We start from the raw sequence: 288358 nt of genomic DNA, 5'->3' as shown, positions 1-288358 counted from the left end.
AAGGAACTTCACTCTCCAGAAAGGTTGACTCTTTCCCCAAACAGGAATGGGAATGCTCCCAGCCTCATTTGTATACACCACATTGGAGAAGAGAGAATTACCTACAGGGAAAATTGACTGGCCTGAGGTAAAAAACAGAAGCAAAAACAAAAACAAAAAACCAGAGATACTTATATATGTGTACTCCTCAATCAAACATCCAGATGACTGTCAGGTGATATTTACCACTGTCAAATCTGCTTATGCAAATATAACTAACATGAAATTCAGAATAAAAAAAAAAAAAAAAAAAAACCAGGAATTAAACATACAAAACTCTTAGAGAAAATAGGAGGCACTAAAAAGATAAAAAACTTCAAAAGATATTTTAATAATATTTTCAAGGAGTTATGGGATGATATTGTACCCACAAAACAAGGGCAGAATATTATAAAAAGTAAATCATCAAAGTACAAGAATGGTCTTTTGAATATTAAAAATATATAAGAACTGAATGAATCAATAGGTTGGTTGGAAGGTCAAGAAAATCTTAAAATAGATGAAAAAAGAAATGAATAATAGAAGAAACCTAAAACAAATTTAAAAGATCTGTGTAGGAGGAGGACCAATATCTGGATAACAAGAGTTTCAGAAAGAAAATTGAGAGAAAAAGATGAAGGAAATACAACACAAAAATTCTTAGACCTGAAGGATAGAAGTTTCTAGATTAAAATAGACTATCTAGCCATAGAAATGAAAAGAGGCGAATAAGGAAACAAAATTCAAGCATATTCTGGAGAGAAAAAAACAAGGTCATAGGCAAAAGCTAGACTCTTGAGTGGCTTTTGAAGGAATTCTGAACAGTTCTAGGAAACCTTTGTATCTAGGGAAGAGCACGTTGATCCAGGACAGATCTGAAGAGAACTCTCATTTGATGAAGGGAAATCCCTGCACGGTGGCTGTACAGCAAGGAAAAAGAGGATGTGGAATGAGTCAGGAGCTTTGACTGCCAGAAAACCTGAGGTAAACAGGAATGAAAGTCATGAAGAACTCAGGACCAACAGGAAGGCAGGCAATCAAGCAGCCTGGCCCCAACTTAGACCATGGTACAGGGGCCTTGGCCAACTGCTATTTGTTCCTCAAATTCTACTGAAGCAGATGAAAGAGGACTCTATACTGCCGGAAGCATGTGCTTTGGGCTACCCAACATGAATTGACCCCACCTACAAAATATAGTCTTCTCTCAAGTATTATTTATTTAGTTTTTGAAAGTGTTTTTTATCTGTGATCATCAGTTTCATTGAGAATTTCCTAAGGTAAGAGACTCCCTTATAGGCACAATGAATCTACAAAAGACATTAGTTTCAGTAATTGCAGGCTATGTTGAATAGTACTATTACATAACACAGGCTTTCAAGCAATGGGTTATTTTCCTTGGTGACAAATCCACTTTTTGGAAGTACTTCTGTGATTTAGGTATTGAATTTATTTTCTTAGCAATTGGCACCAGAATGCCTTTTGGGAAGAAAACCATATTTGAGGAAATGCCTTGATTAGCCAATGGAGAGATGGTGGGGTGGGTCCTTTGGGATGTGGTCTTCAGCAGACTCAAAGTCACCAAAGAGGCTGGTTAAATTGCCATTCTGAGAATTATAGAGGGAAGAGGGGGAAGAGAGCAGAGGTTAGGAAGAAGAAATCATGATGTGCTGGGTGAGAAGAGGTAAAAGAGCCAGTGGGAAAAACAGAGTGGCCGAAGGATTTTCTGTGAAGAGGATTGTTGAAGACTCAGCAAAAACTATCTGCATTCCTACAACTAAACACACACTTCTGCTGGGTGGTCCCACAGCATATCCTACAGTGGATCACACTCCCATGGTGCCCATTCTGCTTGAGAAAATGTCTGAATCAATTTGATGTTAAACAGAGACAGTAGACCCAAAAGTATAAACCCAGAAACAGATTTGCCCCCGACAAGTTTTATTCTTCTAAGAATGTGAAAGCTTTGGGTTTCCTCACCATGCAAAAGGAGAGTTCAAGCCTGGAACTGTTTAAATCTCAAAGGGGTAGGAGACCTACCCCAGCTGATATGGAGATTATACTTTCAGCAATACCTTACTACTGTGAGAAAGTCTTACATGTGACCTTCTTTTTTTCTTCAATAGCCAGTTTCTTCTCTTATTATTTTAACCTAAAGTATGTTCAGTCCAAGCCACAGTTTGGTTTTGATTTAGTTACTTTCAAAAAGCCCTATGTGAAATTAATTACAGCTAATGAGTGGTATGTTTTTTTGTGAGTTTCCCATGCTTCAAAAATGAGGCTGGTTCCTTATTAAATAAGGCTTTTGAAAAATCTGATTCCATTATGCACAGTGTGTACTGTTTCCCTTATTTTGTGATGCTTAATATCACCTTAAGAACCCTGTTCTTATGTTCACATATATGCTAGATTTGTTCCTCTGTCCACACTCTATATATATACATAGTTTTTCGTGTTCCCTCTTAATTATCCAGTTTCTCCTTCTTATAGCTGGAAATTTCATTTACTGGCAGCTAGCCATCATAGCACAGAAGTGAAATTACAGCTTAACTGATCTTCTATTTCCTTTTCCTGCTTCTTGTGCTTCCATCATTTTTTTAAAACCAAACTAATTTTCTTTTCTGCTGACTATCATAGATTAAGTTGAAAGGTTCCTCTGTGTTGATTCAAAGATTATCCATAGTTAACATTGCTTCCCTGCGTTTCTGATCAAACCAGTCCCCATAACAAAACTCGTCTCTGTTAACATTAGCTAATTAAGAAAAAACAAAATGCAAAAACCAAAAGACATCACTTTACTTTTCTTTATTTCCAATATCCAGGCTTGATTCTTTAACACGCCGATAGGTCTCGTGCATTTACTACAGCAAGCCTGTAATAACAAGCATCTTCTTTTCTGAACTATCCCACCATTTATTTGAAAGACTCCTGCCTGACATCCAGAGTTGGAAGTTAAACACAGTTAATGAATCTATTCCTAGAGCAGAATAAGCAATGTCAACCATAATTTCTAATCTCCTTATTTCAAGGATTCAGTTCATTTGCAAAAGAACACAAAAATCCCATTAAACCACCACCAGTTAATGTTCTTAAATAGCATAAATATTAGAATCTGCACATAGCTGAGATAATGATAAGGAATAAAGAAAAAAAATAAGAATACTTCTCTAGTTTTTACAATATCAACAGATACACTTACTTAAAAAAAAAAAAATTGAAGCCACCAGAAGAAACTCCCTCATTTCCCTTGTTAAAAAACAAAATTCAACCAAGTAAATATGAAGATCTAATTGTTTGTATTAGCAATTCAGGAATTAGGCAGCATCCCATTTAGCAACCAGAAGGACACTCCAAGGGTTGTATAAAATGGAAGGTTTTTATAGGAAAGAAGGGTAGAGCAAGAAGCTATTAGCAAAATAAAATAAAGGATTATTTTTAAACTAAGATATCTTTAGTGGGGAAGGAAATGACAAGTGTTTTTTATCATGCACATTGCTTCTTCTTTCTATGGAGGTGGTGACGGGGGAATGGATAGGACCTACATACTAGATTACCTCATTGGTATTGAGCAGAAAATTCCAGACTAGTTGATCAAGATGACGTTTCTGGGAAAGATAGAAAGAGCAATTAGGGCAAATACTATCTAGGCTTGGTACCGTGTTTTGGGCCTGTGGTTTTTCCTTCGATGCCATGTTTGAGCAGTAGACTTGCCAGCCTCTGCATCCATCTTTTCCTCCTTGTTCCCAGGGGTCTTCATTTTTTTCAAGGGTTGGTGTCTTCACATGCGCTTGGGATCCCAACCTCTCCCACTTTTGAGCAAAGTTACCCTACTGATTGTTTCCTTCTTTGCCTATATTTTCAGTTTTTATTCATCCCATCAATGACTAAATATGTTCTTTATCTTCCTACAACCATTTTAGGGTTGTCGTTTTTACAGCCAATCATCAAAAAGTTTTCTACATTCACTCACTGCCTCTGTTTTAGCAACTTGTTTGTCTCTCCATGCCCCTCATCTGGCTTTGAGCCCCATGATTTCATCAAAATGACTTCCTAAAGTCAATGGAGACCATTATTTTTAAGATAAATGCATACTCTGGAGCTTTCATTTCATGTGGTTTCTCATTGCTTTTTGACACAATTTACCATAGTTCCTTCTGTCAAACACAATACCTGTGGCTTCCATCACCACCCAGTCCTCTGGCCACTCCTCAGTATTCTTTTCTGAATCTCTCTTCTACTCTTTGATCTAAGCTATTTGTGGCACTTGCTCAGGGCTTGGACCATCTTCCTCTCCTAATTCTAACCTCTCTCCCTCATGCATTCATATATAACCAGAGGTTTTACTTTCCATCTTTTTCCCAAGGTATTGATTTAATTGCCAGTGGATTATTTGGAAGGTTCTGGTGACTCCCGTTTCTGGAGGGCCTTTCTTTTTCTCCTCATGGAATTATTCACAGAAAGGGATATGTCAGTAGCTGACATTCTCTCATTTCCAGGTGGACAAATAATCAAAACGAGGAGCTCTTTAACAGATCATGAGTTCTTTGAGAAATATTGACAGATTCATAATTTTGTCCTTCCTCAGGACTCCATGTTATAGCTCTCAAATTACCTTTGGTTTGCTTTTACGGTTCTTATTTAGCTTCAGAAAAGGTTATTTCTTGCATCGGATTATTGCTTATTTCCTACCAAGGACAGGACATATTTCTAGACTCTTGATAATATCACTTATTTTTACTACCAGGAGTCTTGATAACCATCTTACTTTTTTGAGGCATTTCTTAATCATGATTAGCTCCCTGTTAGAGGAACTATTTATAATATTTACTATAGAAAATTCCACAAAACATTTAGTTCAATGTAATTTTTCATAGTTGAGTGGATGAAGCAGATGGTTACTTCAGGCAGCATGATTACTTCAGTTGTCTCAGAAAACTTTACCAAACTAGAAACATTTCTTAGAACCTATGTGGTTGAATATTGAGAAAATTCAGTAGAGTGAAGGAGTCTTTCCTGATGGGGACAGTTTACTGCTGAATCAATAGACTGAAAGTCCTAGTTTTATGATATGTTGACTATGTATCTTACTTGATTCTTGATGGGAGAAGATTTCTTTAAGGCATATAGGACTTCATTAACCAGGTTAAAATCCCCCACTATAATAAGCAATTATGTAGAAGAGTCGAAAGTTGTGTGCTTTGCCTGTGGCCTCATGCCTTGGTTGGTTGGAACATTGTGCAGGGCACTGAGGGGTTGTTAGTTTGATTCCCCCTCATGGTACATGCCTGGGTTACATGTTCGATCCCTGGTTGGGGCATATGGGAGGCAGGGAGGCAACCAATTGATGTTTCTGTCTCACCTCAATGTTTGTCTCTTTCTCTCCCCCCACCTTCCTCTCCCTTTCTAAAAAATCAGTGGAAACATATCCTCAATGAGGAATAAATAAACAAATAAAGAAAAAAATTTTAGAAACCATGTGCTTTGGAAATAGGCCAGCCTATGTTCAAATGCTAACTTAACCATTGTTAACTGTGATTTTTATTAGATGATTTAACTTTCTTAATTCTCACTTTATCATCTGTAAATTAGTTTTTTTTAATAAACAGTTTATTTATTTATTTTTTTACGGCAGTTTTAGGTTTACAACAGAACTGAGAGGAAGGTACAGAGATTTCTCATATGCTTCCTACCCCCAACACAGGCCTAACTTCCCCCATTACTAACAGTACTTATCAAAATGATACATTTTACCAAGAATAAACCTACATTGACACACTAGAATCACCCAAGGTCTACAGTTTTGCTTAGAGGTTCACTCTTGGTGGGTTTGGACACAGGTATAATAACATATATCCATCATTACAATATCCTACAGAGTATTTTCACTGCTGTAAATGGCCTCTGTGTTCTGCATTCATCTCTCTGCCTATCTTTCTCCCACTATTAATCATTGATCTTTTTTTCCATAGTTTTGCTTTTTCAAGAACATCATACAGCAGTATCATACAGAATGTATCAAGCCTTTTCAGACTGGCTTCTTTCACTTGGTACAATAATCAGTACTTAAGATTAATGGCTTGATAACTCATTTCTTTTTAGTGCTGAGAATAATATTCCATTGTCTGACTGTAACCACAGTTTGTTTATTCATTCACCTACTGAAGGACATCTTTGTTGCTTCCAAGTTTTTCAATTATGAATAAACCTGCTATAATCATCCAGGTACACATTTGTATGTGTGTGTTTTCAACTCCTTTTGGTAAATACTAACAAGTGTGATTGCTGGATGGCATGGTAAGAATATTTTAGTTTTGTAAGAAACCATAAACTGACTTCCCAGGTGGCTGTACCATTTTGCATTCCCACCAGTGGTGTATGAGAGTGAGTCTGAGTAGGCCTGTGTATAGGTTCTTTAAGAGTAACTGCTTGGGACTCTAGAAGTTTCTTCCACTGACTCAGTTCCCACTGATTTTTGCAGCCAGAAGGTATGGGGACTTATATTCCTGGCACTGGAATCCTGGTCTGGGAGGCCTGGTGTGGGGCTGGGACTCCTCACTCTCAAGATATCCCTCCCGAGTTTTTATTCACCACATGTGGATGTGGGACCAGCCTGTTCACATCTCTGCCCTTCTTACCAGTCTGGATAGATTGGTTTCTTTAATTTTATAGTTGTCAGACTTTCATTCAAAATGATTTCTGATGATTCTGAGTGATGGCTGTTCTATAATTTAGTTGTAATTTTGATGTGGTTGTGCTAGGAGGCAAGCAGTGTTTACCTATGCTGCCATTTTGACCAGAAGTCCTACATTAATTGATTTTCAAATGTTAAATCAGCCTTTTATACTTGGGATACATTCCATTTGATCATGGTGTATAATATTTTTTATAACTTTTTGAATTTGATTTATTATTTTCAAAGGATTTTATAACTATATTCGTTAGAGATATTGGCCCATAGTTTTCTTTTCTCGTAATGTCTTTTTATGGTTTTGGTAGTACATAAGGCTATCCTCATAGAATGAGTTAAGAAGGATTACTTCTGCTTTTATATTTTGAAAGAGATTGTTGCAGGTTGGTATAATTTCTTCCTTAAATATTTGGTAACATCTCCCAATGAAACCACCTGGTCTTAATGCTTTATGTTTTGGATAAATTGGTTTTAAATATGTTTTTTTCAGGGGTTAAATAATATGTGAAAAGTGTCTGGTGCTGATAATCGGCAGCCGTCCGTCTCGAGAGACGATGGCGTAGCTTCTTGAGAGTCTATCTGCACCGCCGAGAATGGCTGTGCAGTCCGACTCGGGAGTGACAATCCCTGCCGCACTTGTTACAGGTGAAGGCAGATGGCTGTTGTTGCTGCTGTTGACGCTGCTTCCGCCTCGATCTTTTCTGGACTGCCTCCTCGTTGCGCGCAGCCTCTGCGCGTGACGTACCTTGCCTGACTGTGAGCCTCCAGGCTAGGCGGTCGTCTGCTTGAACTTCCCATGTGTTGAGATTGATGGAGCATTGTGTCATGTCCTTTTTGCAGATGTCTTTGAACCGCAGTTTTGGGCACCCTGTCATCCTCTGGCCTTCTGCTAGCTTGCCATAGAGGAGGTCTTTGGGGATACGGCCTGCATCCATTCTTTTGACATGGCCGAGCCACCTGAGGTGTCTCTCACTAAGAACTGCATGCAAACTGCTCATGTTGGCTCGCTTCAGCACCTCGGTGTTGGGGACCTTATCCTGCCAGGCGACATGCAGGACGCGTCGCAGGCACCTCATGTGGAAGCTGTTGAGTTTCCTTTCGTGCCTTGCGTAGGTGGTCCACGTCTCGCTGCCATAGAGGAGAGTGCTGAGTACGCAGGCTTGGTAGATGCGCAGTCTGGTTTTCTCAGTGAGGCTGGAATTGTTCCACACTCGCCGGTTCAGTTTGGCCATAACTGTGGCTGCCCTGGCGATTCTCCGGTTGACCTCCAAGTCAACTGACAGAGAGCTCGAGATGGTGGACCCGAGGTAAGTGAAGTCGTTGACAACCTCCAGGGTGTATCCATCGATGGTGATGCAAGGGGGAGTCCCCGTGCCTTGAGCCATAATGTTCGTCTTCGTCAGGCTGATGGCTAGTCCGAACTCCTTGCATGCATGGGAAAGGCAAGTGACTAGCTGCTGGAGTCCCTCTTCGGAGTGTGATGTCAAGGCTGCGTCGTCGGCAAAGAGCATCTCACGGATGAGCACCTCTTTGACTTTGGTCTTGGCTCGTAGACGGGGCAGGTTGTAGAGCTTGCCATCGGATCTGGTGTGAATGAAGACACCCTCGCTGCAGTCCTTAAAGGCGTATTGGAGGAGCATGGAGAAGAAGATTCTGAACAACGTAGGCGCGAGGACGCAGCCCTGCTTTACTCCGCTGCTGACTGGGAAGGCCTCAGAGGTTGCGCCGTTGTAGGACACCGTGCTGTGCATGTTGTCGTGAAAGGACATGACCACAGCAAGCAGATGTGGTGGACAGCCAATCTTCCGTAGCAAGCTGAAGAGTCCGCTTCGACTGACCAGATCAAACGCCTTCGTGAGGTCGATAAAGGCGAGGTAGAGTGGTTTATGCTGCTTGTGACACTTCTCCTGCAGCTGGCGTAGGGAGAAGATCATGTCCACTGTTGATCGGCCAGCTCTGAAGCCACACTGGGACTCTGGGTAGACGCGGCAAGCAAGGGTCTGCAGGCGGGCAAGAGCGACCCGGGCGAATACTTTGCCGACGATGCTGAGGAGAGAGATGCCCCGGTAGTTGTTGCAGTCGCTGCGGTCTCCTTTGTTCTTGTACATGGTGATAATGTTGGCGTCTCTCATATCCTGGGGGATGTAACCCTCCTTCCAGCAGAGACAGAGTAGATGGTGGAGCGGCTGTAGCAGGACTGGTTTCCCGCTCTTTAGGATTTCTGGAGGGATTCCGTCGCTTCCTGGTGCTTTCCCGCAAGCGAGGCGGTCGATGGCTTTGCCGAGCTCTGCTGCAGTAGGTGGGGTGTCTAGCTCCTCCATGACTGGTAGGTCTGGGATGGCGTTAAGAGCAGTGTCTGTTACGGTGTTCCTCGTCGCGTACAGCTCGAGGTAGTGCTCGGTCCACCGCCGCATTTGCTGTTCCTGGTCAGTGATGACCTCACCTGTCTTGGACTTAAGGGGGGCGATCTTGGAGGGGATTGGGACTGTTGCCTTCTTGATACCCTCATACATTCCTCGTGCGTTGCCAATATCAGCAGCTTCCTGGATGCTTCTGCATAGGTTTAGCCAATAGGCGTTGGCACAGTGGCGGGCGGTCTTCTGGACTTTGTTCCTGGCAGCCCGTAGAGCTTGAAGTGTACTGGGAGTGGGCGTGGCCTTGTAAGCCAGTAGGGCCTTCCTCTTAGCCTCGATCACGGGTTCCATTTCTTCCCAGTGAGCCTCGTACCAGTCAGCGTTCTTCCGCTCTTTCTTCCCGTAAGCAATAATGGCGGAGTTGTATATGGCGTCGCGGAGACGTGTCCAATTGGATTCGATAATGTCGTCTGCCGCCATTCCCTCGCCAAGTGCATCTTCCATCCTGTTGATGAATTGCTGGGTCTTAACTGGGTTGCTGGCACAACTGGTGTTGATGCGTGGGCGACCCTTCATCTTGGAGTGGTGCAACCTCTTCGGCATTATGCGCACCTTGCTTACCACGAGGGCATGGTCCGTGTCGCAGTCTGCACTGTGGTAGCTGCGGGTGAGGAGGGTGCTGCCAATATCCGTTCTTCTGGTGATGACGAGGTCAAGCTGGTGCCAGTGGCGGGAGCGGGGGTGCCTCCATGACACCTGGTGGATCTCTTTGCACTTGAAGAATGTGTTTGTCACGCACAGGCCGTGGTGACACAAAAGCTCAAGCAGTCGCTGACCATTCTCATTGATCTTTCCTCTCCCAAAGTTTCCGAGGCAGGTGGGCCAGGCCATGTGGTCGGCTCCTACTCTTGCGTTGAAGTCTCCAAGGAGATAAAGAGCGTTACTTCTGGGGATCTTGGATAACGCTTCGTCCAGTGCATGGTAGAACTGTTCTTTCTCTTCAGTGGTGGCGCAGAGGGTTGGGGCATATGCGCTAAGAATGCTGACTGGGCCGAAAGTTGTTGACAATCGGAGGGTAAGTAATCTCTCTGTGCCTCCTGTGGGTGGCTCTATGGAGTTGACAAGCGTGTTCTTCACAGCGAATCCAACACCGTGCTGTCTTGGTTGGTCCGGAGACTTCCCTTGCCAGTAGAAGGTGTAGTTGGTTTCTCTGATAGTTCCGTTGTCGGCCAACCGGGTCTCCTGTAGAGCCGCAATGTCGATGTTTAGTCGTGCCAGTTCCCTGTCGATGACGGCGGTTTTCCTGGCACCATTGATCCACGGAAGGTCTGCAGTAAGTCCGGGACACATGGTCCTGATGTTCCAGCTAGCGAGGCGAAGAGCTGGAGGCTTCTTTCTTGTTGTTTGCTTGGAATTGCCTGGTGCAAGTGTTTTGTGGCCCACTTTTCAAGAGACGCCTCTCTGATCCCCACGCACCCAGTGGGGCAGGTGAGCCATGGCGAGACGGCACCTAATTGGCTGGGGGTTGCCCAGCTTGAGGCGGGCGGTAGCTGTCCAGTGAGGTGCGATGACCTCTTCCACTGTCAGAGGAGACCCCTGGCGCTCGTTTCCTTCGCCAATCGGATGAGCTTATAACCGGTAACTGTCTCCTCCCGTGTTAAGTCGACATCTTGCGATGATGCTGGAATGTCCTCTCCAGTGAAGCTACAAAGCCTGGGCAGGGTGATATGGAGGGCCAGCTGTTGCCCATGCAGCAGACCCCCCCTCTCTTCGCAGCTGAAGGATCCAAGGGGAAAGACAGAGTCAATACAGCTTGGCTTCAGGTGCGCTGCAGGAGTTGCCGGTGTTGACTACAACGTCAAACCGCCTTAGGGACTCCGGCTCCGGATTTTCTGTCGGGGTTTACTCTCTTAGCCTTTCCCCTGAGGAGGTATGCCGCAAGGCAGCGGAGGTTTGGAGTCAGAGTTTCCCTTCTCCTTAGCCTTTCCCCTGAAGAGGTATGCCGCAAGGCAGCGGAGGTTTTTTGGAATCAGAGTTTTCCTTCTCTGATGTGCCCTGACTGGAAGATCAAACGAGCGACACTTAGCTCGCAGGCCGACGCTCAATCCACTGAGCCAAACCAGCCAGGGGGAGGTGCTGATAATAATAACAATAATATCCCAGGTCAGGATCAAAAGCTTCCTCTAGATAGCTACCTGTTTTTGAAATGTACATATTTCAAATTAGATACAATAGTTAAAATGTGAGTATAATTTTGCAACTTTTTTACATACACAGGGTCTACTTCTATCCTTGAAATAACCATCCGCTTGGAAGGATTTATCCCTATTTTGAATAAGGAAGCAGAGTGTGGGAATTGCTGAGTATCTTCTGCAAGCCCTCCCAGCTAGATTAGTGCCAGAGCCAGGTGGTGAAATCAGAGTGTCATTACATTACAGTGTATTGATAGGCTTGACCTATTTGCTTGAAGTGAATCTTTTTTTATATAAGTATATTTTATTGATTATATTGTTACAATAGTTCCAATTTATCCCCTTTGCTCCCCTCCACCCAGCACTGCCCCTCGCCCAATACACCACCCTCCCAAAGTCCATGCCCATGGGTCGTACATACAAGCTCTCCTGCCTCACCCTTTCATATAGTCTTCTTCTTTTTAAATTAATTAATTAATTAATTAATTAATTAATTAATTATTTTAACAATAAAAAATAACAATCCCTCCCTCTCAGACTTCAGACCCTTTATAATCTTATAAAGGACGATGGGCGAAGGTCTCGAGCTCTTCTAGCTGCTTCAAGCTGGACATGGTCATCATCTTACCTATCCTTGGGTCCAGAAATCCCTAATAAGAGTGGGGGTGGCCTTCCCACATGGGGAAGGATCATGCAGACTCCAGGTCGGTTGGCTATCCCTGGACAATGGCATGCTTAATTTAATAGGCTGGCATCCTTGTTGTATTCTGGAGGCAACAGATTTGGCAACAGGGTTAAAAGACATCATTCAATCCATAACCACTAGATGATAAAAGGCAGGGATTAATTTTTCAATGTCCCACATTAGGGAAAAGAAGGGCTTCTTTGGAGGAAGGTGTGCCAGGTACATCTCACCTGTCCAAAACCCTTTTGCCCATTATACTTAGTTTGGGATGAGGGAAATAGTTTAGGATTCCCCCCTCTCAGACCTCTGGGCTCTTTCTGTCCAAGCCATTAGGACAGAAAAGAGAAACCAGTTTTAAAGTGAAGCCCACAGACCACCCCATACTTCACCAGTTAGTTCACTTAGTTCAGCCAAACCGTTGAGTCTCAGGAGGCAGCGCTGCAGACAGGATTAAGTGAGGCCTATACATACAGACAATCACTCAGGTAATGAGATCATAGGCTTATGCCATTTGAAAACAGAAAACATGTTAATTTATGTAACACAACTTACATACAAGTCTCTAAATCTGTAGGACTGTCTTTTCGGAAAGACATCCAGTTGCAAGGCATTTGACATTTCTCTTGCCTGTAAATTAAACATCTCTGATAATACCACAGACATAGTTTAATTTTCAAATAAAAACAAACTTTAAATGAAGATAAACTTTAAAGACGGTTAGCTGCAAGACTTTATAGTCTACCACTGAGCATTGTGATTTTCCTTGAATCACGATTTTTCTCCCTAAGATTACCCTCCTTGTCATTAAAGGGACTGCATTAAGTCCAATTTTAATTTATCCTGTTCATTTGCATAAACACAACAAGAGCAGAAATTGATCATTTATGATCTTTAGTTCTGCTTTGCTGGAACTTATGCAAGGAACATTTAGGGTGACCTTCAGTCTGCCCTTCAGGGCACAGAAGCGGAACCACATACCTGGCATTCAGCCTTGCCTGTAAACACCTGTCTTTTCAAGTCCTTCTGGTTTTCCATTGTGCCTTAAGGTCCCTTCTAACCATCTTTAAGGAAAACAACCTTCATTCCTTCCCTGGAAAGATTGCCATGGACCGCACATCCAACCAAGGTACCAGGTCTTGTATCTCATGGGCTTTTATTACCTTTGAAAATCAATCCCAGTTCCTTAGTGCTTTTTGGTAACAACCAGAGCCCAAGCATGTCTCCTTTAGGGATGACATTCCAGTCAAAGTCTTAGTCAAAAAATCCTCTATTAACAACTGGTCTTATTAGTTTTATGCAAAGAAACTTATGTCATTCCTTACTTGTTTAGAATGCCAAACTCTGGAGAGGTTGGATAGGAAGAAAAATATACAGTGTGAAGGAAAATCCTTTACCTTCTAATATTCACTGAACCTCCATTTCCATTCTTTATATTTTTATTCCCGCCCCCCTAAATTTTTCTTTTTCCATTACAGTTGTCCCACTTTTCCCCCCTCTTGCTTTCTGGCACCCTGCTCCTCCTTCTCCCACATTCAGTCCCCACCCAGTTGTCCATGTCCATGGGTCATTTATACATGTTCTTTGACTAGACCCTTCCTCTTCTTACCCTCTTCTCTTCTTCCCATCTCCCCCTTTGTTACTGTTAGTTTATTCCTTGTTTACATACCTCTGGTTCAATTTTGCTCATTTGTTTGTGTTGTTCATTAGTTTCTCATAATAGGTGATAGCATAAGGTATTTTTCTTTCGTTGCCTGGCTTATTTTGCTAAGTATAATTCTCTCTAGTTCCATTCATGTTGTTGCAAATGGTAGAAATTCCTTCTTTCTTGCAGTACTTATTTATTGTCATTTTCCCCCTTTGTACTCGTGTTCCTCTCTGTCTCTCTCTGTTTCTTCATCTTCTTAAAGCAGACCCTTTAGCATCTCTTGCAATGCTGGTTTGGTGGAGATGTATTCTTTTAGCCTTCTTTTGTTTTGGAAACTCCTTATTTCAGCTTCCGTTTTGAATGAGAGTCTTGCTGGGTAGAGTATTCTTGGTTGTAGGCCTTTGTTTTTCATTGCTTGGAATATTTTTTTGCTATTCCCTTCTGGCTTGTAGTGTTTCTGCTGAGAAACCTGATGATAGCCTTATTGGAGCTCCCTTGTATGTTATTAGTTGTTTCTCTCCTGCTGCTTTTAGGATTCTCTCTTTGTCTTTGAATGTTGCCATTTTAATTATGATGTGTCTTGTAGTGGGCCTGTCGGGGTTCATCTTCATTGGGACCCTCTGTGCTTCCTGGACTTGCGTGACTCTCTCTTTCCTCGTGTTAGGGAAGTTTTCTGTCATTAGTTTTTCAAAGAGGTTTTCTATCCCTTGCTCTTCTTCCTCTCCTTCTGGAATTCCTATGATACGGATATTATTACGTTTCATGTTGTCCTGCAGCTGTCTTAGAGCCTCTTCAGTCTTGTTCAGTCTTTTTTCATGTTGTTGCACTGTCTGGGAATTTTTTTCTAAGTTGTCCTCCAGCTCGCTCATCCGATCTTCTGCTTCCTCTAGCCTGCTTTTAATTCCTTCTATTGTGTTCTTCAATTCATAGATCGTATTCTTCATTTCCTCCTGGCTCTTATTGATAGCTTCTATGTCCTTTTTCATGCTGCTGTAATTCTCAGTAAGTTCCTTGTAGTATTTCTGGAGTTCCTTGCAGTTTCCCTGGAGTTCTTTTTAGTTTCCACTGAGCTCATTGAGCTTCTCCATAATACATGCTTTCAATTCCATATCTGATAGTTGGCTCCCCTCTATTTCATTTAGCACTCTTTCTGGGGATTTTGCCTTTCCTTTCGATGGGGGGGGGGTTGTTTCTCTGTCTCCCCATTTTTGTGATTTCTATTGTTTGTTGGTGCTTCTTAGAATGATCTGCACTTCCTGGATCTGCCCCTGGTGGCGTCAGATCCTGTACCAGTCTGGGGCTAGGCAGCCTGTTGCAGACTTCCAGGGATCTACTGCCTTTGTCTTACTTCTTTAGTTGTTAATCTATTCAATCTGAGATTAGCTGTCAGGCTTAAGGACTGTGGGTGTGGCAGCTTAATTCCAGTATGCTGGGCTTTTGCTTCCCCTCAGGCTGACGCCACTTGAAGGGGTGGGGTGATGGTCCGCCTGCAGTACTGGGGATGAGTCAGCACTGGGACCCGGCCGGCCGCTTCCCCAGCTCTCCCCTCAAAGCCACCACACCAAACTCTCCCCAAGCGTCTCCAGTCCTCTCTGCCTTCCCTCCGCTTGAGCCCAGGGTAAGTGGGGGCCAAAATATTTTCATATGTGATCCGCTTAAGAGCTCTTTTTCTCCAGCTGTTTCTCTCTGGCTAGCAAGAAACCCTGTGGCTTTTCGCTTTTCTCAGCTGGATACTATTTTACTTTCCACTCTGTTGCTGTAGGCTGGGAAGCCCAGCTGGGGGTTTAGACCCTGCCCTTCTCAGGGGGAATCCCCAGCTGCTGAGCTGTTTCTCAGTCCCTTCAGCTGCCACCCGAGTGAGCCCAGCCAGCCCTTCCACGTCTCCGCACTCCCTACTGGTCACGTTGTGATGTAGCGGCCTTTTCTGTCTCTCCGTGGTTATAAGACTTCTCTCCAGCTAGTGTTCGGTAGGTTATTCCAGATGATTTCTCCAAAATTAAATTGTAAATCCAGACTAGTTCTGGGAGGAGGTTAGTGTAGCTTTCACTTATTCTTCGGCCATCTTGTTTCTCCCTTGCTTGAAGTGAATCTTAAATCAACTGTAATAATATACAGCATGGTGTCTTATACATAATTTTTTTAGGATTATCAAATAAATGCATCTGCCTAAAGATAGTAAGTGTAGCAGAAGTGTAATACTCCTTTAACTTTTTAAATTTATGACAGTCAAAGTAATTAAATATTAAAACTGTTTGCAGGACAAACTAAAGGAAAGTTGGAAGATACTTAAAGCGCTAAATCATTTTTAATAGAGTTGAAATAACTTATTTTAATATAACAAGGAGAGCTTTATATTATCTCTCATGTGATAATTTATCTTCTCTGATTCTTCAGATGGATTATTTTACAATTTCTATCATTGCAATATACCAATTTCATATCCTATTTCTGTTAGTGTTTTTAATATCTAGTGCATAATCAACGTCTTTTTCTTTTACCCCAAACACACACACACACTTGCACGCACACGCACACACACACACAGAGTTAAGTTTCACATCAAACTAGTAGGTGGAGCTTTAACCTTTTTTCAGCACATAGACAATATCAGAACATAAAAGCTTTTTGGCCAATTGGACAGTTTATCTTTAACAATACTATTTAGTCTGAAGAAAATAACGTAAGTAGAAAAAAAATGGATTTGATTAGTTTCAATAACTGTCATCAAGAATTATTTTAAAATCATTGCATTTTGTTAGAGAAAAGTTTTATTTAAAAGGTGAACTCATGATTCTCATACAAATATCAAATGACCATATGTCAAAGATTTTATGTGTATCATTAAATGAGGAAACAAAAATATATTACAACTGGCTCAAAGAGGTGAAAAAGCAAAGGCCCTTATAGATCAGAAGTACTAAGTAAACATGCCAATTGATGCAAAATGGCCTTCTCCCTCCACCTGTCTTCTTTGTGTGTGTGGTGTAAGGGAAGGCCTTCCCTCCCTGGACAGAATTTATTTGGGTATCTATAGGCAAGCATTACTGCACTACTGTCAGTGTTCTGCAACTTACAGATTGGTAAAATAGCCCAAAGACAATGAAGCCCAAAGAACCCCCAAGGAACCAATGTCAGATAACCCTGAAGGCTGTGCTCTGAAGCTGTAAACAGTGCTTAGTGTTCTACCAGAAACACATTTTTCTACTGAAATCACTTATAAAATGGTGACAGGACCTTCCATTTTATGAAACATTAAAGTCAGGTTGTGAATATTCACCGTTTCAGTGCAGCTTATATTAAGACAAAATTTCTTGTTTACTTCTTAGAGCAAATCTGGAAGTCAAAAGAATTCATGGCAATTCCATAATGGCATGAGAGACTGGGCATGGGGTAATTTCTAAGCTTGTATGTTTTGGCAGAGTCATGGAAATGATAAATAAGCAATTTAGACCTTTAGAAGATCTTTATGGATTTTTCAAAATCTATGCTTCTAGAAATTCTTGCAAAGAAATAATTTGTTTGTGCCCCAACCCAGCCTAAATCTACTGAATCAGTCTTTGGAAGACAAATGAGAAGTTCCCTGAATTGGGCACTTTCCCAGCCCTTGAAGGGGAAATGAACTCCTTAAGAACTTATTCTGATTTGCACATTGCTCCATGCTGTTCACCAGCTTGATGAAGAATCTTATTTTGAAGCTCAGCCAGAGAACACAGCTCTGAGTTTTAACAAACATCAGTGACCAGACTTGGTAATGCAGTGACTGGAGGCGTCCCAACACTAGGGACTGCTGGCTTCTGGTAGAAAGAGCCTCCTTAGCAGCTTTGTCTGCAACTGCTGCGGGCCAGGAGGAAAACAAGCAAACACGAAAAGGGCGGGGGGGGGGGGGGAGAAAATGGAGATTTGCTAATTTTTGGCATCACTGTTGTATTACTTGAGAAATATTGGTATCTTCATATTTGAGAGCTTCTAAATTGTTACATTTGTTGCTCTCTATGATGGATGTGTTTGGAGAGCTTAGCTTATAGTACTTGATGGAATTTATATTTTTCTCTTGATGAGAATGTAGTATTGATGACAATTCCACATTGCTCTTAAATTCACAGCCCTGGTCAGTTAGCTTTGTCAGTGAGAGTGTCATCCCCATATACTAAGGTTGCAGATTTGATCTTGGGTCAGGACACATACAGGAAACAACCAAAGAATGCACAATTAAATAGAACAATAAAGGGATGATTCTCTCTCTCTTTCTCTCTCTCAATTAAAAATGTTTTAAAAGATGTATCTATGCTATGATTATAACTACATAAAATTTTTTGAAAAAGAAAAAAATACATACAATACATATTTTCAACAAGTTCTGCATGTGTATTCATGTACCTGTTTAGACTCATGAAATTGTTTTAGTATAAATTATAATCGTCTTTGTTTGGAAATCAATACAAAACAGCAAGGCATATTTCTTCTAGATAATAGTAATTCTTTAAATGGAAAGTACCCTTAGCTGTTGTTTTATTTTAAAAGTTCAAATTATTTTACTATGATTAATGAGAACAGTTTCATGACATGCTTAATAACTATATCCTGTTAGTTTAAGACTTCACTTTGCCTAGTTTTTGGTTAAATGCTCTAATTACAGTTGAATGTAATGCAAATAGTTCTTATGTTTCACTATGACCAAATTTGGAAACTGTAGTTTTGATCAAACCAGTATCCTCAGAGAGATGAGAAAGAATAAATAAGGGCCTCTTTAGCTACCTTGTCATCTTGCTTTAGTTTCAGTTTTACTGACTAATCTGGGGTGTTTTACAGTGTATTTGGGATTCAAAGAAGCCTACCATACAAATCAATAACTGAAAGAATCTTAAAATGTTCAAACAGTACTGGTTTCCTTAACAAAAAAACCTCCCCAATGCTTACTTCCTTCATCTTTTTACAGTCTTTTATACCTGACTGACCCTTCTGAAGAGGAAAAAAAAAGAACCTGCTTAGGTCACAGCCAAGACCTCTGCCCTCACTTATCTCCGGAATCTTTATCTTCTTGGGACCTTTGTTTGGTGATGTATTTAGAGTCCCTTCTCTGGTCTCATTGCACATTGCTCTGACTCTGGTTTCCCCCAGAATTTCAAATAGGCTCTCTGTCCTCTGTCAATGACCCACATCTTTCCTCTGAATTACTATAAAGGCCAAAATTAATCTCCAGTCTTGGAATTCTACTTTATTTTCACTACTTTATTTTCACTGCATCTAGAATAGTTCTTCTTAAAATCCAAACTTCAACCTCTCATTCTCTATCATCAAGCCTCTTTCCTCTCAGCTCCTTTTGGAAGGGACAGAAGCCCCATTATGGCTCCAGCCCCAGCTCATGCCATGACTTGCCTCACAGGGTATGTTCTGGTCCAGAATTTCAGGGGAGTCCCCAGGCCAGCAGCATCCACCCCACCTGGGAACTTGTTATATGTGTGGATTTTTTAGGTTTCCACCCCAGACCTACTGAATCGGGAACACTGGAGAGAGACCAATAATCTGTGTTTTAATAAGCTCTCTAGGGGATTCTGAGGCAGGCTCAAGTTTGCAAACCTCTGCCGTCATCTTACACACTTGGAGTTCTAAAGTCTGCTTTCTCTTTCTCACTCCCAGAGTTTATTATTCCCCCATGGTTCCCACTGACCTACTCAAATCTCCACTGGTCTAACTCCTGTTTGTCCTTCAGTACAAAACATAACCTTCTCTGAGTGTTCCATGAATCCCCAAACTAGGTCCCACATCCTTTCTTTGTGTTCCCATGCAAACTTTGTGCTACCTTTGTGTGAACTTTTTCCACCTAACAGCCTAATGCTCTCCCACTGTCATGCTCTCTCCTCCCCCAAGACTGTAAATACTGTAAGAGCAGGGCAGAAAGCAATAGTTCATTTAATTCTTTTTTTTCTCAGCTGAGCTTAATGCTTGAAGCAAAATAGGTCAGTGTAAATGAGAAATAGATGTCTATTGGATCAATATCTTACCTATTTGCTTTATACCAGCTTCTAATGGTCATTTAAGAATGACTTGATGTCATTTCATACATGTATATGATGTTTCCTTACTTTGATTTTAAAATTGGTAAAAGTTCTCAAGGATAGGCATCATTTTTTGATAAGCCCCTCTTGCTTTCTTTCAACAATGCTAAAACAACATCTTCTTCCCATGGGATTTTATTTCAAAGCATTATTTGAAATGCCATACCATACCAGTGAATTCTTAGCATCACCGATTAGCTTCAAAAGGAGGATGAGAATGTGAGCAGGATGATGTCTATAAATAGGCTTATTTATTTATTTATAATCCTCACCAGAAGATGTGTTTATTGATTTTAGACAGAGAGGAGGGGAGAGAGAGGGAGAGGGAGAGGGAGAGGGAGAAGGAGAGATAGAGGGAGAGAGAGAGAGAGAAAGAGAGAGAGACATCAATGTGAGAGAGAAACATCAATAGGTTGCCTGGTTGCCTCCCATATATGCCCCAGCTAGGGATTGAACCTGTAACCTAGGTATGTTCCCTGACAGGGGATCAAAAGTCTCAACCTTTTGGTGTATGGGGTGATACTTTAACCAACTAAGCCACCCAGCCAGGGCACTAAGTTAATATTAAATGAGCCTTTATGATTCATTTTCTTCATGTATGTTAACATGTGTTAATGAATAGTACATGAAGTTTAAATCAATAGATGTGGTATATCACATAAACAACAAGAGAGAGAAAACCCACACGATCATATCAGTAAATGCAGAAAAAGCATTTGATAAAATCTAGCATCCAGTTATGATTAAAACTCTCAGCAAAGCAGGAATAGAAAGAACATAACTAAACATGATAAAGGTCATTTATGACAAACCCACTACCAACAGCATTCTCAATGAGCAAAAACTATAAGCGTTCCCTGTAAGATTGGGAACAAGATAGGGATGTGTGCTTTCACCTCTCTTATTTAACATATTACTGGAAGTCCTAGCCATAGCAATCAGACAAGAAGGTGAAATAAAAAGGCATCCAAATTAGAAAGGAAGACATAAAACTGCCTTTATTTGCAGATGACATGATACTGTACATAGAGAACCCTAAAGATTCCACCGAGAAACTACTAGAACTAATAAATGAATTCTGTAAAGTAGCAGGATACAAAAAAATCCTTTTAGTTTTTTTTGTAAAATAAAATATACATTTTTTATTTTCACCAATAACTTTATTGATTTGGATATTTTTAGTATGTTGGCTATCTCCTATGTGGTATAATGTTTATCATTCTCAATTAATGTCTCAATTTGATAATTATCAACTTCAACTGGCCTACCCAACCATGGAACATTGCCCAACAAGAAATCTCCAGCACAAAACTTTGCAAACATTCTTGACACATTTGATAAGTCACAGCACCTTCTCCATACACTGTACAAGTCTTTTTGTGTGTGTTTCAGTTGTGTTTTTTACCTTTCTTGAAATGATAAAGCATAATATGCCAAATGTTGTGTATTTTCTTTCATTTTCAATATTGAAATGGCTACACAAAAATTCACAAGTTTTGATGTTTTTTAAAAATGTGTGCTGATATGACAGCTATCACAATACAATCTAAGAAAATTGTTTTGAATAAAGTTAAAGACAACTAAGTGCTACTAGGGCCATCTTACAGAAAAAAACAAACAAACAGATGAACATTTTGGCCAACCCAATAACATCCAGAAATTAGTTGCATTTTTATATGTCAATAATGAACTATCAGAAAAAAGTTAAGTACATAAAGTCTTCTGGAGTTTGTCAGAAAGACTGAACTTATTTATTTACCTGTATTTTGAAAGTATGTTCTCCCACTGCCAAGCCTGTAGACTTTTTATGTAATTAAAAGTATTTATACCAGAAAAAATGCTGTGAGACAATTAAAAGCTAGTGAATCCCCTCAAATCACTGAATAATTTCTACCAAATAACACCTCCATAGGTAACTGAAAGAGTAAACAGAGAAGCTTTTAAGGTGTATCTTAATAGTTTCCAGTTTCATGCTTAATAAAATCAATGGCTGAATTTAGTCAGGGTCCCCTCTTATGGAATAGCTTCTGAAACTCTAGTTCAGAGATGCTTAGTGAAAATACTCTAAAAGTGATTCCAAATACAAAGTTGCTGTAATGTCAATGCTGCCAAATATCACTATTCACTTTCATCTTGAAGCAAATAAGAATAAATATTGAAACATATACCTTAGGCAGTCCAATTCCAATCCCTGGAATATAGTGTTCAGTATGTGAGAGAATAAACTTATAAGAACATGAGGATTTTAGTAGGATTGAAAGGTCTTATTATTTTCTTACTTAAAATAATTGTCTCCTTGCTGACATTTATAGGCTACTTTTGAAGTTTATATGGGATAAGATAAAGCCAACTTACTGAACTACTTTTTCAGAGACACATGCTCTGGCTATTTCCAATGGAAAATATAGGCTTTGCTATGGATCAAATGACCAGCTATTCATCTTCAAGGATAGGTTTTTATTTTTTTATTTTTTGGTTTTATATAGATGCAGCAGGTCCTAGAGACTAAATGACTAGAATCAGGATTTTGAGATTGAACCATTGCCTTTCATACTTAAAATAAGAGTGTGAGGCATGTTATCTCTAAGGATCCTTGCTCAAGTGGAAGGTTGTTTAGTAAAAAGAAAATAGGCTTTGTAGTCAGGTGACCCTAGAGTTATTACTTACTGGCTGTGATCCTGGAAAGCTAGTTATTCCATCTCTTTGAGACTCACTTTGTACACCTGCAAACTGAGAGCACAGAATTACAGTACAATTTCATTCATGGTTACTGAACTTAAAGTACATAAGATATTGCCTTGTATAGTGAAGATGCTCATTCATGAGAAGCATTATTAATTAGGTGTGGTTCTACCTCTGCCAACAATGAAGTGTGCAACTTTAAGAATGCCATTTAAATGAAAGTTCTTATCAACAGACATACCTGGACTCTAACAATCACCTGGACTCTAATGTCTAACAGTCACTACAATTGTGATGATCTTAACAAATATGAAGTGTCTTTGGGTGAGAATATCAACCATTTTCAGGCTGACCTATTAATATTGGGGGGGGGGAATATCCATGGTTATTATTTTTCTGGGTGATTTACTATTTAAAAATCAGTTGTCTTGGAGGAGAGGGATAAATGCTAAAGAATGCATTTTCACTAAATTTGAAAAACAGTTTTATAGCTCTATGAGCACTCTATTAGGCAGTTAGTAAAAATGGTACTTGGTATTGTATCCCTTGGCTTAGAGCCTCCAACTTCCCATGGGCACATTAAAAATAATACAGGAAATACCTTATTCAAGAGAAGTTAATTTATCCTTTCTTCAGGCAGCCTCATCTGTGCCAAATCTAAATTATGCTTGAAGGTCTATGTAGCAAGCTGCATTGGTTGTGTTTTAAGTGAAAAGGAATATGTTGCTTTGTGTTGGACTCCAGGGAATATATATGTTGTTGAATCAACAGTAAAAATAAGTCAGATCATGTCTTTCCACTGTTCAAAACCTCTTTTTTTCAAAAGAGTTTATTAATTTTTAGACAGCAGGGAAGGAAGGGAGAAAGAATGAGAGAAACATCAATGTGTGAAAGAGAAACATCAATTGGTTGCCTCTCCCACCACCTTGACCAGGTACCAAACCCACAACCTAAGCATGTGCTCTGACTGGGAATCAAACTGGTGACCTTTTGTTTGCAGGATGATGCCCAACCAAATGAGCCACACTGGTCAGGGCAAACCTTTTAACAACATCCCATCTCACTCAAGTCCTCTAGACAACCATACATGGCTGGTCCTCATTTACCTCTGACCTCATCTACTGCTATTTTCCCCAGTCTTCAGTTCCTTTCCCATCAGCCTCCCCAGACAAATACCTGCCTCAGAGCCTTGACACTCTTCGCTTCTGCTTAGAAAGCTCTTTGCCCAGATATCTAACAATCTTCATGCTTCCTTCCTCACTTCCTCAAGGCCTCTCCTGACACTGTCATCCTCTCAGTGTGAAGCTCTCTGGCTACCTGTGCTATTCCTTCCTCTGTGCTTCATTTATTTATTTCGTTTAGTAATTATCATTATGTTTTATATACAGGATGGGGCAAAAATAGGTCTACAGTTGTTCATGTGGAAAATGATACAATAATGAATAATAATATAAGAATAAACTGTGTTTCACATACTCATAACTGTAAATGTACTTTTGCCCTACCCTGTATTTATTTATTTATTCATTTTGTTAATTGTCTGTTTCCTCCAGTATCTTGTGAGTTACAGTAGTCATGTTTTTTTTTTAATATGCTTTATTGATTATGCTGTTACAGTTGTCCCAATTTCTTTTCCCTTTGTTCCCCTCCTGTTTTATTTTGTTTTGAATTTGTTGTATTTACCATTTATGTTTCAAATAGGACCTGGCCCAGAATAGGTTCTCAATATATTTTTATTGAATGAATGAATGAATGAATGTTGATTGTCTGACAAAGGAGAAATGATTTATCAGGGCAAACCATCAGAGATCTTTGAGTGTAAGTTCCCAAGGAAAAGACCTTGTCTTGTTAATTCTCTACTACTACTCAGAAGTTTGCACAGCTCTATAATATAGTAAGAATTCCATTAATATTTATAAGTTAATTAATTTATTAATGATTTGAGTCTCCTAATTGTCACAGTGTGTCCTAAAACATCATACTTTGGTCAACTGGTTTCTTATAATTTGGCTCCCAATTTTGTTTTAGAAACTTAAATAAGTTTCTCATTTTTGGACCCCAATATTTTTATCTTTAAATAGGCCCAATGTTATTTTTAGTATATGTATCTAAGAATTAGACTAGCTAAATTATATACAATGCCTAACAGATAATAATTTCAATAAACATTGTATGTTACCTTTTTCCTCATTTTAAATCATTGTAGCTTTAAATGAGTCTTATAATACAATTAATATTTAGATTGTTCTCTTTGAGAAAGAACTTAAACTCTCATCTGGAATACAACCAACAGTAAAACAAATTGTAAGCTTATATTCTCTTCCCTAAGTTTCTTCCTCAATTTCAAGATACACCTGTGCAGGAAGTGTTATACCACATAAACAAAGTCTTAATCATTGACCACCATCACAAAAGAGAAAAAGGGGGAAACATCTACGACTTCCAGAGGAAATTCCAAGCACAAATTCTCACAGCTGCCTCTATTCACTTGTTGTTACTGCTTTGACCATTGTTTTAACTATGGCTCAAAGAATGACTTTAGTTTCATGGTACTTTTGCCTCTGTAAAACTAAGTATTTTTGCTGCTTTCCAATCTTAGTATTTTTATTGTATTTTTTCCCATTACTATTTATCTCCCTTATACCCACTCTCCCCCCAACAGTCGCCACATTGTTGTCCACGTCCATGAGTCCTTTTCCTTTTTGACTCAATCCCTCCACTCTATCCCCCTGCCAGAGCTGTCAGCCTGCGTTCTATTTATAAATTTTAATGTTTGTAATGATTGCACTAGTCAGCCAGGCTGAATTAAGCTAGGTGAGCTAGGAAGTCAAAGATTAAATTCTGTAAGTTAAATTTGAAGAGGAAATTTTTAAATCCAAGCATCATAAAGCTTGTCTATTGCCCCTTCAATTGTATCCTTAGAAAGCAGACTCTGTTGGAAGGTATGTTTCATTAACTCTCATCTAGATAGGCCTGAAGCAGATGAGCATCATCTTATAAAATTAATAGTATGACTATAATTTTCTTTTTATTATTAGAGATTTAAAAAAATTATTTTAAGGGAATCTTGATAAGGGAACTAATATAATACTTCAGAGAGATTTCTAAATTTATCCCAATTCTGAACTTGCCTTATTTATCTCAATTCTTGGAATTTATTTTTGTTTTGTGCTGACCAGCCTTTAACTCATTTATCTCATTAATCGTTCTTTGTTAAACTTTAAGTTTTAAGAGATGCCATGGTTAGAGAATAGTACTGATTGTATGTGGTATAATTTATTGTTTGAGTTGATAAAAATGACTCTGTTTTGGCAATTTTTACTCATTTTCTGATTCTCTTTAGAGTGGTTAAAACTTTAAACAATGTTTTAAATAAATAGGGTAAGTTTCCAATTAGAATAAGTGTAGAAATAGCTTTAGAACATCATGCATACTTTGGGGGTAATTTTCTTGGAATAATATTTTATTTAGATCTCATTTTGATCATAATCTACAAGACTGCCTTTGAAAGATCCTTAAATTCAAATACAATGGACCCTTAGTTCCATCCAAACTAATTTTGAACTTAATATGGCAACATTTTGTTGAGTGCATACTTTGTCAAGATAACACATCAATTTTCTCATCTCTAAACTGACTCTTGAGCCCCATTCAGATCCGGTGGGAGAAAATAATAACAGTTTTCATTTTCAGCTTCCTCTGGGTTAAAATTTTCTCTCACTAGTTCTTTCTTTGCCTTATATGCTTGACTACATAATGCTCTTAGAAGGAAGAAAATGTGGTATTTAGAGAATTGCAATTGAGGTAATAAGGCTAAGATTTTAATTTATTTACTCTGTGAATAGTGAGCACTGATTTGTTATCTACTCCTTGTATAATAAACAACCTCAAAGCTTAGTAACTCAAAATAGCAATCTTACTTTGCTTGATTCTCTGTGTTGACTGGGGCTCAGCTGGCTGGTGGTTATGCTGGTCTTTCTTGGGGTCTCACATTAAATTACAGTCAAATAGTAGGTGGAACTGGATCATCCAAGATGACTTCTTCAGTGACTTGTGGGCACACTGGGGCTTCTAGCTGTGGTTTCTCTCTCCAGCAGGCTGCCTATATTTCTTATATATTGATTCAGGACCCTAAGAGGCAGTTAGTGAAAGCTGCCATTCTTCTGTAAGTCTGGTCTCAAAGTCCAGGATGTAACTCCTATTGTATTCTATTGGTCAAAGTCAATCACAAGGCCATTAACAATTCATCAAGATTATTAAAGAAAAGAAATGAGAATTTCAGTTCAGACTAGAGAGCTGGATAAAATGTCTCTCATACCTCCGCAGCAAGACAAAACCAAAACAAACTTTACACTTATGACATTTTGTGAGCCCTTCAAATTACTAAGGTCGCTGGACAAATAATTACTTAAAATCTGGAGAGAGAGAGAATCTGCAACAAGAAATAAAATATGAGTATTTGCTTACCATGGACAGACCCCACCAAGCACTATAAAGGCTGGTAATAATATTCATCTAGCAAATTTTAATGAATTGCTAAAGCCAAGTATGGAGGATTGCATGCTTTTGCTGGTTTTTCCTCTAAGAACTCTACCAGGTGCTCACAGGGAAAGCCAGGGAGAATTCTGAGAAAATGTGCTGGTTCAGACAGGGAATAGCAGCTATTGTCACAGTTATGTCCAGATCCCATAGGAGAAAGGGCAACAAAAATCATAACTTGTAGATACCAGTGGAAACCCACTGTAGCTGGCATAAGGAAGAAATTTATTCTGGACCTAGTTTTACATCTGAAGAAGATGCAGTAATATTTGTAAAGGGCATATTCCCAAGGTTCATAAAGCCTGCCTAAGACTGAGGCTTAATCATAGCACAAGACTCCCTGTCCCACCACACTAACAAGTGATGAGTACAAATAAAAGTGGAATGTACAGTGGGAAACCAGTATTAACGGAAGACCCATGGCCAAGCAGGGAGCAAGTGTTGAGAAAACCTACTGCAAATAAACCCATACTGTAAACACATGATATCAATAGAACAACATGAAGCTCTAATGCACTGAGGGTAATCATAGCAATAACAAACTTCAAAACTAGCCTAAATTCTGACTATATTAACACAAAACTCCACCCTAAAAACCTTAGAGAAAGAAAAGGAGGCTTATATCCAAACTTAATAGTTATTTCCTTCAATATCTACTATCTAATACAGCATGACCAGATTTTAACAACAACAACAACAAAGACAACGAAACTAATGAAGCATGCAATAGGGTAAGGAAAAAAATCTGAAAAGGTAAATCACTTATCATAACCAGACTCAGATATGACAAATTTTGGAACTATCAGATAGAGAATTTAGTAATACTGTGATTTTAAAAATCTCTAATGAAAAACAAATATGTACAATAAGAGAGGAAGTTTCAGCAGAGAGATGGAAACTATAAGATAGAATCAAATGAAAACGCTAGAAGTCAAAAACTTAACAATAAATGAAAAATAACTTTGATGGGCTCATCAGTAGACTTCACATAGCCTAGAAAAGAATCAGTGAACTTAAAGGTAGGCCAATAAAAATTACTGAAATTGAAAAACAAAGAGAAAAGAGTGAAAAATGAAACAGAGCATTCAATATATGTGGGATAATATCAAATGTATAGTATGTGCTTAATTGGAATCCCAGAAGGAGAGAGAATAAGGCAGAATACTTGAACAAGTAATGACCAAAATATTTTCAAAATTACTGACAGATATCAAACCATAGATCTAGGAAGCTCAAAGGACACCAAGAAGAGTAAGTTTCTAAAACAATTCTCAAAACAAAAAGCAAACCTAGGTACATCATATTCAAACTGCTAGAAACTGAAAACGAAGAGAAAATCTTGACAGCAATGAGAGAAGACTTATAAACAGAAGAACAATAATGAGATAGACAGCTGACTTCTTATGAGGAACCATGCAAGAAAGATGATAACGCAGTGACATCTTTAAAGTACTAAAGGAAAATTTTATATCCAGTGAAAGAAACCTTCAAAAGTGAAAAAAAAAAGGGGGGCTTCCTTAAACAAAGAGAAAATAAAAATAAACTGCACTTCTTGATTCGAGGAGTGGCATGTGCATATAGGGAGAGAGAAGAAATTGGTTGGAGGACACCTTTGCAGGCTAGCTACAAGTGTTCTCTGTATGCAAGGTAAAAGTTATGCTATTTGGGGAAAGTCCATGTTACAGTAGTCCCTCTCTATATCACGGTTCACTTATCATGGCCTCACTGTATTGCGCGATTTTAAAAAATACTATATTTTATTATTTATCGTGGATTTTTTGCTATGTGGAGGGATTTTGAGGCACTGTACATGTATTTATATGTGTAGTATTTATGATTTTTGCCTAAAATTTTTCAAAAAATATATTCAAAAATATAATAAATGAATCTAACATTAAAAGAATATTAAGTCGAAATAAAATACTGTACACTGTTTACAGTATGTATTTTTTTTGCGGATGAACACATACATTATGCTGAAAATGAGATGTATGCTCGAGCTCATTTGCCTACATGAGATTGTACATGGCACATGATTGGTGTGATTGATGAAAGGCAACCAACCAGAGCATTGTCTTGTGTATCCCGGGCACTGACTGGCTCAGTAACCGTAGCATCAGTCTCTCTGCTATCCTGCACTCTGCGCTTATGTTCAGCATCTCGTCTTGTCCACTTCACTCCTACCTCTGATCATGGCATGTAGTTTTGCTCTGTGATGTTGTGTTTGGTGAAATTTTCCTTAAAGACAGAATTTATTGTAATCCCTACAATGCCACCCAAGCGTTCAGCATCTTCTAAGGATTTTGGCAGTGAACCCAAGTGCCAGAGGAAGATGCTTACCATAAAAGAGAAGGTGGAACTTCTTGACATGTTCAAGGAAGGGAGAAGCTATGTGTCTATTGGCCACCCTTACAGGACCAACAAGTCTACAGTTTGCTATATAAAGAAGGATGAGAAGAATATCAGGTCTACAGCATCAGTGACTTTCAACAAAACAGCAAAGAGGGTGGTTACTTCCCACAATAAGGTCATTGTGAAGATGGAGTCTGCATAACTATCTTCATCACTCAAACAAAGAGGTTGATTATGCCTACACCTTTAGTGGAAGTAGAAGTTATGGATGAGGCCGAAGATATTACTGCACCACCTGAAGAAGTGCCTGATGAAGTGGTGCCTTTAGAAGAGCTGTAATGCTCTTCTTTGCTGTGCAGTACATTCATCTCATCTTCATCACCTTCGTCAACAGTACTGCACAGCTAATTCATTATCTTCATCATTCAAGTTGTAGTATACTTCACTGGTGAGTACCTATATAAAATTTTACAGTACTGTATGTGTATGTTGTTAATGTTACGTAGGTTTAAGAGTGTAGAATGTGTTTAAGAACATAAGTAGTGTTTATAAAAGTGTGGAAAAGGTTAGTTAGTAAAGGAGTAAGAAAGGTTAATATGGGACTGGGAATGGTTTAAAAGTGTGTGGGAAGGATTTATAAAGCCTTAAATTATATATAAATACTAAAATAAATGTAAGGTTCCTACTCGCGGATTTTCACCTATCGTGGGGTCATCTAGAATGTAATATCTGTGATAAGTGAGGGAATACTGTATCTCATTGGAACTAATTTTTCTTATTTATAAAATACTTGTATTTGTCCACATGATTTCCATGGTTCATTAAAATTGCACTATTTGTTTTGTTCATAGTAGTTGCACATTGTTTATTCTTTTATAATCTGAGGATAGGTATTTTCATGTTATAAAAAGTCTATTTTAAACTTAAAGCATGAATATATTTAAGACATCTTAGAATGGTTGGCTATACATAGTGAATATGAGTGGTTACAATCAATCTATGGAAATATAACTATAAGCTGATGTCTATATTTTAATAATAATCAATGTTGATCAGTGGCCAAATTGATTAACCATGGTCAACAAATGAATTCCAATTTTAGGTTTATTGTTTCTTAATGTTATCACTTAACTTTATTTTTTCATTTAACAATAAATTAGAGAAAGACTCTGGATATTCCAATTCAATTTTGACAAATATATAGTGAGTGCACCTGGAGAAAGTCCAGCTGTTGTTAACAAAATAAGAATGGTTTAGGCAACATTGATGTAACCTGGCAGCCAAGGAGAGTGGACTGGAATGCACAGGCATGAACAATGACAACTTCATTGTACTAGTCAGTGGGAGTGGTAGATTCTGTTGAATGAGCATGTGTACTGTGTAGCTCTCACATTCAAAATAATTGAGTAGAGCAATGGATCTTCATCAAATTTTGTGTTATGCTTCAACACTCCCCTGAGGAAACTATTTGGATAATTCGAAAGCTACAGCTATGGGCAGTTGGTGATTGGCAGCTTCATTGTGACAACATGCCCACTATGCCTCACAGCTCGTGCTGAGTTATTTTGCAAAATATCAAATCATCCAGGTGACTCAGTACCCCCTACAGCCCAGATTTGGTGCCCTGTGACTTCTGGCTTTTCCCAAAACTAATATAACTTTTGAAAGGGAAGAGATTTCTGACCGTTGATGAGATTCAGGAAAATATGATGGGGCATCTGATGGCAATCCCAACAAAGGATTTTGCAGAGTGTTTTGAGCAGTGAAAAAGATGCTTGGAGAACTGTGTGAGGTCCCAAGTCTCCTACTTTAAAGGGGACTGAGGCATCGTTGTTTTATGTACAATGTTTTTTTGTATTTTGTACTGTATTCAATAAATGTCTATTTTTTATACTACCTGGATGGATACTTAATGGACAGACCTTGTATATAGAGGCAAATTATTTAATTTTTAAAAATGTTAATAAAATTTTCAGAATAAGTTATAGATTTGATACTCTTAAAATTATTTTATTGCCATTCCAATGAGTATTTTTGATTTCATGTAAACTATGGCTAAGCTATACAACTTCTAGATAGTTTGAATCATGCTTAATACATTTGTGTATATTTGTTAAAGAAAATAATATTCTGTGATATTTGTTAAAGATGGTGATGCAAACTTTATTCATGACCATGAAGATAGGTATAGGGAACACTGCAATGGGATAGTACAGTGTGGGAGAGAGCTGGAGCTCAACTCCAAAATACAGCATGGACAAGTGGGAATTTTTGGCCAAAGAGTAAGGTAGGGGTCAGTAGATGGAAAATAAACTAAGAGGAAACATCAGGAGTAAAGGGGGTTCCAAAAAAACTGGACCTAACAGGATTTTTGCAGAAGATAGGCCAGGGTGATCAGACATCACCTGGGGAATGGTGAAAGATGAGCAATCTGATCATATATTGAAGTTGATCAGATATAGAGAAGGAGAGGACACTGGTTAAACTGACTTAGTTTCTTAGCCTAAACTGGATTTTACAAGAAAGTGCACAGATTAGCCTAGGAGAAGATTCAGGGGACTGACTAAAGTTTGGTCAAGTAAAGAATTTTTGTCATATCAGTCAATCATAACACTGTTGTCTATATTAAAAGTAGAATAGAATACAGCAGTGATTCTCAAGTCTCAGCAGGCATCAGAAATTACTCAAGAGCTTGTTAAAAACCATATTGCTGAGTCTTACTCTCAGATTTCTGATTCAGTAGATGTGGGGCAGGGCCTGAAAATTTGCATTTCTCACAAGTTTCTAAATAACGCTATTGTTTTTGTTCAGGGGTCACCACTGAAAACTCCTTGGAGAGATAAACAAATGTGCTTTCAGGTCAGACACACCTGCATAATACCCAGATCTGCTACCAATTCACTCTGAGGAAGTTGGGCACAACCTTCATGTTTTCATCTGTAAAATAGAGTATTAATAACTATGTAGTTATTAATTATGTGTTAGGCACAGTGTCTGTAACAGAGGATGTGGTTACTAAATGGAAGCTCTTTATACTATTGTGAATGTTTGGTGATGAAGGTATCATTGGACTATTGTTATGTTTTTCTCAATGAATATACTTAATTTATATACTCACACATACTGAGAAAACTAAGTAGATCGGGTGTATATTTGGATCCTGATTACACTAACAGGAAAACTACTTCTGAATTCAAAGGGACTATTTCAAAACTATTTTAATTCTGTCTCTCAAGAGGGATCCCTATTTTACAAAACAAAATTGATCAATCAACCAATACTTATTGAGTAGTTTGTCCCCAGGCAAAATACACACTCACATATACACACAAACTTTAAAGTGGATACAAATTGGCTATCTTCCTTACCCTTGTCATTTTCTCTCTGGAGTTGGTGCTTCAGCGTGCAGGTTGCATTTGGGCCTTGTACTCCTTCCCCGTGCTTCAGCAGGCACATCTTGCATCAATTGAGTACCGGCAGCAAAAGTGGCTAACAGGTGTGTGGGCTCCATTGTATTTTGCTATTGTAATTTCCTGTTACTGATAAAAAATGAGAAGTGTCACCAAGGAGTCCAGGGGGATTTTTCTGACTAGCAATGCTTTGAAGTTAAAGAATAGTTCAAGACAGAGGTTTTTAATTGCAAAGGATCTTAATCACATAGAGAAGTATGCCTTTGAAATATTTTTCTTTGAACAGCAGACTTACCAGTTTAGGAAGTTCATTTCTAAAAAATGATATTTTAATTTTAATGCATTTACTTTTCTTACATTCATCGGCAGCCGTCCGTCTCGAGAGACGATGGCGTAGCTTCTTGAGAGTCTATCTGCACCGCCGAGAATGGCTGTGCAGTCCGACTCGGGAGTGACAATCCCTGCCGCACTTGTTACAGGTGAAGGCAGATGGCTGTTGTTGCTGCTGTTGACGCTGCTTCCGCCTTGATCTTTTCTGGACCGCCTCCTCGTTGCGGGCAGCCTCCGCGCGTGACGTACCTTGCCTGACCGTGAGCCTCCAGGCTAGGCGGTCATCTCCTTGAACTTCCCATGTGTTGAGATTGATGGAGCATTGTGTCATGTCCTTTTTGCAGATGTCTTTGAACCGCAGTTTTGGGCACCCTGTCATCCTCTGGCCTTCTGCTAGCTCGCCATAGAGGAGGTCTTTGGGAATACGGCCTGCATCCATTCTTTTGACATGGCCGAGCCACCTGAGGTGTCTCTCACTAAGAACTGCATGCAAACTGCTCATGTTGGCTCGCTTCAGCACCTCGGTGTTGGGGACCTTATCCTGCCAGGCGACATGCAGGACGCGTCGCAGGCACCTCATGTGGAAGCTGTTGAGTTTCCTTTCGTGCCTTGCGTAGGTGGTCCACGTCTCGCTGCCATAGAGGAGAGTGCTGAGTACGCAGGCTTGGTAGATGCGCAGTCTGGTTTTCTCAGTGAGGCTGGAATTGTTCCACACTTGCCGGTTCAGTTTGGCCATAACTGTGGCTGCCCTGGCGATTCTCCGGTTGACCTCCAAGTCAACTGACAGAGAGCTCGAGATGGTGGACCCGAGGTAAGTGAAGTCGTTGACAACCTCCAGGGTGTATCCGTCGATGGTGATGCATGGGGGAGTCCCTGTGCCTTGAGCCATAACGTTCGTCTTCGTCAGGCTGATGGCTAGTCCGAACTCCTTGCATGCGTGGGAAAGGCAAGTGACTAGCTGCTGGAGTCCCTCTTCGGAGTGTGATGTCAAGGCTGCGTCGTCGGCGAAGAGCATCTCACGGATGAGCACCTCTTTGACTTTGGTCTTGGCTCGTAGACGGGCCAGGTTGTAGAGCTTGCCATCGGATCTGGTGTGAATGAAGACACCCTCGCTGCAGTCCTTAAAGGCGTATTGGAGGAGCATGGAGAAGAAGATTCCGAACAGCGTAGGCGCGAGGACGCAGCCCTGCTTTACTCCGCTGCTGACTGGGAAGGCCTCAGAGGTTGCGCCGTTGTAGGACACCGTGCTGTGCATGTTGTCGTGAAAGGACATGACCACAGCAAGCAGATGTGGTGGACAGCCAATCTTCCGTAGCAAGCTGAAGAGTCCGCTTTGACTGACCAGATCAAACGCCTTCGTGAGGTCGATAAAGGTGAGGTAGAGTGGTTTATGCTGCTCGTGACACTTCTCCTGCAGCTGGCGTAGGGAGAAGATCATGTCCACTGTTGATCGGCCAGCTCTGAAGCCACACTGGGACTCTGGGTAGACGCGGCAAGCAAGGGTCTGCAGGCGGGCAAGAGCGACCCGGGCGAATACTTTGCCGATGATGCTGAGGAGAGAGATGCCCCGGTAGTTGTTGCAGTCGCTGCGGTCTCCTTTGTTCTTGTACATGGTGATAATGTTGGCGTCTCTCATATCCTGGGGGATGTAACCCTCCTTCCAGCAGAGACAGAGTAGATGGTGGAGCGGCTGTAGCAGGACTGGTTTCCCGCTCTTTAGGATTTCTGGAGGGATTCCGTCGCTTCCTGGTGCTTTCCTGCAAGCGAGGCGGTCGATGGCTTTGCCGAGCTCTGCCGCAGTAGGTGGGGTGTCTAGCTCCTCCATGACTGGTAGGTCTGGGATGGCGTTAAGAGCAGTGTCTGTTACGGTGTTCCTCGTCGCGTACAGCTCGAGGTAGTGCTCGGTCCACCGCCGCATTTGCTGTTCCTGGTCAGTGATGACCTCACCTGTCTTGGACTTAAGGGGGGCGATCTTGGAGGGGATTGGGCCTGTTGCCTTCTTGATACCCTCATACATTCCTCGTGCGTTGCCTATATCGGCGGCTTCCTGGATGGTTCTGCACAGGTTTAGCCAATAGGCGTTGGCACAGTGGCGGGCGGTCTTCTGGACTTTGTTCCTGGCAGCCCGTAGAGCTTGAAGTGTACTGGGAGTGGGCGTGGCCTTGTAAGCCAGTAGGGCCTTCCTCTTAGCCTCAATCACGGGTTCCATTTCTTCCCAGTGAGCCTCGTACCAGTCAGCGTTCTTCCGCTCTTTCTTCCCGTAAGCAATAATGGCGGAGTTGTATATGGCGTCACGGAGACATGACCAATTGGATTCGATAATGTCGTCTGCCGCCATTCCCTCGCCGAGTGCATCTTCCATCCTGTTGATGAATTGCTGGGTCTTAACTGGGTTGCTGGCACAACTGGTGTTGATGCGTGGGCGACCCTTCATCTTGGAGTGGTGCAACCTCTTCGGCATTATGCGCACCTTGCTTACCACGAGGGCATGGTCCGTGTCGCAGTCTGCACTGTGGTAGCTGCGGGTGAGGAGGGTGCTGCCAATATCCGTTCTTCTGGTGATGACGAGGTCAAGCTGGTGCCAGTGGCGGGAGCGGGGGTGCCTCCATGACACCTGGTGGATCTCTTTGCACTTGAAGAATGTGTTTGTCACGCACAGGCCATGGTGACATGAAAGCTCAAGCAGTCGCTGACCATTCTCATTGATCTTTCCTCTCCCAAAGTTTCCGAGGCAGGTGGGCCAGGCCATGTGGTCGGCTCCTACTCTTGCGTTGAAGTCTCCAAGGAGATAAAGAGCGTTACTTCTGGGGATCTTGGATAACGCTTCGTCCAGTGCATGGTAGAACTGTTCTTTCTCTTCAGTGGTGGCACAGAGGGTTGGGGCATATGCGCTAAGAATGCTGACTGGGCCGAAAGTTGTTGACAATCGGAGGGTAAGTAATCTCTCTGTGCCTCCTGTGGGTGGCTCTATGGAGTTAACAAGCGTGTTCTTCACAGCGAACCCAACACCGTGCTGTCTTGGTTGGTCCGGAGACTTCCCTTGCCAGTAGAAGGTGTAGTTGGTTTCTCTGATAGTTCCGTTGTCGGCCAACCGGGTCTCCTGTAGAGCCGCAATGTCGATGTTTAGTCATGCCAGTTCCCTGTCGATGACGGCGGTTTTCCTGGCACCATTGATCCACGGAAGGTCTGCAGTAAGTCCGGGACACATGGTCCTGATGTTCCAGCTAGCGAGGCGAAGAGCTGGAGGCTTCTTTCTTGTTGTTTGCTTGGAATTGCCTGGTGCGAGTGTTTTGTGGCCCACTTTTCAAGAGACGCCTCTCTGATCCCCACGCACCCAGTGGGGCAGGTGAGCCATGGCGAGATGGCACCTAATTGGCTGGGGGCTGCCCAGCTTGAGGTGGGCGGTAGCTGTCTAGTGAGGTGCGATGACCTCTCCCACCGTCAGAGGAGACCCCTGGCACTCGTTTCCTTCGCCAATCAGATGAGCTTATAACCGGTAACTGTCTCCTCCCGTGTTAAGTCGACATCTTGCGATGACGCTGGAGTGTCCTCTCCAGTGAAGCTACAAAGCCTGGGCAGGGTGATATGGAGGGCCAGCTGTTGCCCATGCAGCAGACCCCCCCTCTCTTCGCAGCTGAAGGATCCAAGGGGAAAGACAGAGTCAATACAGCTTGGCTTCAGGTGCGCTGCAGGAGTTGCCGGTGTTGACTACAACGTCAAACCGCCTTAGGGACTCCGGCTCCGGATTTTCTGTCGGGGTTTACTCCCTTAGCCTTTCCCCTGAGGAGGTATGCCGCAAGGCAGCGGAGGTTTGGAGTCAGAGTTTCCCTTCTCCTTAGCCTTTCCCCTGAAGAGGTATGCCGCAAGGCAGCGGAGGTTTTTTGGAATCAGAGTTTTCCTTCTCTGATGTGCCCTGACTGGAAGATCGAACCAGCGACACTTAGCTCGCAGGCCGACGCTCAATCCACTGAGCCAAACCAGCCAGGGGATTTCTTACATTGCTACAATTTTATTCTTAGTTTTATTTATTGTACTCTGAAAGTAAGGTGACTTACCTTAAGCTATTCTATATAAATGTTTTCATTCCCAGAACTCATTATTTTAGAGATGCAGTTTTAGCCTTCAGTGGAAGAGAACAATATAAAACAGCTCTGATCAAGATTTTTTCTGGGTATATTCTCCTGTAATCTCTGCAGGGGGCTATTCTCTACTTGAAAATCTGAGAATTTCCACTAATGTTAATTCTGGGTATAAACTCATAAATCTGGAGGAAATAGAGACTTCACTTCTAAATTTAATTTCCCTAACTAATTACTTTTGCTTGAGGTTTGAAATAAACTGAATCATCTTAATATAGATATTTAATCAAGCAAAAGCCAACAAAAGGGAAGTGAAAACTTGTCATCTGTTTAAGACTGGAGCATGATACTGTTCAAAATTTATCTCAAAAACACATTGTCGTAAATGTTTCTTTATTCCAGTTATTTGTATGTATTGATATTCCTAAGTAGTATATATACCAATCAGAAACATATTTTGTCTTGGTTAGCATAACACACACACAGGATCTTTGAACCCAAATAAAATGACATTCATTAGGACATCACACTCTTCTGAATAAAATAAATATTTTAAGTACAGACCCTTTACTTAAAACAAAATCACTAATTGCAAATGGATGAGCTGATATCATCAACCTAGCCTGAATGGATTATCTACTATATTTGTAAATATATTAATAATTATACATGTATATATGAATATGAGTATTAATACATCTTTGGACCCAAGATCTCTTAAGGTTTGGGTTGAAAATTTAGTTTCTAGGTGGCTTGTTCTGTCCAATTTTTGTCTTTAGTGGTATTAGTTATGTTATTAGTAAATTTGATTTTGACTTAAGGAAAGACCTACTGTTATGTTCTTTTATCTTTCCCACATATGCATGTGGAGTTAAAACCTCTGGATAACCAATATTTGCTCATTATAGATGAAGTATGAGGCAAGGAAGACTGTACCAGGTAATGCAAGTCAGGCGAGATCTCTTGAGCTGACCACAGTAGCAGGCTTACATTTGTGTAAAGGAAAATTTACAGAGGGTAAATCACATAGGGAGAAAAAACTTGGGGACTTTATCTAGAAGGTGGGATTGCACAGCATGTTACATGAAATTGAGGGGAAGACAAATGCTCATAACAAAGAATGGGGGTGAGGTGGGATGTGGTTGCAGCCTCAGTGATATAGATTATGGTTATGGTAAAGCTGATCTATAAAAAAAGATAAGTATATAAATGACAAGTTTGGTGTCAAGAACATTATTCTTTCTTAACTAGGAGACATGAGTGCCAAGCCACTCAATTTTGGAAAAATAAGAATCATCTGGACTTCCCAAACATGCTTTCTCATCTCTGCTTTAGTGAAAAGCCCAGACTAAAGCGGCTTTTTTTTTTTTTTTTTAAATCCTCACTTGAGGATATATAATCACTAATTCTGGAAACAGAGGAAAAGAGGCAGAGAGAGGCAGAGAGAGAGAGAGAGAGAGAGAGAGAGAGAGAGAGAGAGAGAGAGAGAGAGAGAGAGAGAGAGAGAGAGAGATGGAAACGTTGATGTGAGAGAAACATTGATCAGTTGCCTTCCGTATGTGCCCCAACGGGTAACTGAACCACAACCTAGGTATGTGCTCTGATCAAGAATTGAGCTTGCAACCTTTCTATTTACAGGACAATGCTCCAACCAACTGAGCCACACTGCCCAGGGCCTAAAGCAGCTTCTTCTTTTTCTTTAAAATATGCTTTATTGTCCCAATTTCTTTTCCCTTTGTTCCCCTCCACCCAGTGGCCCTCCTCCCTCCAGTTGTCCTCCCCCTTAGTCCAGGCCCATTGGTTGTGCATATAGTTCTTCTCAACATCTTCCTGTTTACTCTACTCCCTCCTACTATGCTTCTTAATTCCTGTACCATCTCCCTCCCTTCCCTTCTTCCCCCTCCCTGTTGACCTCCCCCCAATATATTCCCCATATCTATAATTCTTTTCCCACTCTCGTTGCCTACATAGTTTTCCTTTGTTTCAATTCCCTAGCTTCTGTTGTTGGTGGTTGTGATACAGTTTTCATTTTAATGTTCATAGTTTTGATCCTCTTTCTCCTAAACAAGTCCCTTTAACATTTCATATAACAGTGGTTTGGATCTAATGAACTCCTTTGGTTTTACTTTGTCCTGGAAGCACTTTCTCTGCCCTTCTATTCTGAATGACAGCTTCGCTGGATAGAGTAATCATGGTTGTAGGTTTTTGCTTTTCATTAATTTGAATATTTCTTGCCAGTCCCTTCTTGCCTGCAGAGTTTCTTTGGAGAAATCAGCTGATAGTCTAATTGGGACCCCTTAGTACGTAATTCTCTTCTTCTCTTTTGCTGCTTTTAAGATTCTCTCTTTATCCTTAATTTTTGACATTTTGATTATAATGTGTCTTAGTGTGGTTCTTCCTGAGTACAGTTTTTTTTTTTTTTAAATTCTCTGTGCTTCCTGGACCTGTAAGTCTATTTCTTCCCCAAGTTAGGGAAGTTGTGCTTCATTATTTTTCACATAATTTTTCAATTTCTAGTTATTCTTCACCTTCTGGCAGCCCCATGATTCAGATGTTGGCCCACTTATAGCTGTCTGGTAGGTTTCTGAGACTCTCCTCATTTTCCTCACTTTTTGTTTCCTGTTTCTGCACTGGCTGACTGTTTGTTCCTTCCCTATATTCCAATTTGTTGATTTTATCCCTGGTTTTCTTTCCTTTACCACTAGTTTTGTATGTGTTTTCATTCATTTCAGCAGGACTAGCCTTCATTCCTTCTTTGTCTTGTTTAAGATCTGCTGTTAGGTCTGTAAGCATTTTTATAATCAAAGCTCTGAACTGTGCCTCAGAAAGATTTCTTATCTGCTTCATTAGATTAGATATTTGCTGTCTGGTCAGCTGTGTCACTGGGATCTCTATCATGATCTGTGCCATCCTGAAAGTTTTGTGTTTACTTTTGCTTCCTGTCACATCTCTTACACTATAGGGAACAGAGTGCCATGCACTTGTCACAACCAAGCCACCCTTCTCACCACATTGTGGTGTTTTCTGTGGGGGTGGGGGTCCAAGATGGATTCCTGCCGTTCACTCTCTGCTGAGACTGGAGCCTCCTCCTCCATCCCCACCCCTTCTGGGCCTCACAGTATAAGGCAATGAGGGTCTGCCTTCCCAGGTGTTGGAATCACAAATTGATGGGTCTAGCCTGCAGCAGGAGATACTCCCCAGGCACTTCTTGGTCTCTCCTTAAATACAAGGGTCTGTGCTTACTGCTGTCCCACCACCATCGCCGCTGCTGCTACTGCCGCCAGCACAGCTTGACCTCTCTGCCTCGGCTTTGCCCCTCCTTCCCATCTGGATGAGCACCACTTCTTTATAACTTTATACATTGGACTTCTGTTTATTTTCTGGAACTTCTGGTTATTTCTGGTTTTGTGGTAGTTGTATTCCTTCTTGGTTGTAGAGGGAGATGGAGCATGCCAGTCTAGGCTCTATCTTGGTCGGAAATCTCCTGTGTTCAATCAATAAATTAAAAATAAATTAACAAAAGAGAAAAAGAAAAAAAAACAAACCACATACACACACGCATACAAAACCGCTGCTCTCAGCCTCCCAGAGCCAGATGTCACCTGGCCAACTCCTGGCTCTGCCAGTGGGCACAGCCTGGATCTCCACCTCCAACTGCTCTCAGGAGAGACCCAGGGGGATTGAGAAAACTTTGTGTTCCTCTGGCCGTTGCCCGGGGAGCCAAGCCAGCCAGAACTCGTGCCTCTCCCATGTCTCCTTCATGTACCTCACCAGACAGGTCACTCAAAGGTGGCCTCCTCCACTGACAGCAGCGCCAAGGCTCAAATCCCACCTTATCCAGATCTTAAAAGATGATCTGTCCACATTCAACTGAAACTATAGACCAGTCTTGGGAGCAAGCAAGGGCAGCCTTTTCTCACTCATCCACCATCTTCCTCTGATCTCCTAATTTTTGGATAATTTCTATTACTGTGTCTCCAAGTTCACTAGTGTTTCCTTCTGCAGTGTCTAATCAGCTTCTAATTCCATCTAGTGTATTTAATTTTAGATATTGTATTTTTCATCGCTAGGGGTTTGACTTGTGACTTTTTAATATATTTTCTTCTCCCTTCCTTACCCTTACACTTTATCTTCTTGAACTTAAGGGGTTTGTTTAAAACATCCTTGTCTATTAATTCTAGCATCTTATTTCTGGGTCTCTTGATATTGATTGGTTTTTCTCCTGAGAAATAATTATGGCTCATTTTTTCCTTTTTTTTTTTTTTTTTTTTGAATATCAGTTAATTTCTATTGAGTGCCAGACATTGTGAGTTTTACATTATTGAGTGTTGGCTATTTTGTATGTTTTTACACATTTTGGGGCTTTATCCTGGACAAATAACAATATGTAGAATCAGTGTGGTCGCTTGAGGTTTGCTTTCAGTCTTCATTGGGCAGGTTTAACTTAAGGGTAATTGGCCTGCTACTAAACAGTACCCTTCTGTGGAATCTCTTTGATGGCTCATTTATTAGATCCTTCTACCCTGGCTGGTAAGAACATGAATTATTCCTGGCTTGGTGTGAGATCTGAGGGTTGCTCCACCTACTCCTCTCTGGTGCTGGTTCCTCACCCTTAAGTAATTTTCTCACATGCACTTGCAGATCAGTTCTTACGAAAAATCCTGAGAGGGCCCCTCTCCAGATTTGCAAATCCCTCTCTGTGTATTCTCTCCTCCCCATCCCTCTACCCTGAGAATTATAGCTTCCTTAGCCTCCTAGTTTTGTCTCCTCAAGAAATGAGATTGATGGACTATTTGAGTTCCTCTTCCTAGATGTTAGCTTGAAAAGGCTCACCAGGCAGTGAACTATGTCACTCATTGGTCTCATCTTTCTTGTTTCCACTTTCTTGGAAATCACTGCTCTAAGTTGCCTGTAGTTCAATGTCTGAAAACTGTTGTTTTATGTATCAGGTCTGCTTTTCTAGTTGTTTAAGATGAGAGGCTAAATCCAGTCCCTATTGTGCTATCATGGCTAGAAGTAGAGGTCTCATTTTCCTATTACATTTGAGTATTGCCTTCATTAGATGTTGAATTTGTACATACATTATAATATATATTGACTGTTTTCTGTTACTGTGATATAGTTGCCTATTTATGTGCTAATAACACATTCTTTTGATCATGGTGATTTTATGTTCAGCTGTTAATGCTTGCAAGGCAAATCAATCCTGTACTTTTCACACTTTTTTTCTTACTGCTCTTGGTATTTTTTATAATATAAAGAATTTCCATTTTTAGATCTTCTTATATGACCTCAAATAATAGCTTATAATTATATTCAATTAAGTGCTTTATCTTTATTGTTAGAAATAAATATTACATTTTTAAACTGTATTATAAATGACTTGTATTTTCTGTTTATGCTTCTTGCTCATTATTCCCAGTATGGGATAAAGCTACTCTTTTTTGCATATCTATCTTTTAAGAGCTAATCAAATTTCCTTTTTAAAGCATATTATATCAGCAAAAAGATAACTTAATTTCTTCTTGTTCAATATTGAATGATATTTTAATTACTTTATCTTAGTATATTCCCTAGAACTGTAATTTCCTAGAACTGTAGAATCAATGTTGTTTAATTATCATACTAGAGACCATTTATTTCTTGTTCATGATTTTGATGAAAGTGGTGTTAGTGTTTCATCATTTGGAATAATATTTGTTGCTTCATCACATTTAAGCCACTTATTTCAATGCCTTCTTTGAGGTTTTATTAGAATCTCTGCTCTATTTTAACAAGTGCCATTTCAGAATATATATTGAAAGATGAAAAAAAATGTTCTCCTTAGTGTGTTAATTTGTGAATTATGTTAATTGGGATGCTTTTATGTTGAATCCCTTTCCATTCCTAAAATATAACTTCCTCAGTCATTTTGATACACTGTGAGTAGACTGAATTCTATTATTAAATGTTAGATACCATTAGATTGGATTAAAAAACAACAGGTGTTTTTATTTCTTTTTTTAAGGATTTGCACCATAGTCATAACAGTGTTGAATAAGTAGTATTCCTTTTTTTGTGTTCTTTCTAGCAAGTTTTATTATTAAATTTAACTGTAGTCTTAATGTAAATGAGGAGACTTCTAAGAAAGAAGCAATGGTCTGGATTTAAAATTCTAAAAAATAAAATTATATCAAGAAGAATCCAAGTGTCGGCACCATTTTTTTAAAAAAGAAAACATAACTTGTACATGTACAGATGTGTGAGGAGAGAATGTCAGAGCTGAGAGAATCCTGGTCAGGATATGCATATTTTTCAGTTGTTTATGGGAAGCATTTCTCTCCTCTTTTTCTTTTCCATTCCTCCCTTATCCCTGAGACTGACTGCCCACATGTCAACCTGAGCTGTGCTCAGTTATTGAGCATTTTTGTACTTCTGCAACAGCCAAACTTAAGAAGTTGGAATATACAGTTTCTTAGGGTTTAGCAGTTGTTAAAATGAGAAAAATCGTCTCTGGCACCTGTGTGAGGGCATGCATGAATGTCAGAGAATGAGGACATCCTGGAGGCAAAGAGCCACTCTTCAGAGATGCAGATGTGTGACTTGCAAACCACATCTGTTGTAGCAGCTGTGGCGAGTGTCCTGGAATTCATAATACTTCCTAAAACTCTGGATCCTAAACTGTAATCAACATTTCTCTTTTATAGCTGATTCTACAGTCTGGCAACCTCCAAATCTGCTGCAATTGTAATGGAAGGAGTGTGTGGCCTTTCCCACCCCATCCATGGGTCCTTTACCTTAGCAGCCTCTCTGGAACAAACTTATTTCTGCCTCATCTCTTCTGTCTTTCCAACTTTACCTTTACCCCCTCCATTCATTGTCCTCAGCTCAGTTTAGCCTGGACTGCAGTCCAACTCTTTGGCAGTATTTGCTGCACACTTTGAATGCCATGGTCACCTAAGATGTGGAGTCATTTCAGAATGTTGGCAGTAATTGGCTTTGAATAATGGCATCAGTACAATAGTCTCCGAGGTGGCAGTGCTAATGGTGGCAGATTGGGCAAGGATGCAAGCAGTTTCTGTGGTGTCATTGTTGACTGCAAGAGAAGTGGGTCATAAATAATGGTTATGGACAGGAACTTTTCCATAGTCAGTTGCAACCCTCCTTGCTGCACCTGTCATGGACATTGTAATTGCCTTTATAGCATCATTTTATTCCCTCCCGATTGGCTTGGGTGAGATTCAATTCACCCTTACTTCTATGGATGGGAGCTAGCCAACCATTACAATTTCTCACTACAACGATCAATTCAAGGTTAAGCAAAAACTCAGCCCTAAGCTAATTAGTGCACAGAATTACTTTAGCCATAGTGATTGTTGAAGAGATGGGCACATGCCATTAAAATGGCCCAATTAGAGACAGCGTTAAGAATTTCTGTTAGGTGTTATTGATATTGTTTCAGAAATCCATTGTTTAAGGAAAAAGAAAAACTCCAAAACTTCCCTTTTAAATCATCAATGATTAATTATTTCTCTTAATTTTTTGAGTCAATCGTGTGTTTCTTCTTCTGGTCTTGCCTAAGGTCATTCATGTGGTTGCAATTATATAACAGTTCACTTGTGACTGGAAGGTCCCAGATGGTATCACCCTCATATCTGACAATTGATACTGACTGTTGGTTGGAGTGTCTTGGCCATCCTCCATATGGCTTATTATTTGCAATAGGGTATCCTGAGTATTTGTCTAACATGTTGGTCTTAGGTTTTTAAGAGGGCAAGAGTGGAAGCTAAAGTTCTTTTAAGGCTTAATCTCAGGAACTTGCATATCATCACTTCCATCATTTTCTGTTGATAACAGCAATTAACAAGGTCAGCTAATATTTACGTTGGAGAAAAAAATAGACTTCACCTCTTAATGAGAGCAGCAGAATTGTCAAATTTGACAATATTTTTTGTGAACACAAATAATCATAATTCATTAAGGGGCATTATCCATAATGTTAAGTAAGGCTAGTTTTGCAGGGCAAGTTACATATGTTGCATAATCCACTGTCCACTGTCATTAAAAAATTATCATGTGGATTACAATTTTCATAACTTTCTCTTCAGAACTGGCTTTCTGTTCTACCACATCTCAGTATGTTATGTTTATTTTAGTATATGTGTACATGTCATTAATCAAAATATGAAGACTTACTGATTTTTTTATTATCATAATTCTTTTATTTAAATATCCCACTGACAGCTGTATTATATCAAATTTTAAACTTCTAGGTAAAGATAGTGCAAGATTATGGGCTCAGGATGTATATTTTTTCTTTATCTCTTCACCACCACCCCCTGCTGCCACCACAGTTAGAAAATAGTAAAAGAAAACACCCATTACCATGAAGAGAAACATAAGCATGAGACTTCAACAAATTTCTGATGGACGAAAAGAGGATGGAAGGTTTTGACAAGAAAAGAGAGCAAGGCAGCATTAGAGCAGAGTAAGAGGAGAAGGCTGATGAAAGGAGAGCTAGTGGGGATAAAGGTGACAGAGGGGGTGAGTGGCTTAATTGAGAAGTCTATCTGCAGAGCAAGTTAGGCTTTCTTCCTGACATGCCTATGTCTTTGTTTCCCTTCTGTGTTCCCTGATGATCGGTGTAGGAACCAATCATCAATTTCAGACTGAAAATACCTAAGGATTCTCTTCTAATAAGATGTACGTATCTGCATAGACAGAATTAGAACTTCTGGTGCCAGCACTCCAGAGTCAAGTTCTCCCATTTTGGCTGTTGGAACCTCCCTAGCTAATGACTTGCCACCTGCCTATTCCCATTGAATGTTTCATTTCATTTAAACAAGCCTTGGACACAACATAAAGTTCCCAATCAGTGTTTCTATTAGTGAGAGAGACCAAGCAGGAAAAAAAGATCCACATACAGCAGTATAGGAAACACAACCCTGCTACAGAGAGAATTTATCCCATTCCCCTTCCTTAAATAGAGGGATATCCAAAGACCATCAACAAATGTCATTAATGGACAAGATTAAAGACAGGATAAGATAAAGAAAGGATAAGATAAAACAACAATAACAACAAGAAGTTTAAAAAAGCAGAAAAATTGTCTCTACAAGAAACAAACTTCAGTGAAAGATTTCAGAAGGTAGTACCCCTGGAATACAAGATCAGAGTGCTGTGAGAAAAGAAAAATTAGAAAACAAATTAGAATATATTATGTATAATCATATGACAAATGAAAAATTTAAGAAAAGTTAGAGTATAAAGTGAGTAAGTCTCTTACAACATCAAGGAAAAAGCCAACAGAGATTGAACCAAAAAAAAAAAAAAGACAACACCAACAAAACAAAAAGATTGAACACTTGAGACAGATATTATATACAGAGATTAATTCTAGGATATCCAATTCAACTGATCAAAGTTCCAGAAAAATGGGCACACCATAACAGAGGGAAAGAAATTTTAAGGAAATAATACAAAAATATTTTTTTCCAATCACCAGCAAAAATGGTAGGAGAAAAATGAGCAATGCATTCAAAATTGTAATGGGCAATAATTCTGAACCTAGCATTCTTACATAGTCAAGCTATTAATGAACCATAATAAACCAGGACTCAGAAAATTTACATCTCATTCACTCTTTCTAAGGAAGTCTTTTAAGATATAATTCAACAAAATGAGTATAGATATCAATTTTTGTTAGTTGAATTGTGTGTCCCCAAAGATATTGCACTTCTAAGCACGTGACATTACTTGGAAATAAGTTCTTTGCAGATTATCAAGTTAAGATGAGCTCATTGGGGTGACCAATATGACTGTGTTCTTTTGAAAAGGGGAAATTTACACGCAGAGACTGACATACATAGAGAGAAGACCATGTGAAGACATAGGAAGAATACCATCTTCAGGTTCAGAATGTCTGAGGATACCAGACAAAAGAAGAGAGGAATGAACAGATTCTTCCTCACAGACAGGCTTCTGGTCTCCATAGTATCTTGTTACAACAGCCCTAGAAAATTAATGTACACAGAGAACAGATTTCTGATAGAAGAGATGGTGGAATTCAGCAGGAGGACTTGAGGAAATGATTCCAGAATGTCAGTTTTCTATCAGGTCCTTAGCAATCAGTCTAGTTGGAAATGAACTTGAAAGGCTCCAAGAAGAATGAACAAGAGCATAAAAACAAAATAAAACAACAAATAGTGCTTCAGGGGCTAGATAATGTTAGTGACTTTGTGAAAAAAGAATATATTTCTTCTTTCCACAAAAAATAATTTCAACCAAAAAGGGAAAACAAAAACAAAAACAAAAAGCTAACAAACTATGTTATAAAATCATGGTTCAACTATGAAGGAAGTCAAGAGATGTCATCTATGTCTAAGTATTTGATGGTGTGTTATGAAACAGAAACCATTTAACTTAGAAGTGGTCCCTTGAGTGCCATGAGTGTTATGACTTTGGATCCAAAGAGAATGAAATGCAATTTTACCAAATTATTTATTTATGTAGTAAGCATTATTAAGGTAGTTAGTTATTATATACTGAATTTATTGATTTTAATCTTTTAGAAAGTAACATAGGTGAATTAAATGTGGTTATAAAACACAAGGTAAATATGATCAGCCCTGCCAATGCAAAACTAAAGATAAAGCTCAAAAGGTTGAAGGTAGTGAGATGGAGAAAAAAAGGCAGAATTGTTGATATGGAGAGATCTGATCAGATCACTGTGGAGTACAAAGGGGTCACAGGAGGAGGTTGCCCCAGGCAATGGTAAATAGTCTGGGACTGGAGTGGCTGAGAAGTTGAAAGCCTTTGGAGTGTGTGGAATGTGAGCTAGAAGATTGAAAATAAAAAGAGGGGAGAGACTGGTTCTCAGGATCTCTTCCTAGGGGTGACTGGATGATTGCTCTGCGGTTGCCTGTGTTTCCCAAAGAATGGTATTTTGGATGGGTTTTGGATGGGAGAAACAACTTTGGGCACAGCCTAGGATTGACCTGGCCTGGCAAAGGATGGCAGGGTTATTCTTCTTTGGGTGTTTTAGAGGGGACAAGCTAGGAGGCAGATGCCTGCTCTTTTTTGAAAATTGTGTAGCTTTTGTATCCTATGTTGTTTTAGTTTGTAAACTAACTCTATAGAAATAAATAAAAACTAACAAGGGGAATGATAGAACTCAGATGTTAAAGAGTTTAGCCTTAATTGATAGGCTTAAGTGATTAATGCATGTGGAAAGCTACTATTCCAAAATTGTGTAGCTTTTGAATAAAGACTTATTTCCTTTATCAGCAAACCTTTGCCTCCAGAATTTTGCCTAGAGGGTGGCAGCAGGCAGCAGGACCCCACTTGCTGTTTAGTAACATTGATAGTAGTCTCATTTTATATAGTGGGTAGCCAAGAGACATTTACTAAATCTTCTAGAAAAAGAGTAACTTGAGTGTTATTTACTTTTACAGAGATTGTCGATATAAGAATTAAAATTGTAACTATCAAATATGAGTATAGCCTTTCTCAACTTGATAAAGAACACCTGTGAAAAGCATACAGCTAACACCATAGTTCATGGTTAGAAACTAGATGCTTTTCCACTATGGTCAGGAATAGGGAAAGAAAATCTCCTATGACCACTCACATTCTGCATTGTACTGGAAATCCTAGCTAATGCAATAATACAAGAAAAGGAAATAAGAGGTATATAGATTGGGAAGAAAGAAATATAACTGTCTTTGTTCACAGATGACATAATTGTTTATGTAGAAATATTAAAACAATAACAACAAAACTACTGGAATTGATACATAATTATGGAAAGATGATAGGATACTAGGTTAGTATATAAAAGCCAACCGCTTTCTTCTATACCAGCAAATTCCAATGAATAATTGGAATTTGAAATAAAAAAAGGACTATTTACATTAGCACACAAAAATAATTAAATTTAGATAAAAAATAACAAAATATGTGTTATATATGAGAAACATTTAAAAACTCTGATTAAAAAATCAATGAAGATCTAAATTAATGAAAATATATTCCATGAACATGGGTAGAGCACTCAGTATTGTAAAGGTAGAAGTTTTTTTTCCAACTTGACCTATAGATTCAACATAATTCCCATCAAAACCCCAGCAAGTTAATTTGTACATATTAAAACACTTATTCTGATATTGATATGGAGAGGAAAAATAGTCAGAATAGCCAACTTAATACTGAAGAAAAATAACAAAGTCAAAGAACTGATAGTACATGACTTTAAGACTTATGATACATCTAGAGTAATCAATACAATGTGGTACTGGTGAAAGAATAGCTAAATAGATCAAGGTATTGGGATAGAGAACACAGAATAGATCCACACAAATATAATCAATTGACTTTTGAAAAAGAAGCAAAGCCAATTTAAGATCAAATTTAAAGAGTAGTTGTTTTTTTTCTTTTTTCCAACATATTGTGCTGAAACAACTGTACATCCATATGCAAAAAAAAAAAAAAAAAATCTAAACACAAACCTTATATCTTTCACAAAATTAACACCTGGATCATAGACATAAGTGTAAAATGCAAAACTATAAACCTCTGAGAAGATAACATAGGAAAATATCTAGGCAACTTTATCTCTGGTGATGCTAAATCCACACATTTTTAGATACAACATTTTAAATACAACACAAAAATGTGATACATGAAAAAAAATTGATAAATTAGACTTCATTAATATGAAAACCTGCTCTGCAAAATGGCAGTGTCAAGAAAATAAAATGACAAGCCACAGAGTAGGAAAACGTATTTTCAAAAGATGCATCTGATAAAGAACTGTTCAACAAAATATATACAGAACTCTTAAAACTCAATAATAAGAAAACAAACAATCTGATTAAAAAGTGGGCCAAAGACCTTAACAGATGTTTCACCAGAGAAGCACTGGGAAAGATGTTTAACATAAATCATAGGGAACTGCAAATTAAAACAACAATGAGATGCCACTAAATACTATTTATATGGCCAAAATCCAAAACACCGATAACACCAAAAGCTGGAGAGTATGTGGAGCAACAGGAGCTATCTTTCATTACTGGTGGGACTTAAGAGATGATAACAGCCACTTTGGAAGGCAGTTTGGCAAGATTTTACAAAGCTAAATATACTCTAATTAAATTATCCAGCAAGCACACTCCTTGGTATTTACTAAAATGAGTTGAAACTTTATGTCTACACAAACACCTGCACACAAATGTTTACAGCAGTTTTATTCATATTTGTCAAACTTGGAAGCATCCAGGATGTCCTACAATAGATAAGTTGCTAAACAAGCTGGTACATCCAGACAATAAAATTTTTTTCATTGTTAGAATGAAATAAGCTATCAAACCATTAAAAGATGTGGAGAAAACATAAACACATATTGCTAAGCGAAAGAAGCCAATCTGAAAAGCTTATGTGCTATATGATTCTTACTATATGACATTCTGTAAAAGGCAAAACTATGAAGATAGTAAAAATATCTATGATTTCAAGGATCTTGGAGGAAGTTAGAGATAAGTAGGTAGATTTTTAGGGGAATGAAATTATTCTGTATGAAATTGTAATGGTGGATATATGTCATACATTTGTTAAAACCGATGGAATGTGCAAAACAAGAAATGGACCCTAATGTAAACTATGGACTTTTGTTATAATGTATGCATATTGGCTCATTAAATGTAACCAATATAGTACACTGATAATAAGATGCTATAAGTAGGGAAAAGGGATGAGGGGTGGAACATCAGGTGGTTTATAGAAACTCTAACATTGCACTGAATTTTTCTATAAACCGAAAACCACTCAAAAAATGTAAAGTTAATAATTTTTAAAAGCAGATACAAAAAATCTATTTCAAAATGTTTTATTTTATATTTACGTGAGTGCAGAAATATTCGAACAAAAAGGTAATTATTCTCCACTACCATTTTTGGCCTAATACATTACATATCAGTTTTCAGTAAACTTATTTTTGTACTTTGATAATTATAATTTCTTTCCTGAGTTCTTTTTTTAAAAAAATATGATTTATCTAGGAGTAGTGTAGATGGATTTGATTATGTTATTGGCACATTTCAGGTGAGATAAATGATATTTCTTTGAGAATACAACAATATGTAGTTTCTTCTTGTCCCGTACACAGAATCACAATCCATACTAAAGGTCCTTTATTCATAGAACATTTTTCTCTGAGAAAATAAAAGGGTATCTATGCTGGCTTCTCCTATTGAAGAAAAGTTAGCAGAGAAACAAAAATATAGAATGATTAAGTTCTGGGAGGACAGTAGAGTTCCAGTGTATTTTATTCTCCTATTTATTCATTCATATATTCAATCAGCAAATATTCATTTAACAGCAATTACAGGCCAGATTATCAAGAGGCTTAGGGTAAACATGAATGACACAATCATTTTCTTCATGACACTGTGGTCTGGTAGTAAGTTCTATCAACTGATCTGGCAATTATGATGAAGACCAATTAGTGCTATATCAGGGAGAAGGGACTGTACTATGGGGCTGGCACTGTAAGAATTCTGAAAGTACTCCAGTGTGTCTGAGCAGCATTTGCATAGTGGGAAATGCAGCCAGAGAGATTGGTCAACAATGATATTTGTCTTTATCTTTAAGTGTCTGAAACAGGATCAGAACCCCATGTATTCAAGGAAAAAACTCTCTTGACCTCTTCTCTCATTTCTGAGGATCATGGAAGCAGTTCCTCAAATGATTTGACCAATCTGATACAGGAACAGTCTAAGAGAGGCTCACCCTTCTTGCTTCCTGACTCAAATCTTATCTGAAAACCTCTAGGCATTCATGCATGGTCAATGTGGACGTATGGGGACCAATCCTTGACCAATTGGGAATAAGAAATGATGAATAAATGTTTTCCTCTTTTTTCCTCCAGGTAGGTGGTTCTGAGATGTAATTCACAAGGCTTCTCAAAGGTCCTCTAGGATAGAGCATCCAGTTTCCCACAGGGGCAGCCAACTCTGTTATGCATTCTTATATTGGCTTTTCCTCTTTCCCGGTTTCACTATTCCTTTCCCGTACTCCTGCTCCCTAGGATCACATTACTGTATATATTATCTTTACATTAGCTTTTGTCTCACACTCTGCTTTCTGAGAAAACCAGGTTAAGACAAGTAGAGAATAATATATGAGTATATATTTGATATATAATATATATTACATATAGATAATTAGATAGTAATATATATTTTATGTATATTAGAATGATATAATATATATTTTATGCATATGAGAAAGATAACCCTGGAGAACACATCAAAGGGTGTTAATATAGGAGGCAAGGCAAACAAGTAGAAATTTTTACAGGGAAGACAGAAATAGGATATAACTTGAGGCATGGAAGGTTGGAGAAGATTTTTAAAGGAGGTGATAGGAAGGAAAGGCTAAGCAGATGGTACAATGCAAGATGTATCAAGTCTCTTCTGAAACTAATCACAGACAAAAACTGGCTATTTATTTTACAAGGATGGTTGCAGGTTAAATTTCCATAATAAGGAAAGTGGTTATCTATTACATGCTAGATTATGGCTAAGAGAATGATTGGGGTTAATCAAGCCAGTGTGGAAATGACCACATATTTAAGAACTTCAGAGTCTTGCTAAAGAAATCCTATCCAAACATTTATTTACTTTTACATGCCATAAACATTGTATCTAAATTTAAAACATGGCTATGAAACATTTATTTTGCCCTTTTAGGCAATACATATTCTAAAATCCTCAAATTGGTATGATAGAAATATTTAATTACATGCTCCAGTACCTTCTGTGCTTGTTATGACTAAAGTATAAGTGAATTCATAAGTCTTTCTAGAATTACTTCTTGTTCAAGACTCTTAATTGTGCATTATATAGCTCAATGTATCTGTAATATCTTCATACTGGTATAATTTAGAATCATCTGTCATTGACCAGAGTAGTGAAGGAAATACCAGAATTTTACGTGTAAATTAAGAATAGTCTGATTCTTAGAATTTTCTGTTTAACTAGGTGACAAACAACCTTTCCACTTTTTCAGTGCTGTTATCTTAATAAATAGCATCAAATTTGATTTATTACTCTACCTAATATTGAAATGACAAGAATGCTAAAATGATCTCTATCTGAAACATGACCTGGGAAGCTGCCTTCTTAAAAGGGACAGAATTAGATTTTTCATGAAGCTCAGGAGTCCTTCTCTCCACTTGACCAAAGGAAACTGATGCTGCCTTGTGCTTTAGCTCTTTAAACTATATGATAACGGATTCAAACTATGCCAAGTTCATGCACATGAAATAAATTTACTGGCTGAGCTAGTTTACTACTCAGCAGCCTCTTCTCTGTATCTTCTTTTCTTCCATCTCCTTTTTATTGGATGCTTCAATCTCATTAGTATTTCAGGAAAACAATTGGATCCTGTCCATCATTTTTGTTGTTGCTTTCCTGTTCCTGGCAGACTGGGACTGAAATTTCAATAGAGGAAGTGGGGAGGGACACAACACATTCAGAGTTTATGAAAGACCTTATTTACCATCAAAGTGAAGGTTTCCAGATACTCCAGCCCTGTTTTCTTATGCTCCTATGTCTTTGATGAGGCAATAAGAACTTCAGCCAGGGGTACAGAAGACACTGAAGGTGTCTGGCAGAAGGCACTACCCAGTGTCCTGAAGCTGTTCATTAATTACGAATGAAGTTGAGGAGTACACTGAGGAGCAGAAGAGTGGGCAGAAACTATTAATAATTCCTACACTTGGCACTTCTGAAAGAAGTCTGAATCTGCACAGTTTAAGTGAATATCTTTTTGCTAGCTTCTTTGCACATTTTTTTTTTTTTTTTGCAAAGCAGTCATTACAATTTGCCTTTTAATAGAATTATTTATACTCATGACACTGCTCCACCAGTCTTTAGAATGGTGGCTCTCAGGTGTTAATGCGTCTAAAAATAATATGAAGACCTTGTCAGATTAGTGGCTCACGTCTTTGAGATTGTCATTCAATAAATTTGGGATAGGGCCCAAGAATGTTCATTTTAACCTGATCTCAGGGAATTGTTATATAATGGTCTATGACCTACCTTAAAAAAATATTTGCCTAGAGATCAAGTTCTCTGTGGTCTCAGGCGCTAGCACTATGCAACACACAAAGAGGTCTTCAGCACATGTGTATGGAACCAAGGTGCATGCTTTAGGTGGATAAAATCCCATTGATGATTCAAGTTCAATGTATTGCCATTGGAGGTGAGAATGAAGCTCTAGTGAGTTATGTGTAAGTTAATTTTTTTTTTTTTTTGGTAGAAAAAAATTACATGAACAGTTCTTCAATTGGGGAAAATTGGTGAGAAATATTATTTTGTCTGGGCTAACACTTGATGAAAAGCATGAATTATTTACTTACTTTTTACATTAGAGGAGGGTGCAGACCTAGGGAGAAGGAAATGAATTAATTCCTTGCTGCCTGTAGTACATTGTGAAAGGTTCAATCGTGTTTGATTTTCCCATTCATTACTGGATGCTGTGTTTCCCATGTCTTCTGTTTGTTCCTTTTGTTTATTGTTTACTAGGTGCTGTGAGGTCTGCTCTTTCATGTACCTTGCCCTTTGTTCTTCTGCCACAGAGTGTGAAGCCATTTACTTATTTGTCCTTTGCTCATGGCTACCCCTAAATAGACATGTGCAAAAGAGAGGAAAATCACATCTTGTCCAACAGCTCCTCACACATCATTCAAACTGAGTCCTTGATATAAAGAAGAAAAGGACAGTCCCTGTTTGTTTCATTACAGAGGGGTATAGTGATTCATCTCAAACTGTGCTCTCAAAAGACATCATCTGGAAAACTGATAATTATTTTAATGGCAATAACTGGAAATTATCTTTCTTTTTTAGAGTTTTGCTAATGTCTTAAACTATTGGAACACATTAACGTGCCATTTGCTTGCATCAAAACAATTCACTCTTCAGTTTATTTAACTGTCATTACTGCGAACTGAGTAAAGTTGTTAGTAGAAAAAATGACTGAAAATACATATGAACAGTATCGACAAAAATATATATGGATTGTTTTTGCTTGCTTGTTAAATTAATTGGAAGTAGCGTTCTTTAGATTCTGGATCTGTTTCCAAGTGAGAAAAGGCAATAAACATAAGCATTAAAGTGAATATATGTTCTGTTTCTCTCCATTTTCAAATCCTAAGACGCTATCTTTATCTTTTGATGAGCATTCAGTAACAACTTTGTCTTCTTAATTAGCGACACTGTCTTAAATTATAGCAGCTCTTAAATACAAAATTGGCACAACATTCTTGCATCAAGTTGGATTTACATACTATGGATTTTTTGAAAAAAAGTTACAGACTTGTTAAGGGTTTCCCTTCAAAAGAGCACAGTGCTATGGTGTTGCTTATTGTATCTGGAGCTTATTGTATAGGCTAGGGCGACCACTTTCCCATAGTCTCCATTTATTATGCTAATTGACTCACCCAGGGTAGGCAGGAGGCTATCAGCCCTGTGGAATATTCTTCGTTGCGGTGGGGGTGGTAAAAAGCAAACCTGTTTTGTGCCTGAATAAAACCAAAAATCTATGTTTTTTTTCCCCCTCAAAGACGGGAGGGCAATACCATGGTTGTTTTTGTTCCCATCCAGTTATGTAAGCTCGGGGACTTGTTTCTCTGCCTTGAGGATTTGTACAAAACACATTAAAGCTAAACAATAGGCGGGAGACACAGGGGTAACCCTGGAGCTGTGTCTTGGAGAATGTCCTCCTAAGTTTGGGAATCTCCCATTAGTTCCATCTCAAGTGCTGAGCGTGTGTGAGTGTGTGTGTGTGAGTGTGAGTGTGTGTGTGTGTTTAGTTAGCTGGCACGCAACACACTTCCCCAGGGTTGTGTTTCCTTTTTCCTGAGATTTGGCTAAGGGTAAAGGGTCGGAGTCACAAGGATACAAAGGACTTGATTAATGTCCAAGTCACTGCTGTGGCTGCCAGAGCCGCCTCCCCTCCAGCCGGGGCCGTGTGAGGCCGGAGCGGCGGGGCCAGGCGCGCAGGTCGCTGGCCGGAGCTCCAGCTCCTGGGAGTTGCCTCCGCAGCGCCCCGCGCCTCCCGCGTCGGAGTTTCAGCGAGCGTCCCCGCTTGTCCCCGCGCTCCAATCCCAGCCTCTACCCAGTATGTAAAGTCGCCCGTCCCTTCTCGGACTTTGCGGAGGCAACAACTTTCCTTTCTCGCCGCGCGGATCGCGACAGCGCGCAGCACTGCCGGCAGCCCTGTGTCCCACCGACCACCATGAACGACGAGAGCCGAGCAGAGAGCGCCAAAGACCTGGAGAAGCAGCTTCGCCTGCGCGTGTGCGTGCTCAGCGAGCTCCAAAAGACCGAGCGGGATTATGTGGGAACGCTGGAGTTCCTGGTGTCTGTGAGTGTCCAGGGGCGACGCTGGGGGGTGGCGGGGCGCGGGCGGCATTGTCTGCGCAGGGAAAGGGATGTGTCCCAGCATCACGGGCACCTGAATCCATGCTCGGACGCCGTGTTCGAGGGTGTGTTGACCCCCGCGGGGAAATTTTACTGCCCGGGATGCACGGAGTTGACAGGGCCTTGGAGAGCTGCTAGTTTGCAAAGTTAGCTGGAATGGGAGAAGGCGCCTAGGGAATGCCGGCTGTCCCCATCTTTCCTCACTTTTCTTTCCCCCTCTGCCTGGCCTGCTCGATTGCACTGTGTTTCCCCCACTCCCCTTTTCTTTCTTCCCCGGGGATTTGGTGTTGTGACTTTGGTTTGCTGATTAAAAATCAGTCTACTACATTCAAGCGCATTTAGTTTTTTAAAAAAAATCATTGATTCTTCTAGAGCCTGAGTTCATTATTCAGATTCCATGGCAGTGAAATCCCTTTAGTTAGAATAATCTTTGAAGCAGCATTCTGATGGAGGGTAGGCACAGAAAGAGCAGCGGGGTTATGATCTCTAGCAGCTGTTTGATATTAAAGCCACATGTAGTTACCCCATCCTAGTCCTACAATCTCCTCCCCCACCCCTGGTTTAAATCAGTCCTTGCTCAGGTCCTGGGTCTCCTGTTCCCACTGAGCCCAGCAGAAGCACATAATAAAACTCATGTCAAACAACTTCAAGATTTCCTTGAACTGGCAGGAACTTTGTTTCGAAGTTTCAGCTTGGTTCACTGGAAGTTGCCTTTGTAAACGGTTCATTCATTGTAGAATCAGGAGGGGCAAAATTGACTGAAAGAAACTTCTGAGACATCACTCAAAAGTTGAATTTTTTTCTACTCACTGCTACAAAGACAAAGAATTTGAGGATTGGCTGCTCTCCGCCCAGATGCTCAGGAGAGCATCATTCAAAGTCAGGAGCTGTAGCCTTTGCAATCTTCCCTAAATCTTCTAACCTTCCTTTTCCACCACCCTGTTGGGTAACCCCTGGTCCAAAGGAAAATGTTTCATAGGCCAAACTTCCTGCTCAGTTTTCTGAAGGATGTAACCTTTCTGCTTATGATTATGATAGAGGAAATTAACTTCTTAGCTATGGCAAAAAGGAAAGAACAATGTCTCAATTTAAGATGCACAGGTTGACTTCTGGTTAATTTCTCAAGTTAAAAGCAATCTACTTGAACCCCAGGGGCCACATTCTTTAGAAATACATTGGTATTTGAGAATATACTGGTAATTGGTAATAAGTAGAATTGTACACTTCCACGCAACAATGTCAAAAAAAGCATATTTTTAAAGGAGATTTGACTTTTAATAGCCTCAAATTTGGCTTACATGAAACTTTGATGGTAACAAAGTACTTTGACTTATAAAAATTTGAGTCACTTTTAAAATTGCACTAGTTACTCCTTTCTGAAGTTTATGAAAAAGATACTGTGCAGAGCCCTAATTTAGAGGAATAGCTAAACTAAGCTACCTTAAAAATTAAGTTGTTGATCTTTATTTAAAATATCACTTTTTCTCCTTTAATGTTAAACCTGGCTAGTAAAACTGCATACTTACTGCTATACAGAGTTAGGTAAGAGATTATGGAAGGCATAAAATAAACTGTATTTTTCTATTTACTAGATCATTTTATAATTTCATTCTCATCTGATTCATAAATTATGGACTTTTCCTTTTGTTTTGTCCATTATTTATGCACATATGTGTTCACACACACACACACACACACACACACACACACACTTGCCTGACAGTCATCCTTAACAAAAGTTTACCTTATTTCTTTATGGTTTTATGACTAATCAAACCTTAAGATCTAGTTATAATGCACTATTATATTTTATATTTTAATTATTATTTATAGTAATATTTAATTTCCATGTATTATATTTGTTCACCTTCAGCTGATGTAGTCAATTTAGTTTTAATTTTAGCTTCAGCTAATATGTGCCAAGAGCTTTAAAAATATTTAAACCCTTTGGCCTGGTAATTCATCTTCTAGAAGTCCATCCTAATGGAATAATTAGAAATGAAGACAAACAATAAAAGTTGTTTTAAAAAATTAGCTATAGTATTCTGTTGCAAAAATTTGATAGTACATTCTTAAGTCAAATTTAAATACTGGTTATCTTAGTCATTTAGATTTCTGTCATTGCCTTAAGCCATTAACATGGATGAAAGGTAACTCTTATCTTTATTACAAAGAAACAGAAAACATAGTTTTACCAAGGACATATTTTTACTTGTGAACCCATAAATAAGTCAACACAGTGGTATTATTGCTCTTGATTAAATGATTATTCAATTGCAGTTGTCCCAATTTTCCCTCCATTGCTCTCCCCTGCCCTGCGGTCCCCAACAGTCAATCCCCACCCTGTTGTCCATGTCCATGGGTCCTTTATACTTGTTCCTTGACTAGATTCTTCCCCTTCTTTCCACCATTACACCCTCCCCCACCCCTCACCCCCACCTCTGGTCGCTGTCAGTTTGTTCCATGTTTCCACGTCTCTGGTTCTGTTTTGCTTGTTTTGTTCATTTGGTTGCACTTATAGGTGAGATCATATGGTATTTCTCTTTCATCACCTGTTAATTTTACTTAGCATAATACGCTCCAGTTCTATCCATGCTGTCGCAAAAGGTAGGAGTTCCTTCTTTCTTTCTGCTGCATAGTATTCCACTGTGTAAATGTACCACAGTTTTTGATCCACTCATTTACTGATGGGCACTTAGGCTGTTTCCAGCACTTGGTTATTGTAAATAATGCTGCCATGGATGTTGTGGTGCATAGGTTATTTTGAATTGGTGCTTCAGAATTCTTAGGGTATAATCCTAGCAGTAGGATCGCTGTGTCAAAAGGCAGTTAGTTCCATTTTTAGTGTTTTGAGGAAATTCCAAAATGTTTTCCACAGTGGCTACACCAGTCTGCATTCCCACCAACAATGCACTAGGGTTCCCTTATCTCTGCATCCTTACTGGCACTTGTTTGTTGATTTGTTGATGATGGCCATTCTGACTGGTGTGAGATGATACCTCATTGTGTTTTTAATTTGCATCTCTCTAATGGCAGGTGATGTTAAGCAATTTTTAAAAATGTCTATGGGTCCTCTGTATGTCCTCCTTGGAGAAGTGTCTATTGAGGTCCTTTGCCTAATTTTTAATAGGATTTTTTGTCTTCCAGGTGTTGAGTCGTATGAGTTCTTTATATGTTTTGAATATCAAACCCTCGTCCGAGGTATCATTGGCAAATATGTATGTATGTTTTCCCATACATTTGGTTCCCTTTTCATTTTGCTAAGATCTTTTAGTTCTGATTCCTTTCTCTGCTCTTTTCCAACCTTTCACCTCTGAAGGGGAGAACTCCTTTTCTGAACCTTATCCTCAGATAGTCCATGAACATGGACTTTTTCTCTATACAGAGTCTTAATCTATATGCACTCTCTCTCTAATCCCACCCAAGAACACACTTCTTGGTTGAGCAAGGGACCGCTGCTGTCATTTATAGTGGCTCACTCTTCCCGTGGGTGCCATGCTTTCTCTGGACTCCGCTTTGCTCCTCCCTAACCCTTAGCTACCTACTGCATTCCTACTGAGGTTTCAAGGCTCAGTTCAAGTTCTGCAGAAACCTTTTATGAACCCCTTTCTCTGTGCTGCATCCCCCGAGGTTAGAGTGCTCACTGCTGTGTACCTACCTACTCTTCCCTGTGGTTACTTCTTCCTTAACACCAAAGAAAGCTTAGGCATTTATTTGTTTACCTTTGTCTCATTCTACTACAATGTAGACTTCTTAAGGGCTGCATTTTATTCATTTGTGTTTCCTCAGAAATTTGTGCCATGATTGAGACATTGTAGGTACTCAGTACATGTTGAATGAATGAATGAATGAATGAATAAACAAGAAAACTGACCCATCTTCTAAATTCCCACCCGGTTTTAAGGACAATTTCTTCATTGTCCTTAAATTTCTGATTTGTGTTTCTTCCATTTGGTCTGTATAGATAGTGGAAATTACTTAAGCTCATACACATACATAATTTTGTAACAAAATATTTTAAATTAAACATTGTGTCTGCATTTAAAACAGAAACATGATTGAAATTAGGCATTGAGGTATTAAAGACTTTGTAACACACTATTATTTCAGTTCACTGTATTCTAAATTTTTATTGGAGATCATGGAGAGATTACAGTGTCTGGATTAATTACTTTTAGGCCAAAAATAAAATTGTGGAGAGTGACCAAATTTGCTTAAAATTATTATATGTTTTTTTGCTGGGGAAATGAGATTTTGTGCATCATTAGGAATACTCTAAAATACTTCTCCTAAAGAAATGCTATCATAGATCTAGCATTTAACTTTCAAAGTCTTGACAAAAGTAGGCTGCAACCAGCTTCCTGTTTGTACCCTAGTCACAGGGCATGCCAAGATCACGATGGTTTCACAGAGCCATTTGGGTGGATGGAAAAAGGGTAGATCAGGGCCAACCTCATGGGTCTCACTTTATAGCAGTCACATAGGGTTTAAACACTCAGAAGGACCTTGAGCTAGGTTTAATGCTTTGCCATCACCATCTTGAAATTCTTGCTAATTCTGTCTTTGAGTTTGTCTTTTGTATGTGAAGTCCAATGGGACAATGGAGTGTAAGCAGGGTGGACACATGAAAGAAAGAAAAAACTTCATATTTCAGCATCTTTAATAACACCTTTTGCTCTGTTTTTTGAACAAAAGGCCTCCCATTTTTGTTTTGCATTGGGCCTTGAAAATTGCATAGACATGTTTCACTGTAGCAAGTGGCATTAAGGCAGGATGATCATATTAATTTTTGTCTGTGCTGGGGCACGTCTGAGAGTGAGAGTGCTATTAATAATGACAATGGGAAACATATTGTTCCTGGCAGTTCAGGACACTGGAGGCACTTTAAGACAAGGCTATGTGTCTTGCCGTAAACTAAAAATACTGAAATTTGTTATCTGGCCAGCCTTTGACGTCACATATCCCACATAACTTTGGACACATTCCTAAGCTTTTCAAGCCCAATTTTCCTCATCTGTAAAATGGAGAAACAGTGCATGGCTCAAGGTTGCTGTGAGGAAGAGATGATGGAAGCATTGGGCTCAGCCTTGAGTCTGGCTCACAGGAGGGCTCTATAAATAGTCACTGTCATTTCTTCTGATGCTGCAGTTGTCATACAGAGCCACACATGCTGGTCATCCTCAGTGTATAATTTTTGTCTCTCTTATGTTCTCCTCTATCTTTCTGCTATGTCTCTGAGCCTCTTCATTGCTTCCCCCCCTGTGCTCCCTTCTGTCCGTGCATTCTTTGCCGCACTATCCTGTAAGTGCTCAGTTGACTTGAAGACGGTGAGAACACTTTATATTAAGTGTACTGTAGTTAGTATGGTGCTTTACAACTTACCCTAAACAATCGCATATTTATTATGTTAATTGGCCTAATATGTGTGCCTCTTAGCTCTTTCAAATGGTGCTCCCTAGAGCTCCCAGGTTCCATGTTTTGGCTTCAGGGGCCCTCACAAAGGGTGTGGGGGAGATGTATTGTGTGGATTCAGGCTCTCCGCCCTGGCCTCTAGCATAGCCCCACCTTCTGATTTGTGTTTTTGCTAAAGCAGTGAGAAAAGCCTCTTAACTAGATGGTAAACTCCAAGAAAATGATGGTGTGTTTACTTCCTACATGTGCTTTTCCTGGCCTAAATACAGTGCTTTGTAAATAGCAGGTGCTCAAGAAAACAAACAGGCAAATAAAGCAAAAGCAAACAAAACACTTGAATGAATCTGAAAACAACTTCTTTCAGTCATGATCTAACTTTTCCAGGCACAGACTGATTCAATGCATTATGTTAAAGCTTATGTTATTGGCTGTATTGTGCCCCTCTCCAATTCACATTGCAGCCCTAAGCCTTAGTATACAAATAATCACAGTATCGTGCAGGAAGTGCAACAATAGAGTGATAAGCAAAGTAGCAGGGAGGCATCAGGGTGTTCCCTCGATCTGGGGTCAGGAGTTTTGGGGGAAGGGTGATAATAAAGCTGGTTCCTGAAGGCTGAGGAGGAATGTGCCAGATTGGGAAGAGAATTATCTTACCCCAGAAGCAGCATGTTCAGTGTGATCTTGGTATGGCATGTTGGGTTTGCTGGCATGACCTGGCATGCAGTGTGCATTGAAATATTCTTCATTAAAGGGGAAAAAAGTTCTGTATGCTTTTTAGGTATTGACAGGAGATGAGATAAGTTCAGTCCAATTTGAGTAGGATTTCATTCTTTAACATTCTGACTTCAGCTAAAGGCAATGGAAAATCAATTGTGAGGGTATGCTTGCTCTTTTTATTGTTATTTTTTTAAAGTAAGAATTTCAATGCCAAGGCTGGCACTGGGAAGGTGTCTTCTGTGGGAAGAAGTTGTCAGGCCAAGATTTCCTGAATCTGTGTCTCCGAGTGTCACCTTCAGGTTCCTTCTCCTCATTCCCTATTTCTGCCACTTCACTGGCCCTCAGCATGTACTCTCTCTTTAGAATTCCTTGCAAGCACACAGAGAAGACCTGTCCTTGCTCATCTTAATCTGGGTCAGGTTATAACCTTCAAAAAGTGTTGTTATTATTTACTAATGGAGAGCATAGGCCAATAATCCTAGAAACAACATGAAACATAAACATAGCCTTGCTAGTGTAATACAGATTTTTGTCTTACCAAAGTGATTTTACTCACAGGGTCAATAGTCTCTGCTCTACTTTTTTTTTTTTTTTCTAAGATTTTATTTATTTTTAGAGAGAGGGGAAGGGAGGGAGAAAGAGAGGGAGAGAAACATCAATGTGTGGTTGCATTTTGGATGCCCCCAACTGGGGACCTGGCCTGAAACCCAGGCATGTGCCCCAACTGGGAATTGAACCAGCAACCCTTCGGTTCACAGGCCGGTGGTCAATCCACTGAGCCACATCAGCCAGGGCTGCCCTATTTTTATCTTAAGCCCTCCGGTAGCTTCTGTTTGATCCCCCTGGCTGGATACTACTCCTGGGTTGATTTGATTGGCTTCTTGTTTTTTCTAGCCATTAGCCTGCAGTATATATATATGAGGATGGCATCAGGAAGCTGCCCTTAAGACGTCTTGACTCTTGCAGTAAATATACGATGCACTAACTGGGATTTATTCATAATTCTCATTTTTGAAGTATTAATCATATGGTCAGAGGGATGTGTCTTTAGTCTATGGTTTAATTTGCATAAGTATATCTTATTATGATTGATGATGTTAATGGAAAAATAGTACCTATTGAGATTAGCTTTGTTTCTTAGCAAGATAATTCTGTCAGTGGTTTTGAGGAGCAAAGACTGGAGTCTGGTTACCCATTAGGAGTTTCTGCCATGGTAATGGCTCAGGTAAAAAATGTGAAACATCTGGTGTAAAGCAGAAGCAATGAAGAAGATACCAAATCAAAACAAACCAAACCACAAAATAACAAACACTCAACAAGTAGGAGGCATTTCTTGAGCAGAAACTTTAGTATCATGTTCACTCAGAAGTGAAGGTAAGTAGGATGGAGCACACATGGTGCTGTGTAGGTAGGCCTCTAGTTTGAAGATAAGATGGGAAGTGTTGTTAATGAGAAATGGAAAGCAAGGGACAGAACAGCACCGGGAGGAGGAGAAAGATGAATTTAGTTTTGGGTACGTTGAGCTGCAAATTCTGCTGATTTTTGAAGACAGGAAGATAAAACTTAGGGAAGAATTTTGACAAAAGTTAGAGATCTAAAAATTAACTAGTCACCTGTGTTGAAGTATCAGGTGGATCTGGTGACACAGGGGAACAATTTGAGGAAGAAAACATACAAGCCAAGGGTAGGATGTTGGAGAGCTGATGCTGAAGGTTAGAGGAAGAGGAGAGTGCCATGGTGACTTGGACTGAGCCCTCAAAGGTTGAAACAAAGAACCAAGACATAGTGATCTCTTGAAAGACAAGGAAGGAGTTAGTTCCCAGAAGAAGGTTTTCTTTGAAGTGTCAACTTTAGAGAAGTAGGTAGTGTAAAGACGGAAGGTTTGGCAATTAGATCATCATTGGGGTTTTAGCTTCAGTAGTGGGTGTGAGCAGAAGCCTGACCAAGAATGAGGTGAGACAGGAGTGGAAGCTCAGGAGGTGAAGAAGAGGGAGAAACTATTCAAGGAGCTTGGTGGCAAATGAAAGGGAAAATATAGATTAGTATTGTAAGGGGATGATTTTGTCCAGAACATTTGAGGAAGATGTGTTATAGCCAAGGAGAAGGAAATAATAAAAAGGGAACCAAGGAGCACGCGGAAGTCAGATGCATCTTCTGGCAAACCATGGCAAGATTCACTGAGCCATCGTGCCATGGAACATACCCACGGCAAGATGTCATTGCAGAAGTAAGACTGAGCAAGCTGTCTCATGTATATTTTAAAAGGTTTGATGCTTCTGTAGTCTAGAGCTTGTGGAACTGCTGGGATGGCCTGTGTACCTCCTTGTGAACACTCACCAGCACTTCGCCTTCCTCACTGGGACAGTGGGGTGAAGTACATGGTAGAAAGCGTGGGTTTGGGGAATTTGGTGACCTGGGTTAGAGTCCTGGCATGAAATATACAAACTGTGTGACTTGGGGCAAATTACATAGTGTCATTATGCCTAGCTTCATGGGAAGACACATGTGATATCTCACAGGGCTGGCCTGAAGTTCTCATCACCTCCTGTAGGTAAAGTCCTGTTGGTAGTAAGCGTTTTCTTTCTCCTTTCCCAAACTCTGAGTTTCCCTCTCTTTCCTCTGTCTCTCTTACCTCACAGACTGAGTCTGAAACTTGCTCAGGCTGTCTAACCTTCTCCTGACCCCTGCCCTTTCCAGTCCTAAAAGCTTACAGGAGGACTTAATAGATATATAAAGGTCCCAAGGAGGCCAGAGGGACCTTCAGGAATGCAGGGAGGGTGGTCTTGGAGCTCTGGGAGGGTTGCTTTCCTCTGGGAGGAGGGAAGGGTATAAGGCCAAGGGTCACGTTAGGGGAGAGGGAAGTTGGAGGTTTCTACCTGGTGGCCTTTATGTCTCTGTGGAGTTGAACTCTTGTTTTCCTTGTGTTCTGCTTTGTTTTGTTTTGTTGTTTGTATTGGTTGAGAGCAAGGTGCCCTAAAAACAGTAATAAAGATTTGGAACATACACTTTCAGAATAGTAAGGGGAATTGAACAGACATCTGAGGTTTGTTGGATGTCCGCATAATATCTTTGTATAATTCTTTTATATGTGACTTTCTTAAGTGCACTATCCTAAATTTAAAAGTCAAAAACAGAGAAATAAGCCCTCCTGATTTATTATGACTAGATTCAAACCCTGGAAATAATGATGTAATCATTTTTAAACCATGATACAAATTTTGCAGAATTTCTATATTACATTTAATGCACACAGCAAACATTGTACATATGTTTTAAAAAGAAACATTCATTTATCTGACAATGTTTTGTTGTGATTACATTTTTTTCAGTGCTGGTTTTTGAACAGTGTTCTGTTGAGTGTTCTGTTACTTTATTTCTGGTATTATATTTTAATTTTTAATAAAATTATGTTTGTTTTGTTTGACCTAAAAATAGTTTTTTTGTTTACATTAATTTTTTGAAAATCTTAAATGTGTATTTATTTTTCATAATAGATGACTTTTTATTCTCAATTTATTAAAATTTTTGCATTAGCTGTATTAAAATCAAGATTTCTTTTATTTATGACATATTTACCTCAAATATTTCTTTGATTTATGACATTATATAAATAATCAAAAATACAGGAGAGAGAACCTTAGTAAATTTTTCTTTGCTTAAAAAAAAGTGTGGTTGGATCACTTTTCCAATGATATTAAGAATAATCAATCAAATCCTGACATCTATAAAAACTTTTTTTCCCATTTTTTCCCATTATTATGAGCTATTTCATTTGGTCCAGGAATTCAATGATTATAATTTTAAGAAAATTGATACATTAAGTTGAGATAATGATTTTTAAACACTTCTAATTAGTGTAGATGATTTCAGACTTTGCTTCCTTGAATAAATTTGTTGTATTTTAGCCTTGCTATATAGCTAAGTAAATGTACAAAAAAGGACCTGTTTTGTGGGAGAATATCTAAGCCAAGGACATTGTGTTCTGTCATTAATGCAAAATGCATATTTTCCATTAAAAGGCAAGCCCTTCTTTTGAAAAGGTTAGATGGTATAATACTTAAGAAATGTTTCCAGCAGCTTAACTTTAGAATACTGAAATAAAAATATTTTCTGGTTTTATAGCAAAACTACAGCAATATAGAATATGAATGGGTAAACATTTTAATTCATCTGAAAACTTTGTTTCTCTGAGACAAATAAGGGTTGATATCTATGTTTAGCGTTGCCTTGCCACTTTTTTACTTTAATTTGTCTTCTTTGTAAGTTGTCTTCTGGCCAGTAGGAGAAACTTTATAGATGGTGACACATTTTTAGTGAATGTGCAAGTAATGTTGCTGTTTTCCTTTGATGCCTTGAAATGCCTCAGCTTGGCCTTGCTCCCTTGGACTCTAGTTTTTTTCTTATTTGCCCCAAAGAAAGAAATCTTAGGATTCCAGAAATGACATCTCCCATTCCAAAGTTTTATTTCTGTCAATAGCACTAGGGGAGGAGCTATGGAAAGGCAATATTTTACCTCAGTGTTAGTCCCATACCCACATGTTCCAAGAATACTTTAGTAATTCATTATTTCTCTAGAGATAAAACTATGAGAGGAAAGAGGACTTTTATTTATTTTTTGGATACTGTACATCTTGGTTGTATTTGACTTTGTATAACTTTAATATATTTTAATATTTTATATAGAAATATTTTTAGTATTTATGTATTTTATACTTACAACATTTTTTAATATTCCCATCTTATCTTCAAACTAGAGACCTACACACTACCCTGTATGCTCCATCCTTCTTACCTTCACTTCTGAGTGAACATGATACTAAAGTTTCTGCCCAAGAAATGCCTCCTACTTGTTGGGTGTTTGTTATTTTGTGGTTTGGTTTGTTTTGATTTGGTATCTTCTTCATTGCTTCTGCTTTACACCAGATGTTTCACATTTTTTACCTGAGCCATTACCATGGCAGAAACTCCTAATGGGTAACCAGACTCCAGTCTTTGCTCCTCAGAACCACTGACAGAATTATCTTGCTAAGAAACAAAGCTAATCTCAATAGGTACTATTTTTCCATTAACATCATCAATCATAATAAGATATACTTATGCAAATTAAACCATAGACTAAAGACACATCCCTCTGTGTAGGGACTAGGCTCTGACCATATGATTAATACTTCAAAAATGAGAATTATGAATAAATCCCAGTTAGTGCATCGTATATTTACTGCAAGAGTCAAGACGTCTTAAGGGCAGCTTTCTGATGCCATCCTCATATATATATATACTGCAGGCTAATGGCTAGAAAAAACAAGAAGCCAATCAAATCAACCCAGGAGTAGTATCCAGCCAGGGGGATCAAACAGAAGCTATCGGAGGGCTTAAGATAAAAATAGGGCAGCCCTGGCTGATGTGGCTCAGTGGATTGACCACCGGCCTGTGAACCAAAGGGTTGCTGGTTCGATTCCCAGTCACAATTTTGTCTCAATCTTTTTGTACTTTTTTATAATGAGACCTCTGGTAGAGACTTCTAACTGCCCCCAATGTCCAATATTCTTTCTTTCTGTAGTGATAAAAGTTTAGCTCATTACATGATTATCCAGATTATGTTTCCTGGCCTCCTTTGCAGTTAGGTGTGGGCATATGTATAGGTTCTAGGCAGTGGGATGAGCAGAACTGTTAAGGTGTGTTCTTCTAACAAAGGCGTATGTACTCTCCCCTTTCTCCCTGACTGGTGTAAGACTGTGATGGCAGGTGATAAGGCAGCCATCTGGAATCCTGAAATGGAAGTCACATGTTGAGAATGGCAGAGCAACAGAATAGAAGGAGTGCATTTCTTTATTAAAGTATTATAGCCTGTAACCTATCAAAAATGGGTCTATAAGATAAAGCAATATTTATTTAACTCTGTCCTAAAATCATCTTTTTGAGGTTTCACATTTTGCTTCCAAATTCTCATTGATTTATGCAAATTATTAATGAACTGGCAAACTTTAATATATATCTTCTACCTTTGTCTCGTCTAACTGAGTGATCTTAATATTTTAAATTTATTTTTTGTTTTTCTTTAATGAATCTTCTCTAGCTCACCAGTGATTTCCCTGGATTATTCTAAAACCATATTTCTTTTTTTGCTATTGGTGTACATTAGTTTTTTTCAGTAGTGAAAGTACAGTATTTTTTTACCTGTATTATATATTCTTTCTTTTGAAGATCAGAATTTTTGTGTTTATCATGTATATTTATAAGTATATTTGTTTATCTGTTTCACCGACACCAGATATCAGTAGTTTAAATGACACAGAAAGACTGTTTGTGAGTATGAAAGCTGAATGTAATCAACATGGTTTTTTATTTTTTTGCATTTCTTCTTAGAGCTCTGGTTATTTAATTTTTTTGATACTATTGTCCAACAGTGTTCCAGGAAAGTAAGCAGCTCATCTTCACCAGGTCATTCAGAGACGCTCATTCCTTCTATCTATTACTCCACCATCCCACAGGACCAATTAAATCTGAATCTGTGAGAGAGATAGCCAAGCATCAGCATTTTATGTAGTTTCTCCATGTGGTTCCATTGTGCAAACAAGGTTGGGGAACCAATATACTAGAGTGTTCTTGTCTGATGGTTGAAGCTGGTGTTCCAGGGCCCTTTTCACATTCCAGTCCCAGGGGGATGCTGGGTGTGAGACAAGTTCCACACATCACTTTCACGCTCATCTTCTTGTTCAGAACCTCATAACTTGGCTGAACGAGAGCAAAGGAGACTGGAAAGCGTGTTGTGTAGTTGGACAGTCATGTGTACAGCTTGGGTAATTCTACAGTAAAATAAAGAACTGGAGAATTAATACTGAGGGGCAAAGTGTAGTCTAGTGGCTGCCACATTGTAGGCCCCATGATACTTTAGGTTTGTATCCTCAGAAAATCATTTATATCAATTCTTGAATTTCTTTATTGTAAGAATCTTTTGTACTTAAAATATAATTTGAATTATTTTCCTTTAAAATAACATATTCTTACTCACATAGAAATACCTCTAATATTCATCTTTTCACATATGTTTGTAAGAGTACCCTAAAGTTTCCCCCACATTGGCTTTAACTACAGGAAGAATTTGGGGGAGTTTAGAGATTCTGTGTAATTTTTTGATTTTTCTGAAGTCTCAAAAAAAAAATCTCAGGATAATACTGAAATTATCAATTATTATGTGTTTGTATGTGTCAGGTGCTGCATAGTCATGTATCACTCACAACTTACAACTACCTTCAAGTCATACAATCATTGTAGCTTACACCTGAGAGCATGCTGGCCAGTTCCTAAGTGGGAGGTGGGGATTCTGAGTAGATTGTGTAGCTGTTCCAGGATTCGGCAGGTGATTTTTCTGGCCTGGGTATTTCTAGATTGTGGAAACAGTGTGATTAATCAGGACTAGGAAAACCAAGACAGATGTTGGAATCCAGATACAGAACTTGACTCTGGAAGTACACAGAAGCTAGAAGTCAGGAAGGAACAGAGTTCATTTCAGGCAAACTATTAAGAGCAAAGAGAGCAACAGATGCTAATGGTCAGCCAAGACAGGTCAGAACCAAGCAAGTACTCGGGAGCCAAAGATTATCCAGAAGTCAGGAGTTTCCCTCTCAGAAATGGTGATACACAGTGAACCTTTTAAAAATAGACAGCCTTAGTACTCCTGTTGGTTATCTGTTAATGTACGTCATATTCAAGACTACTTTTTGCTTAATTTAATTCTTCTAGTATTATTTTGTATCTCTTTGTACTTATTTACGTGTACTTCATAGCAGATTTGAACTCTTATTTTTAGGTGTTAAATATAGCTCATATTTATCCTATACATGCTTAAATCATAGGATATTTGAGGCAAGGGGTAATTTTACACACACACACACACACACACACACACATGCGTGTAGCTTTTACTCTCCAAAATGTGTGTACTGCTCTGCATTCAGTGGATATTGTATAGATTGCATTGGTAGAAGGGAATAATGTAATTTAAACACAAATGAAGTGACCCCATAATTGAAATGATCATTATTCCTGGGATTCTGTTGATAGGCTTACTTCTTTTTGATGGGTTAGATGAGACACAGCTACTGGGATTCTGGTAGTCATGGAATGAAATCTGATAAATAGATATGTTATATAGGCAGGGGTATTCTCAGTTTCTAGCGACGTCAATTAGCACAACTATATATATTTTTTGAGTCCAAAAGGAATCATGCTGTGGATATATGAGTGTAGCTTTCAATTAAAATATGAGAAGTTGATGTTTCTGTCGTATATTTTTCAGTGAGGTAATAATTCTCAGATATTGATTGTACTTTCTCAGTCTGGTCATATTTTTGAGGGTAGCAAATATAATTGGGATTTAAAGTTTTTTCAAGTTTATGCTTAGTGTTGACTTAATTATAGGAACATGGTAAGTTAGATTATAAAAAAATTTGAGAACTTAGTTGATATTTGAATGGATTCTTAATTTTAAACATACACATTCATATAGTTGAAGATTTGGGTCAGATTCAACTTTAATGGCATTATGAAAATATAAGGAAATGTTAATGAGAGATCCAGGTAGTCAGCCAGGATATTTGAGTAAGTTTTAAAAAAAAATCTGCTAACAAATTTAAAGAGAAAAATATATAGTTTTTCATAATGTATTGCATATCTTCCCTACAAATATTTCTTTTCCAGCCTGCCAGTATTCAATGTTTCAGCTCTTCTCTGATATACTAGTTTTCCTTAGTATTTAACGTGTGCTAAATAAAATTTTTAGTAATTTAAAAATAAAGACAAAACTAAAAAATTTTGTAAAAAAATTACAACAAAATGGAATCAAGAGGGATTTTTTATTCATTTCCAAAACCAACTTACTTTATTTGTGAAAAATCCTTATTTTCAGCACAGTATAATTTATGAGTCGGGTCATTTAAAATAATAATCTAGTATGCTGAGCACTACTACAATTTATTTTTTCCAATAATTGTTTCAAAAACATAGAGTCCAGATACTTTGATTCTTACTGTTCCAGAGCATATTTTTTGAGCAACTACTGTGTGCCAATCACTCTTCTAGACCGAGAGGATGTATATATGAATCAAAAATCCCTGTTTTAATGGAGCTCCCACTCTAAACCAGGAGATACAATACAAAAGAGTAAAATGTATGACTTATTAGCTAGCCTAAATAGCAAGAAAAATGAATGAAGCAGAGACAGAATAAAAATGTGTGTTTTGACATTTTATGGGAGGAAAAGGCAGGAATTGACTTCTTTCTGTCATGCTTTCTTCTGTAAGTCTCTAAAAATATTTGAAAATAATGTTTTTTTTTACTGTTAACCTTAAGAGACGATATCCAAGAGGAAGCAGATCTCTTGTTCAACTCTCCAGTATAATTCTAATTTACAAATGAAATTAAACCCAGATGTACATTGCTAATAAAGTTAATGGAACAGATGAGCAAAAGCATGGTGACTAAAATTTAAGGCTCTCACTGGTTAATTCTTTAGGGGTCATTTTTCAGTACATTGATTTTAACATAATAGGCATATTTTTTGGCAGAGCAAACTAAAAATCTACTGCCTCATTCTGTTAACATGTTTCTACCATTGAGGAGCTTATTTTGAAGAGTGCCAGTTGGTTCTGGTCACAGCAGCTTTATGTCTAGTGGGAACTGAAGCCAAGGTTGTCACCATCATCAGTAGGCACCACTGCTGAGAAGCTTCTGCTGGAAATGAAGTGTCTGTCCTTTAGCTTCAGTGGACTGAGGCACCCAGCAGAATGAATGGCAGTGGGGGACTGGAGATCCTGAATGTGCAGCCAGTTTTAATCTAAAACCAATTTAATGGTTGTTACTTTAGATAGTCCCAAGTGTGAGTTAATTGCTAAAGTATCAAGCTCTTCCCTATATTCAGTTATTTAAGGTCTTTCCCTGAGAGGGAACTAGAAGGGTGAGCAGTGCTCCTGGAAACCCCCCCACCGCACCCCTTGTTCCTACAGACTATAAGCCTGCTGTCCCTGTAGAAGTGATTCCCTTGAGAAGTGTGGACAGCTGGATGCAGCCCCTTTGTGGCCTATGAAGTGTCTTTGGGAGCTACAGCCAGAGACTGTAGGGGAGGGGAAAGGTCACTTCAGGACTGTGGAAAATATTCCCTTTCCCTTCAGCATCAGCCTTACTGTTAATAGAGTCTAGGAGCCCGAATTCTGGGGCTGAAGTTTTGTTCAGGGTTAGTTAGTTAGTTCCATAAATGATATGTTTAAGCAGCCTTTTGTGGAGCTTCATTCTTTAGTTCCCTGAATTTGTGGCACAAAGGAGAGGAAATAGACTTATTACTAACTGAAGGGAAGGGATTTAGCTGCCTGTATTTTTTGATAAGGTTCTGTGTTTTCCTCTTCCGTTTCTTTTTAGAGACCATTCTATGGCTAATACATCATAAAAGTTAAGAGGAAGTGCAAACACAATTACCACAGAAAGTTGAAATCTTTTCCATTCACTTCTTTGTGCTATTTGTGACTTGTCTGCCTGATTGTTTCAAAGGAAAAAATAAAAGTTAGTATTCTTATCTTTCCTATATCAGTGGCACTGGTTTTGAGAATGTGGTGTGGGGCAAATCAGCTCTAATGCTAACAGCATCGTGCTAAACTAACCACAAGACTGTACGGAAAATATGCCGTGAGCCTTAAAGGCGAGTGGATTTGTCAAACGAACTAATGGAAGATACAGTGTCTAGGAGGGAACTCAGCTATAGAACTTCCCTTTAACTTTGAGATTTTCTGGTTCGCTCTGCTCAGGACTTTAGCACTCGTCCAGGTCCCAAGAGGAGGCACTGAGTGCTGATGGTGCTCATTAATGAAGAGCACAGACACTGCCATTGGGTGATCACTGGGTTTAGAAGTTGGTCTCAGATAACATCTGGACATTTCAGAGCCTCGTGAAAGGAAATGGGGTCAAGGGTTAACACAGCTAAGTTCTGTGTGACACGGATCTAAGAGCCAAAGAAGCAGCTTCGGAGGATCTCTGCCACCTTTTACTCTTGAGAAATGTAGTCCCTGCTGCTCAGCCCCTTCCCATGCATTCTGGTCTGGTCCTCCCCTCCGTCCTTCACTTGCAGGATCCCCTGGCAGAGACAATTTTCCTGGACTGCCGGGTAGCTTAGAGTAAGGACTTTAGGCTTGTGATAACATCTGAGGGGTGGATGATCCCATAAGAATAAGGATGGGACCAATATTTGTAACAAGGAGAGGTAGATTTTAACTGCTTTTATGAAACTTGTTTTCTGAGATGATTAGAGTAATTATTTCAGCCAATTAGTTTATAGTTAGTCCCTTAGTCCATTTTCCACTTAGAAAAGTTTATTAATGTTTTATGATTATTGTATAACATAAGAATACTTATGAGACACAAAGATCTTCCTTAATAAATCAAGTCAGGTCTTACCTAGAGAGTGATACTTTAGGAAAAGCTTTAAACATTCCCGACAACTTGTCTGAAGGTCAGCAGGTTCACTTTGCTACCACTGTGAACATTAATAAGTATTCTTTTAGTTCACTTATGGTCCCATGAGCACAGACGTAAAAATGGGTTGCTCCAAACAGAAGGAGCAGTCAGAGACTCTTTTGCCCATCATGTGAGCCTGACTCCAATTTTAACATCCTTTAATGCAAGTTTCTATAGCTCGATCTGTTCTAATTCCTAGCACCTTAAAAGTTCTTCCCCTTGATTGTTTATACTGGTGATGTAATTGGTTAGAGATTCAGGAAGAATGAAAAAATAAGAGAGAAATCAGTTATCGCCTTCATTTTGGGAAACCACAGAGTAAAGTGGTTTTCTTTATTAAATTGATGATGTTTGAATAATAGTTGTTGGGAGTGAGATTAAGATCTGCTTTTAGGAGTCATAATCTCTAAGTTTCATGTAAAACAGGATAAGGTCCAGATACGATTCGGTCTTTAAAATACCACACCAAACTGAAAACAAAAATGAATAAAAGATCCAAAATCCCCAAACCTCAAATGAGAACCATGCCTATTCAGCTGAAAAATACTATAATGTCCATCAGCCTTTCAACGACATGGGATTAATTATCCCAGCAAAAATAACAATGCCCCTAATCTATTTTCACCCTTCTATGTCTCTGATGGAATCAATTTATAAATAAAGGCTGACATTTTACTTTGAGTTCTCAGGCCCACCAACCTCCTACAGAGATTGGGCTGGGCTTCCAGTTTGGGAAAATATACCAAAAACTCTTGGAGTTGAGAGTTCTCACACTAATAGCTACAAACTAATGTTTTTTTGATCAAGGGGTAACCCCACTTTTGACTTCAGAGTAAGAAATGTGAAATAAATGAGGAGGAAGTCATTCTCTTTTTCTGAGATTGTGATGCAATTGATGTCATACATGAAGCTACTCAGAACCTCCTAGACTAGAGAGGGTCAGTACAGAGCCTGGTGGTGCAGGGGTCTTTTCTTCCACCTGCTGACCTGAGGCCAAACTATCTGAAGCTATTTAGCAATTAGATTCTTACATTAATTTACATAATGTTAATAGATTCTCCTTCCTTCTCATCCTTGCCCTTCCTTTTCTTCCTTCCTTCCTTCCTTCCTTCTTTCCTTCCTTCCTTCCATCCTTACCCAGAGCACATGCTTATTGATTTTAGAGAAAGGGGAAGGGGGAGAGAGAGAGGGAGAGAAAGACTGATGTGAGATGTGAGAGAGAAACATCGATGTCACTTGTATGTGCCCCAACTGGGGACTGAACCCAGGCATGTGCCCTGACTGGAAATCAAACCGGTGATCTTGCACTTTATAGGATGACACTTTGACCAACTGAGCCACGCAGTCAGGGTGAAACAGATTCTCTTTCATTTATCACTCTGGTGCAGTGATTCTCAACTGGTGTACTTCAAGAATTTTAAAAATGTGACCAGTCAGGGGCACTGACCTCTTTCCTCATAGACGGTCAAATAAAAACATGACAACAGCCAATACAATAGCTCTCCAATGTGAATTAATCAAAATCATACTTATTTTTGGTAAGATTTGCAAAAAATACATTTTTGTTGTGCCACAGAATTTTAGGAACTTGTTTATGTGTGCCATGAGATGGAAAATGTTGAAAACTGTTGCCCTAGTGACAAAGAATGAAGGCCTGGGGTGTTTGGTTTTGATGTGAATTGTTGAAAAGGCTGTCCTATTTTTTCATTTGCTGTTGTAGAACAGTGATTAAAATGGTCAGCCTGAAGGACTAGTGTAGAAGAATAGCAGAGGGCGATCAGGTGGCCTGGGGTCAGATGGTGATGGATAGCCTTGAATGCCAGAAGCAGTAGCTTAGAACTGTCAGTAGACAGTGAAGAGCTAGGGGACATTGTTGAGCCAGGGAGTCACAGAATTGAGCCTTGATCAGGAAGAGTCATCTGGCAGACTGGCTTTAGAAAGGCAATAGATTGTAGGAGTGGCTCTATTAGGCACAGGGGGACTGGAACATATCAACCCATTGAGCCCAACAGGTGTTGGAAAGACCACATCAGAGGGGGATATGATGATGGCCTCACTCTAGAAAAACTTAATTAGTATTTCAGGGTCAGGGGAAAGGGGGACTCAGGAATCAGTATTTTTAAAAAGCTTTCTAGCTGATTCTAATGCATAGGTAGGGCTGAGAAATACAAATAAGTGAATAAAATGCCATTAACATACATATCAATCAAGGATGAGATGTTTTTCCAATATGCTCCTAAACATTTGATCAGTATGGTTTAAATTGTGTGCTTGCTTCCTTGAAAAGTGAGAGAGCTCTGAGATTACAAAGAAGAGAACAGAATGACTTGAGAACTAGAGTGCATTTACGGAGTAGTTAAAAAGTCACCATGAGAAAGAAAGACATTATTGAATTGGTCAAAATGACTAGAATGACCATAATCATGGGCCAGAACAGGCTTTTTCTGCAGTTAAATGTGTTTAAGGATTTTCTGATTCTCCCCTTTCATACTTTAGTTTCCAGATACACAAATCTCTGAAAAAAGAAGTACTTTTTTAAACTACTATATGATGGGAGAGGTACAGTAAAATCTAACTTCTAGTCCTTCCACTGCTTACTAGGAAAATGGGGGAAGTAACTGATATATATGTCAACTAGCTCCCATGTAATGGGACTTTATTTTATTACATTATCATTAATCTGCACAACAGTCCTGCGATATAGGATTAACCTTCCAGTTTTATAGAGAATGAAAGGAAGCTCAGAAGGGTTCACCGGTTCTTAAGAGAGCACACGTTTCCTTGCTCCCAGGCCTGTGCTGCTTCATCTCCCAGTGCTGTCTCTGTTCAGGAGAGAAGGGGTGGAGATAGACTTTGAGTACTTCGTAATAAAGGAGAGTGCAAAGATTAGTATTGTTATTGTCATTATTAGTTATTATAGAGATAACCCAGATGGATGGCAGGTTCAAGGTTACATGAAGGTAAATTACAAAGGAAAAGTTCATGTGTAGCAGAAAGCAGAGTTCAGTTACCCTGAGAACAGAAAGAAGAGTTAGGCTAAAGACAAAGATAAATTAACATTACTCTCTTCAAACATTTTTTGAACCCAGCCCTACTTGTGTTCATTCCACCAAAAGTGCCTTTCTAAAAGTCACAAGTGGTATCCATGCCGCCAAATCCAGCGGTCAGTCTCTCAGTCCTCATTTACTTGACCTTCTTCCTCACTTCCAAGCCACTGTACTCTTCTGACTTTCCTGCTGCCTCTGTGCCCCTCTGTCTCAGTGTCCCTTGCTGGTTGCTCTTCTCCGCGATATGTAGCTGTTGGAGCTACACAGTATGTTTCCGGGAAGCCCAGGATTCATTGCTTGGACCCTTTCTCTTTTCTATTCATGTTTATACCCTTGGTGGTCACCCCGAACTCCAGCCTTGAATTTCAGCCTCTCCTCTTGGGTGTCTACTAGATGCCTCACAGTCTTCTTTTTGCTAATCTTGGGACATGCCAGGCACACTCCTGCCTCAGGGCCTGTGCACTGTTGTTCCCTTTGCTGGGAGCATTCCCCTCCTAGATACCCTGATGGTCAGCTCCTTTGCTTCCTTGAGGTCTTAGCGAGGCCTTTCCTGACTACCATATTTCAAAATTGTAACTCTTCTCTTTTCAATCCAACACTCCCCATTCACCTTTCTTCCTTTAATTTCTCTGAAGCACTTGCTGATATACTACATACCCTAATTATTTTATTTGTTTATGTCTCTTTCTTTTCTCACTAGAAAGAGAACTTGTTAGCAAAGGGAAGGGATTCATGACTGTTAGTATATTGCTCTTTGTTCAACCCCTATAATGATTCCTAGCACACAGTAGGTGCTCATAAATGTTTTGATTGATAGATATGTTGAAGGAACCGTTGAACTAAAGCCAACCAAATGTTTTGAAATGAATTGGTGTGAGTCATACTCAATATCATATTAAGGTATAGAAATACTTTTTAAAAATCCTTTTGTTGAGAAAAAGTCTGGAAAATTTCTCCATATTGGAAAGGTATAGGAAAGGCATTGAAGGTCTAGTAATGAGCTACAAACTTGAGTCAGATCTATAAATATTAAAAGTTTAACAAAGTTAATAATATTGATAATAAAATGAATGATGAGAAAGGATATGCTGACAAAATTAACTTAGAAAACTAAAAAAATAAAAAAGAAGAAAGAAAAGAAAACTAAACATTGAAAAAGAAGCTAAAGAGAAATGAAATTAGGTAGGATACTGCATTTATAAGGTGATGTCTTTCAGTGGTTATCCAATAATACTTTTTAATAGTAATGAGAAGTCGTCGTCGTCGTCGTTGTCGTCGGCAGCCGTCCGTCTCGAGAGACGATGGTGTAGCTTCTTAAGAGTCTATCTGCACCGCCGAGAATGGCTGTGCAGTCCGACTCGGGAGTGACACGGTATCTGTCTCCTCCCGTGTTGAATCGACATCTTGCGATGACGCTGGAGTGTCCTCTCCAGTGGAGCTGAAGCTACAGAGCCTGGGCAGGGTGATATGGAGGGTCTGCTGTTGCCCATGCAGCAGACCCCCCCCCTCTTCGCAGCTGAAGGATCCAAGGGAAAGACGGAGTCAATACAGCTTGGCTTCAGGTGCGCCGCAGGAGTTGCCGGTGTTGACTACAACGTCAAACCGCCTTAGGGACTCCGGCTCCGGATTTTCTGTCGGGGTTTACTCCCTTAGCCTTTCCCCTGAAGAGGTATGCCGCAAGGCAGCGGAGGTTTTTTGGAATCAGAGTTTTCCTTCTCTGATGTGCCCTGACTGGAAGATCGAACCAGCGACACTTAGCTCGCAGGCCGACGCTCAATCCACTGAGCCAAACCAGCCAGGATTTAATGAGAAGTACCAGTAGTATAAAAAACATTGCTAAAGTTTCAATTTAACTTAGGTAGAGAGAAGTCAGTTAATTATTTTACATGTCTCTGAGCAGAGCAATAAGACAATAGTGATTAGTGGGAAGTACTCTTGACGTGGGAAAGGAAGTGTGCTACCCTGGGAAATAAGGATGTTGTAGGAATTAATATTTCAAAATCTTTAGATGAGTCCCATAGGAGACTAATATATTTTCCAAAGTTCTTTGTTGTGATTAGATATGCAAGGTTATTTTCTAAGGGCCCATTTGTGAATATAAGCATCTGTATATTAAAGGAGATTTGAAGAGCAAGGAAGCCGCTAAGAACTGATGCACCGCCATTAATGCTTTTGTTTTGTTTTTGTCTCCCCCCTCGCGCCAAAAGGTATAATTAGAGTTCACTTGTGTGAGAGGCTCAGATGCCTTAGATCGCTGTAATAGTGATAGTTTGAGTCCTGGTTGTGGTAGGTCCTGTAGTAAAGTCCATTGGCAGTCTGCACAGAACTTAGGCTGTTACTATTATATATGAAGAAAAAAAAAAAGTGTCACTTTAATTTCTTTCTCTCCTTAAGATTACTTTTGCCATCAGGTAAGGCAGACCTTTGATATGGAAAGTATGAGCGAACCCTCGTCTGCATCTCATTGTTACTTGCAGCTGCTGTGGCAATTCTCCCCCAAAGTTTTCAGACTCCTTGCCCACGTCACTGTCTTTACTTGTATTTACTGCATCACGCCCTCTTTGAGCCCTTCCCAGCCTGGCCTGACCCCTCTCTAGAAAGAAGACTCCTGAACTTTTCCAAGGACCACTTTTTAACCATTTCTCGGGACTCTGTCCCAGTTTTGATCTCCCTTTGCTTCCCTGTGGTATTTGACATTGCTCATCAGTGTTACTTTTTTGAAACTCCTTCTTTGCAGCGTGTCCCATTGGGTTCATGATGAAACTAATTATTCTCTTTGCTTCCAACTCTCCTTCTTAGCTTCTCACTAAACTTATCAACTCCTCATAGCCTCTACAATTACCCTATCCCCCATTTTTATAATTACCTTTACATAAATAATTACCTTTACATAAATAAAATTTAATTTAAATATATTGCTCCAGTTAAGCTCTTGACTCCTAAGGTCATGTCTTTTACATACAGAACATTCCACTGTATGACTCACTTTGGCCGCCACCTCATCAGGTGCAGAATTGAACTCATCATTTTCTCTTAGAAGATACTTAGCCTCTTTTTTGCTCTACCTCCTTTCTATAACTGGCACCCTCTGGTCTCCCTGGGCTGGAAGGTGTCATCTTTGTCCATTATTTTGCATCCCAAATGAACCAGTCTCAATGGTGTATTGAGTCCCCTTTCTAAATGTCTCCAGACATTTCCAAATGTCCCCAGGCCTCCAGTGCTTATTCTGTGAATTAAATACCCAGACAGAGTGATGCCCATCCAGCCAACATACCCAGATTAATCTTTCAAAAATAGTTATTTTGACCTTTTATTTCTTTTGTCATAGACCTCACATCCTTGAATCTCACACATTCTAATTTCTCAGCTTGACATTCTAGAACTTTTATTAAAAGATCATTACCATATTTGTCCAAACTTTCTTACTTTAGCTACCCCTAAGAATCCCTCTTGTATGGTTAGTTTGGTTCTCAAGTAATCCAAATAGACATGCTGCTGACCTGCCTTTCTGCCTCTGCTCATGCTATTCTTTCTGCTGGGATAACTTTTCTTCTTTGTTTTCCCTCTGTTTATTTATTTATTTATTAAGTATATTTTATTGATTATATTGTTATAATAGTTCCATTTTTTCCCCTTTGCTCCCCTCCACCCAGCAACACCCCTCCCCCAGCAATCCCACCCCAAGTCCATGCCCATGGGTCATACATACAAGCTCTCCTGCTTCACCCTTTCATATATTCTTGTTCTTTTTTTAAAATAAATAAATGATTAAGTAATTATTTTAACAATAAAAAATAACAATCCCTCCCTCTCAGACTTAAGACCCTTTATAATCTTATAAAGGACAATGGGCGAAGGTCTCGAGCTCCTCTAGCTGCTTCAAGCTGGACTGGTCATTGTCCTACCTACCCTTGGGTCCAGAAATCCCTAACAAGAGTCGGGGTGTGGAGGGGAGGGTGGCCTTCCCACACGGGGAAGGATCGTGCAGACTCCAGGTCAGTTGGCTGTCCCAGGACAATAATGTGCTTGGTTTAACAGGCTGGCATCCTTGTTGTATTCCGGGGGCAACAGACCTGGCAACAGGGTTAAAAGATGTCATTCAATCCATAACCACTAGATAACAGAAGGCAGGGATTAATTTTTCAATGTCCCACATTAGGGGACAAAAGGGCTTCTTTGGAGGAAGGTGTGTCAGGCACATCTCACCTGTCCAAAACCCTTTTGCCCATTATACTTAGTGTGGGCTGAGGGAAATATTTTTGGTTTCCCCCCTCTCAGACCTCTGGGCCCTTTCTGTCCAAACCATTAGGGTAGAAAAGAGAAACCAGTTTTAAAGTGAAGCCCACAGACCACTCCACACTTCACTAACCCAGCCACTCAGCTCAGCCAAACCATTGGGTCTCAGGAGGCAGTGCTGCAGACAGAATTAAGTGAGGCTTATAAGCACAGACAATCACTCAGGTAATGAGATCGTAGGCTTATGACCTTTGAAAACAGAAAACACATGTTAATTTATGTAACAGAACCCACAAAAAAGTCTCTAAATCTGTAAGACTGTCTTATTGGAAAGACATCCAGTTGCAAGGCATTTGACATTCTTCTTGCCTGTAAATTAAACATCTTTGATGATATCACAGATATAGTTTAACTTTCAAATGAAAACATATTTTAAATGAAAAGAAATTTTAAAGATGGTTAGCTACACTACTTTATAGTCTGCCACTGATCATTGTGATTTTCCTTGAATAATGATTTTTCTCCCTAAGATTACCCTCCTTGTCATTAAAGGGACTACATTAAGTCCAATTTTAATTTATCCTGTTCATTTGCATAAACACAACAAGAGCAGAAAATGATCACTTAGGATCTTTAGTTCTGCTTTGCTGGAACTTATGCAAGGAACATTTAGGGTGACCTTCAGTCTGCCCTTCAGGGCACAGAAGTTGAGTCAGATACCTGACATTCAGCCTTGCCTGTACACACCTGTCTTTTCCAAGTCCTTCTGGTTTTCCATTGTGTCTTAAGGTCGCTTCTAGCCATCTTTAAGGAAAACAACCTTCATTCCTTCCCTGGAAAGATTGCTGTGGGCCGCACAACCAACAACGGTACCAGGCCTTTTATCTCATGGGTTTTTATTACCTTCGAAAGTCATTCCCAGTTCCTCAGGGCTTTTTGGTAACAACCAGAGCCCAAGCATGTCTCCTTTAGGCATGACATTCCAGTCAACATCTTGGTCAAAAAAACCTCTATTAACAACTGGTCTTATTAGTTTTATGCAAAGAAACATAAGTCATTACTTACTTCTTTAGAATGCCAAATTCTGGAGGGATCAGATAGGGGGAAAAATATACAGTGTGAAGGAAAATCTTTGTCCTTCTAATATTCACTGAACTGGCATTTCCATTCTTCATATTTTCATTTTTCCCTCACTAAAAATGTTTTTGTTTGTTTTTTCATTACAGTTGTCCCACTTTTTTCCCCCTCTTGCTTCTCTGCACCCTGCCCTCCCTTCTCCCACAGTCAGTCCTCACCCAGTTGTCCATGTCCATGGGTCATTTATACATGTTCTTTGACTAGACTCTTGCCCTTCTTTTCCCCCTTCTCTCCCTCCCCCCTCCCCCCTTGTTACTGTTAGTCTACTTACTCCTTGTTTACGTACCTCTGGTTCAGTTTTGCTCATTTGTTTGTGTTGTTCATTAGTTTCCTGTAATAGGTGACAGCATAAGGTATTTTTCTTTCATTGCCTGGCTTATTTTGCTAACCATAATTCTTTCTAGTTCCATCCATGTTGTTGCAAATGGTAGAAGTTCCTTCTTTCTTTCTGCTACATGGTACTCCATTGTGTAAATGTACCACAGTTTTTTGATCCACTCATCTACAGATGAGCACTTAGGTTGTTTCCAGCACTTGGCTATTGTAGATAGTGCTGCTGTGAACATAGGGGTGCATAGGTTTTTTTGAATTGGTGTTTCAGGATTTTTTGGATATAATCCTAGCAGTGGAATTGCTGGATCAAAAAACAGTTCCATTTTTAGGTTTTTTGAGGTAATTCCAAACTGTTTTCCATAGTGGCTGCACCAGTCTGCATTCTCACCAGCAGTGCACCAGGGTTCCCATTTCTCGGCATCCTCGTCAGCACAAGTTGTTTGTTGATTTGTTCATGATGGCCACTCTGACTGGTGTGAGGTGGTATCTCATTGTGGTTTTTATTTGCATCTGTCTGATGGCTAGTGATGTTGAGTATTCTTTCATATGTCTATGGACCCTCTGTATGTCCTCTTTAGAGAAGTGTTTGTTCAGCTCCTTTGCCCATTTTTAAATTTTCTTCTTGAGTAGGTATATTCTAGTTGACTTTCAAGACCTGATTTAAATACACATTTTTGTAATGACACCCCTTCCTAATCTATCCCATACCACTCTTACTTTTCATCATATCCTATCTATTTTATCATTCATATCACACATTTCATCACTTCAGTATTCCTTTCTTGCATTGCCATTTTTGTGGTTTTTCTAATAATTATTTGCATGGACATCAAAGTTAAAGCTTTATATTTATGCCTGATAATAAAGCAAGTCAGACATTTTACAATTGGGAAGAGTAATATTAAGAGCCTTAGAACACATGGATAGTGAGAGTTAAATAGGAAATGGAAGTAGAACCTGAGTATTGATGCCAAGTGCAGGGCTTTTTGAGTTGTTCCAACTCCCAAGGTGCTTTCACTTTTGTAAAATTTTACATATTTTTTCTTTATATTTTTCATAGAACCTATCATGTGTCTGTTACATAGTAGATATTAAGGATCTCATTGGCTAGTTGTAATATGTGCTATAAGTAATCAAGACAATGTCCTCTGAATTATAAAATTGTACTTATATTTACCTTTCTGCCTTTACATTGAAAATTGGAAAAAGGTTTATTATTACTAAAAATTGCTTTGATGTACTCTGATAAACGGTTTTCTTAAAATAATTTATAGGAATCTCATGTTTGAAAGTGCCTTTCTCTGTGTTGCTTTTGTGGTACTACTGTGGACTTAAACTGATGAAATATGATTTTGCTGATGTCTTGGTTAAGAAGAAACAGCATGATTGGTACGGGAAAAGTAAAACAAGTTGAAATTCTGTAAAGTTCTTAAAGCCTGCTAATATATGATTTTGAAAGTGCAAATCTATGAACATTTCATTGTATTCTAAAAATATATTTGAATAAGTATATGAAGTCCATCTGAAAAAAGTCCAGGCATTGTTAATATAACGAGAACAGTTTGGGCAACATTGATGTAACCTGGCAACCAAGGAGAGTGGACTGGAATATGCATGTGTGAACAATGACAACTTCACTGTACTCTAATCAGTGGGGGTGGTAGATGCCATTGAGTGAACATGTGTACTATGTGGCTGTCACATTCAAAATGACTGAATGAGTAGAGCAATGAATCTGCTTCAACTTTTGTGTTAAGCTTGAACATTCCTCCGCAAAAACTGTTCAGATGGTTCAGAAGGCTACAGCTATGGGCAAATGGTGATTGGCAGCTTCATCACAACAATGCTGGTGTCCATGCATCACATCTGGTACAGAGTTTTTTGGTGAAACATTAAGTCACCCAGGTGACTTAGGCCCCCTACAGCCTAGATTGGGTGCTGCGACTTTTGGCTTTCCCCCAAACTAAAATGACCTTGGAAAGGGAAGAGATATGACTATCAATGAGATTCAGGAAAATTCGACAGGGCAGCTGATGGCGATTGGGAAAATTGTGTAAGGTGCTAAGGTGCCTACTTGGAGGGGACTGAGGCATCATTATCTTATGTACAATGTTTCTTATATCGTGTATCTTCTTTAATAAATGCCTCTAGTTTCATATTATGAAACATGGCTGGATACCTTCTGGACAGATCTCGAATATTATCTCTTGTTATATAAAAGATATAAAATCAATATTTTAATATATATTATATTTTGTAACATGTCTTGAGATTAGTGTGCTAAAATCTTCCCAAGAAATACTCTACTTTATTTAAAGTTTTGGAATAACAAAAGGATGACTGAAAGGGAGTTGATTTTTTTTATTTGTTTGTTTTGTTTTGGTAGGTTAAAATAGTATGGTTGGCCAACAATGAGTATGAGAAAATATTCCTACTATTAACTATACAAATTCTGAGAATTTGTTTGGGACTGATTGTACAAAACTAATATAAAGAAGTTACTTAACCTTTACTGCAGTAAATAGATAATATAATGATATCATTAAAAGAATTTTGTTTCAGGTCTATTTATTGCTTAGGTCTCTTTTGATTTTACACTCTTATTTAGTTGGATATTAAATTACTTGTAAAATAGGTACAAAATGAACAGTTTTTGTGCTCACATTGATCTCTGTTGCATCCTGCCTGCTGTATCTCAGAATGAGCTCCCCATACTTCCCTGCTGTGGATTTCTCCTACACTCTGTCTGGGTCTTTGCACCTCTGTCTGGATCCCTCTCAACTGGTTTCTGCCTTTATTCCCCAAATCCTTCCTGCACTGCTAAGAAATTAAATTTCCTAAGGAATGTATGGATATGGCTTATGCCATCATCAAAAATGTGACAGCATCAAAAATGTGTAATGACTTACCATGACCTATTGAAAACCAATCCAAACTCATGGTTTTCTCTGGTCAGGGCCTCCCAGTCTTTTGAACTATTATGAACAAATTAATCAATGGGTCTGATTCATGTTACCTATGTGAAGCCTGTGCTTTTCTGTCTCTGCGTCTTACTCATTATGTTTTTCGCGAAGGAATTTCATGCAGAAACTTTGCCTTTTCCACATTTTTATTCTCTATAATTAATTCTTCATGTACTGCTAGTCCTGTAGTGAACCTGGAGAATGAATGAATGAATGAATGAATGAATGAATAAGCAATGCATTGAAAGTGAAACCAATAAATGTCAGTATATATCTTTTTATGAATTACATTTCCAAGTGTATATTAGTTTTACAATAATCTAAATACAGGATAAAATGGGAGCAATGGACCTGAGCAAAGAGTTGTGTGGGTATTGTCATGAACAGTATGACAGGGAAGCAGTGCCTAAGTTTACCTTTTAACATGCAATTATATCCTTTCAATACATCCTATTCATCCAGTATACTTAGTACTTATTAGGGATTTGGCGATTGGTTGTAGTTTACATGAATGCATGAATTTTTTCTTATAATATATATATATATATATATTTAAGCTTTTGACTAAATAGTAATACACTATTCCAGCTGAGTTCCAGAGTTAGCTTCCCAATGAACAAAACCTCCCTGTGGTCACACTTTATGTAGCACCTTTCTTTGACCTGTCACTGGCCTTGTAAATTGCTGTTGACCAGTGACTCTTAAGGCTGGGTCAAACAAAGCTGTGCAGCTTCTGTCTGGGTCTCTTTGGAAGACTCACTCTTGGAATGCCCCCTCTTGAAGCCAGTCACCACATTGGAAATGAGACCATTCTGAGATTGCCATACTATGAGAAACCTGAGCCATCTGGGGAGACTCTAAAGTAGTATGAAATATCATGGATAGAGAGAGAGAGAGAGAGAGAGAGAGAGAGAGAGAGCGCTCACCAAAGTTCCAAAGTGATGAAGGGGTGAGGCCATTTTAGCAATGGGTCCTCCAGTCACTGCAGCGGATGCCACATGTACCAAATATGAAGTGTCAGGCTGAGCTCTTTTCAAATTTCTAACCCTCAAAATCATGGCAAAATAAATGGTTGATTTAAGCCAGTAAGTTGTGGTCTACTGAATTATGTAGCAAGAGATAACCAAAACATAACATACAGAAACATGTAAATCATCAATAAATTTCACAAATTAAGCACAATTGTGTAACTTGCAACAGAATCAAGAAACAGAAGGTTGCCAACACCTTGGAATGTTTTCTTCCTGTCAATAATGGCCTTATCCATGAGCAACAACCGTTCTGACATACAGCACCCTAGATTTGTTTTGTCTGGTTTTGAATTTTATGTAAATGGATTTATTCATTATATGCTCTTTCGTGTCTTGTATCCTTCACTTTCCATTATATTTGTGTGATTTGTCTGTAGTTGTAGTTCAAACCTTCTCACTGCTGTGTAGTATCCCATTCTATGGATGTATCACAATTTATCCATTGGTGGATATTGGAGTGGTTTCCATTGTTGACTGTTATGGACAGTCCTGCTGTTAACATTCTTAGATATGTCTTCGGTAAACATATGTATACCTTTCTGTTGGTGGTTTTTTAATTGTTTTATGATTATTTTGTAGTTGTTAATTTAAACTCTGTAAGTATTCTGTATGCCATTTTAGAATATAATGACCAGGTCTTATATGTTTTTCCTTTTTCATCATGATGCCTTGCAAACGGAGTTCAAGTTTAGAATTGTTTTTCAGGAAATATATGTTGATTGGTCTTTCAGAAGTTTTAAAGCACATATGCTTTGCTTCTCTAAAAAAGTTCTAAATTAATCATAGAATTTACATTCCAGTCTTTAAGTGCAAAAAATAGAAAATATCCTTTTAATTAGACATTTCAGTTAAATTAATAATTGCTTATTGGAAAATATTTCATTTGCCCAGAGCTATTGTTTGTTGTTTTGCAAATAGCGTGAGAAAGAAAATCACTTTGTTTCTATAATGTTAAAAGAAAGGATACTAATGAACAACTAAGGTTTCTATGTACTATTAGCATACCTAAGGGTTTTAAGCTTCAGTAAATCACTTGTTAGGAAAGAACCAATAAATTATATTGTTGTGTGTTACTTGAAAATAGCCTTAGAATACATATTCTCTGTTTTGATATGTTATGCATTTAGAGCTGTATCATAACATTTACTGTAATATAAATTAATGGGTACTAAAATTATAATATTTTTTCTTCACATCTAATGAACACCAGAAATTTTCTTTTTTTTTTTCTATAACATTTGAACTATTTACTTGAAAGTATGCAATGATAAAACCATTTCAAATAAGCTAGGCCTAGGTCTGATTATTTTCAACCCTAGCATACATATTTACTTAAATTTCATATGGAAAAGTTTAACTCCAAAATGCCAGAATTTTCTTTTCTTTTTTTGGTAAAGTGTAGCTTTTGGACAAAAAAATGAATGGCACAGAGAATTCAAATTAATGTCACATGGTTTTGTAGTTTGTGTGGTTGCTAACTGAAGAATCAGGATAAAAAGGTGAAAGAATCTTTTTAACTACCAAGCTTAAAATATATATGTTTACAAACAAGTCCATGCATTGTATATCTTGACTTATCCTTGTTTCTTTAATTGCAAGTATGTTTTCTTTTTTAATACTGTGATGTCTCTTGCATCTTCCCATTCATTTATTTATTTACTGAAGATTTTTTGAGTGTTTTCCTTGGGACACATAACTACTCTGCGTCCTTCCATTTTCCTAGACATGGATGTGTCCTGGAGGAGGTCACAATCCACTGGGAATACCAGATTATGTAGACAAATATTTACAACGTGACATCTAATAGATACATGAGAAAACTAGAATCAGAGCAAATCATTCTGCTTAGCAGAGTGTAGGAAGTTTTAGAGAGCAGATCGTCTTGTAACTGAGACTTGAAGTATAGGAATTTGAATGAAGAAGTGGAGGGAAAGGCATATGCAAAGGGAGTAGGGAAATACAAAGCTGGGCTGAGAAAAGTTTGGCATGTTCAGGAAAGTGGTAAGATTCCATTTGCTTAGAGCTCAAAGCAAGAGGGAGAGAGGAGGAGAGGAGTGTGGGGATGAGGTAAGGTACTGTTCTTGCTGCCAGAAATGAAGAGTCCTGCCTTCCCCCAGGTGTCTCCTTTCCTTGTCACTTGGAATATTGCAGTAACCTGGGAACTGCTAACCCTTTCTGGAATTGGCAGGACTTGAAGGAAAGGTAAACTTTTGATCAGCAAAGAGAATAGAATTGAGTGTTCCAAAAAGATGAAAAAATATGAAGAAGGAGAGGAATATTCTCAGAACAATAAGTAGATCAGTTGACCTTCCTAAAGTAGAGATGCTACAGATCACATGGGCATACCGTGTGGAAGGGTACCTCCATTAGAGTACTGTAGAGCGCTGACATGGCTTTATTATTTGTCTTTATTAGACCTGGGTGAGATCGCAGAGGGCAACTAGATGAATAGATGCTAATGTAGTTGATAACAGAAGCAAGCAACAGAAGTGAGAATGTAAAATTTAAAGGCATAAATACAACTTTTAATTAGGAAAAAGATGTTAGGCATTTTAAACAAATGCCTAAAAGAAGAGAACAGTATTATGAGAGTGTGAAGGAAGCAAAGGTCTTACTCAGAAGCCCTGGATAAAGAAGGAAGAAAGTGTCTCACTACCCTCCCTCGAGGCATTTCATTCAGTCTGGGTGCCATATTTTAAGAGCTAGTTGCAGAGAAGAGAATGGCCGGGGAAGGTAGCCAGGGCAGTGAAAGGTCTGGGAACAATATTGCAGATAATGAAACTGAGGCTCTAAACCCTCTAATTGAATGAAGGAGACAAGACAGTTGTTGAAGACAAGAATTGTCTAGAGGGAAGACAGCAACCACTAAATGAAGTCCAGGGAATGGGTTTAGTTCTAAGATAGGACGGTCTTTCTAATGGTTTTCCCTGTGACTATGGAAGTAAACAATGTTGCAATACATACAGTGCCTCTAAGATAATGAGTTCCCTGTGGACTAGGAATGTTCCAGCTGAAAATGAGTGCGAACCTTTTAGTAATGCTGTGAATTGTGGGAGTATTACCTGATGCCCATCTGAGCGCGTAAATGAAACTCTTAGTATCTGTGAGATATGTGGGAACCTGATGGACTCAGCTGAATGTGTTTTAGGAGCCCTGAAACCAGCAAACCCTGGGGATAAGGTAGAGCTGTGTGCTGGGAAGTTTTATTTGAGGTTTAACTGGTGGGAAATGACTTAGCTGCTAAATTGAGATGCATTCAATTACACTTACAGTCACTAGGAAATGAGTGCCTCTTTGTGCCTTAACCATCACAACTGACTTGGGTGGTGGGGTTACCCTTCCTTTTGTCAGTGAAAAAATTGGGGTTAAACAAATTGAGTCCATCTGTGACATTTACTAGCTGTTTCACTTTGAGAGAGTGGCATAATGTCTCCATGCCTCAGTTCTGCCATCTGAAAGTGTTGATATTGTGAGGGTTAAATGTGTCTTGTCCAGAGTACAGAGCAGATGCTGAATAAAAGTTTGCTGTTTTACTTTAATTTTTATTATGGCTCCTAAAGTCATGCTGTGTGCACTGTGGCACTTTAATTTTCCCTCAGGTAGCAAAGGATGGAAGTGAATGTGGCAATTAGCAAAAGAAATATTGAAAAGTATTAGAATCTTCATTCTTTACAGGGAAAATATTTAAAAATGTATGCATTCCATTTAGGAGCTTGATAGGAAGTTGATGATAACAGGAATGGACTTATGTTTTTATGTATGAGAACAGCTTACAGTATTTTCCCCTCTGTATATTTTCTGTCATGCCTACAACCTGTCAAAGCCAATCTAAAGTGCTGCCTACTTTATAAGCTTTTTCCAGTCTACGGAATGGAATGGGAGAGTGTCTTTCTTTACTTGCTTATTTTCTGCTGTAAGTAATAGTTACTTGTGTACTTGTTTTATCCTCTCCAGAGGACCTAAAGCTCAGTTTCAGCCTGGCCTTTGTCATCTTTTATGTGGTATTTCCTGGAATACCTCACTTTTGGCATGCAGATATCCAACTCTATTTGAATTGGGCCACATCAATAACCTTTACTTTTTGTCCATTTTTTTGCTGATTCCCTTTAAATAATACTGAAATGCATCTTCAGAACATTTACTTTATAGAGGCCATAGTGGTTTTTTAAAATAGATACGATTATTCTGAAAATTTTATGTTTGTGTTCTTCTTCAGAAACAAACATTAATGAAAACAGATTCTGAAACTTTGGTATCTGCATACTGACAATTGTGAGTCAATGGTGAAGGATGAAATCTTTGTGTCACTCTTACCTTCCCCTAGAGGACATTCATGAAAATAGACTTAGTGTTTCCTTTAACTGACCACTTCCATGGACACATGGGTGCATGTTCTCCCCTGCGTTGCCCAGCCATGCTGGCTCAGAGATGCTTAAATGTACAAGTGCTTTGCAACATCTATCATCTCTCCGTCCTCATTGTCACTTTGTATTCTAAAACCCTCATACCTGAGTTATTGTAATAGCCTCCTAATTTGAGGTTAGTGCCTCCATTGTTGACTCAAATAAGTCCCCACCCTCCATGACAGTGAACTTTCTGTACAGAAAAGTGACTGCCTTCATTCACCTAGAATGTCTACAGGAGTTCCATGCAGTTAAGCTGGCCTAGAGTGCCCTCACAGGTCACTCCCTTATGGAATTACCAGCAGCATCTGTCACCTGCTTTCTCCCTCCTGCCAGACCCTTGACTTTATGTTCCAGAAATACTAGTTAGTTTTTTCAATTGCTTACTCTTTGATTATTCATTAAATATTGCTGTGTGTCTCCTCAGTAATTGTTAGGGATATGGGCTTTAGATCCACATGGTCCAGATAAAAGCTCTGTGATCATAGAAGAGGTTCTTAATTTCTATTTCCTTCACCTCTAACATCTGTAAGATGGGGGTGATATGTGCACCTAAGTCATAGATTGTTGTGAATATCGGGTTAATACAGGAAAAGAGCTTAGCACAGTGTCTGGCACATACTAGGTGCACATAAGTTTCACTCTGCTCAGGCCTTCTCTGGGGATTTGTATATTCCTGCTTTTGTTCCTGCTCTTCTGCCTGTCTCCAGTGCTCTTCTCTGTCAACTGAAAGAATTTCTATACTAAAAAGAACCCTCCTAAGGCATCAGTGTCTTAATAAAGCCTTTCCATATTACCCTTTCCATTCTCAGAAAGACCTTATCACTCCATCTTCTGTTCTACTTCTGAACCTGGAAAATAAATTTATATGCAATGCATTTTAATGCGAGTATTTTTATAGGCATCATTGTCCCTTACTGAGTCACAAATCCATGAGAACAAAGACTATGATTTATTTGTCATTGATTCCTTAGAAGCTAGCTCAGTGCCTGCCACACAGTATTTAACAAATAATTGTGATGATACTATAATAGAGAACCCTAAAGATTCCACTAAGGAACTACTAGAACTGATAAATGAGTTCACCATAGTAGCAGGACACAAAATTAATATTCATAAATCAGTTGCATTTAATATGTCAATCGTGAACTATCAGAATGGGAAATTAAAAAAAAAATGCCATTCATGAAAACTATAAGATACCAAAGAAGGAAATTGAAGAAGATACAAATGAGTGGAAGCACATACCATGTTCATGAATAGGAAGAATTAACATCATTAAAATGTCCATGCTATTCAAAGCAATCTATAGATTCAGTGCAATTTCTATCAAGATTCCAATGACATATTTCACAAGACTAGAACAAATATTTCAAAAACTTATATGGAACCACAAAAGGCAACACATAGCAACAGTGATCCTGAGAAAGAAGAACAAAGTTGGAAGAACTATGCTACCTAATATCAAACTATACTATAAGGCCATAGTAATCAAAACAACATGTTAGTGGCATAAACACTGATACATAGATCAATGGAACAGAACAGAGAACCCAGAAATAAACCCATACCTTTATTGTCAATTAATATCCATCAAAGGAAGAAAGCCCATACAATGGACTAAAAATAGTTTATTCAATAAGTGGTGTTGGGAAAATTGGACAGATAACATGCAGAGAAATGAAACTAGACCACCTTCTTATACCGCACACAAGAATAAATTCAAAATGGATAAAAGACTTAAATGTTAGACACAAAACCATAAAAATCCTAGAAGAAAACATAGGCAATAAAGTCTCAGACATTGCTTATAGCAATATATTATCTGCTGTATCTCCCAAGGTAAGGGAAACACAAGAAAAAATAAACAAAGATGTGGGACTCTAATCCACAGGACTTTGTCACTGTGTCCTGCTGAGAGGCGCACATATCTGTGTATCTGTGTGTGGTTTGATTAAATAATAACTGCAAGTTGTTCATTTATTTAACTACGTCTGGTAGTTTATAAGAAATTAATTCCTCTGACTTCCTATGTAGAAATGGAAGCCGGGAGTTGCGGTGGTTTAGTGCCAAAAATGTGTTGCTGTTCTCCTGGAAGACTCCATGTGCGCTGGTTCAAGCTGTGCTTTAATAAACAGGAGCTCAGACACTTAATGGGAAGTACAGCTGAGAACTCTTTCAAGTGCACAAGCTGATCGTGCTGAATGCTTTTCTGGGTCATGTTCATTTCATAAAAACAGTCCATTCCCAGCCTTCTCCGGAAAGGAAATGCTGAAGGTCCCCAGCTGCAATGTGGGGTGAGGGGGAAACCAAGGACTGGGAGCGGGAGGGCCCCGCCGCCTGTCCTCTCCTTGACGAGTAAGCGGCCGGCGGCAGGCACTGAGCCCAGTCACACAGGTCCCCTGCACGGCAGCTTTCAGGCTAAATTAGTAATTTGTGCTGCTGCTTAAATGCAGAAGTTTTTCTATTTTTTCCCTTTGTGGCGACCACAATGTTCCAGTGACCAGAGCAACATGACATAGAAGCAGAAAAACCACACCAAGTTCTTGCCAGTTGCTAGGCAGACAAAATGCTTTTGGATGGTTAAAGTATGCTTCCCATGTTGATTTCCTAATCATGACTTGTTTTCAAAGCCAAATACAATAGCCCCGTGAACAGTCATTGGCATTTGGTCAGCTTTGCTGCCAAGCTAATTAACAAATTTCTATTTAGAGAGAGGAGAATAAAGAGGATGCTTTTGGTAAAGAAGTAACTTCATGGGAAATTTAATTTTTCTCTATTGAACAATGGTTATTTCTAATTTTTTGGACATAATCTTATAAATACTGTACTAATTCTGTTGGCCATGCATGCTTTAATTTTAACATGTGCAGTCTTTTGATTATACTTAATATTGATGCCAACATATTTGCAATGGATATTACCCAAGTTATCTTTTAAAAAATATGATAAATTATTGAAAAGGTACTTCACTTTGGATCCAAATGTCAAAATTAGAGTAGTTTAGCTGAGCGATGATTTCCTTGTGCATTAACGAAGCTTAATTTTCTTTATTGTCAGGGGTGGGAACAAAGTTAATTGCTCTGGAACACCAAAGCTCTTCCTGTTAAGCAGTGCATCCTCTGAGTCCTGAAATGAGAGGCAGAGAATCCTCAGGAAGGCTGTTGAGTGTAGGAGGCTCAAGGAAAGTAGGAAGCGGACTCTTTCCGGGATGGCCAAACACATTAGGAAGTTACAGGAGCAGGGAGGGTGCAGTGGCTGGTTTGAGACTGATATCAGGGCAGGGCATTTGGGCGGCTGGTCCTGGGGTCAGCTGTTTACCTGTGGGTGGTGGAGCTGCTCCCTCCATTCGAGAAGCCAAAGGCACCCTCCAGAGATATCCAGAGTGCTGTCTCTTTAAGTCTGTTATCGGAACTGTGAGATATTTAGCTGAGAATACAGCTCTGCTTGAGGCTTTCAGGAAGCTTTTTGAATAGGAAGACACATGTGGTGGTGGAAAGAGCTCAGTCCAACTGTCACTTGGGAGATGGAAGTTCAAGGTTAATTTTGCTTGGTTGGCAAGAGAATATTGAGAGAAAAGTTCATTTTCATAATGTTTCTTTTGGCTGGAGACAGGAGAAATGGGGAAAAGATTAATATATTTTTCTAGGATCTCTTTTGGGCTTATCAGGTTATACTAATAAAACTGATTAGTGTGCAAGGCATAGTACTAAGTGCATTGTGTATGTATACTCTTAGTTCTGACAATAACCTCAGGAAGTAGAAACCCTTATCTTTCCTTCTTATTGATGGGAAATTAAGGAACAGAGAGATCAAGCAATTGTCCAGAATCACCCAGCTAGTAAGCGGGAGAGCTGGGATTCAAACCAAAGAAGTCTTGTGATAGAGTCCCTTCTCTCAGCCAGTATAGATGCTACAGCTGGATTGGTGTCTATAACACTTTCACGAGGCATTTTTCTCACTGGGTTTAAGTCATTGATTTACATTTGTATCACTTCTGTCATTCTGCAGGCCTTTGACTTTGTTTCCTGGCCCCAGCATGGTGCCAGAGACCTTAGGACGTTTTGGGACATAGTTCCAGCCACCTGGGGTTGAGAGTCAGTCACAGGAAGGTGGGTTGTGTTGAGTGACCTATGTGACCCTTTTCAGCTCTTGTCAGAGGAAGAGAAATAATGTCTTGTGCCAGAGTTTAGAATTCACTGAAACCAGACTTAAAGATGACTGAAGAAATAAATTAATCCATTTTTGATGTGTTTATGTTTGGTTTCTTTTTATCATCAATACTTCTGTCTTTCTGGAACTATATAAAACCTGTCAACTCCCTGAAACTTAAGTTAGCAAGGCATTTGGCTACCAATGCTGAACTGATGAATTCAGAGCCACTGCCGGCACCGTAAAGCTTGATTCTTTTTCTTTGTGCTGTCTGGGTGCCTTGAGAATATTTTTTATTCCTCTCCAACTTGCTGTGCTTGTGCAGGGATTCCGTGGTTATATCTGCCTGGGGAGAGTTATGTGCATTGGATGCAAAATTTCAGGTACCGAATGTGTCCAGAATGAAGTCACAGCCTGGCCCTGAAAGGCAACTGTAATTCCTCTCCAGGTACATTTTCAGGCTCATTTCCACCCCTCACCCCCACCCCATGTTTCCATCAAATGTGGACTGATCATCTGTCCTCAAACAGGCCTGGTAGCTTCTGCCTCTGTGTCTGGCCTCAAATGGTTCTCTTTGCTAGAAATGTTCTTTACCCCACATTTTCCTGCCTGTGGGAGCCCTTCTCTGACTGTGAAGCTCAGACTTCCACCTTTTCTCAGCAGCTTCCCAGGACCCCCTAGCTGCACTCCAGAGTGTAGTCCGTTCCCCTCAGTTCTGGTCTATTCTCCTCCTTCTCCTCCCTCACCTGGTGTGGAAGCAAGACCAGACTTAGGGCGGTAGGATTGACAGCAAGTTGAGGAGGTGAATGCGCTCTGCAGTTGATGCTCTCCTGGCAGTCTCAGGCCATTATTTCAGTTTTGCAAACGAAGAAAGTGAAACTCCTAGAGATAATGGAGTACAGCCAGGATTTGAAACCAGCTTTCCCCGCCGACAGCCCCACGTTCTCCCCGCTACGTCTCCCTAAGTCTCCTGAGCCCTGCCAGGTGGCTGACAGTGCATTCATCACTCCCGCGCGTCCTCACCACTGTCTTCTCCAGAAAGAGGTTGGTCACAGGGAGCAAGCCACCTCCTGGGTTCCCGCTACTGATGGCAGCCGAGTCCATGACTTGAGCACAGGTCTCTCCGACTCTTCTCTTTCCATTCCACTGTACCATCGCCTGAGTGCCGAGGGCTGCTGCCCCCTCTTTACCTTTCATCTTCCAGACCCCCATCCTAGCTTGGGCTTAAGTTAAAGGTCTCTTACTTGATTAGTTTCTCCCTTTGTGGGAGAGTTAGAAACTCAGCAGCTTCTAGGAGCTCGGCAGGTTATGTATACTTGACCAGCGGGCGGTGGTAACTGGTCAGCTGGCGCGAGCCTGTGTCCCATCCAAGGAGGCAGTAACCCTCAAGTGCTGCCAACTGTTGCTAAGGGGCAGCATGGCCCCAGTGTCCCCAGAGCTCCTGCTTTTCCAGAATAAGCTGAAATGCTGGATTTTTGTCTGAGTTTTCCAAAATTTTTAATGCAGATCAAGCAAACCAGTCTTGGGTATGGACCAGATTTCCAGGCTAAGATATTTTTATCTTGGTCTGGGATCCTGGATACCTACTGTCACTTTGCTCACTCAGGTAATCAGACTGCCTCATAGACATTTTGAGTTGTGATCTATGGTTTAGGAAAAGGAGGGAAAAATTAATAAATGAGATATGGATATGGAAAAATATAAGAAAAGAAAGCTAATGTTTGATGAAAAGGATTTACACTGTAATAAATGGAGCGAGTCTACATTTACTTTAAATACAAGTGGCATTCTAATTTAGTGACTAAAAAGAATATTACAATTGCCTGAAAATAATTTCCCCCTCAGATTAGTTATCTCTCTACCTAAATTTTGCTTAATAATGGTCTTAAAATATATTTTAAAAACTTCTCAATCTTAAATATTCTAAGAATTAAAAATTTCTAGATCTGGTTAAATTATTTAGAATACTATAAAATAATAACATTTTATTTTCTTAACATAAAACTACTTGAATGGCTAGTGTTTTTATTACTTTGCCATTCTGGATTATGACTACAGTTTGATAAGTAAATGAACTGTTTAACCATATTAGCACACAACTTACCCATATATTAGCAAAGTCTTAATAATGTTGCTCTATATTTCATGCAAAACTATTGGTGATTTTGCCATTTTAAGTAGAAAACTTACGACTTTACCATAGCAGTTTAAAGTTGTCTCAGTACTAAGTGAAAATAGATTATCTGTCATACTTTAATTACTTAATGTGGTATTGATAAGTTCAGTCACTTGCTGAAAATGCAAAATTATTATCCCCAATCTTGTAGAAGTGCACCTGAATAAGCATTTAAAATAACCTATGTAGGGACACATTTTAAGAAATATCACATTCCATAAACATTTGTCTTCCTATTTTTCCAGTATTAATATATAACTCACACATCTCAAATACAGGAAAGTTAACAAAATGAGTGTTTTCTGTTACATGAACTAATAATCTCTGGGGTTGAAAGCCTCCTAGGCTGCTCATCTGTAAACATAATGAATCTTTGGGAGCCCTAGAGTTGCTGGGTAGTGCTGGTGCTACCTACAGGTAGATCAGTGATTTTCAAGCCTGTCTATACATTAGGATCACATGCAAAGCTTTAAAAATATATCTAGATTACCCTCTCCCAATAGCTCTGATGTACATGGCTTGGGGTAAGGCCTGGGCATTGTTTCCTTTTGTTTTTAAACGTTCCCCAGGGAGTTGTAATGTATAGCCAGAGATAAGAACCATTGTTGGCCTTATGGTTATGCTGAGTCACCTCACTCAAGGTGCCCTGTTAGTCTACCTAGATCTTGCTACTGGGGCTGTGGGCCATTGCACTGGCTTATAGATGAAATCATTTGAGAGGTTCCAACACTTCACAGTAATGTGATGGAATAGAGGGAGTTAAACCTAGCCTCATTTGTGTGTCTTTGTCTTCCTCAATAAGTACATTTGTAGATTCACTGAGCTGTGTGCTTGATTGATATCAGAACTATATTTAATTTCCCAACAATTCTACAAAGTAGTTGTAATTCTAATTTTATCAGGAGAAAATAAGAGCAGAAAGAACTAGTAAGAAGTAGAATTTAAATGCAGGTAGTCTGACTCCAGAATTCACATGATTAACCTTTATACCCGGGGGTTCAAATGAAATAACTCATGTAATGAGGCAGGGAACAAAAATGAGCAAAGCTGTTCATGGGCAGATATTAGGGAGTGGTGAGAACTGGGGCAGAGAGGAATATCACCCCCAGCTCTAGTCAGTTGCTGCCTAGCAGGCATGTGGCCCCAGTGTAGCCAGGACCTCTGATTTTTTAAAAGAGGCTATCTAAAATATCTGAAATTTTTAACATAAATCTATTTCAACTTCTAAACATAGCAAGCCTCTTTATAAATTATACTACCTTCACTGTTCTTCTTGATTGTTAAGGAAAGCCCTAGTCAAAGACAGTTTCTAAAAATATAGTACAAGTAATGAATTAAGCTCTCTGAATAGGGATCATGGAGTTTCTTTTGATGAGGGACTGGTCTTTCCCATAGATATGGCGTATACTGACCTACACTCACTCTTTGTCTTACAATCTCCAGAACAGGTGTAGACTATTCTTCTGTGAGGCCAAAGCTAAGTTATAGGTTCAGAATGTCACATTGGTTGGACTGAGGTCAAATCAAGGACATCTGCCCAGTTTCCTTGCTATCCTGTGGTTCAATGAGGATGAGAGTATCATGATGTCATAAACACAGGTGTTAAGATATACAACACCCCCCACCTCCCCACAACTTAACTAACATCCTGTTTTTGCTCTATTTTCATGGATAAATTTCTAATTTTGGTGCTTGTGCATTAATTTCAGATGAGAAGAATGATTAACATTTTCTTAGTATTTATTTATTCAACAAGCATTTAGTCTGAGAAACATTTAAGAACTTGGAGAAATGGAGTGTTTTATAATTTTATGCAAGATTGCTTAAACTCTGATCAGATATCAATCCTATTAAAAATACATTTGAGACTGAGTGTTTTATAAGCAATTTTAATAACATAGGTTTCTTTTTAAATTTTCTAATACAGAATATAATTGTTTAGGCATTTTCTCTCTCTCTCACTTTTTTTTTTGACATAATAAACTACTTCATTCACCAACAGCAGATTATTCATTCTTCTCAACATCACATGGGACATTCATCAAGATATACTACATTATCCATTCCATAAAACACATCTTAGCAAGTTTAAAAGAATAGAAACCATACAATGTCTGCAGGGCAGTATTTTGTAAGAAGCATCATTGTTAATAGCAGTATAACCATAGGAGCAGAATATTAGCAGTTTGATTTAGAAGCAGTCAAAACTTATTTTCCATAGCCTCTGTGGCAATGGTTCAGATTTCATTACTTTGGATTATCCATCTGAATATAATAGGAACTATCTTCTTAGGAACAAAACCAAGTTTTTTCAGAGGGTGTGGAGATTCATAACTGGTTCCTTAGAAAACCAGGAGCAATGTAATTAGTTAATATTAAAGAAAAATGTCCATGGAACAAATTTCAGTTGGAATTTTAAGGTTATGAACAAATTTCAGTGTTCGCTTTAAAAAATATTACTTGAAGATTATGAACTATTTATTTCAGAACTTGAACCACTCAAAACTATTTTTGGCTTAAGTTTGTAACCAGATTTCAAAATGTTTTGATGTTTTTAATGGTGAGGAAAAAATTATTAAAAATTGTTCTGGATTTGTAAGTATTTATAGGTGGGTGTTCATCTAAGAATACTGCTTTTCTTAAATACTGATAGTTTATCAAATTAATGCCTTGCTTTGGCTGTATTTCCTGATCCTGTCTGACCATCCATCAAACATTATTAGACTGTATACATTTGTACTTATATGATGATCGGGGATGGAATTTGTGTAGACTTTCACTTTTTTAGGAAAATTCTATGGCTTACAACTACTTTTTGAAATTTTAGAATATTACTTCATTTCAATACCTACTTGAGTACCTTATAGAATGCCAATCACCGTAGGTATGCTCAAATACGAGATTAAATGCCAAAGAACAATTTTATCTAACAAATTCTATTGGCAGTCTATTAAGAAAAGAACATATGGGCCAAAAGATTGGAGGACATCTTCATGGGGAAATTGGGCTTTGCTGTGTAGGTCCTGAAGGCTGGATTGAATTTATACAGAAAGGTGTGCGCAGATACCATTATTAATAACACTGGTTATTGAAAGGAGAAGTGAATGGGGTCACAGAATGACTTTAGGAAGATAAATGGCTGAGAGATAATATTTAAAAAGATAAATTAAATTCTGTAGGAATGATGCATAGCACGTATATATAACTGTAAACTCATTATTGCTCATCTACTGCCATCTGGTCCTGGGTGATTCCATCAATTAAAGCAGAGCATCTAATGCAAAGCCATAGACTGCACTGAGTGTCTCAGAAATGTATCCTACTGGTCATCAGTAGGTGGGCTGGCTGAGATCACCACTCACAATTGACAGGTGAAAACCTGAATTAGCACAGCCCAGGAATCATATTATTTGCATATGACAGATATTGCACATAGCACAGATGCTATAACAAAAATTCAGTTGGTGGAGTTGCCTTGATATTGTTACTGAATATAGTATTGTAAGTTTTGGAATAAAGAAAAGAGGTACTTTTTCTTTGATTATTTTTGATGTCAACTAATTAGTTTTGTTAAATCTTGGATGAAATATCGTCCTGTACTTGAAGAAGATAATAAAGATTATTATAATTGTTTTCATATAATTGGGTATTCAACAACTGTTGGAAATTTTCAATTCAAAAAAGTATACTGGAGGAAAGAAATATTCTTACCCAGTGAATTTAACATGCTTTTGTCAAGCACTTATTATGTACAGAGTCCTGGGCTAGATTTTTGTGGGAGAAACAGAGAAACAGATTTCATTCTAGCCCTCAAGCACTAGCTTTGCTGACTCAAATTTTAGGAGAACTACTTCCCCATGAAGTCCAGGTAATGAGTTCACACATATTTATTGAACCTCTGCTATGTGCCAGGTAAGTATATTATCCAGGCAGATTGTAAAAGCCAGAACTATGTCTAGAGAGGAAACGGAGGCTACATCCTAGATGACAGTTTATGCTAAGAAGTTCTATGACGTTTTAATATCATTTGATATATGTGTAATTTTATCTTAAAACTACACTATAGTCATTTTGAAGGGAAGAATTGTTTCCTTTTATCCTTTATTTCATTTTCTTTCCTCTTTTCTCCCCCTCACAATTTTCTCCTCTTTGTTTCTTTTAGACTAAATTGTAAAGACCTGTTGCACTCTGTATATCACTGCCCTCCATACATAATGGGACATATTAAATGTTTTATGGATAATGAAGGTATAAGTGTTAGTTTTTATAAAGCCATGAAATAGAATTTACATGGCTTTTAATGATTAATTTTTTGTGTGACTAGTATAATGCAAACATTTTCTTACAAGCCCTTTATTATTGATTTTAATTTTTAATTTTTACTAATATGTTTCACAGAGTGTGATATGAATTTCTGATTTGAAGATAATTAATTATTGGTACTTTAACTTATTTTTAGAGTATCATCTTTAGTCATAAATAAGCCAGTTATATGTACTTGACTATGTAGAACTGAACTTTGAAAATGGTTATCTTTTTACAGTAGACAAAATTCATTTGTCTTTTAAATAATTCATTATCTTAAGATACCATCTCATGTTGAACCTATATATTTTTTTAAAAAAAACCTATATTTCCATAAAAATTTTTCAAATTGTCAACATAAGTAAAAGATATTTATTTTTTAATTAGATAATATGTAAATATTTATTCATCAGTTATAACTTAAAATATATCTTAATTGACAATATTTGTGATATGCCCACATGTATTTAAAGCACATAGTGAGAACATTATTTATCTACTACTTAGGTTGTTTCTAGTTTTAATCTATTATAAAAGAAAGCTGAGATGGATGTTTGAACATGAGTCTTTAGGTTGACATAGTGTCCATTTTTCCTGGGTAAATTTTATGTAGTGGGATCATGGGATTATCTGGAAAATGTATGTTTAAGTTTATAAGATACTGTTTGCAAGTGGCTCTACTTACTAGTTGACATTCTCACTAGCAATTCATGAATGTTCCAGTTTCACATCCCTGCCAACACTTGGTACTCTGAGTCTATAATTTTAGTTCATGATATTTAGTTAGTGGTCTCTTATTATTATTTTAATTTGCCCTTTTCTGGTAATTAATGATCTGAAGTACTCTTTCATGTATTTATTTACATAAGCTACATGTTCTTTGTGTTCAAGTTTTTACCCATTTAAAAAAATGAGTAGTTTTTTCGTTTTATTATTGATTTGTATGTTTTCTTTATATATTCTACAAAGTATCATGTATCAGATATATGTATTAGAGATATTTTTTCTCAGTCTGTGGCTTGCCTATTTATTTCATTAATTAATGATGTTTTAATAGGGGCAAAAGTTTTCAATCATGATAAAAGCTATTTTACATTTTTATTTTATAATTAGTACTTTTTGGGGGGCCTAGAAATATTTGCCTATCCCAGGATCATGTATTTTTATATATTTTTTTGCAAGTTCTATATTTCTATCTTATATATTAAGGTCTGGGATAAACTATGACTGATTTTTATATAAGGAATGAAATAGGAGTGATATCTTCCTAGTATTGAGCCTTCCAGTCCATAAACATGGTATATCTCCATTTATTCAGATCTTCTCTATATCTTTCAGAAGTGTTTTGTAATTTTCAATGTAGAGATTTTTCACTTATTTCCTTAGATTATTACTGATTGTCTAATAATTTGATGCAATTGTAAATAATATAATTTTAAGCTTTTATTCATGGTTTTAATAAAAGTTTTACCTTTTACTCATTTGTTCAATGCTGGCTTCAAATATTTTGAATATGGGAATAGGATTTACTTTTTTACTGGGTTCGGAGCCCTGGCAGAGATCAGGAGATCTCTACGTTTTACAGCCTGGTGGCCTTCTCTCCAAATAACTTTTCTTGTGTCCCTGAGTTTTCTTAGTGCCTCATTAGCACAGCTGGCTTTCTGCACCTCAGGAGTTCTCTTTCTATCTTGCTACCCTGAGCCCAACATTCAGACAGGTGCTATAGCATGTACTTCATGAGGGCTGCTAGTTGATCCATCTCAGTTCTCTCTGTGGTCCTCAGCTTTCAGTGGGTCCCTGCCTTGCACTGGGAAAGGCCTTGTGTGCCTCCCTGGGGATCTTTCTCAGGTTTCTTGCTTTGGTCTCCATCTTTGGCACACTGCCCTTCAGCACATTCAGCATTTGGCGAAGGCTTATGGAAAAGAGTTGGCTGGTGCATATGGATTTGGCTTGTGGCTGGGACTTCTTGGGATTCTACTTTCAGATGTAGTCTCTAAACATTCTTTATAAGTTGAGCTAATTTCTCTGTAATCTGATCTATAACACGTTCATATTCCTTCTACAGCTCCTCCAGGTTTGCAATCAGAAAACCTGGTCATTTCTCACTAATGAAGTGCTCACCACTATCTGGAATTTATTTCATTTAGATTTTCCATATCATTAGCTCTCTGAAAAATTATGATTTTTGTCACTTATTTATTTTGTCCTGCTTGTTAGAGTGGAAGCAACAGTGTCTTAAAACTTTCTGTATCCCAGCTGAAATGCAGAAGTCCTGTGTGAAGCTTTTTAAAATATTCACTTAAAGTGCATGGAGAAAAGACCAATTACCTTCCTATAACTGTCACAGTGGTTCTTCGTCCTAGTAGGAGCATTCAGTGTACTGTTTGTAATACATGAACTTATTGGAATATGTGAGCTTATTGATAATATGTTTGTGATATGTGTGAACTTAGGAAATTGAGAGTATTCTCAGATAGGTCTTTACCTCATTCACACTCATTCTATTTAGAGTGTGTGTGGTACTTCCTAATTTTAAGAGGTTTGGAAAATGTCATTAATGCATTTAAAATCATAATGCTAATTGTATGGTGGAAAACAGAGTTTTTGGATCCATTTGTTTGAGAAAAGTAGTAAATATAGTTTGATAACTGGTTACATGTAGTTATATGGCTTTTTGAGTTAGTATCTTTGGGTCTATGATAGTTTAGGGAAAATGTGCCGGTTAAGGAACTCACGTTTTAACATCGTGCAGAGAACAGTGAGCTCTCTGGAGAATGAGTGCTTAGTATAATTATTATCATTATTAACTCCATAGTTTGGCTTCAGTGGAGATTTTTATGCTATTTTTAATTTATTAGTACATTGTTCTTAAAAGATATTTGAGGACTAGATCAGGGTTTGGGATTTATCCTAACTATATCCTAAACTCTTGTAAGTTCCCTTATATTTTTCTAAGTAGTAGTTTCTTCATACAGTAATTTCTGATTAGAACAAAGTCACCCTTTAAATATCTAAATTCCCCAAATAGCAAAAGATAATTCAGATGAGACACTTTTGCTAAGTCAAACTAGTGAGCGGTATGTAACCACGAGGACCTTCGCCTGCCCCTGGTATCAGCTGGAACCTGTTAACTGAAAGTAGGTACTCAATTGTATTGTGTTCTTTAATGTGGTCTTCTTAACTTATTTGCTGTAATTAGTATAAGAGGAAAGGGTTTCTGGAAAATTTTCTTCTCTAAGCGATATTCTGTTACAGTAATATAAGGTTACTCAAATTCTGTGATTTTTATTCAGTTAGGAAAAAAGTCAGTACAATCAAAGTCAAGTAGCCTTAAACAGAAGTGACTTATTTAATTTCTCTGCTAAACGATATGAAAACAGTGACATCCTTTCCAAGGCATGGATAGGAACTTTAGAAATTAAATTTAGAAACTGAGTGTAATTTTCTTTTATTTCAGCCTCTGCATGAGGTCTCTTGACCTGACTATTCTAACTTACCTGTGAAGAAGTGTGGGTCTAATTATCCAATCAGCAATTAGCGTGCTGGTGCTGAGTCAGCAGGAACTGAATCCAAACTCCTTCATTTCCTGGCTGTTTGTCCTTGGAGAGGTTACACAGCTGATCCGCTGTGTAACATTGTTTTGTTATAACATTGATGAGAAAAAAAAAATAGATTCCAGGATTACTGTCTCTATGGGGTTTGCATCTCCCTACATCTGTGTGGGTTCTCTCCGAGTCCTCCAGGCTACTCCCACATCCCAAAGATGTTCATCTAAGGTTCATTGGGGTGTCTTCATTGCCCAGTTTTGGTGAGTGTGGGTGGGAGTTTTGGTGAATGTGGGTGGGTGTGAGTGGCCTGGCATGGAAGGGCATCTTGTTCACGGTGAGTCTTGCCTTGCACCCTGAGCTGCCAGGACAGACTTTGGCCACAGTGATCCTGAAGTGGAATTAAGAAGGTTGGAAAATTTTATTACTTGTTTTTATAAATCTTTCGTAAATATATGTCTAGCTCACATTCATTTCACTGTTTAATATTGGAAGTGTTTGAGTCTTAATTTAGAAGTTTGGTATTGTTTTTGTGCTCAAAAATGTGCCTTAGGAACTCAAGTCTTGTTTCTTCTATCAATTAGCCTATGTTCAAATTGGTTTTGTTGTTGATGGCTTCCCTTAAATTTGCAAGAACCTGTGGATGATGATGAGGACTAATTGTACTTCTCCTAGGCTCAATTTTTCCAATGCTGAAATGGAGCTAAGATTACACCTAACTTCACAGGATTACTGAAGCATTAATTGAGATAATTTCTATAGCTGGTGAAAAAATGAACTCTGTCATTTTTGTTATGACTATAACAGAAATAGGAAATTTGAACAGAAATTTTAATTATTCTATAGTTGTCTTTCTTGCCTTTTATGGCCATCTGGCAATGAATAGTTATTTCATGTCCATTCATACCAGCTTTCACTAACTATTTTGTGTATGAACATCAAATCAGCTAAGACTTAAGCTGTATTGAAAATTCAAAGTTGTTTGTATTTCCTATCCCTGATAAAAGGACTAGGTCAATTTACATGAAACATTCTATTTAGTTTAGGTATTGATGTAAGTAATTTCTTGATTAAAATAATGTTTGATATCTTTCTTAAACATAGAAGTCCCTACATAAAATATATGTATAGTGTTTCTCATTTCTGAACAAATATTCCTTCAAGTATGAACTTTTGACATTGGGAGGTCTTTATTTATTGATATTACTTTGGAATAAAAAAAGAACTATAAAGTAAGTATAGCCACATCTCATTTATTCTTAACTTCATGAAATAACATAATAATAAAGCAATTGTTGACACTATTTACTAGTAATATTTTTTATAGCGTTGCTAGTTTAGTCTGCAGAACAGAAGGGAATATTTCCATCAAAAAGAGAAACATAAAACAGAAGGAATAGCTATGCAGCTATCCCTTAACTGGCATTGTAAATAATTTTGAGAAATAAAAATGGAGATTCTTTGGATAGATGTTTATTAATTGAAATTGTGTGTGTGTGTGTGTTTGTGCATCTCTGTGTGTATGAAACATTTCTCATTATGGAAGTGGATATTAACAAAATTTATTTTACATAATGAGGGATGCAATGGCTCCATAACTCATCTTTCTGCTTCTTAGTTTGAATCCCATTTTCTATTATCAACAAGCTGCTATACTTAACACTTCTCAGTCAAAACACTTCATTATGATTAAAAGTCAAAGACCTTATAATGGCCAACAAGGTCCTACACTGTCTTCTCCTCCTTAGCCCTCTAATTTCATTCTCTATCCCTCCACTTCTTTATAAGGTGATGCTATTTTTGGTCCCTGAAGCCCAAATATTCCTTACTCTTGACTTGCACTCGGATTTTATTATTCACTCATCAAACATTGAGTTCTTACTATGTGCACAGTGCTGGCTAGTTGTTTTGAGTATAGAGATGGTTAAACTATCATGTTTGTCCTCAGGGAGCTTCAGGCTATTGGGGAAAGGAGCACATGCATGCAACACAAGCAAGTGGTGCAGGAGGTGCAATCACAAGGAAGCATACAGGGCATACTGGAAGCCAGAGGGCAGAGCCAGCCCTGGCCTGGAGAGGTAGTGCAGGGCTACCGAGAGAGAAGAGGACACCTGAGTGACCGTTCAGGAGTGAAAGTTGACTGAGTTCGGAGTGGAGGAAGGGCTGAGGCACAGTAAGGACACAGGCACAGAGGAGGAACAACATGAGGAAAGGTGAGCACTGGAAGAAGGTGGGCATTTCAGGACCAGGATCTTAACAGAAGGCAGAGAGAGTGGTCAACAGACCTGATCACAAGCACCTTCAATGCTCTTTGCCCTCATGTTTACTGTAGAAAAATCATCATCTGGAAAGTGTGAATTTAAAATGTTTAATTTATAGTTTATGAACCTGTGTTGCCTAACATTAAGTATGATGTGAGCTGTTTCTTTCCACCCTCTACCAATGTTGATTGCATGTGTCCTCCTGTCACCTCGACAGGATGAGTGCTCTTGATGTTTTTCCTCCAACCCTGTCCTCATAGTCTTATAGTCTTTCCCATACCAGTAAGTGGTACCAGCGTTTACCCCTTACTCCAAACATTGGGCCTAGTTCTGATCAGGTTTTAGTCTACCATTCAGTTTATCCTTTATAATATCTGCATTTTTGAGCTCCAAACCATGCAAATAATTGCCCCAAACCATGTTAGTTATCTGTACTCAGCTCAGGGACAATTTCACACACATCCCCCAAAAGGCTGCTTATTGCGAGGACTTGGGATGATGCAGATCCTCTGATACCAAGAACTGTTGATATTACTGGATATTGTCATTTTTCAGAAGTTGAGCCAATCTGTTGAATCTTTGTGATTATATAACAAAACTCATAAATTTTAAACACACATTCACTTTTTTTTAAATTTAATTTTATTTTTTGATTTTTTAATTACAGTTGTCCCATTTTTCCCCCATGGCTCCCCCCAACCCAGCCCACCCCTTCTGCCACAATCATATCCCTCCCCGTTTTCCATGTCCATGAGTCATTTATGCACGTTCCTTGACTAAACCCTTTTTTGGTGTTGTTTGTTTCACATAACCCAGGTCAGAACACATGCATGAAATACTTTTTAGTTATCATAGCTTTTTCTCCTGGAAGGGAAGTTTTCTTCTTTACCTGAACCCAGTTCACCTCATGAATATTCAGCTGTTGACAGAGCTGTAAGCTAATATCCATGGAAATGAACTCACTAATAGGATTTTGCGGGCTTCTATTTGATTTAGGAAGTATGTAGAAGTATTTATGATATTGCATATTTTATTTTCTTCTCAGTTTTTAAAATAATAGGATTGTTGATCATAATTGTTAGCTCAGATTTGCAATTGAGTTTATTTTTTCTCCTAATTCTTGAGTGTATAAGCAAATGCTTTCAGATATTTGCCTTCTTGCAGATTGTTGATATAATTTTCACAAGTAACATTATGAATAAAAATTATGAATGGCTTAAAGACAGTTTCAAAATATTTTACACATTTATACATGCACAATATCTATTTCTCTTATTAATGCATTGATTATAACGATGTTATAAAAAATAATGAATCTCCCTCTTGAAGTTCTTCCTTCAGAAATGAAGTGTGCAGTTATTTAGTGAAAATAGCATCTGGAAAGTATATTTGGTGATGTCAAATAAATGGAAAAAATAGTAATAATAGCTAACAATTATATATTAGCCTTTGATGTTCCAGTTGCTTTACATATATTAATTTATTTAACCTTTAGAGCAAGTTGGCAATAGCAGATATCATATTACTCTCATTTGACAAATATGGAGACTCTGCCTCAGAGAAGTAGTAACTTGTGAGATGTCCCATGTCTAGTACTTGGCAGAGTTGGGATTTGAACCGAGGCAGACTGGCTTCAGAGTTGAAGCTCTTAACCACTTCACATTCTTTTCTTCCATTATATTTTTGCAAAGTCTATAAACTCAACTGGCTATTGTCTCAACACCTGTGCATTCCTTTCTCACTTATTTAAAGTACCACCTGTTTTAAATACTAAATTTCCTCCTATTCAGGATGTTTTCTGGACTCTCTTCTGTTCCATTGATCTCTTTGTCTATATTAGTCCAACACTGTTTTCATTACTGCACATTAATTCTTTTTAGAAATAGAGTTTGAATAAAATGAAAAAGAAAGGAAACAAAACTTCAGACTGAGGATTGGATGACATATTGACTATATGAGTATGAGAAAAGGGGAACTGGGGATATGGCGAGTTAGAATCATGAAGCACATTTAAAAATCTTTTTTCTGTATTTCATGGGCTTGCACAGTGAGAAAGATGTGTGAGAAAGAGAAGGCAGTGGGTGCCAGGCAGAGGCACATCTTTGAATCTGCATGCTGGCATCCTCAGGACAATTCTCTGTGTTGTTTTCTAACTTTAAATACTTTTCCTTACCCCACTGCTTACATTTCCTTTTCATGGGAACTGAATTCTCAGATACCAAGTTCAGCCAGAATAGTGTTCTGCATTTTGAATTCGGGAAATGACCAGTTTCCTGTGCCAGAGAAAAATTTGTGCTTGAGAATATTATCTATATAATGTGCTTTGTGCTTCCCGCTTAGCCTTCTCTTTGATTGTGTTGTGTTTTTTAAGTTATCTGATATCAATGTAAATTCCTGAACAGCACAATATGAAGTATTATATTGTAGACACAATGGCCCACTGGCATCTCTGTATAAATATTTGTATAATATTAAAAATAGAGCAATTTACCAGACTTCTTATTAAGAAAAAACTCTTACAACTATGTTCATGTAAGCTCATGGATTGCGTTTTAGAAATCCATTTTATTTCATAAAGAGCACTAACTTGACACTGTGAAACATATTTTTATATGAAATGCCACCAGAAATTGTGGAATATTTAAAATATATTTTTGTTATAATTCTGAACTTACTAAAAGTTTATTATTTTCATATGACACTAAGCTCTTTTACAAATATCATGATTTGTTATATATAAGGAATAGATTTTAATTTAAGTTTTGCTGCCTAGCCTAATATCATTACCTTTGTTTAATGATTCTATTGGTGATATAAAGAGTTAATATCATCCAGAAGAGTTAAGGCAACTTCAAGAATATTAATCTTCATTTCTGTCCCTGACTTTTCTGTAGATATGTTCTCAGATTATCTTTTGTGAGTTTTGTCTATAACCAGATCTTGCTGTTCATTGAAATCAAAGCCATGGTCTGGCCATTCTCCACATACATGGTTCAGTTTTTATTAATACCTTGTTCTCTAAGTTTTCTCAATGATTATGGAGATAGACTTCAGTCTTTATTGGCAATTTATAGTTTTATCCTAAATTAATTTTTTCTACCTTCTGCTATTTGTTAATTTTTATATTTCTGGAATGTTTAGAAAATATGAATAGAGAGATTGACATGTGCACATTTGAGGGCCATCCTGGAATCTTATGCAGAAAAGACCCAGTACACTGTGGAATACACACACACACACACACACATGTATATATACATATTCAGGGTGAGGCAAAAGTAGGTTTACAGTTGTGCATACTCAGAACACAGATTTTTTTCTTGTATTGTTATTAATCAATTATTATATTTATACAAACAACTCTAAACCTGCTTTGTCCCTTTCCTGTGTGTGTGTGTGTGTGTGTGTGTGTGTGTACATATATATATATATATATATATGCATATATTTATATATTTAAATAAAAATAGTAGATTCCCACCCCCACAAAAAGTGTCCTAGATTATTTGTCTTGAAACAAAAAAATTTTTCAGAAGTTAGAGCATATTGGATTGATATACTGTTCACAGAGGAGCAGAAGGGTATAGGCAAGAGCCTTGTACTTTAGTTCTGTTCTCTCTAGTGTTAGTACTAATTATAATAGAACTATACCTGTGGATGTAGCAGTAACAGCAGAAATACCCACTAGCATTTATTTGGTCCTAATTTATGCATTAACACTGTACAGAGTGCCAACCAAAATTACCTCTGTGTAATTCTCTTCACCTCTCTGTGAGATAGCTATTATTATTATTACTAACCCATTTTAATGAGCAAAAAAACTGAGACTTAGAGCATTGGGCTTTATACATGCTTATCACAAGACTGAATTCTACCCCTAGGAGACATACTGTGTCTGTATAAGAGTGTGAGCAGGTATTTCTGGGTGTGTTGGGGAGGCTTAATTTTGATAGGTTTCAAAACAGCTAACTACCAACATTGGGCACTTCTTAATCTTACTTTATTTAGTTGATTTCTCCCTAGAGTTTGGTGTATCTCTGACCATCCTGGAAAGAGACATCGATCATCTGAAACAATACAAGGAACACAAGATCATCATGAATCAAGTGGTTCTTGGAATATATAAGCCAAGAAGAGTTTATTGTCAAAAACCCACTTTATTAAAAGAAATATTTAATAGTTTAAAATATAGGATATAGAGTCATTTCCATGTTGGAGAAAACTAGTTGAATGCATGGCTTCCAGAGTTGTCGTCTAAGTATTAACATCTAAACTAATTTTGAATTCCTTGGGAAACTAGGATTAAGTAAATAGGCACCAGTTTTCTTAGTTTTTTTTAATGTTCTTTTTTTCTCTCTCCCATCTTTGGAGTACTTTTTCACTCAAACACTTTAAGATCACATGCCATTTTAAAACTTAGAGTTCTGAATGATCAGTATTAAAAATTTGTAAGAGCCAAAAAGGCCTAGGAAAAACTTCAAGACTGTGGCTGAAAATTGAAATGTCTACGAATATATCTAAGTCACAAAAATGAATAAAATGGACTTTGCGTAAAGAAGATAACAGTGTGAGAATGTGTAATTAATATTTAGCTCTGGCGTAGGGGATAATAGGGAACAGTGGTGACTATAGCAAAAGGAAGGGAACATATGACTCTTTGTTTCAGCCTATTGTTACCATTCAGAAATATGGGCACTGTGTTGATTTTTCTCCCTAGGATTTGAACAGAAGCTATAAATATTGACTTTTATGTGAATGCTATCATTTCTTAAAATGGTAACAAGTTAATCAATGTTTTCACCACACTGTGCTATGTTAAAAATACCTCTGCTGTTTTTGACCTCTGCTTTAGATCAACTCATTGCCTTAGGCCAATGGACATTATCCAAGAAAGACAGTTATAATATCCCTATTCTTATAGGCTGAGCTGTGAGGTGAATTCATGGGAATTGAAATTGCAAAAATCTTTTAAAAAATGTTAAACAAGCCCTGGCTGGTGTGGCTAAGTGGGTTGTAGTGTCATCTAATAAACAGAAAGATCACGGGTTTGTTTTCCCTTCAGGGTGCATGCCTAGGTTGCAGGTTCGGTCCTCACTTGGGGTACATATGAGAGGCAGCCAATCGATGTTTCTCTCTCACATCGATGTTTCTTTCCCTTTTTTCCTCCCCCTTTTCTTTGCTCTTTAAAAGAAATAAAAAGTCCTTGGGTGAGGATAAAAAAATTACAAAAAGTGTTATACAAAAACTTAAGAAAAAATAACAAAAACTTAAAAAGTAACAAAAGGCAACTTCAGAAAAGTTTGCATTTATTGTAGTATTTTATTGTGATCATCTCAATAAATTTCTGAATTTTTACTTTCACTTTTAATAATTTTAGGGTAACTATAATTGCCTTGAGAATCATTCTGATTTCTCTTTCATCTTCTGTCTTGTGTCACTATTGCCTTTCCAGTCACCTAACTTAAACATCTTTAAAATCTTATACCTTTTATATAGTTAGTGTTCTGAACACATGCTGACAAAGATGCATTCTTTCTATTGAAAACTGAAGAACACAGTTCTGTCATGCTGGGTTTTAGCATATTGAGGCCAAATGGAAGTCACTAAAGAATGTTTTAATTATCATCAAATCCTGGAAAAATTTAATTCAGGAGAGTTTAAAAAATCTGGATGGTATGATGTGCAATTATCTTCAACTGGGCTCCCAGTTGATGGTGATGTTCAATTCGGTTCAATAGTTGTTCTGAAAAAGAATAAAACATATTTTGGTGGGAAGTTGAGCAGATGTTAAATGGCTCTTAATAACTCAGACACAACAAATCCCTTTCGCTCTGAATAATAAGAAAACATCAACAACCAAAGGGCTTTCACTGGGGACCTTGACGTATTGTTTAGATGTCACTGTGATCTCTTCAGGCATCTGAGTAATTCAGGTGTGGCATATATTTTTCAATGGTTTGTAGAGTGATAATCCCATGAAGGTGAGTCTTAAATGCTACTCAACTATTAATAATTGTTTATTGTTCTATAAGTTTTTGGAGTTTGGTATGAATGGAATGTTGTTATGGCTGTCTAGAGACAAACCAGCATCAGTTCCAAAGATGAAAAGGTGCTGTTCCTGTTCTGAAGGAGCTTAGAGTCTGGTGGAGAGCGAACATGCAAACTATCAGTATTTTGTAATTGTGCATTTTAACAACTGCAAATTTAGACATAAATGCTCCCTAATTATAATTTCATAAATACGTGTTTGACTTTTTATTCATAACATAACACATTTAGTGAAACAAGGAGACTATATAGCTAGACATGGGGAATGACTCATTTTTATAATGTAACCCAGAGAGGTTGATACTTTAAAAGCCTTTAACCTCAAATTCATGAATTTACATGGCTTTGCTATTGGTATTTTGGGACTTATATGCCAGTAGTGCTCAACGGTGGGAGTGGGGGTGGGGGAGAGCATGAAACAGTGTACACAGACATTTTTGGTTGTCACAACTAGTAGCAGTGGTTGCTGCTGGCATCCAGTAGGTGGAACTGTTAAATCTCCTAAATGTACGGGACAGGCCCCATAACCAAGATTTACCTGATCCCTGATGTCAATAGTGCCAACATCCCAATGTTGAGAAAGGCTGGTATATGGTGATAGAAAAGAGAAAGATTGTTTGATATCCTTATATCCCAAGTTGCTGACTATTCAGGTTTGGGGGAAAATTTCTAAAAAGATAATACACTATTTGGGAATGTTTAGGAAGATAATACACTAGGGAAATTAATACTACACAGTCTGGTGGTCTTTAGACACAAAAACCTAGTTAAAAAAAATTCTCCCTCATACCACTGAAGTGTTTTGAGAGCTCACACTCAGTGCTGCAGGTACTGGGGATACCCCAGTGAACAAACGAGACAGACTCAGTGTTCACAGAGCTCCTGTCCCAGTGTGGGAAACTACTAAGCAGTTAAATGCATAACACGGGACATGGAGGAGTGGGCAATGCTATAGGGTCAACAAAGTAGAGTCATGTGATCGTCAGGACATGACAGGGCTTGGATAAGGGAGCATGTCATGCTGGATTGTCATGAGAGGCCTCATAGGAGGTGGCATATATGCTGAGAACTGAGTGCCAGCAAGACACAGCCAGAAAATTGTTCAGGGATGAAGAATCAGTTTGTGAAAAGGTGCTCACACTTGGGGAGGAGCTGGAAGGCTGCTGTGGCTGGGCAGTAGTCCAGAATGGGAAAATGGGATGTGACTCCGAGAGAGGACGGGAGGGAGGAAGGGAGAGGCTAAAGTCAATAATGGGAGTCTGAAACTCTATATCAGGACCATCATTGTCAGATAATTATAAAAGTATTTATGATTCATAATTTCCCCATGTTTCTAAGTTTCCTTAGTTCCCTGCTTACATGCATCTTAAATGCTCATCAGTAAAAATAAAATGGAAGACTACTTACCTTCTCATCTTTGGAGGTGATTGGGAGTTGTAGAGGGCGGTTACTTCATCCCATCCCACTGTTGGTCTCATGCACAGAGTGGGTGCAGACTGTGATAGAGCGAAGGAGACATGTAAGCAAGGAAAAGAGAGCAGGCCAAGTTTAATTAAACATCAGAATTAAGTGGTGATGAATTTTGGGTCCTGGATCTTCGAGAGCCTGGGAAATATTAAAGATATATGGTTTTACAAATGTGCGTATGTTTTTATTATTGCAGTAAATTCATTGCTCAATTTTAGCACCTACCTTCTAATATATCAAAATGTTTATTATGTTTATTAAATATTATGTCTCTTCCCAATAGTATATAAGCAGGTATTTTTGACTATTTTGTTTATTAATACATTCTATATCCTGAAAGGTCAAAACTATTTTTATGGTATTCTAAAACTTTATTTTCTTTTTTTTTTTCTGTGTTGACATTTGCACTGATGGTGCAAAAGCAATAGTGTGTAAAACTATTGAAGCTTTAGTGTGAATCAATGCATGGCACCAGACTGCACTAATGGTCACTGTATACTTCACTGTCACCTACTCATGGTCACAGGGTTGGGGGTGGGTAGGAGGATGCCAGTTTCACTTAAGAATGTTTTTTAAATAAAGCTATAAAAATTACTAATTTTATCAAACCTTGATTCTTGAGCATTTGTCTTTTCACTGTTCTGTGTGATGAAATGGGAAGTACACCTAAGGACATCTGCTGCTTATTCAAGTATTATGATTGTCTCCAAGGAGAGTTTGTGTGATTGAGTTGCTATGGAACATCATATTTACTTGAAGTCTGATAAGAACCGTGAGACAAACTAAGGTTTCAGTTTCAGGGCACTGAGGTATTTCACAGATGTTTTCTCAAAAGAAAATGAAGTGTGCCTGTCACATCAAGGAAAACAACTGAAAGTATTTGTTGATGATGATAAATTCAAGCTTGCAAGTGAATTTAGAATTTTGGAGAATTTATGTCTATGACTGTGAGCTTGACAATTTCCTAATAAAGACTTTCCTAATGAGTTGGATACTGATATTAACTAATGGAATGTGGTTTTTTTGATAACGTATAGTAGTCCCTCTCTATATCGCAGTTCACTTATCGCGGCCTCACTGTATCACGGGATTTTAAAAAATATTATATTTAATTAATTATCGTGGATTTTTGCTATATCACGGGATTTCGCAGTACTGTATACATATGTTGTTAAAGATATGTAGGTTTAAGAGTGTAGAATATGTTTGAGAACATAAGTAGTGTTTATAAAAGTGTGGAAAAGATTAATAAGGGAGTGGGAAAGGTTAATAAGGGACTGGGAATGGTTTATAAATGTGTGGGAAGGGTTTATGAAGCCTTAAAATATATCTAAGTACTAAAATAAATGTAAAGTTCCTACTTCACGGATTTTCACCTATTGCGGAGGGTCGGGAGGTTCTAGAACATAATACCTGTGATAAGTGAGGGAATACGGTATTTGTTTCTCAAAGGCTGTTTTTCAATCTTTGGAAGACTAAAGGAATGGTCATAAAAATGTGGTCTGAAGACCAACTGTATCAGAATGTCGATTTGCATTCAAGGGAGCTTGCTTAAAATGCAGATTTATGGGTCCTAAAGCAATCTGCTGAATCAGACCTTCTGGGGATAGGCTGGAGAATCTGCACTTGTAAGAAATTTTCCAAGTCTTACACACAATAAAAGGTTTGAGAACCACTGGCATGAAAAGCTATTTTTCAGTACTTATTTCCAATATAGACTGAATGCAGAGATAAACAGAATGTTAACTCCCTCCCATGGTTTTATGATTGATATGAGAAAGATTGAATACCCTAATTGCCAAAGTCTGAAAGGGCTCTACAGAGACTGGCTGTTAAAGGAGGATTCTGAAAATGTTATTTATCTCTGTCTTCAGGATTTATCTCCGTCTCCAGTTTTTATAAGTTGGTGCACTCAACAAACTGTCTAAAATCGGCCTTCACTGTTTTATAAAATGAGGCTCTTAGGAAAAATAGACACTTGGTCAGAAACACTAATAAGTTCCAAGTTTTCTTTCATATACAGTTAAGTAAAATGTTCTATATTGTCAGAGGATGAGAAGATAAAGTCAGATAAATATGTAGTTTACTTTATTAATTTATATTTTCCCTTCTAACTCCTATTTTATTCGTTTTTACTACCTTCTTACTTTAAAATATTGGTTACAGGATGTTATTGAGTGTGGTTTATGACGAAAAGATTTGTAAATCTAGACTTGAAGTCGAGGCTTTGCTTGCACTAGAGGTTACCTGTTTACTATGTGGTCAATATTGAAATGTATACCAGGCAACTAAACCACCCATGTTATTTTAAGACTAAATGGCAGGGGCTAAAGAGCATTTTTGGTATGAGTATGTGGAAAAATATTCAAGAAAAACAAAACTAAAATTAAACAGACTAATAATAATTAAAATGGGCACTTAAAGTCAGAAAATCTAAAACCTGTTTCCAATTAAATGTAATTTTAGAAAATCATTCAAAAAATTGTATCATGTTTCTTACATAAAGATTTAAGGTAACATCTAATATATTCTTATTCATTTTATTTAATTCAGGTGAATTATTTTATTCTATTAAAGCTATTAATACTGACATAACTTTGCAGTTATAGAATATGAAACATGAATTGGTTGAATCGGGAATAAAGATGGTGCTGAAGCTCAAGTTAGGAGTAAGAACTTGTGGCTCATTTGCTTCTTTCAAATAGATTTTTTTTCTTTTTACAAATGTTATAACATGCTCACAGTCAAATAGTCTAAAAATAAGGAAGCGTACAAAGAATGCTTTCCAACTACCTGGAGGTAACCACTGCTTGCCTTTTAGTATATGCTATGAATTTTTTCTCAGAATACATGCATACTGGCATTGCACATGTTTATATAAGTATATATACGTGTGTGTACATATATGTATGTACATATCAAGTATGGCACTTTGTAAATTTTTTCACCAAACTTTAGGGACAACTGTTTTATACACCCATATGTATATATATTTATACCATTCCACTTATTATTATACTTTTGCAGTGTATTCTAAAATTTGAATGTATGAAAATATATTAAATGATTCCCTTACTAGTGTCCATTTATGTAATTTCTGATGTTTCTACTTTTGTAATCAATACACTGAAACTCCTTGTCTGACTATTTTCTTAAGATAAATTTCTTGAGAGTTATATTTGCTGAGTTAAAAGGAATGGCCACTTAAGAACTTGAGATCTGTTGCTAGGTTGTTTTTAGAAACGTTGTGCCACTTTATACTCTTACTAACAATTTCTTAGGGGTGATAATTTTGGAACATCATGACCAATCCCTGGGTTTGTTTATCTCCTAAGTATTTATTATACCAGAAATAGATACATTCATTTGTTTGATGCAGTATCCAGAAATTCTCTCTAGTTTCCCTGTGCCCTGGGGTGTTGGTGTCCTGCCCAGTTATATCCTGACTTGGCAGGTAGTGGATAGAGTCCTTCAGACAGACAAGGGAAAGAATGGTCTCACCAGGGCATTAGATCGTTAATAGACAATATTCTGAGGTCACAGGTTAACTTTGCTGGATGGAAATATTTTTCTCCTTTCCCTTCTAAACTTTCTTTTTTAAGGCCCAATATAAATAACTCATTCTAGTCCTTCCCCTTTTCAAAAATAATAGCTTATTTAGCAATGGGTCAAAGCTTAACAATCATTGAGAAGAGTCCAGATCTTTGAAACGCTGATGAACTTATTTGTGTACCATAGGGCTATGCAGAACTCTGAGCTGATCCCAGCAGCAATATGAATTCTGGCATCGTAAAACATGGGGGAGAGGGGATGAAAAGGGAAGGGCTATCCTTTCATGTCTTCATGAAGAGTCATTTTCTCTTCCTCTCCCTCCCTCTCTCAGTCTTTCTGTTGCAAAAGGGGTAATTCAGAATTTCTGGCCCTTAAAAACCTCACTTTTAAAAAAATTAGACTTTGGTCTTTTTGTGCTTCATAAGATTTATGGGACACAGCTGACCCTGAATGTTTGCCACAGAACTTTGAGTCTCCAGTGGATACATTTAATTCATATATGTGCTTCCTTGTGGCCCTGACCCAGAGCTATAAAGGAGATATAATTCCCAGGTAGGAGTGGCAATGCACAAGGAGTCCCCCTTTTATGATCAAACTATTATATTCAGCAATAATTGGATTTTTAAACTTTAGTTTCTTGTAAAAAAAGTTAATTTAAGTTTGATCAACACAGTTATTTTATTAACCTAATGTAACCTTTATTACATCTTTTCTTGTTCTATGCAGGCATTCTTACACCGAATGAACCAGTGGGCAGCATCAAAAGTTGACAAAAATGTCACCGAGGAAACAGTGAAGGTGAGGCGGTACCATCAGCCCTCAGCCCAAGTTTTCCCTAGACAGAATGTCATCTGTGGGATGTTTCTTCAGTCCCCGTATAAGTTCCTGTGCCATTCACTTGTGGGGGTGGTAATTAGAAAAAGGCAAACCAGAGTTAAGGAAAAGCAATGGGGATTAAGAGGATAGAGTAGAAGACACAGTACAGTAGAGAATTTATTTTTGCCAATGCTTTGAGGAAGTTCAAAAAGAGAAAGAAAAATAAACCCAAGACCAAGAACCTTAGTGTCTGTGAGAGGCAGGGAGCTGAGCTGTGTAAGGCAATTACTGGAGGCAGCTCGGGAAGGCAGGATGCGGGCAGATGCAGCTCCTTCCAGTCTCTAATCACTAAAGAACAAATGACTGGATGGTCCATTGGTGCAGAAAAGAAAGTTGGCATAATATCTGCAACTCAGAAACAAATGTATAAGCATTTCTTTTTAAACTGGAGGGAAGGGTGATTTTGAAGAGCTTTGGGGGGGCAGGGGATGGTAAATAAAAATGAATTGTGCTATAGTCATTGTTACCCATTTAGGTTGTACAAATCATCATTGATATTTATTTTTGATGCTAACCTACTGTTTTACTTCATTAAAAATAAAAAATTTCCAAGGATTTTATAGGTTTCCTTACTCCATTTCCCCATAAGTTAAATAATAACTTGTAAATTCCTCTACCATTTATTTTGCATGCTTTCTGGTTGCAAAAGATACCTATTACTCAAATTGACTTCGGGATACTTTGGCTCTCATATTAGGAACTCCAGACAGAAGAGTAGGTTCAGGATTGGTGACCCACGGAGATTAAGGTTGCCAGATTCTCTGTAGTTCTTCCCTCGTCCATTCAGGTGATAAGCTTTGCCCCTGGACTGGCTCCTCCCACAGCTACAAAATGACCCAGGAGCTGTCCAGACAAAGCACCTTTCCAGAGGTGGAAAGGGCTGTCCATTCCAGGGGACCCTTCTTAGAATCAAAAAGCCTGCCAGCCAATCTGCCTGCCCTGTTTTACCTACCTGCAGCCCATTCTTGCTAATGGGGTGGGACCACCATACTTGGATGCAGTCACTCGGGCTTTCCGAAAGGCTGGGAGTAGGTCCTGGTTCCCAAAGCTGTGTGGGAGTAGAGAGGATGTCCAGGCAAAATTGGTACTCTGCCCGCTGGGTGGGAGGAAGGAATGGATGTGGGGTAGATAGCTATCCCCTGAAGTTTTCAGCTTGGAAGAGAATCCTATATTTGCAGAGATTTCTTTCTTTTTTTAAATTTCTTCACTATTGCACTTACTTACACATTTATTTATTTACAGATACTGTTCTCAAACATTGAAGATATATTTGCAGTCCATAAGGAATTCTTAAAAGTTGTGGAAGAATGCTTACATCCTGAACCTAATGCTCAGCAAGAAGTGGGAACCTGCTTCCTTCACTTTGTAAGATAAATTTCTGTTTATTTTAAAAGCTGTTTCCCTCTACATTTGAAGGTTGAGTGTTTGGCCTAGTAGACTGTGAGAAGTCAGCATTAGAAGTAAAATCTGACACCACAAGTCTGGGGTCTTTTAAGGCCAATGAAATCTTCCGCTTGGAGCCAGAAAAAGGGAGAGTACCTCACATCATCCATTTTATTCAGCGAAGAATAAACAGCCTTTTCTTTTTCCCAACAAGTTAGTTCTTCGCATCCTCTGTAGCTTTGAATTCTAATGAATATTCAGGCTGTTCATAATGAATAGATTTTTATGTTTCTCTCAAACATGGAGCATTTCTCTTTTGAAGCAGAAAGCTTATTCTTTTAATGGCGTGAGGAGCCTTTGATTAGTCAAAATGTTCCCTTGTTAATCAACTGGTGACAAACTGGAGGAGAGCAAACACAGTCACCCTAGGCACACATGTGTCTGTGTCTGAATTTTCCTCAAGGATAGTTTCTCAGAAGGGTGTGCTGAGCAGTATGAAAGAATAAGTCAGTACTTATCTACTACAGATTATACCTCATGCTTGTATGGTCATTTTTATTACTTTGGACACAATAGCTGAAAAAAATTTATGCAGTTGTTTTGCAAACGGAAAAGCCACCTGTATGGTGGAAATTGTTTTCAGAACTAAAAAACATTTATCTAAAAAAAAGTGCTACTTATACCATTCCACTGATGCTAATTTTCAGAATACTAATTTGAATCCATATTTATCAAAATGCTATAGCCCTGGCCAGTGTGGCTCACTTTGTTGGAGTGTTGTCCTGTAAATGGAAGAAGGGTCAAGGGTTTGATTCCTAGTCAGAGCACATGCCTGGGTTGCAGGTTCGGTCCCCAGTTGAGGCACGGGGGAGAGGCAACTGATCTATGTTTCTCTCTCACATCAATGTTTCTTTCCCTCTCACTGCCTCCTTTCCCCTGTCTCTAAAATCAATAAGCATGTCCTCGGGTAAGGATTAAAAATATGCTATACAATCAATGTTTTATTAAAAAATGTTAGAGTGTTTTGTCATCCAAATCAATTTTTATTTATTTTGAATTTCTAAGTCTTTTATAAAGACTATGTAGTTTCTAAATATATATGTAATGAGCAGTCTCTGTATGGAGGAAGATGAACTATGCTTTCCTTGGGTACGACTGGAAGCCAGGCATGTTTGTGTCCACTTAACCTAGACTGTTCGCTTTCACGAGAGAATTTAGTGTTCTGCCAGCTGGAGTGCTTACTATCTCAGTTCAGCACTGCGCTTGGGAATCTTCCACCCTGACATCCATTTCCTCTGTAACACACTATCAATCTGTCATCCATGAATTTCACTAAACTATTTCTTAAGTTTGTTTTATTCTGGTTCATACCATTTCTTAAAATAAGTGATTCAATACATTTCCTACTGGCTATATAACATAGCACTTCATGTTTCCTTCTAAATTAGTGTCTTTAAAATTTCAGGGGACACACTTCTGTTCTAATATTTGATCAATGCATTTTATGTCTTCCTCTTTAAGTGGTAAGACTCTGATAGATACTGATCATAGCTATTTAGGGAAAATCTCACAGATGGAGAAAGGTTAGAGATCATGATGCTGAGATTCCTTTTTTTGAAAGTATCTTGTCTACAGCATCTGTGAAAGTTGTTTATTTTGTTTTTAATTGATTACTTTTAGTGACAGCTCTAATTGTTAGAAGATTTTTATATTAATCCCGAATCTGCTGATCACTGTCCATCACTCCCTTGCAGTTCCCACCTATTGTTCCTGGTTTTGTGTTTTGGAGTTACATGAAGTTGGAAATTCTTTACCTGATAACTATGTAAATGTAGCTATCATTTTCTTATTTTTATATACTAACATTATATCTTTCTGAAATGACCTCTCATATATAGTGGCTTCCTTATTTATTCACTTGTTGCTGAATATTCTCCTGTTTTGTTAGTGTTTCTCTTCAACACATGGACCAGCTCCGTGCCTGTGAACTGCAGGGCACCATGTTTCTAGCGTCCTGTATAAACTGACATACACATTTCCCTCCACCTAAAATACTTTCTTCCCTCTGCCTGCCTGAGAATCATGGATTCCTCTCTCTGGACCTTGTTCTGATGTTACTTCCCTTTTAAAGCTGTATCTGGATGCTCTGAGCAAAGCTAAGAACCCTCTTTTCTGTAAGTTGCTTCCACTTGGTTCATTTACTTATTATTGCACACATCATATTGGACTACAATTAATGTGTGTAGCTGCTTTCCAGGGCTATTCTTTATGGATCAGGGGAAAGAAATGTATTTATACATACATGCAATATAGCTCTTAAAATATAATAAACACTCAATAAACTTTGTTAATAAACATGACAGAGGTTAATATTTAAAAATGGCTAATAAAATGACTAACTCATTCTTACTTGAATTCACAGAAAGACAAGTTCCGTATCTATGATGAATATTGCAGTAACCACGAGAAGGCACAAAAATTGCTTCTTGAACTTAATAAAATTAGAACCATCCGGACATTCCTTTTGGTAAGAATATTTGTGTGTTAGCACATGCTGCTATTTGCTGATAGGCCTGCCAGGCGCTGAGGAGTAACATCAGTGTGGTGTAGGAACTGCTTATGGGACAGCTTGTTTAACATATCCAGTCTAGGAAGCTAGAGTCCTTTGATACATGTAGAAAGTGAGAGTTGGGAGAGGCTAGTGTTTGGGGACCCTCTGATAATGCCCTCTCCTGGTTGATTCTGTATTGTTTGGGAATCCCACAGGTTCCTGGTGAGCAAATTGTGGAGTGGAACAACCATCCCCATGATCAAGTTTTAGAGCATTTTCATTACCCACCGAAGTCCCTCATACTTGTTTATAGCCCATCTCCCTCCCACCATTAGCTCTAGGCAATCATTGATTTGCTTTCTGTCTTTGTAGATTTGTCTTTTCTGGAGGTTTTATATAAATGAAATCACACAATGTAAACTTTCTATGACTGGTGTCTTTTACTGAGTAAAAGGTTTTGGAGGTTCATCCTTGTTATACTATGTATCTTCATTTCACTCATATTTATTACTGAATACTATTCCATTGGGTGGATATACCATTTTTGTTTATCTGTTGAACATTGGGTCAACAAGTAACTATGACTATGATGGACGCCAATGGTACTACATATGAAAGGTCATTTCAGAGAGATATTTGTTAGTGTAGAAAAGTCAGGAAATGTTCAGTTTGGGCTATTGATAAATAATGCTTTTATGAACATTCATGTACTGTACAAGTCTTTGTGTGGACATATACTTTCATTCTCTTGAGGAGATACTAAGAGTTGAATTGCTGAATCATGGTAAGTTTATGTTGAACTTTTTAAGGTGACTGCGCCATAGCCACAAGCAGTGTATGAGGACTACCATTTCTCTAGATCTTTGCCAACACATGGTATTGTAAATTCCAATTTTAGCTATGCTAGTGGGAGGTAGTTGTATCTCAAGGTGACTTATATTTGCATTTCTCTAATTACCAATGAGATTAAGCATGATTTCATGTGTTTATTAACCATTCATATATTTTCTTTGGTGAAATGCTTTTTCATATCTTTTGCTCATATTTTAATTGCAATGTTTATCTTTATTGAGCTATAACCTTGTTTTGGATGCAGTTCCTATATCAGACATAATTTACAAATATTTCCTTCTAGTGTGGTTTATCTGTTCATTTTAAAATATTGTCTTTTGAAGATCAAATGTCTTAATTATTGTTGAAGTCCAATTTATTAATATTTTTCCATTATGGCTGTGCTTTTGTTGTCATATTTAAGATCTGTATTCATCTTATACTTATTTTGATAAATTTATTCCTAAGTACATTACTCTTTTTGATGGGATTGTGATGAGAATTGTCTTCATTTTATTTTTGGATTGTTCATTGCTAGTATATAGAAATTTAATGAACTTTTGTATATTCTTATATCTTGTATAGTCTATATTCTTCTATCCTGTGATTTACATTCATGTATTAATACTAGAAGATTTTAGAGAATCTTTAGGATATTTTACATATAAGGTTATGTCATCTGAGAATAAAGACAATTTTATTTCTTCCTCTTAAATATGGAGGTATAGATATATATTTTCCTATTCATTACGTGGTAAGAACAGACACTCCTTTTCTCATCTTTGGGGAACATCATTCAGTTTTTCATGATTAAGTATGATGTTATATGAAGGTTTTTTGTAGTAGAGGAAGTTTCATTATATTCATAGTTTGTTGAGCATCTCTAAGACCATTTTATCTTTTCTAATTAAAACTATTTAAAGCTTTGAGTTTTGCCTTATGTGTGGCTTTAATTGCATTTCATACATTTTGACGTGTTTTCATTTTCATTCCGTTTTTTAAAATGTCTAGTTTCCTTTGTAATGTCTTTGATCCATTGCTTATTTAGAAGTTTTTCTTGGGAGGCAATTTTTCATGGCTCTTTTGGGTACTGCACACTTAAAAAAAAATGTATCCATTTTTCTATTACAGTTGTCCTACTTTTCCCCCATTGTTCTCCCCCCACCCCACCCACCCCTTCTCCCTCAGTCCATCCCCACCCCATTGTCCATGTTCATGGGCTATTCATACTAGTTCCTTGACTAGACCCTTTCCCTTCTATCCTACCTTCTCCCTGCCCTGCACACTCCTGGTCAATGTCAGTCTGCTCCTTGTTTACTTGCCTCTGGTTCTATTTTGCTTGTTTGCTTGTGTTGTTCATTAGTGTTCTGTGTTAGGTGATATCATATGATATTTGTCTTTCACTGCCTGGCTTATCACTAAGCATAATACTCTCAAGTTTTATCCATGTTGTCACAAATGGTAGAGGTGCCTGCTTTCTTTCTGCTGCATAGTATTCCATTGTGTAAATGTACCACAATTTTTTAATCCATTCATCTAAAGATTGGCAGTTAGGCTGCTTCTAGCACTTGGCTATTGTGAATAGTGCTGCTATGAACATAGGGTGCATAGACTCTTTTGGATTGGTGTTTCAGGATTCTTAGGGTATAATCCTAGCAATGCTAGATCAAAAGGCAGTTCCATTTTTAGGTTTTTAAGGCAATTCCACACTGTTTTCCATAGTGGCTGCACCAGTCTGCATTCCCACCAACAGTGCACTAGGGTTCCCTTTTCTCTACATCCTCACCAGCACTTGTTTGTTGATTTGTTGACGATGGCCATTCTAACCAGTGTGAGGTTGTATCTCATTGTGGTTTTAATTCACATCTCTCTAATGGCTAGTGATGTTAAGCATTCTTTCATACGCTTATGGACCCTCTGTATCCTCCTTGGAGAAGTGTCTGTTCAGATCCTTTTGCCTATTTTTTAATAGGATTGTCTGTATTATTCATGTTGAGTCATATAAGTTCTCTATATATTTTGGAGATTAACCTTTTATCTGAGGTATCATTGGCAAATATGTTTTCCCATATGTTTGGTTCCCTTTTCATCTTGGTGATGTTTTCTTTTGCTGAGCCGAAACTCTTTAGTTTGATGTAGTCCCATTTACTTATTCTTTCCTTTATTTCCCTTGCCCTAGGAAATATATCAGCAAAAATATCACTACATGGGATATCTGAAATTTTCCTCTAGGACTTTTATGGTGTCATGGCTTACATTTAAGTATTTGATCCATCTTGAGTTTATTCTGGTGTGTGGTATAAGTTGGTGGTCTAGTTTCATTTTTTTGCATGACCCTGTCCAGTTCTCCCAGCACCATTTGTTGAAAAGACTCTTCATACTACATTTTATGTTCCTTCCCTCTTTGCCAAATATTAATTGTCCATATAGGCCTGGGTTTATTTCTGGGCTCTCTATTCTGTTCCACTGATCTATATGTCTGTTCTTATGCCAGTACCAGACTGTTTGGATTACAGTGGACCTTGCAGTATTGTATGATATCAGGTATTGTGATTCTTCCTACTGTGTTATTCTCCTTCAAGATTGCTGCAGCAATTTGGGTTCTCTTTTGGTTCCATATACATTTTTGAAGTATTTGTTCTAGGTCTTTGAAATATACTGTTGGTATTTTAGTAGGATTGTGTTGAATCTATAAATTGCTTTGGGTAATATGGAATTTTTAATGATGTTGATTTTTCCCATCCATGAACATTATGTATGCTTCCATTTATTTGTATCTTCCTTAATTTCTTTCTTCAGTGTTCTGTAGTTTTTCAAGTATAGGTCTTTTACCTCCTTGGTTACGTTTATTCCTAAGTATTTTATTTTTCTTGTTGCTGTAGTAAATGGGATTTTTTCTAGTTTCTAACTCTGGTGTTTTATTGTTGGTATACAGAAATGCCTTCGATTTCTGAATATTGCCTTTGTACCCTGCTCTTTTGCAAAATTCACTTATTAGGTCAAGCAGTTTTTTTTAGTGTAGTCAATAGGGTTTTCTATTTACACTATCATGTCATCTTCAAATAATGACAGTTTTACTTCCTCTTTTCCAATTTGGATGCCTTTTATTTCTTTTTCTTGTCTGATTGCTGTGACTAGAACTTCCAAAACTGTGTTGAATAGGAGTGGAGAGACTGGACATCCTTGTCTTGTTCCCGATTTTATGGGGAGTGCTTTCAGTTTCTGCCCATTCAGTATGACGCTGGCTTCAGGTTTCTCATATATTGTCTTTACTATGTTGAGGGATGTTTCCTCTATCCCCACTTTTCTGGGTGTTTTCCTCATAAATGAGTGTTGTACTTTATCAAATGTTTTTTCAGCATCTATTGATATGATTGTGTGATTTTTGTCTTTCATTTTGTTTATGTGGTGTATTACATTTATTGAGTTGTGAACATTAAACTATCCTTGCATTCCTGGGATAAATCCCACTTGATGGTGGTGTATGATCTTTTTAATGTATTGCTGGGTTTGATTTGCCAATATTTTGTTAAGGATTTAGCATCTATGTTCATCAGTGATATTGGCCTAGAGTTTTCTTTCTTTGTTGTGTCTTGACCTGGTTTTGGAATTAGGGTAATATTGGCCTCATAGAAAGAGTTTGGGAGTCTTCCCTCTTTTCGGATTTTTTGGAATAGTTTGAGAAGGATAGGAGTTAGTTCTTCCATAAATGTTTTGTAAAATTCATCTGTGAAACCAGCTGGTCTGGGGCTTTTGTGTACTGGGAGTTTTTTTATTACTGCTTCAATATCACTAGTTCTTATCAGTCTATTCAGGCTTTCTGCTCTCCTTGATTCAGTTTTGGAAGATTATGTTTCCAGAAATTTGTCCATTTCATCTAGGTTGTCAAGTTTCTTGCCATGTAGTTGTTAATAGTAATTTCTTACCGTCCTTTGTATTTCTGTGGCATTGGTTGCGATTTCTCCTCTTTTGTTTCTGATTTTGTTTATTTGGGTCCTCTCTCTTTTTTTCTTGATGAGCCTGCCATCAAGGTATGCCAATGTTGTTTATCTTTTCAGAGATCCAGCTACTGGTTTTATTGATCTTTTGAATTGTTCGTTTAGGTTTCCAGAAAGTTTCTGATTTCTTCCTTTATGTAATTGTTAACCCACTCATTATTTAATAGCATGTTATTCATTCTTCATGAATTTGAATGTTTTTGAATTTTTTTCTTGAGGTTAGTTTCTAGTTTCAAGCCTATGGTCTGAGAAGATGCTTGATATAATCTCAATTTTCTTGAATTTGTTGAGGTTGTTTTGTGTCCTACTGTGTGGTCTATCTGAAAATGTTCCATGTGCACTTGAAAAGAGTGTATATTTTGCTTCTTTGGGGTGAAAAGTTCTATATATATCAATTAAGTCCATTTCATCTAGAGTGTTGTTCAATGCCTCAATATCCTTAGTTTTCTTTGCTTTGAAGATCTGTCCATTGTTGACTGTGGGGGTTAAATTCCCCTACTATGGGTGTGTTGCTGTCAATATCCTTCTTGTAGTTTTCCAAGAGTTTCCTTGTATATTTGGATGTTCCTAAGTTGGGTGCATATATGTTTATCAGGGTTATATATTCTTGATGGATTGTTCCCTTAAGTATTATGAAGTGTCCTTATTTGTCTCTTTTTACGGCCTTTGTTGTGAAATCTATTTTGTCTCACACAGGTATTGCTACCCCTGCTTTTTTTTCTAAGCACACTTTCTTATTAGAGGAACTGACTGCCTTTGTTCTGCATATCTTTTAAATGATGTTTGTATCACAGATAGTCTCAGCGATACAATGTCTCCCTTCTCTGAAATGGGAAGACATGCATGCTGCCTTTACAGAAGAACCATGTCCCCTAATCTCTGGTCTCTCCTGTTGTACATTGAATGTGTCACCTGGTCTTTGTGTTCTAACATGGAAATTGGGGCTTGGGAAACTGACCCCAAAATAATGATACTCTGGCTTTTGCTACTACTTTGAGGAAAAAATTAAAACTTCCATGTCTCAATCCAGTTGCATCACTAGTAAATGGCAGAGCATACCTGGAACCCAGTTGTCTTTATTCCTGTTCTTCCACAAAACAACATTACCTCCCTTTATAAGGAAGATACATCTATGGATCTGTCTATTACTTATTCACCCATCCCTCAATCCATCCATCCATCCATCCATCCATCCATCCACCCACCTAACCATTCTATCCATTCCATTCATTTATTCCATCTGTCCATCCACCCATCTATCCAACAATTCATCTGTCTATTTCACCATCTCTGTTTCTATCTTTTTTCTTAGATTTTATACTCAGGAGAATAAATGTGAATTAATTTTTAAGATATGGATCCTAAAACACATTTTGGCTTCTGTAAATAATATGAAAGGCAAAAGTATTTATCTTTCTCTCTTTTAAATGTTATTTGTGACTGAATGCGATCATCTCAGAGAAAGAAGCTATATAGAGACATGCTTTCACAACTTTTCAGCAGAAAATTTTATGATAGAAGTAAGTTTTACAGTTGCAGGTTTTAAAAATGTAATTAACTATGTCTATTTCCACCCCAGAACTGCATGCTTCTAGGAGGACGGAAGAACACAGATGTCCCCTTGGAAGGATATTTAGTAACACCAATACAAAGAATATGCAAGTACCCTCTTCTTTTGAAGGTATTTTATGAGTTTACTTTATTGTAACATTTTCCTTTTACCTGCATATTTTGCTTATAATCTTTTAAAAATTTTTTCCTTTTAAATAGCCTGACATTCTAAAGAAGGGGCTTTCATACTCATTGGGGTGGGGGAAGGTATAAGAAGGTAAGGGGGGGGGGATAAATGGTGATAGAAAAAGACTTCACTTGGGGTGGTAAACACACAATACAGTGTACAGTGATGTGTTGTAGAATTGTATACCTGAAACCTATATAATTTTATTAACCAATGCCACCCCAATAAATTCAACTAAAAATGGCTATTTTATCACTAATTTATATAAGGAGTAGGAAAGAAACCTTTTAAGAAAAGAAACAAAAAGTGCTCTATTTAGAAAACACACTTGAGCTTCATTTAGAGTAAGTGTGTTAGTTTCAAGATAGATCCCATTAAGTAAATTATGACCGGTTTATATAGCACTTTATCTTCTTTATTTCAAGTAAATTCTCTATTGGTGTATTTTTAAATTTACTTTAACCTTGGTGTTAATGACGTAAAGCTCAAAGTAACATAATTCAGAGCCTTCTTGATGGTAATGAAGTCAAAGTCAAAGTTACATTTCAGAGCCTGGTCTTAAATCATTATTATAGGTGATGGTGTGGGTCACATGGGACAATAAACGATGAGCATAGAATGACAGGGTCAAGAAAACACTGCATCTTGAAGATAGGAAATGCTTCATTAATGGTTGTGGAACATTGCCTCATTATAATGACCAAAATTTCTATTATGAAAAACACTGTAAAGTACTAATACTGCTTATACTACAAGAGCCTATGAATAGATTAGAACAATAGTTCTGGAAATGGTGTTTTTTGGAACTGTTACCTCAGGATAGGCAGTTTGGTGTGATGGTTGAGCACATGACTTCAGAGTTCAAGTCCAAAGTGTCCTGCTTACAGTTGTATGACTGAACACATAATCCAATCTCTTAAAGCCTTGGGTTTTAACTTGTGAGTCAGATAGGATAATGATGATGATGATGATGAAGAAGAAATCATAGCATAGACCTAAAAGAATGTGTATGTGTCTGTGTATGTTTACATATATATGCATATATAAATTATTACCTAATAATTGAACTATTTGATATAAACCATATAGCATAGTATATACTCCATAAATGTTAGCCATTATCATTCAAACATATTTCATTCTGATTCAATGTAATGTATTAATTATTACTAGGTATCCAAATTTTAAAATACTCAGAAATTTTATGGCTGTATTAACCGGTATTATTATTGACTTACTTTCTGAGAAATAAATGCTATGAATTTGAACTAAAAATACACTTTTTACTATGACTTTTATCAGCTGCATAAATTGGGCTTCTGTCTAAAATTACATTGAAAAGAATCTCTTCTTACTGAAAGAACAAGTCAAGTTGCTTGGGAAAGCCATAGAGAGAAGCTAACTCAGGGATCTCGAGTTCTTCAGAGCTTTCACACAGTCAAGAGAATAGGGAGGATTGGTGTAGCTGTGACTCCTGGCTTTGGGAGAGTCTTTTTGGACCTCTAACTTGGTGACTCAGATTTGCACATGCACTTATCACCAGGCCCCAGTTTTGAAGTCCCGGAAATTTGTTTGTTTTACAAGTCAGAAGGCATAGTGATATTAAGAGAAGTGCATTATATCAAGTGGTTTTTCTTAATTACTCATTTCTGGATGAGGATGACCTCAGGTGCTTGAGCTGGTAATTATAAAAGCTAGAATCATGGACAGGTCTTTACTTAGGAAAAAAAGCAGCTATTTCAGAGCACCTTTAAGCAGCAGACAGATGACATCTTTTCCCATTTTGAGGAGATAATTTTCACAAAGAAAAATGACAAAATGTTTCCTTGTGTAGTATATATGTTGGTGTTAATATTTTTCTTTCTGGCAGTAGCAGCTGAAAAATTGTACTGGTGTTCTTTTTGATTTTGGATGGTTTTATTTACTCAGAGAAAAACATTATGGGATTAGGCTGTGTGTTAAAGAAAAGATATGTTGGTCTTATTTGTGGAGTTTGAAATTACTTGGTTGGCCAGTCAAAACAGGGTGCATAGCAGGTAACTGAGAGAAGATTGTGCTAGTCATTTCTCTCATTATTTCACATGATCTAAATTCATGTCTGGATTCCACAGATACCCATTGGGCATCTCATATCCTGCAAACTGACTTGACTTCTTCACATGATTTATAAATATTTCTACTCTTCAGAATTTCTGGAAAAAGTTTCATATCTCCTTTATGTCTTTGTAACTCAGCATAACTTTTTAAATCTTGTTTGGGAGTGATGTTAACATGTGTTCAGTTGGTGCTTGCTCTGAAGAACAGAGTGTGAATATATTGAATGCAGGGTCAAAGTTTATGGCAAATTTGTCGAAAATAACAGGCCTTGAGAGAATATAGCAACTGCATAGTTTCCCACTGTATGTTAAGAATGAAGGAAATTCTTTGAAGGACTTGCCTCAGGATCTCTGTAATTGTGTTAGTCGCATGGTGATGGCAACTGTAGTAAGGAGACAAATGACTAATTAAAAAGCAATGTGGTCACAACCGTCTAGACAGTGGGTGAAAATGTTTAATTTTGTGCTTCTAAACAACAAGGCCTTTTAATATATTTAAAAGGTTAAAGATCACTTTAGCTCTGATATCCTGAATGGAAAAAAAAAAATAAACATGCATAAAAAGGCAAAAAATCCTGTCCAAAACAAAAACAAAAACAAAAATAAAGCTGTTGAAGGGCATATGGCAGTTTATTCATAGCAAAGAGTGAGCCCGATTTATTGGTGAAAAAAGCATAAATTGTTCTTTTAATGATGGAGTATTGTAGAATTTATAAATTATTAATTTGATAGAGTATAAGACATTTTTTCAAAGTTTTACTTTATGGCATTTCATTTTAGTTTCTTCAAAAATTATTAGAAAACAAGGCACTTAAATTATTTTTGAAATTATGGCACATTCATTTAAAGATTTACTATTCTATTAAAGACTTTAGGAAAATGAAATTAGCATATAAAGATGTACTTCTGTTGGAGCAAAAGTCAAACTTATAAAAAAATTATATGCTGCAGGTGAAATATTTGACAATTTGAAAAGAGAAATCTAATTTAGTTTTTAAGAAGAAAATAATTTCTCAGGAAAAATTTAAATGACTGAAAAAATGTGTAACAGTAATAACACTTAAAAATTGATTCAAACTTTGTTTTTGATCTTAATCTTAGTGGAGTTTGTGATGTCACTTCTGAAAGTGGCTCTCACGATCTTTGCAGTTCTCATTTCCTGGTCAGTCTGAACCTGCTGTACCAGAAAGCTGAAGATCAAAGGGCGATTTGTTTTTTGTGTATAAACAGGAGTTGCTGAAGCGGACTCCAAGGAAACACAGTGACTATGCAGCGGTGATGGAAGCCCTCCAAGCCATGAAAGCTGTCTGTTCCAACATAAACGAGGCCAAGAGACAGATGGAAAAGTTAGAAGTTTTAGAGGAATGGCAGTCTCACATAGAAGGCTGGGAGGTACAGTCACTGTTTCAATAATTGAGCTTAAACTAGTTTTGCTGTTTCTCATGCTATGTGGAGAATTGATTGACATTGGATGGAACCATAAATGGTCATTTTTCCTAGATAATGCTAGGGGGCTATAAGCATTTCTGGAAAGTGCTGTCGTTTCATTTTTAAATATCTTTAAAGTGGTAGATAATTGGCTTAACCTCAAGCTCTGTGAGAGAGCAAGTCGATATTGTGTGGGTTATAGGATCTGATATTTCAGTATTTGTGTATTGTGATTCTCCTTTTTCCTGTCTTAACTTTTGTCAATAAGTACATAGCCTGAATCCTGGAGAGAGTACGGAAAGAGACTGAGGCTCCATACATGGGCTGTGATATTATTTTCAGACTGTAAATTAGGTGTTTGATGATGTATTTCATTGTAAGTCCACTTAATCTCTTTAAATTTGAATTGATTTCTAAAATGAATGAAGTAGCTGTGATGTGATTTTTAAGGTCCATTCAAGATGACAAATTCTGTGGGTTTTATTAAAGAAAGATTTTTAAAAATTATTAAAAAGCCAATGAAGGGTGATATGCAGAATCTGTAATGTGGTTTCAGCTATGGTAACTTTGAATCCCATTTACCTCATCGGTTGGAGCCCTATATTACTTCAGTGCTATATGTAGAACAAACTAAAATTTTCTGTCTTTCAATTGTCTTCTTTAGATATACATGAGCTTTGGAGTGGGATAAATTTTTATTATAAAGTAAGCAATTATCATATATTTTTTTTAAGTGTAAAAAAGGTTTAAAGTGTTTCTAACCAAGTATCGTATCACTCAAATCCAAGTAGTTTTTATCTTTAGGACATTATAATGACTAATTTGTTTATTACATCCAATATGTTGGTTTCCACTTAAATCTAAAATTATAGCCACTTAGAGTTGCGAAGAAATCTCAAACTTTGACCTCAGGGAACTCTCCTATTTATCCATTCTCCCTCAGGAATTTTTAAAAATGCTTACTGGGATCTGACTCAGCTTCCTCCTCATTTATATTCTTCCACTTCAAGTGTCCAGGGTGACTTCCATTCAGCATGAGTGCTACTTATTCCAATCATTTAAAATGGTTTTGTGTTTTACAGTTGATTCATGATGATAATTCTTTTCCTGGGGAACGGTTGTCCTGCTGGGATGAGAAAAATGGACTAAAGTTTGCTTTTGCTGTCTGTTGTCACTGAAACATTGGAAGAAAACTGAACTTGCTTTAAATGGAAAGATTTGTCAGAGATGTCTGCCAGGCCTTTTACCAAAACAAAAACCTCACAGGCTCTGTTCAGCACTTTATGGAAATGGGATCTGTAATAATTTTGTTTCTTTTTTGTACAGATCCCCAAAAGCCAGTCTACTGCAGAAATGAGTGATTATTTCTTGTACTGTACATACCAGTTATTCCAAGGAAGAATGTATGTGGGCCATCCTGTGTCATTTGTGATCTGCAGCAGTGGGTACCCTGACCTCACCAGCCTCGCTGGGTGTACAACACTGGGGTGCAGGAGGAAAAAGAGCATTGGCACTGAGGAAACTGGCAGGAGGAAATCAGCTATGACTTCAGTTCCAGCAGGAGATGATATGAATGTTGGGTCGCAGAGAGAGTGGCAACGCAAATTCTACTTGAGGCTTTCTGAAAATGATTGCACAAGTCACAGCTATCCAATGATTTGGGAGTTTGGGGACTTTGAGGGGCTGCAGCTTGGAGTACAGTCAAGCCAGTGGACAGACAACTTGTGTTAAGAACCTGGTTTCTCATCCACCACCTTAGACAGATAGGGCGAACTTTTAGAATACTCAGCCTGGTCCCTTCTGGGCAGGTTAGGAGCAGCTGCTATCTAATGGACTCCAAAGGTCACAAGACAGAGGGACACAGTCATCCAGGATGAATCCAGGCCCTGAGGCCCTGGGAGGGAGTGGGAATGGTTGGTTAAAGAGCTTTCTTTGAATTGCTCACAGGGGTTATTGTTCCGGTTACAGACAGCTTTGCCTCTGCTTAGTGTGGCTCTCCTGGGGTAGGGAAGAGCCAAGGACAGATGTCTGCTGGCATGACAGTTACAGGACAGAGTTTCTCAGAGTTTTTGTGATTTAGAGTCTTGAGCTAATGTTGGGCAACAGCTCCTCCTCTAGCTCCTTCCATGAGCTCCTGCAGACCTTTAGGACCACCTTAAAGATGACATTCCCATTCCAGTAACTAACATTCTCTTGAATGGGATCTGAGTCAGATATGCTGTGAACTTGCCTTATTTCCACTTTAGGGGGATTATTATTTCAAATAAGTACTTAATTATCTAGCATCTCTTTTCCCATTTATCAAATGAGGGCTTTTTATAGTGGAAACCTCTCAGATAAACTTGCCTATTATAAAAATTAGATTTTTGTCAGCATTTACATAGTGACTGCCACCACAGAAGATCTGTAGTTGTTTTAATTGCTCATATTTGAAGTTCTACCTATTATTAATATAACATTATATTTCAGTCATATATCTTATCCAACATTCCAAACATTCCACAAGATATTCTACTAAAGGTAATTATAGAGCCATAATCAATGTGCTTGGAAACCAAGTTTATTAGCTATTTAATCAGAGTCATTGATTCATTTTGTAGAACAGGACTTTTTAGTTTTAGTCTGCTTTTTGGTTGGTTGATAGTATTGTACCTATAACTGTAATTTTTGGAATGATACCGATATTGACAAAGGAGCACCAATAAATATTATATCATTTAGTAATTCAGCTTTACATCCTTGATATGATTGATATCTCAAATCAGGGGAAAATCACAATAAGAGGGTGAATTATTAATATATGAAAGTGTTGGAAAAATAAGATTTAAGATAATTACTATGTTTTATAAAGTAAAAAGAAACAATAGAAATTCACACCTCTTGATTACCTTGGTACCTGGAGAAACACAATGCTGCAAGACCATCTTAACATCACCTCTTGTTAGCTTTGGAATCTGCTTTCTGCTTACACTGGATGAAGTTTGTGACTGACAGTGTGTTAACTTCAAGTCATGTCTTGAGTCTTGCAAAGGTTATGGTGAGGCCTATTTCTTTTTGTCTCCTCCGTGAGGTGATTTGGTAGATACAATTGGCCTACCTTGAGGTAGAATTGATTTATAATAGTCCTTGTTATTTAAAGATAAGTTGTTTGGGAAAAAAACCATGAAAGTGAATCCACATATAAGAGAGACCAAACTTGCAGAGTGGGAGAGGGGGGAAAGTTTGATTGGGGCATTATCTTAGTAAAATGAAAATTGATATTACTTGTTTGTTTTATCTAATATGTAGCAGAATCTGGGTTTTAATTTCTGTTAATAATTTGAGTCTCAGAAGGTGTGAATCAAATGCTGAATCTTTTTATTTTTTAGAGAAAGCATACATTTTATGACAAAATTGTATAATAAAACAATGTGATATTCTTCATTGCACATCTGACTTTCATAGTAGTTTTAAAGTTTGCTTAAAGAATATTTAAATGCTTCATTAATTTTCTCAAGAAACTCCTTCGATGTTGAAACCATTCTTTTATGAAATACCCATCTACTTGTTCTGCTCGTCTGTACTCTTTCTTGCACTGTAAATGGGCGTAGCTCTGTTAGGCCTTTTTGTGTCAATGCCACCTAGTCTACAGGGAGGAAGTTTCAAGGCCTCTTTCATCTCTCATCTTTCCCCAGATTATGGTTTCCTCTCAGCGGTTTGTGTTTTTCTGATGTTGACATTCAACCTTTAGTGGACAAGGTGAATGAGATAGCCCCTGCTGTTAAGCAGGGAGAGCTGATAATGGGGTCAGATAATCAGTGAATGGTTTCCTATTACAATGATTTCTGCCACCTCATAGCTGCAAAGCAGCAGCAGTGGACCCTTATGTAACTTATATTGAAATAACTTCTTGACACAAAAAGGATTTGCCCTTTCATATAGTCCAGATATAATTTAGCAGTATTATTTCTATTGCGTTTTTTTTGAGAAGAGATTTGTTTTATTATTGCAGTTCTTCATAAATTATGATTTTAATGTTTAAGAAACATTGGAACTTAGGAAAGAAACCATGAAATAAATACACATGCTTCTGATGGCCTTTTCTGGCTCCTGGTCATTTTCTGAAAGTATACCTTGGCACCTAACAGGTGTCCACTCATGAAATTTATCATGGTTCTACATTAGACTCTGTAATGGTGCTTTGAAATTTAATATTTTTCATGTATCCTGACCACTTAATTTATTGGCAGCCAATTATATACTTCAAATTCTAGATTAAAATTTATTCAATTTAACAATTTAGATTCTGAATTGTTATTTCGTTGCTGAATCTTGTAATATGAGGCATACACAAGAAGAGATGCTGTTGGTGAGCAGTGGTGCCAAGTTGGGCTTCTCTTGAGTCCCAGTCTGTGACTAAGGTCATTGTTCGCTTTACTCATTCAGACTGATCTCAAGCATATTGGAAGGTGATATTTAAATGGTGTACTTCATAAACTCAACAAAGAAAATTGCTGGAGAATGACTGAAGCCTGAAACCACAACAAGGAATGAATTCTCTAATTAATGATAAACATACATAATTATAAACACACACAGCCATCCCTGATACCCATCACTGTTCACTCATGCCAATTCTCACTTTATTAATATTCTATTCTTGCAGTGATCACAGTGCATTTAATTGTGCTCACATTTCTGTTTCTTCCACTAGTGTATTTGCTTCTTGGGAGTAGGGGTCATGTCTCAAGCTCTGGGTCTCCAGCGTCTAAGACGGTGTCTGATACATAGTGGCCTGAATGGTAGTTAAATGCAGATATAATTACATTGTAGTTATGTGTTCATTGTTAGTGGCTTCTTACTGTTTTTGGATACTCCTGGCTCTTTTGCTGAATGGCAGTGATTCTGACATGGTTCTATTTAGAGTCCAATATTTGTTTCATTATTCTGCTACCTTGATGTTCTCTAATAATCTTTAGCATCCTATTCTGGTTTATGGTTCATAAATATACAAATACACTTTGTGAGGTTTTTTTTTTCACTTCTTTGTTATTAGAGTTGAACACCCTGGAATTTGTTCAAAATTCAGTCATTGTAAAGTACTTGTAAAATGCAGATACTGTTTCTCTTGTCTCATGAGCATATATGGGAGAGCTTCTCTCAGTGTATTTCACCCTTTGCACTCTGGGGATGGTGGTGATGAAGAGGAATAAGACAGGTGCACAGCTTGGGGTAGAAAGAGAGAAGCTTTTGGAATGAGATGGGCCTCGATAAGTAGGTTTTCCACCACGGTCACACATATTTATTTATGATTACTTCCTACCTTGAACTGTTGTCTGCCTTCCTTTTCTGATCTAATGAAAGCAGTCAGGATTACAATTATCCATGTAACTTCCTAGTTGGGGTTTTACTGTATTTAATTCTATATATGTAATTTATTGCAAACAAACTCTCTGATTTTACATAATCAATTTAGATTCCTAAATGAAAATGTGCATTCATTCTAGATGATCAAAGTACATTACGTTGGTTATATTTTAAAGGACTTCTAAAAGATAGCAGGGCTCTGAATTATATAGGGTAAAACATTATTTAAAAGTATCTGCATTACATATGCACATATATATATATATATATATCTCAGTATAGATAATGGCTTTGGGGCTGTTCAAAATTAATGATTTATGCAAAGCTTTCTTACTTTTAAAAGTAATTCTTTTATACCTAACCTCTCAAATGCTGGTTTTGACTCTGATATATCAGCACACTGTTCAAGTAGTTTATTATTTTCATAGGCAGTATTTTTTTCATGGTCACAGTTTTTTCACTGTACAACAGTCTGCTTCCTCTAATGTATGCATGGTGACCCATGAAACAGTTTACAAAGCTGACTTAATTCAGTAAACCTTGTTTTTCTAAAACTTTAGGAGTAGGAAGACCAGATGCTAGAGATTTATACCAGGAAAAAATATTTAACACATTGTCTGGCAGGTTGTAGAAATGTTAAAAACCCAAATTTAGTATTCATTTAGATATGTGTTTATTATACATGGTTGTTCAATGACTACATATGTATTTGTGAAAAATATACATATTTAAAAATTAACTCCAGTGTTTAAAATGAAGATAAAATACTATCCAGGTAAAGTCACATTAGGCAGATTTAAATAAGTATTCAGTGATGATGACATACACCAGGGAGATGAAAGACATGGAAGTGTGCTGTGACCACGTGACATGCGATCTCACCTCTTCTGTCCTGGGCATGGGGAAGCAGCAGGGACTGCCTCAGGCAGAGACCTGAGCTCACCTTCATCTCCCCCTTAGTATGGTGCTGCATTAAACATTTGTGCACCTGAGCTCAGGCAATCAAGCCTCCGTAGCAGTGTTGCTAAAAGTGTTGATGGAAAACCACATGCATCAGGACCTGTGGGATCATCTGGGACCTACCCCAGATTTACTGAATTTCAATCTGAGGGTGGTTCCAACTAGCCCATCAGGTGTGTCTTCCACACTCCGTAATTTGAGAACGATTGTCCTAGGAGCTTCGATCTCTTCTGGTGATCTGCTTGGCTTGATTTCCTAGCTCATTCATCTGATATTCTCCTTATAATAGACCTTAGCACTCCTGGCACTTACCTAGCAATATAATGCTTGTAGCCATATCTTATTTCAGTTTCTCTGTGAATTTTGTAGCTTGGCTTTTTTACCCAACCCCAGAAACTTCAGGAAGTGAAAAAAATGCACATAATTTTCAAAATATCATAAACTTTATATATTTCAAAGCTTATATATATATACATACATATATGTATATGTATGTATACTGAGAAAGGTAGATTTTAGCATTTAAGTGAGGGGAAATATGCATGTAACTTCCTAATTGGGGTTTTACTGTATTTAATTTGATACATGTAATTTATTGCAAACAAACTCTCTGATTTTACATAATCAATTTAGATTCCTAAATGAAAATGTGCATTCATTCTAGATGATCAAAGTACATTACTTTGGTTATATTTTAAAGGACTTCTAAAAGATGGCAGGGCTCTGAATTATATAGGGTAAAACATTATTTAAAAGTATCTGCATTACATATGCACATATATATCTTACAGTATATATAGTGGCCTTATCGTAAACTAACAAATTATCTTCCTGCCTTGGCTTTTATGGGCTACTGTAAGAAATAGTCTAAAATAAAGCATTTTGTACCTTTGTACAGTTGCTATTAATAAAGCCACTTTCCACAATGTTGTGTAGGTCCCTTGTGCAGCAATGTGATGTTTCTTTTTTTTATATTTTAAATACTATTTTACCTTAGCTTTTTTTCCAAGGTAGGGGTGGTATTCACTATAAATAAGAAATCATTGCCACTGGAATTGGGATTTATATTCACATTTGGTGACAGTTTTTGCTTAATTATCACACAACAAAGTATATGTAGTTGTGTAAATGTCTGACAGATTTCCATATATATACCTACCCTTATGAAAAAGAAGAGAGGGAAATATCTAAATTTTAAATGTATTTGTAGTATACATACAATAGCAATGTATTAATTAACTTCCCTTTAGGAAGTTTCTTATTATAGTTATGAGTTGTCATTTTAGCTTAAATTTTTTATAATTGACCAGAAAAATAGTATCAATTATTGTGGAAATGTGAAATTTAAAATTAATGTTCTGAGTGTTAAATACTAAAAATACTAAGCTTAAAAAGAATCAGAAATTTATCCCCAGATTTGAAGAGATTAGACATATTTAGAACTGAAATGTTCTTGTAAATAAAGCACACTTAACAGATCTCTGCTAAAAATTTTTTTTAAAAACTCCAACTCAGTGTGTTAGTTTTGATAGTTTAAGTTGTAGAAACAAATAGACTACAGTATTTACAATGGCTCAAAATAGACATCTATGCTCAGTTTACACAGCAATCCAATGCCTGTGTTCTATTCAGTGGGCGGTTTTCCTCTGTGAATGAGTCAGGGACGTGGGCTCCCTCCTTCTCCTGGCTCCTCTGAACTTCCAGTGATTTGCACTTGTGTTAAGAATCAGTCTTGTTACTAAATCATGACTTTAATGGGCACTCAAGGCTGATTTAATGAACGTGTGTCTGTGTCGGCTTCTAATAAGTGTGGTGACAAGCTCTGTGAAAGGTTGCTCTCCTTAAATACATAGATTTTTTCTTTTATTTCTTTTCCTTTTCCTCTCTATCCTAAGGCTGGATCTACAAATTGAGTCCCACTAAAAATTAAACAGTTTCTTAAACTTTGCCGTGTGTCCGTGGATCTCATTTCCCATACCAGGGAAAGAGAGGAGGAAGAAGGGACTATGAAGAAGATTACTGTTATGAACCCGTTTGAAATCATTTCCTTTTTAAAGAACGTGGGTAACATGTATCATAGATGCTAATGTATGCAGACATATGTAAAATAGCTAAAAGAGGCCCAGAATTATTCAGCAGCTGTTGTATCGTCTGAGACTGACCACAAGGAGACTGGAAGGAGGAAGACCTACATTCCATGTATAAATATTTGTACTGCCTGAACTTTCATTCTGTCCATATATTGCATCTTCAAATAAAAGCAAATACGTTTTTAAGGAGAAAAAGATTTACACATGGAAGTTTCTATTAAGGAATCAAACCTTATTTCCATTTTTTTTCTGACTTAGGGGTCCAACATTACAGACACCTGCACTGAAATGCTCATGTGTGGAGTCTTATTGAAAATTTCTTCAGGGAATATTCAAGAACGGGTGTTTTTTCTTTTTGATAATCTTCTGGTGTATTGTAAAAGAAAACACAGGTAAGAGGATAAGCAGGTAACACTTCAGAAATCATTTGTCCATCTCACAGGTCCTGCCTTTTCCCCTGTGGGTTGGTCCTGGGAACTCAGCTCTTATCAGTAAACTTCCACATGCTCAGCCTATCCTATGACTGTTCTCTTCTTGTTCTCATAACACCTAACTGACATGTGACTGTCATTCGGTGACACTGCCTCCACAGAGCCTTCTGGAGGAAAGATATTTTTGGTTGTTGTTCCTAACCTGTCTGCCTCAGACCCTGTAGAACAGATAGGTGTGTCTTCCTGGTTTCCTAAGGCTGCTTCCCAGCCACTTCCTCCTCTTCCTTTAAGAATCCCAGCACATGTGAAATCCATGCCATTACTCCTTCCTTTCTGGTAGCTTTCTTGGTTTATTTCCTTTTACAGAACACTTTATATCTCCCTGCCTCACACGAATTCAGGGGTTGCTTTAGCTTTCATACCATTCTTGTGTTTTCTTGGTCACCATTTTTGTTGTGTTCAAAATTCATACGGGTGATGTGTTCGGTCTTTGGACCCGAAAGCCTGAAGTTTCTTTACCGGCAATAATATCCTACTTCATTTTAACCGAGCCACCTGTCCTATGAGCATCTGTTTACTTTGTGAACACTAACAGTTATAAAAATTGAAATCTTGGTTGTAAGCATACCGCTCTGCTCCACTAAGCTGCTCATGTCAAAGTCACCATTGAGATGTTTTCCCAGTAAGTGGTCACTTTTCTGCTCAGTAAGGTTTTACTTGTTTTCTCAGCAGTATTTAGCTTAGTTATGCCCTGGCTGGTTTGGCTCAGTGGATTGAGCGTCGGCCTGCGAGCTAAGTGTCGCTGGTTCGATCTTCCAGTCAGGGCACATCAGAGAAGGAAAACTCTGATTCCAAAAAACCTCCGCTGCCTTGCGGCATACCTCTTCAGGGGAAAGGCTAAGGGAGTAAACCCCGACAGAAAATCCGGAGCCGGAGTCCCTAAGGCGGTTGGACGTTGTAGTCAACACCGGCAACTCCTGCGGCGCACCTAAAGCCAAGCTGTATTGACTCCGTCTTTCCCTTGGATCCTTCAGCTGCGAAGAGAGGGGGGGTCTGCTGCATGGGCAACAGCAGACCCTCCATATCACCCTGCCCAGGCTCTGTAGCTTCAGCTTCACTGGAGAGGACACTCCAGCGTCATCGCAAGATGTCGATTCAACACGGGAGGAGACAGATACCGTGTCACTCCCGAGTCGGACTGCACAACCATTCTCGGCGGTGCAGATAGACTCTTAAGAAGCTACACCATCGTCTCTCGAGACGGACGGCTGCCGAACGAACGATTTAGCTTAGTTGAGTACTTCTTCCTTCTTAAGACACGTATCTTTATTTTGTTAAAAAATACAGAGCACCAATTGTGGAGCAGTGAATGAGGACGTGTTGGATCCAGTTAGGAAACAACCACTGGCACCCAGAGAGCAGAAACTGGTAGAGTGGACTGGGGTAGATGAAGAGATGTGGGAAGATTTTTGTATGTTTTCAATTCAGAATCAATATGATTTCCTAATGGATTGGGTGTGGGAGGATGAGTGAAATGTAGGACCCAAGGTTAACTCCTATTTTGGGAATCAAGGAAATAATGGATAGGGAAAACTGGGAGAGGAGCAGTTTTAGAAGAGAAAACAAAAAATTTTGGCAGGGGATTTTTAATTTTTTCAATTATAGTTTACATTTATTATTATTTTGCATTAGTTTCAGGTGTACAGAATAGTAATTAGACTGTCATATACTTACAGAGTGTCCCCCCTGATATTTCCAATAGCCAACTATTGGCACCATGCATAGTTCTAACAGTATTAGTGACTATATTTTTTATGCTGTACTGTACATCCCATGAGGAAATCAAAACTTCTATTTCTTCCATGTTGCACTGGCTTTTCCTCCTTCCTAGTTGCTCTTCCTTGTGAGTTTTGCATGGCCAGGTTCTTCATGTCTTTAAGATCTCATTTAAATGTCACTTCCCCAGTAATAGCTTCCCTGACCACCCTATCCAAGGTAGCCTCCCAGCCACCTTATCAATATCTGCAAAGTGCATGCTGATATTTTCTCCATTATTTACTTGTTTATTTTCTGCCACCTTTAAAAGATTCGACTGTAAGATTCATGAGAATAAAGGTCTTGCTGCTTTTATATTACTGTTTCCCTGGAGACTGGAGGAGACCTGTTATATAATAGATACTCAAGAAATATTTGTTGAATAAGTAAATAAATAATTGAATGAATGAAACCCAAGAAAGTCCTTGGTATAGCTTAGCCATCATTAGTTTAAATGATGTTATGTATTAATGTAATTGATGTTATTGTTTTAAAGCATAATATAATTTTTTTTCTTCAGAAGGTACTTACTTGATAGGATGTTTTCTTGAACTTTTGGGAACATTTTTTGAAGGTTGATTAAGGAAAATAGTAAAGTTGTACTTTATTGGAAAATTTCCTGAGCCTTTATGTGCTTCTTAACTGCATCTGGGAAATATTGGTTTCAGTGAGGTGAAACGTGTACCTTGATAAAAGGAAACGGGTTAGGATTTGAGCCAGAATATTATTAAATTGTTGTCATCTTTGTCTTAATGAGATTTTTAAAAAATTGTCTTTACCACATGTGAAAATGAACTTGTTTATTTTTTCCTAGTATGTTCTTCTAAGTTCTTTGAGTTTGGCAGCAAGATTGAGATGAATAGAAATAGGATTTAGGAAGATGTAGAAAGAGATGTTAATTTTACTTGTATGTAACTCATTAAACACTGTAATGTGATTCAAGTTGTTTAGGTGTAATTATTTTTTTCTAGCTTTACTGAGATATAATTGAGAATAAAACTGTAAAGTATTTAGTGTTCAACATGATGATTTGATATACATAATGTGTTGTGAAAGGATTTCCCTCATTGAGTTAATTAACACATCCATCTAGGTGCAGTTACTAAAGGCATGCATTTGTGAATATCTTTATTTTATTAAAGTTGATCTCATTCTTATTTATATGTTCCTTTTGCAGAATATAGACTATACAAATGATAATATCATTTATGGTCTCATGGCTTTAATATATAAATAAGTTAAACAACAAGAAAGGTTTTATAAAATTAAAATCTTGCAGTTTAGCAAATATCCTTAACATATGTACAGCATGGACAGAATACTTAGTGATTAGAAATGGAAATCACCAAATAAACCTGTATGTCCATCCCTTCCTGAATGATGGTAGTGTGAATCCACCATCTGTTTCCTACATTTTAGTATACTTCATTTCCTTACTATGTGCTGTCTAAGCTCTAATGATCCTTCAGAAAGTATGAGTAAACTGAACCTTTCCCAAACTTCCGTAATGCTGTCATTGCAAGAACCAGAGACCTGTGCATTTATTTTAACTTTAGAGTTATATTTATTAAAGCCGAAAGTGCTAATTAGATATCCCAGCTCTCCATATTCCTAACACTATTAACCTTAAAGGAAACTAATATTTAAAAATAAATAATGTATTAAGTAGTACTTGATACATACAACATGACTGCTTAATTTGTCTTGTTTATGAACTTCATATATGAGATAGTATGTATTTAGTTGTAACTTCTATTTTGCTTAGAATATGCTTTTAAAACTATATAATCATGTGTGTAGCAATAGTTTATTCATCTTAACTGCTGCATAATATTCCACTGGTTATATCGTCGTCGTCGGCAGCCGTCCGTCTTGAGAGACGATGGTGTAGCTTCTTAAGAGTCTATCTGCACCGCCGAAAATGGCTGTGCAGTCCGACTCGGGAGTGACACGGTATCTGTCTCCTCCCGTGTTGAATCGACATCTTGTGATGGCGCTGGAGTGTCCTCTCCAGTGAAGCTGAAGCTACAGAGCCTGGGCAGGGTGATATGGAGGGTCTGCTGTTGCCCATGCAGCAGACCCCCCCTCTCTTCGCAGCTGAAGGATCCAAGGGAAAGACGGAGTCAATACAGCTTGGCTTCAGGTGCGCCGCAGGAGTTGCCGGTGTTGACTACAACGTCAAACCGCCTTAGGGACTCCGGCTCCGGATTTTCTGTCGGGGTTTACTCCCTTAGCCTTTCCCCTGAAGAGGTATGCCGCAAGGCAGCGGAGGTTTTTTGGAGTCAGAGTTTTCCTTCTCTGATGTGCCCTGACTGGAAGATCGAACCAGCGACACTTAGCTCGCAGGCCGACGCTCAATCCACTGAGCCAAACCAGCCAGGGCTTACTGGTTATATATAACACAATTTAATCACTAAAAATTTATTTATTCTTCTGTCCACACACTTGAGGGTTCTTTCCAGTTTTTCTGTTACTGTGAACATTCCTGTCCACTCATCCTAATGACTATTCAAACACATAATTAGGAAGGAAATAGTAGACTCAAGATATGCAAGTACTCAACATTACAATAGAGAGTAAAATAATTTTCAAAACATAGACTTTTTAATCTTTAAAATTCAAGAGCCATTTTCTGAAGGGATTGAAGATCTGTTTGAATTAAGTGTTACAGTACTGGTACATACTAGAATTTTGCATTGATTTTTATCATCTGCAGGTCAGGAGAAATATAAAAAGCTTATACAGAGTTAACTGCAGGATCACAAAGAAAATTAATACTTTGGAAAATAGGACACGATAATAGATTCCATGCCATGATCATTTGCCTGTGATTAAAACTACCATCAAGGATATTAAGCTTTTCAAAATATGATCAGTTTTAAGTATTATGTATCAACTTATAGGAAATTATTTTTTTGCAACACACCATGATACAATTTTGTACCTGAGAGAATATGTAGTTATTGGCATGTTAATGAGCTCGCGTTCTTTATCCTTAGCCTCCAATGATGCTGCCTTTTATAGTTACCTTGCTTGGGTACTGATTTATGGCATTTATCTGGGCTTATTAATGAGGGGAATTTAGAGGTTGCTTTCAGAACGAACATGAGAGGGCAAGATCATGAAGGCTTGGGGCTGACTGACCCTCAGTCAGATGAATTAATCAATTTAGTTAGTTTTCTTTACTGTTGATGAAGAACTATAAGTTTTGATGAGGGTTTAGACAGAGAGCAGGAATATACACTCTTTCCCATTGAAGGAAGTCAGGGACTGTGAAGGCACCTTGTGAAATTCCTTGCATCTACCTTCCACTCCATAGCAGCTTTCTAACTACAAAGGAGAAGAAGAGAGAGAACACTAACTTTTGCTAGGTGTGTCTGTATTACACAATAAATGAATAATGACTTCAGCATATTAAATTGTTAGCCAGACTCTGTCAATAAGTCAACCTGAATAGGTCAAGTCAATTGAAATCTCTTGAATGACTAGGTAATCTTTAATCCTCTTGAATCATTCCTTACAAATTTTCCTTTTAAATTTAATTGAAAGGACTCAGTTTTTAAAACAATCTCTTCTGAATGTTTAGTGATTCAACTATAAACATACATAATAACCTAATTTATTATTACAGATGTTCATCTGTAAATCTGGATTTTTAAAATACTTTGTATTACATACATTAAAGACCTGTACTGGATCCATTAAACACAAAGTTTTGGAATGTTTTGGATTATTTGGAAGATAAACAAACTCTTTATGAAGAATTACAAATGTATTAAGAGACTTACTCAACAAGTACACAGTTATCATACCATATAAATAATATAGGAAAATATTTTCAATTGGATAATGCTTAAGAACCAGCAGGTTAATTTCTTTACAGAGGGATCATAAGAACTAACTGAATTTTATCAGGGAATTACCAGCTACTAACTGAAAAATGAGAAATGAAGGTGAAAGAAATAAAATGAAATTTTAACCAACTATTAGTGTCTGTCAGAGTTTGATTTGGCACCACTGATATCCTGTATTGAGCAAAAGCACATATTTACTCTTCCGCTTATATATCTTCTTGAGCCCAGAGCTTTAGTTTATTTAAAAAACTAGAAATAAGTCATACCTCATAAAGCAACCAGTACTGTTATGAATGGGAGAACACAAGTAAAAAACACCAAGAGTCTAACATTTGATATCATTGCTTAAATTGGTATGTCTTTTTCAAAGATTTGCTTAAATTATATTGCTTCAATATTGTTTTCAATTAAATAGAGTAATGATGATTTTGTGATTTCATTTCTTTATCAGACGGTTGAAGAATAGCAAGTCATCTACAGATGGACATCGATACCTTTTCCGTGGCCGGATCAACACAGAGGTGATGGAAGTGGAGAATGTGGATGATGGCACAGGTGAGTGATTAGATTTACAATGAAAGGCTGATGGGAAACTCCTTCGTAAGACAGACTTCTCTCTAGAATAATTCACGTGCAGCGCATTAGAGCTTAGAAGTACTTTGTTAGGTAGAGCAGTCAGAGGAAAAAGGTGAAAGGAAGAGTACTGTTGTCATAATGGGAATTTATATTTGGCTGAAACACCCTAACATTAAACACAAAGATAGAAATATCATACTCGTAGGAACTCATAATTCCTAGGCTAGGGAGTGTGAATACACAAAATAATGTAGTGAATCAGTTGATTTTCTTTAAGTTATGCTGTGTGTTATGTATGTGACATTGTGTTTCTATAATATATTCAATGCAGAATATAACAAACTCTAGATTTATTTGAACTATACAGCCATTATTAATTTAAACAGGTTGTCAATTTATACGAGAAAGTTGTGGATGGATGTGGTTTGTGTAATTTTAAGTGTCACTTTAAGTTCTTTATTTCACAAAGATAGTAAACTTTTGCTCTGTAGATTTGAAGGTTTGGACTTTTTCAAGTTAGTTCATAAAATCATGGTTTGTCACAAATATTAAGTAAAATGAAATTAAGATAAATTATTTACTATTTGAAAAAAAAGTTGTGTATAAGTGCTTAGTGAATTGAATCATTCTTTTTCCAATGATTTTAATTAGAAGGTATGTTTCTAAGAGAAAAGACAGATAATATAAAATATATTAATTGTTGATAACTGATTTTCATTCCCACGTAGAGAAATGTCTTTTTAATACTCAATTTAAACATGGGGTTGGGGCACAGGTCAGCACCCCCATTCGTACCTTTGTTGTCATCCTTGGGTCTCACAGAGGAGAAGAATGTTATTAATCTGTCAGGAACACAGGTTTTCAAATCCTCACCCATGTGCCATTTCTCTGTCTTATTGTTAGCGTTCTATCAAATCATCCAGTACTTAAAATAATGAACTGTGGTTGTAGCAGGTATGGGAAAAAAGACATGCAGTGAGCAAAATTTAAGTGATTCCTGAGACAGGGCACTTACTTGGGAACAAGTCATGCTGTGAAGATGATCCTCATTGGCTGATGTTGGGATAAAGGTCTAGAGCTGTCAGTCAGCAGCAACAGGGAGAAATCTCACACTTCATCCCTTTATGCCCAGCAGACCTTAGTATAGTTGCAAAGACTCCCATGATCACATGTGGGACCTAACAGGTTATCTTGTCATGAGAGGATGTGCACATTAGCTTTGATAAGGTGACAGTAACTCATTTTAAAGCTTTCTAAGGAGACTGTCTAGTGACACTTAGAATGCTCCCTGTCTAAAATGTGAACAGATCTCTTGCTTCAGTAACATGAATGCTCAAGGGAATATCCACGAGCCCACATTCTACTCCAGGGGGAAGTGGGATAGGAGAGGGCGTGCTCAAATCTCCACGCTGTTGCTTTAGTGCTCTCTGTGTTTTCTTCCCTTTTTTCCTTGGGGGCAGAGCTCCTGTGTCTCACTTCCTTCCTTCTCCCTCAGATGATGTGGTTGTCGGCATTTGTGCCATCTACCCTGGTTGCCTAAGTGAATTTTGTATTGATTACTTGGTTGCTGTGCTCATGGAAACTGGAACACTAGATAAAGACATGTGAGAATCCAGGACCTTGGAGGGCATAAAATGCTGTCCTCTATGCACCTGCGTCAGATGTAGGGGAGTGGGAGCCTGTGAGGGCTGATGTCGGAAATGGTCCATTACTGAGCACTAACTGCATCATTTTGTTAATTTTTTTGTCCTTCAACACATACATATAAAGCAAAGGTAATGTGAAGAATTTACTGGTTTTGGAACTTTTGTGAATTGAATGATTGCATTGCTATAATATTGTATATAACATTTGCTTATTCACTTTTGCCCATTATTTTCCAGCTGACTTCCATAGCAGCGGACACATTGTGGTTAATGGATGGAAGATACATAACACAGCAAAAAACAAATGGTTTGTGTGTATGGCAAAAACACCTGAAGAGAAACATGAATGGTTAGAAGCCATTTTGAAAGAAAGAGAAAGACGAAAAAGTGGGTATATGAATTGGGCACTGTTATACTTTGTGAAGATTCTAACTTAGCAGAAAAGCAACAATGGGTGAAAGTTATGAGAAAGTAAAAAGATATATAACATTCACTTGAGTTTTCTATGTGATGTAAGCCCTGTACTTAAATATCTTCTGAACGCTTTCAACAGTTACTAAAATAAAAGATAAGAATGACCTTATGTAGTTAGCAAAATAATTGTATTGTGACTGGCAGTTTCTTTCAGGTGATGTCTCAGTCCATTCAGGCTCCTATAACAAACTACCATAGACTGGGTGGCTTATAAACAACAGACATTTATTTTTCACAGTTCTGGAGGCTGGGAAGTACAAGACCATGACACCCACAGAGTCTCTGTTCTGTGACAGGCCACTTCCTCATATAAGACCTTTTTGCTATAACCTCACCAGGTGGAAGAAGTGAGAGGGATTGCTGTAGAGCCTCTTTTATAAGGACACTTAACACATTCATGAGGGTTCCATTCTCATGACCTAATCACCTCCCAGAGGCTCCTACTATCATCTCATTGAGATTAGGTTTCAACATATGAATTTCAACATTCAATCTATAGCAAATAGTTTCACTAGCTTTACAATTTGTTCAGTTTTCTTTGCATTCTATTCTAAAGCACCATCACTGAGTTTTCCTTTAAGAGACAAACTTCAATAATATGCAGTGTTGTAGGGTCTCCAACAATTGTTCTCTGTATAATAATAGTCCACTGAAAATTCTTAGGCCAAATATGTTAGTGTCCTCATTACTGAATGAGGCACTTTGGATATATATTAACTTTTTAAACATGTTATATTATATTCAATATAATGTCTTATAACCCAATAAGGAGCTAGTTCACATTAGGTGGCCTAGCTCAAATTTGCTTCATGTTTTTAGCAAGATTTACAGGAGGTATTTGGTCTGGCAATACTTAATTGTATAAAGTTTGTCTGCAAGTAATCATACTTCTGTAATTCAGCTAGGAAATAGAAATGCTTGTCTAACTACTAGTTTATCAAATAATTGATAATAAACATGACAGTGTTTAGTTCTTTTCCCAGAGATCTAGGAATAAAACATTTCATTGGTGACAAAATTTTAGAACACAAAGAGCCCTTTCTATCTTCAGATATATTCCCTTGAAGAAGGAACAAATTTTATACCTTAATTAAAATATTCATAGTACACAGTGGTGTCAGAATTTCCAAATATTTACTCCTGTTGATATTAGATGAAGAACCAGATAGCAGTTTTTAAGACAAAGATTATGAATGCATAACTGACTCCTAAATTATGTTGAATCAAGCAATTAATCCAAGTATATCAAATTGTTTAAAAGATAAATTGGATTTTTTATCACATTGAAGCTTTATTTTTTTCAGAATGACTATGCATGTAGCTATATCCAAGAACCCCAAAAAGGGTGGAGGAGGGGAGAAAGAATGAAGGAAGGAGAGAAAACACATTCTATGAGTCTGTGTATGTTAATAGGCTCAGTTCTTAATGGATTATTCACTATTACTGGCAAATGTTAATTGCTTCTGCATTGTAAAAAACAAATGCTAGTAAGACATTTTATAACTAGAAGACTAAAATACTTCAAGTATTACTTCTTCTTCTGCAACGGTTCTTCATGAAAATCTCACTAATTCAGGGTCTGTGTTCCAAGGATTTCTGAGTTGGCCCTGGTCTCCTATAAACTGAATTCCTTGCCTGGGTCACCAGATAACTTCTGCTTCTACATTGCCAAGTTCTCAATCTTTATGTCTAGCCTTGTCCTCTCTCCTGAGCTTCATACGGATGTATTCCACTGACCCCTGGACTCCACACCTCAATGTCCAAAGTCAACATGCTCAGTTGCTGGGCTCCTCCTTACCTAAGCCCTTTGCCCACCCCGCCTCCCCACTCCCACTCAGTTGTCATGTCTAAAGCCTGCAAGGCGTGCTGATTTCTTCTCTTGCCTTCCTGCCTACATTTAACCTGGTGGTGTTTCCTCCCAATACCACCTCCTACATATTTCTCAACTTTGTTCCTATTACTATCTGTAGGGGCTTGAACTTGCCTGAACTTTTGCAGTTCCCTCCTAATAGTCTCTCTCTTTTTAAATTCTCTCCCTTTCAGCTTGTCCTCTGAACTTAGCTTCCAAGCAACAATACTGCTTTCCTGCACTACCCTGCCTTCTCCTTCTCTGGTTAAAATAGCCGGTTTCCCAATACCAAAGGAATGAAGGGCCTTGAACTGCAGTTGAATGAGGACCCTGTCTAAGTCACCAGCGTATCTCCTGTGCTCTCACCTAAACCCAGGGCCTCCTGTTGGTGCTGCTTCACCTCAGTTAGCTCTCACGACTCCTTGTTCCCTCTCTGAAAGTCCTGTTCATACCTGTGCATTCAAACAGTGCCCTTCCGCCAAGTCTTTCTGGCCATTTCTCAGATAACGGAGCTACTCTGAATGTGCCCCTATTGTATCACAGTTTTTCCTCTAAGGCTGCCTCAGGGGCCACCCAGTCCCGTTGTGCTGACCGAGTCCTGCAGAAGGGGTCTGTAGAGTGAGATTCAGCTGCTCTGCCTCCACTGGCCAACCCATGCATTTTTGGGGTGCATCATGCACAAAGGTGCCCAATGGCCCTGGGCATCTTGCCTCAACTATCTCCCTGGATCCCTTGAGCTTCCTGAAAACCAGGCCCCTATAATACAGAGCTCCGTAGCCCCAGCCCCAGCACATGGCAGACATGTAATAAATGTTTGTTTAATGATGAGTGAATGAAGAGACTTTTTCAGTTACCTGTCCTCTGTTTCGTTTTTGATAGGTTTAAAATTGGGAATGGAGCAAGACACCTGGGTAATGATCTCTGAACAGGGCGAGAAGCTTTATAAAATGATGTGCAAACAAGGAAATCTGATCAAAGACAGAAAAAGAAAACTGACTACGTTCCCTAAATGCTTTCTTGGAAGGTGCATATATTTTTAAAAAATATTTTCACTATCTCATGTGTTATTTTTCTTTAAAAAATTCTCCTAAGCATTTTTGAATATTTCTTTACTATCAACATTTCCTGGACCATAGTGGGTTGAGGGAATGGTCATAGAGCTGGGAACCATGACAAGAAAACTTAAAGCAATTATTCACTCATTCATGATGTCAATAATTTCTGATACACTGTGTTCCAAGGCCAAAGCAGAAGCTGGGCAGGCAGGCAGGTTTGCCTGTAAGGGACGGAATCTGGCAAGGATGTGAATACAGGGCCTGAAAGTCACAGAAAACTAGAGAACTGGAAAAACATAGTCTAAGCAGCCGATTAATTTAGAATTCTGACAGCTGGGCTCAGGCTGAAGGGCTATAGTCTGAGAAAGTGGGTCATGTAAGGGTCCAGGCACAGAGCAACAGGCAGGGAAGTGGCCTGGGTGTTTAGCATAGATGGCCCGTGTGTGTCCTTGGGTTTTTGAAGACAGCTGCACATGGGCAATCCTGCTGGGTTAAGCTGGCAGAGCCAAAGAGAAGGGCAATGCCTCAGATACCTAAAGGTAGGCCAGACTGTGGACTGGATTCTTCCTATACCTCATTTCTAATCCTTGAATACATACTTCTACTTTATAGAGTCAGAAACTGGGTATCAGGGAATTTAACAATCCCAAGTTCATACAGCTAGTGAATATGAATGTCAGTTCTATAAAAAGTAGGCTAGAATAGTAGTTCAAAGCCCAGACTTCACAATCAGACTATCTCCAGATCTGGCCCTGCCACTGGCTAGTTGAGATTTGGAAAAGTTAAATTCTTCTTTCCCCTCTAAAGATGATTTTCATAGTGCTTACCTGGAATACCTACCAGAGTGTATTATTAATTAGCTATGCAGACAGACAGAATCACCATGGGCTACACCAGCCCCTAGCCCCATGAGAAGAATTTAAGCCAGGAAACCCTGTACTTGCAGTGGGGGCAGCACAGCATCTCTTGTCTCTTCTTCGGTGGGCGTGGTCCTCATAGCAGGCCACTTGGCTGCCAACAGGCTTGTGTTGCTAGTATCACTAGTGTCCATAGTCCCCCAGGTGATGGCGCTTATGCAAGGGAGTGAGCACATGTGAGCCCACCTTAGCCTAGAAGCCCCATTTTACAAAGAAGATACTGTTTCCACTAACAACATCATGGGCATAGCTTCCAAGGTCCTCCCCACAAGGGCATGTCTACTTATAAGAGAACCACTTCAACTTCTGACTTTTCATCAGGTCTTATGAGTATGCAGTGTAGCCATTGGGGGCATTTTTACCATAATCCATACTGCCTGCTAATGCTCCTGACACCCTGCCTTCATCAGTTTTCTAGGGAAACAAAATCAGAAAGTTAATCCAGGGTAAAACTTGTCCTTATTGAAGGAGAGGGTGTCTTGTTAACCCTTTACCCACACTCTCTCTTCTAGCTGTAGTTCTAGTTAATTGCAATGAAAGGCAAAGTATTCCCCAGAGCACTTTATACATACAAGACTCAGTAAATGTTAGCTGTTATTATTTGTGTCCTTTTCCATAGTAGCACATTCCCTCTTGTGTCCATCATGACCTGCCCAGTTAGGAATTCATGGTCAAATTACCCCATGAAGTTACTTTTGGTTAGATTTTTTACAGCGCCCCTTTTTTGTCCATACTCCAATATATAGCAGTATTTGACATGTGCCGTTTCACTCATTTGAATTGGACACATTGGGGAATCTGGTGATGTCAGAACATAAAATTATGCTTTAGCTACATACCAGCCATCTCAACACATTCGTCAATCTGACACTTAATAAGTGTTCACAGTGTGCCAGGCCCAGTGCTATGTTCCTGACACTATCAGCTCATTTAATCTTGCGACAGCACAGTGAGGCTGCTATTATTTCTGTTATGGAGGAAAAACCTGAGGTTTACAGAGCTAGATGTACTAATTCAACATTGCATAGCTATTAGAAGCAGAGGCAGGATCCGAATCCAGGTTGTCTTATTATAAATTATGTGACCTTAGCTCCTATACTATATTTCACCTTACTTCTTTTATTTTCTTCCTTTTGGATGGTGCTTACTTAATAGAAGAATAGAAAGCACTTTAACAACTTCTGCCTTAAAATGTACTTGTTAGACTAGACATCATATTTAGAATTCCACGTTCCTTGGCTATTTGACTTAGGCTGTATGTGTTGCTGTTGGTTTTGAAATAAATGGAAACTAATTTCTCCATACTTTCTGTAGCTTTGCTTCTCTGGCCTCTGTGCAAAAATAAAACCAATCTAAAATATATTTATTAGTTTATGTAAAATGTAAAATGTTAGATTTTTATAACATATGCATGATAAAATTTTTATTGTAAATTGTCTCTTTATTTAGTATTCTTTTAATGATACCACATGGCCTTAAAAAATTTATTACTGAGCTGATACTGTCTCCCTAAGTATTATAAAATATCATCCTTCTTATCTACCATGTCTGGGCCTCCTCGCCCCCTCCCGAATGGCGAAAGATGAGAGCCGTAGCCCCGTGGCCTCTCAGCCATGGCAGCTGTGTGTGGTAGGCAGTTCTGATGGATGGCTTTGAGCTGCAGTATTCCTTATGGATGACAGTTTAGATATAGTGAGTTTACCAAGTCATTTAGGACTTGGAAAAAACAATTAGTAAAGCTTTTCTATGTCTTTAGTGTATATTAATTTTTTATTACTGCAAAATAAATTATCCGCATGCCCAGTGGCTTGAAACAGCACCCATTTATTAGCTTGTGGTTTTATATGGCAGAAGTCCAGGTGAGCAATCCTGGGTTTTCTGCTTAGGGTTTCATAATACCAAAATCAAGGTGTGGACTGGCCTGGGCCTCTTATCTTGAGACTCTGAGGAAGAATCCACTTCCAAGCACATTCAGGTTGTTGGGAGAATTCAGTCCTTCATTATTATAAGAATGAGGTTCCATTTTATGTTGGCTGTTGGCCAGGGCTACTCTCAGCTAGAAGCTGACTGCATTCCTTGTGACATGGCCCCTGTATCTTCATTCAAAGGCAGAAGTAGCACACTGAATCTTTCTTATGTTTTTACTTTTCCTCACTTCCTCTTGGGCCACCAGCTTCCAAAGCCTTAAAGGGTTCAAGTGATTGAGTTAGGCCCTGTGGGATAGTTTCCATATTTTAAGGTCAACTGACCTGGGATTTTTAGTACATACACAAAATCCATTGACAGGACTGTCTACATTAGTGTGCGATTAAAAACCAAGGGGTGGGATTCTTGATAGGGGGTGGGTAAACATCTTCAGAATTCTGTCTGCCATATGGGGCACACGGTTTTGTTTTGTTTGCCCTCTTAGAGTTTCTGACCCACTGGTCCTTTGTGCCTGGAAAACCACATTCAAGAGTCTATCTCTCTCAAAGTGTTCCCCCTGATATTACCAGTGCCCACCTCGCACCATACATAGTTATCACAATATTGACTATATTCCCTACACTGTACTTCGTAACTATGATTGTCTAACCACTATGCTATATACCTGAAACTAACATAACATAATATTGAAAGTAAACTATAATTGAAATATTTTAAAAAGTAGTTTATCTCTTATACTAAGTCATTATTACTCTATCTAGTTCTGTCCTTTAGCTACATTTAGGATCTGTTGTATACTCTTTAGTCCCAAATTTGCCTTATGTGGATAGTAACCTTATAATTGAAGCTACTTTAAAATTTCCCCTTTGTGTTTCTTAGAAGTCTCAATAAGTTAAATAGTTGTTAAGTACGGTTAAGGTTAGTCTGAATGTATGAACATGGGTTTTCTAGAAGAGTCCAATTTAAATAACTGTGGTCTTTATATATATGAAAAATGTATGCTGAAATACACTGAAAATATTCCTTTATATTTTGAGATTCTTTTCATAGCTGCTTGATGAATGCATGGCACAGATAGACTTCCTGGGGAAAAAAAAACTATTTAACCTTTTCATTGGATTTCTGCTGCAGTGAATTTGTGTCATGGCTGTTGGAAATTGGAGAGATTCACAGGCCTGAAGAAGGTGTTCACTTGGGACAAGCATTATTAGAAAATGGAATTATACACCATGGTAATTATTTTATTAATTACATATTTATTCTGTTTATCCATAGATTGCATGTATCTTAGTTCCATTGAATAGTCCAATTTATAATAATGTTCCACGTTATAGGGTGGTTAAGTCTTTTCAACATTTTTGAGTGACTACTATATGTAGAACTGTTTCAGGTTTAGGGTGATATATTTGCTAACTTTAAAATGAATAATTAGGGAGAGGGTGCTGGGCAGGGGGGAGCAAAGGGGAAAAATGGAACTATTGTGACAATATAATCAATAAAATGTAATAAAATTTTAAAAAATGAATAATTACAACACAGGCAAGAATCAGATATACAGGTAAGTGTGTGGCACTGTGGAGGAAGGGGATGGTATTTAGAAATGCTTCACGAGGGAAGTGAAATTAATGTTGGCCACTGTAGAATGAATAGGACTCTTGACAGAGACAGAGGGCAGAAAGATATCCCACCCTGGGGAATGATATATGGCACAGGAGTGGGGAAGTTAATGGTAGCCCCTCTTCAGGAACTAGCACAGTCCATGTGGCAAGACAATATACTTCCATGGTGAATATACTAGGGCAGGGGGCAGGGTGAGAAAGCTGGGTCAACACCTGATCTAGAAGATCTTAGCTCCCTGGCTGTAGTATCTCTGGCTGATTCTGGAGGTGAGAAGCTGATGGACCCCTTTAAGCAAAGCAGTGGTGAGAATTGATTTTAGAGCTACAAATACAGCAATTGGGAGCTTGGTGCAGACAGGTTTGAGACTGCATAGAGTCCTATATGTTGGGGGTCCAGTCCATCCCCAGGAGTGAAAGGACAAGGGTGTTGCCAGGGTGTTGGCGGTGGGCATGATGAAGGTGGCCCGTTGCAGAGATTCTGGTAATGCTGAAACAGTGTATTTGATAACTGGGTGAGGCACATGAAGAATGAAGGGCAACATCAAATATTCTGACCTTTCTAATTGGATGACAGAAAGAGCTAATTCAGGAGGAGGAACACATGGGGGAGAAAAACAAAGATGTGCTGTGGGTTAGACACGAGGCATCCGTGAAGAAGTGCTCAGCAGAAGTTAAAAATGTGTGTGTAAAGCTCCGGGTAAAGAGAGTGAGAGACAGATTTGGGAGTCATTTCAATGAGTTATTATCAGATTCCTTAGAACATCAATAAGAAATAAACAAAAAACAAGAAAGCAATGATAATGAGACTGAGAATAAAAGCTTGAAGAATGCCTAATGCAAAATATGGGAGAGGAGAAAAAGACTGGGAATTATGAATAAATATGGATGCTTGGCTATAGTATTTTGATGTTCATTTTCTTTCATAGAGTGAGTTGAAACTAACTAGATCCTCCCAATGTTTCCCCACTGCACTGGGTGCCCCTGATGCCATGTACCGTGTATCTAGCTAGGGATCCTCTGCCATTCCTTTCTCTCCCTCTTAAAAGAAAAAAAAATCAACAGCATAAGATTTTTTGTTTGGAAGAGATATCAGAATGGGAGAATTTCAGTCCTAATCAACTTACCTCCCCCATGTCAGACACCTCTCTTCTCCAACAATACAATTTTGAAAAGGAAGTGGTAGATAAATACGGGGTTAAAATGTATTTTGAATTTTCAAATGCAAGAATGGTTTGATTATTTAACTTATGAAAATTTAAACCATTTTGACAGTGATATTTATAAACTGATTAACTTTTTCTGAGAAATATAGCACTGAGTACTCTCTATTAATATTGTTCTGTTCACCACAGTTTGATTTTAGTGGCCTGTGCTATTACTATTTTCAGGATTTGACCAGTTATAATGTCAGATTTAGCATACAGAATTTTTGTCACTGGAAATAATATCCTTTTTAAGTGTTTAAAATTAACATATTCCCCAAACTGGGGATAAGAAAACATATGCAATTTCACATTAATAATTTTATTAGAGTGAAGAATATGAGCCACACACGCTACTTTCATTAGTATGTGGTTCCAGCTGCATTTCAGTGAAAATAGAATTTCTAAAATAAAGTTGAATGAACCATCTGTTTCAAGGAAAGCAAGTAAAAAAAAAAAGAGTAGAAAGTAGACTATTATTGCTGTTATTCACATTGCAAATACTGCTGAAAACGTCATCAAAGGCAAAGCCTTACTTACCAGGAATTCATGGATTGAAGCACATACATTTTCTCTGTGATATGCTGATAATATTCCTCTTGTCTGGAGCTACTGTTTATAAATGCTATGTGAGAATTCAGAGACTTCATTCATTATATCCATTGATGGGATGAAGTTGCTTGTATAAGCTCAAAAGAGCTGATAATTAAATTAAAAAAGAATTTGCAAGGTGGTTGTTAAACACATCTATTATTAAATTTTAAGTTATAGAAACACATAAGTACATAAATTATAAACAGAGATAATATATTCTTAAAACTCATCACTTCCTAATTATCTTAATATATTTCATTGTTAACTGTGGTCTTGGTGTTACTTATATCTATTATTTCTGTGTGAGGAAATACTAAATAACATATCACCACATGTCTAATTCTGTGTTCAGTAACTTTGTTTTAGAAGCTTGAAATTGTCCACTGTGAAAGTAGTTATATCACAGAAATTTGGTGAATGCTACAAATCAGAGCTGCCTCCCAGAGAGGCAGTTGTTCAACCTTTGCCAGTGCAGATTAACCCAAGATTAATTCTCAAAGTCACAGGAGTTTGCCTGATGGCTTAGCATCCCTTTTTGAGTTGGTGAAGTCACCACATGTTTTATTATGGCAAGAGAATTTGGGACCAACATTTTTTTGAATTTTGGAATATCAAGACAATGATTTATTTCTGTGAGTCTTAAGGGATAAAAATGGGAATTGGTAGATTGCATAGGAGAAATGAATAACATAAGATTTCAAAATATTTCTCTTGATTTTATTTTCACACATGCTTTTTAAAGATTTTTGGGCTTATTCTGGAAGAAGTATGCCAAAAGGCTGTGTTGTCTGTCTGTTTTCTTGGGAGGGGCTTAGTAATCATGTCTCAATGTAATGGCTATAAGCCGGAGAAGCCATGCACGTGGTTCTAATGGGTTGGGGTAAAATAGCTGAAACTTTGTGTGTGTGTTTTATAAGTCTTTTGGTTTTCCCCACCTGTATTCACCAAATGTAGTTCATGAGATTTAATCCTCACAGCTTTTTCTCCTCCTTCAACATTGTCAGCAAAAAGTAAAGGTCAGAGTCTTCCATCTAACCATGAAAATAGAACCCATTGCAATAAATTATCTCTTCTGCAAATGTTGCATTCTCTGTAAAGAGAACATTTTCATGAGCTTCCATTTGAGGTTTTTTTCTTTCTAGAGCAATCATTTAAAAAATTTTTTGACTCTTTGTAAAGTGATTTCTGGAAAAAAGAAAATTTGAGAGAAAGCTTAACAGGAGATTTTATGAATATGAGAATCTCATCCTAAGGATGCAAGTAAAGGATGACTACTCTCATTTTCCACTGAGAAAAAAAAATTAAATGACATGAAAGAAAAGCATTTCTCAGTGTAATAAAACTATTAAAAATTTGGAATTAGTTACATATTGAAATTATATAATCTGCTTTGGAGCTCTAAACACAAGATAAGTGCTCAAGATTGGTGTATGTGTGGTCTTGGCTTGATTACTGGGGTATAAAACAGATAAATGTTAAACCTCACTTCTAGGGCTGAGACTCAAAACATAACTTACTAATTAGAGTATCTGCTCTTTGAAGGGCTCTTTTTGCTCAATTTTGTGGCATTGGAAAGAAGTAGAAAACACAAACTCATATATTTATGTAAATATAAATACACTACACACAAATACATAGAATATGCTAGCTAAATGTTGCTAACTTGAATTTAGTTGTTAAGTCATTATATGAAAATGGTAAATATGTTATATAACCAAATCTTATTATGAAACTTATTGTCTAAATACTGGATTTGTATTACTGTGTCAGTAAAACAAAAGCTTTTGGTAAAACTGAAGTTTCGGTATTTGGGAATATTTCATAAATACACTTGTTTTTAGCTACCACTTTTTAGGTTGTCAATATTTTAATATATTGTTTTTATGTTCTTAGTTACTGATAAACATCAATTCAAACAAGAACAGATGTTATATAGGTTTCGCTATGATGATGGAACATTTTATCCAAGAAATGAGATGCAGGATGTGATTTCGAAGGTAACAGCTTCTACAACCTTTAATCGATAGCAGAATTCATGTACTTTAGCAAGATAAAATGCTATTGAGAGACTTAAAATTTCTTCTGGTACAGACAATTTTTAAATGACAAAGGTCTCAATTTCTTCTTGCTATTTCAAGAGTTCTAATATTAAATTTTTCTTATTCTCTTACCTAGTTCTCAATGGAAGTAATGTAATTGCTTCATTCAGAGTGTTATATCCATTGAAAGCTATTTTACATGTAGCAATAAGTGGTCATGATACATATATAAATAAAAACAATACAGATATATAAATTTAATGTCATATAATTTTTCTTTGCACTCTTGACAAGATTTATTGACATACAGTGAGCCAGTAGTATGACATATTGCTGCATAAATAGATTTATTTTTTGTTTACATTATAACTTAATATTTTATATTTTAAGAACAATAATTTTAAAACTTTGTGTATATATGTCATATATGTATGACAAGTTCATAGCACAATTTAATCCTATTTTTAATTATTTAAGTCATTATTTTTAGAACTTACAACATACATATTATGTTATAATGTAACATTTAAATAACTTATATATAGGTTGAGATTGTATAATGATTCCAAAATGTCAACAGTGAATGAATATATTATTTCAAAATATCATTGATATGTTCTTTGAATGATCTTACTTGCTTTTGACATATCTTTATTTTACAATAGGGTGTAAGATTATATTGCCGTCTTCATAGTTTATTTACTCCAGTGATAAGGTGAGTATGGTTTCCAAGTTATGGAAAACTTATATGGAAATATTTATATTGCATATTAGGTAAATATTATCCAGTTGGAACATGTTGGTGTTTTATTTTTCCAAAAGTGAAAATTTTACTTTTAAAGATTATTTTAAGTAATAATTTATCCTAAAATATTCCTAAATTTTCTGAGGCTCTACTATATAGTTCCTTCCACTCTTTTTATTCTGATTTCTAAAGTTATTTGCCATTAATTCACAGTAAATTATTGACTTGATAATGAAATAATCCATATTCAGTTAATATTTAATAAATAATAGTTGATTGGGAGATTTAGATATTGTTTACTATAAATATTTACCATTATGATTACTTGTATATTAACTTTTAAATTAAATTGTGTAATCCAATTTTGAGTGTGTATTTTATTTAACAGTATATCCTTCTAATGGTTTTTATTCAAAGAAAAGACTTTATACTTGAAACTTAAGAATCACTTTGGAGTTAATAAATATAATCTAGTAATTTTATTCTCCATCATGATTTTTCATCTTAAGAGCTATGCCTTTTATTTTTAAAAGGAATTGGGATTAATTTTCAGTTTATCTCTTTAGAAAGAAAGGAGAAAACATTGAGTTTTATGTTATAATGATTTGAGATAGAAGAGACCATCCAGCAGTATTATTATGCTTTGTAATATACACTGATGTACAGTAACTGATAGAATGTCATGTTAAACTAATTTCAGATGGCCAGATATCATTCGGAGTTTATTGACAAACGTATTTTTCATACAAAAAATATGGATACACAATTTCCAAAATGCATAAAGAGGCTTTTCAATTGTGGCTATAGAATTCAAATGTTTGATGTACGGTGTTTCTAGTTTTCATTCTGGTTTCCAATTCCAAGGAAATACAGAGCTTAATTAAAAATAAAAACATTTCAGAAGCTTCTGTTTGAGTGTATTGGAATGCCCACTAATGTTTCATAGAGAACACACCGCAGTTATGGAGGATAAAATGGAATCTTACCCACTACTCTGAAAGTGTCCTGTTCACTTTCATAGGCAGGCTTCATAAACTAAAAAAGAGAAAAAGAACCAATATTTCTTCATTTTCTGGCACAGACACTCTGCAAATATTTTGAGTAATTTAATACTAAAAGATGTTTGTTTAACTCAATAGCAACTGGGTACTTAATTTTTTTTCCTGCTAAACTAATAGAAAACAATAATAGTTAAATTTTCGATGTCACTTGTGCAGATACTGAGTTTGTGTGTGAGAAAATGTGTTCTGAAAATATATTTTAGCCATATGGGATTTCTTATCAAGAAAGTTACACTTGGTAAGAGCTGATAAGAGAGAATTGTTCTTTGGCTAAAAACGACAATTGTTTATGAGTTGTCAAGGGAAATTTTATGGGAAAGAAACCATAAAACAGATGGAATGTATGATAGTTATACTTTTACTATGTATAAACTCAGATTGTGAAAAGAATTAATTGGGCGAAGAACCCATAAACCAACATGTGGTCTATAACAGGTTTACCTTTTCCTTCCTAATTTCTTCTTGGGTGATATGAGATATCAATAAGAAGATAGATTTTAAAAGATTAGAAATTTTTCTATTGATTACTGGCTAACCTAGTAATCATTTATTATTGAAATCTCAGAAATTTCAACCATATTTCAGGGAGCTCTTTATGAAAATGGATAAAATTATGTAAATATTAATTGTAAATCCCTGACCAAGGCTAGAGACCTCTGAACATAGCTAGTAATTATTCATTAGTTCAGTTTATTTACAATTTTTTTTTTAATGATTTGGAAAGATTGTCACGTTTTCATTCCCCTTTGCTCCAGGCCTGCAAACTCAGTGAAGTATAGATTTTTGCCTTCAGGGTCTATTTCTGTTCATGAGCACTTTATTGGGATCTGACTAAACTGAGTGATTTCTCAGATCTTGGAAGTCTACTGAAAGAAATCTGATGTGGAGATGGTTGATTACCTTGGTTCCCTAGGGATGTGATGTCACTGCAACAAAATGAATAATACAGTTCTCGGTGTATTTACCATAAGACAGGCCTACGGTCTTCCACTACAGCTGAGCTAAATGAAGTCTTTTAGAACAAGTACAACCTTCTTGGAGAAGTCAGGATTGAGAATTAAACTGGTTGCTTTCTTTTCTACATTTTGAGATGTTTTGTGGAACCTATCCTGACTTAAAGGGAAAAATTATATTTTATTGTTTTTTTTATTGTATTTTTACTAAATTATTAGCAGGTGACATAGCAGTAATAATCTATTTGCATATAAAAAATGTGAAGGAAGAAATGTCCTGTTTTGGTATCATTGTGGGTCTCTTCTAATGGTATGAGCTGATAAAGGTGTTTCCAGGTATTGTACAGGCCTTGTAAACCTCTCTTATTTGCACATAATGTGGACAATCAATTCGGATTACATTGAGTAAATGTTCCTTTTGCACATACTAAGTGAAATGTTGCCCTGTGCTCACTTATCTCCTTCCTTAATGTTTCTGGTTTCTTTTTTCTTTGTAGAGATAAAGATTACCATTTAAGGACCTACAAATCTGTAGTCATGGCCAACAAACTGATAGACTGGTTAATTGCACAGGTAAATAGACAAATTGAAGTTGCCAAGTTACATATATTGTTGATGAAAGTTTGAGCATGTGATTTAGGTATTTTTTTTAATCCCTACTTGCAGATGAGGCACAATGAAATAACTTGACCAGTCCATACAGCTAATATAAAGCAGAGTTAGAGTCTGAACCTACATAATTTATTTTACTTTGGAGTCTTCAGGCTTAATTTTTGTGCTATATTGTCTTTCAAAAAGATATTCCTGTTTTTAAATGATCAGAAATGATACTAGATCAAAAAATGAAGTGTAATTTGAATACCACTGGAAAGAAACAATGGACATATACCAATATTTTTTGTCTGTTTTGTTCACTAATTTGTTTTAAAGTATCTGTTTATTAGTCCTAGCAAGTTATCCTTATCTTCCTATGTCTTTTTCTCTGTTAGATATAATTGTGCTTTCTTACTATGAACTTTAATAACCATTTCCATACATTTTAAATAGGAAAGTGTAAAATTTGTTGTGATTTTATTCTGTTTCTTAGAATATAGGAGCTGGGAAAATGGTATTTGCCAATCAGGGCATCTCACCCATCATAATAGATATTCAAATATAAATTTATTTAAATGTTTTAGTATACTAGATCAACTAATAAATGATCAAATATTTTCTTTTGATTAAAGAAAAGACTAAGAAAAGTGATATCTACTTTGACAGAACATATTATTCTGGGAAAGGGGATATTGCTTGGTTGAAATATTGTCATTATGTTTGGGTGTTTGAGTCAATTTCATAAACAGTTTTACTGTTTTGTTATTTTAAAAAGTGGCCTACTTCATGTTACACATAAATAAAAAACATTTGATACTAATCATAAAAATCTTTATTTTTGATTCAGATATTAATGTTTAACTCACATTTGATTTATACACACACACACATTTTGAGATTTTTATTATTAATATTAATATCTGGACTATCCAAGACCACCTATTTTTGTATTTTATAGCACTTAAATTTATTCTATTTAGAAGTTAACATTTTTGATTAAACTAACAGTTACCTTTAGATAAAATCCTAATTCATACACACAATGTGTTTACTAGAGTCAGAGCCTTTTCTAACACTGTGGTCACTGTCTGTCTTTGGAGTTGGTTCTGTACCTGGAATTTCACATAGGAATTATAATGTAATAGAAGTCACATGAACTTGTACTGTATGTTGGTTACATGAGAAAACTGAGGAATATTTGTTTGAAGTAAAAGCTGATGGTGAATAAATATTTAAAGTTCTGACTCAGGAAGTTAATTATCATCTTTATTGTTTTCCTTTTGGCATTTTTACTTTCCAAGTGTGAGCATCAGATGAATAGAATAAGTTATTCAAAACCTGCTCCAAGTTGCAAGTGATTTTCTTCAGGTTTTCTTAGTGGTTTGTTATGACAGTATCTGTAGAAATTGCAGTGGACTGGGACTCGGTAACCTGGTGACTGATGACAGCTCTGTCAATAAGTAGTTATGCAAACTTGGACAAGGCACTTACTCTAGATTATATTTTCATATTTTCTGCTTACTGTATTAGCTATACATGTCATCTCTTCTCTGTCATATAAGTTTTATAATTCTGATATTGTAAAACTTACCCAAATATAATCATCAGACATAATTAGCTATTATTGCTTAGCTTCAGATTGGGAAAACATGAGCTAGCTTTGAGTATGAAAACAAAATAATGAACTGATAAGATAATGATAAATTAAAGTTCTAATTAAAGAGTAAAGGTCTCTTTCTACCAAGACTTTCATGATAATAAAGCAGCTAAATATCACAGGCTTAATTGATTTGGGTAACTTTAGAGGACAGAATAGAGAACTATTTCCAATATGCTAGTCTATATAATGTTTGGAATATATTCTATATCTGACAGCTTTTCTGTTCTTCTGCAATATATTATATGATGTCATCTTGGACAAAATGGTAACTGTTTTCTTCTAAATGCATTTTTCACTTGCTGTAGTGCTGATTCTGGTACAATGATATATAATAAATTATTCCATGAAGTCAACTCCTTATGTAGCATGTGCATTAATGTACTTCTAAAAAATTATTTAAATCATGTAAGTTGTGATTTGTTTATGGGCCAGTCATTGTTATAATTAAATAATGCTTTTCTTCCTTATAATCAAAGTCATGTCTGTTGTGCTCTTTTTAATTCTCGCCAGTTCTATGTGGCGCAGATAGGATGTTTAAAAGGCATATGGATACCAGCACACTTGCATATCAATTGAATAATAAACTAAATGTCAGTGATCATTAAACAAACTCTTACTGTAAGTTTAACAAGTGCTTTGATGATTAAAATAAAACAAACAGACAAAACAGGAAGTAGACATGGTTCCTGCCTGTGAGTCGTTTGGTATAATTGTTCTGTATCCCCTAAGACTTCACCCCACCATGTCTCCCCCAGGAAGTTTTGCCGAGTTCTCCACACTGGGCTCAGGGTCCCCTTCTGTGGTCCCAGTTTCCTGGATATATCTGTCTTAGCAAATACCATAATATATTGAAAGTGTCCTAACACACATGTTTCTAAGGGCAGACACCTATTTAACCTTTTTCCAAGTACCTAGTATAATGTCTCACTTGTACTTATTATAGACCACATTTAATTAATTAATTTATATTTTTATTTTAGGGTTTTTTAATATATTTATATTTAGAGAGAGGGGAAGGTGGGGAGAAAGAGAGGGACAGAAGCATTAATGTGTGGTTGTCTCTCACACTTCCCCAACTGGGGACCTGACCCACAACCCAGGCATGTGCCCTGACTGGGAATCAAACTGGCAACCCTTTGGTTTGCAGGCCAGTGCTCAATCCACTGAGCCACACCAGCCAGGGCTAGGTCACATTTTAAGTGGCTATATCCTTCACTATATTCAAATTTCTTGAGGACAGGGAAGTGTTTTATGTTTGAGCACTTTACTGTACTATCTCTAACACTTGACATACTATGTAGCAAAAAATATTAATATCTTTTGAAAAAATGCATGGAAGTTATATAACAGCTAGAAATTTTAAAGGACACAAATGCATTGTTTGAAGATATAGATTGTTAAGTGTTTTGTTAGTTAGCTGAAGGATTAGTGAAGGTAGGAGGTGTCACAGCATGAAGTGAATTGTCTTATTCCTTAATAGTCAGAGAGGTAGAATTTAAATGGGTGGAGGGTGAGAAGTGCATTGTAAGTATGAATAATTACATGAGTGAAAGCAAGGAGTGAAGCAAGCACAAAGTTCAGGCAACAGGAGGGCCCAACTTGACTAGAGCAAAAGGTGTGCACACTTGGAAAGTAAGGCTGGAGAGAGTGAAACCAGGATGCGAATGTCCTTGAAAGCCAGAAAGAACATTTTCATATGTTATGATTATTTAAAAAAAGCCTGTTTGAAGTTTTAAAACATGAAATTTCTGTGTAATAAAATTTAAATCTGTAACAACATATGTTGGAAAAGTTACCAAAAATTATGATAATCTTAGATGAAGAAGTACTAGAGTGTTGACATAGAAATGGAATAGACAGAGAGAAGAGAAGGTAGATTAGGTAGAGTACCTAGGTGCTAAAAGGACTGTGGAATAATGAGATACTATATGGAAAGCACTTCTTAAACTGTAAGACATACAACTCTAAGGTTATATACATATACATACATATACACTTACATATTCATATATATGAGTCCATACTTATATGAATAAAGTAGCTACCATGACAAGAGATTGCATTGGGCTTTCTTTTTGGGTTCAGTTATATGATCTGGTTATTTTTTTAGGTAAGATACTTTAAGAGAAGATTGAGTTTGCAGACTCAGTCAAAAAATTTACTCTAAGGGTCTTACCAGTCAGTCACCCTAGATTAGTAGATTTCTTCAGAGGTTTTTAAAGAGCGAGACCATTTGTTAGAAGGGAAGCGAGGGCTGAGATCATGCATAATGATTTACTTAGCTTTATTTAGTGTGATTTCAATATATAGGATATTTCCTTGATGCAAAATTGGGATACGGTATTGAAGAAATACAAGCAAATAATCATTTTTGGGAACAATAAATTTCAGGCACTTATACATTTTCATATTTAATAAAGTATGGTTTTACTCGAGAGATAATGTCAACAGAATATATTCTTATTACTAAGTGAATGTTTTATAAAAATTGGATATATTGTGGGCTTATGAAAGCAATGTATACCATAAAATGTAAATGACTTTGTTAGTTTAGTGCTGGGAATATCAATGGAGTAAAGATGCAAGCCTTCAGTTGCCTATTAACCTGTACAGTGCTTTTATGGTCAACAGGGGGATTGCCGTACCAGAGAAGAGGCAATGATATTTGGCATTGGACTCTGTGACAATGGATTTATGCACCATGGTAGGAATGTATATTCCGGAAGCTTACAGATATATTTTCTGTTTTGTTTTTGTTAGGACACTGGGAATATCTCTAGGTTCCAGTGAAGTAATTTAGAGACAGATCAGCAAGACTGTCTGGGCCTTGCCATGTGTCCATGTTGGGTCATCACATCTGTATTATTTCCCAGTTGCATGACTACTCTTCTATTTTTCTAGAATATAACTGATTCCAAAGAGCAAGGGCTTGAACTTATATGTTTTTAAGAAAATAGTTCACATACCTCTTTGAAACTATTTCAAATCAAACCCATGTTTTTGAATGCTAGTATATTTTAAAATGATTAAATGAGAGTATGTATAGTTACATATTTATTTTTCTTTTTATAAAAACTTTTAAAATTATATCAGAGAACAAAATGACAAATCTCTGAAAGAAATTTTTGGGGCTACTAATTAAATATTGATTTTCTTATTTGAAGACTTAATTATTTATAAAAATAATGAGTCTTAGTTGTTTCTCTCTGTAATACCTTAGAGATTTCATAAACTTAAACAACCCTTTTATTGCTTATATATATGCTTATAGACATTATTTAATAGCACTTGTCAAATATTTGGTACCTATTTGTCAATTACGTTCAAAAGGTTGGTACCATTTTTTAAAGAAGGAAGTACAGCTAAAGTTAGAGCGATTTTGAGAGCATCCTTGATTATTATGTATTTCTTTGGGAATCCCAATATATTCCACCATCTCTAGAGCACAATGTCAGTTGTGATATATAAATATTGATCCTAGAAGAGCAAACCATAGAATGGAAGAATGACATCATTATGGGGAATTGAAACTATAATATCAAGCTGAAAACAAGCAGTAATAAACAAGTAGTAATTTGATTTCAACACTTATTTTAAAATGTTGAGTTATAACAAAGGTTTTTCCTACAAAAGTCTCTGTCAGTAAAGCACAATCATTTCAAATCATGCCTGGCCTTCCTGATGTCTTCTTCTCTTACTCCTTTGAGACAGACTATTTTGGGGTGGAAAGCAGTAGTTAAAGCACCATATGAGGTTGAGAAGCTGCTTATGTCATGTAGACAAGACCTATCTCGATCTCACATATATTCTCATTTCTATCATCAGCTATGAATTGTGTTACCTTTTAATTTGTGGTCGATAATTTCATTTATTAACTTATATTGCCAGCCAGTCTTTCATCCAAAGAGCAATACATACAGTTACCTGGTCAATAATTACTATTTGGAACTCTGTAAAAATAATGAAATAAATAGCTATCATCTTTGATTGCTTACTACATGTCAAGTTATTTACATTATTACCCCATTTTAGTTTTGTACAACAGCATGAAGAAGACTTTATGGTCCTCATTTTACAGATGAGGAAACTGAAGTTCAAAGAGTTTCTGTAACTTTTCCAATGTTACAACCAGAATCAATCCCAGACCGGGAATTTAAACGCAGGTCTGTCTCGTTGTAAACACTTAAATTTCTGTTATGCTTGGGGGACCACTGCCTGCCCTTTAACTCCCTGGCTTAATAAATCAACCTGTTCCAAAAAAGTACTCTTCAAGGTACTAAGGAAAGATAAATGGAAATAGAAAAGATTTTTAGTATGTTTTGACTGCTTTCAGTATCTCACTGAATATAAATTATTTCTGTTGGTATTAACCCTTATTTTTAAAAAGGCTTATAAAACATAAACCTTGAATTTGAAGGAAAAGATTAATGTTTAGTTAAAAGGAAAATATGACCCTTGTAAAAATGGGGTTATTTGGAACTAATACTTTTAAACAGAAGAGAGCTAGGAATTAATGAAAAACTAAAATCACATTTCACCCAAAAGACTTATTTCTGGTTTCGAGTTTAGAACAAGGTGACTCAGTGAGAATTACACACACAAAGACAACACTTAATCCTTTGAAACTCCCCATAATTGTAGGGGATATTAAAAAACATACTTAAAATATTTACTGCAACTTCAAAACACTGCGGTTTTCTGTTTTGGATTGTATACGTTTTTTGATTCAATGTAATTTACTTAAATTCAGGTTTTAATTTGGAAAGTGAAAGACTTGGTTAAGTATAAAAGACTTAACATTGAAAAAATATGCCTTATATTAAAAATTCAAAAAATTTTAGTTAACAGTAAATTAAAGGAAACATTGACTTGAAATTACAGAAAGAAAAGGAAATTTATATAGATAATTGAATGTAACTTGTTCTAGGAATATCACATTGAGGCCATGGTACTGGTATTACTTTACTGAATGCCTATTGTTTTGGACAGAGTTTGATTTTTGGATTAATTGAAACAATTTGAATATATCTCTGTTTCCTTAGTCCTTGAAAAAAGTGAATTCAAAGATGAACCTCTACTTTTCCGTTTTTTTGCGGATGAGGAAATGGAAGGATCCAATATGAAACATCGACTTATGAAACATGATTTAAAAGTTGTGGAAAATGTTATAGCTAAATCATTATTGGTAAGTTTTTCATTACAAGTTTTCTTCTCAATTAGATACTAGCAGGAGATTAAAGAAGCATGTTTGATGGTGATGCATATCATTTCTTTCTGGTTGATTTGCAAACTTTTTCCTACCTGCTTTATTAATAATGTTAATATTTTGCATTTCAGATTAAATCCAATGAAGGCAGCTATGGTTTTGGGTTAGAAGACAAAAATAAAGTTCCAATAATTAAGCTGGTAGAAAAGGGGTCTAATGCTGAGGTAATGTAAATTAACATTTTTATTTAAATTTGTTGCCCATGATGTATACATATAAATTCTAAACTAATTGAAATCAGCCTCTAAGTATCTTTATTGAAAATAATGTTACTGAATAATCTTACTCTGAGGTTCTACCAGATAGTCTTGGGATCTGTGAGAGGAGCCCACGTCTGGGCGCCCAGGTGTAGGTGAGGGAGGGATTGGCGATATCTACAGCTGTGCACTTCTTGATCTCCTGGGAGGCCAAGTGGCTCATCCATGCAAACTGGGACTTCCCTGCTTACTAATTCTAACCTGGAACCCTGTGGAGACTACATAGGGTGGGACTGACTATATGATGTATGTCAGATGGTTCTTCCATTCATTTAAGGGCTGTCTCTTCTATTTTTTAAATCACTTTTGACTGTCATATAAATACAACCTCCATCAATAAAGCACATGCTTTGACTTATTTTCTAATTGGGTTAATACTGACTGATGTTTTCTCACCTCACCGGTTTTTTAAACCAGGAAATCTCCTGATCATTTATTTGTTCATTCATTCATAAGTATTTATTTGGCACCTATTATATGCTAGCTTCTAGGGCCCGGGAATATAGCAATGAACAAAATAGACAAAATTTCCCCTCCTTATATGAACTATTTTCCAGCGTTATATACCACGTTTATCGGAGTCAAAAGTATTCTCGCCTTGCTGCTTTAAAATGCTTAATCCCCCAGCAAACTTCTCAGTATTTACATCTTCAATAGCGTATGTGATAATGAATAAAACATGCTTTTAACTTGGAATCCATTTAGAGTTAGTAGTAAACTGTCACTCACCTAGTCAAACTCAAGTATGACAAAACTTAATGAAAAGCACATTAATGTCAAACCAAATAACTCTTGTCCACTCATACTCTGTTAGGGGACCTGGTCAAGAAATGACTGTTTTTAGTTATTTTCTGTGAAAAGGAAATGTTTCTCCCAGACATTTTCAGAGGATGTTCCTAGAGCACAGCTTCGTCTGACTATGTCCCAGATTAAATGCCTCCTCCCAGATTTCCATTGTTTATCTGGTACCTAAAAGAGAATATTGTTTATAGGCAGTAGGGTTGGTTAAGGAGAGCAGCGTGATTGACGTGGAGGGGGAATATCTTCTTTGTCATCTTTTCAGCATCTTGTAGTGTATGCTTGTTGGAGCACTCTTCCTTGAATTCTAGGCCATTTTTCTCTTCATGCCCTGGAGATAGTTACGCTTTCTCAGGCTAATGATGCATATTTGGTTGTCATTGATGTCTATGTTGAGATTGAAACTCTCTGAGTTAATTGGATGTAGATGGAAAAGATATTAAAAAAATAGACAAATAGACCTAGGGCTTGGTTATAGTTAAAAGGATGAAATATTTAAGAAGAACTATAAAATACAGCAGAAGAAAGGATCACAGGAGGAGTACAATGTTAAGTCATGGAGGGAGGAGGAAGAATTTAAGTAAAGATGGGTGATCAAATTTTAAAGTAGGTCAGAGAGAATAAATTTGTCATCTCACCCATAGTTCTGTTTTGTTAAGTTGTATAAAAATATTGCAGATGTGTTAAAATGTCAACATCTATAAGTTCTAAATATTTTCAGAGTCTAATTCTGGGAAAAAATAGATCCCTTATTAAAATATAATTTGACTTTTTTTATTTGCTATTTCTCTCTTAGATGGCTGGCATGGAAGTTGGGAAAAAAATTTTTGCTATTAATGGTGACCTAGTTTTTATGAGACCTTTCAATGAAGTGGATTGCTTCCTGAAATCATGCTTAAACAGCAGAAAACCTCTAAGAGTTCTTGTGAGCACAAAGCCAAGGGAGTAAGTTGTATAATTTGTGTGGGATTAAAAATAAATTATACATAGGTAAACAAAATAGAAAAGTTAACTAAGCAAATGTCTAGAATTAAGTATCTCATTGCTTGGAACATTTAAACCTCACCATCATCACTAATGCTGGTCTTTAAATGATGGGAAAATCTACATTGCTTATGACGATAAAATGTTCACTACTTAAATAAGGTAGTTTCAGCAGAAATAATACTTTCCTTTTTCTATCTAAATTTTCCTGTCTGGGTGGATTGAGTCTGCTATGAATGAAGAAAACTAATAGATAATAAAGAGTTGCATTCCTTCATGTTCAACTCCTAAGAATTTTAGGGGCTATGAGTTGATTTGAAACCATTTATATGATAATTAAACACTGATAGGAGATGGGCTCAAGATTGGGTGAAAGATATTTCCATGTGTGTGTGTACTTAGAAATAGATCCATTCTGTTAAAAAAGTATATTTGGGTATCTATCTGCCTACGATTAGAAAAAACTCATGTTTATTATAGGAAGTTTAGAGTACAGACTTTTCTAAAGGAAGATACTTTTCTTATAAACATAGCATACATAAGTAACAAATGATATTCTTTTGACATTCAGTGTTAGTTGAATTTTATAATAGTGGCACATATGCACAATCATATATTTATAAAATGTGATATGCTTTATGATTTTTTTAGAAAAAATTAGCAAGATATTATGGATATACTTGCAAGACATTGGCTTTTCTTCTCTAAATCATTGATTATCTCATGTTCTCTTATCAGGTTTCCATTTGTTTAACTGCTTAGGTAATCGAGGTAATGCATATAAAGCACTTATTATAATGTATTAATATAATATGATTATATCAAGACAACTATATTTAATTAATTAAATTTAGTGATCAGCAACTTCATTATTTTTAAGATAAATGAAAATTACCACTTCAAAAACAAAATGGTTTATTATAACTACTTATAGAAAGATTTTAAGTATATATAATATAGTGTTCTTCCATATATATGAGCCCTGGCTGGTTTGGCTCAGTGGATTGAGCGTCGGCCTGCGAGCTAAGTGTCGCTGGTTCGATCTTCCAGTCAGGGCACATCAGAGAAGGAAAACTCTGACTCCAAAAAACCTCCGCTGCCTTGCGGCATACCTCTTCAGGGGAAAGGCTAAGGGAGTAAACCCCGACAGAAAATCCGGAGCCGGAGTCCCTAAGGCGGTTTGACGTTGTAGTCAACACCGGCAACTCCTGCGGCGCACCTGAAGCCAAGCTGTATTGACTCCGTCTTTCCCTTGGGCCCTTCAGCTGTGAAGAGAGGGGGGGTCTGCTGCATGGGCAACAGCAGACCCTCCATATCACCCTGCCCAGGCTCTGTAGCTTCAGCTTCACTGGAGAGGACACTCCAGTGTCATCGTAAGATGTCAATTCAACACGGGAGGAGGCAAATACCGTGTCACTCCCGAGTTGGACTGCACAGCCATTCTCGGCGGTGCAGATAGACTCTTAAGAAGCTATACCATCGTCTCTCGAGACGGACGGCTGCCGCCGGGATATATATATACTGAGAAAAGCGAGGTGCCCTATTTATCTTAAGAGTTGAAATGCAGTATAATGGGCTAGATTCTATAGTAAGTTATCAAGGTAGATGTTTCTACTAACGGCTTATAAATGGGTTGGAAAGAGTGGGGCTCATTAAAGTTACTAATTTAGAAGGACACTAGCCTAGAGAGCAGCGAATAACCATAACAGTGTTGTTTCTCTAAAGCGTATTATGATCTATTGCTCCCCCTTTATCCAACCCTATCTAGGAAAAGGTAGGTAACCTAGTTGCCTACCTATGGACACTTTGAGAACATTTAACAGGAAAGGAATAAGGGAGTAGTATTTCTAAGCAATGATTAGTGGCCAAGAAGGCTTTCCCCATGGCCCTTTAACCCCTGATTGAACCCTATAAACACTGGTCCACTGATCACAGACATTTCAACAGGTAGAAGACTTCAAAACTAAATAGACTGGGCAAATCCTTAGTCCTAGAAGTAGTTGCTAGCTGAGCAGGGTTGGAACCTAGGTCTTTTGATTCTTCCCTTGGTTTTGTTGCACAGTAGCTAGAACCTGATATTTCTGGTCTGGGTTCAAGGCCCTCTTCCACCACTTGATTGCTAATTGTGTTGCTTCAACATCCTCATCCATAAAAAAATGGGGATGATGGGACTGCCTGTGTCACGGAGCTGCTAAGAACTCTAAGTAAATCTAGGTTTGTTAAGAGCTTAGTGACATGTTCAGCCCATTATTTGTATTTCAGTGATGTGATCTGTGATGTTTCCCTGTTCTCTCATTTCACTTTTTCCATTGCTTCTTTATTACATCAAGAACATATTTTACATTGTATTTTAAAACTCTTTTGATGATGGAGTACTTATCTTTTTCTGTTTCTCTTTCATTTGTTTGAAATTTATAACCTTTCCTTTATGTCCTCATTCTAGTATATGATTTTTATAAATCACTCATATTTTCTTGCAATAACTACTTCTAATTTATGAAGTATCTTGTTTGGGGAAAAAAGCAAGAAATGTGAAAGGTAAATAAAATGAAATTTTTCTTTTGAATATAGCTGTATTTTACAATAGATAACATCAAGGAATTTTTCAGCCACTCTGCAGCAGGAAACAAAGCATCTTTCTCCCATAAATCTAATTCTTGTTTTAATAGGCAACATAGTGTTCCCATCAGGAGAACATGTTTTCCCAATATTAGTTTATGAAGACAGTCCCCAAATTATGATCAAATGCATCTCATGGTGTTTTGTACAAATTTTGTTAAGAAAATTACAGTAATATTCTAGAAGATTAGAGTAGGGTCAGTCTTCTATAGCATTATTAGAAGGATAGAAAAACCTTGCTTAGAAAGGGATGAGAGGCCACTGTGACCTGAAAGCTCTAAGCTATTTCAACGAAATAAGTGAACTTTTATTGATAATATATAGAAGCATGAGCTACCTGTATTTTTTGTTTCATGCTAAGAAAATGTATTTATTCTTTCTTTCCTTAGTTATCTTCTATTTTCAAGTGTATCTTTGACAGACAATTGTAACAAGTTACTATTCAGAGAAAGCAGGTACAGCTTTATATATCAAAAATATGTAATTAAGGACAAAGGATAAATAAATTCTGTGACCTCCATCTCACCAATGTGCAGATAACTTCATGGTATATAACCTAATTTGAAATAATACTTTCAAGGTTGCCTGGAACAGACAATATGCATTTCTATCACCAAATATCTGAATGCGTGCTTACCTTATATCTTAGGTCACGGTGCCAGCTGCCTTCAGGACTAAATGCTCTATCTGGTTTATCAAGTGTTCTAGGCACTGTGTTGCTTAAATTACTCCAACAGCTATTTCAGAAATTGCAAATAAGAGCTGCTGTGTCCAACTTGAGATTCTATCGTGCCTTTGAAGTGCTGCTGCATTTATTTTGTGATTCACTCATCAGCTTTTGGAAGACACTTTTGTTTTGTGGGCATCAGGGGCTATCCATCAACATTTATTGCATTGTATTCATTTGTCTTTGCTCTCCACTGCAATTTATTGTACTCATTATTACTGTTATGAGCTTCCAACTTATCTCCTGTTCTCTGCTTTTCATTGTCATTATCTGATTTCTAGCTTCCTTCTCTGGAGTAGCTCATTTGTTAGTGCCAAATCCGACATCCCTCACCGATTTGCCATGACAGCCTACTCAAGTTCTCTATCCCTTTATCTTCTATTCCATGTGGATACATGCAAGTTCACCTTTTTTTACTTATGCAGGTTCACCTTTTGATGTGTTATTCTTTTGAAATTCCACTAAATAAATACTAAAGTTAATTATATTCTTAAATTACTTTGATTTAGTGTTTGACACATCTGTTCTTTATAACTGGCTCTTTGTTGTTGTTTTTTTCATAAAGTTACAAGCAGGTAGAAATGTATTAACTCTGTGTTTCTTTTATATTAATGTTAACAAAGAAATTTCTCAGTGCATGCTGTCTTCTTTGTAATAATAAGCTAAGGAGAGATGCTAAGGAGAGAACTATGTACATAGTTCATAGCACAATGAGGGCAATTTACAAAAGGTGTCTCCTAATTTCCAATGACACTTTGTAAAATAAGTTTTAACCCATCATCTTTCTGGACACTTAGACAAGTTAAGGAATTCATTCAAATTATCCAAATATCAAGTGACTAAATGAGGATTCAAGGCAAAGTATGGCCCCAGCTGGTGTGGCTCAGTTGGTTGGAGGGTTGTTCTATACACCAAAAGGTTGGGAGTTCGAATCCTGATCAGGGCAGATACCCAGGTTGTGGGTTTGGGTTCAGTCCCCGGTTGGGGTGCACATAGGAGACAACCAATTGATGTTACTCTATCACATTGATATTTCCTGCCCCCCGCCTTTTTCTCCCTCTCCCTCCTGTCCTTCCTCTCTCTCTAAAAAAAACAAACAAACCACAAACAACAAAGTGAAGTGTGTCTGAGCCCAGAGCCTGATCCGTACTCAGAATACACTATGCAATGATTACGTCTAGGGAGGAACTCTGTAGTGTGTGCCTGCTGTGTGCCTGCTGTGTGCCTTGGCAAGGGCATGCGCCATGATGCCTCCTTCAAGGCTTTCAGACCCTGTGGTTTTCTCATGGTTGACTCTCAATACGAATTTCTTGAAAGAATAAATACAGGTGTGGACAACTATTGTTTTAAGCAATTGTAGCATTTTAAAGTCATCCTAAATTATTTTCTGATTGATTCTAGGACAGTGAAAATCCCCGATTCAGCTGAAGGGCTTGGATTCCAGATCCGGGGATATGGCCCATCGGTTGTGCATGCAGTAGGAAGAGGTGAGATCCAGCCTGTCTGGGATTCTTTGCTAAACAAAATTATGTTTAAAATGTGCATAATCATGTTGTTATGAATTTTCTCAGTCATATTTTCATCATATTAAGTCAATGGTAGTATTTCCTAAAATAATATTTTTTAAAATTCTTAAAAACTGTAAGGCATATATACCACTGTTAAATATTTATAAGCCAACGATGCCTCTGAAAATCAGTTTGCTCTGTGCTTCAGTTTTGCCAAAGGCTATAATTTGTGTTTTCCTCTCACAGCAAATAGTTATACTTTTGTTAGTTATTAAAAAATGTGATTTTTCAGGTTTAACAATGATCTCTGTACTTTATAGCCTGTCACTATATGATGACTTCAAGTATTCCTATAAGCCATACATCTTATAAACCATAAAATACATTTTAAATCAAATAATTTTAGTGACTAAAATCTTTGTTTATATTTTATTCTCTTTTTGTTTGGTAGATAAATTAGTTGATAACTCTTGTTGTTATATGTATTTTTAAATTTGATACTTACATTGTAATGATTTAAAGAAATAACTGTTAAATACTTATTGCCAAACATAGTAATAACTTGCTGCAAGAAGTCACTATAAGTATAAGAAGCCATTTGTTTATCTCATCAACAGAAATATGTTATTTTCATTACAAAGAAATGTAAACCATAAAGCATCTTAAGATGATCACCCAAACATTTGACTGGAAAATTTTGAGAGGGCATTGCAATGAGAATCAATTTTATCCAAGAACATACTAGCTAGACCTTATTTGATTATAAATATGCTTTCATTATTCCAAAAGCTTTTTTTTCACTCAGATTTTTAAAATACATGATTAATAGACATTTCAAAAAATAAATTAAAATGTTCAAACAACTGATTAATACTATCAAACTGAAATGGAATATATTTCATACTGAAATGGAATATTTGTTACATCAAATATCTTCTTCATTTTTACTAAACCAAAACGGAGTAGGGCACATTACCAGCACTATAAAATAAGTGCAAACCTGAGTGAATAATGCTGTACCTCTTTCCCTGCTACAATATCATGTAGAGAGCAGGGTTCTCTCTTTGGAACTTAGTGATAAGCTAGGTCCAAGTCTGGTCACTATGCTTTTTGCTTCTGAAGAGTAAAAGAGAAATGCTCATGTGCACCTTTCAGGTGTATATGGATAAAATTATATTATTCAGTGATTTCATTTTGCACTGTAATGTTGCCGTAGGAGAAAGGGACTTTCTTCTCCATTTTTTAGCCTCTTCTTCATGGCCACCACTAGAGTGTGTCACTTACTGCAATTTTACCTTTGGAATCTAAAATTCCAACATGCCAGTTTCTGATGACAGTCTCTCATTTTTGTCTCATCAACTTTGATATTCTGAGATTGTTTTTCAGTTCAGTTGGGATTTCCATTCTTTGGCTCTTTTTTCTTTTCTCCTATTTAGTTATACTCCTATGGACTCCACCTCCTTTCTTAGCTAGTCTTATCCCCACTAGTGGGTCACCTCAGTCACTCCTGCAGCATCGCCAAGATCCCCTCATCCTTATTGCTGAGGTGCAACCAGGCCATTTCATTCCAGGAACATCTAGGCCAGTTCAACCTAAGCACCTTCTTTGCTCTTTCTTCTGAGTAGCTAGAAAAAACTGTCATAGATACAGACTAGTGTCATTCCAATTCACTGTCTTGTCTTTGCTGGGCCCCTATTACTACTCAGAAGTCTTTATACATTCATCTCCCTTGTTTTCTCCTCATAGTTGCCAACTATTTCCCAAGATGAACATCCTTTTTCACCTCACAGACAAATTTGGGCCACCAGGTGTGAAGCATTCAGAGTCCCACACCCTTCTATTCACACATGTTGCTGGCTGGGTCACCACCACCAACTTTCCTCCCATCCTAGGGAAAGAGGTCTTCTTTTCTCCTTCTGGAGTTTAAGGCCAGTCTCTCCACAAATGTTCTGGATCCCATCCCTTCGATCCTCCTCTGGAGAGTTGTACTGTCAGAAACCCCTTTCCAGAAATTCCAACCTTTTCTCTTCATTGGATCATTATAGTATAGGAACAATTCTTTCTCTTTAAAATCAACAAAGCAACAAAACCACCTTAAATTAAAACACCAGACACAAAACCTCTCCTTCCTTATGTTCTCCTCTAGATCCTTGCTACTCAAAATGTGATCCACAGACCTATAGTATTGGCACCAAAAGGGAGCTGGTTTGAAATGCAGAGTCTCAGACTCTATTCAGGACATACTGAGTCAGAATCTGCATTTTAATGAGAGCCCTAGGTGATATGTATGCATGACAAAAATTAAGAAGCTCAGCTCTAGAATTATGCTGTAATAACTTATTTTTTGTCATAGACAGGCTTCCTAAAATGCTTCCCTGTGTTTTCTTTCACCTGTCCTTCCTCATTTCCCATTTGAATTTTAACCCAGTGCAAAAGACAACTCCTCCAGCCTCCCCGCAGTGTCTCCAAGGTTTTTAAGAGTTCTCATGGATTGAAGTGGAAAATATAATGAATAGTGATAATCCTTGTTTTATTTGAGCTTCCTCTGGCATTTGTTTAAACTGACAACTCCCATTTGCTTAAACCTTTCGCCTCCTGATATCTGAGATGGCACTTTGCAGATTTTGCTTCTCCTTCTCCTCTGCCTGCTCTTTTCTCCATCTATTGATTTCCTACTGTTGGCACCCTCTCCCCTTCTCTGCCTCTTGCTCGCCATAGGCAGTCTTGTTGATCCTCTTTGCAGAGTGTTTCTAAATTTCTATTCCCAGCCCAGAACTCTTCTCTGAATTCTGTAGCCTAGATATAATTGTTTATTATACACATCATGGCCCTTGGGCACCTTGAAACTCAGTATTATCCCCAAATGAACTTTTCCTTCATTCTCTGAAGTTACTTTACCTCCTGTATTTTCTCTTTATTCAGTCCTGTGCCGTTTACTCAGTCAAAGGCACGGGACTGATCCTAGGCCTCGTAGCCTCTCTGTGAACTCTACCATCATACATCAAATACTTGATCTTGTTCTCCCCTATATAACTAATGCTACCTTGGTTCTTGTCTGGAAAATGGCAATAGATGCTGTGATTTTCATTTTTGACTTATGCTCCAGTGACACACGGCCCATTTTGGGGGATCATGTCACTTCTGTGCTTAAAATTCTTAAATGTTTTTCCTCTTCAATAGATTATAAGGTTCATACTCTGAGGACTTCACACCCTGACTTGCTCTGCTTTCCAGTGTCTCTTTCTGTTCTAAGGTCACATTCCCAACTGTTTATATGGTCCCGAATGTCCTGGTTATTTCTTGACTCAATGCCTGTTTCAGGCTGTTCTTCCTGTTGGGATTGCCTCTCACGCCACCAAAAATCAGTTCAATCCAGAAAAAGCACTTAATATTTATGAGTGAATTTTAGTGAGAAGACAATTTTTTATTATAAATTATGCCCTTCGAAATGTTTACTAATTCTTCCATGGGGGAAATTGCTTATAAAGAAAGTCTCTTTTAACATACTTATGATAAGTTTTGTAGTAATTTATATTAATTATATTCACTGATTTAATTATGCTGCTTTGTAAATGTTGATTTGCTCAGAATACCAAATAATAAAGATTGGAAGGTTCTGAACATTTTTAAAAAGATTTTATTTATTTATCTTTTAGATAAAGGGGTATAGGAGGGAGAAAGAGAAGGAGAGAAACATTGATGTGCGAGAGAAAGATTAATTGGTTGCTTCTCTCACACTCCCAACTGGGGACCTGGCCCACAACCCAAGCATGTGCCCTGACCAGAAACCAAACCAGTGACAATTTGGTGCTTCACAGGCCAGAGCTCAACCCACTGAGCCACACTAGCCAGGGTGGTTCTGAAAGTCTTAACTCCCTGGTTAAGATATACTACTTTCATACTTAAGTCTATGTCTATTCAGATAAATTATGGACAGTTGTTATCTGATTAATTTTATTCACCAGTTCTCTGGTTCCTGACCCTTTGTACTTATCCTGAACTTAATTTTCTTAGCAAATGCAGTCCACTTGTAGTTGCTAAATTTTTTACTTGAGAATTTCTCATAATTGTTGGCATTTTTAGAAATGAAAGTGAATACTATTTTAATATTAGGAGATTTTGTAAATTAAAGGAAGATAAATAAGGCATGTTTCTGGCTTTCTCACTCACTATTATATATGCACATTTCGAAAATTAGATTGACTAGACATTTTAAAGGGAAAATAACTGATCAGCATTATGCAGGTTACTTTTCAATGTCCCTTCAAACTAACTCATAGGGTGGGAAAATATTGTGTTGATCACAGTTTGAATGGCCTGTTAAATAGCAGAACAATGTTGAGAGGGCATTGCTATCAGAAACAAATTATTCAAAAACACACTAGTTAGATCTTCATCATATTTTAAAATTGCTTTCCTTGTTGCATATGAGATAAAAACGAATCCTATTTCTAAAGTTATTTTTTGGCAATTTTCTCATTTATATTTAAAGGAACCGTGGCTGCAGCAGCTGGTCTTCACCCCGGACAGTGTATTATCAAAGTCAATGGGATCAATGTCAGCAAAGAGACACATGCCAGTGTTATTGCACATGTCACAGCCTGCAGGAAGTACAGGAGGCCAATGCGGGTAAGCTGCCTCTCAGCTTATCTAGATCTAATTCCAAACTGGCAAAGAAGCCCCAAGGGACAACAGAGGATGCGCCAGAGATGTGGTTTCCACTTCTAGGTTCACATTTAAGCACAGCATTGTAAATCTCATCTTGATTGCTTTATTGGCGTAATTAGTTATAATTGATTATGCTTAAATGGTAACATTTTATTGCTGCAGTATTGTTTCCTGCTTAAGAAGTGCTCTGCCCATTTCTATTTTCATTGCTATTTGAATTTTTAAATTGCTAACTTTATCAAATTGAAATCCAAAGCTTTAAACTGTTTCTTGACCCTTGTAATTGCTTTAGAATATAGAATGGTCATCCTGTGTCTGTATATATGAATTAAAGTGCTTACAATATTTATTATTAGAATTTTGTGAAAAGCAAAACTTGTGGGTTTTATGGGGTCTGCAATTGAATATATTTATTTAGGCAATTGAATTTAGTTATGAAAAGAAAATACCTAAATATACTTTTAATATTTAAAGTTTTTAGCACTGTCCTCTGATCCAAATTTCAAGTGCTATAGAGAAATAAAATTACAATATAAACAAAGCTTATTTTGTCATGAGGTACAAGTGAGTATTCAAGTAAAAGAGAAAATTTAACTCAATCAACTAAATACGAAAGGATTTTAAATGCAAAAAAAATCACAGAACTTCAAAGAAGAGGTTTTGTACTTTTTCTGTCATGTACAGTCAAGTACTGTTTCCTCCATTTGAGAATATGACTTTGTGTCCAAACCAGAAAGAGGAGTGGTTCTTTTTTCATAGTTCAAGCATGCTACCCCGCAATATATGGAACATACAAGAAAACAGCTCATCATTTTGCTTTTCTAATAAGGTCAGACTAGCATAGCAAGTTGGAATTCACACATCAATGCATAGGTTCTTCTGATTGATAGTAAGGAGGTTAATACATATTTATCGAACTGTATTATTGAAAGACTTTTTTAAAAGGGCACTTCTAAAATTATCAGATCTTTCCCTTTCTGTCAGAATTATAATAACTAAATTGATTGGACTTTTATTCCTTTTTATTTTTTTCTGCCTGGTTTCTTGGAGAGGTACTGTTGATCAATAAAAGGATTAAGAAAAAAAATAAATGGACAGAACATTTTACTAAATGAATAACATACTCTATTAGGTATCCATTGCCACAAATGGGCTGTCCTACAACTTGGGGGCTTAAACCAGTAGTTACTGACTATTTCTCTTGATTCTTGTGTTGATTCTGCGGGTTGATCGGGTATTGGTTCCTGTGAGGGCAGGCACTGCTGTGTCTGCATTTCACTGCTGGAGGCCCCTCGCTCCAGACTGCTCCACATGGCTTTTCTTTCCAGCCACCAGCAAGACTTTCCTTTCTGCACAGTGTTTGGATTTCAAGAGGGGATATTACAATCAATTAACTTTCTATTTACATCATATTTGCTAATATGCCTTTGGAAAAATCAGATCACATGGCCAAGCCTGGGGTCAGTGTGGGAAGAAGTTACATAAAAGTGTGGCTACTGGGGCATATGGGCCATTGGAGGCCATGACAGGTTGCCAAGATGTATTTGAGTGATCAAATATTAGCTAGCATTTTAATACTGCATAGCAATATAATAATTAAACACAGTTGGGAAGTTAATAATAAAAGAGAAAAATGGATAGTACAAATTATATCACAGTTCAATAGTGAAATTCAGTTTATAATCTCACCTAGGAAAAATATAAACTTAAAATAATGTAACCCTGAAAGCATTTACTTCATAGCTGTTATCGCTCTCATTTACCTAAATAAGACTGGCAGTGCTATTTCAATTAAAGTATGGTATGATTTATGACATGAAAGGATTAAAAGATAGTTACATCACTTGAGAACCAAATGAGATTAAAGGTGTTCTTCCAACTTTTTTTATTGGTTTGATGCAAAAAAAGCATTAAGTGTATTAAAATATATGTGACTGTTAGAGCATTTAAGTAGTTTGTATAATTATAGATGAGTGGTTCTTTAAAAAACTGTTGACCTAACACTTATTTATTAAAATGTAATCTGTAATTTATTTTAAGATATACTTGAGGCATTTAAGTAAGGCATGCAAGAAATATATCTTACTTAAAAACATACCTTTGGAAGATAAAATTTCAAGCTTTGAAAGGTCAATTTGTTAAACAATAACAATAGTTGCCATTGACTTTCTTTTTTAAATTATATTTTATTGATTATGCTATTACAGTTATCCCAATTTTTTCCCTTTGCCCCCCTCCACCCAGCATCCCCCACTCCCTCAGGCAATCCCCACACCGTTCCTGATGTCCATGGGTCAAGTGTATAAGTTCTTTGGCTTCTTCATTTCCTATACTGTATTTTATATCCCCAGGCTATTCTGTGACTACCTATTTGTACTTCTTAACCCACTTTCTATTAGTTTCTCACATTGATTGTCTTTCTTTCTCAAATTTTATTATTATTTTTTAAAACTAAAAGGAAAAATAAGATTGTCAGCTCTCCTTCTAAAGCAGGTTTATAAAATGGATGTGCATTTTAGGAAGCACTAGTGCCTCTGAGGCTTTTTCCTTCCTCATTTCCAGCAAGATTCCATACAATGGGTTTATAACAGCCTTGAGAGTGCTCAAGAAGACCTTCAAAAGTCTAACTCCAAACCCCCTGGTGATGAAGCAGGGGATGCCTTTGACTGCAAAGTGGAAGGTGGGTTCCTTCTGTTCTCCTTATTTGTTTATAGTATTCTCTCAATGTGCCTGTGCCTAGTCCCAATTATTGAAAATATTTTATGTTTAACCACTTCTGTTTTTCATTCTGGAATGTAAAGCTCTTTTTAAGTATAGTTGACATATACTATTGTATTAATTTCAGATGTCCAACTTAGAGATTCGACATTTATGTACCTTATAATGTGATTGTCATGAGAAGTCTAATAACTGTCTATCAACGTACAAAGTTATTATGATATTATTATTGACTGTATTCCCTGTACTGTACATTATATCCCCCATGATTAATTTATAGCTATAAGTTATACCTTTATAGCTATACCTCTTAATTCCATTTATCTTTTTTCACCCCCCCCATTCAAGCCACTTCCTTAAGTCATTGTCAGCAATAGATGTCATGTCACATGCATAAGTAATAATAGCTTATAGCTAACATGTAATAGCTACTGCACTTTGTTAGTCACTTTATTAAGTGTTTTACATGAAATAGCTCATAAAGTCATCAAAAAAGAAAATCTCCTAAGGATTGTGCAGTTATCACCATCCTCATTTTATAGGAGAAGAAATTGAGGCTAAGGGAGTTGTCCAAGCTAGTACAAGGTAGAATGAGGATTCAAACTCATGTTATGTTTCCTTGTTTTGAGTTTAGAGGTTGCGTAGACCTCCCTACTCTAATGTGATTTGCAGAACAGCAGCAGCAGCAGCAGCAGAACCAGGAGCAAGAGAGAGATGCAGAGTCTCAGTCCCACCCCATATCTGCTGACTCAGAATCTCCATGTTAATAAGATCTGATCTGAATGCACACTAATATTTGAGAAGTCCTAGGTTAGAAGGTCCATAGTTCCTTTGAAAATAATTTCTTGATTCAAGTAACTTTGACTGTATTCTAACACTGATAGTATTGAAAGAGGCAAACTAAAGTGAAAGGAGAGAAAGAGAGGCCTTTTGATAAGGATTTCCATCATGCTGTTTTCTCCGTGAAGCAAACCAGCAGATTGCTGTATTCAGTGGCTTCTTTGCCAAGGGTGAAGGGGCCCAGGCAATAACATTTATGTTTGCATTTGACCAATGCCCTAAATTACTGTTTCAAGTTTTTCACAGAAATCCTTAAATCCTCTTTTCCATTTTCCTGGTATCTTTTCACTCATTCATTTGGTTGGTGTCCCTAAATTTTTATTATAGTTTTAGTTTCTTCTAAACAAGCATAGGTGGAGAATTCTGTATACACACTGGCATCTATTATAAAAATTAATACAAAAACAATCAACATAGTGTGTAACATCATGCTGTTTTCCCTCCACTCCTAGAAGGCCACTTGGGAGGGGCCACTCAGTTCATGGACAGTATTAGAAATATTCAATCTCATTAGAGCAACAAGCCTGTTATGATAGTCAACTCTCTTATTTATGTAAAACAGGGTGAATCTCAGGACCTTATCCTGAGGCTCTTCTTTCTCATTTAGATTTAGCTTTTGCTAATCATCATTGCTATCACAGTGAAAGGTAGAGTAAGTTGAGATGCTCTGGAAGTTGATTTCTGGCTATTCTTGGATATTAATTATTTTAAGGTAAACCATTTCTCTGCTTTTGCCTATTTTATATTTGCTGTTTTCACTATTCTAGGGCTTGATTCTTTTAAATAAATGAATATTCTATTTTTGCTTATTTAATATTTACTGTTAGGACTCTCAGTGTTTCTTACTTGAGATTTTAGGTGTGTTTTTGTTTTTGTTTATTAGCTTTTTATGGGCCAAAACCTATAAGAAGATGGAAATGTTATTATAGTGAACGATGACAAATTTTCACAATAAGCTATCTCTGGGAGATGTTATTTGGGAGAAATCAGGCACTTTGCTGAAAAAAATGATTATTGCATCTCCTTTCTGCTTTTTCAATATGTCTATGTATTTTTTTCCTGCTTTCAGAGAATATTCTTCCAATGTTTAAGGCAGTTTTAAGAAGGCTGACTTTAATTTATGCATGCTATTAGTGAGAAAATATAAAATTGTGTGTACAATGTTTATATTTGAGTAAATAAGTATACATGTGGTCCATAGATCAAAATGGAGATGCGAAGATAAGGCTAGTCATGTTAGAATGGTGAGATTTAGCTCACTCCAGCATATCTTTTTTTAATGTTTGTCTAAAAAATGTTAACAAGGATAGATGTTTCATTTAGCACATCAGATTTAGCCATCCTTTAAAGAACTCATTAAATTTATTGAAAGAGAGTCAAATTATTTGAAAAGACTCACAAACATTTCATGAATTTTCAGAATTAAAATTGTCTTTATTCCAGAAGTAATTGACAAGTTTAACACCATGGCCATCATCGACGGGAAGAAGGAGCACGTGAGTCTGACGGTGGATAACGTGCACCTGGAGTACGGGGTTGTGTACGAGTATGATAGCACCGCCGGGATCAAGTGCAACGTGGTGGAGAAGATGATTGAGCCCAAAGGTTTCTTCAGCCTCACTGCCAAGGTAAGGGTGATTCTGGGAACAAGGGATTGTGTTCAAATACAGCAACTGAAACCCTCCTCCACTTCCACCTTAAAAAATGTAAAGAGCTGTGTATGTTTCATCCATCAGCCTGTTCAACTTCTTTTCTCCCCGAGTACTCAGTATGTGTACTGTCTTCCTTTTTTTTGGTACGCTTTGGAGCGCAGTGTAGATGGACTTTTGCCCAGGGGAGTGATAATTGATTTGGCAAGTCTCATCTGCATTTAATAAGTTTGCTGTTTGTTAATTCAGTATCATGTGCATGTTTCAAATGGTTTTCACAACAGGTGTGCTTTATTAAATGTACATAAGCATCTGAAGAGTATTTGAAGTCATCAAATATATTATAAATATTTCAAATTCTCCAAGTCTCAAGTTTATTTCATAACATTTCATGAAGCTTAGATATTATTTATGCATAGATCCTAAGACATTTATATAATTCTTGCTAGTAAAAGATATCATTCTTAGTCCTTAGGCTGTAGCAAGATAGGGAGGGAGGAAGTGAGTCTTCATCCAAATGTATAAATCATGTAGGAAGTGAGAGGTGATCCTGTGCTTGCTTTTCATGATCCTTCCACAAGGGAAATTGATCAGACTCCTATGGGACCCTCCACAGGTTAGAACTTTAGTGTTTAATCTGCTTTTATACTCCCCCTATGGGGATTCAGGTATTACAAGTAAGTAATATGACATATAGCTTCACTACCTTTATTTCTTCATCTCAATTATTGCTTTATATATGTGTAGTTGAGATAGATCTAAAACATTTATAGCATGTATTTTTTTAAATTTCTAGTGGGAGAAAATAATTACAGAAATATAAATGCACTATTTCAAAAATAATTATTTTATGTTTTTGTCTTATATTCTGAAAGTAACTTTTAAAAACTCCCATTATTCTGATTGCACTTACGACTATACGTATGTATTGATATCACATGTATATTTTACAACACCTTTCCAATTACATTATACTGTTAAAGAGCACCCATGTAAGAATTTGTGATCAAGTTATTGTAATTATCTCATTTTCTAGTTATTTCACATTTGAAAAATTACATCGATTCTTTTATATATGAGAACTGTGTAAGTTAGTACTTCTAAGTAGTTCCATTTAATACATGAAGAAAAGGAAGTCAAAGATGATAAAGGAAGTTCATATTTATAGACTAGTAACTCACACTCCACAATAATTAATGGACTAAATAAATAACTCATACTCCATATTCTGCAAGACAGGGAAGTGGAGGTGGTGAGGCAGTTCAGATAAATGCTACCTATACATTTCTCACAAAATATTTAAAAATGTTATGTAAGGCTGTAATCAATCATTGTGATCTTTGAACAATCAAAAATGCTACATATAAATATGACACATAAATAATTCTCAATTTATTGGAAATTCTCAGTGATACAGGGTGTGTATGTGTTTGCATGAGCATGTGTATACACATACACACACATACACCACCTTAACCATTGATTCAAATAGCCAAAAAGATGTACTAATTGAATACATAATAAGATGCTCAGACACTGCAGGTAACATTGATTATTACTTTAACTAAAGAGAACTTCTCACTTATTCATTCCTTCAGCAAACATTTGTTAATTACACTCTCTATAGTGGGCAAGTAAGGAGGCTATTCTATTGTTTTTCCTTAGTTTTTATTGTTGTGTAAAATTGAGAAAAAAATGTTCTGAGTAACATATAGGTATTGTATTCCCACATGAAAGTTTGCTAATTTATCCAGCAAGGAGCTTGAGAAGTCCACTCACCTCCTTCAGCAAGCCTGTTACAGCCAGCAGAAGGCAAAGCATAAGATGCCAAACACATAAGCTCATCACTTCATGACCAGGGCTTCACTGAACAGAGAAATCCCAGGCAGTGGCAAGAAGAGCATGGGGCGGTCACCTGTGCTGTGGAATTGTGGACAGTTTATTCGGTTAATTTTGAAGGTTTTATTTTCTTGTTCTGTTTTGTTTTGCATGTGTTCGGGCGTGTGTGTGTGACTACAGATTCTTGAAGCCCTGGCTAAAAGTGATGAACATTTTGTACAAAACTGCACCAGCCTTAACTCTTTAAATGAAGTGATTCCTACTGACCTTCAGAGTAAATTTAATGCCATTTGCAATGAAAAAACTGAGCACTTATGTCAGAGAATATCCAGTTATAAAAAGGTAAAATTCTATTTCTATATTTTACATGTAATATTATTTAAATGACAAATTTAATTCAATTCCTGATATTTTCATTACTTATTTATGTACCAGTTTATTGAAATGATAACATTTCTATAACTTTTTTAGTTTTTAAAATGCCTATAAATCAATTCCCTCATTTGATTTTTGCAAACTTGTAAGCGAAGTCATTATTCCATATTTTCCAAACGTAATAACTGAGGCTGAGAGAATTACTGTCAAAAGATAGAGTTGGGATTTGAATCTTGGCCACCTAATTCTGAAGTCAAATTTTAAAATTATGCTATAGTCTTCTTTTCTTTTTCTCTCAACAGAGGGATTGGAGCCCTTACTCAGAGTGTACATGGAACACTGGCTGTTCTAAATTGATCAATTTTTTCATTTTCTTAGTATAGTTTATCGAGCACCTTTAATATGCCAAGCACTGTTCTTGGGCCCAGGAAAATGGCAGCAAAAGAGAGAGGATCTTTCCTCTCATGGTGCTTATGTTTGAGTGGGGAAGCAGCAAAGAAGTAAATAAATATCTTCAAAGGGGGGAATTCAAATATAGAAAAGAGTTATGAGGGAATCAAAATAGGGAGCTATGGTGGGAAGTGCCCAGATGGTAACTTTATTATTATTTTTTTCAGATGGTAACTTTAGATGGTGGGGAGAGGAAGGGCTAAAGAAAGCCTCTTTGAAAAAGCAGGGCTAAAGAAAGCCTCTTTGAAAAAGCTTATACTGAATGACAAGTTGAGTGACCTTTGTAATATTTTTTACTTTTAGTCAAGTCACTATAATTGGGTTTAAATGTGTTTGTCATGGTTGATACCTCATGAATTAACTAGCAATGCATTAAAAATCTGAAGTTCCATTTCCAATAATTAGTATTCTGCCAGTATACAAATATGCCTCACTATCATGTATATTAAATGAATATTTCCCTTGAACCTCATACTATTCTCTACTACTGTTTGATTTCTTTGATCTTTGTCCTGAAAAGAGCTACCTACATGTGTTTTCTATACCTGCTGTCTTCCTCACCTTTCCTTCTCAACTCAGTCAAGTTGGGCTCTGGTCCCCTCCATGTAACTGAAATGGCTCTGTTTAAGTTCACCGATATTTTGACAAAGCTCATCTACTGTTGTCATTTCATTTGTATAAAATAACTGTTATCTGTAGCTACAATATTATATTCTTTTTATTTGTGTCTTCTACTAGACCATGAACTCTGTGTGGGTGAGAGTGGTAACTCCAGCATTTAGCACAGGCTCTGGCTTAGATGCTTCTCACCATATTTTTGAATGAATGGATATTGATTAAAGTGAAAGAAGGCAAGAGAAGTGAAACTGCCTACTATGGTAGAGGCTGTGGCATAATATCAATATATATTATAAAATTGATTTCTGAGCCTTTCTCTGTGCCATGGGAGAGTTACTAAAATTTTTGTCCTGTAACTATAATGGAAAAGAACTTCTGACTGAAAGTTTGCATTGCTATTGAATTTTTTAGTAATTATGTTAATTGTGTCCTGCATTTCAATTCATTCCCATTTAGATCCTACTGTGTGCTAGAACTTTGTTCAGATATATAGCTACAGACATGTGATTATATGTATATTAAACATGAGAATGCAGTTTAATGTACATATAAGATAGTTCATATTTTAATGCTAAGCTTATATTTTCAAAATTAATTTTTAATGTCATATCTTTTTTTTCCTGAATTTAACCTACAAAAGTTAGACAGTAACCAGTAGTAGTCCTTATTTTTATTCTTTTCAGTCCCAAAATTACTATTCTACTAGTAAAATAAATAGATAGGATCTGGTTATAGTTTTCAAGCTAAAAGAGAGCATAGAGCTGATTTAATCTGTATCCCTTACTTTACTAAGAATGATAAAAAAGAGTGATTCGCCCAGCATCACATCAGGTATGGGGACAACATAACTATAACATGAGTAGCTGGTGGCTCTTGGTTCTTCGTTTTAGAAACTAGAATCCAGTTCAACTCTATGAGATGCCTATTTATGGTGCACAAGACAGACATCAGCATTGCCCTCATGGAGTTCACCAGCTGCTATGGGAGACAGAGATAAGAAAATTACTTGTAATTATAAGGAGGGTTACAGTGTACTATAACATAGCACATAACCAGAGATTTTGAACCTAGGCCAGATCTCTAAAAGGCCTCTTGATGATTTAACAGAACTTGAAAAGGCATAGGAGTAAGTTTGGCCATGATGGAAGGAGAACATTCTAGGCACCCTGACTTGTGTGTACTAAGAGTGAGAAGATGGTGTATGAGAGGAACTGAGTGAAGACCAGAGGACTGCAGGGAACAAGGGGAGTTAGCTAGAGATCAATAAGCTAGGTATGATTAGTCTTTGGGCAGTTGTAGAGATTATGGCAAGGACTGGATGGATTTGGATGGCAGAGTTTTAAGCAGTGGAGTGGCTACCCTTAGAAGTTGTGTAAATCCTTTGAGTATTGCTTTATTCTCAGTGGCATAACAGCGGAGACCACATCAGTCCTCAGGCTGATCCTGGAGTGCTCAGCAATGATTAAAAGAAGGCATGGGAAGTACCATTTGTTCTGCCTGTCATCCTGCCATTCTCGGTCAACAGCACCACACCTTGCTGTCTAAACCGCACAATTTTGGATTGGCTTTCTCACAGTCTTTGGGATAATCCCGCTTTCTTCTGCCCTTGTCCTGACAGCTACCCTATTCTGCCACTTTGCCTCACTTTAAAGATAGAGACCCTCCCTGTATGAGTCTCCTAGGACACTGATTTCTCTCTCAGACTCTCAGCTCTTAGGAGGAGTCTATGGATTTGAGTCCTAGGAAGTGATATTGGTCATTTAAATTAATTTCTTTTAGCACCTACCTTGCAATCAGAGTTTCAAAGGAACTGTATGCATTTACTGCCTATATTGCTTTGCTTTATTAAAATGTGTGAATTTTAAAATAAATTCTAATGACTTACAATTTATTTCACTTGTTCCGGTTGACATGATTTAAGTTTCTTTTGATCTTGCTATGGATGATGAAAGTGAAATGTTTGAGTTATCACTGTGTTCAACTGCTGTTTATTTCTTCTTTAATTTACAGTTTTCACGTGTACTAAAGAATAGAGCCTGGCCCACCTTTAAACAAGCCAAATCTAAAATATCTCCACTGCACAGCAGTGATTTCTGCCCTACGAACTGTCATGTCAATGTGATGGAAGTTTCTTATCCCAAAACATCGACCTCCCTGGGGAGTGCATTTGGTGTTCAATTAGATAGTAGGAAGCATAATTCTCATGATAAAGAAAATAAATCTGAGCAAGGTATGTTACCTTTTGAAACATGGTCAAATCATGAAAAGTAACTTAGTCAATCATAATTGTCCCCACATCCCTGACACTGGATAGATTTCTGGTGTCTAAGCAAGTCTGAACTTGTGTAAAGAAAGACTCCTCACTATAATCATTTGGATAACTGTGTATAAGCATTTACAGAATGAAAATAGAGTATGTAGTTTTATTATTTTATTATTTTTCCTTTAAGAAGAATGGCTGTTCTTGACTTTCTTACACAAGATAGGCACAAGTCATTTTGCTGTGAAAAGCATTAATCTGGAATGGCCCTGTAACTGTGAGAAAAATACAGGTGCATAATACAGTTCCCACCATCTCAGCAGAATGTGGGACCAAACTGAATTCCTCCCCTTTACCAGCGATTTCCCATAAGTTTTAATTCCTGAATTAAATTCAGCATTGGGTTGGCATTTTTTAATGTAAGCTTGGGCCTCTGAAATGAATTGCACTGGATTGTTAGTGTACGTTAAAAGCAGTAACTACTACTATGTAATGATTTTACCTCCTCAGGGAAGCTGAGCCCGATGGTGTACATTCAGCACACAATCACAACCATGGCGGCGCCCTCAGGCTTGTCTCTGTCACAGCAGGATGGGCATGGGCTCCGGTATTTGTTGAAAGAGGAAGACTTAGAAACCCAAGATATCTATCAGAAACTGCTGGGCAAACTTCAGACTGCACTAAAAGAGGTGGAGATGTGTGTGTGTCAAATAGATGAGTAAGTTTTTTATTTACTGTATTTTTAAATGTAGCTGTGGAAAATGAGACTTTTGAACATTTATCACTCTCTTTAGTTTTTGGAAATGTATGAGATTTTTGCTGACCATATAGATCCTCTTCATTTTAACAACTTAGAAATGGTAAAACATGGCAAATATATATATGTGTATATATATCTTAAGGAAGCTTTAAATACCAGGGAAGAGAATGACAAAATTTCATTGTATAGAAAACACTAAATAAATTTTAGTGTGAAAATATTAAATCGAAAAATATGATTGGAAGAGTATTAACTGTGTATAGGGGTTTTCTTGTAGCCTTTGCAGAGAAGAGTATAGTATTTGGTGTACATGCACACAATAGATGTTTAGGAGAAATTAAAATAACAAATCCTTATCATACTTCTTGAATGAGTAAATCCAAAACTTTGTATCCTTTGGACCAATGACCAATATTTTATTTTCACTTCTGATTGAATTAATGGTCCACTAAGGAGTAACCCAAATAGCTGTGCTAGTAATTTGAAGGATTTTACCGAGTAAGACAAAGGAAGTTTATTATAACTTTTCTGAAAAAATTAACTCTGAATCTTATTGAAGAGTTTGACAGTTGGAAAATTAATTGCCTGAACTCTCCAGGATGATTTGCCACATTGCGGCATGTGATTATATTTCATATCTAGTCAAGGCAGCTCTGTGGTCAAAATGACATGGCATGTGGAATAACACAGTGTCTCATGTATACAACAGGATGAATAATAATGACACATTACAAGTTTGTACCAGAAATTATAAAAATTAATACAAAAAGCAATCCACATAGTGTGTAACATCATGCTTGCTCATCGTTCAAGGGGTTGAAATTATTGAACATCTCCAAAGTTGGGAGAATCTGAAAATAGTATAAACACTGTTAATCTTCTTTTTATTGTGCCTCTTTTTGAAATTACAGATTTAGATTGCTGTTGGGTATGTGTGGTATAGTACACACACACAAAGATCTTCCCATACTTCCATAGATAATTCACTTTTGACAAAATATTTAGAGCTTATTCTAAGCCTTTGTTGCAATGAGACATTATACTAATGAAGTTTTACTTGACATGACCTCTGATTTTACACATCTTGGAAATTTAGAGATCAAAATCTGCATATTGGATGCATTCTTTCTGTAAGATGATCTTTAAACGTTTACTATTTACTATTTTTCCTGATGTTTTAGTGAGTTAACTTAGTACAATTCTGTTTCCTATACCTAATACACTAGTTTTTAAAAATGACTTATAATATTTGTATATTATATTGTGACTGCCCCACTTACAAATGAATTTAATAGTTTGAGGTTCCTAAGAACAGGACACTTTTTAAACAACTGTATGACATTTTTGAATTATCTTAGAATGACCATGTGACCTTGTAACAGAGAAGTTTATATTTTAGGGCATTATATTTTGCTTTATTTAATAAATCAGATTTTATTATATGATTTATTCTATATTAGAAATCAGTTTTTTCCTCTGAAATATTTTAGAAATGCATATAAGCAGATTTATAGGCAATAAAGCCATAAATAGTGGCATGAATCATGTATCCTAGATCTCAAAGGGTTTTAGGAGACCATCTGGACCAATCCCATACTTCCAATCAGGACAAGAGTTTTTTGTTTTTTGTTTTTTTTCCTTTTAATTTTTTTATTGTTCCATTACAGTTGTCCCAATTTTTCCTCTGTTGCACTTCCCTGTGCCTCCTACCCCCCAACCCCCCACCCCATTCCCACAGTCAGTCCCCACCCAGTTGTCCATGTCCATGGGTCCTTTATACATGTTCCTTGATGAGACCCTTCCTCTTCTTTCCCCCGTTATCCTCCTCCCCCTATCCCTCTGGTCTGTGATCTCACCTATAACAGGAACCTAATGAACAAAACAAACAAACGAGGCCAAGAGTTTTTATTCCTACTTTTCAGAAGGGGCCTTTGTCAGTGGCCTGAGCCACACTGCCGCAGAGACAAGGTCTCTAATGCACTGACGACCTAGCACTGCCTGGCATTTGTGCAGGCTTTGTCAAAGTGTGTTAATTCTTTGACTTTTTATTTCTGCCAATGTAGATAATATTTTTCTCAAGAAAATGATTAGAGCCAAGGAGCTGCCTTTTCTTGGTTTAAAATGCTTACATTTAAAGCAGTAGTTGCAGAAAGAAATTATTTTTATTATCTAAACTACTTAAAATGATTACCTGTTTTTACTTAAGATTTCCCACTGTGTTCTTTAAAACCCTTTGCTCAGTTGTGCATCTTTATTAGGAAAGTGACATGAAATGAGCAAATTATTTGAAAAACTTCCTTGTTCCTCTCTATGTGCACCATATAATTTAATTGTAAACATAAACATGCTCCACATAATTCAATGTGCAATATAATCACTTTAAGATAGTACAGTTGTCAAAGAGCCTGGATTCCCTGTCGCCCTAAGAATTCAGAGGTTCTGCAGTGTAGTCAGGCTCACCACATTATTTGAAAAGCTAGTTACCAAACAATTTTCTCCCCATGTAGTAATTATTCTTGGTCAGATCTAGACGTCTCTGCAGAGTAGAGAAACAGCTCTCAGCTTCTTTGCCAAGTTTTAAAAGAAACTGCCTCAGAACACCCCATTACTAGCCTTTTTAGAAGTCATTCATTCTTGTGAAAGGGCCGGTGGTGACCTTATCTTACTCCAAAGTCTGGTTGCCCTGTCACTTGGGAACACTTCTCCTAGAAGTAAAGTTTCATTTAACATGTAGGCATTCCACTAAATCCTCCTATTTTGTTCAGGTCTAAAGATAGAACTAGAGATTAATTTGCTGTCTAGTACTATAAAATAAGGCAATGTTATGATTTAATCAAGACTTGTGATTCTTGTTACATTGTGGGATGCCGAATACTTTTGTCACTTAATGGGCTATTTTCTGATTAATGACACTTAAGTACTAGACATAAGTAAAAGGGAAAATAATTAATTCATGGACAGTCTAAAACTTTCCATGGGATTTCAAAGTACAGGGTGGAAAGAAATAAAGAACTTTGGGGCTATTGAAGATAGGAAATTTGAAACAAACTTCATTTTGCAGGCACCCCATGTCCCAGGATTGAGCTATGAACAAAGCGCATTGTAGGACATTTAGTGAGCTGGGGGTTATAGATGGGAATGGTCGGGCTGGCAGTGGAATTAACTTTGAAGTTTCCCAAGCCTTCTTCTGGTAAATGTGTAAGAGGGCACAGCTTCATGAAAACTAACATTTATTGTGGATGCTTTTGCACCAGGCACATGATGTCACTTTATGCGCTGACTTATTTTGTTCTACAGTCCCTCTGTGATGTGGCTAATGAACCACTGGGAAGTATCACAGACATAGCAAACTTAAATTCTAGACTTTCCTCTTAAATCCATGTCAAGCTCTCCACCATCAAGGTTTCCCCTTTCTCAGTATTTCCCAACTATTCAGTTCATGAAGCCAGAATCTGGGTCTCGTGTTTGGTTCTTCCCTTTCCTTCCCCTATGCCTCCAGTACTCCACCAAGTTCTGTCAATTACACCTCAGAATGTATCCACTGTATCACCTTAGTGGGGTTCTGATCATTCCATCTCTTCACGTGTGCCCGCTGTAGGAGTTTTCCTGCTGTGCCTCTCTCTGATACATTCAACATTCACCTGTGCCACTGGGGTCTGTACATGTAAATCATCCTAGTTTCCAGCTGAAAACCATTTGATGGCATTGCAACGCCGTTAAAATAATATTGAATGAGTCATCATGGCCTGCATGGCCCTCCATCTGCTCCTGTCCCCTCTCTGAGTAAACTCATCTCCCTGAGCTCCTGCCACACTAGCCCCTTTCTGTCCCTGGAACTTGACACACTGCCTGGTCAGCTCTGTTCCTGAGGTCTGCCTGGCCAGCCTTCTAGGCACTTGAGTGTCAGGCTCATGGCCCGTGTATAGAGAGACTCTGCCTAGTTCCCAGCATAAAGTAGTTACTCCCATGTTCTGGTCACTCACGTCATGTTTTCTTCGACATCTGCTTTATGTACAACTCTTTTTACCCCCTTCATTGTTATGTTAACTCAAAAACCTCACAACAAGGTTTCTTTCCTGCTCACTCTCCATGCCCACCTGGGCCACAGGGCCTCTGCTGCACAATGGCCTTCCTCGGAGTCCAGGCTAACAGCCCTCGTCACTGGGGTGTCTCTGCTTGTCACAGCAGGGAGAGGGAACAAGGCAGACTGCACTGGCATAAAGGCTTCCACCTGGAAGGGACCCATGTCACCTCCACTCACAATGAAAACAAGTCACATAGTCATTCCCATCTTCACAGTCATGTGCCCAGGAGAGCTGGGATGTGATGGACAGCTTTAGCGACCACCTTCCTCCCTACAAAGTGTCTCAGGGACAAGAAGGGAGATGGTGTTCTGCTGAATTAGGAAAGTACATGTGTACAAGGGGGGGTCCCATTTCTAAAATGAGGATGATAGTAATAATAATAATAATAACAATAATACCAACTTCAAAGGGGGTTTTAGGGCTTGGCTGAATTAATATCTGTTAAGTACTCAACACAGCTAACACCATATGTTAGCTATGATATGCATATGCAAAATACATAACTCTATTAATCAAGGACATCAGGAAAAGATGGACTTGGATTGGCCTGCTGCTCAGGATTTTAATTCAGAATTAATGGACCTACAGTAGGTAACTTAATATTATATATGATTATGTATGAACAGAAGTAAAGGAAAATGTGTCTGCATGCACAGATGTTAAATTTTATGCCTCATTATTGCTTTTAAGAATCTAGAAATTTATGCAAAAGCATGGTGTCAAATACTGTTTTTCTAACAATTGTTAGTGTAACACTTGTTCCCACAGGGTCAGTGTGAGCATAATTGCAGCTGTTTCAAATGAAAAGCAAATATGAATACAATTCATGGGACTTTAAAAGAAATGTTTATCCCATGGCTTCTAATTTAAGATACATAGAGCACATAGGGCTCCTTGCAAAAGAACTCTTGCAAACTCTGGGTTTCAGAGTTTGTCTGTCTGTGCTCCATGGAGCTTGGGTAACTGGAGTTAGTCTAATGTTTCAGTCTTTTGGGTGGAGGGAGTGAATACATATTCATTCTGTCTTGCAAGACATAAAAGTATCGTTCCAAATAGAAAAGCGGTGTTTAACACGTAGCCTCACAGAGTCCTGAACTAGGGACCACAGCTTCCTGATTGTCCCTGATTTCTAAAAACCACAAACTACCAAATGTTCTTCCGGTATCATATCACAGTGACATCTTATCTGACTATACAATTTGAAGTTGCAGATCTGGCTTCCTGCCTCTTTTTATTTTTCTTCTTAATGGTTGTGACTATCTGATGTACTAGACAGTTTAATTGTTTATTGTTTGTTCCTTCCCAGGATTTTAAGCTCTATGAAGGCAGGGGCTTTTGTAAACTTTGGTATCCACAGAACTGAGACCAATGCATACTACAATAAATGTGTCATAATTAATTAATTAGTAAAAATCACTAAACAAATCTTTACTCAATGCACAGCATTGGGCTTGACATTATGGGATGTGCTTATAAGAAATATGAGACATTTTTATGGTCTTGAAATAAAACAAACATGACATTGCTGTGGGAAAATGAGCATCAAGATATGTACATGTGCTGTCGACCAGAGCAGAAAGTCATTGCTCTTTGGTAAATGAGAAGGTAATTGTTGGCTAGAGAAGCCACACATGGATCCTTTTATTCAGATGTGATTTAATTCAAGTTTTATAGCATGTTGGTTGATAGTAAAGATGGATTCCATTTTTGCATAATTTTGAGTCACACAGTTCTAACAGAAGCCTTTGCAGCTAAACATACAAGGCTAGAGTGGTGGAATTAGTGATTCTCAAAGTCCAAAATCAAGTTTTACTCTGGTTCAGCATCTGCAGATGGCATTTTAGACTTGAACCAAGCTGGAAGAGCCCTTCATTAGGGCAGATTTGCGACATTTCATCTTGACTTGCTGCAGATGATGTGGGAGGAGCCTCTGCTGCCTTCCTATCCTCACCTCCTGTGTGACTCTGATTAGCATCCTATGCCTATAAGGACCAGGACTCCTATTAGGCTGAGCCTTGAGGCAGGATTGGTCAATGCATCAAGGCTGGGAGACAGCAGCAGGCCTGTGTTGGTAGGTGGCTTTTTAATATCTGAGGGTAAGTCAGTGAAGGTATTAAAGCACAGTTAGTGTTTATTTTAATATTTTGGTAGCCATTTAAAGTTTCCCAAGTATTTTCATATAGTGGTGATAGCAGATAATGGCCAGGAGAGAGATGACACCCGGAATGTACCAGGAATGTGTCGTTCTTATTTTATTGTCACCTCTATCCTGTGGGTTAGTTATTCTTGTTATTCTTATTATTCCCATTTCATAGATGTCAAACAGACTGTCATAGTTTTGCTTTAATAACAAAGCAAATAAGTGAGAAAACCAGGATTTGAATGCAGCTTTCTACTCTAAATTGTGTGGTGTTTCTATTACTTATTCTGTGAGAAAAAAGTAAACTTTGCATGACAGGTATTTTTATGTGGTAGGATGTTTACTTCATGTGAAACACAGATACACTCTAGATAAATCTGTAATCCTTTCATATCAACAAGTAAGCAGCCAGTTTGAAACCGTGCACTTTTTTCTTCTTCTTTTTTTTTTATATCACAATACAGCCTTCTGTCTTCAATAACGCATTCTCCTAAATTAGAACGTAAGACATCTGAGTGCGTAGTACCGACAGACAGTGACAATGAGAAGGGGGAAAGAAACAGCAAACGAGTCTGTTTCAATGTGGCAGGAGATGAGCAGGAAGATTCAGGCCATGACACCATCAGCAACAGAGACTCTTACAGGTAACTCATTCATTCCTTAAACTCATTCATCAGCCAACTCACATATGATTCTGTTTTCCACACAGGTCTTAAGGAAACAGTTTGATTATTGTTTTTGTTCATTGCTTACAGAATAGCTTCTAGCTATTACCAATCCCAGACAAAGTGTAAGAGGACAACATAACCTTTCAAATTCTTCCCTTTTATAATCTGAATAATTTTGAAAAAGCATTTTTTTTTTCTCCAGCCAAGTGGGCCTAACTTGGGGAACTTGTTTTTGTTTTTTGGATTGTGTGACATCTATGGCAAAAAATCAAATTGTGCCTCTATTAAAGTTTTTTTCAAATATCTGTTTCTGATTATTGGATAGTTGGGTAGTGAATAAGAATTTTTTTTTTTGTCTTGCTTCTCCCCTTTCTTCTCATATTTTATGCTCCAAGCTAATTGAACTAATCTCACTTGCTCACTCCATGACCAGCTTTGTGTATTTTTTCCGCCCTTGCATGTCTTCTGTATATTTTTGGTGGAGCTGTTGTTACAAAGTACCAAGACCTCGAGGCCTTAAACAACAGAAACTTATTTATTTATTATCCACAGTTCTGGTGCTAGATATCCAAAATCAGGGTGTGAGCAGGGTCGGTCCCTTCTGAGGGCTGTAAGGGAAGGATCTGTCTCAGGCCTCTGCCCTTGGCTTGTAGATGGCCGTCCGCCCCTCTGTCTCTTCACATATTCTTGCCTCCAATCAGATCTTTGTGTCTGAATTTTCTTTAATAAGGACACCAGTCATACTGGATTAGGGCCTACCTTCATGACCTCATTTTAACTTGATTACTTCTGTAAAGACCCTTACTCTGAGTAAGGCCACATGATGGGGTTCTGAGTGTTAGACTTCAACAAACAAATTTTGGGAGGACACATTTCAACCCATCACACCATGTCACATCCAAATTCTGTTGGCATCTTTCTACCAGACTCTCAAATGATGGCTCCGCCAATGAACTTTCTTAACTGAGTGCTTTTTCTCCTTTGAATCCTTGTGTCCCCTGAAGTGTCACCAAGGACTGTTGTAACCTGCCAGCTGTGCTATGTGTTCAGCTTTAGCATCTCTCATTTTATTTACATTAATTAAAGTGACACTTCTCTTATTCACTCTTATTTATTAAACAGTGTATTACAATGAAAAGTTATTAAGTAATTATATTTCAATCAAAGTTATTCCCACCAGAGATGTTTAGTACATGCTAATGGCTATTAAAAACATATTTTTACAAGCCATGTGGAAGAACAGATGATCTCACATAATTCCCACCACAATCCTATGTGGCTGGGTCTGATATTAACTCCATTTTATGGATGAGGAAGCTGAGACCCACAGTACTTTACCTCATTTACCTATGAAACCAGGTGGTCTGGCCTCCAATTTCTGTCTTAGCCACTCTGCTGTCCCAATTTGTATGTGGAAGGGATTTTAACAAATACATGAGTTAATTACTCCCAGAGATTTAATAATAAGTCACACAGATTGATCACTTTTACCATTTTATTTACTTTTAGCGTCTAAGGATACCAGTATGCTCTTTAATAGGAACCTGTGATTTCTCTCCAGTGGGAAATTACTTGTCTAGAAATACTGTCTCACCTCAAATTCTAGTTATCTAGTAATTAAAATTACCATCACAGTCTCCCTGTTGGCAAAATAGACATTTTAAATGAAACTTAAAGTTAAATAAGTCATTTTTATTTATTGTGAGAGAAAAAAAATACTTAGTCTCCTGCACTCTTTCAGTTATCTGGAGTATACCCAGTATGCCCTGGCTGGTTTAGCTCAGTGGATTGAGCGTCGGCCTGCGAGCTAAGTGTCGCTGGTTCGATCTTCCAGTCAGGGTACATCAGAGAAGGAAAACTCTGACTCCAAAAAACCTCCGCTGCCTTGCGGCATACCTCTTCAGGGGAAAGGCTAAGGGAGTAAACCCCGACAGAAAATCCGGAGCCGGAGTCCCTAAGGCGGTTTGACGTTGTAGTCAACACCGGCAACTCCTGCGGCGCACCTGAACCCAAGCTGTGTCGACTCCGTCTTTCCCTTGGACCCTTCAGCTGCGAAGAGAGGGGGGGTCTGCTGCATGGGCAACAGCAGACCCTCCATATTACCCTGCCCAGGCTCTGTAGCTTCAGCGTCATCGCAAGATGTCGATTCAACACGGGAGGAGACAGATACCGTGTCACTCCCGAGTCGGACTGCACAGCCATTCTTGGCGGTGCAGATAGACTCTGAAGAAGCTACACCATCGTCTCTCGAGACGGACGGCTGCCGACGACGACGACGACGACGACGACCCACACTCACTCACAACCATTTTAAACCTTCCCTGCAGCATTCGCCAGTATTGCACGTTTACAAGGTCCACGTCCGGTGCTGCACGCTGAGGTGGAGAGAAGGCTCTCATCCCACTCAGGGCTCTCAGTGGGCTGTTGAGAAGTTATACTGAAGTTACCAGGAAGGGTTGAAAGGCAGAGATCATGTAACAGGGCTTTATTAGTCTCTCGTAACAAATTTACTGCAGGCATATTCCTCAAAGAGATTATGATGAATTATAAGTTTAGCTTGACTCCTAGTTTTTGTATCTATACATTTTACAAACTTATAACTACCATTTAAAAAATTCATTTAGGATTAAGTTATACGATGAGGAAATATGGAATATGATTGAATTTAAAATACATTTTGTTAGTTTCATTGTTAGAAAAGTTTATCTTACCATTTTCAATAAAATCTATTAATAAATAGAGCTGTCGCCCAATAAGTTTCTGTCATAAGAAATCACAGGGCAGGTGTGGCAAATGCAATCTTAACATAAATGTACCTCCTTTTCAGCGACTGCAACAGCAACCGGAATTCCATCGCCTCCTTCACAAGCATTTGCAGCAGCCAGTGTAGCTCGTATTTCCACAGCGATGACATGGACTCGGGTGCGTTGGAGAAGTCATTGGCGCTTTTTGGTGCTAATGCTATTGCACGTTCTCTTCAGGGATTGACTTGTTTGATCCTAATGCATTTTTAGCTTTTATCAGTCGTCCTTAGTGACTGCACGTGTTGCATTTCAGTCTTATGCACTCAATGAAGCCAATTTCCCAATCCCATTATAAACAGTGAATTAAAAAGAAATGAAGGGAACAACACATTTTTAAATTACCCTAATATGTGTCTTATGATATTTCTGTGATACTGTGAAGGATGACAGGCACACAGGAGGCAAGTTTTACTGAAACATTAGGCATGTTGATTGGGTGTGGAGGAGGGAAGGGCCTTGAAACTAAGGACTTGAGGACAGCCGGCACACCCGAAGGGGCTGATATAAATGCTTCATAAGTATCTTGTTTTGTTTGTGTTACAAACAAGGCTTTTCAGCCAATTAGGATAAAATTTTATTTTAAATCTGCAATTTAATTCAACAATTTAACCATGAGAAAAATGTGCCATTTGAAAGAATTAACATAATGCAGTGTTCTCTCTCTGTGGCTCACCTTTACCTACCTCACTTACCGAGGATTACTAAGCTGATATCCCCATAGCTATGAAATTTTCTGTAATTCATTTTCTGAACGTGAGAACTAATGTGTAGAATAAGAGCTCATACTTAAATTTTTAAATTTTATTTACATTAAAATACATTGGAATGTTAAACATAAGATTAATTATTATTTTTACTTTTTATATCTAGGTGATGAACTTCCACTAAGTGTTCGCATTTCTCATGAAAAACAGGATAAGATACATAGTTGCCTTGAGCATCTTTTCAGCCAGGTATGAATGGGACAGTTGTGGGTTTTTTCTCTGCAGATTAAACCATCAGGAGTCTCTTTTTCAGATGTAGTGAAAAGAGCTTGGAATTAGAATAAAAAGGCCCCAGTCTGTTCCTCCGCTCCTTTACCACAATTTTCACAATTTAAAATAGGAATAAATATTCTTTCAGGCAACTAACCCAAAGGATTATAATGTCAAGAATTTTATACTCCTGGGAAAACTATAAAGAGTTATGCACACATGAGTTATTCTTTTTTTATTGTTTGTTTCTTTATGGGTTTCAAGAATCCTTTATGGCATTTCTTGTTCAATTTTGTTTTTTATTTCAAAAAGCACAAGATTGTCTCAGGGCTCATGCTGGTGTTTTAGATGCCTAAAGAATTATATCCATAACAAAAATTTGTAGTATAGAAGCTTCTACTATTTTGAAAAGAATTTTAATTACTTTTTGTTTTTTTAATAACTCTGGAACCTTTTATTTCTTTCATGATGTGAATTTATATTTTGTATTAATATATGGTAGGATAGTAAGAAATGTTATTGAAAATGTTATCAGGTGAGTTTATTCCAATATTTTATTTAAAGGTAGATTTCAAAAAGAATCATGGGATTTCAAAATAATCATTGCTTTATGAAAAAAAAATATGATGCAAGATTTACTCTTGGAAAAATATGTTATGAGAATATGTAACTCATAGAATCTCTACTCTTTTCATAGGTGGATTCGATTACCAATCTTCTAAAAGGGCAAGCTGTGGTCAGAGCCTTTGAACAAACCAAGCACCTCACCCCAGGTCGAGGATTACAGGGTAAGGTTTAAAAAATAACTGTTATAAGCAATTGAGAAACAAAGCAGTAGACAATATAGCTATGAGACAAAAGTATAGTACGAGAAGAAAAGTTCTGGTTGCTCATGTTTCATCATTTGCTTAGTACTACTTCTATCTTGATAATTTTTGAAGATAAGGAAAAAAATCAGACCTTTTATGTTTCTTTGAATGTTAAAATTTTTAATGCCTATTGGGGACAGATTGAATAAAAAAATGAGTTAATTGAAGAGATGTGAGTATTGAGTTGCTTAGACTGACATCAAGCACAATGCTTACTTGCTCCTATCTCAGTGGTGGGGGAGGGGAGTTGGGGATGCGAGAGGGCAAACAGAACAGGATCTAGAGCCTCCAGTATCCAGCTTCTCATTGAGGTTGTTTAGAGTAGAGTTTTTCATCTGACCTTGCTCCTTTGTTTTACATGTGTAAGAGAAGAATATTAAGGTTTGGCTTTCTGCATTTAACACATTTTTCACCTGTGATCTAGCTAAAGAAATTTCCACAATGATAATAATTTAAGACAATAGTAAGGAAAACAAGAGGATTCTGAAGCTAATGGTCTTGTTAACTGGTAAACAGTTGAGAGTTAAGAGAGATTTTTGTGTGTGTTTATTTAGAATTCCAGCAGGAAATGGAACCAAAGCTGAGTTGTCCAAAAAGGTTAAGGCTTCACATCAAGCAAGATCCTTGGAATCTTCCCAGCAGCGTCCGGAGTCTTGCTCAGAACATCAGAAAATTTGTTGAAGGTCAGGATAAAAAGCAAAGAACAACTCATGACATTAAGAATAGTTATTAAAAAATCCATTAAAACCAAAAGTTCAGTAATGCTCTGATAAATTTTTCAGTGTTTCATGTTAAAAGGAAAATAAAAAGACTGTAAAGTATGATGGAGGAAGACAGAAAGAAGGAATGAGATCGCAGGATACAGATGATCTGTATCATGGGGAATAAGTGAACAAAATGAGGGCTTATACTTACAAAGACAAATGGAACATAGAAAGAGTTTCATATTTTATAATATAAAAAACATCAGAAACAGTTCTAAAGGATTCACAAATGACATGAAACTAAATTTTATGGATAGTCTAAAAAAATCAGTTGTGCATCTGTGTGAGAATCAACAGAATGACTTAGGTTGCATCATTTGTTTTGAAGTTTATTTTTCAGAATTATGAGTTGATGGTGTTATTAACTGCCATGACAGTGTTTACTCAACACCCTATATTGGTACAACCTGTAATTAGAGATATACTTTGAGACAGTTTCAACAAGTCTGATGGCACCTGTAGGACCTGAGTTATTAAGTAGAAAAATTCTGAGAGTTTTCAACATGGTTATGGTAAAAAAAATGAAATGAGAAATTTAAAAAAATGTTTTAAAATGTCTAATTCAGTGTTTTTCTTCCCAATATTTGGCCAGTGGTTGGAAACACATTGTGGTTGTCACAACTGTGGGTATATACTATTGGCATCTAGTGGATAGAGGCCAGGGATGCTACTGAACGTTCTACAGGGCAGTCCCTCACCTCACAACAAATAATTATTTGGTCCAAAATGCTAATAATGCCAAGGCCAAAGAACCTCTACAATAAATAAGTAATATGCTTGTGTTTAAATTTTTATCATGGTCATTTGTATGTCAGTTGGATATGGTAAATACTATTCAGCAAAATTACAACATAACACCAGTCATTACCATTATTTTAGGGTAAACTAAATTTATATATGGGTTTTTTTAAATACTTTTAAAAAGCAAATCCAACCAAGTAAATTTGAAGATCTAATTGGCTTTATTAAGTGATTTATGAATCTGGCAGCATCTCATCTAGCAACTTCAAGGGTGCTCCAAGGGGTTGTACAAATTGGAAAGATTTTATAGGAAGAAGTGTGGGGCAAGGGAGCTATTAACAAAAGAAGAGAAAGGATTATATTTAGACCAAGACATCTTCTGGAGGAAATGGAACTACAAGGATTTTTATCACGCAGGTTGCCTCTTCTTTCTCTGAGGAATGGAGAGGGCCCACTCAGCAGATTGCCTTAGTGTTGCTTGACCAGGAAATTCCAGACTGGTTGATTATACAATCATGGGTTTTAGCACAAGTGACACCATTTTGGATCTGTGGTTTTCTCTTTAACAATACTGATAAAAGATAGCTCTTAAACTCACCAGATTCTGAGCCTGTCACTTAACCCCTTTGGACCTCAGTTTCTTCATTTTGGGGGCCTCTTTCCTTCATAAATGACAGAAGTGGTTTAAATGTTCTGTGATTACTAAGTCTTCTGCCTATAAATGTACTCAAGTATAACAACTTAGGTATTGTTTAGAGATTAGTAGGGGAGCTTGTACAGATATGAAAAACTCCAAATAAATCACAGCAATTCTGTTGCATAATTAAATGTTTTGTTCTTGACAGCTGGATTTATTGGCTGTATTTTTATTTTATAGCTAAATATAATGGTTACTTGTAACATATAACATCCTATTTAAAACTCCCCAAAATAATGAATAGCAAAAGTGCTAATATTTTTAAAGGCTTATAGGCCTAAGAAATTTAGACCTCTGGAATTCTTTGTTTTTGCAGCCTCACTTGTAAAATTTAATGCTCTCTTAAGTATTTCCTGCATTTCTTTTTGGTTAGTTTTGTTGCTCTGACTATTTTGAACCTATCTAGAATAGGATACAAACTAACCTTTGTTATTTCCCATAATCTTGGGCAAGTAAAGAGCTCTGTAGGTTTTTACATTTACCTATTGCAAGTAAACTAGTTGCCAATTGGGAGTAAATGGACATAACTCATTAGACACACAGTAATGAGCATGAAGTTGATTCACATCATTTATGAAACATTTGTGATTGACCTTGTTTGGAGATAGGGTGGGAAGATGAATATTTTGAAACATTAGAAATATTTTGTCCTTTAGGACAGTATCTTGACTTATAGATAGGAAAGGAAAACTCTGTGTACTCTACGTATTCTATAAATCGTCGTCGTCGGCAGCCATCCGTCTCGAGAGACGATGGTGTAGCTTCTTCAGAGTCTATCTGCACCGCCAAGAATGGCTGTGCAGTCCGACTCGGGAGTGACATGGTATCTGTCTCCTCCCGTGTTGAATCGACATCTTGCGATGACGCTGAAGCTACAGAGCCTGGGCAGGGTGATATGGAGGGTCTGCTGTTGCCCATGCAGCAGACCCCCCCTCTCTTCGCAGCTGAAGGGTCCAAGGGAAAGACGGAGTCGATACAGCTTGGGTTCAGGTGCGCCGCAGGAGTTGCCGGTGTTGACTACAACGTCAAACCGCCTTAGGGACTCCGGCTCCGGATTTTCTGTCGGGGTTTACTCCCTTAGCCTTTCCCCTGAAGAGGTATGCCGCAAGGCAGCGGAGGTTTTTTGGAGTCAGAGTTTTCCTTCTCTGATGGTATTCTATAAATATACTTTATATAATTATATGTAAACTATAATTCTAATGTGTAATACATAATATAGTATACGTAATTGTATATATTATTTATATGATCTTTAGCAGTTTAAATAACTAAGAAAAATATTGCTTGATAGTTTATTGATCAAGACTAGGCAACTGTAGAAGTTTAGAGAACATCATGTAAGCTATAGCAGCTAAGGAAGACCTACAGAGGTAGCAGGATCTGAATAATGTTTCATAGGCTCACATAATTCAGATCTAGCAGGCATTTTAGGGTCTTGAGCAATGCATAAAATTTATATAGACAAGTAGAAAAGAATAGCATTTCAAGTGAATGGGATTTTTATTATCATATAATGAGATTGTGCTAGTTTTTATTAAAGTACAGTTAAAATGTGGCAGAAAAAGACTGAACAAGTAACTGATTTCTTTTTTCTCTGCAGAGGTAAAGTGTAGGATACTTCTGGCACTTCTTGAATATTCAGGTAATATTTTTTATTACTTATACTATTTAAAATTAATGTGGACCATGAGCTTAGAAGTCTCATGATAGACATCAAGGCAATGCCTTCAGCAAAATAGATGGAAATATGATCCCTACCTCCTCTAGTCTTACAAAGATAGAAAAAAAAAAACCCCTTAGTTTTAATAAAAAAACAAAAATGTATACTCATCCTCAATTACAAATAGGAACATGACAACACATATAAACATTTATACAGAATAGAGTTTAAAAAGAGAAAGGAAGCAGTTTTAATAAAGTAAATTGTGCAAATGGGACATATTGAGAAACTGTCTAACTTCTGTATATGAACAAAGATGTAGGTGGTCTCAGATTCAAGGGTTGGGGAAATGGACTGTGCTTTTGATAGTAGGAGTCTCCATTTCAAAATCATATTGTAAGGGCGTGGATGTAGACAGGGGAAGGATTTGTGACCACGTTTACAATCTACCACAGCTGGAAAGTTTAAATTATGAATTAGTGAAAGGAGGAACCAAGTTAACCAAGAGGGCTTTTTTGTTCATTAGTTGGTTTTTGCCTTTAAAATATTTTTGCTTTGCTTTTTAACTAAATAATAATACTATAAAATTTTTACATTTAAGCTTTACTAATAACACACAGTTGGTAGACCTAATTTTTATGTATCTCATTGATCCTCATAACCACTCTGAGAGAATATTACTTTTCCACAGTTTTAAAAGTGGAGAAATTAATAACCAGGCAATTAATAACAAAAATGTAATAATAATTAAAAATTAGACAGATTAAGATAATAACTAGTACATGGTGTTCATTCAACACATATTTTTGAGCATCTGGAAGATTAGGCATGAAGATGCTTTATTGAGTACGTGGATAATGAGTAGAAGGCAGATTTGAAATTCAAACTTATACCAATTTCAGAAGTGGTCCTGGAATGTATTACTTTATTCATTAACATTCAAATGGCTGTTCTTAGAGATCCTTATTTTGATTTCAATTTTATTTTTTATTATTATCATAATTCTGCTTTTTTCTACTTTATTCACTTGCTCATTTTTCCTTCATATACATATAGCATGGCACCAAAACATAACCAAATTACTCTATATTGTTGACTGCGAAATTATGCTCTTCACTTGAAAAGGGTAGACCGTGTCTGCTAAATATTATTCTTAACTCACTTTTATTCCTGCCTCACTCTAATCTTCTCTTTTATTTTTTAAATTATTTATTTATTTGTATGTTTGTTTATTTATTTTATTTTTAGATAGAGGGGAAAGGAGAAAGAGAGGGAGAGAAACATCACTGTGTGGTTGCCTCTCACTCACACCCCCAACTGGGGACCTGACCTGCAACCTAGTCATGTGCCCTGACTGGGAATCGAACTAGCGACACTTAGCTCGCAGGCCGACACTCAATCCCCTGAGACACAGCAGCCAGGGTTCTAATCTTCTCTTTTTGTTTCTTGTTTATTTTGCTTTTTTTTTGCTCCATACCATCTCAGAAAAATGACTTGGATTGCTTATGTATCTAGAAACCATCTCATTTTTTTTTAGATCAGCTAGCTAACTGTGGAACTTGACCTTTTAAAATAGTTGAGAGTAAATGAAATGTTAATATTTTAAAACATGTTTGTAGAAAATTAGCTTATATAGGCTGAAATGAAACAGAATCATTTGATAAGTTTTTAAAGCAATGCCTATTTCCACTACAAGAGAATATTTACTTTGCAAAGAAATAAACAAGCTGTCTCAAAAATCACAGCTCTGCTTTTCTTCTTTTGCTAGAAGCTGGAAGCAGCACTTGTGATTCTTGCTGTAGTTCTTATCGATAAAAATGAAGAATAAGAATAGCTTTGGAAAGGATGGACAATTGTGAATTTCAAACAGCTGCAGAATTAAAAGGAAAAGACCTATATGTTTTTGCTGGGAGTTAGCTTATTTTGGTATCTTTATTTATCATGCATTCCCTCTCCATTCAGCAATAAAACTGAGCACACTCTCATTACCGGGCACCATTCTAGATGCTAGAGAAAAGAATAATCACCATAATAATACTGTCCAATTTCACTTCGCTAAAATTTCACTTTGCCTAATGCTCTAACTGTTTATATCTCATTTATCACAGATTTAAGAAGTAAGAATGTGCCATTTTACATATAAGAGTCTAACATTTAGGATTATATGGTTTAAAGTTGGTGGAATGAGTAGGAAAAAAGCAGATTATATGCCTCTAAAGTCCATGAGCATAATTCACACATTATATGTTATGTGCCATTTCCCCTGGCCTTCTTGCTGAAGGTCCCTTGGGTTCACAAACAAGTAAATGAACTGTCACAAGGGTAGGTCATTAGCCACCTAAGTATAGGGATGCCTCAGGCCTGGTGGCAGATAGAACTGCACAGTACTTCCTGAAGGAGAGGGGAAAAAATGTCACAAGGGAAGGTAATGTTTTAATAGTTCAGAGTTTTTTTTTTTTGTTGTTGTTTTTTTTTAAGGTAGAACAATGTATCATTACTTTATAATTTACAAGAGTAAAAATAACTGTGGAATACATTTGTCCACATGGGGAAACAAACCAGAAAGGGAGAAATATTGGCCAAAGGCCTGAGAAATGCTGAATATTTACATGAGAGGGGAATTTGAGGATTAAAATTTGATGCCCATAATCAGTAAATTTCTAGATCATTTTTTAAGCAAGAGAAAATAACCAAATTTAATACGTGCATATATATGGGAACCCTACATACATGAGAGGTTCAGAGACCACATAAGGGAGAGATTCAGAGACAGAAAAGGAAATTGAGCTATATAAGACATTCTGAGCTAGGGATGAAGTAATGTACCTTGGGGCTTCAAAAGATCATTGCAGAATGATAAGAAGAACAAATGTTTAATAAATACTAGTTTTCCCTGCCCTATGGGCAAGGCCCCTATTCAAGTTCTAGGTAGTTAAGTAAAGGGGGAGAAGTTTCTCTTGAGCTCATGGCTACTAAAGTTGCCTTTAGCTCAAAACAATCTGTATAGCTCAGAGGTACATCTTGGTATGACTCATTCATGACCCGCATAGTTCCTTCCTGAATTGGGCTTGGTAGATTGTTCTCGCTCTCATTAAACCAGTCTCAGTCTTGGGAAAAGTTTAGTTCAGGTAAATAGTTGTATCTCATTTCAGGAAGTGGTGATACAGGTGGGCTCCCAAAGCTAAGCCCATGGTGTAAGCAATCATGTATTTAATGAGATATCTCTGTGGAAAAAAATGGAAAACAAAGGTTAATGATCAGAGCAGACTATAATCTCAGTTTCTTGAGTTCTAAAGGCAGGCAGTCAAAAATATTTCTGGATGTCTGAAAATTTTCAGAGAGGGTGGAGTCAGACAGTGACTGATTGATTCTCCTGGTCTACAATTTGAATGTCTGGTGATCTTTCTACAACAGGTATGAAGATTATGAAAATTGTCCATAAATTGCCCCACTTTAGCTTGATGGCCTTGAAAAAAGGCTGTTTTAGTTCTCAATGATTCCATGTCAAATGGTGGGAAAATAAAAATGTTAGTTTGAAGGGTTGCAGCCAGATATTTAAGAAAACTAGAAAAATTCATAATCCAGTTCAGTTTATAGGTAGAAAAATTTTTTTAATTAAAAAAAAACTCAGACAATGAATAGCACAAGCTAGCTTATGGATATTAGATGCTTGTGCTATTCATTGTCTGAGTTTTTTTTTTTTATATTATAGTTTCTATTAAACCATTTTTTTCTCTCTAAAATGACCCTCATTTTTATCAAAAATAGCAAAATTAAGACTTATTTGCAGAATAAGTCTAGTTTCAATAAACTTGGTCTATTATTTGTATAAGTCCAACAAGGACAGTAATTAACTACAAAGGCTCTTTTAAATTTGCTTTGCTGGAATTTTCCATGAGGAATCTTTAGCTTGAACTTAAAAAGGCCTCTCAAAGTCAGAAAAAGACATGCCACGTACTTACCATTAGACCTCACCTGCAATACCTATAGATGTTCAATAAATTGACTCTCTGAAACCAGAAAAGTCAGTGTTTGTGCTGCCTGTCACTACCAGACCCAATAAGCAGAGACAGGGATTGAATCTTTATGGGCACTTTATTCAGATTGCTGGCGATCTAAGAAGACGGTGGGTTATATACCCTAATAGACCGTTTTATATTTTCTTTTAAGCCAGCCTTTTTTATAAGGAGAATAAAACAGGTAAGGGATTTGGAATTCAAGGGAAAAAAAGTATAAATAAGGGATTTGGAATTCAGGAAAGAGTTTAATCAGATAAAAGCTGCAATCAGGCAATTTCCCTAACATCCTTTCATCTGTTGACCAGTGATTTGCTATCTGGGTCCTGGGCCCTGTGTCCTGGGCAGTGGGATGTCTCCCCAGGGAACACATGGCTCAGATACCATCTGGATTGCTTATGGTCTCTTGTGGGACACAAAGGTGGAATTGCTTGTGGTCTCCTGGAGTCAGGGTGGGCCGTACCTTCAATTCCTGAAACAATAGCTTTTTATATGCATTAACTACTAAGCTTATTAACTACTGCATAAAACTAAAATTTTCCAACTCTGAAGATACCCCATCATCTTGACCAATGATTTAAAGTTTGCTGGGGGAGAGAAGGGCCTGCATCCAGAGGCCTGTGGACAAAGGTGTGTGGGCTATAGGGGCATGTCATGTTTGAGGAACGCTGAGCAGGTAGTGTGGCTCAGAGAGATCTGTATAGCCACCATTCTGGCTGCTTTCAGAAACATTGTTTTATTATATTCTTACAACTATTTCTGTGAAGATCGTTGCTGGTTGTCTGGGATGGATGGAAGTGATGTGTTGAGAAGCTGTAAATATAAGTTGTGTATAGGTAAAGACCTCTTTCTGCTACTCAGTTTTCTACCCTTGTTACTCATTGGGAGATAATAACATGTCAAAAGTCACCTGAAAAGCTCTTAATATATGATGTATATTTTGAAGTCTAAGTAGACTAGTCATTTACTCTGTTAAAAATAGGAAGGTAGCAACTGGAAGTCACCTCTTGAAGTAATAAGCATTCATTAAGTGTTTTTTATTTGAAAATATGTTGGTTTAAGATTTCAATGGCAGTGTGATTCAAAGGCATCTATCTTGTTTATCCACTCTCTCAATCTACTGGGAGCACAGACGTGGCCAAGGCCTCACCTCAGACTTCTGTGTACCTTCAGTAATCAGCACAGTGTTTAATTCCTGTGGGGCATTCGATATTAAAAGTTGAATTAATGAATGCATACAAGTTTTGTGTGATTAGTTCTGATTTGATAATGAGACTGAATAAAAATTTTAATTTGGCTTAAAATGCATACAGAATTTAGTGGCAGAGAGCAGAAGAAACATCTAAGTATTTGTTTTAGGATAAAAGAAGAAGAAATCGGAGGATTTCTTTTCAAAGGCAACTTGGAAATAATTATTTCTACTTGTGGTAGAATAATAAAGTTCATAGTGGAACCAGATCCTTCCTTCTCTAGACCTTAACCTTCTACTCTTCTTATAAGCACTTTCTTTCCATTTAGATTTTTATTAAGAAATTATTCTCAAATTATAGGTGGGAATATTCTTGCCAAGGCTATTGAAGTATATTTTAAAATTGCCCCAGATTTTCTGCTTTATTAAAGAACAATGCAAAAGCAAAGCAACAGCCCTGACCAAGTTACTCAGTTGATTAGAGCGCCATCCGGATTATCCAAGGTAGTGGGTTTAATCCCTGGTTGGGGCACATGCAAGAAGCAGCCAATGAATACATAAATAAGTGGAACAACAATTTGATGTTTCTCTCTCTTTCTCTTAAATCAATAAATTTTAAAAAATTAAAAAAAATATTTTTAAAGCAAAGCAACAATGTTCAAGGAGGTATAGGGTCTCTCTCTCTCTAATAATTTAAAAATAAGTTTTTAAAAGCAAAGCAACAATGTTCAAGGAAAATGTAGGCCAATTTTTGCGTCTTTAGTCTTGGTCTTGAACCTCAGTCCTCTAGCTTCACTTTTGGGCTAAACGCTGTCTGAAGTACCCTTTTAAACCAGACTAAATCCTGGCATTTCAAGAAGCCTGAGCATGAGCTCAGACATTTTCACTTCACTTAGTTCACTTGTCTGTTAGTTGCTCTACTAGTTTATTATTTTCATTTATTCAGTAAATATTTATTGAATATGTACATTCTGTTAGAAATTATACACAACAAAGTGTTTTGCATTTTGCTTAATTGAGAATTGGGCAGAGTTCTTTCTCAGTTTAGCCATTTCATAGTAACTTTAAAAATATTGTTTTCCATCTATTAGAATGGGGTACATGGTCTATAACTACTTACAGAAAATGGCTAACACACGTTGTTGGTTAAATTAATAAGTTGAACCATATGGAATTGCCATATTCAACTACTTTGACCTACTAAAATAACAAGTTCTTATAGTTTAACCTAATAAATGAATATTTTATTATAAACATATATTTTAATTTATATTATGTGTACACATGACTTGAATGGTTATTAAAAACAGATGTCCTGTGTTCTTGGTAAACAGCTGAAAAATTATGTCTTCTTATCAATAAAGCAAGAATTCAACACTGAATAAAGGCAGCATTTACACTGTGTTATACAATAATATTGACAATATATTTCAGAAGATTCTGAGCCCTCAAAATATTCAATAGACTTTTGGGTATATGATTATGTTTACCTTGGTTTTACTTCTAGTATAAGTAATTTTTCAGCGTACATAATATATGGCTTGGTGTCATGTTATTGTAGTTTGTACTAGCCCACCACCCAAGGAAGTTGACCCTTTGTGATCAGTCTCTCAGAGGCACAGGTTCTTTCCATTGGAAAACGCTGTGGCCCAGGAGTGGAAGTTCACATGATAAACATGCCTTCATAGTGGCTCAGTGAAAACTCTAGTCAATTGCAGAATAAGAATCCTGGTAAAATTAATTTGTGCTAAAACTGTGAATGAATTACTTATTTCAAATCAATATAGGAGTTTATGAACTGGACATATTTATAACTTGTGAAGTTGAATAGTAAATTCAGAAGATACGGATTTGCTTATTTTTACATACAGTTGGACATTGATACTCTTTTCCCCTATGCATTGCACGTAAATATTTCAATAGGTTTAGTAGGTAATTTAAAATATTTTAGTATTAATAATACTGTATTTTGTTTGCCAGGACAAACTGAAAAATTGGACTTTTGAGTTTCCTTTAGGAAAGTTTTGTGCAACAAATGCAAATTGTGGACCATGAGGGAAAAAATGTTTTTTTTTTTCCTCGGGTTTTATAAAGCCATTTAGTAATTACAAAATAAAGCCACAATATCAATTAGGAAAAATTATTTTAATGTGTCTAAATCTTTTTTGGTGTCTAGTGTTTGCTAAAGTGTATGTGCTCATTAAGAGAGCTCAAGTTCACATTTCTCACACGGTGTGAGGTTAGTGAAAGGACAAAATAACAGCGAGCATAAGTGCTTAATGGATCGGTTTGGTTCATATGACATTTCTCAAAACTGCCTTTATGTCCTGGATCACAGACAGTGAGCCACAGCTCCGGAGAGACATGGTTTTCTGCCAAAGCCTTGTGGCCACAGTCTGTGCCTTCTCCGAGCAGCTCATGGCAGCCTTGAACCAGATGTTTGACAACAGCAAGGAGAATGAGATGGAAACGTGGGAAGCCAGCAGGAGGTGGCTGGACCAGATCGCTAACGCGGGCGTTCTTTTCCACTTTCAGTCACTTCTGTCACCAAACTTGGTAAGGAATCACAGTGCACACCTCTGTCTGTGTCAGCTGTAACATTTGTAGCGCCATACTCCCAAATCAAAATGTTTATTCATTATTGTATCAGCAGTCATTCAGCTACTTTAAAAGAATATATTTTTTTCATGGGCAAATATAGTTTTTATAAGTGTGTAGGAGGAATTTTTTCTCTCCTGATTTCCATCTTTTCTCAGTGGCTGCTAACAGCTTAGAAAGCCTCCATCTGTTATTAATTCCTGCATCCCTAAGCACTGACTGAAAAGGTCATCAGAGGAATGAAAGCCTTTCTGCTACAGATCCTTATTTCCGGTCCAGAAAAAACAGCATGCAATGGAACCTCACCTCCCACTGAGGCTGATTTTCTGGAGTATTTTTGATAGAGAGTTCTGACCACTTGCATGTCATACTGTCTGGCAATCTGTTTAAAATTTGTGTGTGTTAAATGGTTCTATTTCCTTCCTTTATATGCATGTTTGTCCTGTTAAATCTAAGAATGTTGCCTTAATTACTGTAGAGTGTTCCATGTTTATGCAATAGTATTCCATAGTGGGTATGAAGAAAGCATCTCAAAATATTTGATAACAGTGTGGTGAACTTAGAGTTTTTCACACCTACTTTCTGTGGTTCTGAGAGTTGTCATGATGTTGAAAGGCAAACATATTCAACTTTTATATGTAACTTAAGGTGCTAGTTAAAAGGGATTGTGATTTTGAACATGAGATGCTATTTTATCTGTTAAAGTACACAAAATATAGCTATAAAGTAACATGCTTAAGACTTTAAACAGATGAATATGAGTTTATATATCAAAATAATGATTTTCTTCAATGACATCGAGGATAGGGAGGTAATTGCTGTACTACATGGTCATAAAAGGTTCTGGAATGATAAAGTAAGCAAGTCCACCTCTGTCTTCTTCAAAGAAACAATTAGATTCATTTGAAAAGACTCTGCTATTACAACTAAATAATATATTTAATTAATGAAAATTTTGAAGTAAGAAACATTTGAAAATGTTTAGAAATAAATATTAATTAATCCCCATTGCCTTGAAAATAGAAACTACATAACATAGGAAGCCCACTTCCTAACACATAGTAGGCATTAAGTGTTTAATGAATGAGGCTTTATTTCTAAGTCTTATTTTCACACTGCCATTGTCTAATCAAGTGCTGGTAGTTTTAACTTTAAACTTAATTTTATTTGAAATTTTTTGTATTTATAATTCATATATCTGAATTATAGGTTACATAGTGAACTACCAAAACTAAACAATAAAAAGGCAATTCAAAAAGTGGACAAAGGATTTGAATGGTTATTTCTACAAATAATATATTAAATTGCCAAAAAGCATTAAAAAGAATGATCAGCATCATCAGCCATTGGGGAAATGCAACTTAAAACTACTGTGAAATACTGTGTCACATTTGATGTGGATGGTTGTAATCCAAAAAGACAGTTAATCATAATTGTCAGTGAGGTGATGGAAGTGAACTAGTGGAGCAATTCTGGAACAGAATTTCCATATCACACAGAAATTTTACTCCTAGATAATTCCCAAGAGAAATGAAAACTTACATTCACACAAAAACTTGAGATTATTCATAATAGCTAAAAAGTGGAAACAACGTAAATGTTCATGAACTGATAAGTGGATAAACAAGTTGTGGTACATCCATACAGTGGAATATTATTCAGCAGTAAAAAGGAATGAAATACCAGTACATGCTACAACATAAATGAATGTTGTAAGTGTTACTAAATAAGCCAGTTACAAAAGACTGCATAATATGTTATTGCATTATTATGTAATGTGTGAAAGAGGCAAATTTTAGAGAGTGAACGTAGGCTGATGGTTACCTGGAGATAAGAATTGGGGACAGAATATGGGCAGTGAATGCTTATAGGTATTGAATTTATTTTGGGGGTGGTGAAGTATTCTAAAATTAGGTGGTGGTGATACTCATACAACTCTGGGAATATACTAAAAACCCTGGAGCTGTACACTTTACATGGGTAAATTTTATAGCATGTGAATTACATCTCAAGAAAGCTGTATTTTCCTTAAGTTGTCCTTGCAAAATACTTAATATTATTACAGAATTGATTAAAAATCCAAAGATTGCAAGAAAAAAAAATCAAAGAAATTCATAGTGCTTCTGCCTCTGCAGCCAGAGCATAAAAACTTCCTAGGCCCGTGAGGGGAGCTACAGGCCCTGGCGGCCTCTGTGTCCATTAGCTACAGGCACAGTCATGATCACTTGGGCGTGGCTTTAATCACATCAATTGGAGCATTGTGGCATGCACTTAAGCAATCAGAGGCCAGCCTCTTCGGTAAGGTTCTTCCTGTGGGTATTCCAACTGGAAAAATGCTGATTCTGTAGTCCTGTCCTTCTGTTCTGTTCATGGCATTTTTCTGCTGCTTCAAAAGACTTTAAGGAAGAATAGTTTAATAAACATTCATCCAGCATTTTCCCTGTACTATATACACTGTGTTAAATACCACACCAGTGTTAAAGATGACAACTCTCTTAACCTCTTGGTTTCCACTTGATTCTTTTTCACACAATTAAAATTCTTCACCATCTCTCCTGTAGTCTCTACTAATGCTGCCCCCAAAATATGCCTATAAACTTAGAGCAACTTTTTAAAAATGTGTGTAAAGCACAGTAATATTATAAAGGATCATTGATACTCTTAAGGAAACAAATGTCACCTTTAAAAGATAAACTATATTATGATAGGCTCATTATTCTTTCATGAGGAAATTAATGAAAGACTCTAGATAGTGTACTACACTGCTCATAGGAAAGATTAGTAAGATGATATCGCTGAGACATGCACTGAACTTGTTACCATGCCTGGCCTTGCCTGCCTAAGCTGGAAAATAACATGCTATAAAACAAACTGGATCTCATATTCACAAGATTCTAGGTTAAGGCCCCCAAAAGGCAAGTGAGATGAAAATAATTTTATCCCTAAGCCCTTTGAAAGAAAAGTAATCACACACATGCAAATTGCCTCTATTCCAATTTTAACAAATTGCAAAATGAATAATGCATAGGTTATCTTATTGTAAAATTGGATGACCATTATGTGTTTTGGCTTTTTGAGAAAACATTTTCGCCTTTCAGCTGTTACATTTGTAAGATTATAGAAATTTAGAGGCAAATGGCAAGTTTTTTTAATACAGATTTATGTGTAAGTACAAACAGAATAAATGATTAGACTCAAGCTACAAAATGGACTGAAGACTTGTGTAGAACCATTTAGATAATTGAGAAAATAAAAATATAAAGCTATCAGCAAAATTTATAACTTTGAGAGATTTATTTTAGTTAAAGCAGTACACTTTTATTTGTGGTTTGATCATATATGGTTTGTATGTGAATAAAACACAGGTGAAGCTAGTCTGGATCTGGTGATGTCATGGGATTCTAGGCTAGGCTATGCTAGGCTAGGCCATGTTATGTTCTACCCAATCCTATAATATCATGTACTTTTTGCTTTTGTTTCTTTCTAGACTGATGAACAAGCCATGCTAGAAGATACGCTGGTTGCACTATTTGATTTGGAAAAGGTTTCTTTTTACTTTAAACCATCAGAAGAGGAACCACTGGTTGCAAGTACGTAGTTAAATGCTTTATAGGCATTTTATAGAATTTCTATGGCATAAAACAACAACATATGGTATCACTTTTATATTCATATGTTTAATATGAAGTTTAAATTGGTTTATATAAAATCGTGTAGGGAAAATAATTAATTATAATAATTTAAAAGGGAAAAAAGTATATATAACTTAAATTTACAGATAATACTAAACTTTTATTTTTATGTTTGTTTGTCTTCCAAAACTTTTTGAGCATGTGTATCAAATTTTGTGCTAGTCAAAATTTTCTTCCCTTCTTTTTATTTTTGTTATTGTGGTAAAACATACATACCATAAAATTTACCATTTAAACAATTTTCAGTGTAGAATTCAGTGGCATTAAGTACATTCACAATGTTGTGCAATCATTTACAATAATTTTTTCATTTCCCGAAACAGAAACTCCATACTCATTAAGCATTAAGTTCCCATTTCCCCCTCCTCTAGTTCCTGGTAACCTCTATTTAACTTTCTCTCCATGAATTTGCCTATGCTAGGCATCTTGTATAAATAGGTTCATACAACATTTGTTCTTTGTACTGCTTTTATATCAAGATTTTTTTTTTTTTTAAAGGACTGCCCTCATATATCTGGCTGTGTGGCTAAATTGATTCCAAAACTTTTTTCTTAAATATATAGCAAAATTGCCTGAATTGAGTGTGCGCTTATTATCCTCAGTTGTTCATTAGAGAATGTGTTAGCAGGCAATGAAAATAAGTCTTTAGGGCCTATAAGAAATAGAGGATCCATATATTATGCTCACATTCTATAAAACTTAGATCTAAACCAGTTCAAAAAGGTACAATTATTTGATCTGATAATAATTGATAAAAGTTATCATTTAAAGTAGAGACGTATTCTATATTTTTTGCTAGCTTAAAAGTGAAAATTGAAAATAACTTCATATGAATGTCAAGAATTTTAGTGTGTATAAATATAATCACAATAACTATCCTGATTCATTTATTTATCTCCTACAATATCTAAGATGGCAAAACTTTTTCCTATCTTGTTCATTGTTGTATCTCTAGCACCCAAGAGAATGCCTGGAACAGAAAAGGCAACATTTTTTTTAAAGAAAATGAATGAATAAATATCAATTAAGTATATACACTGCCACAGGCAAAGGGCTGTATGATTATGGAAGTGGGAGGAAAAACAAACTTAGTGTGAAGAATGAAGGAGAGAACTTCAACAGAGCATAGTTGTATCTAATGTTGCAAAGAAGTTACTTAATAAATTGAAGGATTGAAAAGTATTCCTTTGATTGAGCAATTTGCCATCATTATACCTAATAAAGGTAGTAATTTAGAAGTATATGTTTGAAGAAATAGCAATAACTAGGGTTTAAACTCTATACCTTTTAATTTCTGAAAGTTATATTTATCTACTCTTTGAACATTGTCATAAATAGGTTTAAAATGTACCTGTGAGTCAAAGAAATATTTAGTCATTTTTTATTTTCCTGTCTCTTGTATTTTTCATAAGTGTGAGCCTCTTGTGTAACTGGGGAAGGTTCTTACTTATTTTCACATTTCTAATGTCTAACACAATAAATAGGGACCCAATAAATATTCATTTAATCATGATCTGACTTAAGAATGATAATCATTCATTTATTCATCAAAAATGTCTTGAACACCCACTATGACCAAGAGCTAATCCAGGTGTTGGATACAGTAGAGAACTAAACAGACCGATAACTGTCACAGAGCTGATATTCGAGTGGGGAGATATGAGTAGTAAGTGAGATGAAATGAGGTAACTTGATAATAAATCAGAAGATAACACTATGAATGTATAATGTAAATAGAAGAGAACAGAGGATGAAAATGAAGGGGCTGATGAAAGGGCACAAACATTTAACAAGCTAGGGAGAGAAACCTTATCAAGGAGGAGATCAGAGACCTGAAGGGGTTAAGGGAGTGAGATGTACAAATATTTGAAGGAGATGTCCCAGACTCATTGGAACAGTGTGGCTTGCTCTCAGGTTAGCAAGGGGGCCTGTGTGGCTGGAGTGGAGGGACTGAGAGGAAAGAGTAGGAGTTGGAAGGAAGAGGAGGCCAGACCATTGAAATAACTTAGCCTATCTAATTAAGTTGTTGAGCAGAAGAATGCCATGACCTGCCTTACCTGTTAAAGGCTGCCCCAGACTGCATTACCAGGGGCCAGAGCAGAGTAGTTAGGAAGCTACTGCAGTGACCCAGGTGAATGATGGTGTGACTTAACCTTGAGGGTGGCTGTGGAGATGGTAAAAGTAATTGATTCTGCAGGTATTAAATTATGAAGGTAAGAGAACAGAATTTTATTAAAGTTTCATCTTCACTGATAAATGAGAGAGAGTGAGATCATGAATTAAAATGTTAGGAATAGAGGTTATATTCAAGGGAGAATTTGTCAATAATGGGGATCATTTGATAAGGATAATATTATTTAAACAAACTATATAGCCTTCTGTGGACATGTATAAAATAGAATATATTTTCATTTACTTGAGTAATGAAATGTGGGCATAACTTTACTGAAAGTAAAGAAACTCTATTTTTACAATATAGCTTAATGCTTCCTACCCCTCCCCCTCCCTAAATTTTGTCTAAGGAACTATAAGCTCAAAGGAATACCGTTTTCCATTGTTTAAATATGATATTCCTGGTGAATGGTGTGTTGAACAAGCCTAAGATGAACTAACATAATAAGCTTGATAAAACATTTACTTATTGCATATCCACTATGAGAGATTTAACTTTGGCATATTGAAAATATACTATTAAAAATCATTAAGGCCATTAAGTAACATTAGTATGTAAATGTAGTTGGACCTGTGATAAACTCAAAACCTGTAAGATACCTGTGGCAATGCACTTTTGCATATTTCCCTGAAGCAGAGCCTCACCTAGTGAAAGGTCACTTCCACTGCTACGTTACTGATATTCCAAACAAATTAAAAATAGTGATAATAGGACTATAATTATCATTCTAAGTTAATTAGACTGATATATAGGAAAGAAGAGGATTATTCTGTATCCAAAGGTCATCACATCTTATTTATGTAGGGTAAGAAAACTAGAGCTTTATCATTAATTGTGATTTAATTTCTATAAGCAGAGAAACAGAGAAGCCAGATTGAATAATTCATTGGTAGCACTGAAATGAAAGCAAATTGGCTCTATGTCTATGAGAGAAGGACTGAGTACAGAGGGGTGGAAGCATGAAGATAGAAAGAAGATAACAGAACGTCAAACTTGAAGTCAAGGAAACTTAGTTCAGATCCTGGCTCTGTTCTTATCCACAAACATGAAAATATTAGCTCTCGCTGACTCACAGGCTTATGAGGTTTAAATAAAGTAATATATTTGAAAGTCTCTCTAGTCTTATTAAAGGCTCACAGTAGTATTCAGTAAATATTCTAGTCCATTGTCCTTGCTTTACTACTTCATTTTTTTTAAAGCTATGTTTAGCATTACTCATAGTATTATTTTTGTACTAAAGAATACTAAGATTCTGAAGAAATATGATATGCCAAGCAAGGAGAATTCAAATATCTGGATTGAAGACAGTTTATTTTCGTGAAAGAAATAAGTATATACAACATGCTAAATGTTAAACTAAGTTTTGGGGATATAATGATGACTAAATGAAACAAAGTCCCTGTTGACATAATGCTCAGAGACCAGAGAGACATACAAAGGAATAAATGGGCAACCCGACGCATTTCAGTATAGGGAAAGTACAAGATGTTCCCCATCTCATATTCTGTAATGGTGAATGATTAGGTTATATATAATTAACTTTTGTGGAAAATCTTTATGTTTTTGGAGAATAATGTAATGACAGCAGACCTTCCCCTTTTCAATCATGATAAAGGTAATTTGACAGGAACTATTAGGGGAATGAATATTTTTGAGCCTCCACTCCATCCACATGTGCCTGGAGCTGTGGATGCTGTGGTGAATTAGATAGGCACGTCCTTGTCTTCACAGAGCCCATAGCCTAGATGGAAGACAACAAATACGGATTCAACAACAAAGACAATTAGGGACATGGTAAACTCTGCACAGGGAATAAGTAAGGCACGAAGAACAAGGGTGAGGTGGCCCTTTTAGCAGTTACCAGTGAAGGTCACTCAGCAGAAGTAACTTTTAAGCTGAAACCTGAAGGATAAGAAAGACCCAACCCCATCGAGGGAAAAGGAAGAGCTATTCAGGCAAAGAGAACTCACAGCTTCTCAGTCAAAGCCTTATTTTCAAACTCACTGGCCTCTTCCATGGTGGGGGCCCATGTTTACAGGGATGGGATTCCGCCATTGAAACCTCTCTCAAGGATGCACCTCTCTATAAGATGGAACCAGAGACCTTTTTCTTATGCAATAATGTTTTTGAAACTTTTAATCATTACAAACCCTAATCATCACATTTGTTTTCCATAGTTGATAAATTTCCACAAATAAAAAGCAACTCCACATTATTGTACACTTTTCAGGTGCACCTAATACTTTGAGAAAAATGGGTTTACATCCTTTTATGTAGTACTCTTAGTTTTTTTCCCTCATTTTAAATTCAGTGTACTTGATTATTTTTATTTCAGTTCCTTAATTTCTGGTAAGTCATCTTTATTTGTTCTTTGTTAGTCCTATTATATGGAACTCAACTGCTGCATTATTATTTTCCTTTCAATGACTTTATTTGTTTGGTAATGCTGAGATTGGCTATACGGGTGCCAAAGAGTAAAGGGATGAAATTTAACAAAATTAAAATATATATGAAAGACATTGTATGAAAAGAGGAATTAGAAGATACCAATATTTAAAATACATAATATAAATCTGTATTTTCTTTGGTGTCCATGTATCCTTTTTTCTTTATTTTAGAATCAGGAAAACAAAACGGGATTTTACCAATGATTAAAATGTAGTTAATTTCCAACTATTTACTGAGATATTTATTCCTTTTCCTAAAATAAAACCCTTAATCTCCCTTTAAAAAAAAAGAAACAAAAATAAAATAAGCATTATTAATATGTGAATAAAAGAGACTTGTAGATGTTCATACAATGCTTTTATTGATATGCAGAATTACATACACTTAATAAGAAATTGGGAATTTGTTATTAATGGTATCTAACCTTGAACTCTACTTTTATACACAGTTTTATTTCAAGAAGCAGATTAGAAATAAATATTGAGTCAAAAACATATATTTATATCTACTAAGTTTTGACCTTATTTTTTGACTGGTTAATGTGGCTATTCTAGTTTTCAAGAAAGATTTTTACATTTTTTTTTTTTTTTAATATGTGGAAATTACTTATCATGGGAAAGTACCATAAAATGAAAAGAATTTTTGGCAGCCCTGTGAAATACTCCTGCAGCATTTTAACTTTTTAAATTAGTGGGTTTTTTTTGAATAAGTTAATTTAGGATATTGAAAAAAAGCTAAAAGAATTTGGACAGATAATCTCTAATGACTGTTGGACATCAACAGAGATAATCTAGTTTTGATCTGGGGCTCAGGAAACAGAGTTTGCAAAGCCCATGCCGATTTTGATAATAGTTGTTATGTCCTCGGTTCCTTGCATACCTCTTATGAAGTGTACCCCATGGACTCATTTTGACTAAAATATGAGTGAGGCAGTGGCCCTGGGACAGTGTGATTCCAAACCACATGTAGCTTAACTTCTCATTTGGTTAAGTGAGACATCTGGTGTGTCAAAGTGTAACCAAGTAGTTTTTCTTGCAGGATTTTATATACGATACAGTATTAAATCTGTTGCTTTAGCTAATGAGAATCTGATTTATAGCCATTTCTTAAATAACACTGAACTTGATAAACATGGGTACTTTTAAGATATTTAGTTTCTAGTAATTTTCAGGATTTTTTTTAAAGGTTAACAAATTACTCTACAGCAGATCCTGATTTTAGGAAATAATATAATATTAAATGTCACTTTAGATGTCCCTCTTACATATCAAGTGGAAGGCAGCCGGCAATCTCTGAAAGTTTACTTCTACATTGATAGCTATCATTTTGAACAACTGCCGCAACGGCTGAAAAATGGAGGAGGGTTCAAAATTCACCCTGTTCTTTTTGCTCAAGGTAAGCTGCTTCCCTTTTTATCCTTCACGTACCTAAATTATTTTATCTTGATCAATTTCAAAAATATATGTATATTTAATTGTAATCATCATGGTTTTTTTTTTCCATTAACTCAAAAATTCCTGCTCAATGTCTAAGTAATATATTTACTCCAGGGAATGTTCATTAAGGAAAGAATTATGTATGGTTTAAATATTTATAAAATAAGATTGCAACATTATTTATGATGGAGAAACAAGACATGAGTGGTTCAAATAAAGAAAAATAAATTAATTTGACTTAAGTAAATGGTAGTAGAACCAATAAAATCATATGATTAAAATACGAGAAAAAAAGGTTAACAATATATGCATGCAGATTCTAAAAAGGAATTTATATTATAGTCTCAATTATGTTATACATGTATGTTTTTACTTATATGTATATAAAATGCTTTCATTATAATTGGGTGATTAATGATGACTTTTTTAATTCTTTGAGTTTTTCTGTATTATGTCAGTTTTGTCAATAAAATGTATTTCTTTTGTAAATAAATCATCTTTGGCAATGAGCAATGAGTTTCAACTGCAGTAGAAGAAATTAAGATTAACATGAGTGAGAAGATTCTTGCATTGAACTTATTTCCAAAGAAAGGTGCCAGATCTTCTTTTTTATTTCTGGAGTCATAATTGCTGCCTAGAAAAGACCAGAAGTCCAGATTATTGTATAGTTTTCCCTAGTCTATTCCTTTTTTAAAAAATTCATGCTGTGGTTACAAGAGCTTATCAATTATCTGAGTGGTACTGTAGAACATTCCATGTTTTCTTCCTTTCAGTTTGCAAGATCTGTGTTTGTTTTGCTGTGGAATTTTTATATTTTAATAAATGAAAAGAGTAGAAATAAAATCAACCTCTGTCACTGAAGCACAGACAGGCATATACAACCTAAATTCATTACCCAGTGAAAATTCTGCTTGTACCACATGCATATTATTCTAATTCTAAAAACAATGACCACTGTGAACATATTCTTGGCAAGAGTACATTTAAGCAGAGGAAAATTTCAGTGAAGAGACGATCTTAGAAAGTATTAGAAGGCATTTCTTTTATTCCTTCCTTCCTTCCTTCCTTCCTTCCTTCCTTCCTTCCTTCCTTTCTTCCTTCCTTCCTTCTTTCCTTCCTTCCTTTTTTTTTTTTTTTAGGACTATAGTAGGGTTCATAAAGGTAATACAAGATTCTGTAATAAAAGGAATAAAAATAAAAAACCTGAGCAAATATAGACCTTTGGAGCTATGTTAGGAGAATAGTTCAGCCTAAAATATGTCCAAAGCCATTATAGAGACATGGTTTTAGAAGAGGGAAGGATGCTGGTCTGGAATGTTAACATTTGTAGTTAAACCAGAGCTTATAGTTGTTAAAGCCTCTTCCCTCCTTTTCCTTTATTTGTCTCTTTTTAAAGGTTCTGTCTTTGAAATCATTACTGAGATGACAGATGGCGTTAAACATTTTTTCTAAAAAAATTATTACATGTGTGACATATCAGCCATAAATAGCTGAATATTCATACCCAGCAGCAAATGTGTGTAGGAAAAGGATTACTTTTCAAGTAATCTCTATTTTATAATTGTGGCTAAAACAAATTTTAAAAGAATTCCTGAATATTTATTACTTCAGTAAGTACAATATCACTTTAAAAATGTAATATAAAGAGCGAGCACAGCAAACATTTACACAACAGTAAAATATTAAAAAGTGAATTGAATAAGCACCAGTGGAAATAACTTCTGCACTTGAGGTCACAGACAGGTAGAGAAGACTGGAAAACACTTGGTCTCATTAGGACTCTTTCTTTGATAAGGTTGCTTATAGAAAGGGCTTGCCAAAGTTCCTCCGCATACATAAAACTTCCATGAGGAACCATTAGTAGCTCTCAGTATTCACCAGATTGAGGGAAGCACAGTAAATACAGCCCTAGTTCGCATGGAGATCACCATCTGGTAATTGAAAGTGGTGGTAAATGGAAGAGAGTCCAAGTGGAGTCTATTCTGGGATGAAAGCTTATACGGAGGGTTTTAGTTTTGTGTGTACATGTACATGTGGGTCTTTCCTGGCAAATAAAAGAATAGAAATATTAGATGAATTTGAAAATTTCCTGGGAAATTTATTCAAATCAACCCTCCAAAAGTTGTCTGTGGTATCATATACTTAGCACAGGAAGCGAATGCACTACCTTCTTCCCAGTTTTCTTGCCAGAATGGATCCTTGGGTGGAGGAGGGCTTACTCGTTGATTCCAATGGTAAGGAACATGACACCATCAGGAAAGTCAGCACAACGCACTACCTGAAAGCTAGAACGTGAAGAATATGTGAAAGCAGTTTTCTATTATGTACTTCCTACAGGTCAGGGAATGAATCCTGTTGGGATCCTTCAGCCTTTGAAAAAAATGAGGGTAAAGGAGGGTATTTAGGGTCACTTCCTCTACTCAATCCCCCCTGGCTTGCTTTAATCTGTCTCACAGCAGCTCCCACTACTGGCTGCATATTAGTCACCTTGGGAAGGTTTTAGAAAAGACCCATGCTTGGTCCCATACCAAACTAAGTACATCAGAATCTCAGGGAGGTGAGGCCCAAATACCAGTCTATTTTAGAACTTTCCAGGTGATTCTAAATGTCCACTGGGACTGAAAAAACAAAGGTCTATGTGGATTATGAAATACAGTGCATTTTCCAGATATTTGCTTAACTAGAACAATCCATCTCACAGATGTTTGACTCTTCTAGATTCTAGGGAGTTGGGTCAAGGGGGCTGGGCCTTTTTGCTTCTTCCTTATTAGGTCATTGGAATGCGGGTTGTGCCTGAAAGAGATGGGATTAGTTCTCTAGCAAATGCTGAAGATACCTTAGAGAGCTGACAGCTGATGATATCTTCTGGCTGTCATAGCAACTAGGCAACAAGCCCATCATTTTTTAAAGGGAATCTGAGTGGGTGACTCTCAGAGCATCTGCCACAGTACACATCTGGCACCCTCAGTTCTGTTCCTTTTCGTGAGGATTGGGAGTGTGTCCTTCATGACTGATGGGCCTCCCTTCCTGGGAGGATAATTTAGAATAAAGATGTTAATGGTTCAAGCTATAGCACTGATGTTACAGCTGGTCTCAAGCTGCAATAGATTTTTATTTTTCCTCTTCTGCTATCCATTGTAAATTGCCTTGTTCTCAGCATGAACTCCTGCTGGTGTCCGTGGCATGATTAAGACCTTCATCCCCAAGGGGCCTGATCCTCTGGTCACTAAGCCCTTCTCAGGCCAAGATCCATACAGTTATGCAATCACCATCAAGAGTGGGCAAGGGGGTACCAAGAGGGACCTGAGTGGATTACCTGGATGCCAAACATATTTCTCATTATGTAACAATAGCCCTGCTTCCTTATGATAATCAGAGCCTATTAGCCTTGCCAAGGTGGTATTTGCCCTTCTAGGCTGCTAGTACCTTGGCTCAAGGAGCCTCTAGGGACCAGGTGGCAACCACAGCTTATAATTCAGTGGGACCCCTGCTTTGTCTCCTAGGGAAAGTGTGTCCCTTTGGTGATCAGGACCTTTAAATCCACAGAACCACAGTTTCAGGGATGGGAAGCACACATTCCCCAAGTGAGACTTTGGAACTGAATTTGTATCAGTTTCCTAGGGCTGCCACAGCAAATGACCGTAAACTGGGCGGCGTAAAACAACAGAAATGTATTCTATCAGAGTTCTTCAGGCTAAAGTCTGAAATCAAGATTTCTACAGGATGAGAATTAAGGTAACAGGACAAGAAAATGCTAAGGAGAGATCAAATTTTGAAGTTTGGACATTATTATATATTTAACCTACTTTTCTAAAAATAGGAATTTAATTTGGTAAAATGTAATTTTATTTTCTTCTTTTTAAAACAAATAACAAAGCTCTGGACCTAAAATAGAAAGTGCGATTTTTCTTTCTCTATTTTGCCATACAAAGTTTACTTTTTAAATAGAGAACTCACCTTTTTTTGCTCATTTCCCCACAACCCCGTACAAGTACCATAAAGTTTTGCTGAGGCTCTTGGCAAAATTATGAGACTCTCTTCCCTTTAACAATTTTTTTTTGTACTTAATAGTAACTTGTTAATTTGGAAATATTGTCAAGGAACTTAATGAAAATGTCAGTTTGTTTTTATATTATAACAAACTTCTAGAGCAGGACTGGACATTCTGGTTAAAGCTGAGCCATCCGACTTTTATAAAAATTAGATCCCAGGTGTTTTCTTCTTTCCCTCCCATTACCCCCACCTCCACCCCGTTACACTCTTGCTCCTTCCTAGTGTTTTTCCAGTCTTTTTATTCTTAAATCATATTTCGAAGTGTCCTTACATAGACCCTCCTTTCAGTTCCTAAAACTTCTCAGTTCTTTAAGCACACTCACACATAATCTATATGTCCTGGAAATGAGATAATGTCTGCAGGTGGGCACATTGCCTGGTATGTAAAACATGTATAATGAATGATAAGAGTAGTCATAGGCTCTCTCAGCTCTATTATTTAACTTAATTCTTTTCCAAGAATCATAATTAGTTGGTACTCTTATTTTCCATTTTACAAGTGAGGAACCTGAGACTCTCAGATATTAATTAACATGCCCAAGGTCATACAGCTGCCAAGGAACAGAAGTTGTGGTTTTACTCCAATGCAAGGGCTTTCATAATTACCTTCAGCACTAGTAAGAGGAATCCACAGTAAAGTATGACCACTGGTAGACTGAATCCTCGAATACTAGCTTTTCAAAAATGAACACCTTGTTAATTAATGGAAGTGAATGCGGCATGTATTTGAAGATTGATGTTTTAGAAAAGCTTTTTTTTTTTTTTTAATTTATTTCTTGTATGTATTCAGGACCAGAAGCTTGCTGAACCAATGCACATGTTCTAATTAATGCAGAAATCATTGAAACAAGCTCACAAATTTTGTTTCTGTACTGAAGTAAATATAGTAGGCTTTTTCTCTACTTTTGCACAAATGCTTTTCTCAATATAGGCCAATAATTACATTTTTAAAATTTCAAATTTAGCAGTTCTCTAAACGTTTTGTTGTTTCTTCAATATTCTAGAAAACTAACTAGTTTAGAACATATTGCACAACTAAAATTAGCAGTGACTTTCTACTTTGCCCCCCAAATGGTGATGTTTCGTCAATTCAACAAAACCTTATTATTTAGTTTAGAACCTATTAAATTTATAAGTTTTAAAAGAAGATTAATTTTTAATCAATTTTGAAATAGTCTGCTGACAAATGAGGCTCTTTAGTAATAATAATTTCAAGGGGAAATAATTAACATTGGACCAGATTAATTACATTGCCATTTCTGTTGCTGGCAACCTCTCTATAGGAAATCTTGTACTTCTGGGCAATTTCATATGATTCATTTCCTTTCCAAAAGGTTAAAAATATCACTGAATAAAGTTTAGAGGAAAATAAACCACTTAACTAAAAATGTTAGTTAAGAAGGAAATCTATATTAGTCAAAAGACTTTTAAAAATCAATGGAATTTTTACATATATAAAAATATTTTGTATATATATGTTTATACTTGTTTATTTTTAACCAAATTTGCTGACCATTGGGATAGAGGTAGTATTCTAAGATTTTACTTTATCTATATTGCTTATTTATTACACTAATATTTCATAATTTAACTACAGCTGTAAGAGAATGTGATTATACATGGAAAGTGACAATATCAATTTTTTACTCTTATGTATGTTAATATACATTCTGCCTCTCATATATATGTATATGTATCTATATATGTATATGTCTTTGTGTTTATATGCTAATAATATATGAGTTTGAGTTTAGCCTCACAAAGAACGTATACAAAATGTTTTGAAAATAGAAGACAGTTTAAATTAGAAATTACCTTTCCCTACTTAACAGAGAATCATCAAATGTTATTTATTATGAGAGCAGAAGAATGATTTTTATTCATTCTTGGTCTGGTGAAAGTTTCTTGCATATGTGGTCATATTTGGTGCTATTTAATACGTTTACTAATAATTAATAAAATTACACTCAATGTGGAGAAACTGAGTTATAAAATCATGTGAAAAGTACATTAACTTGTTTACATAGCACTGGAGAGCATGGAAGGATATTATTATAAGGACAATGTTTCAGTGGAAGAATTTCAAGCCCAAATAAATGCAGCCTCGTTGGAAAAGGTCAAACAATACAACCAGAAGCTCAGGTATGTACTCATTTTTTTTTTTTGTTTCTATATTTTGACTGACACAGATACAGTTTTTGACATTATTTATTAGAGGATTCATAATACTTCTTTTGATATAAATCCTCTATTTAGTATTTACTATTTTAAATATTCTAATGAGTACTCTTTTTCTAAATGAAACAAAAAAAGTCTAAATTTTTATGCTATTGTTTTAATTTCTGTTGATGAGCAAGGGATTAAATATTTAGTAAACCATTTCCAGGGAAAAAAGCATTGATGTTTTACAGTGATGTCCCAAAAAGGATCAGTGAATTAAGGGTAAAATAGTTTTCTTTCTGTACCATTAAATTGTTGGCCCCTGACACAGAAAGAAGATGTTTAACATGGAAATACGATGAAACTTGTAGTTGGTATTGGAAAAACACATATCTACTTTCAAATACATATGATGTTAATGTTTGCATTTTACTGTTTTTTTCCCCATCTAAAAATAACATTAACTGATACAATGGCCAATAACAGAGAAAATTAACCAAAATAAGTGTTATAATTCAGCAGCTTTAATTTCCAACACATTATCGGCATATATATTTGCCTTTTATAAATTACTCTGCTAACAAATTGCCTTTTAAAATTACTAACAGGTTACACCTTTTATTTTTAAAAGAAAATATTTTTGTGCTACCTAAGCCTTAATAACTCAAAAATACTGTTGTGACATTATTTTGGTTTTGTCTGCAATATGGCTCAATTGTGAAGATAATTTCTAAAATTCCTGACATGGGGTGGGTATTGGCTTTCTTGGTTGTGACTGATGGGGTAGGCTTTCTTTTTTTTTAATCATCTTCTGAAGCTCTAGCCTCAAAACCCCCAATATATTTTTGATTTTTCATTTCCTCCTCTTCCTAAAATGTAGTTGGAGATCCGGATGATTCTGACTAACATGCCTCTGAGGCTGCTCCCGTTTTACTACCTGTCTGGATCACTGTATCTCAAAGGCATGTAATACACTGATTCCTTCCACAGGAAAAGATCAAGTTAATCTTGAAATCTTAAATAGTGTGTCTACTGACTAAGAAATACTGACTTACAAGGCCTAAGTTCAGTATTGTGAAAATCTCTCCCTCAGTATTATCTTCACAAAAGAGAAGTTTTGCCTGTATGGCTGGTAAAATATATTCTTAAGTTATCTTTCAAATGAGGACACAGAATTAAAGCATTTGTATAAAATGTGTGGGCCCTGAGAATACATCCCTGGAGTCTAGTTTGAGAAAATAGTTGTAGATCATTGCTGTGGCACCGAATTGATCTTCATCTAAGAACCAGCATTGTTCTAGCTGCTCGGGATTTTGTTTCCAGGTAACTTTAAACCACATCATACCATTTCAGTCTCTTGCTCAGAGCATTTGGTGATTTCTTATTGCTCCAAGGGAATCACAAGCTCCTTGGTGTGGTGGTCAAGGTCTGTTATGACTTGACCCAAGGTTTCGTTGCTCTGCTCATTCATCAGCTATGTCATCAGCTATGCTGAACTCTCCTCATTTCTAGTCATGCCCTGTCCCTCCCTTCTTCTTCGATGTCTCACCCTTCACTTTGCATCTGCTTCCTCTGTCTCTGTATAAAAACTGCTATTCATATGTTTCAATGTCCAGCTTTAATATAGTCTCCTTTATAAAATACATTTTCTTTTGTTACTGGGCTGAGGTGAGGCCTGGCATTAGATTTTTTAGACATCCCCTAGGAGAGTCTAACATGCAGCTAGAATTGAAAACCAATTCCCTAGTTCTGGGAGCTCTCAGAGGATGATCCCCAGACCAGCAGCTCTAGTATCACCTGCAAACTTGTTAAAGATCTTGCGGATGGCCCTGCAATCTGTATTGTACCAAGGCCCTGAACTAAACGGATGCCAGGTCACTCTTGCAGTTTTTCATTTTACTTTATTTGTGGCTATTAGAGTTCAGTGTCTCTCCCTGGTGATACATTACATGTACAGATCTCTCATCTTCTTTAATCTTTTTTTTTTGTAGTGTGTATATATATATATTTATATAATTTTTTCACTTATAGTTTACACTCAGCATTATTTTGTATTAGTTTCAGGTGTGCAGGATAGTGGTTAGACAGCCATACGCTTTACAAAGTGTTTCCCCTGATTTTCCAGTACCCACTTGGCACCACACACAATCATTGCAGTATTATTGATTCCATTTCCTATGCTGTACTTTATATCCCAGTTACTGTTTTTTAACTACTTATCTGTACTTCTCAATCCCTTCACCTTTTTCACCCAGCCCCCCAACCCTCCTCTCCATGGGCAACCATCAGTCTGTTCTCTGTATCGATGAGTCTGTTTCTTGTTTGTTCACTTATATTGTTCTTTACATTCCACATAAAAGTGAAATGTATTCTTTTATAACCTCTTTGAGATGAGGGATAAGTTTACTTGGTGTTTCGCATTGTGTTTATCAAAGTACTTTGCATAAGAAGTTCTCCATAAACCTTTCATTGCATGAGATTATTTAGGTATAACTAGCAAAGGGAAGGGAATGTGGCATAGCATTCACACCCCACCTACGTGGATCTTTCCTTTTTTTCTTTAAAAAAAACACACAAATATAATGTATATTTGTATGTAATGTACATGACAATATGTTTAAGATTTTTTATTAAGAAAAACAGCATGCATATTAATTCCATGCTGGCCTCTAAGAAAACATTTTGATGTATCTTCCCTGGAAAAGTCATTTTTGAAAGTACAAACTCCTCAGTACAAATTAGGCACCCTTGTCAGGAATTACTGCTGTATATCCTGCTTGTTGCATATTAGATTTTCTTTGCACAGGAAGACACTTATCTTAGTCTTTACGGCTGCCAGTCATGCCTTCTCTTCCTGCTATTTCTTGAATAAGGCTGTTAATTTCTTCCTTAATTTTTCCTTTTACTTTGTAACCACGAACATTCCAAAATTGCTCTTTGGCAATTTGTTCTCAATTTTCAGAGCCAGAGGCCAATACTGACCATTTTTTTAAAGGGGCTCTTACTGTCCCCATTTAAAAAATAGTCCAGAGGTGTTGCTTGTTCCTCATAGCCCTACAGCTTTTTTAACATTTTCACTGAAAACCACTTCATTCTGGATATTAGTATGCTTATGAATTAGACCTCAGAAAAGACCTTTATCCTCTTGGCCTTACAACAAGCAAACAAAAATAAGTAAATACACTATGAATTTATTAGAAAGCATTCTTTAGATAAGATATTTTGGAAACCAAATTGAAACTGGCATAAACAAAATATTGTGTTGGCTTATATAACAGGTATATCCAGGGAACATGGCTGCTTCAGGTACAGCTGGATCTAGGGGTATGAGCCTTCAAGAAACCTTCTCTCTTTCTGTCTCTCAGTACTCTTTCTCTCTGTGGGCTTCATTTTCAGGCAGGATTGTTTCACATTTGAGTGAGGATGGTCGCTACAGAACAGTGTTACATTCAAAGAAGAGAAGGTGGCCCTCATGCTCTCCACTTCTCCCACTGAGAGCTCCAGCATAGTCCTGAGGAGGTGCCCATTAGCCAGACCCAAGTTGTATGCCCATTGTTGGTGAGTTCAACACCACAGAAGACCAATGAACTGTCACAATAAGTGTAGAGTAAGGAGGCTGGACAAGCATAAACATTGGATTCCACTCCAGTTATAGAGATTTTTCCAGAACAGCATAATAATAGGTAGGAAGAGATTGCTACTTAAAAAAAAAAGATAATGATAGCCACAGTACTTGCTAACTTTTAAGAACATGTTAAGAGTCACTAATGCTGTGTGAGTTGTGTGGATTATTTAATTAGACTGTAAATTCCATATTATAATTTCCATTTTAAGAGAAACTTAAAGTTTACCTGGATAATAAGTGATGAAACCTGGATGTAAATTAGAGACGGTTTTTTTCTCTTTAAAGTCTATACTAGGCCATCTCAGTGCATGGAGAGAACATTATACGCTGAGAACAAATTCTGTGTCACTAAGTTGTGGCATCAGATATCAAGCTGCTCTGCTCCTGTGCCATCACTGACTCATCCATTCAGTGCTCATGACATTTTGATTCTTATGAGAATGGGGAAGACAGCAAATGGACAAGTAAATGAAGTATTGTAGATAGTGAGGGAAAATTACAATGAAGAAAATTTAAAACAAGTTGCTGTCCTAGGAGGTTGGTCATTTAGAGCAGGTGGTCAGGGATGAGTTAAATAGTAAGTGGGTATTTGAACGGAAGCTTTCATCACAAGACAGCCTTGCCAATCTGGGGGAAGATCTTACCTAAAACAGTAAAGAGATGCAAATGAATCTTGAGAGTGAGCTTATCATGTTCGAGAAAGATGAAGAAGGCCGGGGGGATTCTAGTGGATTGAGACGCATGATGCATGTTGAGAGGTATGTAGGACTGTAGGCCATCAGAGGGGGTTAGATTTTATTATAAGTGCAGTGTAGAAGCCATTGGGACATTTTTACTTAATTACCTTCTCTTGCAAATATGAGAGTAATATTCAAAATGGTTGAAGTTCTTATAGAGGCCAGCTGGCTCGTCTAGCCATTCCGTTTTCAGTCTCCATGGGACTTCAGACCAGGCAGTGCACCTGGCGCATCCTTGCCACCTGCATCAGAGCCCTGACATTGGTGTCCTGAAGACAGCCAGGTTTAGCTTTTCCCCTCAGTGGACAACATTAAGCCAGCAGAAATGTTTGACAGTAATGTTTAAATATACCTTCCTGTGCCAAGTCAGTTCTTGATTGATTTCCCTTTGATTATTAAGAAATAACAGCATGTAAAGTGTTTAACTCAGAAATTCTAACCAAGAAATGCAGGAGGAAGAACATTTTTATTCCTTACTTTCACCATCCTCAAATTATTTTATTCTCTTTTTTTTCTACCTCAGCCATCTCTTTTTATTTATCCCCTCTGGACATAAGCCACCGTCCCCATTAGCCTTATTTTTTTTCCTGCCCTACATAAATGTACTTTATCATTACCCAAACCTTTCATTTTAATGCGTCCTGGATATTGGCCCAAAGTACCATGGCGTGGTGACCAGTGAGATTAAATATGATGCAAATGTGAACATTATTCCTTGTATTAAAGTACTCCTTTCAATTTGAGCGTACTAGATTATCCTTTAAATATTATTTTTATTATAAAGTCACAGTAAAATGAAGCAGAAAAATCAAAAGGAAACAAGTTGTATATTAGTTACTGAGGTCATTTATTATTTTTGTAAAGTAACAGCTTCAGACTGAAACTTTTTAGGGCTTATGATTTGGGGTATCTAAATGTAAATTCATCATCTTTACAGAACGAAGACAGAAAATTATTCAAAGCATCTATTCTCTTAAAATGTGCCTTTTGTGGATACAGAATGGCACATTTTTCTTCAAAAGAACGTTTTTAAGGAGCCAAAATACATTTTATTTAACAAATAGATAGATGAGAGATATTTTATTTGCATTCACAAGAAATGCTATACAAATGCCAATCATAGAGCTATATATTTTGAACAATTTTTTGAACTGCAAAAATGTCCAGTCAGAAGTCCTGGCTATTCTCATGATAGCACCTCCCTGAAATGTTTCATTTCTCTCCACTCTGAGGAGGAAAAACAATTGTCACTGAAGTATGAGGTAGATGTGAAGGACAGCCTGGATTTACTGCCATTTCACGTCTGTAAGTCCAGCTATCAAACAGTGTGAGAGAATAAAGAACAGTGGGACCTCAGCCTTCACACTTCATCTCCATTCCTAGGCAACTCCCATCCTCATGTCTTTCTTCCCTCAGAGTCTTCAATTCATCAAACACTTTTCTCATTCCTTGTTGGGACAGCAAACAGTGTATCCAGGCTTGGAATGGAAGATGATGTTGTTCTATTGATGAGGAGCTATAGGAACCACCTTAAATCAACAAGAGTATGGACTTAATAAAACCTGGGAAAGAGAGAATAAGAGAGATTCAGAGAGAGACCATTAATTAGAATATAAATAATTCCCTTATCCTTCAATTGCTTTTTTTCCCTTTTAATAAAGCTGTGGCTTTTGAGTTATTAAATATTGGGATTTCTTTTTAAGTTAACTGAAAGTATTTCAGATGCATATTTATATCCTCTATAGCAGTTTTATATTTATTTTCTAGTTTGTGTTTCAGGTGAATTCTATTTCTTTCACACCGTAAGATGCATCCATATTCCTGTTGCTCTAACACAAACTGTAAACTGAATGTGTACATTTGATTTCTGTTTTCAGGTTAGGAACACAGAGTTTTTAGAGTTGTTAAATTTTGTTTTATCTGAAAAGTGATTCTTTAATACCAAAAGAAAATAACTAAGTTTACAAAGAATTTGGATTCATTTATATTGCTTGAACGTTTTTTTTACACTATTTCCTATATGTGAAATATATAAAGGTTCTAATATTTACAAAATATAAGTTATACTTAGGTGCCAAATTCTTCCACAATGTAATAGTAAAGGAATTGCTGGAGACTTAAATTTATTCAATCAGTGCTGCGTGCCCGCTGGGTGCCACGGGCAGTACTTCACATTGGGAGTGTTACAGAAGATGAGATTGCTGCCTTCCAAGAAAATGTGCCACTGAGTTATGCTAAAAATTAACCAAAATTTTACTAATAATTTGTAGCAATATGTGGAAAAATAATGTAGGGAAAGTGTGAGGTGCTACACATGTGCATAAGGAGGGAATTAATCTTAATTGGGGACAGGATGGGGGAGATGGTTGGAGGTTTCAGGAGTGAATTATTTAAGGAAGTGTGACTTTTATGCAGAGATCAAAAGAGCAGTTGAGGTTACGGTGTTTAGGGGAGAGGGACTGGGAGAAAGGTGTGAGACAGGGGACATTTTCTAGCAGAGACAATAACATTTATGAAAGTCATACAGGGGGATGGAGAAATGATAATGTGGGATGGAGACTGGAATTGCAGAGCAAGAGGGACATGAAACAGGTGTGCGAAGAGAATCAACATGAGCCCTCCTGTACCTCCTTTACACTCAGTTCTTCAGCTGCTTTGACCCTAGCTGTCATCTAGGGCTGGCTTCAGCTTCATTTCCATTTGATGAAAGGGTTTAATTATTTAAGACCCATCTCAAATTTATCTTTCTGCAGGAAGCCTTCAGTTATTACAGCGTCAGCTGGAATTAATCACTTTCTTTAAAACTTAACGGTTGTTAAGTTTTTCATTTGTTTTATTTTGACTTGTGAGTTATTTGTCTGCCTTGCTCAGTACATAAGAGGGCAACCAGATCCTAGCTGACACTGTGCTTGATACATTGTAACTACCATAAAAATAGTTGAATTGAATTGAATAGATTAATTGCAGTGTGGGGGCCTTCTTTTTTTGCGCTATGGTCATTTTATTGAATTTATTCTAGAATACAGTCTACTTTTTTTTATCTAGAAAGTTCTAGGCCATTTGAAGGGCACAGATGCTGACTCTGTTGGAAACTTCTCTCAGGAAAATTCATCAACATAGCCAAGGTTCATAAATTTCACATGAGACAAGAACAGATAAACTTGAAATTATAGTGACACTCTTGGAGAAACATATCTTTTCTTTATTTGAAAAATACTATATTTCTAGTAAACGTTGCCACCATTGCTTTCTGAGAGTATGACATAGCAGCATTTATATTTATGCATGTAATTTTATTTAATTTATCTGTACTTTTTAAATCTGCATTCGGACTAATTCATTTGCTAGTTGTAATTATGTCTAATATTTATTTTACTTTTACATTAGAGGAATTTTAATACAATCCTTAGATAAGAGCAGCAAGGGAGATTTAAATTACTTAACTGTGTTTTTGCATTTTGTGATAAGTCTTCTATTGTGATAATATTCATCAAGGAAGAATAGATATCCTAGCTGACAAGCAGAAACAGATAAAATTATGTTCAAAAAGAATCCTTTGAATGATCTCTGTCTCTAAGCTAAGAAAAGCTATTGTTTTCACTGATGCAAAGGGAAACACATAGTGCTTAATGCTCAGAATCTCCTTTGGGCTAAATGAGAGCTGGAAGTGTTACAGATAAAACAGGCCTAAGCTGAAGATTCAGTTAAGGAAATATACTCTTTGAGGAAAAATTGTCGGTCCTTATGGAAGCAGGATTGATTTTTATTTTTAACTCTCCTCACTTTTTCAGCCCATCACAAGGAAGATTAGTCTTTCAAAAAAATGTATTCAAGGCATCGTAGTCAGTTCTTTGAGTGAATTTTTTTCCTGTTGCTTTTGTTCAGTTCCTTTTGCTGACATTTCAGACTTCTTTTGTTCGGTGCATGTACCACAGAAGGTGAATGAATGATTATAAATTTTCCTCTGAAAGCTTTGCTTCTACACCAAGCAGGAAATTTAGCTTGGGCTGAGAGCTTTTGATTTAAAAAGCATGATTGTAACTTAGAAGAAATTAATATGGCCTTACTAAAATTCATGGTTTATATGAAAAATTGAGCATTATGTTTCTAAGTTTAACTGTCTAGTTATATGGACCACACAACTTCAATGCACAGCAAAGTTCTGTTTTACATAGATTCAAGTTTATGGGATACTGACAGTCACTCAGGAAGAAAATAAGAAACATCTTTGCTTGGCTTTTGGTAATTTTAGCCAGAATGACTCTTTAATTTCAGTTGCTTTGGCTACTTACTACTCACCTTTCCTGGCATACCCCGGAATCCATCCCCATGAGGGTCTTCCCACCTTCCGTCCCTAAGTTAATCTTTTTCTACTATCTCTTTTATCGCATTGTGCCTTATATTCTTTTTATGTATATCTGTTTTCTTGTTTCACCTTGTCTTTTTCTTTTTTTACTTACCCATTGCTGGTAAGGTATCTCTTAATTGATGATTAGGGAATGTTTGAATGTATATAAATGCTCCAAAGTTGGGGCAATTGAGCCAGAATATAAGTGGTGGTGGTTTCCTGACTGACATGATGACTTCAGCAGAACACAATTCATGGAGAATACTACAGACTCTCATGCCAGTGTTCAGCAGGGCTTCGTAGCCATTCACATCCTATTTTGGAAATATTCTTTGTGGTTCAGCAATATTTATGGTGTACTTTATGCAAGTACAAGAATGTATACAGTATTGGGACGCAGAAATAAATCAGGCAATATGCCCTTTAGAATCTTAAAGGAGGGGGAGAGCAAATGTGGTCAACAAGTTATTTTGAAACACTCCACTAAACGCTGTGGCAGAGGTAAGAGGGTGGATGCCCAGGGCATGCAGAGGAGAATTAGGAGAGACCCAGTCATTTACCAACAACTGTGAGGGGACCAGGTGAAGGAGGGGAGAGAGGCTCTTTCATGGGGGGGGGGGGGGGAGTATGAGCAAAGGCATTGCTGAACCATGATGGGTGAGGAGGGGCAAAAAGGAAGCAGAAGGGGTGGGCAGAAGCAGGCCACAGGGGACCCCAGATACCAGCAGAGGAACTTAAGCTTAAGCCTGTAAGTGAGGGGATTTGCTTTTGAGTTTTAAGTGGTGCAGCAGGAGGGGTCAGGCATTTTAAACTGAGAATCCTGTTTGTACCACTGAAGACAAATTAGGGGTGAGAACAAGACTAGAGTCATGGAGATTAGTTAGGGAGCTGTTTAAGCTAATGGAAATGGAGAAGAAGGTATAGATTTTAGAAATACTTAGGAGGTAAGGAAAATATCTTGATTGAATACATAGTGTGTGGAAAAGGAGACAGACACATTGGATTGGGCATCTGGGTCATTATCTGATATAGTGACAAAACCAGAGGGGAAGTTCATTGGGATTAGGAACTGGGAGTGTCAAAATACTGAATTGAATTGGATTTGAGATATGGGATTGACATCCAGGAGGCTCTATCCAGTAGGCTGGAAACACTAACACAGAGGTAATAGTTAAAACCAAAATAATGCATGAGATTTCCCAGCTGATAGCACTTCACACACCAGAAGTTCAGTGAATTGCAACATGGGAGCCAAGACTCACATTAGATATTTTCAGCTCCAAAGAGTACGCTTTTTTTCTAATGCTCTATTGCTTCTCCCAACAAGTGCATGATCTCAGTATTAATGTGTGTGGCTTGGGTAAAAGATTCAATGAAGTTGCAGTAACTGGCAACAAGTTAAATACAACACAAATATGTGAAATCGTCTCTGGAAAAAATGAATCCAAACTTGGACTCCAGTCCCCACTCTTCCACTATCTGTGTGACTTGGGGCAAATTCTCATTCTCTCTGAGACTTGATGTCTTTATTTGTCCAGTGGAACTAGTGGTGCTTCTTAGGCTTCTATGAGTATTAAGCTTAGAGGAAGCTTGTGCCATCCTCAATGTTTTCTAATGTAAAAAGTAGCAAAAACTTGTTTCTGAAGGTGGGTTTCATGGATTTCCTGCAAACAACTTAGTTGGAGAATAGAGTTAGTATGAAGAGCATCCCCAAGGAGCTGGGTGTTGGGGTGGCTGACTTCCCTACCGAGGAGGGAAAACAGAGAGGGCACTTGCCTAACACAGCTATGCAACATGGAGCTGGAAGAATCTCATTTGTGCACAGAGATACTCATGAGAATAACCCATTTGATTTCAGACCGGGGAACTACAAGAGGATAGAAGCAATTGTGTAAAACTATCCAGGAGGATGCACAGTTCAGCTGTGCTTCCAGTCCTGGATTTAACCTAAAGACAGAAAACGTGGTTGGCTAACTCTGCTATGAATAAGTTTGCAGCACGTGTCTCCAATAATAGTACCTCCAATGAGAGTATGGGAAGCAGAAACTTTTAATGCCATGTATAATTAAAATGGAAAGTTTCACATTCAGCTCTGCTTTGCTGAACTTGAATGCTACCAGATTCTTCAGGCAATAAGTAACTGCCTTTGGTTGTTATTCTACAACCAAAAATAAAAGTTATGAGTGATATTGCAATTCTCCATATTCGGTGTCTTTACATATGCATATACTTTGAACAACAACACAGCATATAACAATATTTAAAGTTTTCAGTGTGAGAAATGAGCTAGTTTCTTCCTTGGTGACTAATCTGGGTTGGAATGGCAGCATAACCCTCAGGGGAAAATGAACCTCTGCACTCTTTCCATGCTGGTTTTACCCACCCTCATAGTAGAAGAAATCTAGTCTCATGGAAATATGCTGATGGAAGAGAAGCAAAGATTTAAAAGCAATTTCTTAACAAAACTCCAATGAGTTGTATCGTCATCTGTAAATTATGGATACATATTACCAATCTTATTTTTCTAATTAATTATATTAAATCATCAGCTTTTAAACTTCTGACTGGCAATTAAACTGACTGTAGAGATGACAAGCTTTAAACAAAAATGATTGCTTGTGTTTGATTTCTATTTTTTATACACTTTTGGTTTCTAGTTGACAAAGTAACCTTCCAATATCATGTATTGTGATGTGGCCCTGCTGTGCATGACTATTCTGCAACTTACATGACATAGGTCTATGCCCTATTCAGTAAGACAAGTGCTTTTGAATGCTTCCGTGTTGAGGCAATATAAATATTTATGCAATTTCTAAATTTCTGCTAGCAGTTTCTTTACTTAAGTCTGCAAAACACATTTTGAGTGGCACTGAGCTAAGAGGGATAGGCCGGGATTTAAAATAAGCAGTTGCTGGTGAGAGATGTTGCTGTTGTCTATGTGTGTGTGTTCCCTAAACAGGGATGGAAACTGTAAAGTGAGCTAAGAGCAGATCCCAAAGGAGGGAGAACAAGCTCGTCTATGTCTGGGTGAAGAAATGTTATTGGAAACAACATGGGGGACAGGGCCACTTTGTAGCAGGGAAGCAGATTTAGGAAGAACCAGAATTAAGAGTTTCTGTTTTCCCACAAAGAAAGGCTGCTGGAGTCAGGCTCTTCAGAAACTTACCAGAGAAGGAAGGAAGTGCACACGTTCCCTAGGGAACGAGCTTTGTCTCTTGCTCATTACTGTATTCCTAAAACAGGGAGCAGTGCTTTCTACTGCAATAGATGCTCAAACAATATTGGTTGAAGGAATTGAATGAAGAGCATCAAGAACACATCCTTATGTCCATAAAGCCATTGTGTAGGATTAGTAATTTGTATTACTCTTAACTGTTGTTGAATGCCACAAGGATTTCAGGAGGGTTAGTCACAGTAGTTAATCAACAATTAGGGCAAGGGGAAATTTCTTTTAAGTGTCACGTAATTTACCTCTTTCTTTCCATCTAATTCAACATAGAAGAATCCATTACCAAAAAAGGTATAAAGTGTGTATTTTCTCCCCCCACCTCTTTTCCTCTCTTCCTCTCTGCCTCCTTCCAGCCCCTACCTCTGTTCCCTATCTCCACCTCCTTTCTTTCTTTACCTTCTTTCTTTGTTTCTCTGTTTCTTTGTTCCTTTATTCCTTTCATTCCTCATTCATTCATTCATGCCATTTCTCATTCCTTCCCCATCTCTAGGGAATTAAATAGTTTTGCCCAGACTTAAGTTCCATGATCTCAATGAACAATTCCTCTTCTCATTGTTAAGATTCCCTTTGTGCCTTTAAGAAACTTCTTTCTCTTTGCCTAATAACTTCTCATCATAACGTGCTCACTAATGTGCTGTAGCACTCTGCTAAACCTTTTTAGGTCACTCACCACACTGTCCTCTCTTGAACGTGGGTTCTTTGCAAGTAGATATTTTCTTATTTCACACTTGTATCCCTGGTGCCTGGCACTGTGTCTGACTTACTATTTGTTTTTTGAACACATAAGCAAATACACAATCTGTAATTTAAACATGTACAGATCTGTGTTCCTGGGAGGAAAAAAGAACCCAAGAGAGTGATCAGAATGAGAATAATATAATAGTACTTAATCAAATTTATTTTAGTATGTTTCATTTAAAACTGAGGAAAGAATTTTGCTGTATTATTTCTTGCTAACATCATTTGCAGGTAAAAACAACACTGTTGTGAGACTTACAAGGGACTCTATGAATATTTTTCACTTGGTCAAAGTTATTCCTTACTGCGGAGCGGTTATTAAATACCCTTCCTCTCTAATTTTAAGTCCTGAAGATTGTTAAGTACTTGTCTTTCAAAATATCATGCTTCAATGTTAATTGGGATATAGTCTAAAATTTATAAGCTCAAGAAAATGCCTCCCTGCTAACAAAAAAATTTTTTTTAAATGCATAATATTTTATCTGTTTTAAAAATTAAGATAGTTAATGTATTTCTTTCCCTCTCTTAGGTCACATATAAATTTAATGGCTTGATACTATGGTGACTTCAACTCCTTTATAGCTCTCATGAAATAAGATTCAGTTCCATTCCATACTATATCAAGGCTATGTGTCAGGTGCTCTCTTTGGTTACAGGACTGCAAATTTTAAGAAATGGGTTGTCTGCCCACTGAGGGTATGAAGTTTAGTAAAGATGACAGAATGAGTGTAAGTCAGCATCATATAGTGAGATAAATTTGTTTCAGTGGAGAAGTTATTAAGAGGATTTCATATTTGAGCAGGATTTTGAAGGATCAGAAGAATTTTGCCAAGCAGAAGGAGGTTAAGACAGAAGTCTAGGCAGAGAGAGTAATAAGAGAGGAGGTGGGGAGATTTCCATGTGGATGGTGTGTTGGGGGAATGGAACGTGAACAGAGCAGAGCAAAGAGGTAAGACATGGAACAGGAGAGCTGTTGGTAGATTGTTAGGAGAGGCACTGAATGCCCAAATTTAGACTTTGGGTGCTGGGGAAACTTAAACGATTTTCAAATGATTTGAAGAAGGGTGATAAAATATTTGTGTCTGTGTTTTAGAAAGGTAATTTTGAAGGCTTACTGGAGGCAAATAAGGGACACAGAGAAAAACTTGGTGGAGAAGGAGCTAACCTGTCAACTTAATGTAAATTGAGCCACATAAGACTGCTGTGACATTAAACCTAATAATTAACCTTTAATATGGAAGTGCCTCACTTTCTGGAGATACATTATTAAATAAATTAATTTAAAAAATAGAAATATTAATTGACTCTACTAGGATTTTTTCCTGGGTATATGAGATGTTTTGTTTTTAATATAGTTAAATATTATTCTTGAAACAGTTTTCTTATTTTCAAGGATTTTCTATTTCTGTTTATTTCCACAGAGATGGTGTTTCAAAATGGTAGGGCATGGTGTTGCCATTGGAAAATATATATACTATCTGCAGGATTTTAATAGTAGATGGTGCCTCTGGTGATATATATATGTTGCAGATGCAGGAAAGGAATATCACCTAACAGACTCATGAAAAGAGGGACAAAAAGAAAAGGAGTGTTTGGAAAGCAGAGAATAGGATTCCAATCCAGTCAAGTCACTGATTGAAGGCTGTCAAAAGGAGAGTGGAATGAGCTTAGCAGCAGCAGTAGGGAATAGTGGGGTACATCTCCATTATCTCTGATATCATGATTCTGTTGTCAGGGCATAAAAGAAGTCTCAGAGAAGTACTCTCTTAATGTGGGATAGTCTTGCCCTCTGTAGTCACACAATTGTCTCCTTCGCCTTCTGGCAATGTTTTTTTCCTAACACTCAAGTAGAAATAGAGCTGTTAATTGGTAATAGGCAGTTCTCTAATGACAATCACCTCCATTTTTGACAAGCCAAAACACACGTTTGTCCAAGCAAATCCAAGTTTATCTCATTATGCAGGATTTCTCTTCATGTAACTTTCAGTAAAACCTACTCCCAGAGAGGTCAAGGCTAATGCATATGAGATGGAAAATGGTTTGCCAGGAGGTGCAAATTAACATTCTCCTACCTACTTACTCATCATGTGCTCTTTACCCATATGTGGGCTCAAGTTGAACCTCTCTAGTAATACTCATTTGTACAATAGATCAGTGTCTTTTAATAAGAATTTATGTAGAATTATTTTCGTAATTTAAGTGCAATAGTAGTCAAATGCAGTTTAACAATAATACCCATGAGATGCCCATGCACACTGATAGTCAACTGCTGTACCACTGTTATAATGACATATTGAATCATTTCTATGACTAATAGCCATAATTAACCAAACACTATTATAGGTCCTTTTTGAAATGAAGAGTAAATGCTAAAGCTACCTGTCACAGTTTAGAATATGTTGACATAGGACATAATATTAGGAAGAAGCATAGATGAGTCTGGCCAAGTGAGAAATTTCCATGATTATTAAAAATATAGAGATGATCTCATTAACAATGATGTAGCAAAGAAACAAGAATATAGCAGAGATTTGAACTGAATACTAAAGTTATTATTCCCTATATATAAAATACCAGGGACTCTTATGCCTTAATCATCCCTCTTGGAAAACTGGATTTAACCCAACATGCCCAGAAAAGGGAGGGGGGAAGTGCCAAATGAGAAAAATGTCACCGTTGTCATTGATTAAACCTCTGTGCATCTCCAGTGACAAAATCAATAAGTTTAAATATTTTACATCAAGCTGTTGCATTGTCTCTCTTTGTGTAAAAAGCTAACCATCCCTGGAACACCAGCCTGACCCTATAGAGCTATGATCCTAAATCTTTACCTATTTGAGAAAACTTTTTCCTGATTCTTAAATTAATATATTAACTTACATCTTATTGGTTTCCAAACTTATTTTTTTTCTCCCATGACAAATGTCAATTCTCTATTTACATTACCATGGTCTTGTTCTGAATGCTGAATGACATTTTACATCTCTAGGGTCTCTTTAAGCTCTAAATTGCCTATATTTTCATATTTAATGTATCATATTTTTTCATTTATTCTTACATTTTTGCTGATAGCTAAGTGTTTAGTATGTAGTACTTCTCCACTGCTTAACAAATTAATTACAATTTTTTACTTTGGTGTTTAATTTTGTCACAATATGGATCCAGCATACTTGCCCCATATTTTCCTTCTCTCTCTACATGAGCTTTGTCTTCAGCCAAATTGACTTCATCTAGTTTTGTATCTGTGCTGTTGTTCATGGTGTTGCCTCCACTTGAAATGCTTCTTTTCCATTTTGACCTGTCCAGAATCCCATCCATGGGTCAAAGTCCAACTCTTATGTCATATTCTTATGTTGCCTTCCTTCTTCTTCACGCGGGTATATCCCAGTGACTTTCTGCACATGTCACTGACCTATCACTTCTACCTTGCATTATAGATACCTGTGTACTTGTCTTTACTATTAGATTGTATGAGATTAGTTTTCTCATTATTAGTTTCATTGTAGTTATTTGATTTGGACATATTTATATCAGTACTGATTGTAAGTTATAACATTATCATCCCTATCATTGGTATTTTAATCTATAGGGACTAAATGAAAAAAATATTATTATAATGTGTCCATTTTATATGACAGACTTTATTTATAAAATTGTGACAGTGAAGCCTGATGTAATCCAAAGTGGAAGGAAACTTTCTGTTTAGCTTCTATAAAATAGGAGCAGCACTTTGAAAGTGGTCTTAATAAAATTTGCTGTATTGAGACAAAGGACCATGACTTCATTCTTACTATCCTCAGAAGCATAATAAAATACCGTCAGTTTTGGCTTTAATCCAATTTTACCATTAACTTTCTCATAAATTTTGATTAAGGAGCATTGTAAGACTTGCAATTAAGGGAAGTGCATTAGAAATTCATTTCCTGTCCACAGTTTGTCATATTCTGAAAAATACTGAAGTTCCATGAATACCTGCAAACCTTGGGGATAGTAAAATATCTGGCTGAATAACCTTTTCTTCTTATGGGGTGTACCTAAAATTAGCTGCAGTCTCAATTCCAAATTTTTATTTTAAGAAGTAATTAATTAATATATTTTTGGCTATATAAATTTCATAAGAGTAACAAGGCATCTGTATTTCATGGTTATTTTCTCTAGACATCATCAGCTCATAGATATATTTTATAGTAATTTGTTGCTTTCTATAATCATGGATTAACAAATATTAGCTACATCCCGAAGTTTGGACCAGTAATATATTTAACCCTGAATTTATAGTTGGCCTTTCTCTTCTAAGAATATTTTCAAAGGTGCAGTTGTATTATTTGATGCTTTTTCTACTTTAGCTCAGCTATATAGGAAAGATGAGATTGTTTCTGAAAAAGGTTTCACTTGATGTGGGCACTTATTTATTTTAATTCTATAAAAGTTATTTTTCTACTGGCTCTCTTCATCAACTATGTTTTTAAATATTTTGTACCATTGAAAAGTTGAAGATATCTGCCAACTCATTTTAAGTGAATGTAGCAGAATTAGAGCAACATGATCCTACTCTTAACTTCTTTTTTTAAGGAACAGTTTTCAGAACGAAGGAAGTCTCGCATGTGGCTGGCTATGTGGCAGGTTTCCGCAGTGACATTTTTCTTCACTACTCCCCACCTCCCCTTTCCCTCTGATCGTCACCATACTGTTGCACTAATGATCCCTGGACTGCTTTTACAGAATATTTTTCTTCCCAAACTATTTAGGGTAAAGAACGGCTGTTTCCACAGCCAGTGCACCTGAGTAAGCCATTTAAATCATACCCTTCTTTTCTTTTACCCCCAAAAAGCTTTCTTTCCTTTTAGACCTGAACCTCTGTTTGTGCACTGATCCTGGAATTATGTAGATGCCAAATATCTACCGTAATTTTTCTTTTTTTTATGGGTAATAAAATATTTTAGATGGCCTTGAAAGCAGGACATTTTTGCTTATATGCCTACTACTGTGTGCAATAGATGGAATAATAGTTGTCTATAGAATGAGCCCCGTTTGCTTACCACAGTACCAAGCACTTCACATGCATTGATTAATCTCCAGCACTGTGCTATCAATACCTAGGACAATTTTAATATCCATTGTACAAATGAGGTCGTTGAGATCCTGGGAGGCTAACTAACCTGTTGCCTTGTGTACATTTGTTCTACCAAGCATACCTGAGGAAGGCATGAGGACGTCCGAGCAGGGTGGCTCTGTGGGTTCCAGCTCTGAAGCACTACCTCTGTTCCAGACATATGGCAATGCTAGATAAAACGTGAAGGCAGGACATGTAAAAGTCACAGCTAAGGCCACAGTTTACCACGTCAATGACCTGTTAAGGGGTGGGGGGGAGATGAGAACAATATGTTGTAAGTTGTGCTGAAGCCCCTGACCTGTTGGCCTCTGGTGGGGAGAGGGGTCCTTACAAGTTCTTCAGGGAAATGAGAAATTAAAAGTCATCCCACACTAGATGGAGACTTACAGCCAGCCCCACAAGTGGAAACTAGGGTGTAGAGAAGGATGCCTCCACTTTGAAGCAAAAGATGAACAACCTACTCTCTACTACTGCCTAAGACTGTGGCTTTTGTGGACTTAAGATGGAAGAGGGACTGAGATGGAGGAGGAAGCTGATGCAGCCATTAAACTAGGCACTGACCCAAGTGATTCACTGGTTCAGGGATGTGACTGGTAATAATCCAGATGTCAGCACAATGTGATTCTCCACTCACCAGTATGAAAATGATTGTAGATGGTTGGTTCTGGGCACAGAATGAGCACAGAATCATTTGTAAGAAAAAGATGATGAGAGATGGGGGATGGAGCTTTATTTAAAAAGAAACAAATAAAACAATTAAAAATCATCCCACTTCAAATGAACTTGCAAAACAAAATTCCAAAGCACATGAGGAAGGCTAAGAAAGAGGCAACAAAATTGACCATTGAAAATAAATGTGACTCAGAAGAAATTAAAATGTTGGGAATACCCTGGCAAAGTATATTTTAGATGTTCAAAATATAAACAAAGGATTGTAATCCATTATTTTTAAAGGTAGAAAATTTTGAAATAAAGTCAGTTTTCAAATTATTTTTGTTGTAGTTGTTTTCTATAACTATTTCTTTTTTATTGCATTTATTGGTGTGGCATTGGTTAATATAATTATAAAGGTTTCAGGTGTACAATTCTATAATACATCATCTGTATGTTGTATTGTGTGCCGACCATCCCAAGTCAGGTCTCCTTCCATCACCATTTACTCCCCCTCTACCCTCTCCTACCTCCCTCACCTCCCCTTCCTCCCTTATAATTGCCATACTGTTGTCTGTCTATGAGTTGTAGGGTTGTTTTTTATTTTTTTGCTAATTCTTTTAACTTTTTTGTCCAAATATTTATTAACTAATATTTATTAAGCTCGTACTATCTTTTAGGTGCTAGAGATGTAGCAATGAACAAAAGTAAATAAAATCTGTATCCACTTAAAGAATTTACATTCTCATGGGGAGTTTACCTTTTAGTGGTAGAAATAAAATAAAAATAGGTAGAAATCTTGGAAGTGAAAAGATAATCATTGAAATAAAATTCTCAGTAGAAAGGATAGACTCTACACTTGGTAGTTTTTTATCTGAAAGGTATTACTTAGCAAATCACCTAAAATGCATAATGGAAAAATAAAATCTTAAAGTGTATGTGTGTGTTTCGGTGTCTGTGTGTGCCTGTGTATCTGTATGAGGGGAGGGAGAGAGGGAGAGAGAACACACATGAGATTATGTAAAAAGTTAATAGCTGAGATTATTTTAGTCGTGAAGACAAGACTCCTCATGTTGAAGAATACTTTGCTACTCTCTGCATAAATAAAAATAAATCAGTGCCTAAACATTTTGTGATTAAACTTTAGAACATTGAGGATAAAAAGAAAATCTTAACCTAATAGAGAAAAAATATAAACAACCCAAAACAAAGACAACAAGATTGAGAGCAGACACCAAAGCAGTACTGAGGTGAAAAAATGTACTGTCAATTTACTTCTAGAATTCTATGCTGGAGTATAGTGATGGACACCGACCAGAAATGTTAATTAAATAATAAGCTTCTTGAGGAAGTGAGCCTAGAAAGAATGTGTGGATTTAAAGAAAGAAAAAGTAAAGAGAAACAGCTGTTCTTTGGTATCTCCACTTGGGCCAATCATATGGGTGACCTCGTAAAGCATGAAACTAATCATTGTCAGCTTCCAGGTGGTGTTTTCCTTGGGCGGGGGGGAGGGTTTGGAACCAGAATGAGAGTGGAGAAGGGTGCACAACAAAAGCCTTATCCGTATCTGTAATGTTTCATTTCTTTAAAAGGAAAAACAGTGCAAAATGCTAAGATTGTTAAAGCAAGTGGTGCATGCATGGGTTTTCACAATATTCACCTGAATGTGTACCTGTATAAAATAAAAAGGAACTCAGGTCTTTCAGGAGAACATTAATTTTTATGCACAGCAATAAAGTGTATAAAACAGCCCATCTTCTGGTAATGGGACAAGTTAAAACTCCAATCTTTATTGGGGCTTAAAGGCCCTACAGCACATGCCCGTTCTGGCCATTTTCCAAGGTGCTCATTCATTCACTGTAACTGAGCTCCAGCCACATTGCATTTTGTACCTCCCACAAGTCAAGCGCGTTTCCTCTTCTCCCAACAGCAATCCTCTTAGCTCATTGTTGTCTCTTTCTGATACAGGGGAAAGTCTAGAACATTTTAAAATAGCTAACATTCCTTTATTTTGTTCTTAGTCGATTTTGATTCAACCAGGTAAATGTAACTATTTTCATGGCACTTGATGGATGTTCCACTTTACAGTGATTGAAGTCCCTATAACCCAGTCATCCTGAGCTGAACACTTTCCTGGGTTAGCCTAGTCCCCACACTCCTGGAAGTGTTATCTGCGCAGTACCAATAAGGTAGCTGGGGAATTCAGGCTGAGGGAATAATTTGTGGACTTGCGTACCAAGCACTCTCAAGGAAGGGTATGGGGACATCTCGTTGAGATATCTCAGCGGGTTCCAGCTTTGAGGCGCCGCCTCTGTGCCACGGTGGTAATGGAAATCTCCTATGAGTTCAAAATGAATTATAATGAGTAACAAAGAACCTTGGATGCCGAACTGTTCAAAAATTTTTTGTTATTGTTTGTATTTGAGAGATGAATAAGCTAATTTTCATTTAGGAAGTTACAGTTTAAGCTTTCCTAACTTAAAGTATAATACTTGATAAATCCATGCTCCTTGATCTTAGACAAAAACCAAATATTACTGCTAGCTAGGATTCCACAATGTGTATTAAAATAGCAGTTACCAGTTCCATCCTGGCGACAAAAAAGAGCCAGTGTATTCTCAAAGAGTTTTAACTTCCAATGTGAGTATATAGTTTAGTGCCTGAAATAATCCAACTCAGTAGTCTGTTTAAAATTAGTTTTTTGAGTATTATTTTATAATAACACACTTGCATAATAATGAAAACTGGATAATATTCTCCAGTAGTCACAAGAAAATATATTTCTTCAACTTTTATAATAATGCTAATTATTGCAGGTATTAATGAGCACTTACTCTGTGCTATGTACTGTTCTAAGCATTTTATTTGCATTCACTCGTGATCTTCTTGGCAGCCTTGTAAAGTAGGTCCTAATGTTATCCCCAAATTACAAAAGAGGAAACTGAGGCTTAGACAAATTAGGCAATCACTCTAAGGCCACATAATGTATAATGAAGCTGGTAGTAGCTTTAAACATTTGTTTTGAAACTGAATATTATTCTTTCTTTTTTTTTGCAATTCCACCCACCCTAGTGTTCAACACTTTTGGTTATTTGTTTGTCTTCAAAAGGAAGTGAATGAAACTTGTACATGTCTTCATGCATTTTAATTTTTCTCACAATAAATTATAATTTATTCTTTGGATTTTTACAGAGCATTCTACTTGGACAAGTCAAATTCACCACCCAACTCCACATCCAAGGCTGCTTATGTTGATAAGGTAAAAATATATGATAGCATTTATTTATGCCTTGTCATTTACATACCTCCCTTAATTTTTCTGCTCTTGTTCTGTTCTTAAGTAATGTGTGTAATTATAAATATTCGTAGTCTCCAATTCTCTTACTTCCATAATAAAATATTTTAGACCATTCATTAAAAGTTATAACGACAAATTATATTCCATCTAAAAGGATTCCTTTCCCCTAAACATGTTGAACTGTATGTTTATCCCTTTGTTCTGCAGCTCATGAGACCTCTCAATGCCTTGGATGAACTTTATCGACTGGTAGCTTCGTTTATCAGGTCCAAGCGCACCGCCACCTGTGTGAACACAGCATGCAGCGCCTCGGGCGTGGGGCTGCTGTCAGTGTCGTCGGAGCTGTGCAGCAGGCTGGGGGCGTGCCACGTCATCATGTGCAACAGCGGAGTGCACCGGTACGTGAGCGTCCCCGGGGCTGCCGCTGTGCTGTGCCCAATTTCATTTGGTGGGTCTGGTTTACATTTAGGTCTTGTGAGATTATAACTGGAAACATTCAAAGGACTCATGTATATGGAAGAAAATTTTTGAAATGAGATAATTCTTCTGTAGCATTTCCTGGCTTTAGTTCCTGTATTTTCCGTGACTATTCATACAAATGAATGCAATCCTGCATTTATATCATTGTGGCCCAGAGTGTTATAACCCTTGTATTTATATTATAAGATGTATACTTTAGCTAAAAATTTTGCATTGACATTCACTGTAGCAACTTGCTGGGTAGGAACTCGTGCAACTAGCTAAACAAAATGCTTTTCATTGCATTTGGTGAATCTCCCCTTCTTCAGTGGTTTGGATCCCTTTTACCCAAATGTTGTGATCTGTCTTGGGGTTACTGCTATCTTCTTACTCCTGGCAAAATTATAGTCCAAGGGCCCATGTAGTATGTTGTTCTCGAAAACGTAAGCGGACACCCAGATGGGTCCTATCCAAGTGTTTTGTCTACGGCAACTGTGCTCTGTTTGGGACAGCCAAGGTAAGGTGTATGACTTCATATAATTGCACCAGATGCAAAAGGTAAGTGGAGAATCACAAATCAAGTCCTTTTTTAAAATTACTTGTTCCTTTTCTGTCAACTCTCCATTTTCAAAAAGCAATGAAACCATGTAGGTGCAATAATAGGGAAGAATTTAGTTCTCATTGTAATCTGAGTAGACAGAAAGCCTTCTGTCATCAGTCATTGTTTCTTCTTAGTTCTAGGCCAATTAGATTTGAGGATGGTGGTTATTATGTATTCAAATGTACTCAGTACTTAACTCATGCAATGGACTGCAGTTGGTGCTATTGGCTTTGTAACAAAGTGGTGACACTCATGTTGGAGAGAAAGCATGAGCAACACACAACAGAAAGTAATATAATTAGTAATAATAATATACCAAAAAGATAACAAAAAAAGTGATGAAAAACAAAAATAACAAGTAAACCTAGACTACAGAAAAATGTAAATGACCTAGGAAAGCTACCAATAAAAAATAAGATTCAAGAGGAAAATAGATCTCTGAGATTGTTAGAATTGGGAAGTTTTCATGGAGAAGCTGATGGTTGAACTGGGTTTGGCTACATCAGGTTGAAGAGGTAAAAAGGAGGATAAAGATGATTCAAGGCAGCAGGTGCTCATGTAGGAAATTCCATTCAACTGGTATGCCTTAATTCTAGTTTTTAAGTCCTACATAGCATGTTTTGGCTTATGAAATATGGCAAGACTTTTATTTTTCTGAAAGGAGCATAACAAAGTTTTTGGTTGACAAAATATACATAATTTCCCTCTTTATTTTAGTTGCCATGTACTTTGTGCTCCATTCAAGCTTATTAACAGCTTAATTGAAAATATTGCCTGTAACTGAATATATAAAATTATTTCATATTTTTATTAACAGAAAAGTACCGTCTCCCTTATGATCAACTCATGTTCATTCATTCTGGTCCCATTAATTTATTTATATATTCACTCATTATTCATTCACTCAGTAAATATGCATTGAGCACCAATTATGTGCCAACACTGTTTTAGTGGCTGGGGATACGGCATTGAAAAAATAAAGTCCCCAACTCTCATATGGAATTCATTGTGTTAGGGGAAGCAGATAATAAAGTAAACAGATAAATAATGTGGTAGGTGAAATAAAGACAAAAAAAGATTAGAAGTCAGAGGGGTAATAGGTGACAGGATGAGAAGGAAGAAGAGGTAGCACATTCCAACAGGGGTATTTCATTAGACACCTGTATGAAATGGCGTGAGTTATGCAGGTATCCTAGAGAAAGTGTGTTCAGTCATCATGGGGAACAGTCATGCAAATGTGGAGCTAAAGTGCAATTGTGCCTGATGTGTTCAAGGAATGGCACAGTGGCCATGGTAGCCTCAGCCAATTGTCATCACCTTGATCATTTGTGTTTTGACGCAAGTTCATAGTTATCTGAGGACTGGATGTATTGTGACAACCTCCACATCAATTTACTAGAAGTTAATGCAATTAAATCTGCCATTTAATCCTAGAACCATGACCAAGTTTTCAAAATTACGCTCAGGTATTCCGTGAGCAATTTGAGAACTTGACTGATGTATAAGAGAAAAAGATTGATGCCCTGCAGCTATTTTACAATTGCTACATTCATTGATAGGTGTGTTAAAATCACAGGTAACATTGGAATTTCAAAGTAATTTGACTTTTTCCATTTCTACAATTCAAAATATAGTTTTAGTTAGTTCATTTTAGAGATATTTACTGAGGTGTGGGCATAAATTCTCCATAACAGATGCTGAACCAAAGATTAAAACTATTTGAAAATGGTATGGTTTTGTTTTTCCATTATGCAGAATAAAATGGGAGTTTTAACATTATCTTTAAACTTCTAGTGAAGGCTATACTTAGATTTTTTCATGATGATAAAATGTTCAAACTTATAATTTGTTGGAAACAGAAATCCCACATAAGACTATAAGACTGGATCTAAAACATAAGACTGATTCTAAAATAATTCCTAATCAGTATCACCCCAATAAATTCAATATAAATAAAATAATTCCTTGATAATTATAATTCAGACAGATAGAGAGGAACCCAGGTAGATCCACTCCTGCACTAACATTAGACATGGTTTCAACAAAGCGGAGAAGTTCACAGTATGAGTCAGAATAAATATTATACAAACTAGTTCTATAATTTACTTCTAAAATCTAGATGAGAAGTTGTTAACAATATGATATTCATGTTAGATAATCAATTTCCTGCCTTTTATGGTTTTATATGCAAAAAATAATCAGAAATATTATTAAAGTCTTGTATTGTGCTGCAAATGTTTGTTATTAAAAGAGAAGAATGTGGTTTCTCAATATGGAAAGGCAGACTTAATTAGCATTAATGCCTAGGTGTTTTAATGCCAACCTGAATTAGGTGACCGAGCTGTATACAACAGTGGATGTGAGACTAGTTGAAATAGAATTCAGGATGAATATTAAAATCTTCTCATATCATTAGTCTGGCATTGTTTTTATTACATTCTCTTTCCTCGGGTAGTCCTTTGTGTGAATTACAGTTCCTCTGTTGGACTTTCCTTCCCACACTCTCTTCAACCGTTCACTTACATTAAATTGCTTTTGGATAGTGGAAGAACAGGACTGTCACTTTTTAAAGTCAGGTCTTGCCTTTTAAACAATGTAAACATGATATTAAAAGGTAGTTTAATAGTGAAAAATCCCCCTAATTTCCTATTTTGACATGTCTTTTTAAAATTTTCATTTTATATCTTCTCTTGCAACTTATATCAAACAATGCATATTTGAACAGTTTTATTGGTATATATAGTTCAATAATCTCCTTTATGCTCATAGCAACTATATATGTATTTCCAAAATGTACATGTCCACTTTCTCATTATCACTTTTATTTGTCACATAATATTCCAGCCATTTGTTATACCACAGCTGACTCAACTATTTAGTGGTTTCTCTTCTTTATTCTTTATAAATAAAAGGCATTTTTCTTTATGTAGCTGTTCAAATTTCAATTTTATTTTCCAATAAACTAACAGAAAACAGAAATATCCTCCAGGTAGAATTACTGGATTTTAAACCTTTTTGGTTTATACATTATTCTTCAAGTTCCCAAAAGGATTGTCCTCATGCACAATACAACCAGAAGGTCAAATAGCTGTGGGGCCGTTCACCTTTACCTTGGCTGCAGAGGGTATTAAACCCCATTTACAAGGGTGGGTAAAAGTAGCTTTACAGTTGTGAGTACACAGCTCAGAGTATATTATTGTATTATTATTTAGGAATTATTGTATTATTTTTCCACACAAGCAGTTTTGGAGACCTAGTTTTGCCCACCTCTGTATACATCATGCTTCTCTCCTAGCTGTGCACTGATATTTCAGTAATGCTTTAATTTACACTTTTTTTGGTTAACAGATACAAACATTTGAATGTCTTTTGAATTTTCTTTGCTGCCAAGATTTATGCTATACAGGTATATTGTCTATATACCTGCCATATAGACAACTGTAAGTTTTGTCAGACTGAACATTTTTAATTTTTTGCCTAAGTGAACATTTTAAAAGTATTGAATCAGCACTGTGGATTTTAAAGTTCTCTTTTGTCCTCATGCCAGTTATTTGTTGCAGGCAATCCAAAAGCATGCCACAGGGATTTCTAAATTTCCCTTTGATCTCATCCTGCAGCATCCTTCCATTCAGTGCGGTATTTCATTTTGTTTGGTTCTTTATGCTCACACCTACTTAATAGCCAACTGTTTTCCTTTGACCAATATAAATCAGTAGACTACAAATGTTATACAACCTGAGGCATGAGACTTAGTGTGTCCAAATACAAAGATGCCGTTTTCTTCCCACTCCATTACCTTCAGCTACCTTCCTCGAGGAGGGGGCCAAGTGGGTAGGAATTTCCAACGGCTACCTGACAAGATATGTCAGAGAAATTTCTATTGACATCAGGAAATCTGGAATCATTTTTTCCCTCTAAGGACTTAATCCAGAACATTTTTGTCTGTGCTCTCTGTGTAACTATTAATAATGGGTTTTCAGCGGCGTTGGAGCCCTTGGATGGCTCTGAAGGAAGGGCATGATCTGAGCACAAGCCTAATGCTTTCAATTGCCTGTGATGTCTTTGAATTAAAACCTTAGAGGTCTGTACACAGAAATTACCTTTTATCTTCATGCTTTATTGTGAGAGCCAATTTCTTTGAGGAAATAAGGTCCTGCATGTTTTACTAACATCCAGAGGGGCTTGTGAACAGCACCATCAGGACGGGGGGCCAATGCATCCGGGATTCACCAGCTCCAGTCAGATTCACCACTGTCTTCTCTTTGGAACCACACACAGTCTGAGAAAGAAACAGTCTGTGGCAATGCCGGTTTTCATCATTAAAAAACATAATGATGATGAACATCAAGCTAGCCACCATCATGCACTCCAGTGTTAGATTGCTTTTTGCTTACTGCTTTGTAGAAATTAATTTTAACATAAATAAAGTTTTAGGAACTAAAGGGATATAGAGATGTAGATATATAAACTTTCTAACTTAAAAGGGGTCTATGTCTAAAATTCATTTCTTATTTCATAATTTGGAAATTGAGATATATTTTCACATTTGACAATAATAAAAATGGTGGATGAATTGTCAGTCATCCTTCCCCTTCTGTTACAGAACTCAAGGGATTTGCCGCCTGGGGTGTTCTACTCAAGAATTAGACATGGTCATTACAAGATAGTTTCTTTACTTGCAGCAGGTATAGGAGACAGGGCATCTATATCCAAAGCTCTGTCTCCCCAAATGTAGGGGTAGCCATTGCTCATATACCCCATTTGGTAAGTTACTCATTGATTTCTTCTTCCCAGTCTGTTACACTTAACTGGTTGACATGTTGTCCAGCTAATCCATTTACAGTTGCATCTGCAAAATACTAGTTACATTTTAACTTTTAGCAAGAATGGCATTTAGTAAAAAAGGTCCAGACCTTGAGGCTTAGAACTTGAGACCCTTGTGGTATCTAACACTTCCCCAACCAGCTGAAGCTTATATAACCCATCATGTGGCCATCGTATAGGACCCAAAGTGTGATTTATAATAAGCATTTGTTAGAAAAAATAAATCCAGGAGTTTAACTACAAAACAACTAAAATATGTATTACCAATTTGGTTAATGAAACAGTTATTTCAAATGATGACAAATAGTGTAATGACTAGTCATTCAAGCAATTAAAAAAATCTTTTTGGTAACTATCAATGAACAATTTTGAAAACTACTTACGTTTGAACTTTAAGACTTCTTAGCAACATTTTATTCGGTAATCACTATGACATCAGAGGACAAATTGACAAAATAGGCCCTGTTTAAAAAACACAGACTCACAAAAGTGGGTCACTCAAGGTAACCTGACTTAGGTCATCAGAGTCCTAATAGGGCATCCTTCTCCACTTGTAATTTGAAACATCAAGTAAAAGGGAGATTTACTCTGGGGATTTCCATATGTAGGTTAGATTCTATGATACAGAAAAAAAATTACTGCAATAAGAAAACGTAGGTTTCAAATGTATCCATTTACTTCTGGTGCAAAAAAATGATTTGAGAGATTCAGTAACAAGATTAGTAGAAATACTTCCATTTTAAAGCTCCAAAAAAATGACTAAATAGAACAGAAGAAACATTTTTGCTGACTCATGATGCCAAAAAAATATACATTCCCAATAAGAAGTTCTAAAATTATGCTTTCTAGTCAGGAATCTGAAACACATTGGTCTAAAACGCTTCTTTTATATAAGGGTAGAAATAGCAATGACAGAGCTATCATTTAAAACTGTTGTGAAATATAGCTAGTTTTTATTATTATTTTTATTTAACAATTATAATTTGATTATGGTTTAATCAACAATTCTCATCTCTTTGATATCCAATAAAATCATTAAGGAATCAAAACAGAAAGTGAAAAAATAAAATTGCGATGCAATCTTTAGAACATAAGAAATAAAATGCTATAATAATTGGGCTCTGGAAGAAAGATAAAATATGAGTATAACCTACTCACAATAGAATATAAGTATACATTTTAATTATTATTTCAGACTCACAGAAACAGAGAGCAAAATGGCAGTAATGTGGGCCTTGGAAGATGGAAATGGGGATATGTTGGTCCATGATACATCATTTCAGTTGTGCACGGTGAATAAGTTTTGGAGATCTAATGTACAATAACTGTAGTTAACAATACAGTATTGTACACCTGACATTTGCTAAGTGTTTTCACTACACACACACACATACACACATATACACATACAAAGAATAAGAAAATGGTAACTATGTGAGGTGGTGGATATATTAATTAGTTTGATTACGATGAATATTTTACAATGTATATGTATATCAAATCATCAAGTCGTATACCATAAATACATACAGCTTTTAGTAGTCAACGATACCTTAGTAAAGCTGGAGAACAAAAGAAAAGTAAGCCCAGAATTTCAAATTACGCTAAATTGTAAGAAAGGCAAATAAAACTTCACAATTTATGCTTATTTTAACAACCAGATAAATAATAGAGGTATATTCTCTTAAAATTATAGGAGGAAGTCAAATATTTCAAAGGGGATAGAAGTTTCATTATTTTGCCTTTACCTATTATCTTTTATAAAAGTTCTCTACTATAGAAGTTTTCTACCTTAAAGAGATCAACTTTGCATATATATTTCTTAGATTTTTCTTAGCAATTGATATGAATCTTTATAATTAGTACACTGAATTCTGACATTTTTAAATGTTCATTTTTAATAAAATTAGATTTCTAAAACAGTCATTATGAGAATGACTTCTTTTTTTTAAGCATATTTTATTGATTTAAAGAGATAAAACAGACTTTTAAAATTAAGATTGGGAAACCTGACATTCGATTCACATATAGTCAATATTTTAAAAATCAGTTGTATACCATAGCCAGTTTCCCCTGGCTGGTTTGGCTCAGTGGATTGAGCGTCGGCCTGCGAGCTAAGTGTCGCTGGTTCGATCTTCCAGTCAGGGCACATCAGAGAAGGAAAACTCTGACTCCAAAAAACCTCCGCTGCCTTGCGGCATACCTCTTCAGGGGAAAGGCTAAGGGAGTAAACCCCGACAGAAAATCCGGAGCCGGAGTCCCTAAGGCGGTTTGACGTTGTAGTCAACACCGGCAACTCCTGCGGCGCACCTGAAGCCAAGCTGTATCGACTCCGTCTTTCCCTTGGACCCTTCAGCTGCGAAGAGAGGGGGGGTCTGCTGCATGGGCAACAGCAGACCCTCCATATCACCCTGCCCAGGCTCTGTAGCTTCAGCTTCACTGGAGAGGACACTCCAGCGTCATCGCAAGATGTCGATTCAACACGGGAGGAGACAGATACCGTGTCACTCCCGAGTCGGACTGCACAGCCATTCTCGGCGGTGCAGATAGACTCTTAAGAAGCTACACCGTCGTCTCTCGAGACGGACGGCTGCCGACGACGAGTAGTCCAATTTTTTCCCCTTTGCTCCCCTCTGCCCAGTATTCCCCTTCCCCCAGCAATCCCACCCCTCTTAGTTCATCTAAAATATAAAAGCAAAATCCAACTAAGCAAACCAGAATAGGAACAGACTCATAGGTATGGGGACCATTTGGAGGGTTATCAGCTGGGAGGGGGAAGGGAGAGAAATGGGGAAATGGTGCAGGGATTAAGAAGCATAATTAGTTGCTACAAAATAGACAGGGGGAAGTTAAGAATAATATAAGGAAGGGTGAAGCCAAACAATTTATATGCATGGAGAATGACTTTTTATTGCAGTGATTTCTAGTTCTGATCTCAGTATTATGTGATGTTGGCCAGACAAGCCTTAATTTCAGTATGTTTGTCTTATTTTTATATTTTATTTTTTAAAGAAAATAAAGGAATTAAAAAATATATACACACACATATATCACATAGACACAGACAACAGTGTGATGGTGGCCGGAGGGAAAGGGGTGTGGGGGAAGGTGAAGGTGGGCAAAGTGGAGGAGAATGGGGATGAAAAGTCACTTTTCTTGGGGTGATGGGCATATGATGCAGTGTACAGAGACTTCTTTATTGAGTTGTACATTTGAAAAATGTGCCCCAATACATTCAATTAAAAATTACAGTTTACATTCAATATTACCTTGTATCAGTTTTAGGTGTACTTTACATCCCTGTGACTATTTTGTAGCTACCCATCTGTACTTCAGTATTTTTAAAAGGAGAGCTTGTACATGATTACCTTTTGTCATTAAAATTAGAAAAGTATAGGTAATCATAATATATTAAATACATCTTCATAAAATAATCTAAATATATAATAATTAGTTATATTTAATATTTTATATCCATATTTATAGTATTAAATTTAACATTTAGTATGTTATAATTAATATCTCTATTTGCCAAACCCAATTTTACTATTTGAGCATATTAGTAAAGTTTAAGTATTTACATCATTAAATTTTATTTATATATAATTATTTAACAGTAATAAACACAGAATCTACAAGGTTTTAAACATGGCATGATTCTTCAAAACTTATTTAAAGAAACTACAGTTATTGTTTTCCATAAACCTGCAAAATTACATTAAAAACAAAATAAAATTCCAGTCATGTTCTGGGACATTTCTGAGGGCTTTATAACTACGCCAATAAATGTCATGAACTAAATTTTCTATCCGCCAAAGGAGAGAAGTCTGTTTCACTTTTGTCTGCACTTAAAGAATTGCCTCTTTTCCCTGGGAACCTGGAGCAGGAAAGCAGATGGTGTGGGGATTGTTGCAGGAAGGAAGCTGCAGTTTTGACTCTTCCCATGTTGATGTTAAAGCTAGTGATCTAACATATTCAGGAGAAGCACAGAGGAGTGAGACTTGAATCCTGGTAGCAGGGAGGGTGTAAGGTAATGCCCGCTATGGGATTTAAAGCATGACTAGTGTTTACCAGGTGATGGCAATGGAGCAGTATGGTTCATTGCAGAGGACTGGTATGGAAATATAACCCTGGGTGTAAAATAGCAGATGACATGGGTAGAGGTCCCAGTCCATAGCTTGCTATTTCTAGGCAGTGACGTGAGAGGGATGCAGAGATGGGAGATGAAGCTAGCAGGGTAGACAGAGGCTGGAGAATGGAAGGCCCGGCCTGCTCAGTTAAGGGTTTGGAACTCTCTCAAAGGCTCCAGGAAGCCAATGAAGGGTTTTCAGTAAAAGAATACCATGATTAGATATTTTTAAAAGTGAAGATCACTCTTATGGTCTAACATGGGACAAAAATGGAGGCAGGGAGACAGCTGGGATTTTACACTAATACAACAGATGACAAAACCCAAAACTAAGACTCTGACATTGAGGTGAGAAGGGAAAGAATAGATGGGAAAAGCATGAAATGGTTGTGAACAGGACAAGATGACTGGTGAGAAACAAAATAGAAAGAGAGGGCAGTTGATGGTTCCAGCAGTCCAGCTTGGAGAGGTGGCGGGGGAGGGGGCCTGTCACAGGGGCAGCAGTTCTTGTGAAGTTTTGTGGGATGGCGGCCCTTGTGTCCCTGGTTTGGTGTGGCACAGTGCCTAGCACGTGGCAGTCCTCCATAGTTTTTTTTTCTCAGTAAATGAATAAATAAAGAAATGCTAGCACCCAATTCAAGTCATACATATTTGTCTTTATTTTAACATACCCTGTACTCTTGGTTTTTGATACTAGGAAGAAAACCTCCTATCCTGGAGTTCAAGGGAAGCCTGTTTTATTAATGAAAGTGTCTTCTCTATTACAGGGGATCAAGGACACAGGGGTTGGGTTTTTGAAATCCCTGTGAACCTGTGCCAGTTTTCTTAAGCTTTTCGTTTGTCACAAATGTATTACTAAGGGTTACCAAGATGGGAAAGATCAATAGGTCAGCAGTGGCCTTTTCATACTAACGTCACAGATGCTGTCTGTGCAGAAGGGGAGCAGCCACTCACTCCAGGGCTGATCGGTATTTAACACTCTGCATTAGCCCTCAGGTGTACTATTCTTCCTCTGCCTGAGGTAATAAAAGGGAGCAGGGAACATATAACTGTGCAACATTAAACAATTAGTTTCTTCAGTCAGATGCTTCATTCTAACTGTCAATAGACTTTTCAGAGTGTGCTCTGTGCTTGGTAGTTAAAAGTAATTAGAAGCCAGAATAAATGAGATCAGTGCAGAAATGAACACTCTCTACACAGAACCATGCAATTATACCAAAAAATGCAAATCTGTAGTAGAGAAGGAGCACAGTCTCCCTTCATTTATTTTTACTACTTGATTGCTTTACAGTCAATAAACTTTTTAAACAAGCTTCACATCCAGTTCCTTTTTAATCACAAACACATTCACTTTAGTATGATGAGGTCCACATTCATAGCGAAGTGGTTTGGGTTGACTGAATTAAACTCTCTCGAAACAATGTGTTTAGAGTATAAATGCTGAGCTAAGATTGTGATTGTTAAATTATAGATGTGGGGGTGGGGGGCTGGAATCCCTATACATAGTCATCTGTGTGATGCAATTTTGGAGTAATGGAAAGAGACCTAGATTTTGAATCAGAAAACTGGTTTTGAATCCTATGATTTACTCATGGTATGACTGTGATTACATCACCTGGTTTCTCAGAGACTTGTTGGTGAAATGTGAATAATGATTTTGTTCTGAAAAAAAAAAGAAATGGCATGAGGATTAAGTGAGAAATACATATGAAAATATCTGCCGCAGGACCTAGCACTAGTGAATGCTCCATGTTTTCAGCCTTAGTCTGTATTTCTGATAGTAAATTAGAGTTAGAAATATGAAATGCATCTGTTTAAAATGACTAAATTGTACTTACTAAAATAGAGGAACTATTATAAGCACTATTTAAAAAATCACAGTAGATGCTAAGACTAGGTCTTAAATGTTCGAACTATAAAAATGTGACGTGTTGCAGCTGTTAACTAATGCTATGGTAGTTTTGCAATATATAGGTGTATCAAATCAACACATGTAACCTTAAACTTATACAATATTATATCTCAATTATTTCTCAATGAGGCTGGAAAAAAATTACAGTAATAGGCCATGAAACAATGAAAAAGAAGTATGAAAAATAGAGGAGTTAACTCATCTGATCTATAAGAAAGAGAATACAGAAAACTCTGGACCCTATTGGACCCTATTTTTGTTCCATAATATGGTTTTCCTTATCAACTGTTTTACATAAAGTGTTGAAAAACAGATAATATATGATTTGTACTTTTACACATTATACAAATTAGTACTGTGAATAAAAAATTCAAAACATTGCTATACATTGGAGGCTAGATTATGATTCTTAACTGTGTTGTGGTATCATCCAGGCTCAACTATGCTAAATAATGAAATAACAAGCTAAATAATAAAGATCAATCTCAAGTAGCTATGATATGCAACACTGATGAGATCAGCTAGAGTTATAAGGACAGAGTGTAGCAATAAAAAGATTTAGTAATCAACCCAGTATCTAAGAAGTCAGAAACAGAAATCATTTAGAAACTGTGACCCAGAAAAGAAAATAGTGTCCAAGTTAGTAAAGAAGTAGGAACGAGGAGAACACAGTGCCAGGTACTCCAGCTCCGCTATGAGAGAGCAGTATCGTCCTAAAGGGACCTGGGTAAATTGTTTTGAAGCTCCACACAAGAACCCTGTTTCTGTTTAGATTCAATGTCATTTGAATTGGCACATCCATTGGGTGATAACGCTGCCCAGTAAAGAAATAGGAAGCCTTATTTAACCTTTCCTGGAAGTCACTTTGCTGTTTGCCCCTGTCTTCTATAATATAATATACTTAAGCTAGTTTAGGTTAATGGCTAGGTTATAAGATTCTAAACATTCTCATTCTATGTGGAGCTTAGCTTTAGAATCATGTGATCTTTTGCAGAAAGCCACCCAGGGCAGCAGAACAGGCTCCCCTTGATTTCCAGGAGAGGAGGTTTTCTTCCTAGCATCAAAAACCAAGAGTACAGGGTATGTTAAAATAAAGACAAATACGTATGACTTGAATTGGGTGCTAGCATTTATCTGTTTATTCATTTACTGAGAAAAAAAAACTATGGAGGTCTGTCAAGTGCCAAGCACTGTGCTAAACCAAACCAGGGACACAAGAACTACTGCCCCACGAAACTTCCAGTCTCAGGTCTTGACAAGAGAACACAGGGGAATCCAGGCAGCCACACTACATGGCACTAGTTCACTTTAATGATGACAACAGGAGACAGACAGTCAAAGGATTGGGTTTTTAAGGGAAGTGACAGAGGGGTGGATACAGCCTTTTCAAACTACAATGGAGAGGAAGAATATATAGCGTGTCTTTTTGATTGTGAAAGAGCTCATTCTGCTAGGGTGGCAAATGTATGCTTCTGAACTTGGAAATATTGCTAAGTGATAAGCAGATACCTTCCATCTGTCATAGAAAGCTTCTATGTGTGTCAGAGTGGTGTGCAAATAGCAGTAGTAGCTGCTGATACTCCAGTTTTTTCACCCACTTCATTCTCTTGGGATTGAAATGCATAGTCATTATTCCTCCCCAACATTAAATGCTGCCCAGGTATCTTCAGCTTAGTATTTAGGGTGGGGCAAAAGTACGTTTACACTTGTGAGTACATGAAACACACAGTTTATCCTTGTATTATTTATTCATTATTGTATTATTTGCCATAAAAGTGACTATAAACCTACTTTTGCCCCACACTGTAGAATCACAGAAAACCACAGCTGATTAGATTCCTAATAACTTGTTTGTGATGGTCACTTGAATAAGGATAATGGATTTGGAGTTTAATTAAAGGAGAAAAGAAGATGACTTCAAGAATAAGAAAAAATGATTCATGTTTTTAAAGATATAAATCTTTAAGGTTGTAAATACAGACCTGTAACTATATAAAGACATATAAATCATGTGAATAATATTATCAAAATAATAGGCACCTCAGGCTCTATACATACGTATATATGCTGATTGATGCATTTGCCTTAAGGGAATTTTCTCACTCTTGTTTCCATGACCAAAAGCAGCATAATAGTTATAAAGGATAGTGAAAATGAGGCAAGACACACTGAAGTCCAGAGCAGAAAAACAAAATCCAACTCTGATCTTGATATAGAACTTGATATCAGGGCAGAACTCACTGATTTAAGATTCGTTAAATATTTATTTTACTTTATATTTCTCCAGTATAAAATCAAATTAACCTTTATATTAATGCAAATGATTCAAAGTGAGTTTCAATGTTTAGCCAGTTTATATAGATTATTAAGGGGTCATGTCTAATGCTGCATTTCCATAGTTGATTAAAACTGTTGTGTGGCACATGGTCTCTTAAACTCAGAAAACCCCAGTACATGCCTTTAGACTTTGGGTGTGTGTTTTCATATATAATGTTTTCTCACAGGGTATTATTCTGCTAATCATACTGCACTAGCACAGAAAGATAACATACTATGCAAATGCCTCAATTCTATTATTATCGAACAACATACTTGAAAATTATTGTTCAAGTAACTTTGAAGTCACAACATGTAATCCAAAACTGAATGACTCCAGTGGGTTTTGTTTTTAAGGATAGTTTTTAGTTGTAATTCAGTATATAACATTATTGAGGAGTCCAACAGAAATTTTGAAAGAAATGTTCAGTCTCAACAAGACAAGTAATAACAAGTATTGGAGAGGTTGTGGAGAAAAAGGAACCTTCATTCACTTCTGGTGTGAATATAAACTGATACAGCCACTATGGAAAACAGTATTGAGTTTCCTCAAAAAAATTAAGAGTACAGTTACCATATGACCCATCAATCCCTCTTCTGGGTATCTAACCAAAAAATTTGAAAACATTTATTCACAAAGATAGGTGCACTCCTATTTCATTGCAGCATTATTCACTGTGGCCAAGACACGGAGACAACCAAAGTGTCCTTTGATAGAGGATTGGGTAAAGCAGATGTTATTTATATATATATATATATATATTATATATATGTTATACACACACACACACACATATAAAAATGAAATACCACTCAGCGATAAAAATGAAATATTGCCATTTGAGACAACTTGGATGGACCTTGAGAATATTATGCTAAGTGAAATAAGTCAGTCAGAAAAAGCTAAGAACCATATGATTTCACTCATATGTGGGATATAAAACTGAAACTCATAGACACAGTGTGGTGGTTACCAGAGGGAAGGGGGTGATCGAGAGTAAAGAGCCAAATATAAGGTGATGGAAGATTGTTTGACTTTGGGTAGCAGGCACACAATACAACATACAGATAATGTATTATAGAATTGTATACTTGAAACCTGCATAATCTTATTAACCAATGTCATGCCCAATAAATGTAATTAAAAGTAAAATGAAATAAAATAAAGAAATAATGGGAAAATAAAAACAAAGTATCCTTTGATAAAGGTTGCATTTTTATTTTTAATTACTTATTCAAAAATGTTTTCAACATCTTCATAATGTTAGTTTATGGAAAATAATTGTGGCTGAAAATTCAGAAATCTTCATAAGGTTTTCATGTGGTTTATTTAATGTCAGTTTATAACTAGAATGTAAACACCCCTCCTCTACTAATAATAAGAAAATTTTAGATCACCCTGAAGAGATAGCAATATAATTATTAGCTACAAAACAAAATGTTAGAATTTGTGACATGACCTTGCTGAGAATTAGCAAATAAATTCACTGTAGGAAAACAGAGCTCAAAGCCATAGACTTCACATTATTCTTGTTCCCCATGTCACGTTCAGTTACTGTGCCACCCTTGTGGCCTAAAAGGCATGATTCATCTCCCCAAGTGTTCGATTTAACATGTTTCAACCCCTGGGAGACTGGCTTCTTTGTTCAGTACAATTGGAATCAATGTCAAACGAGGCAGTAGATCTATGGAGATTTGAGCATGTAATTGAAGTACAAGTGATGTTTTTGTCTCTTATCATGCCAAATGACCAAATATGTAGAAGGTCCTTAGCTTATCTGATTATTATAGAAATATCATGTTTGGCATGTTTAAAAAAAAGACTTACATATAATTTGATTCAAATAAGATTTGAAGTCTTACAAAGTGAACTATATACAGTGTGACAGATATGACTTAATAACTGGTTGAAATACAATATTGGACAATGAAGCCAACATAGGAACCCAAGCTTTGTCTCTGCAGTGAGATTTAGCTGAGGAAAAGGTTTGGACATTGATCATTTTGAACCCCTAGCATCTATAAATAGAACTGCAAATAGGAGACCATTTCACATGCTTCTTCTGACCCTTAGCTTCTCAGTCTGACATGTAAAATAAAATTGATAGCTAATGTCTAAGTTCAGTTAGAACAGACATATGAAATAAAAGCCTCATATTAGAAAGTACCAAATTATAGTCAGGTAAACTCAACTTCAACCAAAAACCCAGTTTATAAAATGATATTGGTAGAAGTTTGTCATTAACTCAGTGTAATTATCATAATCCTGTAACATCAAAATCTTATAAAAGAATTTACCACAGAGTTTCTTTAATGAACATTTCTTTAAAATAAAAAGTACAAAGCTTTTAAAATAGTTAAAATACCATGGAATTTGAGAAATGGGGATTTATGAAAGCTCATGTTTCTCAGATTTTCTAAATAATGCATTTCCCATATGTGCTCACATGGACACTTACTGGATGAGCTCAGTAGTAAAGAGCGATGAAAATGACAGCAGTACATTTCTTGTTCTATGTGTTTCCAACCTTGTTTCTCCTTCTCCACACACATACTTACAGTCCTGGGTGCCCCAGGATATGAATATAGTGCATTACAACCTGTGGTCCTGCACCTCCTTTTCAACACTGGGTGAATTTGTACAGTGGGCAGTAGTAATGCTCTGAAATCCATTCCTGCACAAGAATACTATAATAACCTAAATATAAATGGAAGTGACTATGAATCATATACATAGATCCCATAAACTTAACCCAATGCATCCCAAATTTACTTCGTTTAGCTTAATTCCAGAAATAACCACAGCCTGAACACTACAGAACATGACAGAGGGAAGCTGGGATATAAAAACACAACAGTGGTGACTATTTGCAATTTAAAAAAATTGCTTTTGCGAGTTTTTAAAAGCATGTGACTATATAAACAGGTTCTTACAGTTTCATAGAAGTAAGGAACACAGAACTCAACCATTTTTATTTTGATACTAAACCCACTTCTGACAACACCTAATGGCTCTTGTGGGTACAAAGTAGGCATCCAAAAATACTCATTGGTTGGATGGATGGGTAGATCAATAAAAAGGGACAACTTTGTGACTATTCCACAGCATTGCTAAATAAAAGTGCCTTTCAAATTAAATTGGACCAGTTCTCTGCAGGTTAGATTTATCATAGTGACTCTATGCTATATCTTTGAGTGATATGGCATCTATTCTTAATACAAAATATGTCAAGAATATTTATTCATTATAAGCACAGATGTATTGACACTTTGCTTTTTCTTTCAATGGAGAAATTCTTGATTTCTGCATAATTTTGCTACCCCGTCAAATACACTTGTTCAGGAGTATGTCCTAAGCAGAGCTCTACTTGGAATGTCTTATTACTAAAATTATGGAACAACTTATTTCAATGTATATGTTATATTTTCCTCTGTGATCTCTTTTTTTTTTTTTTTTTGTTACTCCCAAGGAAACAGTTGTCTAATTTTTAAAAATGATATTGTAGCTAAAAGGAGCTGAAAAATTGAAGGTCTATATTTTTCAGGATGCAGTAAAAACACAGATTTATTTAATTTTAATTTCTTGTCTAATGTTAGAATATAGATTATGCTAGAAAGGAAATAGGCAGATCAGACAAGAAATCTTGTACTGAATGAGATTTACTTAGGATTCTGGCCTTTGTATGCGCCTGGGGTTAACAGATCAGTCTCACTGGTCATCAGAGAACTACCTACAAAATCAAATATTTTCTCATAAAACCTGACTGTTGTATACATGAATACGCCACTGAAAAACTATGTGCCACTTTGGGAACCTGTAATTTTTCAGCAAATGCTAGAATCAAAATGCTTCTTGCAAATGCTGAGTTTGTCCATCTGACATTCAGACGGAGATAGTTGAGGAATGATAAAAAGTTATGAGGCAAATAATGACTTACTCATATTGAAGGAATGGACTTATGGCTCAGTTTCCTTTCACAAGCCTAATTTAGGAAATGGACTTCTGTGATGCTGTGATGCGAAAACTGAGCCTTCATTGGCAAATCAACTGCAGATCAGATACAAGTATGTGTTCCACATTGACCTGCTTGTCTCTTTGAAAATGTCTCACTGTTAAGAAATTGCAAATGAATCTTGGGACCCAATTGGCAAATATGGTGGTTAGTATGAAAAGCAAGTATAGATAAAGCTGTCTTGTCGGAGATGCTGGTGAAAGAAATTTCACATAGATATTTCAGTGTGATTAGAAAAAGATAAAAAATATTTTTAGCTTCATTCAGCTGGTGTAATGAGCATTATTGATTAAAATGTTAGGATCATTAGGGACTGAAAATTGGGGTAGAGGAGACCTGAAGAAGGAGAATAAGGTCATGGTCTGTCAAGTAACCAAAATGCTTCATAAAAAATTGATTTTTAAATGTGAACTGTCAATGACACTTAGCTTTCATTGGCATATTGTGTCCTACAGCAAACAGATACATATAAAACCACAATCTATGCTGTTATCATACTCATGCACTAAATATTTGTAAACATCATGCACTACTAGAAGCTAATTATAAAACCTGAGCCTTTAAATATGTGTTACCAATGCTTTCTCAAGAATTCTCTGTAATGTTAATGAGGAAGGTGCTTTCCAAGTCATTTAACAGCCGATGGAATGGAACATGTTTCTCCTTAGAATGCAGTTATGTGTATAATGCAGCTGCGCTTTGTCAAGTTCTTTCTAAAATTACAGCAATAAGATTTTAAGTACCTTTCTCCTCTTTTTCTTTATTCATCAGTATCAAAATCCACCAAATATACTAGACTTCTGTAGTACAACTTCATAACCGGGGATAAGTAGGTTAGTTATTCCTCACATATAAGCAGTTGCATTATAGAACTTACTTTCATTTGTAGGGGAAAACTAAACAGATCTAGAAAAATACATGTGTAAAACACCAACCCATGGGGAGGTAAATGCAGACATGGAGAAAAGGCAATGAAAATAATAAATTGAAAAATGAAGTGAAAACAATATCTACTGTTACAAATTTTAGAAAAAAATCTAAAAGTAATGAGCATTTTTTATTATAAAAATTATTTTATTATCAAGATTCGCATGACTAAGAGAGAAATGACTTATTAAGTTATTCTTTTAATAAATAATTTGTCATTGGTACTTTATCGTTGCTCATAAATAGTTTGTGTTAAACTATTGTAGTTTAAGATGGTTTAAAAGTTACTTTTAGATTATTGCTTAGATTCCAGGGATCACCTCCACCCTTGAGAAAGAAGCTTGAATTAGATCATTATTGAGTAGTACAGTAGTCCCTCTCTATATCGCAGTTCACTTATCGTGGCCTCACTGTATCACACGATTTAAAAAAATATTATATTTAATTATTTATCGCAGATTTTTCACTATATCGCAGGATTTTGCAGTACTGTGTACATATGTTGTTAAAGTTATGCAGGTTTAAGAGTGTAGAATATGTTTAAGGACATAAGTAGTGTTTATAAAAGTGTGGAGAAGGTTAATAAGGGAGTGGGAAAGGTTAGTAAGGGACTGGGAATGGTTTATAAGTGTGTGGGAAGGGTTTATAAAGCCTTAAAAAATATATAAATACTAAAATAAACAAGGTTCCTACTTCACGGATTTTCACCTATCGTGGGGAGGTCTAGAACGTAATACCCACGATAAGTGAGGGATCACTGTATACCCATTTCCAAGGACTGAAAATACCCAGCTGTTTTCATAGCTGCTCTGCGAAATACCTCATGCCCTCTTGATATCTTTTCCTTTTTTAAATTTTTGTTCAATTACAGTTGTCCCAATTTTCCCCGAGTTGCTCTCCTTTGCTTCCCCCACTACTCCCACAGCCAGTCCCCACCCTGTTGTCCATGTCCATGGGTCCTTGATACTTGTTCCTTGACTACACCCTTCCCCTTCCTTCCCCCTAATTCTGCAAGAGGGAACTCCCACCCTTCAGGACTGCATGGGTGAAAATAGAGAGTATTGTGCTTAGTGAAATAAACCAGTAGCAAAAGACAAATACCATGTGATCTCACCAATAAGTGGAACCTAATTAACAAAACAAACAAATGAGCATTTCTATTAAATGTATCCAAAAATTAACCTTGAAAAAACAATTCAGAAATTAGTACCTAAAATGTTAACAAATCATTAAACATAGGCTCTAAGAGCTGCCAGAGAGAAAGATGTGAAAAACACATAAAAGAAATACCTTCAAGAGAAGGAAAAGGCACAAGGCTCACCAATCATTGAACTCAGGCACTGAATTGTGAATTTTCTCAGGGCTACTCTCTGTAAGTCCAAGAAATATACTTTTTTCAAATCAATTCTGATCTTAGTGAATACTAATTTCACTGTTTACTTTTCTAAGATATGGAATATAAATTATTATAAATCTATTTATAATAAATATGAATGAAAAATATTAGGAAGTCATTTTAAAATTACACAAAATATCAGTAAAGAATAATATCTGATAGTAGAATTTATTATAATTCTGCTTGCTTAATTTTCTGTGTATAAACTTTCTCATAAACATAGTTCATTATGGGTTTGTTTTAAATTTAAATACTTAATTTTGGACTCCAACAGTATAGCTCTAGAATCTATTTTTAAACAGGGATTATGTAGAAAAATCAATGGTTAATTGTCTAGTTCCTTTGATTTTGCCTGGTGCTTTTTGATTTTGAAATGAATGTAGGAAGGAAAATTAAATTTCCTACTACCCTCTGAGTTCTTAGCTGAGACCCTTGTAATAAAATACAGATTAATTAGAAAAAAATAAACAGGAGTTTATTAACATGCGTATGTCATGTAGACATGGGAGATACCCAAGGGAAAATGAGTAACTCTCCAAGGTAGTAGATTTGGGGGAGGTGTATTCTGCAACTGTCTTGAAGTGCTGATCACAGGAACCAGTGGGATTTGACTTGCCCTTGCCTTGCATACAGGTGCACCCTCAGCGTGACAGTGGAGCAGGCCATCATTCTGGCCAGAAGCCATGGGCTGCCTCCTCGCTACATTATGCAGGCTACAGATGTGATGCGGAAGCAGGTGAGTCTCATTCACATTGCAGGGAGCTGTTTTACAGGACCTGGATTTTGAACATCCTTTTGTTCACTTATCAGGTGTCTGACAGGTGTCTGGATATGATGGGCATTTTCCAGGCACGAGAGTAAGTCATGAGCAAGAAACACTCCCAGGGAAGAAGACAGCATGGATGTCCAAGAAACTTAGAAAACCTGCACAAAAGGATGTCTAAGAGGTTAACTGAAGAAAAAAAGGAAGTTGGCAGGCAAAATGAACAGGAGTGGTTTGGGGGCTTATGAGAAGGAGAAGATAAAAGGATACATGTCACTTTCTGGGAATTGCAGGGAATAGGGGTGGGGGTGGGAAAAGCGAGGGAAGAACCGAGCACCCTGGGTGCTTGTGGAAATCCCCTAGGACCTTCCACGCCGACTCAGGTTTGTGCATTGTTCTGAAGATAAAGCGCGTACCTCAGATTTTCATTTAGAGGATGAATAACTGCTGTTGGGGACTGTCTTCAGGTCTCTGAATTATGTATGAATAAGAATACTCTCTCTTATAAAAAGAATGAAATTTTTATACAAATAATCCAATAGTATTTTAAGTGTGGTAGTTTGGTTTTTAACCCTTAAAATTCTTTAAACAGGTAGCAACAAAAATGCACTAATCTCCAATTCAGTGATTATTCAGAAAATGTGCTTAATCTAGTAGAAAAGACAATAAGTGGAAAGACAAAAGAAGTTGAAAGACATTAATTTTATATTTTATTCTTCCACCTTTTCTTAGGGCTACCACAGAAAATTGATTTAACCAATCTCTCTACTTGCTGACTTGGTTTGAATTGTCCAGTGATAGTGAGTGACTTAATTTTTAAGATATGCTTTTGTAATTATGACTGCTTTATTTACTAGAGACTTAGCGTATAATTCTTAAACATAAATACCTGTGGATTTGTTAAAAAAAAAAAAAACCACCAAAAATAAACAAAAATCAGAAGCAGTCATAAGTGAGGCCAGCGCTGGAAGTGCCAACATGAGTTACTGCAGGTGCACATAGATTGGTGCTTCAGGTGTGGACCCCAGACCTGAAGATTGAAAACCTAGGTCTCACAAGCTCCAAGAGGATTTGTTCAATGAAGGTGGGATCCATCAGAAGCTCATGACATTGTACTTCAGCTGGAAAAGGGCACGTACAGATGCAAATGTAGCAGGTTTAGGAAGAACTTTTTGGGTTCGGATATATAAATTCAATTTGAAAAAGTAGGTCAAGGGAAACTTAGGATTAGTCATATCTGGATTGGTGTTTGGATGCTGAAACATACAGAAAGAGCCTAACTTTTCTGTTTCAATTGGTTGCTATTAGATTAAGCTTGCAGTCAGACTTGCAGAAGCCATTTCAAAATTGTAAGAGGCTAGTATTAACCTTTTTTTTTGTAATAATCTAGTAAGGGGGCTAACAGTGAGTTGGCTATGTATATATTCTGTGGACTTACACCCTTAAAACCTTGAACTTCTTGTAACTGAAAATGGGGGTAGACAAAATAAAAAGTTAAAACAACATTATGTAGGTCATAATGACTTGTTTAACTGGTACAAACCTCTTTAAAACATAATATACACATTATATTTGTATTAATACATGTTATTATAAATTTATAAAATACAATTTTAAAAGACTGAAAAGTTACAAAGTTCTTTATAAAACTGTTATTGATTTCTAATCTGCACCATTTTTAGTATTTATCACTCTACATTTCTCCTATTTTTTAAAAATAAATACATTTAGAACCCTAACCCCTTCTCTGTTGCTTTTTGTCTGCTCCAAGATTTTATGACATCCCTAAGTAGTTCTGAGAGACAAATACTAATTTCTACCTCTTTCTGTGAAAGATTATGGAGCCCAGACACTCTTCAGAAAAACTGGGATAGACCTTTGCAATATTCCTTCTGTTGCTGATCCTTTGATCAGATTCAGCAGTTTCAGGCAGCGGGATTAATGGCTGGACCAATCTGCAAGCCAGCTGTTACCAACATGGGACCCAAGTAGTTAGGACACAAGTGTAATGAAAGATATTCCTTTTGCCTTTCAACCATTTAGACTCTATTTCCAGAGATTGAATGATTAGAATATTTGCCAGATTAATGATTTATATTTTCTATGATCTACAGTTTCTTTTTTAGGAAGAAGTATTTCAGCAGGATTTATTTTTCTTACTTCTAATTTCAGTATCATTTTCACGTACAGGTTCTGGATATGTACTTTCCATAGAGTTGTTTTAATTAGCTACTTGAGTTAGAAGGAAAGATAAAAGATAGAAGGAAGGGTACTGTGCTCCTTACAATTTTTTGGTAATGATTATAATAATCCTCAGCAGCACTTTTACATAACCAACTGACCTAATAAAAGACTTGAGATAAGCAGTTCCATTTACATTATAAACTTAAGTTGTTTATCTTATAAATTACACATTTCAAGTATTCTTTGGTAGAAGCCTACCTGAAAATCCTTTTTTGACCACTTTAATAAAAACTGGGATTTCAAATAATTCTGGCTACTTAGCTACAGTATCAGGGCATTATAGACTGGGCACTAAGACCAATGACCAAGGAAGATGAACTTCATGCCCAATATCTTGCTGGGCGCATGTGTAGGCAAATCGCCATGATATAGGCACCAATAGGCAGGTGCTCTAAAGCGCTTGGAGACTGCTGCTCTAAGGGGTATGAAGACATAAATCAAGAAACAAATAGAAATGTATATGAATTCTCTGTTCTGCTTTTATAAACAACTTTGCTCTGAGTTTAAAATTACTTCAAAATAAACTGTTTTAAAAACACTGTTCAATTGCAATTCTTAAATTCCTTCCCATCTGTCTTTTTGCCACCCCCTCCCATTTCTTTTCCTATTTGCTTTCCTTTATTTGGTCCATTTTGAGAAATTTTGGTTTTGTTTCTTTCTCCCTTTCTTCTTTCCTTTCTCCCCTTTCTGTAGTTTAGAATTTAGTGGCAGGAGAAAGTTTCAGAGTTTTGTGTTTAGATTACTCTTCTTTATCTGTTCTCAGCCCCACAATCTGGTAATAACTAATTCCCATTAGGAACTGAACAATGATTATAGCTTCATTCATGAACTTGACAGATTGTAGAGACTTTCATTACTAAAGTGCATTGTCTTTGTGCTATAAATTTTGAGGCAGAATTCTTCCATTTCAGAAATCCACATGAATATGCCTCACCTATAAGTTGCTTTAGAACTATTTGAGAAAATATTTTCTTGATAAATACTATAAAGTTTAAAATAGCTAACTATTCAGCTGGGACAAAGCAGGCATACGAGTGTGATAGAACTGTGGTTTCTGTTCCATAAGAGTGGAGACACAGCAGATATTTATAACCTGCTCATTTCCTATTGTCTTAAGTAATGCTTGCTTCTAGGAATAAAAACAGAGATGAGATAGTGAACAGGAAGCTGTTATTTAAACTCATTTTAAATTATGTAAATGGGTATTGGAATACATACCAATTTTTTAAAACAATATAGCGGCATCTTTTGATTCTTAAAAGCATTAATTTAAAAAATGCTCAGATGATGATTTCTCTCTTTCTCATCCAGTGTCCCTTGATGTTAAATACATGGTTGGAATAAATATTCTACACTCAAATGTTAATGGTATGTTAATTACTAATACAATGTAGAGCTAAGAGTGATTTTCCTTACTTTTTTCCCAGGGAGCAAGAGTTCAAAACACAGCAAAGAATCTGGGAGTCAGAGACCGAACCCCGCAGTCTGCTCCCAGGTTAGTGACTTCCCAGCTCTCCTCTTTCCCAAAGGTTTCTCCACCCTCTCCCAGGCAGTGTCACTCATAGCGAATACAATTGCTGTAGGCTGTGCCCAGGGTAGAACAGATTATTGTCATAGAAATTGGCGTCCTAAACATTTTGTGGCTAAATGTGACTAGGCATAAATGCTTTCAGAATGAAATGGAATTTTAGCTGAAGCAGACTTAGAGGAACAAGTAGAAGTCTTGACATTATTTTATTTTTCAGGTTTCATTATGAATTCAAAAACAAAAGTCCATACAGTTGCTATGAAAATTTATATTCCAACTGCGCCAAACTACCAAAATGCCATTTTCATTTATACTTTTTATGATTGTACATGTTGTTTATTCCCTCGGGCATGATGGTGTTTCCCATCTGTGTCTGTATGAAAAAGTCCTATTTAACCACAAAACTTAGATGTTATTTCTTCCTTAAAGTCTTGGTTGAGTTTTTTTCCTCTTTATGCTTCATTAACATCTTGTACATTGATCAGTTATAGCCCTGATTGTGTTGCAATATATTGCTACATGTTTCTTTGCTCAACTTGAATATGAATTATTTGAAGGCAAGGAATATGTTTTTTTCAGTTTTGTTCTTTGTTCATCATAGTACCTACATACGAATATCTGAACTGATTTCAAGAATGTGTGAGTGAATGAATAAATGAATGAATTAACTTTTTGTTAGCAAACCAAATATTCAGAGTTTACATATAATTATAAGAAAGGGTTCAAAGCCACCATTGAAATAAATGAACATGGCAACAGTCATCAAAGAGATGTTAATTCGATTTCCCTGGTGACATTAGGGTAAGCAGCCATCTGTCTGGAAGTAGGGCAAAAATTAGGTAATTTCTATACATTTGATTGCTTTTATACATTTGCATTTTAACAAAAACTAGGCTCCTCCAAGCACTGCTGCAGACAAGACACTCATTGTTTCTGTGTACAAAGCAGTTACCAGAGTTAAAATGATAACTGCAGCATTTATGAAGTTGTATTTCATTCTGAAAAACTGTGTGGGCAATGAAAGTACTTTCAAGAAACAAAACATACTTTCTCTGAAAATGGATGAAGCACTCATGTTCTAACTGCATTTATTTTTAGTATTGACTTCTAACCTTATTTAATCTTCCATTCTTATTAATGTTATCTTTCACAGTTGATTAGATTAGAATCTAAGAGTTTCTTTTGCTAAATAATCATTCACTATTTTCATAAGAATTCACTTTCTAGCACCTGGAACACATATGGTATATTTGGAAATAGACCAAGAGCAGTTTAAATTTACAATAAGAAAACAAGATAATAGCTCAACAAGGTCCTCTTAGCTAGAGCATATAAACAATAATAAACAGTGGGGTAGGATAAGACTTCAGCATCCTAAATCAATAAACCAATAACAGGGTGAATACAAGAAAAGAAACTGATGAACTCACTCTTTTGTTTATTGGGTTATGTTTTAAAACACTTGAAATAAAACTCAATAAAATGTGCTAGATATAAAATGGACATTTTTTACAAGGGAATAACAGTCCTCAGAGAAAGAGCTAGAGTAAGTTTTAAATTTTATTTTATTTATTCTTTCATCCACTCTACAAATATGTATTGAGGATCTAAGAAATGCATAGCACTCCATTATCCTCTGTGGAGAAGCTAAACATGAGACAGAAATAGTTTAATCTCTCAAGGAGCTTTCAGTTAAAGAGATGAGATGAGTAAAACTTAACTATAAGAAAAGTAGAAGGTAAGAGAGTGCTAAGGTCCACAGAGGGGCTGGGATTCCCTCCCAGCTGTGAACCAGGACTCCTTCCCCAAAGACATCTACCTGAAGAACACATTTGGCTCTGATGGCCAGGCCATCCATAGGCAAATCTGGGGTCATGTTTCCTGAAAATATCTTCATGGAGAGAAAGTTTGCTACCTCTGCCTGAGAGAATATTTTGATCTAATCTCCAACTAATCTCTTCATAGTTTTCCTGAAATCATTCACTTTCTTTTATTTAAAAAAATGTACTCAGCAAACATATATTGAATTCAGCTATGCATTTGTAGGGGTCAACCACTTTGTTAAAGACTAGAGATCTAATCTTCCATTAGTCAGCTATGTGCACAGTAGAGTGGCAGCTGAATAAATGGAAATAGTATACAGTTGAGAACAGTGGCAGAATAGGCACAGATTGCCATGAGAACACAGCGGTGGAGAGGGAGGTTGCAGAGTAGTTCTGGCCCAGTCAGCATGATAACAGATGTGCATGCAGCTGATGCAATGACACTGAGGCCCATATACCACATCACACTGAGAACTACATCTAGAGTTCTGTGACTGATGGTTGAATGTGCTTTAAGAATGATGCAAAATGAGGCTAGAAACACAGGCAAGGGCTGGATCAGGAAGAGACTTGTATGAGATATTGAAGGGTTTTGATTTTAACTTGAAGACAATAGGGAGGTATTAATAAACACTCTTTCTATCTGGAAGATTTTAATTTTCAAATTTATCTCTGGCAACATTCAGGGGATCCAGCAGAGGAAAGCTGAGATTGAAGGCAGAAACGTGAAGGGAGATTATTGTAGTATTGAGGATGGAGATGAGAGGATGGATTAGAGAGACGTTTAGTAGACAGAACGAATAGTCTTTGGACACTAGTTGGATGAAGAAGGTTGAGATAAAGGAAGATCCTAGAATGGCCACCAAATCTCTGGCTTAGGTGACAAGGGGTGACTGGTTCTAGTCCCTGAGATAGTAGATACAGAAAAAAGAGCACATATAGGGAATATATGATAAACTCAGCCTGGTATCATTGAGACCAAAGATCAGTGGGACAACATGTGGAGATGCCTTTGTGAGCAGGACAAATGACATTCTTACTCCTCCTTTCATGCAATGGCTCTTCAGAGCAATAAGCATATCTTCGCCAATAACTAAATATTATAGTTCAGATGAAATGGCATACTAGTCTTATTTTCTATTGTACTACAAAATCTGTAAACTCTTGTCATGAAAGCTTTATTTTTTTTATTTGTATAATTGGGTGGCGGCATACTATAGTGATTAAAAGTGACAAGACTGTTTGAACCCCAGCTCCTGCTATGTGACTTTATTTAGTCAGATTATTCATCCTCTGAGATAGTTTTCACATTTGTATGATGGGGAAAATTGCCTTGTGATGGTATTATTGGGCTTTAGCCTTGGAAGAGGCATTTGCTTTGTGGTTTCTTTTAACACAACTTGTATTTTGCCATGTACAAAGTTGAAGGGCATGATCTATAGAGTGCAATTTGAAAGTTCTGCTCTGCAGATTTGGACTGGAAATATCTGCTCCAACAGGAAAAGAAGAAAGTGGGGTCAGGACCAAACCTTTTTGTGCAGAGCACTGGTGTGCATGAGTGGAATGAGAAAAGCAAAGGCCCCCAAATTTGGGGCAAACAAAGACCTCCATTTCCTAACAATTTAGCTGCCAAAAACCAAGCGCCTTGGTACAGAGTAAAAGTCCAGCTCTTACTATTACAATTTACTTCCAGATTTCATCTACTTGTTCTAAATTCTCAGAGCACCACCATTTCCATTACAAACATTTCTGAACTCAAATAAGCCTGACTTCCTTCCAAGCCTGGCAGAGGCTGAATCTGCCCACCTCTACAATGCCCGGAGCTATTATTTCATTAGTTGATCATAGGCAGTAGCTTTTTCACCAATTTGCAAGGCAGATGTTTCAAAGACTTGCCTGCCCAGCGGCATTAGTTACATTCTGTGGGATCGTGCCATTCAAGGGAAAGGTCCGTGACAGCTCAGCCCAGATCCCACCAGCTACGACATCCTTCACCCAACTTACTGTGTCTGTTCTGCCAGAGCACAGCTGCTGTGCCTTCTCACTCACTGGGCAGATTGTTGAGAAATGAGAGGATGGGCATTTAGGAGGAAAAGAACTTCTCAATCATTCTGCTATTCTAGCCCCAGGAATGCAATTTGAAGCAACACCATAACCTTTAGCTGAAAAAAACGAAAGCAGCTTTGAAGTCTAGCAACTCATTTTAATGTATCTTTTCTCCAGGAAGGATGAAATAAGCTTTTCTGATGTGAGATATCCTCATTTCAATATTTATTTTCTTCCTTGGAGTTGACATGTGGAGCATTAAACACCTTCCAGACTTGATATATGTTTTACCAACCTCCAAGGCAATAACTTCTTCTGTATGTTTCAAAATTAGGAAAGTTCATCTTTTGAACTAGTTTTATAACCCAATATTAAATCTTTCTCATTCTTTCTCCTTGATTTAGAATTAGTGTGGGATTAAGTGTTGAAGCTAGAGGAAATTTTTAGTTTGCTAATTTTGTCAACAACCCATTTAAGCTGTGTTCAATTTAATCTGTAAAAGGGAGTGAACCACCACAGCTACCCCTGGGTTTGAAGTGCTTTTATAAAGAAGCAAAGTAGAAACCTGCACCTTATTTTTTAGACTATCAGACTAAACTATGAAGGAGAACCAGCATGGCAATGGGCACATTCGAGGACCACAGATGGAGTCCAACAGCCAGCCACATTAGGCCAGCTGTTCTCCCAGACTAAGCTTTAAAGAACGGGTATGCCCTATATGGTCACTGTTGTAGCTCTGTTCCCCTTTACTTTGTTTTGGAGTTAGGATTCTACCATGCAGGGGGCTGTGGAGCACTAGAACTTGTGAAATCCTAGACCAGTTCCCTAAACTTTGCCTTGAGGCTGTACAGTCTCAAACAACTTGACCTGGGATGGAAAGACAGAACATCTCATCTCCCGGGGTCTCCATTCGTTCAAATGGATTCCCAGACTTACTTGCATCTCCACCTGGTTCTATGGGCAGGTGAGAGGAGGATAGTCAAAGCTGGGCATATTTTTTTTAGGAAACACCAACTAATTGTGCCTTTGATGTTTAGGACTCCACCGCAGTAGCCATTCTATAACCAACTGCCTGTCCCACCAGATGGTACCTAATGAAGCAAATTTCTAAAACTGGTTAGAAAATCAGTAGATCCCCTATGAGATATGTGTTATCTTGGTACAAGACGATAATAGACATGATGGCAATTATAACAGTATCATCTTTGTGGAATTTAGAGAATCGGTTTTGCTGCCAGCAAGAACAGCGGGCACTAGAAGAGAAGCAGCTGGTGTAAAAAAAAGCAGCATCGCTCGACCAGTCATCATATTTGTGTGCACAGAAACATTGGTGTCTTCTAAATAATAGAACTAAAATTCGGGAGTTTGCTAACTCCTATGCCATTTTTAATGAAATAGGCAATGTAACCAAGAAGTTATTGTCAATGTATTTATTATCCTAATATATTTGTTGTACTACTAAAAACATTTCAAGTAACGTCAGTATGTTAGGCCATGGTCACACTCTCTCATGTCTCTTCTAGGTTGTACAAGCTGTGCGAGCCGCCTCCCCCAGTCGGAGAAGAATGAAGAGAATCTCAAGGAACCAGGCGAGCAGAAGCTTCTGAACACTGGACTAGACAAAGGACAGGCGGGCTAACCATTCTCCACTCAATTAAAAAGAATGAATTTTTTTCTCTAAATCTTTCACCATGGTGTAACTAACTAATGTTCAGCTCATACTTAGATACTTGGGCTGAAAATGGATAGACCCTCATTCAGACAAGTCAGTTTCACAAACTGATCTCTCTATGTCTTGACACAAACTACTCATTTTTAGGGTAAAATTTATCCCTGGAAATTATGGAAAAAATCATTGTGCTTCTTCTCGTATTTACTACAATTATTTTATTGTGTTTGGTTTCATCTTCTCCCAATAGCAACACATAATGATGGATATTTTCATTTGAAGAAATCAGTGAAGAAATGTGGCCACATTTTCGCAATCATGCAGAAATATTACAGAAAACATAGACTGATGTCCTAAGTTCTCAATTCCTCTGTATGAGAGAAAGTGGTTTCTACGTGAAAGGTGAAGAGCGTGCTTTCCTCTTCCAAAGGATGTTTTTGTCAGTAGAGGAGAAGAGGATGATTGAGGCCTCCAGAAAGAGCCTCTTCCAGCTGCTTTCATGTTCTTTTATGCTCTTGGACAATCCCAATGGCCGGTGCTGTCCACGGGTCTTTGAAATGGGTGTGGCTTTCTTAGGTCATGTAGGCAGGTGCTGTGTCAGATGTGACCAGGGGGTGGGAAGAGGCTGGGACTGGGGAGAAGGGAAGGAAGACCAGGGTCAAGGAAGGAAAAATGGGTCTATTTAAAAACTCAACCTTTCACTTAGAAAGATACCTAAAACTCTTAATGTTAATAAGGCTTTCATATAAGATGTCAGACTCTTGAGAGAATACACTGCCCAGAATTTTTCTATCAAGATATATGTATGTGGTATGAAAATAAAGCTTTATTTGTTGAATTTTAAAAGGACTATTAGAGACCTTGATAATCTGTGGAAGCACAAGGTATATTCTGTGCATGTTTATCATTTCTACATTGATAAAATAACATTGTTTTTAGCATAGTAAATACAGCAATATTGAGTCTAAATTCATAATTTTCAAAATATTAAAATACCCTTATTGTGATTATTATACTTTTATGAACTTAGACTAATTTGGTATGTGAACTGCTTTTCATAACTGAAGTATATACAAACCATTATTAAATTTAATTTATAAAATTTGTTTATGGTTTTCAAGCTATTATTAAAAAACCTTCATCACTAGCAGCTGGGTTATTGAATAACAAAAATACTGGGTTTACATATGTATGAGATATTTATATACTGGTCAGGGTAATAATTATTGTTATTTGACACAAAAGCTCTTAAAAGTTTTGCAATAAGTTCATATGTGTAATGCAAAATAAAAAACAAACATCAGAGTTTTCAAAGAAAAAGTTGAACACTTTGAATGTATTAATCAGATGACCTTAACTTAAATATCTATATTAAATATATTCTT

At 36.9% G+C, this 288358-nt stretch overlaps 1 protein-coding gene across 1 annotated transcript; it reads left to right on the top strand.

Annotated features, from left to right (window-relative positions):
- The first annotated feature begins 56070 nt into the window (after positions 1-56070).
- On the top strand, positions 56071-288043 carry PREX2 (phosphatidylinositol-3,4,5-trisphosphate dependent Rac exchange factor 2). The gene is made up of 40 exons (XM_090283596.1): positions 56071-56431; positions 119501-119572; positions 120893-121015; positions 123456-123560; positions 129993-130094; positions 133478-133639; positions 142330-142463; positions 148623-148726; positions 150631-150780; positions 153596-153740; positions 157746-157846; positions 161923-162026; positions 162734-162783; positions 165325-165400; positions 169713-169785; positions 172124-172266; positions 172419-172511; positions 174199-174347; positions 179134-179219; positions 183733-183869; positions 186471-186588; positions 188910-189094; positions 191135-191296; positions 194408-194627; positions 195168-195375; positions 202107-202286; positions 205138-205232; positions 205985-206067; positions 206786-206876; positions 207512-207640; positions 210760-210801; positions 218363-218580; positions 222110-222212; positions 228187-228330; positions 234452-234566; positions 256218-256284; positions 256531-256721; positions 277534-277636; positions 281335-281402; positions 286828-288043. Exons 1-40 carry the CDS (start codon positions 56303-56305, stop codon positions 286871-286873), a joined length of 4806 nt encoding a protein of 1601 aa, XP_090139722.1. The 5' UTR covers positions 56071-56302; the 3' UTR covers positions 286874-288043.
- The last annotated feature ends 315 nt before the right edge of the window (positions 288044-288358 follow it).

The sequence above is a fragment of the Furipterus horrens genome, unplaced genomic scaffold (assembly GCF_987537825.1).
Source record: "Furipterus horrens unplaced genomic scaffold, mFurHor1.1.pri manual_scaffold_7, whole genome shotgun sequence".
NCBI lineage: Eukaryota > Metazoa > Chordata > Mammalia > Chiroptera > Furipteridae > Furipterus > Furipterus horrens.
Note: the sequence above shows the minus strand (reverse complement) of the source record. Positions and strands in the feature narration are given on the sequence as shown.

Excerpts from the sequence above, each read along its gene's own strand:
- PREX2 (XM_090283596.1), top strand. The coding sequence starts at position 56,303 with ATGAACGACGAGAGCCGAGCAGAGAGCGCCAAAGACCTGGAGAAGCAG. Across the intron at positions 123,561-129,992 it reads CCATCCGGACATTCCTTTTG|AACTGCATGCTTCTAGGAGG; the intron begins GTAAGAATATTT and ends TTTCCACCCCAG. Across the intron at positions 130,095-133,477 it reads AGTACCCTCTTCTTTTGAAG|GAGTTGCTGAAGCGGACTCC; the intron begins GTATTTTATGAG and ends GTGTATAAACAG.